We start from the raw sequence: 288,358 nt of genomic DNA on the forward strand, positions 1-288,358 counted from the left end.
GAAATCCTAATGTGCTCTAAAACTCTTATTTGATCTTATGAATGGGAAGATCAGGAGTGCCAGATTGGGCAGAAATGTTATCCTTCCTTGAAGTATTCACATTTGCATATTGTAGAATGTAAACTCCTCGAAGGTAGGTACTTAGGCCTCACTTTGTGTTTGTATCCCATGACCTAGTACATACTAAGCATGTAATAGATGCTTGTGATCTATTGATTTTAATTGGGGGACTCTCTGTTAATTCCTCATTGGATGGTGACAATTTAGGCATTAACTGTGGATTATTGGTGGGGGCGGGGATTTTTTAGGTAAGAGAGATATTTTTAGGAGAGAGGACCTTGTGGTCCCTCTCTCCCCAGATACTCAGAACGGGGACCACTTCCTCTGGTGAAGCAGAAGATTAGCTCAGAGATCCAGGCTTGTCAATCATATCCTCTTAGAGTGTGGAGAACCATGTCACCTCCTGTTGTCTTCCATCCTGATTCATAAAACAATGGTTGAAGACCCAAACTTCTTCCTTGACCTGCACTGGTCCCAGGGTTTCCCAGCAGCACTAGAGAGCAAGGTTTCCCTTTGCTTTCCCAACTCCATTCTGTTGAAAGAGAACAGCCACGTGGAGGGGAATACATAAACAGGTGCCACCAGCACCTTGGTCCTCCTGATTTCCAACTAAACCCTTTATTAATTCTCTTTGAATGCAGTGGCACACGCTGATGAGTGAAGATTTGATTAAAGGCAGGCTGGCTGCTTGCTAATCTTGACCAAGATGCTCTCCAATGCCGGCGGGGCTGGAATGGGTGTGGGGGGGGGGTGCTCTCATTTTGCAGCAAAAATAAAAACCTAATAAACTGTCTTCCATATCCCATTTTGCATTCATGTTTCTGTTTTGCATTTAATTAGAGGCCAGTAGTTAAGTCAAGCATCTAACAAATATCAGCTGTGTCCTTGAGTCGAAGGGCTCTTTTAATCATGGGGCTGTTCCCTCCCCCATTTTTAATATAGAATATTGCAAATAAGCCACAAGACCCTGAATAAAGGGGACTGGCAAAAATGAGGGGAGTCTGGATGCCAGCTCTCTCTTTGTTGCCTCAATGATTAAAGAGATGGCGGCATGAAGGAAAGGTGGGGGATTGTCTATTTTACTCTTGAAAAGTTTAATTTTTATTAATACCCAGGGAGAGATGTCTAGAAAAGTGAAGAATAACTATGCAGAAAAAATACAAACCCAATAACTGTTCTAAATGAGGGATGAATTGGATTAGATGAAGGGAGAAATCAGGGCAAAAAATAACTCTTTCTTGGCTTGTTCAGCACATTCCTTTTGGCCCTGGACTCTTCCTCGGGACATAACAGATGAAGCTCTGATCTTAAGGGATTTGTCACAGGTGAACAGTCTCACCAGTCACAAGATGTGGAGAACTGAAACCATAATTTCATGGGACTTTGTGCTGATCTAGTGGGAATCATCAGTTAGGGGGTTGTCTTTTGCTCTTTGCAATTCCATTATCTGGCACATAGTAGGCACTTAATGCTTTTTGATTGGATTGGAATTGGACCAATAATGATATTATAACTGCTCTGAGCTTGTCTTCCCTGACCTCCCCAAAGGAGGTTTGGGAGATGTTTTGATTTTATAGTTTTTCTTCTTTTTATGTTAAATCCCCCCCCCCCCTTTGTCTCTGTCTCTCTCTATTACTTTCTCTGACTCTGTCTCTCTCTCTCTCTCTCTCTCTCTCTCTCTCTCTCTCATTGTTTGTCTCTCTCTCTCTCTCTCTCTCTCACACACACACACTATACACACCAGCAATTTGATTTTAAAGTACAATGAATAGAGCACTGGGTTTAGTATTAGAGGGCCTGATCTTGAGTGAACCACACTCTCTGGGTCTCAGTTGTCATATCTGTAATAAGAATAATAAACCTTTATTTTATAACATTTTTATTTTAGGTTTTTCAAGGTGTTTTACAAATATCTCCTTTTATCCTAACAACAGTCCTGAGAGGTAGATGCTATTATTACATACATTTTATAGAAGAGGGAACTGAAGCATTTAAGGATTAGATGACTGCCCAAGGTCACACAACTAGCAAGTTGGAAGTATCTGAGGCTGGATTTGAACCAAAGTCTTCCTGACTACTGATACAAACATCTATCCACTGTGCCACCCTAGCCGTCAAAAGAAAATATGGGATTAGATAACCCTAAAGATCTTTTCAGTTCTGATTTTGTGATCCTTTGCCATTGATACCGGAAAACTAAAGAGCAATTATTTGTCCTCTATGATCATCTCAAATTAAACTATGAAATTGTGCTCATTCATTTATTGGTTTAAGATTATTATACCTAGAATCAGGAAGTTCTGGCTTAAAATCCTGTATTGACCCTTATTAACTGTGTGGTCCTGGACAAGTCATTTAAGTCATTAAATTTTTGCTAAATTTTCTCATCTGTAAAATGGGAACAATGCCATCTATTCTTCCTTCTCAGAGAATTATTATTGAAGATCAAGTGAAATTGTCTTTGTAAAGTACTCTGCAAATTTTACCATTTTATGCAGATGTCATTTGTTCTGGTCCTTCTTTGAAGTCTATTGGTCTTCTGACATCCTCATGTAGTCCTAATTCTTTAGACTAAAGTTTCAAAGCCTTGAGCCAACATAAGCACTAACCAGTTTCATTTATATGGAACCATAGTGGGATAGAAGGACTTTGGGCTTTATATTTGTATTCAGGATTTGGATTTGTAACTTCTCAATGAGTTCAAGTCTGAGGGAAAAGGAAAGATTTTTAGATCCCAATTGCATGCAATGCATCTTTTGGATAAGGCATTTTTTGCCTTGTCTCATCAGGAGGTGCTGCTTTTAATCCATAAACAAGGTCGACCCATTTAGAGCTCCATTTCTTTAAAAAAATTTAAATATTTTATTTATTTTTTATCTACATGCAAGGATAGTTTTCACCAATTTTTTTTGCAAAGTTTTGAGTTTTATATTTTTCACCTTCCCTCCCTTCCCCCTCCCATGACAGAAAGAAAGCTAATATAGGCTCTACATGTATAACCATACTAAACATAGATTCATATTGATCATATTGTGAAAGTAGAATTAAATCCAAATAAAAGAAAAAATAGAAGATAGCAACCTAATATATAAGACAGCATTTAAAAATTGAAAATAATAAACTTTGGTCTTCATTTAAATGCCACAGTTCCTTCTCTGGATATGTTTGGTATTTTCCATCACAAATCTTTTAGACTTGTTAGAGCTCCATTTCTGTGAATGATTGTTTACCAGAAAATGTATTGGAATCCAACGTACTAATTCTTTCAGAGATATTATTTCCTTCTTATATTGCTAAGTATTGATTGGGAAGATCTAGAATCCCCCCCCCCCCTTTCCCCTCATTCTCTCAATCCTGAGAGCAGATTAGGAGTTTGAATTTAACTCTCTCCTCAAATTTGTTCAGGCCCCACCCAAGTGGGGAAACCTAATGCTTTTTGCTTATGTTTGGGGTTGGAGGAGATCCTTTGTTTAGCTTTCCTAGGTCTGAGGGTGATTTGGGATTAAAAGTGACATAATCAGAATTCTGTCCCTCAACTCCCCCCCATTAGAATAGGTCCCCTTCTCATTATAATATTCATTCTGCTCATTGATTGTTAACCAATCGGAGTTGATTGCTGACTGTTGGGAACACTCATTCTTCCAATTCATAGAACTGTCAAGAAACTGTCATGATCCTCTTTTGACATTCAAGAATTCCGTTGCCCCTCTTTATTAATTATGTGCTAGCAATAATTAATAAAATAGTAATTACCCGGAAACTATGTCTCTCAACCTTTTTATATTCCATACCTTCCAGTTCCATTCGTTGATTGGTCTAGCAGAATTACCACATGGTATATTCTGAATAGTATTTTATTTTCAATAAAAGCAGCAAAGTTAGCAGTGATGTTAACATGCTTTTTTTGGACAACAGTTATTGAAATGCAAAACTAGGCAAGGTGAAAGATCCAGTGTTTTATCAAGTTATAATGAACTCTCTTTTAAAAGGCACTAAAATTTCAGTATCAACCTGTCATCTAGTTTTTCCCTTTAATTTACATACAGCAACTTGGCAATTTCCTTATCAGAAGCAGGGACTTGTTTCATTTGAGGGTGGAGCTGTTCTCCAAAGCCTTCCACAGAAAACAGGGATTCTTTACTATTTGTGTATCAGGGACATCTTTGACATTTTGGAGAAGTCTGTGGGTCCCTTCCTATGTATTGTTGCCGACGTTTATCATTGAAAGAAATGTAAAATTTCAGTTTGAGGTAAAGATGAAAATTTTCCCATTCAAATTCATGGATTCCCCTAAAATCTATCCGCAGACTCCTGGTTAAGAACCCTTAAAATAGAACAATCAATTGAGAAGGGGAGACAGGACATCTCTTTGTCTCCATTTCTTTTTAGGTCACCCATGCTGACACACTAAATTGAAAGGGTTTTTTTTTTTTTTTGTTTTTTTAGGTTTTAGGTTTTTGCAAGGCAAATGGGATTAAGTGGCTTGCCCAAGGCCGGATTTGAACCCAGGTACTCCTGACTCCAGGGCCGGTGCTTTATCCACTACGCCCCCTAGCCACCCCTAAATTGAAAGTTTTATACTTTACTATCTTCAAGATAAATAATATAGGACCATAGATCTAAATCAAGAAGACACCTTGTAGGTCAGCCAATTCATACCCCTTATTTTACAGCTGTAGAAACTGAGGACCATGGAAGTTATTCAACATTACCCAGGTAGTAAGTCTTGATAGTTAGTTGTTACTAAATACCATCCTTATAGCCCTTTTCACTCATATTGCTTTACTTAAAAAAGATCTTATCTTGAGATAAAAACCCAGGCCCATAGAAAACACAACAAATTATTTATTCTGTATATAATTACATTTGTAAATGCCATCTCTCAGATTGAATTTAAGCTCTTTGATTGTAGGAATTGTTTCAATGTTTTTGTATCTGTATCCTCAGTTCCTGATATAATAGGTGTCTAATAAATTTGTTTTGCTTGTTGATAAATTAATTGAGGCTTTCTTCTAAAAGACCAGAGATCCCTAACTTTGTGCACTGAAAATTAAGAGATTTTCCTGCAATAATAATCTAATAGTACTCACAAATTTATATTTGAAAGAAATCCAAGAGAACATCACAGGCAACCCTCTCACTTTACAAATGAGTTTCTTGCTGAAGGTTTCTTAGGTACTTAATGGGATTTAAACTGATTTCCTCTGATTCCAATTTGAATAGCACTGGAAGCAACAGGGCACACTACATTACAATGAGGAAGTCAATATTCCCAGAAATATACATACATATATATATATGTATATGTATATGTATATATATGTGCTTTTGTAAAAACAATTATTTTATGAATTTCTTTTGTTGTTGAGTGTGATCAAATCTCATTTGCCCTATATGGAGTTTTCCTTGGAAGAGGTGGAGTGGTTTTCGATTTCCTTGTTGTCTTACAGATAAGAAAACTGAGGCAAACAGCATTAAGTAACTTACCCAGGGTCCCACAGCTAGTCAGTGTCTGAGGCCAGATTTGAACTTGGGAAGATGAATCTTCTTGACTTCAGGTCTGGTATTCTATGCACTGCTCCACCAAGCTGCCCCTTCTTTTGTTTTACCCTGTTTCTATTTCCTACATCTTTCCCCCTTCTCCTTCTATGGGAGTCATCTCCTATAAAAAAGAATTTTAAAAAGCTTTCTCTTAGAGAAAGGAGATTTTAAAAAAATTAGCAAAACCAAATGACACAGAATAGACTGTAAAGGGTTAAATTTTTGATGGTGAGTTCAACTTATATTTGAAACATGAATTCTCTTTTAAGGTCCTCATTAAGGTAAAAATTCAATGGGGAAGAAACCAAACAGACCCTGAACTGCTCTTGAAGACCTCGAATGAGAGGGAAGTTAATGCCTACTGAGTGACCTGAACTCATTGCTTTTTCCAGACAAGTTATATTGTTAGAAATTCCTCCTTCTATTGAATTGAAATCTGCCTCTCTACAACTTCCACTCCTGCTTCTTCCCTATGGGACCTAACTGAATATGTCTAATCCCTCAGGAAGAATAGATGTTATACATAATTGATGTTCCATTAAACCAAAAAAAATTTAATCACAGTCCATATTAGGATGTGTGTGTGTGTGTGTGTGTGATAAGAAGGGGAGGAACAGAGTGTGGAGAGGGAGAGACAGAGAGAGAGACAGGGAGGGGGGGGTGGAGAGAGAGAGACAGAGAGAGACAGAGAGGGAGAGGGAGAGAGAGAGACAGAGACAGAGAGAGACAGATACACAGAGACACAGAGACTGAGAGACAGACAGAGAGAGACAGAGAAAGAGAGACACACAGAGAGAGACAGAGAGACAGAGAGAGACAGAGAGGGAGAGGGAGAGGGAGAGAGAGACAAAGAGAGAGACGGGGGGGTGGAGAGAGAGAGACAGAGAGAGAGAGACAGAGAGAGAGACAGAGACAGAGAGAGAGACAGAGACAGACAGAGGGAGTGGGAGAGGGAGAGGAGAGAGGGAGAGGGAGAGGGAGAGGGAGAGGGAGAGAGAGAGAGAGAGAGAGAGAGAGAGAGAGAGAGAGAGAGAGAGAGAGAGAGAGAGAGAAAGGAGAGAAGGGGAGTGGGGAGTCACAAGTATTTTAATTGTTGGGCACCATCACTAGCCTAATGGTTGAATTCCTTCCTTCCTCTGATCCTTTCTTTCTCTTTGTGGATAACAATATTTTGGTTTGCATGCAATGATGGTTGCTTCATATCCTTATGGCTCTATGTATCACTCCTTGCTGGACTTCTGTGTTCTTTGCTATGAGACATAAACAACTGGTGTTTTCATTGTGTCCTAACTTTAAATTCTGGAAAACTCCATGGAGAACTATAAGGTGTTGATCAGAGTTGTGATTAGGGTAATTGTAATGAATCAGTAAAATTGATGTTTTGAGGAACAGACAGGGCAAATTGTTTATTTATACTCTACCCTTTATGTCTGGAATATTGGACTCCTGGAAAATAAGTTCTCCTTGTGCTTCTTGCCATTGTTGTCTGCTGCTCTAGGGGCCAGTATGGTTCTTTTGGTCATGCAAATGGATTTAGAGAACCCCCCAAGGGTTCCTGGTTTGTGATCATAGAACACATGTCTGGAACTGGTTGAGATCTTCGAGGCCCTCTAGTATAATGTCCTCCCCTTAGAGATGAGTAAATGGAGTCTCAGAGAAGTGACTGCTCTAATGTCACAAGCTGTGATTTGCACTTGGGTCTTGTGGTTCCAAGGTCAGTAGTCTTTCTGGGGTACCATATTGTCTCTAGTGACAAAATGAGGCAATGAAGGAGGGGAGTGATCTGATTGTTTAGATAACTTAAAGAGAAAAAAATCTTCCATATTGGCTTTTTATTTTTATTCTGATTTTCTAGTGCATCTGTAATTTCATATTTGCATTTAACCCTTCTACTGGTATAGATGGAAAACCATCAGTCAATCATCAGTCATTTATTAAGTGCTTACTACATACATGTAATAGATTCTGGGCATATAAAGAGTATGCCCTTAAGGAACCGATTCTGGGTAATTCGTGTCCATATATCTTCCATAAAGGAAGCCATTAGATACACTGATGATCTTCCTTTGATTTCTTTTTTAATATCTCGGTAGCTAACCATAAAGGGCTCAGGCTTTCCATATTTTTCCTCTCCTTCCATAACAATATTAATTGCAATAATTAACATTTGTATGCTACTCTGAAGCTTTATTGATACTTTGTATACATTTATCTTGGCTGAGCCTCACAGGAACCATATGAGATAGGTGCTATCTTTTCTCCATGAAACAACCATCATTGCATGCAAACCAAAATATTGTTATCCACAAAGAGAAAGAAAGGATCAGAGGAAGGAAGGAATTCAACCATTAGGCTAGTGATGGTGCCCAACAATTAAAGATGAGGAAACCGAGGCAGCCAGGTTATATGGGGAGTCCCAGAGCTAAGAAATGCCTGTCAGGATTTAAACCTAGGTCTTTTCTCCTCTAGGTCTAGAGTCTTATCCACTATGCTTGCACACAACTGGTCTGTCTCCTTTCTTTTGTAGTTAGGCATTAGTATCATTGTTGTCTTCAATGCCACTTTTCATATACAAGCCATTGTTGACATTATGCTGCAGCCTCCTCCCTCCCCCTCCCCCCTCTGCCCTTTGGGTTATTCATAAATGTCCAATGACATTGGCCAAATTCATCAGATAATTGCTCCATCTTTCCACTTCACTTAGTTGATGCTTCAGGCATAAATCCAGGCTGCTCTAAATTCTATTTCCTTATGTTTGTCTGCTCAGATATCTCAGTCCTTGAAGGGAAGGCACAGGGTTAGCTTTTTGAATTTCTGACACCTGTTGCCCCAGAGATGAGAGGACTTCCTTTCGGTTCTCCTTTTTTCTTATAGCAGTCCACCAAGGATACAATTGGCTTTCGTTTTCCTCTGAAAGATAGTCTGCCATTGCCCTCCTAGCCCATATGTATTTAGAGAACTGGTTTTTAACATTACAAGATAGCTTTCAAAAATGCTTCCTTCGAAATAGACTTTTAAAAAGAGCTGGGTAAGAATAATGAAGCCACTGCCACATTTGTGAGACAGAATACATTACAATAAGGTAGTTGCTAGAGCCAGTTGAGAATATGGTCCTTTCTCTATGGAACAAACTAAAGTGGGTTTTTTTTAACCTTCTAAGAATAATATTGCATCTTTATGGCCATCATGTTGTGACACTGTTGTGAATAATTTGCTATGCAAAGTAGAAAACCTTCATATTACCTCCCCTTTCTTTTCTTTCCAACACCCCCCTCCTTCCCCCATGACTCATTGTGTCAGCATGGGATGAGTTAATAGACTATGGGCTTCTCTTATCATGGGTAGGGGAGGCGGGTGAATGAAGAGGTAAAGGAAGACCCAAGCTGCTGTGATATTTCATTTTATACTTCATATTTCCAGCCTTGAGGAATTGCTGGGGTCTTGTGATTCCCCATTGGGATAGTTCACCATTTTGGTTGGTGGATGGCCTGGTTGTCCAGCGGACCTTGGCCAATTTTAATAGCCAGACCAGAACTCCTCATATAGAAGCTTCTCAGTCAGGAGCTCTTTATAATATTGGTGAAGATTTGTTAGCTTTTAGCCTTTCTGTTTTCCTGCCTTGTTTTGTGAATATCTGTTTAGTATTATGAGATTTATAAATTGTTTTACATTTTTCAAAGTCATCTGATATTCACAACAGTCCTGGGAGGTATGTGTATTATTATCTCTATCTTACAGATAACCTCAGGTACAGAGAACTTTAATCACACAGCTAGAAAGCATCTGAGATAGGGTTAGAACTAAGGACTTTTTTATTCTGAGTATTGTGTTCTATTTACTGTGCTACCTAGCTTTCCTCACAATATCCCAGCAATCGGTCCCAACTATAGCTAGGGTCCTGATCAGTGCTAACAATGAATTTTTGATTGCAGGTATTCAAACTCCCTCTATTTAATTATAATTATGTAAAATATAGTAATTGGTTCAGGCTAATTGACTTAAGTTGTTTGAATTAGAATAATGCTACAACTTCATAGGATTTATTATTCATATTTAACTGGAACTTAGTTTGTATTAAAAAGTATTAGTTCATTAATCCAAAGTGTGATAACATATAATAGATTTTCAGAACTGGTAGGGATCTTAGATTCAATCCAATCCTACATTTAGACTGGTTAGGATCTCCTGCTGTTCTGAGTATAGGATTCCAATAGAAAGGCTCTGGTGCACGTACTAGAAAACCTGTTCAGTTACAAACACTAATCCAAGAGTAGCATTAGAGAGGTGAAAAACACAAAGGTTACAAAATGCTTAACAGGTGAGGGATTTTTTAAGGGAGCTATAAAAGGTGAATTCTGTTTTATCTTTTGATGTTATTGTTCAGTTGATTAGTTGTGTCTGACTCTTCATGACTCCACTTTGGGCTTTCTTGGCAAAGAAACTGGAGTGGTTTGAATTTCCTTCTTCAGCTCATTTTACAGATGAGGAAACTGAGGTAAACAGGCTTAAGTGATTTACCCAGGTCATGAGCTGCTATTTAGTTGACAGATTATGGAGGGTTTTCCTCATTAGTCATCATTTGTAAGTCATCTCCCTCTGAGATCTAAAGAGCAGCCTCAGACCAGGGTCTGTAACTTATTTTTGTTGTGGTCCATTTTGGAAGTCTGGGGAAACCTATCAAAAACCATTTTTTTACATTCATATCATAAAATACAAAAAACTCATAAAGGAAATCAGATACATTCAAATTTAATTATAAAATATTTAAAAAAATCCAAATTAATAGACCCACTGAAATATACATATAATTGACCTCAGGTTAAGACTCCCTGATCCAGAAAGAGAGAAGGAGAGGGAGGGAGAGGAGGAGAAATTCAGATCAGTTAATCTCTGAGTTTTGGTGCTGAGATCAAAGACCTGGTGGGAAAGATCAGCTTTGTTGTCAAAACTGAAGAATTCAGATTTTTTTGTGGCTTTTATTTACTTTCATTACCTCTATCCCCCATCACCAAGGGTAATATTTTTAATGGTTATCTTTGTTTTTAACATCATATTTCAACATCCTGTTATTTGTTAAAGCACTATAAGGCTTATGAATCTATCATATTTCCCCCACTACTACTCAGTAACTCTTACCTTGTGGCAAGAATCAAAAAAAGAAAAAAAAGTTCAGCAAAGTCAATAGACACATTGACTTTGTGTCACAGAATAGTTAATATTATAGTTCATGCATGCATGCATGCGTGCATGCATTCACTCTCTTACCTCTGCATTGAAGGATTGTTGCTGTTCAGTTGGTTCAGCTGTGTCTGACTCTTTGTGACCCCATTTGGAGTTTTCTTGGCAAAGATCCCGGAGTGGTTTCCCATTTTCTTTTCCAGCTCATTTTACAGATAAGGAAAAGACAAACAGGGTGAAGTGACTTGCCAAGGATCACACAGTTAGTAAGTTTCTGAGGTCGGATTTGAACTGGTTGAGTCTTAGTGCTCAATCCACTGTCCACACTGAAGAGAGGGAGAGGCATTTTCTCAGCTCTTCTGTGCCACACTGGGTCATTATAATTAATGTGTCCCAAGGGTAACAACATGAACCATAATTGATAGCATTTCCTGGTGACTGTGTTCTTTGCAATAATTATAATTGATCTTTACAAAATACTTTATTTATACTGCCCTTTTGGTCCTCATAAGAACCTTGGGAAATAGGCACCATATATATATATTATATTAAATAGGCACCATATATATTATATCTCCATTTTTACAGATGAGGAAACTGATACTCAGAGAGGTTAAATGATATTGCTCATTGGTCTTCTAGCCCATGATGTAGCATTGCCTTTGATATAGGTAACAGGTTTCAAAGGTGAGATTTATATTCAGGTCCAGCCCTCTCTCCAATATGATGTACATACAGGTCAAGCTCCAGTCCCTGCAATGCTTTTCATAATGGCCTTCTTTTGTGAAGTAGGTTGTTGGCATCTTTTGGGTATATGGGGATAGTCCTATGTACTTTTTCCCACTTTTGAACTGATATATGTTTGCATTTATCCCTTAGAATAGTCTCAGAGGGAACAAAGTTTATGACTTACATAATGAAATTGTGAAGTACTGTCTTCCCATTTTCCTTAGAGGTAGATCATGAAGTTACTTCATATTTAATTCACATAGATAAGTAAAAATAAACCATTTTTACTTACCTATGTGCATATTGTTCCCTCTAGTAGTAAGTCAGTTCTTTGAAGGTAGGAACTCTTAAAAAAATTCTTATGAGGATGGTTCAGTGAAAAGAGCAAGTCCAGGATTTGATCTGGTATCTGTGTGACCTTGGGGAAGTGTTTTCCTTTCCAACTATGAATCTATCATCACTTATTTCTTTGCCTTGCACATAGTAGGCAATTAATAAATGAAAATTAAATTCCTGGACTTGTTATCAAGGGGATTTCATAGAATAAAAATATAGCATTAAAATGATAATAACTTTGGATTCCTATTTTAGTTGTAATATGCAGAAGTTTTCTAATAGACAACTACCAGATGAATAGGGCTGTTAACTGATGCTAACTTCTTAAATATATAGCAGACAATGCTTCAGTTAGGAATCCAAAGGACTCTTAATATTAATTCTATCCTTTTCATACAATAATTCAAAACTTATGAGTTGTTCTGAGCATTGCAAATACTTTTTTGATGGCATCAGATACTGAGAATCATCTAAGCAAAATAGCCTAGATCTTGGGCATGGCCATGGTTTCAATGGAGTCCCATGAGTTAAAGATATTACAAAAGCTACAAAAATAGTTTAGGAACCATGGCTAGTTTAGAAATGCTTAGCATGGCATTTTACAATCATGTAAATTGTTACCATCTTGGGCTCATGCCTGTAGAAATTTCAGTTCATGCAACTTGGCCCTTTCTCAGTTGATGACAGTTGAGGAGAGCATTTTAACAAGACCTTGAAGATGGAGATGACTTGATATCTCTGCAGAACAGAGGAAGAGAATGCTTTCTGAACTTAAAATTATTTTGAAATGGTGGGAAGATTTTGTAGTTACTCTACATCTTGCATCCAAACCACTGTTTCCAAGATCTTTTGGCTTTCTGCCTACAAACTCTGGCTTCTAGCCTAGTTTTGTTAGGACTAAGAATTTGTGACCGGATAAATCACCGTTTGTTGTCAGAATCTCTTAAATTCTTTCTTTCCTCTCCTTGCTTCTCCAACATCCTTGATAGTTATAGAGCACTTTAAGGTTTGTATAATGCTTTATATTGCCTAACCTTATCTAACCTCAAGCTCTTTCTAAACCTCTCATTTGGCCTCACAGCAACTTTTCTAGGGAGGTACTTTGGGTAATATTAGTTCCATTTTATAGTTGAGGAGACCAAGGCTCAGAGACTTGTCTGAGATCATATAGCTAGTATCAGGGTGGGATTGGAATCAAGAACCTCTTGACACTAAGTTATGGTATGATAGAAAGATTGGAAGATGAAAGGGATCTCAGAAGTCTTTTTGTCTTGTTCCCTCCTTCATAGATGAAGAAACTGTGTCCACAAAAGTCAAACAGGTAGTATATTTCAGAGGTGGAATTTGAACTCAATTCTATGATGGTGCTCTTTCCATTATATTATCATATATTGTAGCAGAAAAGTATTACCTACCCATTTCTAAGCCAATACCTTCTTGTACTCATATAATTACAATTAACTCATCAATTAAGTCATGAGTAGCTAGTGTTTTGTACCAGCAGCTTGGACTGGCTTTTGGCAATGAAGAAGGGAAAGTTTGCCTTCAGTGTATGAATGAATGACTAAAGCATTTATTGAATGCTTACTATATACAGTGCCAAACTGTATTATATGCCGGAATACAAATGCAAAATAGGAACAGTCTCTGCTCTCTAAAAGTATATATTCTTAGAGGGGAAGACTTAGGGGTTTTTTGGTTTGGAAAGTCACTGGATGTTGAATGATGCCACATGAGATATAACTGCTATTTTTTTTTCTGGAAGCAATGGTGGCATTGACTTAATTATAGTTACAGAGCTAGAAGAGGGTAGAGAGCTGGGCTCAGGGATGCATGGTGAGTGGGTCCCAGGAGGGGAATTAAAGGACTTAGAAGGCTGAGTTCTCCAGGGCATGGTCTCTAGTTGGGCTGAGAATTGGGAAATAGGGTGGCAGACAAGAAGATGGCCATTGTCTCTTTTTTGTTTGCTCTCCGTCCATTACCTTAACCATGGTGTCTTCCCCCATCACTGGAATCTCAGTGACTTGTTCTGCTCTGCAACTTGTTTCTATTCTAAGTCCCATTTCCCATTCCCTTTGGGCCCAATTTTCTGCTGGAGAACTGGCAAATGGATTCAGGTGTTAAGGGATACTAATCTATTGGGCCTCTCAGTTCACATTTTAACTGGAGACCATTTGGGCCCTTCATTCAATACTCATTTTAGGAATATGTATTAAGTGTCTTCTTATGGGCACAGCACTGGGTCAGACGTTGAAGTGGATGTATGGAAAAATAAGACTGGGGTTCAGTTCTCTTGGAGAGTACAATAGGGTAGGAGAGAAAATACATGCATACAAATGAATGCAATACACTGTAGATTGTGGAAAATACTGAAGAGCAACAAAGGACAAAGAGAGCTTAGAGGAGACACTGGAGGGTAGGTGGAGGTGGGACTGGTTCTGGGAAGGTGCTGTTTGAGCTGCATCCCTCTGAGGGTGACTATGACAGGTTTGTATATATGAATATATGAATATATGAAGTTATATGTGTATATGAAGTTATAGAAGCAAAAACTTGGAAATAGAAAAAGTACAAGATACACATGGAGAATGACAAATTAACTACTTTGTGGAAAATACAGATTATGTGAGGGAGATAGGATGGTTAAACTAGACTGTACTGAGAGAGATAAGGCTAAAAAATAGGCTGGTAACATATCACCAGGTTTTTCTCTTATTCCAGTAAAGAAATTCAAAATTTGGGTTGTCTCATTAGAGAAAAAAAAATCAAAGAGATCCTAGTCTTTGAGTAAGCATTTGGACTATATGCTAGTGAACAAAGGACAGACTTGATTTCATCAGACAGAAAATGCAAATCAGAAAGGACTAGTACCTGAGCCTATGAATAATCAAAACTCTTCTTCTTTCTCTCCCTTCCCCATCTTGTGGGCCCCTTCATTTTGCCCTGTGCTTGAGGACCCTGAGTAAAGGAAAAGGAATTTGAAATCACTAGAGTTGACCCTCCTTCCAGAGAATTCTACTTTTCCAAGGATAACTATCATCTTCTAGACTTTTCTATTTTAAATAATAACCTCATATTTATAAATGAGATTCCTTCCACCTTTAAATAAATACAGATGGTCATGTAATACAGATGACAGCTTGCCATTCACTAAACAACACAACCAAGAACAGCTCAAATCAAAAGGCCCTTTGGGGATCCTAAAGGAGGCACCTGGTTATTTAATCCAGATAGAATATAGCAAGAGGAATAAAATACTTGTTTAAACACAGCCCTCTTTGCTTTGCATGCTTCAGATGTATTCATCTGCATGCTTTTTGAAGCCCTGCTTTGAAATAGCAGTTATCATCCATTAACGAGTATCTATTAAACAAGGGAGAGATTCATGGTATTTGCCCATAGTAGAAGCTTAAGAAAGTCTTGGTGAATGATGAATTGATTGGTGACCCAAGGAAGGACCTTTGAGAAGGCCTCCAGGACTCTGTGGGACTCATGAATTGGTTTAAAAATATTTTCATGACTCTATTTCAATATAATTGGCTTCCCTGTTAATCCTATGTAGTTCATTTCATGCATTTTAAAACATCATTCTGAGAAGGGATCCCTTGGCTTCACCAATTGTTCACGGGAGCCGTGATCTCACACTCCAGCAGTGTAGGACTAGTTGGAAGGCACAGGCATGAATTGCCACGGGAATCAAGTGGCCCAGTGGGTAGAGTACTGGGTTCGGATTCAGAAAGACCTGGATTCAGATCCCATTTCTAATGTGCAGTGCCCAGTGACTTTGAGTAAGCCATTTAAACTCTGGTGTTCAGTTTTTTCATTTGTAAAATGAGGGGGTTGGATTCAATGGCTTCTAAGATCATTTCTAGTTCTATATTTACTATAGCATCTTATTAACACTTAAGTCCTACCCTCATGATGGCACAAGAAATGTCATTAAAGAAATGTTTAATTGGAAAAAGAGGGGAGTTAGGCCAGTTGTGTTAAGAGCAAGGATGACAGATATTACAACAATCTTGATTGTTGTCTTGGTATACAAGACATGTACAAAGGGTAAGAAGAGGGAAGTCAATAGCATACTGGGTATTTCCCTATGGTGGGATGATTAATGGAGTAAATGGACATGAATCTCACAGAATGAAAGGAAATGGATTGATTAGTGAATGCATAGTGAGGTAGGGAATGTCAAATGTAAGAGATCATCTATCCACCAGAAGTATCATGATTGGAATTTCCTTTGATTCTGCATTTTATTTTTAGTCTCCTATGGGATGTAAAGATGACTTAGAAGCTTGTGACCTCTTTGGAGAAGCAAACTAATACCCATAGAGTAATCAGAGAATGGCATAAGAGAATAGTATTGCATAATAACTTTAGAAAAGGTGGAAAATCTTTGAAAGCTGAATGGAGTAGGCTCATAGATATTGAGGTAGAAGAGAGCTATGATTCCAGCCCTCTCAGTTTACAGAAGAGGGAACTGAGGACCACAGTTGACCTGTCCAGGATCATATAGACAATGAACATCAGAAATGCTATCTGAATCCAGGGCTTCTAACTTGGAGAGTTAGAATATTAATTGGAGAAGGCCATCTAGGATGGGGGGAGTGATGATGACAATAAGAACAATTAGTAGTAGTCTTACTAGAGGTGGTGGTAACAGTAGTAGATAATTTTTACTTCAAAATAAAAAAAAAAAATAGGGGCGGCTAGGTGGTGCAGTGGATAGAGCACCCGCCCTGGAGTCAGGAGTACCTGAGTTCAAATGCGACCTCAGACACTTAATAATTACCTAGCTGTGTGGCCTTGGGCAAGCTACTTAACCTCATTTGCCTTGCAAAAAATCCTAAGAAAAATCCCCTCACTATGTCCCCTAAGGAAATGAAATGGTGCAAACATTATCACTGCTATTTTATAAATGAGTGAATTAAGATTCAAAAAGGGTAAAGTTATAGTCAGTGAATGTCTGAGCTAAGGTTTGAGCTCTAGCTCTAATCCTAAAGTCCATACTATTTTACTAAGGCAGGGAAAAGATGACAAGAAAAAACAATGAAAAGGAGTTGGAAATTAGTTAAAGTAGGCATTCTTAATCTTTTTAGGCAGTTAGATGATGTAGTTGATAGGGTCCTGGACCTGGAGTTATGAAGATCTGAGTTTGAATCCTGATGTGTATTAGTTGTGTAGCTTTGGCCAGGTCACTTAACCTCTATCTGACTCAGTTTTGCTGATGAAACGAGATCATATTTGTAAAGTATTTTGTAAACCTTAAAATATTATATAACTTCTAGTTATATCACCATCACCATTGCCATCGCCATTGCCATTGCCATTGCCATCACCATCACCATCACCACCATCATCATCATCAACCCCTTGGTAAAGTCTACAGTTCCTGTTTCAGAGGTTGAAAAAAAATCATAAAGGAAAGAATTCTAAATGTCAATTAGAGATTAATGAAAAATGAAGATATTTTCTTTCTCATCCAAGTTTGTGGAGCCCCCATTTATCTCCCTCCTGCTTTAAGTACTTTTGGTATTGAGGGAGGACTTCAGTAGAGCCCAGTCCAAAGTCCTTGCTAAGTAAGTAAAGTATTTTTAACTAAGCTCCTCCTGGAAGCACTCTCTGCAATAATAATCAAGGATATATAAAACATTGATATTGTCATTTGTGGGAGATGTTATTTCATTTAAATATATGTGCACACACACACACACACACACACACACACACACACATATATATATACATACATATATATTTATCTCTCCCTCTCCCCCCTATCCATCTATCCATCTCTATATTTCTATTCATCTATCCTCATCCATCCATCAATCCATCTCTCTCCATGTATCTATGCATCTATATATCTATCTAATCTTTTCTGTGTATCTATCCATTCGTCCCCATTCTTTCATCTATCCCTCTTTCTCTAATTTATCTTTTTTATGTATATATGTACATTTGTTTGTATATATATATGTATATATGTATCTATGTATTAATCTATTCTTTCAATAACAGATTCATTTGGTTTTGGACTCATAGTGTCTGGGGTTTGTGAGTGGCCTTGTGTGGTCTTGGGCAAGTACTTTTAGTCTCTGAGCCTTGGTTTCCTTTTATAAGCAATGAAGAGATTGGACTACAACTCTAAGATTCTTCCCATCTCACCTTTTTCTATCATTTAGTCTAGTAGCTGGCTTTAAAAGAGGCCATGCGAGCTTAACCCACAGGAGGGCACTGTTGCCACATGAATGTTGAAAACTTTACAACTGAAAATTAACAAAGACTTAACCCAGGGATAGAGGAATACAGAAGATTGAACGAGATTTTCCCCTAACACTAAATAAACCACAGTTATGGTGTGTGTGTGTGTGTGTGTGTGTGTGTGTGTGTGTGTGTGTGTGTGTATGCGCGCACATACATTAATTTTTCTTCTTTTTCTAGCTTGGAAAAAATTCTAATGAAATGAGATTTGTGAAGTCTCCCATATCAGGGCTGAAATCTGCACTTGGATCCATACAGTTTTTATTTTCAAAAATATTTTGTGATTTCTTGTAACTGAACTTTATGATAGAAATGAAACCATTGTTCTTCCCTTTTCCTCCCTCCTTCCCTCTCTCCCTCTCTCTCATTCCCTAAGAAACCTTTAGACACTTTAAGCAAAGTCCAGTTGTTTGGGGCCAGCCAAACATCTCCTACCCTGCCTCCCCCCGCCCCAATGTTGTACACTCAGAGTAATTTTCAGTAAAACACTTGTGACACTGTTTTGATTACATGAAAAATTGGAAATGAGAGGAAAATTCCAATTAAAAACTTGACTAATTAAAAAAAAACCCTCTGCAGTCAGGATAATTGGGCCTTTAGAGATTTATGGCTAAATAGCCATTACAGTTCCCATTTGTTAAGTCCACTTGTATTTGGAGGACAAGCTGTGGGGCAACGGTTAGCGTTTCTGGTAAGTATGACTTAATTTTACTGATACTTCTCTGCTCTTTTCGGAATTTTAGATTGAAGGGTTTTCTATAATCCATGATTTTGTAGTGATGATAGCTTTGTCCTCTTAAGTTACTCAACGACTGGAGTTTATCTTTGTTATGAAAATGGTGATAGGTTCAGGAATAGCTTCTCCGCCCCTTCTCATCCAGTTGTTTAAAAGTAATAATTCACTCCATTTAAATAAAGATGTTCTCTCATTTTCTGTCATCCACAAACCTTATCAGCACAGATTTTTCATGTATTTCAGAGTTCTGTGTCCAAAACAGTCTTTTAAGAGATCTACCATCTTGCTGAAATGAGACTGCATTGGTTAACACTTGAAATTAAAATGCCACTTATAAAATTCTTTAATATTTAATAGATGCAGTTGTATTCTTTAATAGCTTATTATAAAGCATGCTGTAAAATGCACCAATAGTAAAAGTCTTTATAGATGTTTTTAGGCAAGCTGTAAAAATTGCATTTTATAATGTATATATAGTTTATATTGGCAGAAAAATGGGACTTTCTTTAGCATAGGACCATAAGCATGCTGTAAATTACTAAGTAATTGCATACATTATAAAACACTTTTAAATGATAGCCTAGCATAAACGTTTACTACATATCATGTTGCAAACACAGTCAAACAAGGAACGGTAACCTACTTAATGATATTTTCCTTGCCTCAGCGTTGCCCTTAAGAATAAAAAGCTCACTAAACAACCTGTCTTGTTGCAGAATTGTCATCTAGGAATAGGTTATCTCTGGCTCTGTTATCCTCAGTGGGGAAAGCATTTAAAATGCCAGAAAAGATTTGAGAATGATTCTATTATTTAGACCAACTGAAAAAGCCAGCATCTCTCCTCATTCCAGGTTAGAGAAATATTGGGTTCTTTTATATAGACAAATCTTGGTTGCTTAATATAGCCACCAGTCATGGGAAGAGCTATTCCTCAGATCACCTGAGAGCATTTGGTGAGGAAATTATTCTGAAAAAAACCCAAACCCTGAAAGCCTGCCCCAGACAACCATATACCTCCTTCCCCCAAATTCCTATAAAATTCCCCCTTTCTTGAATATTGAGAATGATTCTGAGGAGGTATTGTGGCATCTTTATTCAGATCCTACCCCTGATACTGCTAGTATAAATTCAGGCAAGTTCCTGTACCTCAGTTTCCTTATTTGCAAAATGAGAGGGTTGAAATAGATGACCTGAGCTCTATCTCTTATACAGTTTTGCCATTTTTTAAATCATTTTTGTGTTTTAAATGAATTAATTAGATGAATTTATGTGGAAGTGAAGAGATTGACTAGTCGGTCATTGCTTTTGACTCTTCAGGGTTATCTGCTTTTCCCTTCCAGGAGTAAATGGTATTATTTGCCTGGACTTCCCAGTGGGCTTAAGTAGCTCCTCACCTGGGAAGGTCAAAGTGAGCTGACTGTTTGTTAAATCTCTATATAGCTCATTATTCAACCATCTCCACTCTAGGGGTGATGCAAGTGAGAGCATGGGAATTGTCAAGGCGAATGGCCATTCGGGAAAAGGAAGATCCAGGTCTTGGACTTGGAAAATCTTTCTTTTTTTTGAGATAAACTCCTTGTCTTTTCTTCTGAATTTGGCTAAATACTTTTGAATTCTAGTTTTTCAAGAAATATACTGAAAACAGATTCAGATAGAAAACATTCCTGTCTACTGAATTCCTTTATATTTATGTCAGCAAACTTGGATTTCTGTAACCAAAATTTGTCCTTGATATTCATTATATGTTATATTTCCTAGTTGCCAGGAAATTCAACAGAATGTAGGCTCTTTGAGATCAGGGATGTTTTCATTGCTTGTCTTTCCCAAAGCTTAGCAGAGTGTTTCACACAGAGTAGGCACTTAATAAATGGTGATTGGATTAAATTCAGTTGAATTTTAGAGGAATTCTGCATTCAAGTACATTTGCTTTTCTCCTTTCTTTTTTCAAGATAGAAAGCCATCTAACATATAATTGTCAAATATACATACATGCACACCCATATGCATGCATAGGTATGTGTCTATGGAAGTACAGTTTACCAGACAGACTTGAGTATGCCTCTTGTTTAGACAGAACCCAAATAATTAACAGTCACCATAGTTTTGTAACTCAGTTATCTGGATGTTTTTTCCCCCTTGGTGCCCACCTTTTCACAGAAGGAGGCAAATCTTTTACTAAGATCTTGGTCAAACAAACAGTGTTGAGAGTGTATTCTGAGCATTTTGGGGTCCACATGAAGTGATTCTAATAGACCCTCCATCTACAATAATGTAAAATGAAAATTGATATCCAGAATGATGATTTTAAGGGAAGGCAATATACTTGATTTTTCCAAGGAAAATTTTCTTTTGTGTCACAAAATTACTAAAGGGAGGCAGCAAGATGCAATGTCCTTGGAATTAGGAAACACCTTGGCCCAAGTCATGCTTGCTGCACATACAATTCAGGTGACTATGAGGAAGCCACTGGGTAACTCTCTAAAACTACACATGACAGAGGAGTTGCTGGTCTCCATCAGTGTAGGGTTTTTCCATGCCAGGATTTCCCTACTGTATTGAAAACACAGGTCATAGGATTATAGCTATCAAGTCAGATTGGATTATGGAGTTCATAATCCTTCTATTTTACAGATGAGGAAATTGAGTCCCAGGGAAGTGATGTGACTTGCCTAAGGTCTCACAGATAGTACATGTGAGAGGTTGGATTTTTTTTTGCAAAAAAACCCTAACCCAACACTCTTCCCCCATTCCATGAAATCTCTCCTATGAATGGGGTGAATAGATGAAATGGGACCTATATTGATGGAGGGTATACCAACATTGATAGTATCTCTGATCTGCTGTGATAATAGCATTAATGGAGTAGATTGTACTTTTATATCAGCTCCAGTGGGTCAGAGATAGAAAGGAGATGATCATCATCCCTCTTGCTACCATCTGAACTAACTCAAGGGTTTCAAGATATTTTATTTCAAATGTCCTGGGCTAAACATTTCTGAAGAATCTTTTGTCATGCCTTTTTTTTTTAAGGTTTTTGCAAGGCAATGGGTTAAGTGGCTTGCCCAAGGCCACACGGCTAGGTCATTATTAAGTGTCTGAGACCGGATTTGAACCCAGGTACTCCTGACTTCAGGGCCGGTGCTCTATCCATTGTGTCACCTAGCCGCCCCCATGCCTTAGATTTTCAATGTTTACAAGCCCAAGGAAAGAATAGTCCAGGGTTTTATAATGAAAACAGTCTGTGTCTCTACTAGAGTAAAATGTCAGGTGACGAGTATAATCCATCATTCAGATGTTTGATCTCCATGGCCCCAAATATCTGGGTGCTTGGAAATGTGAAGAGATTGGCTAGTTTTTCCACATTTGATGTGGTTTAGACAAAGGCAATGTTTTACATCACTGAAAATGTCAGTGTTCCTTGATTATCTGAAATCAACCTATAGAAACTACTATTCTGAATACTTTGTATTGGGATAAAACCAGAGGTGGAAACAATGAAAAACACTTTGGAACATCACATATCTTTTACAAACAAATTTATTCATCATCTGTGTTGAGTCAGGTGAAAAATCTGTGAGTAAAGAATCCATTTTATTTCTCCCTGGCTACCTGCATATTGTAAACATAGATAGAAAGCTAAATATTAAACATATTAAATGATGAAGTTTTTCTTTATAATCCACAGAATGTTTCACTTACATTTTTCCTAAGTTAAAAAATAATAATTATTATTGCACTTTAAAGTTTGCAAAGTGTTTTAGGATTATTATCTCATTCAATCTTCATGCCAACCTAGATGAAGAAACTGAGGCAGGCAGAGAATAAGCAACCTGTCTAGTGCCACACAGCTAGTAAGGATTTGAGACTGGGTGGTTAACTTTTCCTGCTCAGGTCTTATTCTCTAACTACTGCACCACTTAACTGCCTAGAAAAAGTCCAAGATTCTGAAAGGTAGGATAGTCACGGAACATATACTAGTTTGAAGATTCAAGTTCCACTCCAGTATGCTTCTACATACAGAAATGAAATAAAATAGATTATTTTTTGGTTATTGTTTCTGTTTCAGCTCATAGGATCCTTGACTTGGATGTTTGCTCCATGATTTGCTACCCATTTTACCTTGGCAAGTCACATCATTCTCTGTGCCTCAGTTTCCCCATCTGTCAAATGAAGGGATTTGATTTAAATGTCCTGTAAGTTCCATTTAGCTCCAAGTTTATGATCCATGATCATGATCATCCAGGTTAGTACCTCTAGTTATATCCCCTCCAACCTCCTTTCTCACCCCCCCTTTTAATCTTCAATCTCTTTTCTACCAATTTATCCACAGCTATTCATAAACATGCTCATCTAAAAAAAATACTACAAATTTTTACTGGTCCCTAAAGCTATTGTCCTTATTCTTTTCCTGTTCATAACCAAAGTCTGTCTGTCTGTCTGTCTCTGTCTGTCTATCTATCTATCTATCTATCTATCTATCTATCTATCTATCTATCTATCTATCTATCCTTATGGACTTTGTTTCCTCTCGCCAATATCAATAATAAGTATTAAGTGCTTCTATGTCCAGGCACCATGCTAAGTGCTAGGGATAGGAAGAAAATTAACAAAGCAAAAAGCAAAGCAAATGATATTTTCCATGAGGGAGACAGCATACAAAATACTAAGGTATATGCAGCATAAATGGGAGATAATCTCAGAAAGAAGGTACTAATAGTGGGGAGTGGGGAACCAAGGAAGGCTTCAGGCAGAAGGTGGATTTTGAACTGAATCTTGAAGGAAGCCAAGAGGCAAGGGTGAGGAGGGATAGCCTTCCAGTTATTGGGGACAACCTTTGAAAAGGCAGTTAGAAAATGGAACCACTTGTGTGAGGGACAGCAAGAAACCCAGTACAACTGCAGAGTATTACAAGAGAAAAAAATCCACCCCTTAGGAATCTTGTATCTCATCTTATTAGTGATCCATTTTTAGCAATAATTAGAAAATGATCACCACGAAATGCTGCTTCAGATCTCTCTGATTTCATTCATGAATGTTTTTTGTTTTTCCACAGATACTTTTCTTATTTGTTTTTTAATTTTTTAAACGTTGTTATTTAAAGTTTTGTGTTCAAAATTGTATTCCTCATTCTCTCCCTCCCTTATCCCCTTCCTAAGATGGTAAAAAGGATATAGATTATATGTTCGTGTTAGTCATTTTATACAAGAAGACTCAAATAAAAGGAAAAAATGAAAGAAAGTGAAAACCATCATGCTTCAGTATGTATTTTGATCAATAGCAGTTCTCTGGAGGTGGATAGTGTACTTCATCGTTAGTCCTTTGGGATTGTTTTGGATTGTATTACTGAGAATAATGGAATTGTTCAGAATTCTTCATGCAACAATGCTGCTGTTATTGTGAACAATGTTCTCCTGGTTCTGTTCACTTCACCATGCATCAGTTCATAAAGTTTTTCCAAGTTTTGCTGAAATCATCCTGCTCATCAGTTCTTATAACCCAATAATATTCCATTTCAATCATTTACCACAGCTTTTTATAACCGATGGGCTTTCCAAATCTTAGCCATCCAAAAAAAGCTGCTTTAAATATTTTAGTACAAATAGGTCCTTTTCTTTCTTTTTTTTAAAATAGTATCACTGGATCAAAGGGTATACACAATTTTATAGTCCTTTGGATATAGCTTCAAATAGTTACAAATTGCTTTCCAGAATTCTTGGAGTTCACTGATCCACCAACCAGCATTAGTGTCCCAGTTTCCCCACATCTCCTTTACATACAGCATTTTCCTTTTTTTTGGTCATATTAGCCACTCTAATAGATGTGAGGTGGTACTTAAGAGTTCTTTGAATTTGTATTCTCTGATCAATGGTGTTTTGGGAATTTTTTTTTCATATGACAATAGTTTTGGTTTCTTTGTCTGAAAACTCCCTGTTCAGATCCTTTGACCATTTATCAGGGAATGACTTGGATTTTTTTAAGGTTTTTTGCAAGGCAAACGGGGTTAAGCGGCTCGCCCAAGGCCACACAGCTAGACAATAATTAAGTGTCTGTGGTAGTATTTGAACTGAGGTACTCCTGACTTCAGGGCCTGTGCTCTATCCACTGTGACACCTAGCCACCCCAAATGACTTGGATTTTTATAAATTTGACTCAGTTATCTATATTTTTTTTTTAATGACTGAGGTCTTTAACAGAAATATTTGTCACAAAATGTTTTTCTCCAGTTTTCTGAATTAGTGCATTGGTTTTGCTTGTGCAAAACCTTTTAAATTTTATATAGTCAAAATGATTGATTTTATATTTTGTAATGCTCTCTTTATCTTCTTTGGTCCTAAATTCTTCCCTTATTCATAAATCTGACAGATAACAGTATTCCACACTTTCTTAATTAGCTTTACTCCTTTTGACCTTATTTTGATATACAGTGTGAGATACTCAGTTTCTATCATACTGCTTTTCAGTTTTCCCAGTAGTTTTTGTCAAATAATGAATTTTTGTCTAAAAGCTTGGGTTTTTGGGTACATCAAATACTAGATTACTATGGTCATATAACTGTAACTTTTACCTAATCTATTCCACTGATTCACCACTCTGTTTCTCAGCTAATGACAGACTGTTTTGACTGGTGAATATTCTTGCTGATCACAGGTGTTTTATTTCTTAGCAGATGTTTTAGTAATCTGACATAAACAACAACTACAAAAGTACCAATTGGTGACCAGGTTTCTGATGATGATGAGGTTCTCTGAACTGCTGTGGTCCTTGGAAGACACACAATCTGCTTGGCGGGGCTTTGAAGTCTTTTAACTTGATAGACTTGCTGAAGCTTCTGCAGTATTGTTAGAGCCTTCAAGGACCCAGAGTCACCTCCTTGCCACAATGAGACATTGAAGCAGGGCTCAGGGGAAGCATCAGTTACTAAATGTTTAAAAGTGATGTGAAAGAATGAACCTTTCAAAGAAATTGCCTAATAGGCAGACTGGGACAATTTGATTGAATGAGGGTTGGCAAGAACTGAAATTAAACTGCTGCCACCCCCTGGTCTGGGGTTCAAACCATTCGACCACATTTCTTTTCACTGATGGATCCATTATTTCCCCCAACAAATTAAAAAAGAAATTCCTAGTGGTTTTCTTAGTATGATGAAAATAAGACAAATATTTGCAAGAAAAGGTCACTTTAGTCTCTGAGAAGTGAAGAGTTCATTATGGCTGCGTCTGATGAATTGTCCTGTGCAATCTCATTTTGGGGAATAGAAGGTCAAATTGTACTCTTGGGTAGAAGAAGGAACAAACATTGAGCATAAAAAAAGAGGGTCAGGGGGATGCAAGTTTCTAAATTTGTGCTTGCAAAACCCATATAAATCTTTTTTTCTATTTTTTTAAAATTCAAATTTTATTTTCATTTCCAAATTCTCTCTTTCCCTCTCCTTCCATATGGCTGTTAAAGGGCATTTTTTTCCTTTGTTGTTTCTAAGACAATCATTGGAGCTTTTTGAAAGGGGTGGGTAGCCTCGGTGAGCCGGATGGTCTGCAGAGTGTTCTGTGGGCAAATTTCTTAAATCATCTTCAGGTGTTCTGAAAGAAGAGAAAATCCTAGTTTTCTTGGGAATGGATTTGGGATGTGTTCAGTGGGATTCTGAAGTAATTAAATGAGTTTCAAAGGCTAATTCTTGATCACATTTGGAATTTTAATATGCATGGCTGCAAATCTTTATTTCTTTCAAAAATCCTCCACTTAAAGGAGTATATAAATAAAAATAAGGCAATAAGGAAAAATAAGGCACTTTTATTTTTTATTTTCTGAGGTGTTTGCAACAGATGCTATTTGGATGCCAAATTACCTTGTTGTTTGAAAGTTGTTTGAAAGATCATCTACAGATGTTTTGTACCTTGATAGTATCTAATGGGAAGCAATGTGGTAAGGGGTCATGAACACTGACTCTGGAAACAGAGGATCTGAGTTCAAATTCAGTCTCAGTTTTACTATCTATGAATCCTTCAGGAAATGACTTAAATTCCCTAGGTGCTTATTTCCTCATCTGAAAAAATGATGGGATTGGACAATATGAGTTCTAAGGCCCCTAAAGTTCTGGATTTATGAGACAAAGTGCTTTTCATATGTCAGAGGGTTATCAAAATAAGAATATTTTCTCTCTTTCTTCTCTGTTGAAATCTTTGTTGGAGCATACAACCTTGGAAATCTTTCTTATTTCTTATTTCATACCTGTTGGTCTAGGAGTCAGGAGACCTGCTCTATGATCCTGGACAAATCAGTTCTCCAGACCTCAATTTCATCTTCCACAAAATGGGAATAATAGTAGTACCTCCTTTATAGGGATGTTGTGAGGATCAAATGAGATGTGTCTAGCATTTTGTAAATTATAAAGTGCTCTATTGAAGTAGATTATTATTTTTTGGTTGGAAAATTAAGAAGTTTGAATTAGATAGCAACAAGGTCATAGGAACATTTGATTTGAAAGGGACCTTAACTAACTCTCTGGAGGGAGGATTTGAAGTCTTGTCCCATGTCCCATTTACTTTGCACTGTACCATGCTGTTTTCCTTTATTATGATTCTATGATGGTTTGAATAGAATTATAACATAGTATTCATTTTGCTTTGTGAACTCTCTTGTTACTTATCACTTTTGATTATTATTGATTGGATTACCACTATGCCAGTATTTTAGGATTCTTTTTTTTTGTTGGGAGGAATTCAGCTAATTTCAAATCATACAATTCTTGACTAACATTTAAGCTAACACGATGTGTTTTTAAAATGCAATCTTACTTCCCTCTCTTTGTTAGAATAGCATAGACTATTCTATGAGGAGAACCTTACTGTCCACAGACTAGCTTACTTATGACAGGCGGTGGCATCATAAAACAATTACTTTGCTAATAGAAATCTGTTTCATATCAACATTAAAAATTCTAATGGTTGTCTATCTGGGTTTCCTTAATAGGTAATAGATTTCTCAAGCGAAGAGAAATTTGTGAATCTCAGCAATGGTTGAGTCTAGTTGCAAATGGAAATTTGGAGCTGCTTTGAAACATTTTCTGGAATAATTGTGTTTGACTGGAATCCAATTCTTGTGAAGTCCCCAAGGTAAGATGACTTTTACCAGTGACATAGAGATGGCACTTTCTAAATACTAGAATTTGGCAGATGTGAGTGTTTCTGGGGCTCTGCTCATCTTTTCTAAAGGTCTCCCTCTTATCTGGGATTCTGGGGCTTTGGGGCTCATGGTTTTTTTATTTGGGACTCTAATCTTTTGGACTCTTTTCAGTTTACAAAGAGTTGTACGGAGAGATGAGTTGTAAAGACCTGGGATTCTCGCTAAACAACATTCATTTTAACCTGGGGAAAGTATAACCATTTTATGAGAGCATTTTTCCCCATCTGAAAATTGAAATCTTGTATCAGATAAAGTCTAGGGTTTGCTGGAGCCTGCTCATACTGGTTCGGGAGAACTGATTGTTAAATTTTCAGTATAAGAATTTATATCTTGGAAAGTAGCAAATGTTACAAACTGTGACTTGATTTGTTGTTTTGTTGATTGTCTAAAATTAATATAATGATGGAGAAAATGTAAATGATACTTATTAGGGTTTTTTTTTAGTTTTTTTTTTTTTTGCAAGGCAAATGGTGTTAAGTGGCTTGCCCAAAGCCACACAGCTGGGTAATTATTAAGTGTCTGAGGTCGGATTTGAACTCAGGTACTTCTGACTCCAGGGCTGATGCTCTATCCACTGCGCCACCTAGCTGCCCCTAATGATACTTATTAAATTTCAAAATGCATTTGTTTGCATTTTTCTCCCCAGAGAGTTAGTTCTAAAATATTTACCACCATATAACCGGATGAGATAGTCTAAGGGACACAAAATAATAAGCTCACATTATCCAGAATAATAGAGCTGGGAGAGAGAGACCTCTGCAGTTGACTAGTCCAACTCATACCTGATCCACAAGTTATTGTCCATTTTCTTCTTAAAGATGTCAGGGGAGAGGGACCTCACTGCCTCCTGAGGCAACCCATATGACTTGGTGGGGGGAACTCTAATTGTCAGTGAGCTTTTCCTGCTGTCTAGTCTATGATGGCCTTTCACAAATTCTTACCATTGCTTCTGGTGATGTACTCTGGGGCAAAATGGAACATATCAAATCTCTTCTTCACAGTCTTTGAAAAACTTGCCCCATAGTTTTACCATGACTCACCTTTAACATATACTTCTTTAAAGACAAACTGAAAATCTTGTGTTTGTCCGTAGGTTCAGATAATGAAAGGAATCTCCAGCCAAGGAGCAGTATGGCACCTTTTCAGTAGTTTTCTTTAACTAAATAATAGAAAGCTCAAAGAGATTACTGGTTTCAGGTCTGACTTTTGATAGTTTTATGAGGTGGGGATCTTCTCTGATGATATTTTGTACTTTTTCCCCCCAGGCTAAAAATGGCACCCTATGGATGTGGTACCAGATTTCCTGGAGGGCATCTATTGGATGTATTTTCAGAGAACACAGGGGGTTCACCTGGAGAGTTGTTCACTATCATTGAGACCCAGTATGCCATTTCAGTAGTGTCCTCCCATGACTGTTTTTGTGCTCAATAACTTTCAGTGCTCCCATAGACTACTTAGGTCCGAATAGGGGAAGATATAAAAAGCTGCAAGGCATTTACCCAAACGGGAGTGAGATGCAGTGGAAAGAGAACATTTGATTTGGTATAAGCAGATCTAAATCCAGAATACCACCACTAAATCAAATCTCCACTTTGGTATCAATTAAAGTATATGCCATCTGAGGTTATTTTCAACTCTTATGTTTTGTGATTTGGTTGGTCAGTGACTTGGGAACTCCTGTGTGAAAACTCCCTCCAAAATAGGCAAACTCCTAATAGAGAAGTTTTGTCTATGACTTATTATTCGTAAGATACAGAGTTGAAATGCATTGGCCAGGTTCTAAGAGCTAGTGAGTTTCAGAGGCTGATTTGAGCCTAGGTCTTCCTAATTTCAAGACTAAGGTTTTATTATCTTCTTCTGCCTTTCCAGATTTTGTGAAGCCCAGAGAATATAAATTTTCTAGTCACTACATTTGTATTTTGTTTAATCTTTTCTTTGGGTAACTGAACCAGACCAGCATAAATGATCATTGAAGAGTTTTATTTGCTACATTGACCATTCATAAAGTCTAAATAATTTGACAGTCATCACTTTAGTGTCTTTTGTTCAAGATATCAAATGCCGACCTGTCCCACAAACCTGAGGGTTTGTTCAATAAAATATATGTCTGTGCTTTCATCCCAAACGTTTTTCATTCATAAGTGCTTGACTTGAGGGGAGGTGTGTTCAGCATTAACTCAGATTTTATATAGGGAAGCAGTGTGCATTTCAACAAATGTAACTTTCTTAATATTTAAAAGTGATTTAAAACCAAATTTAATTATCAGACCATCGAATTGATACTTAGGAAAGCAGGGCTGATCTTATATCTAAGCATATAATTCACTTCTGGAATTTAATTTTAAGATTGATTTATCAGAAATTGGGTCACATCAAGTCTAAACTAGATTTGATTGGCGCTCCTTAAAGGAAAAAAAAAACTATTATCTCTGATACTACCCTCTCCCCACCAACAGGCAATTTTCAGACTACTTTGTCCTACCTCCATAGTATTTTCTGTCTCATAGCTCCTTCAAGTATCAGCTCTTCATTGAACTCATTTTTTTTTTCTGCCTTTAGGATGAGATTCTCTGCCAAATCAGTGCTGCTGTCTCATTGGCTCCTCCTTGTCTCCTTGCTAATGGTATGCAGTAAACTGTTATCAGCCTCTAGCCATCATCTCCGGGGACACCCAGGTAGGAGCTTTAAACTCATTATGCACTACCGAGATCAATTAATCACACTCCACCAACATCAGAGCCCACTTTTTAGCCACTGGTTAATTGACCAAGCTGTGGATAGTGTCTAATAACTGGGGTAAAACTATCAGTGCAATATTTGGATGTGCCACAAATTCTTGCCATTTTTTTCCAGCGTGATTTGTTTGCATTTTCTCTTCTTAAATGCCTCTGTTTATATAGTGCCTTTCCCCCAGGATGCTAGAACAAAAGACAGGCTGTTTTCATTCATTCTCCTAGCATCCCTCCAAAGTATGTTGAGGCTATCCGCTAGGGTATATTGACATCTAATTGAATTGTTGAGAAATGAATGAAAAAGCATTTGTTAATGCTTACTGTATACCACATGCTATAAGCTGATCACTGGGAATGCAAAGAGAAAAGTTGTGATGTTTGTCCTTCATTCTTAAAGAAGACCATGACATCACGGAAGTGATGCCATAACAAGCAAAAGGATTGGATTTAAGTGAGGGGGGCTGTGCTAAATCACCAATCTCAGTTTTTCCTCCAGAGCCATTTGGGTCTGGTGAATCAGAATGACTGGAAATGGTCCTGGATGCAAGGCAGTCGGGGTTGGGTGACTTGGTCAAGGTCATACAGCTAGTAAGCGTCAAGTGTCTGAGGCTGGATTTGAACTCAAGTTCCCCCAGCTCTAGGGCTGGTACTCTATCCACTCTACCACCTAACTGCCCTGGTCATGAATAATAAAACGCATGATTAATGGTGGTGATGGTGATATAACAAAGGCACGCGGTGAAGCTCTCAAGTCAAATGACCCAGGTTCAAATTCCACCTGATATTTACCTCGGTCATGTTTGACAAATCGCTTCACCTTCATGGGCCTTAGTTTCCCAAGCTGTAAAGAGAGGGTTGGGTTCATTGATCTTTGAAGTTTGTCAGAAAGCAAGATCTTTGATCCAATGAATGATGATACCTTCACAAAGGGGGCATAGAGAGAACTAAGCAACTTGATTCATTTTGACTTGATGTAATGAAAAAATGAACTGTCTAAAAGTGGAATGGAGGGTTGTGGGCTCCTCATCAGAAATCTTCAGTCAACCTGAGATAATCTCTCTTTGGGTGTATTGAAAAGGGACATCCCTTTGGAATATGGATTAGATTAGATAGAAGGTCTCTGAGGCAGGACTCCGATAGTCCTTGATTCTGAAAGGTAAGCAACCCTGATCATTTTCTTGGCAACTTGGGTCTGTGATTTTGTTATTTCTGGACTAAGGTTGACCGGCTTTGTCATCAGTGACTCCTTTTTTTTTTCTATTCCCCTCTTTCTCTTGCTTCCCAAATGTGTCTTTGTGCTCACATATATACATGCTCACACACAAACACCATACGCCACTTTAATCACCACTTAGAGTGACCTACATTGAGAAACTCCCCAAAGATTTGTGTTTTTTCCTCCATAATTCATGGTTGTCAGCAGACTGACTGCTAAACAATTAATCCAGATCTTGAGAAACTGCAATTTATGCGATGGCAGTCCCAGAAATTCTTAGACTTTTTGAATGTAAGACTTTATAGCCTGAATCCTAAGCTGTGCTGTCTGTCAACTTAAAAATTGTAATGTATAACCTGGAAAGGGCTTTTCTGTGGTTTAGGGATGCTAAACATTTTGATTCCCTATCCAGTTGCTGTTTTTCACTACATAACACTCGAATTCGAAGGTCATAAATCATTTTGGACTCAAGTTCATTTTTTTTTGAAATCCTCTAAAACTCATTTTCCCCCTCGAGCTACACATTTTGATGAAGATCAAGCCAAATCATGATGGAAGTTTGAACAAATCAGCATAAAATCAATACCATGCGGCTGTTCCAAAATGCCGACAGCCAGCAACTTACCCCACCATGTATCTCTAGATGACTTCCTTTGGAAGACAAAGTGTTTTAAGTCATTAGCCTTATCTGATTAGTCCACATCGCTTTTCCTGGGTGGAGGTCGAGAGACATGCTTGTCATCAGCCAAGGAAAACATTGCAGCCAGGCAGGTTATTAACAGTAGATTTTCAGATTTCAGAGGGCTGAGCCCGAGGGACAATGTTGAAAGGTTATTAAAACTTGAAGGAAACCGAGGACAAGGCAGAGCCTTCATTTGATTGGGGTCAAATTCTTGCTTCATTGCTTTAGCCCTTTGAATGGGGAAAATGTATCATTTCAGGGACAAATCTGTATGAGGATGACAGTAGTTTTGAGTAGGCATAAAACAATAATGAAGGAGGCAATGTAGGGCTATGGAAAGAGTAAAGATCTTGGAATCTGATGATGGGTTTGCAAATTCAATCTACCTTCCTAGTGAAGTGACCTTGGTCACATCAATGACTTCTCTCCTGGTGTCTCAGTTTCTTTATCTGAAAAATCAGGGATTTGGACTAGATGAGCTTTGATATCTCTTCCAGTTCTAGAATTAGGATTCTAAGAAGTGATGAAATGATACCTTCTACTTTCATAATAGACAGGTACCTTTTGAGAGACCTGGATAGTTCTAGACAAGCACTGAGGGGAGACTGAATAGAGCAAAGAAGGAAAGTCTTTTTAAGAATCTACTAAGAATAAGGCATTGTGTCAAGCACTTTACACATACTATCTCACAACTACTCTGGGAAGTAGGGCGTTATTATTATTATATTATTATTATTATTATTTTACAGTTGAAGAAACTGAGACAGATAGAGATTAAACAACTTGTTAATGATCACCTATCTAGAAAGATTTGAATTCAGTTCTTCCCATCATGTCCTCTAGCTGCCTCCAAAGCTTAATTCACTTCTTCCCATCATGTCCTCTAGCTGCCTCCAAAGCTTAGTTAAGTTATAGATTTTTAAAAACCTGAACTTTTGGCATAATATTCTCTCTTTTTGACTTTTCTTTCTCTGTAAAAGAAAATTCCCAGCACCACCATCCTAATTTAAGCCCTTATTGCTTTGTTATTGTTCAGTTGTTTCAGTAATATCTGACTCCTTGTGACCCCATTCGGACTTTTCTTGGCAGAGATACTGGAATATTTTCCATTTCTTTCTCCAGCTCATTTTACAGATGAGGAAACTGAGACAAACAGTGTTAAGTCATTTGTCCAGGGTTACCAAGTGTCTGAGGTCAGATTTGGACTCTAAAGATAGTCTTCCTGAATCTAGGGTCAGCATATCATCCTTTGTATCACCTGCCTGTCTTTATCACTTTAAGCTTAGACTATTAGAATGACCTTCTAACTATTCACTAATACTGGCTTTGCAATTTATTACCTGTGTAACATGGAAAACTCTTTTAAACCTCTCTGGGCCTCAGTTTCCCCATCTATAAAATGAAATTATTGGACTGGATGGACTATAGCATCCCTTCTAGCTTGATGGCTATGATCCTGAGTTCAAAACACTTCCTCCTTCTCCTCCTCTTCCTTCTTTCTTCTCACTCCTCCAGTTTTTCAGATCAATTCATTGAAAAGCCCTTTACAATCTTCCTAAATCACCACTATGATCCTGCCACCTTCATATTCAAAACCTTCATTGCGGAGGAGCCAGGGTTGCTGAGCAGGGTGGATGACCACACTATTACTCCTCTGTCCCCCTCCCCTGGCACCTCCAGTGCCACCCTCTGCTAGCTCAATGGTGCATCACTTCTGGATCAAAGAAAGCTTTTCTATCCCATACCTTAGTTAGCAGATCTGCTTGGAACAGTTTATTAGCCCAGAGCTTTCATTTTCTGTCGCTCATTGGTGATCGAGATGGAGATATTGAAGACAAATGAAATATGGAACTGCTGATTGTTCTCAGACCATATAGAAGGAAAACAGAAGATTGTGGCTTATAAATGCCTTTCAAGGCCTTTAATACAATACAGTAATCTAATTTTGACTGGGTTAATTTTAAGTTGGAACTGCTATGATTAAGAGAATTTTAATTTTTTTTAAAAAACTGAACTGGAATAGAAAATAAAAATAAAAAGTAAATACCTTTCATAGGAGACTATGAAGGATGATTTGACATTGAAACAGATATGTTTCATTTCTAGAGTTATTAAATTTATATAGAGTTAAATATGAGTAAATAAATGGAGTAAATATGAGTGATTTTATAATAGACACTCCAGGAATGCTCTTGGTTGGTTTTTAACTTGCAATGAAAGTTGGGGTAGGGGGAAGATGGGCCTGTAGAATTTGGTTGCAATACAAATTTAATGAAAATATCCTTTTGGAGTCGAAAACATTTAAATTACTTCTACCTCTCTATCAGATGAGTTTGAATTTATAAATGACTAGCCACCAAAAGATATCATATCAGAGATGGTGTCTTCACTACATAAATCCTCATGAGCTCCCAGAGATGCTGTTAACTCAGTTCCAACTCCATCACTGTTGGTGAGCAGCCTGTATAGAACAGGGTGGGGTAAGACTCAGAGGAGAACAATTAGGTCATTTTAGATCATTGATCCCCCCCCCCCCCCCCCCCCCCCGCCCCATCCCTATGGCCAAAGCCAAAAGAGGAAGGAACTCAGTTGTATTTGTTAGACACAACATAGTGTGAAAAACCACTCTCTTCTTCCTTGCAAAGTTAAACATGTGTTTAGGTCAGTAAAGATCATAGTGTGGGGTGTCAGCATTAGGATAGATTCAGAAGCATTTTGCTACAATGCATTGTGTTTGTTTACAAGGCTTGCTAAGAGTCTGAATTTCATATTGAGGTTGTAAATGTTTCCCCATGTAAAATTATTCCCAGCTAAGAGGATGCTTGGTCTAGTTCATTTATACAGCAGGGAAAAATAAGTAAGAGTTAACAGACGGGCAAGTGAAAGATTTGGGTGTTTTGAAAAATAAATTTAAAAATTTAAACTTATTCTTTAGGAGGCAAAAAAGAGGCTCTGGCACATTTGCCCACACCTTACTGATGGTGCCTATCTACAAAGAGGTTGATCTTTACCAATGGGCTAGAACACAAGCTTAGGGTGTAATTTTTCTTGACCTGTTCATCCAAGAAGTGCCCATTGCCTTTTGGGATAGCTTGGACCAATCTGATTAATAGTTGGAAGGTGATAGCATTTTTCTATAAAATAGAATGAATCAATAAACTCCAGTGGAATTCTCTATCAGTTGTATACTAATTTAACTATTAGTGCAGATTAAGGAGGGCATTCCACTTGAAAAAACAAGCAAACTTTCTTTGGTTTCCATCGTCTAATCAATAAAACTGAAGCTCTAGAGTTCTCCCAACCTACCTTATTTCCTCCCAGGTCTGATTTTTATTCTTTTTTTCTTTTTCTTTCTTTCTTTTTTTCTGGAAAGGCAATGGGATTAAGTAACTTGTTCAAGGTCACACAGCTAAATAATTATTAGGTGTTTGAGGTCAGATTTGAACTCAGGTCCTCCTGACTCCAGGGCCAGTGCTCTATCTATTGTGCCACCTAGCTGCCCCCACCCCTTGTTTTTTTTTCTAATTAGTCTGAACTATTTAATATTCCAATGTTTCTGGGACTTTAGGCTATTCTTTTTACTGGAATGTGTGTTTCTTTTCTCTTTCTTTTCTTGTCCTCAAATATATGGGCACTGACCGGAGGCAGAAGACGATCCTAGGCATGGCTCTTCATTTCCCTGGGTCTCAGATTCTTCATTTCTAGTTTAGATGCCTCTGAGCTCCCTTCCAGCAGATACATTCTCCAAGATGTAGTTCTGTTGTAAGTTCTACCCTTATTATCTCATCTCCCATTAATTACTTAGTCAGGAATATTCCTTTTCCTGGGTTCCTATGGCATCTAGTTTGTGCTTCTCATAGGGCACTAATAATGCTTTGTGTTATAGATATTTAAATATTTACCTTAGATTATAAACTCTACAGGGACCATGTTTCATATAATTTTGTGTCTTAAACAGAGGCAAGCCCACTGCTCTGTCTATGGTAAATGGTTAATAAATATTTATTGAGAGAATGAACTCTAACTACATGGTGATCTTTTTTTAAAAATGGCAAAACTATCCAGGAGTGACTAACCTACAGAACATCTCATGGTACGGTTGATAGAATTCTGGATTTGGACTCATGAAGATCTGGGTTCGAATCCCACCTCAGATGCTTTCTAGCTGTGCAACTCTGGGCAAGTTCTGCAACCTCTCTAGCCCCTTCTTTCTCCTCTGAAAAATGAGAAAGTTGGACTCAATGATCCTTATTAATAATAATGATAACAACAAAAATGATACCTAGCATTTGTAAAGCTCTTTAAGGTTTGTGAAAAGATTTATGTGTGATCTCATTTGATCTTCATGACAACCCTGGAAAGTAGATGCTGTTATAACTGTTTTACAGATGAGGAAACTGAGGCAAACAGGTTTAGGTGACTATACACAGAATCACACAGCAAGTCAATGTCTAAGACTGGATTTGAACTCATGTCTTTTTGAGTCTTAAGTCCAGTGTTTCAGAAAGTTCTTTCTGACCATAAATCTGTGATTAACCTTGAAATAGCTTAAAGTGAACTTTGGGAATATCCTGTATGTACAAGCAATGGAGAATAAAATAAAGGAAAGTCTTCTAACATAATGACTAAAGTAATGTAATTGAACAGAAAAAAGGATCAGTCTTGGATAGGAGGAAAGACAATCTCTCCTTTCCCTGGGGAGGATGGGGCAAGATAGATGTGATATGCTGCTCATACTGTCAGTCAAGAAACTTTATCTGTTGATTTTGTTTAACATCTTTTCTTCGTTTCAAGGAAACACTCCTCAGATGGGGGAGAGGTTTATATGGAAATGATTGTGATGTGTTAATAAAAAGGCAGAAATAAAATTTGAAGGTAAAACTAACTATGTGGGTATATATGTACATATGCATGCCTGCATGTCTCTCTCTCTCTCTATATATATATGTATATATATATATATATATATATATCTATATATATCTATGATATGGACACACATATATACCCACATCACTCCCTCCCTATATCCATTTCTGTTTCCATCTTCATCTATGTATCTATACCCACTTCTACATCTACATTTATATCTACATCTATATTTGTATCTCTTTTCAGGGAAGCTAGAAGGTATGAAATTCCAATCAATTTTGAAAGGGAGTGATAATATTAATTATAAGGAACTAGGTAGTGCCATAGTGAGTAGAGAACAGGGCCTGGGATCAGGAATCCTGAGTTTAAATCCAACTTTAGATGCTTACTAGTGGTGTGACTGTAGGCAAGTCCCTTAACCCTATTTGCCTCAGTTTCCTCATCTGTAAAATGAGTTGAAGAAAATGGCAAACCACTCCAGTATCTCTGCCTAGAAAACCCCAAATGGGATCATTCAAGTGTGAACAACTAAACAATAACAATGATATTGATTACATTGTAGTCAGTAGGAATTGCGCCCTAGCCTCTTAGGGCCCTTCCTCGCTGCTCTCTTGAATGACCTTTTGATTTCTCTGTCTTCCTTCAAGACTTAACTACTTCCTACATTAGTCCTGGACCCTTTCTTCTCTCCCTTCTAAGATTACTTTCCGTCTCTTCTACATTTATTTTCTTTGTATCTAGTTATTTACGTATTTTCTTCCTCATTAGAGGCTAAGCTTCTTGAGGACAGATAGAATTTTGAGCTTTTTCCTCCTCTCCTTATAACTCCCACATAGTATTGTGCTTATTACATTAGGTAAACATTTAATAAGTCTTCATTATTATTGCCATCATTGGATTATAGGTGCAGGATTGACTTGGTAACTAGTGGACTGAACAGCTCCCCTACTTGGAAAGGGAAGCATCAAAGCTGATGCAGCAATTGGGAACCTGGGTTATCTCAAACAAAAGAGGAGGTAGCTTAAGGGAAAAGATAATGAGTTCTCTTTTGGACCAAGTAGGACTTTAGACCTCCAGACCAGAAGGAAATCATCAAGGATTAGTTAGAACTATGTATCAGGTAAATTCATGATGGAATCATGAAAGCCTTGCAATTGGTGGTAGAATTTAATCCAAACTATGAGTCTCAGAGGACTCTCTTTTTTTGGAGAAAGTTGTTGTGTACTTTTAGTTTCCTGAATTGGGAGGTTAAGTACTATAGGATTTTATTTGTGGAAAAAGCAGAAATTTTTAATGTTTTAATATTTATGCCGAAACAAATTTATTTGCTATCACTATCAAATGAGAATAAGATAGGAAGAGGTCTTGTTTTTGGACATCAGTGGTATAGGACAGCCCCAATCGTAATAGTAATAATGATGAAAATAGCTGACATTTCTATCTGTACTTTAAACTTTGGAAAGCTCATCCCATATATTTTATCATTTGATGGGATGTGGGGTATGTTTTGTCATATAATAGGATAGGTATAACTTATACAGTGGTAAGAATACATTATATTTCGGTGGCCTATTTGGGGTGGAATCATTCTTAAAAGTATCAGGTCCTTGGAGAAAGAGAACAGCAAATATTCTTTTTGCAAAAAGAAAAATCCCTTCCATCTCAGTCTTCCTTATTTTACATGAAAATTAAAAAAATTTAACCCCTGAGTAGGAGTCCAGGACTAGGAGATCTTTCGCATAAAGCTCCCAGAAAGCTCAGAGATTAAGGGGTGGGGCTTTTTTGGGTGGTTGCTAGGATTTGGAGAGCTGAGGCTGAGTTCCTAAAGCTTTTTGAATAGTTCCTCTTGGTTCTGTTTTGGGAGTGTGTACCATCAGGCAACTATCACTAGAGGGAAGCAAATATTGCTTAAATCTGTTGTTGCATCCCATATAGTAGAATTAGGAGACATACAAGGCTTGCAGAACTGGCTACTTTAGAATAATTTTCTTTAAAAAGTGTTCAATTCAGAATGCTTATATATGGACAAGTTGCTCAGTTTGAATGCAGATCTGTTGAGGACAGGGTCTGTTTTTTTTTATCTTTGAGTATCAATCACAGGGATTGGAATGGAGTGTGTACCATAGAAAATATTTGCTGGCTTTTTAAATGGAATGATTAATAAAGTCTGTATCTGTCCTTATAAAGAGCAGTATCATTTCAACATAAGAATCTTGGACACCTACTTAATTAAATTCAAGTTAACTGTTGGCTTTGTTCTCTTCACCTGTTTCCGTTAAGGTAGGTCAAGAGAGAAATATTTTTGCTTCAATTTAAAGAACGAACTATTGAGATTGTGGGAAAATAGCCCAATAGAACTTAAAGACTTGTATACAAGTCACCCTTAGTTATCCTGGACCTCTATAAAATGAGGAGAACAATCCAGATGAATCTTCTGGTTCTAGATAAATTTTTTTCAATTTTCAGGGATTCAAAGAATGAATTAGACTTACAGGGGTTCAAATAACATTAGAAGTCAACTCTTCTTTTTCTAATTGAAGAAACTAAGGTATAAAGGTATAAACTCATTTAATGTTACGCAGCATCATAGGATTTGAACAAAGGATTGACCAATGTAGGATTTGAATCCAGTTCTCCTCTGTCCAAATCCTGGGCTCTGACCACTATGATTCTTTTAGGACTAAAGCTACATCATTTTGCCTCCCATTCTTTCCTCTCTCATCCTTCTACCTTGCAGTGACTAAAGGTGAAAGTCTTGAAGAAACTAATCCAAGCTTGAGGTAATGAAGTCCTTTCCAACAATTAGAACTACCCCAGGAGGCAACGTTATGAATTTAGTTCAATTTTAAAAGCATTCTTAAGAACTTATATATTTGGAAATACAAAGAGAGAAACACAACAGTCCTTGAATTCTGTGTAACATTGAATAAGTTAGTTTTTTCTTCTGCAGAAATGGGTATATTAGGTGATAATAACCTTATTAGATTGTTGTAAAGATCAAGTTAAATAATATATGTTATATCCAGTGGCAGGATTCAAATAAATTAACAACTGGTTCCCCAAACTCATCATAAAATTCTGCATAACCAGTGTGAACCAGTTGAATTCCACCACTGTATCCCATCCAGGATTACTTCACCAACTCCCACATCCACTGGCAGGGGACCAGGTTCCTAGAAGGTGATTATTATTCCTCCCCTCTGCATTAAGAGTAATTCTGACAAGTTGTAGTTTCTACTGTTGTTCACACACCCAACTGGTGTGCTCTTTATTGCCAGTCAGAATCAGTTGAACTTCATTAGCTTTTTAAAAAAATTTTATTTATTTAAGGCAATGGGATTAAATGACTTGTCCAAGGTTACACAGCTAGGTAATTATTAAGTATCTGAAATTAGATTTGAACTCAGGTCCTCCTGATTTTGGGGCTGGTGCTCTATCCATTGTGCCACCTAGCTGCCCTCTATTAGTTTTTTTTTTAGGTTTTTGCAAGGCAAATGGGGTTAAGTGTCTTGCCCAAGGCCACACAGCTAGGCAATTATTAAGTGTCTGAGACCGGATTTGAACCCAGGTACTCCTGACTCCAGAGCCGATGCTTTATCCACTGCACCACCTAGCTGCCCCTATCCATTTGTTTTTGAAAAGGGGATTACTGAGTAGTAGAATCAATGATTTGTACAAAACCTTCCCTCCAGACCTAATGTATACTCTCTCTTTGCACACATGTAGTCCCTGGGGAGAGTGGTCCCAAAAGTTGAGAACAACAGTAGCAAGGCACCTTTGACTTCCAGGCCTTGAAGTGTTTTTCTCTTTTGGCAGAGTTCTCATTAACTTTCTCTGAGGTCTTGCCTCCTACTGGGGTCCGACCCAGAGCTTCTGTTCTGTCTCTGCAATGTGGGGTCTCATTCTATGAAAACATTCATACATACGTGACTTTTCCCATATAGGCACTTCATCTGTTGTCAGCCACTACCACTTTGACAGCCACTGCTATATCTCATTGCCAGAGGGACTTCTTAGGAGAACCTCAGATTTCCCAAACCAGGTCATCTGGAAACTGCTACTCAGAATATTTATTAGCATAATTTAGGAAGGAATAAACACAAGAGAAACCATGGTGTCATGTGCTCCTGTACAGCCCCTTCTCACTCATCGAACCTCATAAGTTTAACACTTAGGGCTTCCCTTCTTACTGAAAGCCCTCAAGAAAAGAAACTGAAAGATGGGTATGGGGTCCTTTTGTTTAGATTCTCAATTTCAGCTTGGCACCTACTTAGTCATTGGTTCATTTTTCTCTGCAGTTAATTAGAAGGCTTTGCATCATCACATAATAAAAACCCCTTTGGTCACTCATTACTGAAAGTAATCTCATCAAAGTTTCTTTGTGGCTGGGTTGAGGCCATCTGAACATAACTCTAAAATCTGGACCCCAATTAGCCTATCTTTTCCACTCCTTTTCCTATGAAAAGCCATTTGCCAACTTTAAATGCTACAGAAATTATTATTAATATCATATACAGTGACAAATAAATATACAAACAAAATAAATATTTTTTTTGGAGGGGGAGTGGAGAGAGAGAGAGAGAGAGAGAGAGAGAGAGAGAGAGAGAGAGAGAGAGAGAGAGAGAGAGAGAGAGAGAGAAGAACACTAAGATGTGGAGGAAGAAAAAATGTCTTGTAGGAGACCTGGAGTTGAGTCTGGAAGGGATCTAGAAATTCCAAGAGGTAACTATGAGGAGAAGACATTCCAGACAAAGGGGACATCCTGCCCAAAGGAATAGAGATGAGAGAAGAAATGTCATACATGGGCATCAGCGAGGAGGCCAGTTTGGTTGGACCATGGAGTGTATGAGATGAAATCAGGTGTAACCAACCTGGTCTGATTGGTTTCTGGCTCATTGGACATCATTAAGTAAAGTTTAGGGTTGTAATAGAGGGAATTCTTTTTCAGGTCTGAACTGGACTAGATCAGGGGTTCTTAAAAATCATTTTGTTATATCATAGACCCCTTTCAGCAGTTTGGTGAAGCCTAGAGATCCCTTCAGAATAAAATCTGTTGCCTATAAGTAAAGCAAATAATGCATTTCAGTTAGAAGTTGGGGAAATTGAAAATGTAATTTTTTCTCATCCAAGTTCATGGACCTACCATGATTTAAATCTATCCTTAGACCTTTTGGGGGGATGGTTTATCTCCAAGTAAAGAATCCCTAGATGACTGTGGAAGACCCTATGTTTTTCTGATTTTGGGTTTTTTTTTACTGAATTTCAATGGCTGTGTGGTTTAAATTAATTGAATAATTGCCTAGACCCTTATCCATAAACTTGTTTTTCTCTTGTAATGCTGAGATATTAGGGGTCATACTAATCCAGGCTTTTTTGCAGAAACTTATTAACCTTGTTAAATGGTTTTGTTTTAAAGGAATGTTGTAAAGATTATTTAGAGTAAAACAATTAGATGGGCAACTTGGGATACATTGAAGGGGAAACAAGGACTCTTTTCATTGTGTAAGATCGCTTTGAGAATTTTTTTATTGTGCTTATATCTCTGACTGTCAAGTGGAAGACTGAGGTATCAAGGGATCAGTCATTATTTAAGTTTCTTTAATGCCCTGCTTGTCTTGTGACATACTCTTCTTCATCCTTTTGTTCACTCCTGTCTTGAAGTTGTCTCCTTTCTATTTCTTGGGGCAGGAAAAGAGAATGTTTATTTTAAGGTAGCTTGTACTGCTGTCTTGGTTGGACCTTCCTTGAATGTATTTTTCCAAGTATTTTAGTTCTCTTGCTGATTCTAGAGGGAAATTGAATGGACAGAGTAGGTACTGACTCCAATTGAGGTGTTAAATTCAACTGCAGTAAAGAATAGAAAATGTCTGGGAATAGGGTCTGCTTAAATCTGGCAGTGAGAATGGTAGAGGAAATTATAGGATCATAAAGTTAGATCTAGAATAAATGACCATTGACTCCAGTCTTGAGAAAACTGAGGCACAGAAATTGACTTGCCCATGGTCAAACAGCTATTAAGTATCTGAGATAAAATTTGAATCCAGATCTTGATTTTATTTCTATTCATTATATCCCTTGTTCCTTCAGTATTTCAGTAGATTAGTGATGGTCCTGATTTTCTCCTTAGGTATAGCTGATGACCCATCCATGTCTTGTCATCATGTTCTCAATCAAGTAGCAAGCATTTATCTAAAGCCTACAATATATGGCCCAGATATTCTATGAGATACTGGGTAGACAATCACAAAAATGGAAGTCCAAGCCCTGAAAGGAGCTTATATTCAGATGAGGAAACTGAGGCCAAGTCACTTGTCTAGAAGTTAGTAAGAGTCTAAAGTGGAATTTGAACCCAGGGCTTCTTCACTACATGGCCATTTCTTTATCTATTAATTATGCCAATATGCAACTCATTTGTAGAAGAGTAATATAAATAAATCAAAAGAAGCTTTGAGACAAATCTATGAATGATGCAACTTTCATTGGCTACTATGAAAAATGGGAATATACTTAACCATTAGGAGGAAAATCAAGGTGAATGACTATAAAATTCATTGATGTTTGTAATGATAATGAAACCTTGAGCTATATGAATAATAGATATGATTAAAACCAAGGACTCATATTTTTTTCATGTTGGGAGCAAATATATAATCACATTAGTGAAGTAGGTTTATTCTACATAAAATTTAGGTCCCCGTAATATTCTACTAACTGTAATCTTCCTGAAGTCAGGGACAATGTGTTACTCATTTAATATCCTCGTGGAATCCGTTTTAGTATATTATAGAAGGAAAGTGCTCAGGAACTATTTTAATGAATGTGGATGAATTTTTGCTTGGATAAGAAACTTGAGGGCAGGAGCTATTTTTGCTTTTTATTGTATCCTCAATGATTACTATATCTGCTCTTTTCAGACTCACATCAGACACTAATGATATGACTTTTTTTGCTCCCCCTTCCTCATCTCTGCTTACTTGTAGATCAGGGGATTTTAGCCTTTTTATGTGTATCACGGACCACTTGGGTCTTCTGATGAGGCCCATGGACTTCTTATAATAGAGATTTAAAACGCATAATAGGAAATAATAGCATTGCCAAGGAAACCAATTATATTAGAACATATCTATCAAAATTTTTATTAAAGCATTCACAGACCCCACCTTAAGAATCCTTACTCTAGATGAACGCTCCAGTTCTACTGCTCTAAGACAATATCAGCCCAGCTTGTGTTTTTGTGGTTGCAGCTGGCATACAAAGTATCAACGAGGATAGTATTTATATTAAAACACAATTTTTACATAAAGAATCCATTACCTTCTTGTACCTAAACTCAACCAGACAGCACATGATCCATTTTTAGCTACTAGAGAGACTGGTTCACTTTGCTAAATGGTCCCTCAAGCTCAGGAAGAGGACAGCATCTTGGGAACACAGGCCCTCTTTACAGCATCAGCCACTGGTCATTAAATGAGAATATTGTTGCTCTGTCCTTTGTAATTGAAGAAGACCCTGACATCAGATCAATGATGGATTATGTTTTTTATAGAGAGGAGAATGTTGTGCAAAGATATCCTTCTTACCTTTCCAGAACTGTTTCTGATTTGGTAATAAACAGGACTTCTGGTGAAGGTCTGGATGCTACGGGGGTCCTTGGTCTTATGGATGGGAGTCCCTCCCATATGTTTCTTGGGGAAGAGATGCTTTCCCACAAAAGCTCCTTCCATACTTCGTGGTGTCCACTAGAGGGCTCTGCAAGGCAACGAATCTGGATACTGAAGCTGATGATTAGATAGGCACAAAGCTTGTTGTCTAATGATGCAAGTCATAACTGTGCATTTTGCTAATTAGAATTATGAGTCCTTTGTCTTTTCCTGGGTCGGACGTGGTTAGAGCACAATATGTTTCATCCCTTTGTTCCACTCAACTCCTTTTATGTCTTAATGTTTTATTCAGTGTATTATTTACGGATTTTACAACTCGGTTTCTAAATATAGGGGGAACCACAGCCTAAAGTTCTGGCTGTAATATCTAGCAGTAAAATAGTGGGGAAGGTAACTCAGATCCGGAAATGAGATTGCTTTCAGAGAAAGAGTCCTCTACACACAAAAGATTTTTCAACAGAAGGGATATGGAGGGAACATCATAGCTTTGTCCATTAACTCCGAAAGTTTCCAATTGCCAAGCTTGTTTCAACAAATAATTAGATTTGGCACACTCCCACCAGAGTGAATCTGATGTTAATTTGGTATTTTGTGCTGGAAAATGCAGCTCCTGGTGAGATGTGTTTTCTCCCTGCTATGAATGAATGTTCATTTTCACAGTGTAGGATGTGCTCACCCAGGAATAGATATTGTTGCTATATTTCAGGAGCAAGAAGCAGGAAAGATTTACGGATTAATTTACAGGGCTTACAGTCCTTTTCAAGCATGATTCTTTATGGCCTAAAAGGGTCTGGCTTTTGAATTCCGAAATTGTGTGTGTGTGTGTGTGTGTGTGTGTGTGTGTGTGTGTGTGTGTGTGTTTTAAGCCAGTGATGAAACCTCCCTACCTGGGTCTGCCTTACATTGTATGCTGCACAGATTGAAATCTAGAGACTTAATTTTGAACTAGATAGTCCATCAAGTCCAATCCTCTCATTTCATAAGTGGGAAAACTGAGTTTAGTCATTCTCAGTGTCTTTCCAAAGGTCGTAAAGCTAGTTCACGGAAAAAGCTGAATTGGCACCCAGACCTCTGGTCTGACCTGAGCAGTACTTTTTCCTCCTAACAAGACGACATCCATCATCTGTGAAAAGATTGATGCAAACATCTTGCGATACTATTGCCATTCCTTCCTAACTATCCATATCTAAAGGGACTAAAGTTTGACCTTCATTTGTCATTTGTTTTATAGTCTTTCTCTCCATTTTAAAAAATTTCATTAAAATCTTAACTTGGAACATTGGTATAGTGAACTAAACTTTAGGAACTATTTTCATTTAAATTAAACAATTAGGTATGTTAAGCTTCTTGAAGACAGGGGCAGTCTTTCATTTGTGAATGTAACCCTACTGATAAGCATGTACAGTAGCTGGAAAGTAATAAATTTTGTTGATAAATTAATTTGAAACTCTAAAGTATCATACTGATTTTTAAGTTGTTTTCTCTAAGTCGTAGACTCTTAGAGCAGAGATTTAGAGTTGGAAAGGACCATAAAAACATTTGTGTTCAGCCTCCTGACATTTAAAGTGAGGAAACTGAGGCACAGAGTACCTGTCCATGGGGTCTCATAGTTTCTGAAGTATTTGAACCCAGGGCCTCATTTTACCTGTCAATTGCTACAGCCACAAGATGTCACCAGGGTTCTTTGTTTGTTCTGTGATTAAATTCTGTATTTTATTTTCCTTGTTCTGCATTAAAAGAAACCCAACCAAAAAGCCCCTTAAAAAGTAAAAGTGTTTCCAAGATTGTTTGTGTAGTCCTCATACCTGTTGGTTTTAATTGCATTCTAGTATTCCATTACATTAGTGGATACTAAAATATATTTCACTCTCCCTAGTTGTTAGACATCTAGGTTGTTCTCAGTTTTTTGTCCATTATGATTCTATGAAAATCTATGAACAAAGTCAGTCTCTCTCTCTCTCTCTCTCTCTCTCTCTCTCTCTCTCTCTCTCTCTCTCTCTCTCTCTCTCTCTCTCTTCCTCCCTTTCCTTCCCTTTCCCTCCCTTTCCTTCCCCCTCCTTCCCTCCTTCCTCCCTCCCTCCCTCCACTCCCTCCCTCTCCCCCCCCCTTTCTCTGTCTCCCCGCCTTCTCTTTTACAATAGAGATTGTAATTGTTAGGTATAAGCACTTCCACCAGCGATGGATCAGTGCACCTGCTCATTCACAACATTGTCAGAATCAAGTTTTGTTCCTTTTAATCATTTCAGTCAATTTGATGAATGGGAGGCGTTTTTATACTATTGTTTTAATTTCCATCCTTTGATAATTATTGACATTTGGTATTTATTCATATGATTATTTAAAATGTCCATTTTCTCTTTGGGAAATGGTTCTTTCATGTTCCTTTGATATTGAAATGGATAATTTTCTTTATGACTTTTGTCCTATTCCATTACTGGGAATAAAAGGACTTCCCACCAGAAGTAGATGGGTCAGTCAGTGAAAAAAGTAAAACTCATTTTATTTTGGTATGTTTATGAGAAGATCTAAATGAGAAGGGCATGTGACTTAATTGGAGATACTCAAAGGAAAGGGGGAGGTAGGGGCAACAAGGCATGGGAACTTATAGTTTTTATACCTTTCACATTGAGTTATACCTGATGTCTCCACAGCAAATTTAAGAAGGAAAAGGAATACAAGGACGGAGGTTACCAAAAAGTTTCAGGAGCAATGGTCTTTAGTCCACTGCTAAAGGAAGCAGTCTACTTACACTGAAAGATTTTTCCTTGGACTTGGTGAATGATTATATCCAAATCTTGTTGGCACTCCTATGATCATAAAACCGTAGATCTAGGGATCCCAGACATCATCAAATCAACCCCTTCATTAACAAGGTATGATACTGAATTCCATGATATTAAACAACTTCCCAAGGTCACCTGGAGGATAGATTTGACTGCAGATTCTCTGACTACATCACCTCTTGAGCCTGTTAGTTTAGGGTTTATGTGGTTTTGAGGTCAGGATATTTAAGATGTTTTACAGATTTGGGTGGGGACCTATTAAGTTGAGTTTGATTGGTTTCTCACCTCTTAGATCACCAACAGGAAAGTGCTAATCACCTCAGAAACAGACTTCCTGAGCTTTGAAATTTCCAAGCAAAGGAATTCTTATTTATGGGGATGGGCATAGTTGGGTTCAGAAAAAGGATAGAGAAGAAGGTGGAGGTGAAGGCTGTGGTAACAAGCTAAAGTGATCATCCAATGCTTCATAAAGATCCCAGAATCACATGTTGATTTAGAAAACCACATAAACATTATGTTTTATTGTCTTTATTTATATCATTTAAACAATTCTCAATTTTTAAATCTAATTTATAGAGCAATGGATCTCAGGTGGAGTCTTTGGCACCTCTAGAATAGGGTATGGATTACCTATTGGATAAAGAAAGACCTGGCAGGAAAAGCCAGAGATTTTCCTAGACTATTAAAGTATTGCAAGAGTTTCTTATATATTTTAGATGTCAGGCTTTGCTGTCAGGTATGCTGTAAATATTTTCTCCAATCTTTTTCTTATCATTATAAGTTTCATTTTGCATAGAAATTTATTTTCATGTAGTCAAGCACATCTGTCTTGTCCCTAATAATTCCTTCTCTTCTTGAATAGAAAACATTAATTTTCCCTCTGAAATTGAGATAGTTTATTTCATTTCCTTGCATTGTTTCTATTTTTTATGTTTCAATCTCTCATTCAGATATATTTTACTTCACTATTGACTTCTTAATGTTATTATCATAATTTTTTATTTATCAAGAAAGCTAAGAGGAATGGAGATATTAGTGCACCTGCCCTCCCCTCCCTACTTAATTTTTTTCAGTTTTTGCAAGAAAATGGGGTTAAGTGACTTGTTCGAGGTCACACAGCTAGGTAATTTTGAAGTATTTGAACTCAGGTTCTCCTGACTTCAGGATCAGTGCTCTATCCATTGGGGCCACCTAGCTGCCCCCCTCCCTACTTAGTTTTAAATTCAAATTCAAATGTTAGTGGGAAGGTCAGATTTTGAGAACCAGGTGACTTATAGGCCATTTGCCGAATAATTTTTCAATAGAAAGGAAGATAAACGCACTGAAAAATGTCCAAAGGATTTGAGGTCATTTAAATAAACATGGGGGAGATTTCATTGGATGATAACATTGGACAGTCTTCACAGAAAAACAACTGATGATTCTTTGAGTCACCAATTATTGAAGCGATCTTATCTAGTACTTAGGGGTGGGAGGTCCTTTCCATCTTCAAAAATTTTTTTCTTAATTATAAACTTAATGTCAACAAATAGGAACATTTTAACATAAAAAGAACAGAAAAGAGAATTATAATGAAATAGTAAATTATAATGTACAGCTTTAAAAATATATATTATACTTAATTATGATAAGAAAATACCCTATTTGTTTTCCCCTGTTCTGATTTTCTAGTTTCTGTGAAATTTTCTGGAAAATTTTTGTGTTTCATTGACATTCTTTTCTTATTTTTCATCCATGTCATAGTTCAATTCCATTTTTTCCAAATCCCTGCAACTTAGGGAAAACAAATTTATTGCCTTTGTCTGAAGGTTTTTTGACTCAATTTACATCACTCGTTCATTACCTCTATGTCAGGAAAAAAAGTGAGAAGTGGGAAGCATGTTTCATTCCTAGTTCTTGGAAACCTTGATTGTCCCGTGTTGCCGTGATCAGATTCCTGAAGTTTTTCACAATTATTTTGCTTTATGTTATTTTGGATATTTTGTAAATTGTTCTCAGGGTTCTTCTCATGTTATTTTTTTTTGTCAGTCTTTGAAGGTTTCTTTGAATGTGTCATATCTGTTATTTTTTTTTTTACTGTGCATAGCATTCTGTTAATTTGTTTAGCCACTTCCCCAATTGTTGAACTCTTGCTTTGTTTCAAGTTTTCTTCCAGAAAAAGAGTTGCATAAATATTTTAGTATGGTGGTTCTTTTTCCTTTGTCTTTGACCTCTTTGGGATATATGCCCAGGAGGAATGTTCCTGGATCAAAGGAATAGTGACTTTGGAGGTTATAGTTTTAAATTGCTTTCCAAAGTGGTTCTCTCAATTCAAAGCTTCAGAAATAGTACATTAGTACTATAACTGGCTTCTCACAACCCCTCCACAAATGTCTTTTCCCAGTCTTATCTTCCTTCTGATATGATGTTTGATAGGTTCCTTCCAATTTGAAACTTTTTTCTAGAAATATTAGAATAGGAGGGATTCCTGGCATATATGTATCTGAAAAATCCTGTGCAAACAACTTGCTGAGCTGTATAAGGAAAGACAGAAATAAATAAAATAGGAGAATGTAAAGGGGAAAATGGATGAAATTACTTAAGATTGTGTGATTCAAATAACCATCCCCTAAATATTTTGTAGAAGAGGACAATTGGCAATGAGTGAATGGATTAATGATAAAATCATTTATTAAGTTTTTATATGACAATGTTCTGTATGTATGAAGAAATGTGAAAATAAAATCAATTTTATTATTAATAGAACATACTTTTTATGGCAGTTTGGTGTGGTATAAAGTGAATAGAACACTGGACTTGGAGTCAGGAAAATATAAGTTCAAATCCTTCCTCAAATACTCTGGACAAGTTACTTGACCTTTCAACCTTAATTTCCTAATATGTAAAATGGGAATAATAATAATAATAATAATAATAATAATAATAATAATAATGTTTATCCTTCATTTTTTTTAGATTTTTCAAGGCAGTGGGGTTACGTGGCTTGCCCAAGGCCACACAGCTAGGTCATTATTAAGTGTCTGAGGTCAGATTTGAACCCAGGTACTCCTGACTCCAAGGCCGGTGCTCTATCCCCTGCGCCCCTGTCCTTCATTTTCAAAGATCATGACATCAGGAAGGTGATGTCATGACAAGCATGTGAACTGGATTTGAGTGAGGGGGGACTGTATTAAGTCACCAGCTTCACTTTCTCCTCTAGAGCCATCTGGGTCCAGTGGCCAGATAGAAATCAGGATAACTGGAGATGGCCCTGGATGCCAGGCAGTCAGGGTTAAGTGACTTACCCAAGGTCACAATAGCGAGTAAGAGTCAAGTGTCTGAGACTGAATTTGAACTTCTGTCCTCCTAACTCCAAAGCCAGTGTTCTATCCAATGTGCCACCCAGCTTCCCTATTAATTATTATTAAAATGAGTATGTGATAAAAAAGCACACAAACCTCCAGGGTCATTATGAGGATCATTTGCAATAATTTTTAAAGTTTTAAATATCTCATTTCCTCCCAATTAATGTGTAAAAACGATTTGTAATGCTTTTTATAAAGAGCTTTGCAAACCTTAGAATGCAATATAAATGCGAACTTTATATTATGGGAAACCATGTGCTTTGCCCAGCTACATGTGAAAGGGATGAAAATAAATGTAGAGCATTAGGAAAATTAATGTGGCCCCAAGTGTGGGTCAGAGTTAGTGTGATTAAGTCCAAGGGGGCATATCTTCTTAGCAGATAAACCTAATTATGGATTTGATTATTTCATGAGCTTTCATGAGGGTGAAAGGTATTTATTTCAAGTGTTGCTCTTAGAACCTCATCTGAATTCGAGCTTGAAAAGCTGAAATGTAGCTGTTGAGTTTTCTAGTTTACTGCCGTCATTTCACATCCTTTGAAGAAAGTGACAACCAATGGAGGGCAGTGAATGCTAAGTGGGGATATTAAACATGTCTTGTTGGTGGTGGCAGGCTAATCTCTCCTCATCAGACTGGAAATGATACCCATCTGCAAAGGAGAAGCAACATCTAACATTCATTATATTCCTTGATAGCAGTCTCTGGGGGGGAAAAATGATATGTACAGAATGTGAGGATCAACATTTCACTTTTTTTTGACATCTTCTTTAAGGAATCATTTTGAGATGGACTTCCCCTCCTCCCTTGTCCCTCTAGGAAAGACTATACTTATAGTATATAGGATCATCAGAAGCATAGGAGTCATATTGTCTCTACTGCTGTCTATTGTCTGAGTGCCAATGAGTTAAAGCATCTTAGTTTGACTCCCAGCTCTGCTACTTATCATTCATGTGGCCATGGGTATCATTTCACCTTTCTGTTCTTCAGTTTCCTTATCTGTACATTGATGGAATTGTATTAGATGATCTCTCAGGTCCCTTCCAACACTAAACATATCATCCTTCAGGGAGTCTTTCTTTGTCTTTGTGGATAGATATCAAGACTTCTGTATATTTGGATGTAAAAAGAATCATATCTTCATTACATTATAACTTAGTTCCTCTGTAACCCTTTGTAATTGTTTTTTTTATTTTTTATTTTCTGTATTTAAAAACACTCTTCTGAGAAGGGATCTGTCACCTTTACCAGGTGACCAAAAGGGCCAGGACCCAAAAAACTTGTGGAATTTCTGTAGTTAAATAAAAATTTCAGTTGAACCTCATTTAGTGTTTTTTAAAAAATCTGAAAGAAGATTTAAATTTATAAATTATGATTTATAAATATATTTATATTTTATATTTATATATTTATAAGTATTTTTGAATATATCAAGACCCATGGTCTTCCCCCAGTTCTTCTAATCCTGGGTTGCCGCTCATTTCACTAAGCCATATTGGATTGTCAATTATTTGTAACTAGTTGATGTGACAATGAACACTTGAAAAAAATCACAATTCCTTTTCTTTGAAAATATGTCATAATTCAGTCTTTTTGGTCATTTTGAAGAGTAGACACTCTACAAATAGTTTGAATTATAAAGATTTTGGCAGATGTAATTTCAGTCATAATACTTTTTATACATGCAGTTTGAATGGTCCCAGACATATGGTGACATATGATTAATGACTGACCATAAGTCACTTTGAAACACATTTATCCACTGTTCTGTATTAGTGATGGAGGGATAAGTTGGAGTTGAGACTCCTGTCTACTCAAATGCATAGAGGGCTCTGCTCCCAGAGCCAAGGTTATGACTATGATAATGGGTAGGCCAATTAATTTTGTTCTGTTCCAAGGTCCCATACTGAACCTCTTGCCCTCAGTCAATTAGTTCACACAGAATAATAACTGATACTTATACAACACCTTAGAGTTTGCAAAATGTTTTTCTACATTATATAATTTGAGATTCATATGAATAACCCTATAAGATAGGTAAGTCCTGCTGGTACTATTCCCATTTCATAGGTGAGGAAACTGAGGATGAGTGATAAAAAGTGATTTGCTATGGGTATATAACTACTAAGTATCAGAAACAAAATCTGAACCCAGACTTCGTGATATCATATTAATGCCATTTGCCTAATATACTGTATGAATGGGAATCAATCAAGAGTGTGACTAGCTGAATCAGTACAGCATCTATGGGACTGCCTGGACAAACACTTCAAAACTATGTCTCTGATCAATGACCAACAGTCATTATGACATCCTGATCTACAAAGATCAGCATCATATTTTGCCAATTCCTAGAATGTCTACTAAAGAAAAGAAAACAAGTGACTTCTTTTTAAGTTGTTCACATATGAGTTTCTGGTCAAATATTAATCTTGACTACGGTTCTTTTGGGTAAACCTACTATACTAATGTCTACCTTCTTGACTGTGTTCTTAGTTGCTTCTCTTTCCTTTCCTTAAAGAGGTGAAATGGGGTGGTGGAAAGAAGACTAGATTTAGAATTAGGAAATCCCATTTCAAGTATTAGCTCTGGATTTCAAGATTATAACTTTATCCACTGAGCCTCAGTGGACCTATCTGAATAAAAGGGAATTGTAATACTTGCTTTATCTTCCTTCTGGTGGGGAAATCATTTTTGAAGCCTCAGGAAGCTGCCAGAAGTCTTTAAACAAAGGCAAGGTGGTCACCTGTAGGTGATGTTATGGGGAGGAGTAAGACTAGATGAACTTTGAGGCCTGATTCAGAGATTCAGAGAACTAGAGAATTGGAAGGGACCACAATGATTATGTAGTTTGGTTGGTTGGTTGCTAGACTGTTGTCCTTCATTCTTGAAGAGGACCAAAATGACATCACTAGGTAAGAGTCTAATCACAATGTATCTGACTATGACCAATCAGATCAATATGAGCTAGGAATGCTTTATCACTGTTTGGACACAAATAGTCCACGTGAATATTTGGTATGATTTCTCTAAATATGTACAACTCACATTTCTTTTGAGCTCAGAGAACACAGCATTTTCTCTGATGAGGGCATGCCATACTGAGTGGTCCTATGCCAGCGATTCTAGTCACTTAGGTCATCTAATTTAAATCCATTCCTGAAAGGAACCCCACTATCCTTTGTTCAACAACTTGTCCTTCAGACTTCTTTTTTAAAAAATAGATATTTTATTTATTTTTTCAACTACATAGTATGGTAGTTTTCAACTATCTTTTATTACAAGGTTGTGAGTTTTACATTTTTCTACCTCCCTCCCTTCCCTTCAAATTGTTCTTGAAGATGGGGAGCCTCTCTCCCCTTTAGGCAGCCAGTTTAGAACAACTCTGATGGTTAGGAAGATTCTCCTAATGTTAAACCTAAATCTGGCTCTTGTGGCTTCTGCTTATTGCTCCTGACTATTCTTTGGGCTTCCAAGTCTATGCTATCTGGAATTCACCTAGATTACTTTTGGAAGACTGGCCATTTGGGCAGAGTATATGTGAAAAACATACAGTGTTGTTTATCTGAAGCCATGGAACTCAATTGAGCAGTATAAAAAGGGGCAGCCACAGCAGGGGTGATATCCTGAGGTTGATACCAACTGTCCCCAAAGTGAAAATTGAGAAAATCATGTCTGGAAGGATTCAGCTTTGTAAATGCCAAGAAACAACTTGTTTACCAAATAGAAGCATGTTTCCTTGGATGAAGCATCCTAACTCAGAGGGTGGTTGGAATCCAATCCTTTCTGAATGAGATGAGATGGTAAACCTTCCAACATCTATGTAAGGGTCATCTGACTTGGTGACACCCAATAAATCTTGTTTTCAAGTATATGGGCAGCTAGCACTTGTCTAGTGTTGGCAATATCTCAGGGATTCTTTGTTGGTACTACCTCCTCAGCATCACTGTCTCAGCTAGAATACTTGCTTGACTGACATTTTGGTGTATTATGGATTAGTGAATAAAGAATCGGCATTTAAATAGGGAAGCTCTGAGGTCTAATCTCACCTTTGACTGACGGTGGTGATATGATCTTGGTTAAATCACTGGACTTCTCTAATACTCTGCATTTCCAAAAAGTTGCTTTGGTTGGGGGAGTTTATTGGAGGGTCCCCTTTAGCAGTGAAATCACTGGTCTAGTTCCTCTTTCTCTCCTTACTCTGCTTTATTAAAAACTATTAAATACCCCAGACCCAAGCTCTTATCTTTTCCAGGGAAAATTTGAAAGAGGATTTTTTTTTAGGTTTTTTTTCAAGGTAAATGGGGTTAAGTGGCTTTCCCAAGGCCACACAGCTAGGTAATTATTAAGTGTATGAAGCTAGATTTGAACTCAGGTCCTCCTGACTCCAGGGCTGGTGCTCTATCCACTGAGCCACCTAGCCTTCCTGAAAGAGAATATTTTGAGTAAGCTGTTTTTTTTTTTTATCAGTCTAAGGTATATAATTGATCAGTTAACAATGAACAATTTCTAAAGCACCTACTTTGTGCTAAGAGATATTTAAGACATAGTAATGGAAGCCATGGAGCCATGAAGAAGACCTGGGTTCAACATATAATGACTTTATGACCCTGGGCAACTAATTTCACCTCTAAGATGATAAATTGTAGAGAACGTGTTAAACTTTTTGGGTAGAGGGAAAGTTTCCTTTTCTTGGAGTTCCTTTAGTCATCTGAATGACAATCTTTACCTCTTTCCTATTATTTCTTAGAAGTTGGGGGGTACAAAGACAGAAATGAAACAGTCCTTGCCCATAAGTAATCATTTGATTTTTAGATCCTTTCAACAAATATCTTGCAGTAAAACCTCTCCATCCTTCAATTAAATCTAAATCAATTCAACAAACCTTTTTGAAGCCCCTTTTCTATAGCATTTTTGCAGAGAGGTAGATGAATGGGAAAGGGGAATAGGCAGATTGGGAATCCTTCAACTTCTGAGCTCTGCATTCTCCTTTTCTTTTGGAGCTAAGATAGAAGACATCCAGAGAACCAGTGTGGCAGAGTTGGCAATGCAAGCAATAATCAACAAGCATTTGTTTTGAGAAGTTGCCATGGTATTAGGAATAGAGAACCAGTTTTGGAGCTGGATGACCTAACCTGGATTCAAGTCCTAAACTGGTCATTTATTGGCTATGTGACCCTGGCCAAGTCACTTACCATCTAGGTGTCCACAGATAACTGTCAAACTACAAATTGCAAGGGAGCTATAGATCTGTATTGGTGAGGGAGTTTTCTCATTGGAACTCTCCTCCTATGCTGATAATCACAGGGAAGTTAGGTAGTTCAGTGGATAGAGCATGGAGTCAGGAGGTCCTGAGTTCAAATCTAGCCTTAGAGACTTGATACTTACTAGATGTGTGAACTTGGGCAAATCACTTAACCCTGACCGCTTCGCATCCAGGGTTACCTCCAGCTGTCCCGATTCATATCTGACTGCTGTATCAAGATAGCTCCTGAGGAGAAAGCCTCCTGTCACTGATGATGATGATGATGTTTGTCCTACATGTGAGTTAGATTTAGTGAAGAGGTCACCAGCTAAGTCACCAGAGGTGACCAAAAAGCCCATACTGGACCTCCTTTAGAAGGAGAGCGACTTATAAAACCAAGGTATGGATAATATCTCATCATGATTATGAATTAAATGGGGTATTTACTTTTCCTTATTGAAATGATTAATTATTGAAATAAACATTTGTCTACTGGACCAATTAAATAAAATAATTCCCTAGATAATGAGTCATGTTCTGCTTTGGTTAGTTTTTGTCCTAGCATTCCTTGAATATATCCTAGCAATTAAATTTGGGGTTGACAAATGCTTGGTAAGTTCTTTGACTAAATGTTTCCTGTGCTTCGGTCTGTTAGCCCAACTTGGTCAAAAAGACTGTGAAATGAAATAGCATTCTTGAAATATTCTCGCATTTTTAGTGAGTGTTAACTACTGTCTTTTTACAGGTGATTAACTCTTGCCCTGTGTGCTTTATTCCAGATTATGGCAGGAATTTCTAGAATGTGTTCTGTTAAATAATAAATGGCATTAGCAAGGTCATTTTCTGCCTGAACAAGGGAAAACCTAGCAGTATAAAGCCATGAATTAAAAAAAGATCAATAAAAATGAAAAATAGAAGGCAAGTTTTCTAGGACCTCTTAATCAGGTGTTTCTGATTGAAAAAAAAACTCCACATGAAATAAGACTAATTGCTAATTGCTTCTGCTTTTATCCAATCCTATGAGATGGGGGGAGACATTGTACATCAGTGGAACGTGTGCTGCAATTGGAGGATCTGGGTTCAAATCATGCTACTGTTATTTACTACCAGTGACCTTGGGCATGCAACATAACTTCATCTAAAGTAGACTTTGGTATCCTAATAAGTAAATGAAAAATTAAAAAAAAGGAGGCTGCTGGTGGTCTGGCAGATAGACTTTGGAAAGACCAGAGTTTGGATTCTGTTGCAGACACTAGCTGTATGACTCCAGGAAAGTCTTCGTTATGCCTCAGTTTCCTCATTTATAAATTTGGATCAATAATAACACTACTCAAAGGGTTGTTGTGAGGATCAAGTGAACTAATATATATTAAGTGCTTTGCAAACCTTAAAGTAATATATATATGTTTATCATCATTATGATTATGATTATGTGTTTATCATGATCATTTTTGATAAACATATAATAATCATAATTATAATGATGATAAATATATATATATATAACTATAAAGCTTGCAAACACTTAATTTATATTAATATACATTAGTAAATATGACTTAAAAGTGACAGGTGAATTAGATGACCTCTAAGATCCTTTCAAGCTCTAAGCTGGAATGATATAAAATCAAATTTGACTGATTAAAGGTACACAATTTAACATTTCAAACTAGTTAAGAAAAGGAACATAAGAATTGTGAATTCCACATTTGTAATGCTCTTATCATCTGATTGGATGATAAAACAGAAGCTTTGGATTTAAAAAAAATGGTTTCTAATGCTATATTGATGGACTCAGATGGGTAAGAGAAATCCTAGCACTTAGAGATAGAAATGGGTGAAGAGGTCATCTAGCTAAACACTTTCATTGTAGAGATGAAGAGAGGGAGATCAAGAGAAGGGAAATGACTCACCTACAGTCATTCAGGCAGTGGATAGAAGAGCCAGGATTTGCATTTGTGCTCTCCTACTATGCCAGTCATAGACCTGTTTTCCTCAGCTATATTTCAAGAACACTTTAAGGTTTGCAAAGTTCTTTGGATATGGTATCTCATTTGATCCCCTTAACAGCCCTGGGAGATGGGGCTATTATTAACCCCATTTTACAGATAAGGAAACTGAAGCTTAGATGTGACTTGGCCAAATAGGCAAGGTCTGAGGTAGGACTGGAACTCATGTCTTCCTCCAAGTCCAGTTTTCCATCTATAGCATCATCCGATTGCCTTGCAGGATAATTTTAAAAGGATGCTATACTGATCAATTGGTTAAATCATCTTCATATGAAGGGGGAAAGTCAGAATGTGATTCCCACAGAGAATGAGAGAATTTGCTAGATATACTACTCCAGGTCATTAAATCCTTGATGAAAAAAAAACCCCACAGACACACACACACACACACACACACACACACACACACACACACACATACACAAATCTATTGACTTAAATTTTCCTTTCTGGGAAGCAGAGAAAACAGTGCATGTGAAATGCACTGACAAAAAGATCAGTGACATGACTGTCTGCAAAAAAGGGGCAAAGAACTAGATCATTTTTGGTAATTTTATGGCTCTTGAGATATCATTTTAGTCCTTAGTTAGCAGACTGAAGATCAGAAATCAGATTTTAAATTGCTGGCTGAGGAAATGAGATGGAGAGAATTTGGCCTGCTTGAGTGATCTTGTCCTCTCTTTACTGGAATCAGAGATCTCAGACTGTATTGTATTCTTCAACTAATACATGTGTGAGATTATGCTGTAGTAGATTGTATTGTAATCTTTAGCTAATACCATTTGTGTGTGTAAGTGTGATTATGCTGTTGATTACCAAGCAGCATAGAATTAAAATGACTTGAAAATATGCCAAAATTCTGATTATCCATTTTCTGTCCCATCTCATTTTCAAGAATATTAATAACTTTTAACTATCCATTTGTTGATATTTTATTTTGAAGAAATTGATTCCTAGGTCAGGGCTAAATGAATACATATTCACATGATGAAAGAAAAGCATTCTCTAAAATTAAAGTTAGCTGAATCTTGAAGTTATTAAAAATCACTAAGCAAAAAAAAGTTTCAGTGATTAGAGGTTGCTTAATTAGCCATCTTCTGACATGATTTCCTGTTTATCCTATTTTCCAATTAGCCCAGTTCCTTAGGGGCAGGAACACTGTTTTCCAGTATGTGTAAAGGCCTGTGTACAGGGAAAGTATTCAGTGAAATGACAGATAAGAATATTGTTGTATTAAAAAGGGAAGGTACTTACCAGTAGAGAAAACTGGTTAAGAAGGTGGCACCATGTTGAGTGTATGTCCCATCTGGAAGGAATCAATAAAACATTATTTGGAATTCATCTGCCCTGGGAATGCCATATTATAGTTTTGTTACCACACTCTCAAAAGGGAGTTCTTGAGAAGAACAATCCAATGAGACATTGTGTTAATCTCTTCACTGCTTTGGTCTAAGTCTTAATACTTGGTGGTTTTTTTTTTTTTTTTAGGTTTTTGTAAGGCAAACAGGGTTAAGTGGCTTGCCCAAGGCCACACAGCTAGGTAATTATTAAGTGTCTGAGACCGGATTTGAACCCAGGTACTCCTGACTCCAGGGCCAGTGCTTTATCCACTACGACACCTAGCCACCCCCTAAGTCTTAATACTTGTAAAATAGGAGTTGGGCTCATTGATTTATAATGGCCCCTTCTGATTTGAATCCGATGATTATCAAAGAGTCTTGGGAAGAAAGCTGAAGACCACAATATGTGACAAGATGGAGAGGCAGTTGGGCATAGTGGGGGAGGTGTTTCTTTCTTATCTTTTTCTTCCTTCCCTCAGAAGAAAGGAAGGAACGACTTGGTATTATCTATTTGCAATATTTCCTTATACATCTTCTCAGTGAAATTTAATGCAACGCTTCCTTCTACCCCCAATACATAACTTTCCTTTACATTCTAATTTAATCTTGTTTATTCAAAAGAAGCTTTTCAGTATCATATCATCAAAATTATCCACTTTATCTTCCATGATCCCAGAATACTTTTTATTCTAAGAGATGACAGAAGTTAAGGTAGGTTAGTAAATGTTTAAATTCCTGCATGTTAGATCCATAATAGGGTATATTCAGAGAAATTGGAGCTAGATTGATGTCATATAGACATATATATGTATATATATATATAATGTATGCATTTCTAAAATATATATCTTTACACAGACAATGTACTGCAACCTCTTATAATATTTAGTGGACACACATGCTCAGACCCCCACACACATATAATTTTCCTATAGGAAAAAAGTAAGCTCTTTAAGGGCAGGAACAATAATTGTTTTTTTATATACTAAGGGCAGGAACAATAATTGGTTTTTTATATACCCATTGCTAACAAAGAACTGAACTCCATCAAATGGAATTAGATTAAATAGGTTACTTACAGATCAAGTTGTATAATACAATAAAATGTAGATTATAGGATGAAAAAATTAGGGGATCAAGATGGTTTAGAATTCTCCTGGATGGTTTCAAAGAAAAAGGGGTAGTGGAGTCTTGAAATAAAGATGCTTTATGAACAGATGGAGAAAAACAATGATGTATTGCTGTTGGGGGGGGCAGAGATTAGCAAAGGTATAGAAGTTGGATTGAGCATGACATTTGATGGGACATCCAAAGTTCAAACTGAGCAGATTAGAAGTTTGGGATGGATAATGTAGTTGGATTGCTTTGATGAACCCTGGAGATGTTCATTGAAACTATGTTAGAAGGTGATTTTTCTACACAGCAAGTGTAGATAGAATATTCCAGGGTTAAAGACCAAGCTTGCCTTTGTAAATTTCCTTTAAAAGTCTAAATTATTCTTCTGATGGCAATTATCCTGCTGTAATAAGAGTCATTTAAATATAATGTTGTAAGGCAAAAGGAGATTAGTCAAACAGTATTGCCAAAAAGGGTACTTTGAGTTTGTGATTTGATTTTAAAACAAAGAAACAAAAAAAAAAATCTCCTGCCCTACAGTTTGTTTCCTTTTTGAAAACATACTCCACTTTGTAGAGGCAGTTGTTGATGCAAAGGATAGAGAAGTAGAACTGAATCAGAAAGATCTGAATTTGGATTTAACTTCCGATACTTAATGCATGAACCTGGATAAGTCACTTAACTTCTATTTGCCTCAGTGTGAATGTTAATGTTTTTGTCCTTCATTTTCAAAGAAGACCACAACATCAGGGAAGTGATGCCATGACAAGCATGTGAATTGGATTCAAGTTGGAGGGGGGGCTGTGCTTTGTCACCAGCCTTACTTTCTCCTCCGGAGTCATCTGGATCCAGTGGCCAGATATGAATCAGGATGACTGGAGGTGACCCTGGGAGGAAATCAGGGTTAAGTGATTGCCCAAGGTCACAGCTAGTAAAAGTCAAGAGTCTGATGCCTCAGTGTGAAATAGGGATAATAACGGAAACTACAGGGTTGTTATGAGGATAAAATGAGATTGTATTTGTAAAAGCAATTAGTATAGTGCTTGGCACATAGTCAGAGGTTATATAGACAGATGGTGCTGGACCTAGAGTCAAGAAGACTCCTCTTCCTGAGTTCAAATCTGGCCTTAGACATTTTCTAGTTATGTGATCCTGGGCAAATCATTCAATCTTGCTTGCCTCAGTTTTCTCATTGCAAAAAAGATCCTGGTCCTTGTTTTTTTGTAGAAGATCATGACTTCAGGGAAGTGATGCCATGACATGCACATGAAGTGAGATGGGGCTTGGCAAAGTCACCAGCCTCACTCTTTCCTTCAGAGCCATCTGGGTCCAGTAGCCAGACATAAATCAGGGTGACTGGAAATGACCCTGGAGGCAATCAGGGTTAAGTGACTTGCCCAAGGTCACACAGCTGGGGTCTGAGGTCGCATTTGAACTCAGCTCCTTCTGACTTCAGGCACTCTACTTAGTGTGCCATCTAGCTGCTGGAGAAAGAAATGGCAAACTACTCCAGTTTCTTTACCAAGAAAATCCCAAATGTGGTCATGAAGAGTTGACTATGACTGAAACAGCTGAACAACAGTAAATGGTGCTATATATGTTTGATTGTTCCCTTTCTCCATAGAAATCTGCCTCCAGGGCTTCATTATGATTTTGAGGTGACCCTGGGTCCCCCAAAATTAGGTAGCAGACCCTAAGCTACTATTAATTCAGTTCAATTTGAATAAACATTTATTTATTGGTTGCTATTTGTTAAGGCTATGAATCTATACTATTGGAAGACTGAGTCTATAATCAGAGTATTAGCCCACTTGAATACAGAGACACCCATTGCTAGTATGGTGACCACTGAGGTCATCGATTTGGAGCTGGGAGGAACATCAGAGATCATTGAGCCCCACTCTTTTACATTACAAAAAGAGGAAACTGAGGACTAGGGACATCAAGTGTCTGTCCCAAGGTTATTCAGAAAGCCAGTGGCAGGTCTAAAATTGGAAGCAGGTCCTCCCTGATTCTACATCCAGCACTTTTCCATTGTATATGCTGACCACAGATACATATATCTGACCCCAGAACCCAGATGGCTCTGGAGGAGAAAGTGAGGCTGGTGATGGTACAGCACCCCTCACTCAAATCCAATTAATTTGCTTGACATAGTCAGTTGTCATGATCTTCTTTGAGAATAAATGACAAATGGGCAGCTAGGTGGCACAGTGGATAGAGCACCGGCCCTGGAGTCAGGAGTACCTGAGTTCAAATCTGGCCTCAGACACTTAATAATTACCTAGCTGTGTGGCCTTGGGCAAGCCATTTAACCCCATTGCCTTGCAAAAATCTAAAAAAAATTCTCTTGAGAATAAATGACAAATATCATCATTATCACCATCACCATCACCATCACCATCACCATCACCATCACCATCACCATCACCATCACCATCACCATCACCATCACCATCACCATCACCATCACCATCACCATCACCATCACCATCACCATCGCCACCCCTATGAGATTGTGTTCATGGATCATGCCCTTCCATGATAGATATTCAAAAGCTTAGACTAAGCTGAGATGAAGTTTGGGAAATTGTGGGTGTTTGATATCTCTGTCATAGAACTAGTATCAAATAAGCTGACATCTAAACTGCGCTGTAAATCTAAAAGTTGTATATAAAAGCTAGTTATTAGTAGTAGAAGAAGCTTTTGTTCAGTTGTATTTCAGTCAGTTCTGAGTCTGTCCCCATTTTTGTGATTTTCTTGATAAAAGATACTGGAATAGTTTGCTATTTCCTTCTCCAACTCATTTTACAGATGAGGAGACTGAGGCAAATCAGGTGAAGTGACTTGCCCAGGGTTACACAACTGCAAATGACTGAGGCCAGATTTGAACAAAGGAAAATGAGTCTTCCTCACTCCAGATCAAGTGTTCTATCCACTGTGCCACCTAACTGCCTCAATTAGTAGAACTAATAAGTATCAGAGATGGGAACTGAAGAGAGGTCCTAACCAATTCCAAGATAAAATATCAAATTTGAAAGTTGAAATAATTATGCAATTATCTGAACCATCTGAAAGCTGATGAATACAATTAATCTTGTATGAGAATGAATCCTTTGGGAGAAGTTTCCAAGGTGATAAATAGTGAATGAACAAATGATAGGAAGAGATGATGGATTTGGGGAAGAGGAAAAAAACCAGGTAAACACATTGGAAAAAAGGAATTTCAGAGCTGTCAAAAGAAGAGCATCAGATCCAACTATGCATTCATTCATTCATTTACTTGGCATCTCCTTGAAATTCTCTGAATTCAGGTTTTGACAACACATTCAAAGGCAAAATTAATCTTGTTGACATTCCTTCCTCAAAAGGGATTCCCTAGGCATCTTTTTGGGTGGCATTCTTGACAATGGAGTAGGTGGAATTTGGAAAGTGGCTTTTTTCTATTTGATATGTTCCACTATTAAAACATACCATTAACTGGACCAAATTGGCCCCTAACCTCTAGCCTGTGGATAGACAGAGCCAGACAAAGCAGTCTAGAGATAGGAGAGTCCAGAATCAAATAGTTTTAATTTTAAAGTGAGGGGAAATAGCTTGCAAGAAAGGAGGGAAATGTGCCAGAGCCCTCTCCCTAGTTGGGGGACCTGCTTTAGTGTGGCCAAATCTCAATACTTATACCAATGGTGTGACAGTGATGGATAGCAGCAACAGTGTGACAAGTATGATTCATTAGCAGGGCTTCATGACCAGTACTCGTTCAAGCTTGACCAGTGCTTGCCCAGGTTCAGAGGATACTCTTGGTGCTGGTCAAAGCAATGTAATTATTCTGTGATTTTGCCAGAGGCTGAGATCAACCAGTGGTTGAGTGCAAAGGATTGTTGTTATGCCAAGTTCAAAGCATAGCTTGTTTGTTGGACCTTAGCTTTAGAAAACAGGGTGTCTCCTAATATCTTGACAGTTCCCAGGCATCAAAGTTAGTTTGTCAGATGATCTACTGAGGTGGAACAGAAAACAAGGAGGGAGGGTTTACTGGTGGTGGCATCCATCCTAGTGAACTGGCAGAGGTTGCCAACTGACTCTTGAGAGGAAGGAGACAGGCACCATTACTTCCAGCCATCCTCTGTGTTAAGAGAAGGCATTACTTGTTGAATCTGTGTGGACATGACATGGAGTATGGATTGGGGAATTGGAGGGAATGGGTGGCATCAGAAGAAGGAGCCAGAGGGTTTGACCTATTGGCCAGCAACTATCCTTTAAACTATGTGCACAGTACTGATCCTCATCAGACTAGATGTTTTGACATTTAAGTCTTTTCCCCCAATCTGGCTTCTTGACTCACACTTTTCTAGGTTTTTCCTAATACTATTCCCCATCATTCAATGGGATTCAAATTAATACAACAAACACTTAATGACTCCTGTTTGCCATGCATTGTAAATACAAGAAAAAAAAGAAAAAAATGTGTCCTGTAGGAGCTTACATTATTCTTAGGAGGATGCTGGGGAGATGTTTCAAGATATTACAAGATGCCTTGAAATACAAGAGACCAATACAAAAATTTAAAGGATAGAGCAAATAACTTTTTGTTGTTGTCTTTATTGTTGTTATTTTGGCTAGCTCCAAATACAGTATCAAAGCAACCCGGCTTTGCTGTTGACAGATATGTATAATAAAGGCAGCAAAATCTGAGGAACACTGAGCTTGCCTCCTTAGCTTATTTCTTTCAGTTACTTAGGTTCTTTAATCAACTAAGCTAGAGAGAATTTTGGGGATAGCTAAGCCTAAATTTGATGAGGTTCTATAAGAGAGGGCTTTGATACCTATTGAGACATTGTCTTTGACAAGAAAAAACAAATCATTATTTGCTTGCCACTTTGCCCTTGTCAGTAAGTGCTAGGTTCTAGCTATCCAAACCTAACAGCCTGGCTTCCATCCTTGGAACCAAAATGAGTTCTGCGGTTGATTCATGTTGACCGTGTGACCCTCCTCTTAGTGTCGCAGACACCTTCCTAACACAGGGTTCTTCACGTTTTCTCTGTGTCCTTGATCTCTTTGGCAGTCTAAGGTCATCTATGGATTCCTCAGAAAATTGTTTTTAAGTGTATGAAATAATATGCATAGGATTACATAAAAAATCAATTACAAGGGGCGGCTAGGTGGCGCAGTGGATAAAGCACTGGCCTTGGAGTCAGGAGTATCTGGGTTCAAATCCGGTCTCAGACACTTAATAATGACCTAGCTGTGTGGCCTTGGGCAAGCTACTTAACCCCATTTGTCTTGCAAAAACCTAAAAAAAATCAATTACATTAAAATACAGCTGTCTCTCTCTATAAAGATATATACATAAATATATTATTTATATATTATAAATATATATTATTATATTATATTAAATATAATAAACATTTGTATAGATATAGATATATAAAAAGTTCATGGATTCCAGATAGGACTAACCATCACATAGAACTACAAGTTACAGAAAAGATGCTGACTTCAGAGGTAGAAGGACTTTTCTTGACCCAAATCCCTTATATCAGTGATTCACAGGTCTAGTACTTTGGAATCGTAGAAAGGTCACATACTTCCTTTGTGACCTTGGGTAAATCACCTCAGTTTTGTCATATGTAATATGAGGACAATAATAACACCTATGTCCCCGAGGTATTGTAAGGAGAAAATGAGATAATATTTATAGAGTGTTTCCACAGAGTTTAAAGAACTGTGTAAATGCTACCCATCTCTAATTCGCTTATTTTATAAATGAGAGAACTGTCTAGAACAAAGGGATTTGCCAAGGGTCCTGTAAGGAATATGGGGGCTTTTTGACTTTGATGTGATGTGGGTTTTTTTCTCTTTCTTTATGTTTAGCCTCTTTTGCTCCTGACTAGCAGTCTGCACAGACAGCAAAGCTCCACCAAATTGTGGCATTCAGTCATGACCAACATTGACTTTACTTGACTTAGCTTGGCTGAGCCTTGGATAAGATCACATCATTACGTCTGGGACTAAGTTTTTTCAGTTTGGTGGGATCTGTTAGAACAAAAAGGTAACCTTTGAGAATCCAGTGTCATCTCTGTGACTAGAGGAGGCAGATAATTAGTGTTAGATTATTATTAATTATTAAGACATTAGTTATTATTAATGACAAAATCATCAACATTATCAACAATAATGATGGAAGGAGAATTGAGTTTGGAGATAGAACCAGAGTTCAAATTCTGATTCTGCCCTATACTATTTGTGTGACTTTGGGTAAGTTATTTAATTTCTCTGGGTTTTGGTTTCCTTATCTTGAAAATGAAGAGACTAGATGGCCTCAAATTCCAAGATGCTTTGACCTGAGCATCTTGGAATTTGCACTTGCACACTCCATGCCTCAGTTTCTCTATCTGTAAATTAGAGAATTGGGCTAAATGATAATTAAGTTGAAATATCTTTTTTAAAATTTAAGGCAATGGGGCTGTGACTTGCCCAAGGTCACACAGCTAGGCAGTTAAGTACCTGAGGTCAGATTTGAACTCAGGTCCTCCTGACTCCAGGGTGGTGCTCTTTCTACTCTGCAACATAAAGGAGTAGGTTTCAATTCAGCTCATTTAATTTAACATTTATTAAGCACCTACTTTATACCAGGCAGGCTGTGAAGGATTAAGAACCCCTGATCTAGAGGTTATGGTGTAGGGGAGTGAAATGGTCAGGCATGTGTTTTTAGGAATAGCAATTTGAAAAATGTGTGATGGATGGGTTGGAGGAAGGGAGACAAATTAATGGGCTATTGATAGCTTGGGTAAAATGGTCCTTTGTACAAAGGTCAAAGTTTACTAAGCATTTTGGGTTTTGAAGTCAAATGCCTGAGAGTTTTCATTGCCAGTGTTGAAGGTTATAGTAGGAATTTTGAAAAGATAGATCAAGAAGGCTCAGAGGAAAGGAAGCTGAAGAGTAGAGCAGTGAAAAGCTTGTGGTGGTTGGGGTCCTTGAGGACTTCTAGCTGCATGCCTCTCAAGACAATGGACTGAGTGTAGAAGACTTTCAGTTTCTGCTTTTCAAATATTATGCTGGTGAGTTAACACTAATATTGAGAACCTGATGAGTTACCATTTTTTAAAAAAATAATCAACTTTTAAACATTTAAAGAAATTAAGTTCCAAATTCTCTCCTTGTCCCTCTTTCATCCATTTAGAAGACAAGCAATAAATATAAATTATATATAGAAAGTTAAGTAAATATATATATTTCCATATTATCTATGTTGCAAAAAGGAACAATAAATAGCAACAAAAAATAAAGTAGTTCTTTAGTTCTTTCTCTGGAGTTGGGTAATATTTTTCACCATGGGTTCTTTGGAATTATCTTAGATCATTATATTGATCAGAGTAGCTATCACAGTTGCTCATTATTACAATATTGCTCTTACTGTGTTCAATATTCTTGTGGTTCTGCTCACTTCATTTTACATTAGTTTGTATAAGTCTTCCCAGGTTTTTCTGGAGGAGTTATCATTTCTAAAGAATTGCTGAAAAGTTCCTCTTGCTCTTCACTTCTCTAAACCTCCTTCACATAAGGTAGAAGAGATTAGACATAATACATGAAGCGATAGAAGACCTGTGTCTTCTGATTTCATGTCTTAATAGGTAGATTGAGGGAAAACTTGGTCTAAGCTTTTTTCCCCTCACCTACAGGCTTAGAGGAATTTTTGCCTCCTCACTCAATGTGAGGAAAGAGATAGACTTCATGAGAGTCATTTGCCTGCACACCCATACCCATTCCCTTCCAACAGTCAATCGAAAAGGAAGTGGATTGTAAATAGTGATAGCATATTTGGGCAAATTCTGAAATGGAATATAGGTCCTCCATAATGTAATGGAAGCTCACCAGATAATCAGGGAAGTGTGTTGAGGGACTAGCAGGGGAGACAGAATTGAGCCTCACCTCTGATTGTGAAGGGTAGCATCCTAGAATCATATGGGGATTGCATCAGGTACAGCACAATGGGCATTCATCTAAGTTGGGTTCTCATTATCTAGTTCCCCATTATATTAGCATTAATGAGCTCTCTCAAATGTTGGGAAGAGGACAAAGTGAATTTGTGGGACCATTCCCCTTAGACTTAAAATAGTGATCTCTCTTGGGGTTGCTAGCATGCCCTAGGACTTCAAATGAATCAATAATGCTATTGTGATGGTTCAGGGGAGAAGTGATGAGGATCTGAGCTAAGATGTTGGCCAACTGAGTGGAGAGAAGTGAATGAATTAGACAGATGTCCTGGAAATAGGAACAACAAAACTTGGAAACTGAATGGGTTTGTAAAGTAAGGGATAGAGGCATCGTGTGAAGATGATTCCTATGTTGCAAAAGTGGGAGAACAGGAAGATTGTGGTACCCTCAACAGAAATAGAGACACTGAGAAGGGGGAAGATTTTGGGGAAAAGATGAATTCTGTTTGAGAAATGTTGAGTTGGAGATGCCCATGGGACATTCAGTTAGAAATATGTGAATGCATGAGAGAGATCAGGGAAGCAAGGGGTTGGGATATGCTTGAATGTGAGGAATGCCAAAGAGGCATTCCCAGAATGAAGCAGTTCTTTGGTTCTAATTAGAATGTTGGACACCCTCCCTCTCCCAGGATAATCTCATGGATTTTGTCACAACTAGGAATGGTTGATAATAACGTGACAAGCATTTATTAAGTGCTTACTGTGTACCAGACATTGGACTAAATGTTGAGGAGAAAAAGAAAGGCAAAAACAGTTCTTGCCTTTGAGGAGTTTGCAGTCTAATGGAGGAGACAGTATGCAAAGGGCTCTCTCTCTCTCTCTTTCTTTATATATATATATATATATATATATATATATATATATATATATATATATATGTGTGTGTGTGTGTGTGTGTGTATATATATATATGTGTGTATATATATATACATACATATGATATTTGAAGATTAGATTGGAGGTAATCTGGAAAGGATTTCAGAAGGGATCTACTCAATTAGAGAGAAATTCAGTTCAAATAAAAAAATATCCATTGAAATGGAAGATGAAATAAGTGGAGAGAAACTGGAGCCATTATATTTTTCATTGTTTTCTTCTCCATTTACTGGGGCCTATGTTAGTCCATCATTACTTATTTTCCAAAGATCATGGAGATAGAAGGGCTTTTAGAGGTCATCTATCCTAATCCTTTACAGGAATCTTTAGTCACCTCAATGATATTCCCAATAAATGGTCATCCTGTGCTTCCTTCAACTACAGAGGCTACACTTGGACCATAAGTGACAGAAAGCATTCTATTTACTAAAATGGCCCATTGCATTTCTAGATTGCCCCTAATTGTTAGAAACTTCAGCCTTCTAATTTCTCATTGGAAAGAAGTTAGATGACCTTGTTTGTCTCTCTGACTTGCCCATCAAGTCTTCCTTGCACATATCTCAGTACCAATGCCTTCCTCTGACTGTAGCTAAGATTCTGTCAGGTCTATTAAACTCTGGGCTAAGCCCACAGAGCTGCTTACTTTAGTCTTTCCCTTTTAATTGTACCCCAAAGACGAAAAAAGCCTTTGAAAAATGACTCTGCATAGAAAGGATCAACTGATCTCAATGTCAACACTTCTAACAGAGATTGGAAAGCAGGGCCTGGGGCCATGGGGAAGAGAAAGAAGAAACCAGCCATGCATTTTAAAAGTTAGAGAAACATTTTTCAATATGAAAGGGTTATGGTTTAGATTTGGGCATGAATGAGAGCTTGGGTAGATCTTGACATTGGGAAATGATTTTATTCATTTATATTTGCATATATTAAAAGAGTCAATGCATACCTCAACTATTGAGTGGTCCATATTTTGCCCCTTTGGGAATGACTTTCCTTGTACCTATGATAAATGATTTCAAATGTCATTAAATATCGCTGTGATATTGTTTTATTAATTATGGATGTCATAATTAATGACTGGTTCAAAATATCATTAACTAGCATTATACTATTAATAGTTTTTAGTGACATTTGGAATGAGCTGTTAATTATCACATCCATAATTAATGAAATATAGTTAAAATAATATTTTGTCATAATTTAAGATTGACCTATATTTATTTTATTGATCCAAGCATTCATTTCAATATTGCAGTCATTTGTGCATCTGTTTTATTCTTTCCCCTCCATCCCTGCCACTAGTTTAAAACTTCTTAGAAGACGGAAAGTCTCTCATTCATCCTTTTATTCCTTGATCAGAAAGGGCATTACATAAATATTATTCAATCCTAAATTCATATATTTGAGAACAAAACCAGCATCTTCTTTGTTTCTTTGTAAGTCTTCATGGTGATAACTATGCTATGAAGAGCTCACTGCAATAAATAATCGTTGATTGATTGATTGATTGGATCAGATCCCTGGCTCTAACATCTCTTTTTAGATTGAGTTTAAATTAAGTTCACCCTACATTCTACCTGGCAGACTTGTTGTCCTTCTGTAGGACATGGCTCTCCCTTGCCCATATCCTTTGTACAGAACTCATAACCCTCACATCTGAAAAGCAATCCCCTCTTGTAATTTTTGGAACTCCTAATTTCCTTCATGATCATCTACTATCTGCAGTCTTTCCTAATTTCAGGAAAGCATCTACTTAGGGAACAGCTACTCTGTGATAGGAACTCTGATGCCTCTCCACTTATTAATACTTGTTTAATCTCACCTTGCCTTTATTTTTTATTTTCATAGCTGTATGCATCTTATTTTCTTTCAGTGAATGTAAGCTCCTTGAAGGATGGAGTTGTTTATTTCTTTTTTGTTCTTTGTATCTTCATATATCTTTGTATCTTCACACTATGACTGGCACTTGGTACTTTTTAAAACCTCTAGCTTTGAATTGATTTGAAGAACTTGCTATGTGACTATGGACAAGTCATTTAAGTTATCAGAATCTCCGTGTTTACTTCTACAGAATGGGTATGCTAATACTGAACTATCTAACTCTCCAAGGTATGTATGAAGGATCAGGTATGCATGAAGGAAAGAATAAAAAAGTTTTTATTAGACATCTACAATGAACCAAGAACTTTGCTAAGTACTAGTGGGTGCAAAAAAGACAAAAATCAAATGTACAATTATATATTTTTATTATACTATGTTATAGAAATGCTTGTTTTATTCTAAAATTTTAAAATAGAATAAATAAAAAGTTAAAAAACCAACAAATGTGTGAATTTGACTCTATTCACTACACAAAACTGCTTCTCATACATTTATGAAAGAGTAAAGGGAGGCTCCTGTTCACAGAAATGAAAGCTTCTAATAATTCTGGGCCCACTACTTTCCCACTGAGTTTTCAAAAAAATTTTTTTAGTTTTTTTTAAGGCAATGGGGTTAAGTGACTTGCCCAAGGTCACACAATTAGGTAATTATTAAGTGCCTGAGGCCAGATTTGAACTCAGATACTCCTGACTCCAGGGCTGGTGCTCTATTCACTGTGCCATCTAGCTGCCCCTGAATTTCCAAAATTTCAAAGTCTATTGTCCATTACTACAGTTCCCTTTCCTCCACCCAAATGACCTACTGGTAAATAGTAAGTATCCATTAAATCATATAAGAGGTTGATTGGAAAAAAAACCCCATCATGGGGAACTTGAGATTTGGATAAATCTTCATTAGCCCAGAGAATTAATATCCCCGCCAAGTTCTTTCCCTAGAAAGAGGAAGGTGAGAGCAGTCGAACTGATTAGGGTTTGGAGGAAGGGAAGGGGATTGGATTGGATTATAGAAGGCCTAGTACATCCATTGTTCCATCCTGTGGGACCACTACCTCCTCTGAGGCAATACTCACAGTTAAATAAATTTCCTTTTGTTCTGAAATGACTAGAATCATAGTTATTAGAGACAGGACAATACAACCTTTATGAGCTAGAACCACAATGGAGTGTAAAGAAATAGCATTTTTAGTAGAGAATGCATGTTCATATTCCATCTCTGACACTTGCTATTTGACCTTGGGCAAACCTAACAGCCTAACATCTCTGGATCTTGGTTCCCTCATCTCACATACATCAAAATGTATAGGAGAGGCAGTGTTAATGCTGTTTTCTCTAACATTCCTTCTAAATCTAAAGCTACATTATTATGAGATTTAGACACTAGAGAAGAGAAGAATTCACTTTTCTTCATTGGCCCAGTCTTGGTATATGGTAAGCACTGAAGAAATATTATTGACTAACAGATACTGGAAATTAATTTGCCATTCAAAAGCACTCATGGTGGCTTGAGAATTTGACTCATTCTGAGAGTGTCTGAAATCTAGTGAAGCCCTTGTTTTTTAAATGTAAGGAATACCTTCAGACAAAATCAATAGCTCTATTTTTATGCAACAAACCAGACTTAGAGAGGGACTTGGGACAGGTCATACAACTTCTTTTATCCTTTTCAGTTGTTTCTTAATAGGGTAACTAGGTGCTATAGTGAATAGATTACCTAGTCTGGAGTCAGGAAGACTCTTTCTGAATTCAAATCTGATCTCAGTCACATAATAGTTGTGTGATGCTGAACAAGTCCCTTCACCCTGTTTGCTGTAGTTTCCTCATCTATAAAATGAAATGGAGAATGAAATGGCAAACCACTCCAGTATCTTTGTGTAGAAAACTCCAACTGCGATCACAGACATGCCTGAAATGACTAAACAACAACAAAATTTTTCTCATTTCCAATATGCTTGGATGAAACACTAAAATATTGAAAGGGAAGGAAGAAATAGAGGAAGGGTCCCAGATTTGGACCTGTCAAGAAATATTTCATTACTTTTGCATAATTTGGTAAACAAATGTGCAATTTGCTTTGGGAATTCTTCTTTCAAATTATGTGAGATCCTGCATTTGTTGGTATATTGGATTGAGCTTCAGTATTTAAGTGGATCTCTGCCATATTCAATTGGGGCAGTTATCAGTCAATGTGTCTTTCAAACCAATGTTTGCCAAATTTTGTTAACTTTATTGTGTGTATCCTCTTGGCTTGGTCTATTTCCATAGCCTCCAACCTGATGCAGGTCTTCCTTTTTACCTCTTCCTTGGACGATTACAATAACATATCATTTGAACTCTTTGCGTCTGTCTGTCTTTTCCAGTGAATCTTCTATACAGCTACTAAACTGGATTTCCTAAAGCATAGATCTGAGTATGTCACTCTGCTGCTCAAGAAACTTTGGTGGCTCCCTTCTGCTAAGATAAAATAGAAACTCTGCTGTTTGACCTTTAAAGTCCTTTGCAGTTTGACTGCAACATCCCCCCCGCCCCCCGCCCTAAGCTCTCCCTTATGCACCCTGTTCTAGCAAAGTCCTCCTCTATACTGTTCCTTGGAGGTCATAGTTTTTCTTGACTTGTGAGCTAGCTGCTCCTCATTCCTGAAATGCTCTTCTTCTCATCTTTTGAAATTCTTACCTTCATTTAAGGTTTAAATAAAGGTCATTCTTTTACAAGAGTGTGATTCCTTCAGTTGTCAATATCCTCTCCCCCCATTACTTTATATTTATTGAATTTGAGTATATTTTGTATTTCTTTTTTCTGTGTACATATTATGATCCTCTTCTCCCCCTCCAATAGAATGTAAGCTTCTTGAGGGCAGGGATTATTTTCTTTTTGTCTTTGTATCCCTATTGATTAACATAGCAAGGTCAATTTTGCTTGAAAGTATAAACTCATTTGTTAAACATGGCAGAAAAAATGAACAGAAAATAGAAATATAGACTTACAAAACAGAACCTTTGGATGGTACAAAGTATAGAATGCTGCGTTTGGAGTCAGGCAGACTTGAGTTCAAATCTAGCTTCAGACACCTACAAACCCTCTGACTCTGGGCAGGCAACAAATCTTCCTAAACCTCTTTTCCCCCAATTACCAAATAAGTATAATAATAGTACCTTCCTTCTAGGGTTGTAATGAGGATAAAATGAGGTAAAAGATATAGAGTTTTTTATTTTTTTTCCTTTTTTTAAAATTTATTTTTTTATTCTCATTTTGCACAAATGTTTTTTTTACATTAATAAAATATACTTGTTTACAAGTAAACAAAATACCCCTCCCCCATGAATATAGATAGACTTGCTTGGGTGAAAAAGCAAAGGGGAGAGAAAAAAAATTAAAATTAAAAAAATAATAGTAATAATTGTAGGTATGGCCAGATGGCGCAATGGACAAAGCACAAGCCTTGGAGCCACGAGCACCCGAGTTCATATCTAGCCTCGTAAACCCAATAATCACCCAGCCATGTAACATGCAAGCCACCCGATCCCCACTGCCCTGCAAAAACCAAAAAGAAGAAGGAAAAAAAAGACCCAAAATAAAATAAAATAGTAATAATAGTAGGGGTGGCTGGGTGGCAGACAGAGCATTGACCCTTGAGCCAGGAGCACCTGGTTCGAATCCGGCCCCAGACACCCAAAGATCACCCTGCTATGTGGCCCCAGGCAGGCCACCCAGCCCCACTTGCCCTGCACCCTCCCCCAAATAATCATAACAAAAAATGTGCTTCAGTCTTTGTTCCAACACCATCAACTCTGTCGTGGGTGGATCTCATTCTTTATGATAAGTCCATCGCAAAAGTTACTTCCATATTTTTCCAACGTTGCCATTGCTGATCACAACTCCCTCCTTTCTTATTTCTCCACTACCATGTACTGTATTTTCTCTCTCTTTTCACTCTGACTCTGCTGTAGGGTCGCTGAGTGGCGCAGCAGACAGATCCCTGGTCCTGGGGCCAAGAAGCCCTGAGCCCCCATACCACCCCTTAGGCCCAGCATCCACCTGGCCCCATGGTCCTGGGCAGGCCTTCCAATCCCAGCCCCTTGCAAGAAGTAAAAAAGAAAATGTGTTATATCTGACCACTGTCCCCCCATGGTCCATCCTCTCCTCCTTTATTCACATCCCCACCCCTTCCCCCTGCTCCCCCCTCCTTCTTACTCCAGATGTCTATAGCCCATTGAGTATATTTGCTGTTTCCTCTCCTAGCCATCTCTGATGAGAGCAAAGGTTCCCTCATTCCCCCTTGCCTCCCCCCTTCCATATCATTGCAATAGCTCATTGTAATAAAAAAAATCTTATTATGTGAAATATCTTGGACTATTCCCCCTCTCCTTTTTCTTTCTCCCATTCCATTTCCCTTTTTTTCTATTGACTCCATTTTTACACCATATTTTTTCTTCGAATTCAGCTTTCTCCTGTGCTTCAACTATAAAAGCTCCCTCTACCTGCTCTATTAACTGAGATGGTTCATATGAATATTATCAGTATCATTTTTCTATACATGCAGTTCATCGTCATTAAGTCCCTCATATTTCCCCCTTCTCCTCCAATCTCCATGTTTCACCTGAGTCCTGTATCTGAAGATCAAACCTTCTGTTCAGCTTTGGCCATTCCAAAAGGAACCTTTGAAATTCCCCTGGTTCATTGAAAGTCCATCTTTTTCCCTGGAAGAGGACATTCAGCCTTGCTGGGTAGTTCATTCTTGGCTGCATTCTAAGCTCTTTTGCCTTCTGGTATATTGTATTCCAAGCCCTACGAGCTTCCAATGTAGTTGCTGCTAAGTCCTGTGTGATCCTGACTGCAGCTCAACAATATTTGAACTGTGTCCTTCTGGCTGCTTGTAATATTTTCTCTTTGACTTGGGAGTTCTGGAACTTGGCTATAATATTCCTGGGGGTTGGTTTTTTGGGATCTCTTTCTCGGGGGGATCGGTGGATTCTCTCCATTTCTATTTTGCCCTCTGCTTCTAGAATATCAGGGCAATTTTCCTGTAGTAATTCTTTGAAAATGATGTCAAGGCTCTTTTCCTGATCATGACTTTCAGGTATTCCAATAATTTTCAAATTATCTTTCCTAAGTCTGTTTTCCATATCAGTTGTTTTTTCAATGAGATATTTCACATGTTCTTCTAATTTTTCATTTTTTTGGTTTTGAAGTATTGATTCCTGATTTCTGGTAAATCCACCAATCTCCCTGAATTCTATTCTTTGTCTGAAGGATTTGTTCTCCTCAGAGAGTTTTCTTATCTCTTTTTCCATCTGGCCAATTTTGCTTTTTAAAGCATTCTTCTCCTCAATACCTTTTTGAACTGTTTTATCCATTTGACCTAAGCTGGTTTTTAGCATGCTATTTTCTTCAGCATTTTTTTGGATTTCCTTGACTAAGCTGCTGACTTCATTTGCATCTTTTTCCTGCATCTCTCTCCTTTCTTTTCCCAGTTTTTCTTCCAACTCCCTCACTTGATTTTCAAAGTCTTTTTTGAGCTCTGTCATAGCCTGAGCCCAATTTCTGTTTTTCTTGGAGTCTTTAGATGCAGGAGCTTGTGCTTCCTCATCTTCAGACTGAGTATTTTGATCCTTCTTGGGCTCATATGCAAAATATTTCTCAATAGTCTTCCTCTTATTTCTCTGCTTGCTCATTTTCCCAGCCTGGTCCTGGTTTTGGGGTACTTTCTGAGCTTTTGGGGCACTCCCACAAGGATCTGAGTGTGTGAGGCTCTGTCCTCCCTCCTGGTCTGTGAATGACCATAAGCGCCCCCCTCTGCCACAGGGCTGAGGTGGGGGGCCCTGTTGTTCTATGGGGGGGCCTAGACTGGGATCAGGATCTGAATGTGGTCAGAGCCCCAGAGTCCTGTTCCAGGGACAGAGGACAGAGCTCTGCAGTCTCTCTTCACTCCCCTCCCTCAGCTCAATGGGCTCATGCCCTGGGGGCTCCTGCTTACAGGCTCTGCCTGCTTCTGTTTCCTGGATCAGGGCTGGGGAAAGACCATGCTGCTCACTGTATGCCCTGAGGGCTGGGCTCCACGTGCTTGCTCTGGCAAAGGTCCCCCGCTGTTCCCCCACTTTGTGCCCGGTGCTCCTCGGGGTGCAGCTCAGGAGACTCCCCCGCTGCTGTGAGCTGCGGCTCCCAGTGCCCTGGGGCTGCTTCTGGAAGGCTGAAGTTCTTTCGCTCTGGAGGGCCACCCCTCTGGCAGGCCGCCCCTCCAACCCCAGGGAGCAGAGCCTCTTTTCCAGGTTACCTTGAGTAGGAGAACTGCCTCACTGGGTCCCTCTGTGGGTTCTGTCTCTTGAAAGTTTAGTTAGAGTCCTTAGTTTATGAGTTTTTATCAGAGAGCTCCTAAGACTGGATCCCTTCATGTTGCCATCTTGGCTCCACCCCTTTTTAAAATTTTAAAGGGTGATCTATAATATAGCTAATAGACTGAAAATCAATTGGGGGTAGGAGAAATTCCCACAGCTTTATGTGAGTCCAGCATTTCATTCCTAGATCATTTATGGGTTGGACCAGAATAAGGACAACAAACTGGCAGTCTGCTTGTATTTCCATAGTCATCTATTCTACTTAATCACAACATTGAAACCATTTGGACTTGATCACCTTTGTATCTTATGAATTATTCGCCAAAGTAGTAATAGCATGTAAGGAGGTGAGCTAGTAAAAACTGGAACTGTCCAGATACATACAGAAGAAATCTGTGTTGGGAGCAACACATTTGTTAAGTCATTCAAAACTTGATTTTTTTCAGATATTTCAAAAGAAAGAAGATTCTAAAAGAATTTTAAAAGCCTATACATGATTCTTTTGCTAAAACCTTTATAAGATGGTTTATGCCTACATCAAGGATATCCTTGATGATAACATGAGAAGGGACTAGGTAGACTTTTACATTGACCTTCCAGAGTTGTTGCATCTTTCTGGTTGCACCACTGACTGAAAGGCATAGAAAATATTAAAAACCCACTGTGTCTACCATTTGTCTATTTCAAGAAAGCATTTGAATCAGTCATACAAAATGAAGCTTTTAAGACTTTCAGTGAGGCATTTCTGAGACATTTATTAAATTATATTAGAATCCATTATATATAGAGCCACAGGAATAACTCAACAATCTCATGATTATTAATATCAAATGTTGTAGAAGCGGTAGATGCCCATCAAAGCTACAGCATCCTGATCAGAGTCCAAAGGGAACCTGCAAGATGATAAGTTCTAACAATGCACTGCAAAGCCATTTTTAAAGGAGGAAACTAATGTATGTAAACAAGACCTTGAGAAGTCAAATCACATGGCCATTGGATAAGGTAATTTACTAAAATGTGTGCACGACCTAATGTCTCTAAGTCAGTCTTTTGAGCCTTTAGGAGGCAAGAGGGAAAAGCTGAGCTATTGAAACCTGGAGAACTCTAACCTTAGATGCCTTATAGATTTCTTTTTCCATCAGTTCTAAGTATTCTTGCCCCCAGTGACCTCATTATGTCACCTGCGAGCTGTAGCACTTTGTACTTAGGCAACATCGCCATGAGGCATCTGGGCTTTGTAGTGGAAATTCTCACAAATTGGATTTCTCTCTTTTGCTCTAGGAGCTAACTTTACCAGTTTACCTAAGATAGGAAAAAAAAATAAAAAGGAAATTTCTTTCCATCCTCCCTATGAATTGTGAAATGTTGAATCCCACCTGTTTCTGTAATATGCTCCTGACAAGGAGAAATGTGAGGTTTAATTCACTAGTTTGCCTTGTATTTTGTGTATATATGCATACATATATTATATATATGTATGTATACATGTACATTGGTGGTGAGTGGAAGAGAAGAGATCATAGGAGAAGAGATCCAGAGGTGCAATGGCCTTTGGGGACCAACCTTCAGATCTTACAGATAAGAAACCTAAAGTCTAAATATGTGAAGTGACTAAATTGAAAAACTTGGAAGGTTGGAAGGATGAAGATAAGGAAAGAGGGAAAGCTTGATAAGGAACTTCATTTTTTCTTAGTCCAAACTTTTGCTTTTTTAACTGTAACTTTCCATTATCTTATTCTTCATTCAGTTATCCATCTCTTTCATAAAGCCAACGCTTTTTTACATAGCAAACAGTTACAGATCACTCTCACTTTGTTAGTCTCTTGTAAAAAAATAAAACAGTTAAGTAAAACTAATAATATAAAATTCTTTGAAATAAATATATCTTACATCTATTGTACCCCTTTCCACCTTTTTTTGGAAAGATTTTATTTATTTTGAGTTTTACAATTTTTCCCCCATTCTTGCTTCCCCGCCCCCAGAATGCATTCTGTTAGTCTTTACATTGTTTCCATGGCATACATTGATCTCAGTTGAATGTGATGAGAGAGAAATCATAACCTTAAGGAAGAAAAATGAAGTATAAGAGATAGCAAAATTATATAATAAGGTAACTTTTTTTTCTAAATTGAAGGTAATAAATACTCTTTGGTCTTTGTTTAAACCTCACAATTCTTCCTCTGGATATAGATGGTATTCTCCATTGCAGATAGCCCAAAATTGTCCCTGGTTGTTGCACTGATGGAATGAACAAGTCCATCAAGGTTGATCATCGCCCCCATGAGGCTGTTAGGGTGGACAATATTTTTCTGGTTCTGCTCATCTTGCTCAGCATCAGTTAATGCAAATCCTTCCAGGCTTCCCTGAATCCCTATGCCTTCTGGCTTCTAATAGAACAATAGTGTTTCATGATGTACATATACCACAGTTTGTTAAGCCATTCCCCAAATTGAAGGACATTCACTTAATTTCCAATTCTTTGCCACCACAAACAGGGCTGCTATGAATATATTTGTTTAAGTAATCTTTTTACCCTTTTTCATAATCTCTTCAGGGTATAGACCATGCTGGACCACTGTTCTGTTTTTTAAAAAAATGTATAGAAATCTATTTTCTCTCTCTTCTACCCCCATCCCATTGGAAAACAAAAACAAACCAAAAAAAATTTCTTACAACAATTATGCATAGACAAGCAATACAAATTCCTCCAATGGATGTTCTCTGTCTGTTTCTGTCTCTGACTCCCACAGTCTCTCTCTTTCTCTCTCTCTCTCCAATACAATGACCACGATTCCAGAGAAGCAGTGATGAAATATGGTATTCATTTCAGAGAGATGGAGAACTTAGTGTTATAATGTATTTGTGTATAAAACTTCATCCATACAACCATCTATGCAATCATCCATCCTTTCCTTTCATTATCTGTCTTTCTGTTTGTCTATCATTTGGGGCAGCTAGGTGGTGCAGTGTCTAGAGTGTTGGCCCTGGAGTTAGGATGACCGGAGTTCAGATGTGACCTCAGATACTTGCTAGCTGTGTGACCCTGTGCATGTCTCTGACTGTTTGGCTCTATTTCCTCATCTGTAAAATGAGCTGGAGAAGGAAATGGCAAAGTGCTCCAGTATTTTTATCAAGAAAACCCTAAATGGGATCACAGAGATCACTCAATAACAAAACAACAAAATTAATCATTTAGCTATTATCTTTCTATTTATCTATCAATCTATCTCCCTATTAGCTATTTATCTACTTTATTGCACCCTAAATCCTCATCCTAAATCCTTCATCTTTCTACAGTGAATACCACATTTCAGCATTGCTTCTCTGAAATCATGGTTATTTTTATTGATCATGGTTCTAAAGGTTTCAAAATTGTTCCTATACAGTATTGTATAAATTGTTCTCCTAGTTCTGTTCATTTTATTCTTCATAATTTAAAACCAAATTGTTCAGTTGTATAATATTGATGTTATAGCATAAATTGTTCTTATGGTTCTGCTTAGTTCATTCTGTGTCAGTTCATGTAAGTCTATATATTTTTGCAATAGTTTATTTACTTCTTACAGCACAATAGTACTCCATCATATTCATAGACTACAACTTATTCAGCCATTCCTCAATTTTTGGACATTTGAAACATCTTAGTTTCTAGCTTTTTTTTGGCACCACAAAAAGCTGCTATAAATATTTTTGTACATAAAAGACTTTTTTTTCTCTTTCTCTGATCTCTTTTGTATATAGGTCTAGTAGTAGTCAAGCTGGGCTAAAGGACTCATACTGTTAGTCATTTTTTTTGTGAATAATTCCAAGCTTTGTAGAATAGTTAAGCTCATTCATAGGTTCACCAACAGAGCATCAATGTGCTCATTTCCCCACAGTCCTTCCAACATTTATCACTTTCCTTTTTGGTTCTCATTGCCACTCTGATGGAATCTTAGATGGAATTTTAAAATCACATTTTAATTTGCATTCATTTGGAACATGTCCATATTTGGACATGTATACCATCCATATGAACATATACATATATACATATGAATATATCTCCATATATACTCACATGAAGATATGGCTATATGCATACATGTGAATATATTTATAAATATGGGTGCACATATTTATGCATATGTATATATTCACATACACATACATATAAACACACATGTATATTTATATGTATATTATATATATATATATATATATATTTTCATTTCCTTAAAAGGAAGAACAATCTTTATAATCTTTAGACCATTGGCTAATTAGGGAATGACTCTTTCTCTTATAAATTTTAATTAGTTTCATATATCTTAGAAATGAGATCTTTATTTCTTATTTTTCTTCTAGGGTTTTGCAAGGCAAACAGGGTTAAGTGGCTTGCTCAAGGCCACACAGCTAGGTAATTATTAAGTGTCTGAGGCTGGATTTGAACTAAGGTACTCCTGACTCCAGGGCCTGTGCTCTATCCACTGTGCCACCTAGCCACCCCAAGAACTTTATTTAAAAAAAAAACCAACTTGTTGCAGAAAAGCAAGAGTGGCTAGTATAAATAACATCTCAACATATTCAAATATGTTATTGTCAATAGGAAAAAATCTCCTTTTTGTGGGCAAATTCTTTAAAGAAATATACAATAGATCTTAAGAGCTGATGGGACTTTAGAAAAACTGTAGTATATTGTAATTCTGGATGTGGAGTCTGAGTCAACCTTGCTGCTATTGTCTGTGTGACCATGGGTAAGCACCTTCCTATCTCTGGGTCTTCGTTTTCTCCTCTGTAAAAGGAGAGTTTGACATGGTTGATCTCTAAGGGCCTTACAAACTCTGATTGCTATGATCACTTTGCCAAACCTCCTCATTTTATAGATGAGAAAGTTTAACTGTACTTTTGGAGGGCACAGAGTTAGTGAGTGGCAGAAATCCACTTGACCTCCCAGAGATTCCCAATCTAGCCCTCTTTCTAACATCCTGCATTACTTTGATAGAATGCATCCTCCTCAGCAGACTATAATCAATTTGAGGGCAGGGAATGTTTCAATTTTATTTTGAATACCCAACATCTAGCACAGCGAGTGCCTGGCTCTCAGTGGGTGCTTCAGAAATATTTGTGATTTGATTGATTGATTTCATTTTGCTTTTTCATCACAAATGATCTGAGTTCCCACTCTCTTCAAAATTATCTTTGCAAAACTTATTTTTCTGATATTCTGATGAGGGTTTAGCAGATATCTTGGGAACAGCTAGGGTTTTATCTTTCTCTAATAGTGTCAGTCAAGAATTAACTCTAAAATCTAAAAAGGTTTTTTTATTTTTTACATTTTGAGTTGGTTCAGCTGAGAGAGCTCAAACAAGGTCCCTCTCTCAGTCTTTGTGAGTTTTGTATAGAATCTTCACAAGGAAATAAGGACAAACCACTGGTTGGCTAAGTGTATATAGGCAGTGAGGCAGTTTTCAGAAAGGGTAGTTTCTAGGTAAGATTGCTTGAGATGTATTTCAGCAGGCAAGCATAAACATTTAAATTGGGTGAAAGCAAAGCACAAATTTTTGGGGAGTGGATCCAAGACCTGGATGGATCCCAGGAAGCTCTCTGGCTTCCCTGGAGGGTCTCTGGGATCATCATGACCTAAAATTTCAATTTAGACAATTTCTAGCCACATAAAGCTAGGTTTAAGCAACACTGATAAAATGTTTTCCTCACAATAGTCAACTAACTCTAAGCTAATTGGTCTTCTGTATGTCTCATAGATGTCCTTGTGAGAGTGATAATATTTATAATGTTTTAAATGCAATTGTATTTTTATGCTATCCATCTTTTAAGGTACAAATAATTAAAAAAAACTCTGAAAACCCAGGAGGAATTTTGAACTTCTCTCCCTTTTGAGAGCCATTATTATATCTTGTTTTTAACATTCTGGAATGTGGTTTTAAAAAAATCCATTGATTCCCTTTCCCTAAATTTTTTTTCAAATGAATCCTTACAAAAACACATTGTTACTTACTTAAATATCTTAGTTTCTTGATTTTCAAATTTTATATTTTGCTTCTTTCTTTGTCAAGCAAAGCAAAGATTAACAACAAAGGAACTGATAAGTAGAACAAAGAAGACTTCCTTTTTCTGGATTTTTCCTGAAGTATATGCCGAGAAAAAGGTTAATGTTGAAATGGCAGAATGAGAAAGTCAATTCAATTTATAAAATTCAATTGCACAGACATTTGTTACTCCTTTTTCAAATGGAGATCACTGTGGGAAGGCTCCAGTTTGTTAAGACTTAGTGTCTACCCTACAGAAAACCTACAGTTGAATTGTGGGATATGATAAGACATCCTCTGACTCTCCTCCCTCAGATGTGGGCTTCTTTAATTCTAGTGTTGAGGCACATTTTGAGTACAAGTCATCAATATTTTAAAACTAGGGCTTATGAAGACCCTCTGATGTGTTTCTTTTAGCAATGAATTAGAAGATCTATGAGTTTAAGGCAAAAGCCATTTAATAAAATAGCACAAGAGGGTTTCTCATATGCTCAAGTATATACTTTCTTATAGGTTCCTCTTATCATCATTAGTGGGAGATGGGTTGGCAACACACATGTAATACCCAGGATGAGGGAACACAAATGGAGAGGCCCACACATGGAACATATGTGGCTAGAATACACACTTAGCTGGTGGTTCTGATTCTACAGAAGGGTTGATGTCCTTTGGCGATCAGAAAAGTTGTGATTTTCACTGAGCATGAAAGGTTTGGACTGACTGTCTTGGCAGGCAGTCTATATTACTAAGAACCTTGGACTTGTCTATCTTCCCTGCCTGGAAAGATAGGAAACTAATAGGAGATCACTCCTGGAGGGTGAAATTTTTTGCTACAGCAGGCATTTTAATTTTTTTTTCGAAAGGAGGAAAACACAAGGAATAAGGAGGCAGGGGGGAACTTTTCCATTTTCTCCCCACACACATGGAGTATCAGCATGCCTACATTATTAGCATTGGTGGCATTGGCAGTTCCTCTGCTCATACCCATGCCTCCAAGGGAGCCTATGAGAAGTGAATGCTAAAGAAGCCAGCAGCAAATTAAGTCTTTTTAAAAAACTCTAGGGGTTTATTCAGGAGGACAGATTGATGACAAAAAAGACATGAGAAGACTGGAGATGTTTACTCTCTTCCTTGGTCTTCCTTCATTTAAGTGGGTCCAACTGGTTCTCACTTCTAAGCATGTCCTCTTATTCTATTAAAGACTGTCTGACTGAACAAATCTTATAAATTATCTTGTGATTAGCTCTGAAAGATCAAGTGGTAGACCCTGACCTTTATATTTCTTTGTGTCCCCTGTGTACACAGCATGAGTTTGGGGATAGCTCAGGGAGCCATCCAGCAAGTGACCTTTCCTAGCACAGATCTGGGGTCCCAGCTACAACCCATTGTTATCTGGGACAGATATCAAGTGCCATTCAACTTTCATATCGATGATTCTGAGGGCAGAACTGCTGTGAACTCAGACCCTTTAAATGTGTCAGGAGACCATAATTCTTAAGCCTCTTATAATCCTTAGTGGTTACATCTTTTTTTAAAAATGGGACTAATAACACTGAAATACCTAAATCTCACAGTGTTGTTTTGGGGTTCAAATGAGCTAGTGTTTGTAACAAAATTTCGCAAACTTTGAAATGTACATAAATGTCAATTTAGTACTACTACTACTACTACTACTACTACTACTACTACTACTACTACTACTACAACTACTGTTGTTGTTGCTATTAGTGGGAGACAGTATGCCATGGTAGATAGCAAGCTGGCCTTCAAGTTAGAAAAAATAAAATGTTAAAGCTGGAAGGTATCTGACAGATCATCTAGTTCAATCATCTAATTTTATAGGTGAGGAAAACATAAACCAGAAGTAAAGGGTCTTGCCATGAGGCGGTATTGGTAGTAAATGTGACATCAGCAGAATTTTAACTTCAGTTTTCTACTATATTCCTCTAACTCTCATTTTACAGGTGGTGAAACTGAGGCCCAAATTTTTCAGTGTTGCCCTGCTGTTTTCATGGCTTTTTTACTTTACCAAACTTATGTAAATTGGAGCAAATGTTGTCTTATGTCTGAAATATTAAGAGAAGAAATAGGAGATGGCTAAGTTCAGTGATACTCATTTGTATGGATCTTATGACTTTGCTTTGGTGAGGAGAAAAGCATTTAGAAGATTAACACTGGTGGAGAAGAGTAAAGAAAGAAATGACTTGGGGAAATTGATGTCATTTCCTAAACTAAAACACTAAAAGCCCAAGAAGTGAAGGCTATGAAAAATGCAACGGATCCTCAAGGATCCTCCACCTAGCTTCCTAGACTGCTTTTACATTACCTCTCCTCATACATTCTCTCTTCCATCCACACTGGTCTACTTGCCATTCTCTGTCCATGACATTCTAGACATCCCTTGTCTCTGATGCCCTTGAATTGGTTGGCTCCTGGGCATGGAACACACTATCTTAAGGAATCCTTATTTACTTCAAGAACCAGTTCCCATTCCCACTTTTACACAGGGCTCCCCTAGATCTCTTCAGATATTAATACTATTTCCCTCCTTTAATTTGCTTTATAATCTTTTCCTCCTCCTCCTCTTCTTCCCCTTTCTACAGCCATAAATAAAGTTTCTGGGTAATTTAATCATTTGATTAATAAGACCAGCAGGTTATTAATAAAAGGATGGTCATATGGTCATCTCTCTTAGATCACAGATAATCAGACTTACAGTTTATATACCCTTCAAAACAGTAGGTGGTCCATCAAACAGAAATCAAATCTAATTGGTTAACATGATTGGAGGTGGGCTAATGTATCCTTGTTCTGAAAGAAGACCATGGCGTCAGGGAGGTAATGCTATGACATATATGTGAATTGGACTCTACCAAGTCACCAGCATCACTTTTTTACTCCAGAGCTATCTGGGTCCAGTGGCCAGATCTGTCAGGATGGCTGGAGATGACCCTGGAAGCAAGGCAATTTAGTGACTTTCCCAAGGTCATACAGTTAAGTAACTGTCAAGTGTCTGAGTTTGGATCTGAACTCGGGTCCTCCTGACTCTAGGGCTGGTGCTCTATCTGCTGTGCAATTTAGGTGGGTGACATTAAAATAGAGGACTAAGTATCTCTTAGGGAAAATATTTCAATCCCAGACCACCCAGAATTCAAATAATGTATACCTTGCAAACCTTGAATCTTCAGTGGAACACAGAGGACTTCCCTACCCTAGATTAAATTGCTCATAAAATTGGATGGAGTCTGACCCAGATCTAGGAGAGTCAATGCAATCTAATTGTCAGTGTGGTCCTTCAAGAAAAGGGAATCTTTTAAAATGAGGAATTAAGAAAAGAAATAAAAAAATTAAGAACCTCTGAATCTTTCCAAGGTATTGGTTATTAACAGTTCTCATAATCTACTTCATCTCTCCTCTTTTTCCTCCTCTCTTCCTCCATGGACCCTTTATCAGAATAGTGTTTTTAAAATGCATAAAATAAACTTGTGGGTTTTTCCATCCTTTCTTCTCAAAGAAGACCAAGGTTAATAATATAAAGTTAATAGATTACAAAGGAAACCAAATATATTCAAATAGTGAAGTAATTTTTTTCCCCATCCAAGTTTACAGACCCCTTGAAATCTCTTCCTAGACCCTCAGTGTGGCCTCTGTATCCCAGGTTAAGATTCCTTACCTTGGAGAATTGCCCAGAATCCAATTGGAGGAAGGATTTAAACCCAGATGATTCAGAGTTCTAGGCCAACCCTCTAATCACAATACCAGCTGCCTCTTTCTATTACTTAGTGTCTCTTCTGAATGTATTTGTGTGTCTGTGGTTTCCCCTCTGAAACTCTGAGGACAAGGAGAGTTTCTATTTTATTTTTGTAGCTTTATTGCCCCGCGAACTGCCCGGAAGGGCTCGGTGAACTGAATTTCATTGAATTACACTCTAAGATGAATCATATTTTTTAAATTAAAATTTAATTTATTTTTGAATTTTACAATTTTTCTCCTAATCCCCACCCACAGATAGTCTTTACATTGTTTCTGTACTATACATTGATCTAAATTGAATGTGTTGAGAGAGAAATCATATATGATAAACTATATTATGGCAGAGTATGAGGGAAGGATCTTGAGCAAGAAGGGATCTTTCAATTCTGTCAACATTTATTGAGTACCTCCTGTTTGCAAAGCACTGTGATAGTACTGGGGCGGGGGATACTCTCTTTCCTCTCCTCTGCCTTTGGAATCCTTGTTTTTTTTTTCTGATTTAGCCAAGTGCTAGATGTGAAGCCCGTCCTGATGCGCCCCCACCCCAGCCAATCTCTAGCACCCTCCTCCCTATATTACCTTAGATTCCTTTTGTCTCTTTTTGGTATCTATTTATATATGCTCACATTATTTCCCCCATTTGAATGTAAACTCCTTTATGTCAAAACCTGTCCTTTGTTTTGGCTTAGCCATGTGTCTGGCATTGTAGGCATTTAATAAATGCTTGGGGATTTGATGGGTTCCTGGGATATAACATGTCCATAAATATCAGCACTAACTAATCCATGATCAGTGCTCTGGAAGGGATCTTGTTTAAACTGAATCCTTTTCTGACTGGATGAAAAAATAAAGAACTTTAATCAGAGTGTTTATGATAAGGATTTAGAAACTGAACTGGTAGCACTGTCAGTTTCCACTACTAGTATACTGGCTATCTCATTATGTATTTGGAGAGGGATTTTGCTCACGTTCCAATTGATAATTGAGAAAGACAGTTATAGCAACCACAAATAAACAGTATGCCTTTCAAGGCTGTCGATAGCTGCCATGTAAAAAAAGCACGTCTAGTTTTTTTCAACCCGTTAACATGGAAGCTCAATAGAATTGCACAATTAATTCTAACAGAAGCTTTCTGCCCTCTATTTGTTTTTTTTTTATCCCAGAGTTACTGTAAGAAGCTCTCCACAATACCTTGCTAAGTGATGGATTTGACAGCAGCATCTTTAAATAGAAGGCAGAATGCTGTTGGCTACTTTTTATGCTTTAGGCTTGTCAATATTTTCTTATTTGTGATTTGGACAGAGAAGTTACACAAAAATAAGACATCTGGATGATATGTAATTATTTTAAATTGGCCCAACGTGACCTATTATCAGGTCATTTTATCTCATAGCTCAGATGAAGAAAAATGGATAGATAGGCACATGTTTTCATTTTCAAGCAAAGCTTCCAGTAGGTTGAGTGAATCTTCTTTGGAAGATTTATCAGAGTACATGGATAAAAGTTGCCTAGGATGGTCAGGCATTGGAAAGGTTGCTAACTGCATCAGTGAGATCACAGATGCATTGGAGTGTTAGAGTTTTTCAAATTGTCAATAATTTTCAACATTGGTCAAATGACTATGATCCATTTCTTATTAAGGTAGACTCCAGGGAGATATTGGTATCCAAATCCTTTTGCTGAACTCAAATTTCATCACAAGGAACATTGTTCAACATAAATTGAAAATACTTTTAATAATTCAGTGTTTCACTAAAAGATACATGATTTTATCATTGCACAGATGACATTTGCTGCTATAAATCTTTTTGCCTTTCCATATCTCATTAGACAGATTTTATGAATTGTTGTAGCTTACAAACTTATCACCTAGTGGCCTGTTGTTGTTCAGTCATTTCAGTTGTGTCTGAGTCTTTGTGACCTCATTTGAGATTTTCTTGGCAAAGGTACTGGCAAAATTTGCTATTTCCTTCTCCAGCTCATTACAAAGACAAAGGACTGGGGCAAATAGGGTTAAGTGACTTGCCCAGGGTCACACAGCTAATAAGTATCTGAGACTTGGATTTGAATTCAAGAGAATGAATCTTTGTGATTCCAAACCCTGTCCAGTGTGCCACCTATCTTTGAATGATTAGATAGATAAAGTATTTATTATGTTCTTAAAATGTTAGACGCTATGTTAAACTCCAGGAATATAAATATAAAAGAGACAGAAAGAGAGAGAGATATAGATAGATAGATAGATAGATAGATAGATAGAGAGAGAGGATTATTTACAATTTCTATTCAGTTCAGCTTTATAATAATAAAGAATCTTTATATAGTGCTTTAAGCTTTGCAAAACATTTCAGTTTATTCTCTCGACAATCCTTTATGGTAAGTACTATCATCTCCATTTTACAGATGAGGAAACTGAGACTAAGAGAAATATGGTAATTTGTGCATGCTCATGCCAACTAGTAAGTATAAGAATTGAGAATGGAAAATATTTCTCTCTTGCTTTTATATTCAGTGATCTTGCTACTATCCTACTGGTCTCCCAGGGCCACATTGTAATAAACATCGGGGGGCTACAAAGATAAAAAATGAGAAATATTCAGTACTCTCAAGGGACTATTTGGGTAGAGCAAACATAAGTTGGGTTGAAGCAAATATCTCTGTCATTTGTCTGGTTAATAGAGAATGTCTGTCTATACATGAAGACATAAATCTGTGAGTTAAAATGTGGCCAATTCCTCAGGTGGCTCAAAATCTGCATCTAATAGAGTTTCTAATAGATAGAAGATCCTTTCAAGTATTCAGCTAGCTCTTAGCTGGAGACAAAATATACTCAAAATTCTTGTTTTTAACTTATACTTCCAGCTTTGGGGTCAAATAGCACGTTTCCCATAATGAACTCAGCAGTACACAGTATTTGACAGTTGATTTTTTGTTGAAGAATTACTATCTGTTGAAGGGTAGACTAATTAAGCAGTAGACCTAGTAGGCTTTGGCATCTGAGGACCTACATTCAAATCCCACTCCATTTACTTATTCCCTGTAGCTTAACCCCTGTGGGTCTCAGTTTCTCTTCCTATATAATGAGGGAGTTGCCTTTATTAGGCAATTTTTGAGACAGATGGATGATACAGTGGATGGAATGTTAGACTCAGGAAGACTTGAGATTTGTAATCCTAGCTCAGTTATTTACTACCTTGTGACTCTCTCTCAAACTTGGTTTCCTCATGTGTAGAATGGGAATAGCAATTGTATCTAAGTCACCAGATCAAATGAGAATATATTTAATGCTGTTTTATAAATCTCAAAGGTATTATATACATATTTACTATTTTAATAAATATATCTATTATTTTAAAACAGCTAAGTGACACAGTGGATGGAGTGTCAAGCTTGGAGAGAGGAAGACTCATCTTTCTAAGTTTGAATCTGGTCTCAGACATTTACTAACTGTGACTCCTGGCAGGTCTCTTAATACTGTTTGCCTCAGTTTTTTTTCTCTCTTTTTTTGGCAAGGAAATAGGGTTAAGTGACTTGCCCAAGGTCACACAACTCGGTAATTATTAAGAATCTGATGTAGAATTTGAACTCAGGTCCTCCTGACTCCAGGGCTGGTGCTGTAACCACTGCACCACCTAGCTGCCTCTGGAGAAGGAAATGACAAATCACTCCAGTACCTTTGCCAAGAAAACCCCAAATGGGGTCATGAAAAGCTGAACATGACTAATTGAATAAATAACAATAACTATGATCTCAAGTCATTTGACTTTTGTGGGAGCCAGTGTCATCTCTTAAAAAGAAGGGGTTGGGGGCGGCTAGGTGGCGCAGTGGATAAAACACCGGCCTTGGAGTCAGGAGGACCTGGGTTCAAATCCGGTCTCAGACACTTAATAATGACCTAGCTGTGTGGCCTTGGGCAAGCCACTTAACCTCATTTGCCTTGCAAAAACCTAAAAAACAAAAGGGGTTGGATTGGACGCCCTCTAATGCTCCCTTTGACTCTGCATCCATGACTCTAATTCTTGAGATAATGGAATGAACCTTTTTTTAAAAAAATTTACATTCTTAACTTCTTGAATATTTTCCAAGAATCCTGAAGAAACTCCTCCATTTTGTATTGAGTGCATTTTATTGGATGGATATTAGTTGATTTGGTTTGGTTGATGGTTTGTGTTGGTTTGGTATGTGATAAATGGTAGGACTGCTAGGTAAGCCTTTCATTGCTTCTGGATGCATCTACATCTTTATGAAATGATTGTCTGAGTTACTGTAGGGCAAAAATGCATAATCCTAGCTAGGCTCAGCCTTTTAGTGATGAGTCTCTTCCCAACTAAGTGAACTTAGGGCTCTGCTGATAGGCATATAATCTAGAAATTGCCTAGTTAATTTTGGAGATTATCGGTAAGCCCTGATTCCATTGATCTTTATAACAACAATAAAAAAGAATTAAATAAAACTAGTTGATCCTATGACCTCAGTAGAATATGAAGGATTTAGTATCTATTAGCTACCACCTGCTTATTGAGAAAAAAAACGTGTATTCCTTGCATGGAGGTGCACAAGTATGATATGAAGGAGAGAGGATTTGAACTAGTCTTTCTAAATTCAAGACTAGCCCCCTATTCACAAAGCTGTACTTTCTCTCTCTCTTAGATAAACTTAATCAGTTAATCAATATGTTATTATTAATAAAATATTTATGCAGTGATTTAAGATTCATAGAATAGTTTACAAATATTATCTTTTTAAAAAAAAATCTGTACAACACTTGAAGGTAGATGCTATTATTCTTCCCATTTTCCTAACAGGGAAACTGAGACTAGGAGAGTTTAAATAACTTGTCCAGAGTTATCTATTAAGTGTCTGAGCCTGAATTTTAACACAGGTCTTTCTGACTCTAGGGCTAGGGATAGAGATAAAAGAGAACCTCAGAAGTTGTCTAGATAGACTCCTTAAAGAGACATACTCTCTTTCATTTTCATCTCAGATCACTCCAAATTCAAGTCCAGCATTCTAGTCACTGCACTATGCACTTGTCTATCAGATGAGTCCCTTCTATGGGTCAGGTGCCATTTCTTAGCTTCTCAATTAGTCTGTGCAGGGGGAAGACAAAACAGCCTTCTGCTCCAGAGAAATCAAGTCAGGATGCACCATTGTGATCATTCCATTTGTTGTTTTTATTGTGTTCTTCATTCTCATAGCAAGCTTGATTTTTGACAGCAAGTTACCATGGAAGAAAGCACTTGAAGATCCATTTGGAGCTCTAAATTGTGAAAATGTGATCATTTCATTGAAAGAAAAGGCTAACTTCCCTGACATATAACCTTTTAAAAATGGCACTGCTGCATTCTTTCTAGCCAAGGAAAGAAACAGGTGATTTTTCCTGATTTGCTACTCTGCTTCCAAAACTCACTCTATGGGGTAAAAACACACATAAAAAAACTCCTTTCAGCTTTTGCATTAGACATTCTCCTCTCCCTCCACCCCTATCCCAATTGCTCTGCATTGTTCAACATCATTTTTTTTTTGGCTGCTTTTCAACCAAGTGCACTGATGGTTTGCATATTTATGATAACTTCAGGCCATCTGCTGATCTGCTCCTGATCAAGAGAATGAAGAAAAATATGAGGTTTAACCAAAGCCAGGCTTATCACGGGCAAGCACTCACCATAATATTTATCCTCTAGCACTCTGGACTTGCTTGTCCTAAATTCAAACTGAATTTTCTTCACCGTGTTTTTGTTGAGAATTATTTTCTTACCAGGGAGAGTAGCAGATCGGCAGCCCTTGTTTCTTCTGTTAACATGCAGTGCATTTAAAAAAAAATCACAAAGATTCATTTTGACCTTCTCATGGTGCATGTGAATTAGAGGCACTGTTCAGAACTCAACTTCTGACTTCTTTCCAGCTCATGTGTAATATCAACAGATTGGTATGTATGAAAATGAGACACTTAGAAGTAGATACCATTTATAAAACGACAACTGGAGTAGACAAAAAAGCCTATAAAAGTTATTTAACCAGTGATTTTAATTAGAACGATGTGTCGTCTGTTGCTTAATGCTGCCGTTATCATTTTGCACTAGATTAAAAATATAATATAACCTTCTTTTGGTGTTATATATTAAATAAAATCCCAGGAGCAGTGACATCTCTTTATATCTTTCCTTGTGTTTGCTTATCAATTTAGTCATGGGGGACACCAATGAGAAGTATGGCCCTTGACAGTATATCCATTCCTAAACTTAGAGAACCAAGAGAATGGATTTTCAAGTTAAGGGTGTGATTAGAAGACAAGTTTAAAATTCAGGTTATTCATTTGTGGACAACAGATTAATCTGTGACCTGGTCAGATGTGGAAATACTAATAGCAGTATTATAGGCAGTATATACTGCCTATACCAGTGTAGTTCACAAATTATTTATGGAATAAAGAAAACAAACATTTAATAGGAACAAGTGTGCTGAGTGCTACACAAATATCTCATTTGATCATCACAACAAGTCTGGTAGGTAGGTGCTATTATCATCCCCATTTTAAAGATGAAGAAATGAGCAAGACTGAGATTAATGACTTGTCCAGGGTCATAAAACTAATAAACGTCTGGTGACTAATTTGAACTTAAGTCTTCCTGACTCCAGGACTAGCTTTTTAATACATTGCATCCCCTAGGGAACTAAAAGAAACCATAGAGTCATCAAGATATTTAGGCATACCTTGGAGGCATTGTGGGATTGGTCCTAAATTACTGTAATAAAGCAACTATTGCAATAAAGTGAATCACATGAAATTTTTGGTTTCCCAGTGTACATAAAAGCTTTGTTTACACTATTAGTGTATTCTATTAAATGTCCAATAAAAATGTATAAAAATGAAGTATCAATGTCTACTTTACTGATAAAAAATGCTATCCATTATTTGAGTCTTCAGTGAATTGTAATCTTTTCACTGGCGGAGAGTCTTGCCTTGATGTTGATGGATCTTGAAAGATGGGGTGGTGGTTATTGAAAGTTGTAGTGACTGTGGTAATTTCTTAAAATAAGACAAGAATAAAATTTACTGCATCAATTGATTATTCCTTTCATTTGGATGCCTAGAGTCCATTACAGGGTTATTCATTGGCCTAATTTTAATATTATTGGGTCTCAGGGAATAGCAAAACCAGATGAAAAGAGAGAATATTGAGGGAATGGCCCATTGGAAGAGCAGTCAGAACACAGACACACACAACATTTATCTATTAAGTTCCATGTCTTATATGGGCATAGTTCATGGCAGCTCAAAATGATTACATTAGTAACATCAAATAAATAAATAAATAACATCACTGATCCCAAATCACCATAACATACATTATATTAATGAAAAAGCTTGAAATATTGCTAGAATTACCAAAATGTGACAGAAACATAATGTGAGTATGTGCTGTTGGGAAAATTGCACTTAATAGACTTGTTCAACATAGGGTTGACACAAAACTTCAATTTGTAAACAGCTACAATATTTATAAAGTACAAAAAAGGGAGGTATACCTGTAATGCAAGCTTCTTAAAGCAGAGACTTGTATTTTTTAGCTTTGTGTCCACAGCACAGTCTCTGGCATATAGTAGGTATTTAATAGATGCTTATTTATTTATTAATTGATGTAGCCAAGCACACAGAGAGGTAATTTGCCCAGACACAGAAAACTGATGAAAGCTTAGGTTTTGAATTCAGCTCCTTTGTTTCCAAATCCAACTCATTTTCCTCCTTAGAGTATTGACTCTAAATTAAGAGAAATTAAGTATCTTCTTTGTCATCCAGGATTACTTAGCCATTGTTAGAGGTGGGATCCAACCCAGGAATATCTAATTCCAAGTTTTATTCATTTATCAATTTTCCTCCATTGCCCTTAAAATCCAGGTTATGGGCCTGTTATTCACATTTACTCAGTAAAGGATGTTTAAGTGCTTTGGGGTCAGGGTAAGAGTGTTATCTGTGGGCAAGAGCTGCTTGATGGAATGGGGAAGATGAGTTAGGGGTGCATGTCCATTTCCCATGGACAGATGTTTAACAATAGCAAATGGCCCTCTGCATTTAGGCTCTGACTGGAGTCTCTACAGAGCCTAAGTAGCCTCTAAATCTTAGCCTTTCATAGAAGACACTCAGCAGTCATCAGGTGAAATAGCATTTGGTCATTACCAGTCTGGTCTATATTTCTTCCTTCTCTTCCCAAAACAACAACAAATACTACCACCACCAGCAGCACCACCACCACCATCTACTTCCTCCCAGGAAACTAAATAAACAGCCATTCAAGAGGTCAGTCAGTCTAATAACAAGAAGATGGTAAATTAGTCAGGAGCCACCAGAAAGTTTTAGAAAAGACTTGGTCGCTCTTTGGAAAAACTCGACTGTGTTTGAATAGCTTTCTAAAGAGCTCATGCAAATAAAAGCCTAGGATGGATGATTTTCATTAAGTGACCATCTCTGGGAAAAGGTAACAGAAGAAGTGACCAGCCTATGCGTTCACCTTTTAACTCTTGTCAGGAAGAGTAATGCCTAGACAGGGCCTCAGTAAGCCACTTAGCCTGGAGGAGGCAAAGTCATCACAGACAAGTTAATGGTGTAAGCTCCTGCCCTAGAGAGCCTGCTGTCCACTTGCAAGTGCTGATCCAAAGTGCCACTGTCTCAGCGGTGACATCTGCTCCTCACCTCCCACCCCTCGTTGTTTCCTTTACATTGGGCACTGCCTTGACAGACCTGAAAGTGATCTCATCACTCTACTTTTTGGCTCATTTTTCATTCTTCACATACTTATGTCCTCATTAAATTGAAAGAAAATGAACCTGGTTACGAACCTGGCTTTTTTGCCCCACTTCCACCCTCTTTAAGTTTGACAAACTTTCAAATAAGCCTTAGTGAACTGCTTAGGAAGGAATCAGTCACTGCAGGGCTAGCAGTGTCTCAGAGAAGTTGAGAAGGAGCAAAATATCCTTCATTTATTTCAGAGACATGGCCCGGCACAATGGAAGATGGGGCCCTGAGCTAGGAGTACAGCTTCTAGCTTGCCACTAACTAGCTTAATGAGCTTTCTTTTTGCAAGGCAATGGGGTTCAGTGACTTGCCCAAGGTCACAATCTAGATAATTATTAAGTGTCCGAGGTCCTATTTGAACTCAGGTCCTTTTAACTCCAGGACTGGTGCTCTATTCACTGCACCACCTAGCTGTCCCCAAGTTTAATGATCTTATGCAGCTTCTTCTGCACTATCTTTAGAGGCAGAAGACTTGGACTCAGGTTCTGCCTTTGTAGTTTATTTCCTGTGTGAGCCCTTGGGGTAGTTACTCCTAGGTCTTAGTTTCCTATGACCTGGAGAGGAACTCAAAAATTCATTTCAATTCAATTTGATACCTTTGAGATGATGACACTTCTGATGAGACAAAAACAGAGACTGGATCTGTAGTTCATTACTATAAAGAAGCCACAAATGACACAGTAAGTTCAGCAGATGACATAGAACCTATGAACAAAATAAACCAGGTTTTATAATAAGGTACTGTAAATAGCCCCAAAAGAGGAAAAAAAATCAGATTTCTTCTCTGATACAAAATATTTTTCATGGATTCTTCAAATCACACGGACACTTCATCCCTAACCCAACTGATGAGGAAGGGATAACTGAATCAGCCTAGAAGGGACAATGAAGGCCATCAAGTTCAAATCTTTCATTTTATAGATGAGAGAACTAAGACCCAGGGAGATTGTGACTTTCCCATAGTTTCAAAGCATCAAAATTGGAACCCAATTCTTCCTGACTTTAATTCTATTCCTTTATCCACTATGCTATTCTGCCTCAGGAATGCATGAACAAGAATTACTCATTGTGAGAGGGCATTGAAAGATTTTGATTTTTTTCAGGAATATCCATCCCTCTGAAGCAATCAATTCATCAAATTCCCCAACTACCACAGATCTCCAAAACTCACTGCACTGTTCCTAATACTTTCTTAAATGACTAGTAAAGCAAAATCAATTACAGTAAATTTTAAAAATTAGTTGTGTTCTTTAATCATCATTAGACAATAGTAAAAAGCAAAGCTTAAAATATAGACGATATTAAAACAAGACTTCACGTGAAATCTTTTATATTTTATTTTACACCTCAACTCTGGTCCCAAGTTCTTTGTGGTTAATTTTTTGACAAATACCACTCCCTACTTATGTCCACCTTTGGGTGAAGGATATTGGTTATAAAAATAAATTAAACCATGAATAAATTGATAGGTTGCATAAAAGTACTGAACTCTGAAATGTGCCTATAATGAGTTTTTTCTTCTCACAATTCACTGAAGAAATGTAGGCACAATATGCAGGCTATAGTGGCAGTTAGAGCTTCTCAGCTGTCAGTTAAAAGTTGTGTGTCACTAGCAGGAAGACCCAGACTGAGATAATTGGCCAGTTCAGAATTTTGACCTGGGGATTGTGATTGGGTAATTGCTATGTAGGCTTTACTTCTTTAATTGCTACCTAGAATTGCCTCTTTAAAAGTGGTTTTATCCTTTTACCACCATAATGGCTTCTATGCAGACAAATTCCACTCTCAGGAAACTTCCATTCTAAAATGGATAAGGTTAGGTCACTAATGCCTACAGTCCTAAGGAGGAAGAAAAGGAGGGAGAGATGGAAGGTAGGGGGTGAAAGTAAATGAAAAAGCCAGTGAGAGGAGAAGAAAAAAAAGTGAATTGGGAAGAAAAAAGGAATGGCTGATGGTGAAAAACTGAAATTCAAGAAGAGATGGGGAAAGATGGGGGTTATCTGATACTAAATAGTTATAAAACTGTCTACCAATGTCCCTTCCACATGGGCTAGGTTAGTTGTTTCCTAAAAGGCAATAATGCCATCCTTGAAACTAAATTGATCCAAGAGAATGAGGTTCAAACCATTTGTTCAGCTTCCTGGTAGAAAATAGTGTAGGACACGAGCAGTCAGAGGTTTTTCAGCCTTGATATATACTGCTGGCTAAGTATCCCTTCCATCATGGCAAATATGGAGTCAAGGGAGCAGAGTACCATAGCTATAGTGCTGAAATGGTACTCAAAGAATATTGCCAGTTTTCTATCCATGACCCAGCCAGATCAATGCTGTATCCTTGCTGATTAATCTTTTCCATCTTATTTTTAAGCAAACTTTCTCTTGTTTAATGATGGATTATTTATGATCATCACATCTCATTCAAGTCTCAAGCCTAAATCTATACTGGTCTGAATAAATCCTGGTTGAGAACAAATTCCAGATTTTCAAAGAGCTTTACAAATACTCCCTTTTGTCATACATACAGTAACCCTTGGGAGGGTAGGCACTATCACCCCATTTTACAATTGAGAAAATAGAGGCACAGAGAGATGAAGTTGTCCACGTTCCCTCATTTATCAACAGACTTGAACCCAGGTCACCTCTGGGTTCCCTGAGGACAGAGGTTCTTTTAGTTTTTTTTTTTGTTTTAGGTTTTTGCAAGGCAAATGAGGTTAAGTGGCTTGCCCAAAGCCACGCAGCTAGGTAATTATTAAGTGTCTGAGACCAGATTTGAACTCAGGTACTCCTGACTCCAGGGCCAGTGCTTTATCCACTGTGCCACCTAGCCGCCCCCATGGTCCTTTTAGTTTTGAAATATTTATTGATGATTCCTGATTCCAAATCTATACCCTTTTCCCTTTCTCCTGCTATAACTCTCAAGTTCTGACATCCAGAAACAAAAGCTACAAGTCATAATAGGTTTTGTTCAATGCCAGATGAGATATTTTTGCATGTAATTCATCACTCAGCAGATGCCTAATAAATGCATTTTTTCTCTCTCTTGGTAACTGAATTACTTTTATTCTATATTTTGCCCTTCTTCTAGATCTGAGATTTCTCTGATGTGTGAAAGTGAGAATGTAGAATCTCTGTAAACCAATGCAGGTCTTCAACAGAACTTCAACTAGCCTGTGGTCCAGAGAGAATAAGTGGTCAAGTGGTCACCATGTCATATACATATACATATATATATATATATATATATACATATATATATATACACATACATATATATATATATAATTGTCATTTATTCAAATATTAAGTTTGAACTCATGTTCTAAGGACAGTTCTGAAGTTAACTTAGCATCATGGATGTGAGCCTGGATGCCTCCTAAATCCTGTTTCCTTATCATATATATATATATGGGGAAACTGAGACCCAAAGTGGTAAATTTTTGTTTGAAATGGGGTTAAATGACTTGCTGAAGGTCACACAGCTAGATAATTATCAAGTGTGTGAAGCCAAATTTGAACCAGGTTCTCCTGACTCCAAGGGCTGGTGCTCTATCCATTGCACCACCTAGCTGTCCCCCAAAGAGGTAAATTTATGGAAGGTTATACTGTTGGAAAAGTCAGGACATCTGGTATCCATTCCATTACTAATGGGCACAATGATTGGAGAGTTGGGCCTGAAGCTGGGAAGAAATGAAATCAAATTCAGGCTCAGACACTAACTGGCTATGTGACCTTGGATAAATCAATTCATCTTCCTCATCTGTAAAATGGCGAAAATAATAACCTATACACTCCATGACTAGTTTTGAGTATCAAATAAGCTAAGTTTTGTAAAGCACTCTTCACAGTGCCTGGCTTACGATAATGTTTATCCTCCATTCTCATAGAATACCATGACATCAGAAAGATGATACTATAACAAGCAAGTGGATTGGATTTGAGTGAGGGGGTGCTGTACTAAGGCACCAGCCTCACTTTCTCATTCGGAGCTATCTTGCCAGATAGAGATCAGGATGAATGAAGATGATCCTGGATGTGAGGCAATCAGGGTCAAGTGACTTGCCCGAGATCACACAGCTAGTAAGTGTTTGAGGCCGGATTTGCAGGACTGGCACTCTACCCACTGCACCCTAAAAGTTTGTTTCCTTCCATACCACGTCTTCCATTCAAGAAGCACACACATTGTTAAGGGCCAGCAGCTGGAAGTACAAAACAAAAAATGGAATCAGTTCCTGTCCTCAAGAAGCTTGCATTCTGTCTAATCTATTATATTGTCCCTTGTTTTTTCCATATGGCTTTAAAGTTCAAATGTAAGAATGGTGAGGAATTTAAAAAATGATTGGTCTAAGGGTAGATGATGAGTCCTTTTGTATTAGGCAGTGAGGGGAGACATTATTTCCTCCAAGACATTAAAATTAATTAGTATCTCATTCCTTAAGCAAGGAAATGTGGACATCATTAGTAATATACTAAAGTCTATGGCATTCTGTTGCTGTTGTTTGTCCTTCATTCTTCTTCTTCTTCTTCTTCTTCTTTTTTGATTTTTGCAATGCAATGGGGTTAAGGGACTTGCCTAAGGTCACACAGCTAAGCAAGTATCAGGTTTCTGAGGCCACATTTGAACTCAGGTCCTCCTGACTCCAGGACCTGTGCTCTGTCCACTGCACCACCTAGCTACCCCTGTCCTTCATTTTTTTTTAGTTTTTTGCAAGGCAAATGGGGTTATAAGTGGCTTGCTCAAGGCCACACAACTAGGTAATTATTAAGTGTTTGAAACTGGATTTGAACCAAGGTACTCCTGACTCCAGGGCTGGTGCTTTATCCACTAGGCCACCTAGCTGCCCCGGCTGTCCTTCATTCTTGAAGAGAACCCTGATATCAGGGAGGTGATGCCATGCAAGTGACTTGGATTTAAGTGAGGGGGGCTGTGCAAAGTTACCAGCCTCACTTTTTCCTCTAGAACCATCTAGATCCAGAGGCTAGATATGGATCAGGAAGACTGGAGGCAGCGCTGGATATTGTGGGAGACCTTGAATTGTTTCAGCTATGTCTTCCCAGGTTTCAATCTGACTGAGGCATTGCCCATTCTGTGCTTAAGGCAGGTAAGAAAGAAAGAAAGCAAATTATGACCTTTTGCGTAGTCAAAAACAAACAAATAAGCAAATAAACAAACCAAACCTCAATCTGGGCAAGGAACACCTTCAGGGTTTCTGGCCAAAACAGAAATAATTACTTGATTATACTAAGGGCAAAGTAAAACCTTTCCCTGCTTGCTAGAGCCTGGTAAATAATGTTTTAATTCCCAGGTCTACCTTTAATTCCACAGAAAGTGAGGTTTGAAAAGTGATGGTTGAGGAGGTCATGATCAGGAGCTTCTCCAGAGAGAATAGAAGGTATTTATGATCTGTCATGTTTGGAGGCAGCACCTGTCTCTATGAGTTATTGGTGGATGGAAATGGAGAGAGCCATCCAATGTCAGAGGCCTGACATCAGTTTTGATTATGTCATTAACCACCATAAGGTTAATGCCGTGATTTCAATGGAGGCGGGCATTGAAATGATGGTGCTTTTGGAATTTCATTTTGTCAGATTTGGGACCTTTCTCTCTGCAGCTCCATTTGATTCATTGTTACTGAATGGATTACTCTTATGTTCAAGATGCCGCTTTTAAGGCCCATAAGTCAACAAAGCCCATAAAGATGGCAGCTCCTTTCTTCCTTATGCTTGTAACCTCTCTCGCTCATTTACGAAAGATCATAATTATTGTAGTCTGTGACATTCCACTCAGGGAGTCACTCTACGAGAAGCAGTTGCATACTAAATGTTGCTAATGTTCCTTTCCTCAGATTTAAACTCAGAATAAAAAATTCATTTGGGCCATTTAGCTTTGTGACTGATTAATGGGTGGAGCGGTAATATAATATTTAAACTGGGCTAAGTTTTATATCTTTGAAGTCATATACTAATAACAGTATTTATAAAATGCTTTAAGATTTACAAAGCATTACATATGTTTTCTCATCTGGTAAACAACTTTATGAAGTGCTATGATTATCATTCTTATTTTACAGATGGGGAAACTGAGCTTGTATGAAGTTAAGTGACTTGTCCATGGTCAAACAGCTAGTCAGAAGTAGTATTTGAACTCAGGTCTTTCTAACTCCAAGTCCAGAACTTTCTCCACTATACTACCTAATTTTTCTAGAGTCACTAATAAAAATCTTTCATCAAGGCAATATCTTACTGAGAGATAGCATGGTTTCATGAAGAGAGAACCATCCTTGGAAGAAGAACCTGCATCTGAAACCGCCTGGCAGTGTGACCCTGAATAAGTTGGGGCTCTCAGACTTAACCTCAGTGCTGCAGGCAATCCTTTCATAATTTGAAGAGTAGATGTGAAGCCTGGTAGATTTCTTCCAGAATCTCCTTTTTAAGGAAGGGCCTAGACCATGCATATTGACTTTTTAATTCTTTTCTGGGCTCTTCTCTTGATTCTCTGGGTTTCTTTTCTTTAAGCTTTTGGTTTTCAATCTAGAAACTCCTTCTGTCTTTATAGTCTTCTCAGTCTAGAAGATTCATCCATCCTTTGATCCATTTTTCTGACTATTCTGTTTTTCACTAAGACAGGGCCTAAATCGATCATGCTCTTTCCTTCATTTCTCTTTGGAATCAGCGCCTGATTCTATGAATTTCTTTCTCCACTGACCCTCATGTGGAAAATTTCTCTTTCCTCCCCACATCACTTTTCTCCATTAGAATGTAGGCTTCATGAAGGTAGGGATTGCCTCTCTTTTTACTTTTATCCTCAGAGCCTGCCACATGGTAAGCATTTAATAAATTCTTTTTTTTTTTGTTTTAGGTTTTTGCAAGGCAAATGGGGTTAAGTGGCTTGCCCAAGGCCACACAGCTAGGTAACTACTAAGCGTCTGAGGCTGGATTTGAACTCAGGCACTCCTGACTCCAGTGCCGGTGCTCTATCCACTGTACCACCTAGCCACCCCAATAAATTCTTGATAATGAAGTCATTTCCTCCTAGAGAGAGCTACCTATAACAAAGTGGACTTATTTTTAGGTTTGAAATTTAAAATTTAAGATTTTTAGTTTTCAAAATCAGCTTCATAAGTACAAGATGAGAGAGGGGCAACTAGGCAGCACTTCATGTCCACAGAGATTTGAGAATTTTAATGGATTGCAAGCACCATATGAAGTAAAAATGTTTTTACGACAGCCAAGTTAGCTAATGAGGTCTGAAGGTGCATAGGGAAAAAAGAAGTCACAGTCCCTTTCAATTCCACCTTGTTCAGAACACACCTGGAAGATTCTGGGTACCATGCTATTGGAAAGACATTGCTAAGTTAAAGGGTGTCTAGGGAAGGGAGACCAGGATGTAAAGAGATGGAGAGGTGAGGTCACTTGAGAATGAACTGAAAGACATGGATATGTTTAAGCTGAAGAAGAGAGAGGTAGGTCAGCTGTTTTAAGCATTTGAAGGATTACCATGTTGAAGAGGTCTTAGATATTTTCTAATTGATCTAAGGGGCAGTATGAGGAGCAATGGGGAAATGGAAGGCACAGATTTCAGAATGATGCAAGAAAGCCATTCTTAGCTATCAGAACTAAAATTGGAATGGGAAGCCTCTGGAAATAGCTGGTTCCCTTTCAATGGAAGGGAAAAGTTGCAGCAAAGGTTGACTGGCCACTTGTCAGGCATCTTGCATTGGGGAGTCCTGCTCAGTTCTAAGTTGGGTCAGTGAAGTCTCTTCCAAATCTGAGGCTGGGTGATTCTCGGGTTCCGTGAAGTACCATACTTCAGCATCCCAGAAACAAATTATGCATTGTCACTTAAACAGAGGGTGTTTTCACAGAGCAGTGACCATCAGAATAAAATTATTGGCAGGATAGTCTGTTTCATATGCAAACTAGGTGCTCCATGAAAAGACTCAAACCAATGCATAATCATGGAATAGTTTACTTTGTGTTTTGGAAAGCTATGTCAGGGGTGTATGAGCTCTTGGAAAGCCCTCATATCCTGATGAGCCAGAAATAATTCAAATACATTTTCCATTGATGAGGGCTGTGTATTTGTCATCCAAGGGCCAGTCTAGCTAAATGCACAGAGATTCATCATCAAAAAGATGACTATCAGCTGATTGATTTTTCAACCAATTCAATCTCTGCAATATAAGTTACACTGTGGAGGCCTGAAGCCATCCCACCTTATAGTCACTTTAATAGAATAAGAGCAGGTTTCAACCAATCAATCCTTCAAACATTTTAGACTAAGTGCTAAAAGCTGAACTAGAAGGATGTGAAACACAAAAATAACATTTGCATAGGCTGAGGAAATTGGGGGCACACCAAGGGATCATCTGTATTTTATCAGGTAAATTGGGAGGGGTTTATATTTCAGAAATTAGAGTGAGTGTGGCTTTCCAGCACACCTTGGAGGAGGATTTAAAGAGGGCTGGCAAGAGGAGACTTCTTAATCTAGACCTTAACCATGTCCCCTCTTTTAAAAAAAATTTTATTTAAGGCAATGGGATTAAGTAACTTGCCCAAGGTCACACAGGTAATTATTAAGTGTCTGAGGCTGGATTTGAACTCAGGTCTCCCGACTGCAGGGCCAGTGCTCTATCCACTGTGCCATCTAGCCACCCCAACCATGTCCCTCTTGACTGGAGGATGGCTTTGTAAACTTGAATGGGTCTGTAAGATTTGGACTTCCTATTTTGCCTTTAATGTCCTAGCAACATTTCCAGGTCATTTGGTAGAAATGTTTTCTCTGGGGGCGGCTAGGTGATGCAGTAGATAGAGGTCAGGTCTTGGAGTCAGGAGGACCTGAGTTCAAATCTGGTCTCAGACACTTAATAACTACCTAGCTGTGTGGCCTTGGGCAAGCCACTTAACCCCACTTGTCTTGCAAAAAAAAAAAAACGAAATGTCTTCTCTGGGACTTCAGACCAGATGGATATAGATTCACCACAGAGAATATCTTGAGTTTCCTATAAATTGGAGAAAAGGTCTTCTAGTAATCAGAAGTAATCCCTCCTTTACCACATGTACCATCTAATTTTGAGTCTACTTTCCCCCATATTCCTTGTGTTGTTAGGGGAAAATTTCATAGACTTTTAGGAGAATGATTTATATCAACTAATCTTATTGTACCACCTTTATAAAAACTTCCTGAAAACTACTTAAGCCTGGAAGACTAAATTACTTTTCAGCTCAATTCAATTTAGTAATCATTTATTAGGATACCATCTTAAACTCTGGGGTTAATAAGTAAAAACAAAGAGCTTATAAACCAATTTGGGAAGACAGGCTATGAAAGGAAACTGGACAGGGAGGGGGCATCTGTGGTGCTAAAGCTGAGCAGATGGTGAGGAGAATGAGCTTGAAAGGCCAATTTCTTACCTCTCTAAAGGAAAGTTTTAGAAGCAGTTCAATACTCTATCCTCCAGCATCCAACCAAGGGGGAGAGAAGACTGGGGGAGTTAGAAAGGTGTTTGAGTATACAGGGTTGGGTTAATAGCATTTCACTCAGATCCAATTCACATACATGTCATGGTATCAACACCCTGAAATCACTGTCTTTTTCGACAACGAAGGACAAACCATAGCAACAGTAGCATGGTGTTGAGAGTCTAAGTGATCAGCTTGTCCTGGGAGAGAGACATCTTTTCCCTGGAGTGGAGACTGAGTTGAGCTGTTAATCTTGAGGGAAAACATATTAATGAAAACTTGAATCTATGACATTGTAAATTCATCCCTGATCCTTCAAGGGGACCCAGAGGCCCTGAGATACAGGCAGCTGATTCCTGGGAATCCTTGGTAGGAGACATGACACTTCTATGGCTCATATGACAATGGCTTGTGTTTAGATGTCTCTTTGGGGCAGCTAGGTGGTGCGGTGGATAGAGGCCCCAGCACGGAGTCAGGAAGACTTAAATTCAAATCTGGTTTCAGACATTTACTAGTTGTGTCCCCCTGGGCAAGTCACCTAATCCTCTTTGCCTCAGTTTGCTAATCTGTAAAATGAACTGGGGAAAGAAATGGCAAACCCTTCTACTATCTCTTCCAAGAAAACCCCAACTGGGGTCACAAAGAGTAAGACGTGATTGAAAGTATGGAACAAGAATAGTATGTGTCACCTTCAAATTGGCAAAGCACTTCATACAGGCTCTCTCACTTGATCTTCACAACAATAATATAGTTATATTATATATATATATAATATATAGCATTATTATCTCCATTTTACCCTGGAGTTGGGGGGATCTGAGTTCAAATATGACCTCGTACCTTTGTGACCTTGGGCAAGTCACCTGCCCAGAGTCATCTCCAGTTGTCCTGCTTCATATCTGGTTCCTGGGGTTCCTGGACCTAGACGACTCTGGAGGAGAAAGTGAGACTGGTGACTTGGCACAACCCCCCCCCCCCCCGAATCATGTGCTTGTCATATCATCACCTCTGCAATGGCGTGGTCTTCTTTGAGAAATAGCAACAACAGCAACAGCCCAGAGCCACACAGCCATTAATTTCTTTTCTTGACTGGATACAAACTAGGTTCTGACTCGAAGTCCAGGGCTTTCTTCACTGCTTTGCTCAGCTACCATATCAATAAGGAATATTAGTGGAGAAGAGTACAGGCTAACATCATCCAACATCCTTCATCTACTAGAACCAGACGTTAGGCTTAACTATAGTATAAGGCTTCTAAAAGAACATTGTTATGAATGGGCAAGTCTGCCCAACAGGGTTAAAATGAGATACTGTAACTTTATGGTAAGGTTTGGGTATAATGGATTCACACATTATGGAATATGGGTTGTTAGTGCTGACACATTATGTACCTTTGGCCTCTGTGTGGCCAGTTCCTAAATGATCTCATTTATCCCTTCTTTTCCTTGATTATCAAACTATTCACTGCTGTTACTGCTGTGCCCTTTAAATGTTATGGATATGGTAGATCAGAGATCAAAGGATGCTTAGAATTTTCTGCTTCAGGAGAACTACTCTAGAAATAATACAATTAGAAATGCGGGAAGCAATTTAATCCCACTATGGAGACGATATTCCTTCTTGAGCTCTTCCAAGTAGACTCTACTAAAGATAGATAATGAGCGGAATGAATCAAGGTGTTTTTTTCTTCCTTGCAGTAAACCTTCTATTTAATAGCTATCTGAAAGTAACAAACTCATTTCACTTTAGTACTTAGGTTCTTGTTTGGATTTAAGATGAAAGACCTGATTTTCATTACAAATGAAGGGAAGTTTTGTTTTCTCTTTATTGAAAATATTGTTTACTCTAAGAGGCATTCAGCTTAATCTAATTAATTCAAAAATGTCTTAGATGAAAATTATTTCTGCATGAGATACAATAATTATAAAACTCCATGAATATCAGGGCCATTTTTGAAACACAAAAGTTTTGAATCCGCCAAATCAGGGCAAGAAACTCAATAAAATATTCACCCCAACAAATATGAAAGCCTTGCATCTTGTCTTTAGATCATCAACATCACATCTTTAAATTTTAGATTAAGATGGGCTGTGGCATTTAAATGAGTATAGAGAATCAAGAATAAACACTCTTTCTTAGTAGACTTTTCATTTGATTTCTAACTTCATCATTGATTTTTAACTGTCTTCCCTGTAGCAAAGCATTAGCTTATTGGAAAAACCAAGTTGTAAAAGTCGTTACCATCATTGACATTTGAATCACATGGACCAACACGGAGTAACATCCAGGAGTAACATGCAGGGGATGGGGAGCTATTCTGTCATAGAATTCATGTTATATGCAGAAACAGATAACTAGACAAAGTAGTGCCTACATTGCAACAGGCTTTTAGACCTTGTACCAGAGGTTTAAATGTCCCACTGCCTGTGAATCAGCAGTGTCTCGGTTCCAGTCCTACTGCCAGCCTGTATTATCGCTCTAAGACTTAAAGTCACAGGGCAGGTCCCAACCAGACGAGTAGACATTGTTTTCTGATTGAGGAGTACCTTATGTAAACAAAATCCCAGATCCAATCTGTATTTCTCTCCTTTTAGGAAAGATGTAAAAAAGAGAGACTTTTCAAAAAATGTTGTTCCTCTGCGAATAGAAGAAACCCTCCTATCTTCATGAGTATATTCTTTGTCTGAACCTGTGATGAATTTATTTTAGGAAATTTCCAGAGGAGGAAACTCCCTCTCTCTAGCTCCATCTTTCAGGATAGATTAGAAACTCATCTAGGATGAGGGGTAGGATCCAATGAGCCCATGTAAAGATAGATAGATATAGATATAGATATAGATAGAGATAGAGAGATGATATAGATATAGATAATGTAGATATAGACATAGACATAGACATAGGCATGGACATGGATATGGATATTTATATATATAAATAGATAGATATAGACATGGACATGGATATGGATATGGATATAGATATAGATATGGATATGGATATAGATAGAGATATGGACATGGACATGGACGTGGACATGGATATGGACATGGATATAGATATAGATATAGATATAGATATATAGAGCACCTTAAGGTTTGCAAAGTGTTGTATATATATCCATACATACAACACTTTGTGTACCTTCTCAAGGAGCTCTCTATACAACACTTATACTCTCTATACAATATTATTATTCTGATTGTTTCCCATATCTGACACTCTTTTCTCATTTTTGCCTCCTGTCTTCCCTGGGTTGCATCAAGACCAAGCTAAAATTCCACTTTCTATAAGAAACTATTCCTGATACCCTTATTTCCAGTGCTTTTTCTTCTGTTGCTTCTCTCCAAGTTTCCTGTCTTAGCTGGTTTGTACACAACTGTTTGTTTGCTAGCTCTTCCCATTATAGACTGTGAGCTCCTTGAGAACAGGAACTGGTTTTTTATTTTACCTTTTTTTTTGTTTCCCAGTCTTGGCTTGATTGTAACACATAGTTTTAGAGAGTCACTGAAGGGGAGTACTAAGATATTGAATGATGTCATCATATTTACACTGCTAGTCTGTGGCAAAGGCAGAATTCAAATTTAGGTCTTCCTTATGTCAGACACATAAGTAGCCCCTTTCATGGAACTGCTAGTTTGCAAGTTTGCAAAATGAAGAGATTATCCGGCCAGATGTTAATCTACTATTCCATGCTGAGCATATTAATAGAGGTTATTATTCTTCCTCTTCTTCTTTCCCCAATAACCATTTGCTAGTTAACTTAATTGTTAAAAGAAAAAACAAGGGATACAAGGCTTGCATCAAAAATCAAAGCTAGCCATTCTTCATATTGACATAATTTTCATTCTAACAGGGCAGAGGAAGAAGAAATTGAGACATCAAGGAAATGTAGGACTGTGAATGGAGATCTCACAATGAATCCCCCAGATGTCATGTAATTTGTTTTCCATTCATTTGAGCTGAAATGGTCTAGATATATCCCACCAACACTAATGATACTGGACTTAGGAGTCTTTCTTTAGTTACTGTACCTAAAAAATAATATGAATGGGACATTGTCAGTTTAGTACTTTGAGTTTTTGGAAAGGAACAGTGAAGGAAGCGTCTTGATGCTTTATGGAGCAAACTAGAGAAGATGCTGAAATTGCCAAATGTGGGAAAAGATCAAGAATTTAAATGTTCCCAGGTTCCAAGCCTTCTTTACACTATTTGGATTGCCTTCAGTCAGGGTTCTACTATGGAGATATTCTTTCCCCAAATACCATTCTTTCCTTTCTTCTCTAAGCACCTCTATTGTTCAGAAAGTTTGATTTCACTCCTGGGATGCCTGTATTTGGGAATTTGTTAAAAGATCCAAATCCAGGGGCAGTGGAGAGAGCACCAGACTGAGTCAGGAGGACCTGAGTTCAAATATGGTCTCAGACACTTAGTAATTACTTAGTTGTGTGACCTTGGGCAAAGTCACTTAACCCCATTGCCTTGCAACCCCCCCCCCCCCCCGCCAAAAAAAGATCCAAACCTGAATGGACCTTGCTTCTTTACTTAGTAGGACTGTTATGGAACTCTAAGTAACAGAATATTTCACCTTAATTTTCTATCACTTTCGGGTCATACCAGACTCTCTTTTTTCCCCTTTCCCCACTCCCATTTCCAGGTTCAAGTTCTGCAACAGCTATTTTGATTCATCAACTAATCTATTTTAATGCTGTGTTCCTTGGTGGAGTCTCAGTGTCCATGTCTCACAGAAGGTCATGTGTTCTACTTCTTGTAGAAGACAATCTCCATGTGGATGTCATCAGTGAGTCTGATGAAAGAATTCACTGTCTGGTATGGTTCATCCAGCTTACTCAGAAAGTTCATCCTCTCCCTCACATGAAAGTTTCCAGTTCTACTTTAGTTAAATCTTGAGTAATCTCATTATCAAGGTGTGAAGAAATGTTTCATGCTTCCAAGAGGGTATCTCTTTGTCTTTGAGGTTTGATAATATATCATCTCTCCTATGGGTTAGGTGTCATTTATAATTTTTTTTTTTAGTTTTGGAAGCCAATGGTGTTAAGTGTCCTGCCAAAGGTCACACAGCTAGGTAATTATTAAGTGTCTGAGGCCACATTTGAATTCAGGTCCTCCTGACTCCAGGGTTGGTACTCTACCCATTGCACCACCTAGCTGCCCCTTATTTATAATTTTTATTATGGAAAAGCATCTAGACAGTTTTGAATCTCTTCAGTACCAACTCATTACAATTATACAGTCAACAATGAGCTTTGTGCTGTTTCTTTTATCTCCCACCTTTGCTATACATAGATAATATCCAGAACTAATGGGTAGTTGTGAGAAGCAGCATGACAAAAGTTTCAAGTTAGGAAGACCAACTTTTGAGTACAGCCTTGGATACATACTAGTAGTGTTTGTGACCTGGAGCAAGTCCTATCACCTCCCAAAGTCTCAGGGAGATTTTTTTTTTTGTTGTTGTCTTTGCAAGGCAATGAAGTTAAGTGACTCAACCAAGGTCACACATTTATGTAATTATTAAGTGTCTGAGGTCAGATTTGACCTCAGGTTCTCTCAACTCCAGGGCCAGTGTTCTATCCACTAGCTGCCTGTCTCTTATAAAGTAGAAGATCTTCATTGGAGGAGGGACTTTATATATCTAGAGTCCTTCACACCAATAAAAATAAGAAATCCCCAGGTCAGACCCTTTTCTCTTCTCTCTCCAATCCTGGTGATACTGAACAAAAGAGAAAAAGGAAGTCCTTTACTATTTTATGGTATATTTTAATGAGATAACTTTTGATTCATATTTTGTTGTATAAATTTTGTGTTGGGAGCTAACAACAGCCTGATTTCCCCACTCCCTTCTACCCTGAAATAAATTGATTTTCTGAATTTTCATCTTTGCAATAATTTTATACATTTACATATAGTTTTTGAATGAGTAAAGGTCCTGATTTCATGCTAGGCAAATGGCCTTCTTGGAAATTATTTCTCAGGCTCAGGGGGAAAAAGTCCAATTAATTTATGTTTACATGAAACTTTTCCTGAGCCTCTCAGATTCTAGTATTTTCCTTTCCCCATCTTCTCCAATACCTTGTTTGGATATATTTATATATGAACATATTTTTTTCCTCTGACAAATTCCTTTGATCTCTCTGGATCTCATTTTTATTTTTGCATCTTTCATTCCTTGGACAGTGCCATATATAGCCACTGAAAACATGCTTGTTGAAAGATTTATTGATTGACCTTTGCTAGATATTTGCAGCTTGGTATGAACTATCGTGTTATATGTGCAGGCTGAAGATTAGGTCATAGTCACACTGACCTTTGTGATAAATTTATCTGAAATGGACATCATCTCATATCCAGTCTTTTTGGTTTGTTTTGTTTTGTTTCCTATTTGATGGGTGGTTACATTTGAACTTGAATGGTTGAGATTATATGATTATAAGGGCATTTTAGGAATGTATCCATGTCCTGAATCCTCTCTCTTATCACACTTGGTCATATCCTTTTTTCTTTTCTTTTCTAGCAATACAAATAACAGTAACTGCAGATTCAGACTCAATATATGAAAAACGGTCCTTTTTGTAGTGAAGACATATGAAAAGCAGTGTGTTATAGTGCAAAGGGAGTTGATCCTGGGGTCAAAATACCTGGTTGCAAATTCCACTGCTGAGATATACTAACTGAGAGGAGTTTTCTAAGAATAAATTGCAAAGCAGGGGTTCTTCTATATGGATAAAAGAAAAATAACTAGAGGGGCAAGACATAATATTTATAAGATGAAGAAAAGACAAGAATTCCTCTTAGCTGCAGAATATAGACCTAGCAGCAACAATGGTGCAAATCGGCTTAGAATTATAAACTAATAAAGCTGTTCCATAGCAGAATGGGAGGTTTTGAGAAGTGTTGAGTTCCCTGTGATGGGAGGTGTTCAAGCAGAGGATGAATAACAGCTTGTCGTGATATTGAAGATAGGTTCCTTTTAAAATATTAAAAAATTCTTTAAAATATTATACTTTTTTCCCTAAGCTATTAAAAATTGAATTCCACATTCTTTTCCTCCCTCTCCCTCCTGGTTCCTTAAGAAGGCAAGCACTTTGATTTCAATTATACATGAAATCATGCAAAATATATTTCCATATTTCTCATATTGAAAAACAAAACAAAACAAGAAACATGAGTGAAAAATATGCTTCAATCAACATTCACTTCAACAGTTCTCACTCTGGAGGTGAATAGCATTTTTTTAGTATGAGTCCTTTGGAATTGTCTTGGATTATGGTATTGATCAAAGTAACTAAGTCTTACACAGTTAATCATTGTTACACTACTGCCATCAATGTATACAGTGTTCTGGTTTTGCTAACTTCACTTTGCATCATTTTATGTCTTTCCAGATTCTTCTGAAAAATCTCTTGCTCATCATTCTTCTAGCACAATAGTATTCCATCACAATCATATACCACAACTTGTCCAGTCATTCCCCAATTGATGGGCACCCCTTCAATTTCCAATTCTTTGCCACAACTAACAAAACTGCTACAAAAATTTGATATCTTTGGAATATAGACTAGTAGTGGTATTGCTGAATAAAAGGATACACACACACACACACACACACACACACACACACACACATTACATACAGTTCCAAATGACTCTCCAAAATATTTGGATCAGTTCAGAGCTCCATTAAAAGTGCATTAGTGTCCCTACTTTTCCTCTTCCCCATCAATATTTATCATTTTATTTTTCTGTCATATTAACTAATCAGATAAATGTATAGTAGTACTTCAGAGTTGTTTTAATTTGTATTTCTAATTTAATCTATCCCACTTATTTATTTCATAACAAGTACCTTCTTGTTTTGATGATTACCACTTTGTAATATAATTTGAGACTTGACACTGCTAGGCCATTTTCCTTTGAATTTTTTTCATTTATTCCCTTTATAATCTCGAACTTTTGTTCTACCAGATGAATTTTGTTGCTATTTTTTTCTAGCTTCATAAAAGAGTCTTTTCTGATATTTTGATTGATATGTTTTCAAAGTTATTTTATTCAGTATTTTTTGCTACTAAATATTTTTTCAAAATTTTCTTGCATCACTCTCATTTCTTTTTGTAATTTTTCTTCTACCAGTATTCTACAGTATTTGAGTCTTAAAAGTCATTTTTTTTGCTCTTCCAGGATTTCTTGTTGGACTTGTTTTCAATTCACATTTTTCTTTATGGCTTTGCTTTTAGTTCTTTTAACATCATTGTCTTTTTTGGGGGGGGGGGGAGGGCAGTGAGGTTAAGTAACTTGCCCAAGGTCACACAGCCATGTAATTATTAAGTGTCTGAGGTCAGATTCAAACTCAGATCCTCCTGACTCCAGGGCCAGTGCTCTATCCACTGCACCACCTAGCTGCCCCAACATAATCGTCTTCAAAATTCATACTTTGATCTTTACTGTCACCATCTTGACTTTTTATGTTTTGGTTCTTTTGTTTGCTATTTACCCCTTATTTTTCTAGCCTACTTCTCTTTGAACTTCACATTTAAGTTGATCTCTTTTCACTTGGTGGTGATGGGACACTGTTGCAAGCTTCAGACTTTGGTTTTTGTGTGTGTGCTTATTTTAGAGCTAGGGGGCTCTAAAATGGGGTTTTGGAAGTTTTTTTGTTACTTCCAAGGCAATTTGATCCAGGTAGATGTATGGTCACTGTTTTCTTGATCTGCATTCTATGTAACATGCATATTAATATTTCTGTTTTTTACATAGGATAGGCCCCTGCTCCTTTGTGACCAAAAATATTCTTCTCTACCATGGAACCATAACTAACTTAGTCTGGACATTGGAATTGTGGCTTACACCTTATACCATACTCAACAGATAGCACAAACATTCCCTATAATTTCTGTCTGATCCCCCTAAATTGTCTTGGATTGGAAAAATATCTCTGCCTCACCAGAATTTGGTTTGAGGCATTATTTTAAAGCTGTTTGAGAAAAATGTTAGAGGAACTTGACTGTGGTGTTTCTTTTATTCTTCCATCTTTGGCTCTTCCCTATGATGAGATCCTTGTTAAAGTTTGGTTTGCATTCAGTGACCACTGGGATCCTTTCCAACTCTTAACTTTGCTCCTCTCAAAATGACTTTTTTGGCATATAACTTCAGTTTTCCTAGTGTGAGAACTGGCTTGGCTTGTTACTGGATACTTTTAGTGGATTTCTTCATGAGATCATGAAGAAGAAAACTTGAAGCATTAATTTTTTATTACTAGCTTTAATGCTAAAGAAGAAAAATCACAACAAAATCCCCTTTGACTCAGGATTTCATTTTAATCTCTTAACTCTGGCAGTAGATACCTTCGCGAAATGACCTAACCTGCCAGTAAACATCAGGGATATGAGAGCAGAGATTTTATCCTGTGCCAGCATCATTTTCCTCTCTTGATAAATTGCATCATGCAGTTTACTGCTGTAAAATATTTATTTAGAAGGATATTTCTTTCCTCTGGGGAAAATGCTACCTATTTTATTTTTACATCTTTAATGTACAGATGGAACTCCATTTTTCCAGTTTCTATGTAACATGTATATTGATATTTCTGTCTCCTGAGTTATTTCTGTCTACTGAGTTTATCTTGTGTAAATATTTGGCAAATGAGTAAATAAGAAATATATCCAATTATGTATGAAATGGTGAAATCATACAGATATTAAAAGAGATAAACATACTTAAAAAGCTGGATCATGGATTTATAACTGGTAGGCTAGCTAGTATAATGTTCTCATTTTAAAGATGGGAAAATTGAGGACCAGAGAGGTGGAATGGTGATCAATATCAGGAAGATAAGATAATAAGTAGAAGGGAGGGATTTGAACCTTGGTACTTTGAGTCCAAACTCCTTCTCAAGGAAATATGTGATTTTTTAAATTAAATTAACACTGGATCTTTTTTAAAACTTCAAAGAAAGTTTAAACAGTTCTTTCATAGCATCCAGAAAACATATATTATTCTCCATGAAAGTTCATTTTGAAATCCCAAGTAATTAATTTCTCATGTATTCCATCTCATTTCCATTTAGTCAACATCAAACTCATTTATTTCTCTGTTTCCTAGGACTCAGAAGGGTTAGGAGGGCAAACTATAAGAGATCGCCTTGGAAAGAGATCTCATTTGAGTGGAGGGAAGATACCTGTTAAAAGCATACTTTGATGATTCTTGGCCTTAGTAACTCTGTCCAAATGGAAACATTGTCTAGGTTCTACCAATTAGAGGAACTGGCATACTTTTCTCAGAAGAGAACTCCATCTGTTGGAAGCTGCCAAGCTTTCTCTTCTCCAGGCAATCAGAACTCTTATTGAAATATTAAGGGGTTTCTGTCCCTTTCTTCCTGACCAGCAGGTTCAAGTTTGGACTATGTGATCTCAAGTTCCCTTCTAGTTTGACATTCTTTATTATCCCTTTTGCCAAGAAACATTCATTAAGCATTATATATGGTGTATATATAATGTATGTATATATATGTATATATATATGTATATATATATAGTTTTGAGAAGTAAAGATGGGGAGAGACAATATGGGGAGGGATTTAGGCATGGGGGAGAGTTTGTCCAGTGGAGAAAATCAGAATAGCTGGTAGTCCATTTTGGCTGCAGTGTAGAGTTATGGAAGAGTAATTTTTCTGAAAGGGAAATGAGCCATTGGTATCATTTCAGTGCCAATAAAATGAAAGGAAAGTTTTTAGTCCATTGGGTACCCCAGGATGAACAGGTGAAGAGAGGATTAACTGTAGTTTATATCAGGGAGAGAAGTACTACCAATGAGATCACAGATTCATTGGAGAACTGTCCTATATCTGAGGATCATCTGAGTTCAACAACTCGACTGAAATACATCAGTGTCTGCAGGCATTACAATAATACATCTCCCTTAGATGATTATTTGAATGATTTTGATTGTGTCCTTCATTAAAAGATGGAGAAATAATTTGTTTCCGAAATCCATTCAGATTTAATATAAACATGAGACATAATATGAAGCTTCTTTGGATTATTAAAAAAGTTTAAATCATTTGCTTTACACAATACTGAACACAAATAAAACCAATTAAACTTGCTTTGGGAATATTTAACAAATAAATCTCAAATGTAATAATAAATGCAAAGTGCTATATAAATGTCAGTTTTATTATTTCTATCATTTTTGTTATTATTAAAAAAAGAAATTCAGCTACTCAAATGCCATAAATTTTCAGTTTCTTCCTTTAAGTCTTTATCTGAATTCTATTTTGTTCATTCATTCTCATTGTTTTCTTCATATATTGGTGATTAAGGTTACTCAGTTTTTCTGTTTCTCTATTTCCCCTTTATTTTAGAAATGTCTTTAGATATTTACCTTTATTCTGACTTTTCAATATTAATGTCTTTGCCATATGCCTTTACATTAATCTGTCAATATGTAATGAAATACACTATACTCCTTCATTGTTAGATATTTAGGTTGCTTCCATTTTTTCATATATATATATAATGTTTCTGTGAACTCTTTGAACAAATAACTCTTTTCTTTTGGTTGGTGATAACATTTCCAGGTCACATTCCCAACAATGGATCTTTTGGGTTAAAGGCTTAAAGGCTATGATTATTTTTATAGCCTTTTTTTAGCCCACCGTCAGATGGCTCTATGAAAAGATTCAAGTTTGCAATTCGGCCAACAATGAATGAGTGTACTTGTTTCTCCACATTCCTAACAGCCTTGAACTTTGTTGCCTTTATCTCTGTTTGGCCTATTTCTTAACAAGTGACATCTTTCTCATGTATTAGTTCACATCTTATGTAACATAAACTTCTGGGGAAGTATTAACTTTTTAGGACACTGTCATCAAGTGACTCATTAGACTGGGGTGAGAATAAGCAACATTGGGAGGTTTGATTCACTGTGGAGTTAGAAATGTCAATCTGTATTTGAAAATACACAGCCATTAAGCCAATATTGGTTTGTAAGTGAATTGGTTAATTTTCATTATAGTCAAGAATTATACCAACATCTACTCTGTGAGCATTCAGATAAATACTTTAATGTATCAGTACTTTAAAATAATATATTTTAAGGTGCTATGTATGATCCAAAACCATCTATCTATTTATTTGTTTGTTTGTTTGTTTATTTATTTATTCATCATCTTATTCATTGGCTCATGTATAAGAATGAGATTGGGACATTGTCCATGTATGTTAATAATCAATCTGTATCCCCAAATCATCTCTAAAAAATAGGAGAAAATCTTTAGGGAAGAGCCAAGAAAAAAATGATTTGACTTCCATGGATTGCTGAAGTTGGCAACATGAGAAATTTTAGATATTTTTTAAAAAGGAAGTTAGCTATCTATTATAGATGGTTCCACTACTGAAAATTAGTGGAATAGGTCATATACCCTTGAAATTACTTTTTTTCCCCATGTGAAGAAGGACTATTTGGGGAGTCCCAAAGTGACAGAATGTTAGCATTGAAAAGGGAACGTAGGTTATCTTCTCCAACCAATAACTGAATAAAAATTGCATCTATGTTTAATCCAACATGTAGTGATCCAACTTTTATTGGGAGATGTCTAGTGAATAGGAACCTACCACATACAAAGAAGCTTCTTTTGCTTTGGGAGAGTTCAAATGAATTGTCAAGATGCTTTTCCTGACATCAAGCATAAATCTGCCATGATTCAACATTCCCTTGCCTTCTCCAAGTTCTGCCATCTCGGGGGCCAAGCCGAATCATTCTGATTCGTTTTCCATGGGCTAATTTTTTTTGCAAGGCAATGGGGTTAAGTGGCTTGCCCAAGGCCACACAGATAGATAATTATTAAGTTGTCTGAGGCCGGATTTGAACTCAGATACTCCTGACTCCAGGTCAAGTGCTCTATCCACTGCATCACCTAGCCACCCCCATGGGGTTAGATTTTTAAGTATTCAGTGACAGCTATCATGTTACCTTAAGTCTTCCTTTTGTTCAGGCTAAGCACCCTATTTTTTGACTGATTTAGAAATCCTTCCCCTTCATTCTCTAGACTCCATTCTAAATGTGGACTCCAGAATAAGATGCAGTGTTTCAGATATATCCTGTCAGTCTATGATGAAACTTTTGAAGACTCATAGAATTTTACAATTGGAAATGAGCAAAGGTTCCATCTTGTCGAATCTACAAAAGAATCCTCACGATTACAAATCTGAGTTTTAATTGAAGACCCTCTCCCCAGAGGCGTCTCTCTTTACCTTTGGACTATTTATTTGCTCTATTAGAAAGTCCTGACTTTCTGAAATTAAGAACCTACTTGAATACGTTTCCTCTCTTTTCTTTTCTTTTCCTTTTTTACCTTCTTTCCCCCATCTTCTTGTCCCTTCCATATTAATTGCCACTCATCATAAAGGATTATAAAAAATCCTTAAAAACTACCTTCATTCTTACTTTTAAAATAGCTCTCTTCAGTAGAAATCACTTCATTGGCAAGTCTTTGTCTTCATGAGAATGGCTGCAAGCAACACAAAAGAAAATGGATTCCTTCCCAGCAGAAATCTAATTATGAAAAAAAAAAATCACAATATAAGAAATAGCCTTCAAACCAAACAACTTAATTCCTTTGAAATGGTATCAAGATGGTTGATTTTGAGGAAGAAATTAAGTAGCAAAATTCCTACTTCTTTTTCCTTCCTGGTGTTTTTCTGGGGTCCAGATTCATTTCTTCCCTTCCCTTTGCTCAGCTTTTGACAATTGCCTTAAAGGGTTGATCCAATAATTGGTTGAAGGGGTTCTTTTCTAAATGCTCAAACAGAAAATGAAAGCATTAAAATTCCATAATACCAAAAACCAGAGCTGGAAGGGATGTCAGATCCTCTTAGATCTGATTAGTAGTCAGTCATCTAATCCAACCCTAACAATCTCTTGTCTAAATCTCTGGCAAACGATCATCCCACTTTTGCTTGGTTCTATGAAATGGGAGAAGAAATCTGGTTCTCTCTCCTTTCTGGGATGGATCCTGTTTGCCAATCATAATTCTTTTATTTGCTATAGCCCTTCAGACATGTATTCCATTATTATGGGGATGCAGTTGTCTCTTCTATGCCTATGCTCATGTTTTTCTCACCCAGAATGTTAACTTTTCTCTCCTCTAAATCTAATATTTATCTTTCAAGATCTTAATCAAGTTCCATCTTCTCTATGAAGTCTTTTTTAACTTCCAAATTCTATGTTCCTTGGAGTCAAAGACTCACAAACTCTCAGATTTGGAAGAGAACTTAGAAGTGACCCAGCCCAGTTCACATCCCTCAAAGAATTTTCTTTACAATACACTCAGCACTGTCTTCATGAAGATGTCTAGTGAAGGGAAACCTATTAAAATTGGAGGCAGGTTTAGAGCTGAAATGATCCTTAGAGATTGTTTGGTCCAACCCTCTCATTTGGGAAAGCCAAGATAAAGAGAAATAGTTGCTTTTCCCAGTTCACACTTGAATGGAAAGTAGAATATTATGACTAGAGTGCTGGACTTGGATTCCACAGGAAGAGATGGGTTCAAACTACACCTCTGTTAATTTCTGTTGAACTCAACCTACAATCACTAGGAAATCATCTTGAGGCAGCAAAATGTTGCAGTGGAAAGAATGCTGGACCTGGAGTTAGAAAGACCTGAGTTCAAATCCAGTATAAGACAGTAGATATATGACCCTAGGCAAATCACTTAACTTTTGTTTGTCTCAGTTTTTTCATATGTAAAATGGGTATAAAAGTGGAATCTTTGTTGCAAGGATGAAATGAGATTATATTGTAAACTGCTTGATAAACCTTAAAGTTATAGAAATTCTAACTATTATTATTATCGTAAAAAATTATTATCATCCTCAAAATCTTATTCTTCTCTACCCCTATATCTGATTATTTATCAAGTTCTGTTGGTTCTCTCTAATGTAACATCTTTTACACAAATCATTTTTCTTCAATTATATGTTCATGACCCTAATTCAGGCTCTTATCACGATTCCCTGGACCATTGTAATAATTTCCTTATTTGTCTCTCTCCCTCAGATCTCTTCCTTCTCCATTCTATCCTCCACATAGGTGAATCAGATCTGATATGCTGCTCTCCCATGGGACTTCCTATAGCATCTTGGATCAAATACTAACTTCTAGTTGCCATTTAATCAATACCACACAGTCTGACTCCAGGTCATCTTTTCAGGGTTTTTTTTATGTCTCATTATTCTCTCCAGATTTCAGTCAAATTACCCTTCTTCTTGTTTCCTCATACCTGGCAAGAGGCCATTCCCCTTGCTTGCAGTGTAGCCTTCCTCACATCTCTTATAATTCTGGTTTCCTTCAAATGTCACTTCCAGTTGAGACCTTTCTTGATTATTCTCTAGTATTTTAGTGCCTTCTATCATCTACTTACAAATATTATCTCATTTTATCTTGACAGCAGCCTTGGGAAGTAAATATTATTATCTCCATTTTTTTTTTACAGCTGAAGAAACTGAAGCAGACAGAAGCAAAGTGAATTACCCAGTTCATATAGCCTGTAACTATATAATGGTAGATTTGAATTCAGGTCTTTCTAATGCCAGGTGAAATACTGTATCTGCTCTGTCACCAAGCTGGCATCTAGAGAATGTCAAGCATTCTAGAAGATAGGCTTCCTCTAAAGGATGACCCTACTTTGGTGAATTTGGGGGACAACTTAGACAAAGGTCCTATAAGAACAATATCCATGGGTAGACTGTAATGTGTATAGCTTGAGGCAGTATCCACACACACAAAGATCATAGATCTAGTCAATTCCCTCAATCTCCCTATTATTTTAGGCAAAAAATACATAATGCATTCTTTCCTATAATTCCCCAACACAATAAACAAAGCTTGGATTACATGATTTCAAGATCCCATTTAGATCCATGAATGTCTGATCTTGTGGCCCTATTTAGTACATATGGTTTTCTAAAGTAAGTTGACCCCAAGACATAACTATTTGTAAGCGTTCTACTGAGTACACCAGTACCAAAAAGAAAAATTGTGCATAACTATCTTGTAAAAGGTGGAATCCATGTTCAAATCCTACTTCAGAAACTTGTGACCTTGGATGAGTCAGTCAACATTTTATTCCTTCAGTTTCTTCATTTGAAAAATAGAGATAACAATAGTATCCATGACTGTTTTGTAATCAAATGTAATAATAAATGTAAAGTAACTGTAAGTCTTAAACTAATTTATTACAATTATTATCATAGCTCACATTATTATGATTCTTCACAAAAATGGATGGTTACCTCTTGGAGGGGAAAAGAAGTATCCGGATTATTATTTCCATTTTATAAATGGGGAAACTGAGCTTTTGGGAGGTTCAGTGATTTGACTAATGTTGTGTAGCCAGGAGGTATATGAGGAAGCTTCTAATTTTAGTCCTCATGTGATAAATATAACTTACAGTTTGAACAGTTGATTGATTGGGTTAAATATTACCTCTGATATGAAACCTTCCCCATGGTCCCAGACACTAATGCTTTCTCCTACTCTTCCTTTAAATAATCTTGTATTATCTTTGTATAATTCTTTATCTACCTAAGCCACACACATGATAATTTCCCTGATAGACTTTGAGCCTTTGGAGAATGGATATTGTTGAATTCTTGTCTCTGCAGTTTCAGTGCCTAGAATAGGTAGAGTAGATGCTTAAAGAATACTTGTTGATTGATCATTTGATTGACTCCAGTCAGTTTTCTATATGGCCACGAATCTGCCAGTTGAAGCTATTAGGTTGGTTTTCTGAATGTGATTATAACTGTTTCTCCAAATAGATGGCTTGATTATTCACAGATCATAGAAGTATGGAATTCTAGGATGCTGAATTTAGAAGGGACCTCAGAGATTGCATAGTCCAACCCTCTCATTTTCTTGATGAAGAAGCTGAGAATAGGATGTATGCAGTTGAAATAGAAATTTCCCTTTGAGTTTTCAGATGAGGTACATTAATAGCCCATTTGATAACATTTTTCTTTATACTTTAAAATTTAGTGGCCCTTCTGAAGAGTCTTTTGTCTATTAGAGGAATTCATTAGAGCATATTTCTCCCATTTTGTTTAACAGGCACAGAGATAACTCTTCCTTCATTTGCTGACCCTCTTGTGTCATTTAGTAATCTAATTAAAGCCTAATGGCCAACAGGGAGGGTATTTCCCGACAGATAATTGAGGAGTTAATTCATCTTGGCCCCTCTACACAGCTAGTCACTAGATGCCAGAAAATACCAGACCTCTAGGTCATTCTTGCTATTATGAATCTAATCAAGCATTTCCCCCCATTTCTTTGCCTGTTAACACAAGTTCTATGTGATTTTTGCTATCAATAGTTTTTTTTTAAATTATGAGCTTGGCCTTTACATTTTGGAAATCTATTCAATTGCTGGTAAGCAATGTGAAATTAGAATCATACAAACAAAAGATTTTATGGTGGAAGAGATCTCAGTGGTCATCCAGGACAACCTGTTCATCCATCCTTTTCTTGAAGACCTTGAGTGAGAAATAGAACCACTACCTTCCAAGATATCATCTCTCATTGTAAAGGAGTTTTTGCTGCTATCAAGTCTAAATTAGATTCCTAATAACTTGCCCCATCATTCCTCTGGATGTTTAGCCCTTTGAGTCATGCAAAATAAATCATTTCAATTGATCAGCATATTATGACCCATGAAAAACCCTGAAAGACAAAGGTTCTGGTAATTAATAATCAATTTATTAATTAGGTTAGCTAGCAATCAATAAGTTGATGGTCATTGATTTCTCTCAGTAACCAAAGACAATCCAAGGAGAGAATAAATCAGACCTTGATTCATAGCATTTGTCACAGTTTCTGAAGTTGTAAATGCTCACAGTGAGAAAAAAACTTCGGAGCTGGTTAAAGCTGGCTTCATCATATCCTGTTTTGGTTCTGACCAATGATTTCATTGGTGGAGTGAATGCCCAAATACTAAATTCCTTCTATTAACAATGTTTCTTATGTTCTGTTTAGCTTCCAGAATTAGAGCCTTCATGTCCAGAAAGGTTAAGTCAGTCTAAGGTCAAGGTTACACAGCCAGTATAAATATGAGATAGTACTTGAACCAGGACTTTCTTAACTCTTAATGGTTGGCTCTCTCTATACCTTTGCAATGCATTTCAGGAAACATGGCTTTGCCATATTAAAAAAAGGAAGGAAGGAAGGAAGGAAGAAGGAAAGAAAGAAAGGGAGGGAGGGAGGAAGGAAAGGGAAAAAGGAAAGAAAGGAAAAAAGAAAGAAAGAAAAAGAAAGGACAGAAGAAAGGAAGGAAGGGAGGAAGGAAAGAAAGAAATAAAGAAGGAAAGAAAGAAAAAGAAAGAAAAGAAGGAAGGGAGGAAGGAAAGAAGGAAAGAAATGTAGGAAAGAAAAAAGAATAAAGAAAGAAAGAATGAAGGAAGAACTTGGGTACCACAAAAATGGTCACATGAGTCTTGCTCATCGTGAGGCTAAATGCCTTTGTGAATATTTTTGTTCTTGCACATCTCAGGGCACCACCAGGTCAAGCAAGGGACATGTGAAGTGGTCGCTGTGCATCGCTGCTGCAATAAGAACAGGATTGAGGAGCGATCCCAGACGGTCAAGTGCTCTTGCTTCCCAGGGCAGGTGGCTGGTACAACAAGGGCTCAGCCTTCCTGTGTTGAAGGTAAGCAATCTCTAATCGATGCTGCTAAGATCTCAGTAAGACGGGAAGAACTTAACCTTCCTACCCTGTTTGTTGACTTTTTGCTTCCTGAGCTGTGTAATCCTTCCTTTTCTTAGTCCCTGTTCGTTGGTGGTGATGAATATATTATGGATAATTAAGTCTCTTAATATATGTAGTGATGCATCTTCTGTCTTTGCCAGTGGTATCTGTGACTCAAGACATTATTTCTCAGACTAGGGGACTTGGGAGGCCAATCATCCAGCAGCTTTACTGGTTGGAAACAGCACAAAACCATTTGGTACTCAGGCTATGATTTAGGTTTAGAGAGACAATATGGGGTAGTTGCCAATCCTGCACTTAGAAGTCAGAAGACCTGATTGTGAACTTCATCTAATATATTAGCTATGTGACACTGGTAAATCACTTATACTATTTCTGCCTTAGTTTCTTCATTTGTTGAACAAGGAAGGGGATTGAACTGGATGAAAGTACAAATGGATAAAAACATTGATTAAATACTGCCAAACATTGGTGTTAAGCACTTGGGTTGCAAATAGAAAAGAGATGATAGTCTGCTACTAAAAAGCCCACCCTCTAATTAGGTAAGACAATATATAGAAGATCTCGGTGATAAGAAAGGGAAATTTTAGTTTGGAAATTTTTAAGGATGGTCATTGGTCATGGGATCATCCATCTAGAGGTGGAATGGGCCTCGGAGGTCATCTATTCTGATCCTTGCATTTTACAGTTGCAAGAACTGAGGTCTGAGCAATGATTTTCCCAAGATCTTATGGTCAATGAGTGTCAGGGATGGGATTTGAATCCATGCCTTTTGACTTCAGAGTTCTGGAGCTGAAAGGGTTGAATCCTCTAGGGGATTATTTCAGATGTGGGCAGTAAGACCTAAGGTCCACCAAATTTATGCTTATATGTATGATCCTATTAGTCATCTGCCCCAGCACTACAGTGTGGACTTATAGGGGTTTGGATCCTGCTTCTCCTACTTACTAAAGTGTGCAGCCTTGATCAAGTCACCTCATCTCTAAATCACAGTGTATTCTTCTGTAAAATGAAGGGGTTGGACCAGATGGGCATTGAGGGCCCTTCCTGATCTAAATCTAGAACCCTACAATCTGCTGTAATTCAGGGGTCAGCAATTACAGAACAACATGTCTGCATGACTCTGAAGACTGCTAGTAGCAGGAGACTGCCCAGAAAATCAAGGATCATAGACCTGCAAATCTGATGTTACTTGAAATTTCTCAGGCTCAGTTTTGAGGTGAGAATATGCAACACTGACTGGCAGAACTTGTAAGAAAACAAGGTCCTTAACATAAAATAGGGAGCAGGAACTGTGGTTATAAAGGAGGACTTGCTAGGGAGGCTGTGTGTTCATGACAAAAGAAACTACTCAATTAGAAATAAACATTTGCCTGAATTTAAACATGCTGAGAAGAATTAGTATAACTGGCCACTCTCTAAGGGACAGGCAGGGCTTCCTGACTTCAGGTCCAGCTCTCCATCTAATGGGCTAGTATTTATAAATCTCATCTCACCTTATCCTTGCGACAAATGTAGGAGGTGTTTTAAGTATTATTATCTACTTTTTATATTTATGGCAGCTAAGTGGTGCAGTGGATACTTTGCTGAACCTGGAGTTAGGAAGACCTCAATTCAAATTTGATCTCAGATACTTGGTAACTGTGTGACCCTGGGCAAGTCACTTAGTCCTTTTTGCCTCAGTTTCCTCATGTGTAAAATGAGCAGGAGAAGGAAATGGCAAACCACTCCAGTATCTTTGCCAAGAAAACCTGAAATGGAGTTGTGAAAAGTTGGACACAATTGACAAAACTAAACAACAATGATAGTAATAACAAAAAGATAAAGGAGATTAAAACTCCTTGAGGAGTATCTATCATCCTCTTTTCTTTATCATAGAGATAGGCAGGTAGGTAAAGCACTGGGCATGGAGTTAGGAAGATCTGAATTCAAATCCTCTCTCAGACACTTGCAAGTTGTATGACCCTGGGCAGGTCATTTAATCTTTATTTGCCTCAGTTTCCCTATTTGGAAAATGAGCATAAAAATAGAACCTACTTTGTTATTGTAAAGATCAAATGAGACAATATTTTTAGAGTGCTTTGCTCAGTGACTGGCATGCTTTTTGATTGTTCAGTTACTTTTCACTCTTTGTGATCCTATTTGGGGTTTTCTTGGCAAAATTACTGGAGTCATTTGCTATTTCATTTTTTAGAGATTAGGAAACTGAAGCAAAAGGTTAAGTGACTTTTCCAGGGTCACATAGCTAGTCTGAGCCAGTACCTCCTGATTCCAGGTTGACATCCTACCCATTATGCCACCCAGTTGCCCTTCTCTTGCCAAAAAATATATATGTGATAAATTCTTCTCCTCCCCTCCATTTTAGAGATGAAGACATTGAGGTGAAGTGACTTCATTCCTAACTAGTAAATTCAGAGCTGATTGAACTGAGGTTTTTCTGATTTGAATTTCAGGCTGTCTTTAGTCCAAAAGTGCATAAGTTTTAGAAGCAAACATCTAAAGTTCATTGTAGACTTACTGTGGTATATCTATAGTCCAGAAGATCTGGGTTCAAGTCCTGCCTCTGGCACCTATTTGTTATGTGACCCTGGGGAAGATGCTCCAACTCCCTGAATTTCTATTTCTTTCTCTGTAAAATGGTCAGAGCAGAATCTGCCTCCAAAGGTTATAGTGAGATTCAGAGATGTTCAATCTTTGCAGACTTTCAAGTACTAGAAAAATACAAGAGACCATTGGCTTTTATTCAGAACACTACTGCTTCTGGCTTAGTGTGCCACTGGTCTCTTAGCCTGGGCAGTTTCCTTTAGAGATTTCAGCTCTCTCTGCTCAGTCATTTATCCTGTAATAATTATGCAGGGCCATGCCATTAGCGGATGTGCAGGAGATTAATTCTTCACTAGATAGAGACATCCTTATCTTATTTGTCAATAAAAATGGGAAGGATCTAAAGAAAAGGAGATTCATTTGGAATTTACATTTAAATGAAAACAAGAGCCCCTAAAAATGGTGCAGAGGAGAAGTAATTAATGTCCACACACAAAATCAACGTGTCCTTATACATTCTGGTTAATCCACTAGGAAGGTTCTTATCTAATGTTTTCATTACTTTTCACACAAAATCACGACTTTAGTCAACAGGATTCCCAGATTGTGGATTTGTTCCCCCCCCCCCCCCTTGTGGGTCATGATAATCTTGTAGAGTATACACAGGTTCGTGACCTGCATTGGCTATCATGGGGAACTTTCTTTGGGGCTAATTGTGCTGATTTTGATTTAGAGATTGAGAGAATATTTATAATTTCTGAAATATACATCAAAAATAACCGCAACTTCTGGAAATTCTGTGTCCCTTCCTATCTGTCCCCACCCCATCATGTATGTTAAATACATAAAGTTCTCAGTCCTTATTCTTGACCATTTTCCCAAATATGGTCCTTTTGATCACTTATTTTTTGTGGATTTTCCCTTTTTCCTGACTCTGAGGGTGACAAATGACATGAAAAGAGAGACACATTAGAGGTAGAGGCTTGGATGTAGGATGTAAACACTATGCAAATGGAGAGAGGATTTTAAAAAATTGTCCCCAGTGCTTAGCACAATGATTGGAGCACTTAATATATACTTATCAATTGATTAATTCCGTTTCTATCTAGTATATGGACAAATCACAGTCTCTCTGGATCTCAGTTTCCTCATATGTAAAATGACTGACTGAAATAACTTCTGAGATCCTTTCTAAATCTGTGATTCTATCGTTAGTTGGTCTACACTTCTAGCTGTTCTATTGTTGACTTCACATAATGGCCCTGACCCTTGGAAGTGAGTGTTGCTCAAGGTTCTGTTCTCAGCACTCCCTTTACCTCCCCTCTTCTCTTCTCTGCTTCCCCACCTCCCTTCCACTTTCCTCCCCAATTTTAACCCTTGATACTCTGTAGATGGTACCGGAATCTGTTTCTTCCAGTCTAGTTTTCTGCTTGAAGTCCAGATCCTTAATTATCTATAGAAAATCTCTTCCTGTACCCAATGACCTCCCTACCTCAACATGTTCGAATCATATCCATTATGTGATCATACATAGAACTCTAGAGCTTGATGGAAACAGATTTCAGGTAATTCAATCCCCATTCCCCCATTTTACAGATGAGAAAACTGAGGACCAGAGGAGATAAGTGATATGTTTGAATCCACAGGGGAAGTACATAGTAGAAAAGATCTTTCTCAGTAAGCTGGTGCCTTCTTTTAACTTTAATATTTTTGCTAGTGGAATAAAGATGTACCCAGCTGTCTGTGTTCTAAATTGATGTTTTCACTGACATTTTCCCTCTTATACCCCATCAGTGAACAAATCCCATCAATTCTGTCTTCATGATAGGACTCACATCTGCCTCCTCCTCTATTTCAACTGCTACCACACTACCACAGGTCCTCATTACCACTTACTGCAATTGTTTCAAAAGCTTCCTAATAGGCCTTCTGACTTCCACTGCATTCCTATTTCAATCAATGCTCATGTTGTGGCTGGACTACTCTTTCTTACAGATGATCTGTTTATATTATTGTTGTTTAGGTGTTTTTCAGTCATGTCTGATTTTAATACTCTGGGAATTTCTTGGCAAAAATACTAGAGTGATTTGCTATTTCCTTCTCCAACTCTTTTTTATAGATGAGGAAACTGAGGCAAATTGGGTTAAGTGAATGAACCAGGGTCATACAACTAGTTAGTATGTGAGGAGAGATTTATCAGGAAGATAACAGTTCTTGCCTACAAACTAAGGACCTTATCCACTGTGCCATCTTACTGCCCCTATTATTCCTTTGTTACAAAATCTTCATTGGATTCCTAAAGTCTACAGAATCAAATACGAACTTGTTGGTCTGGCATTTAGGACTCTCCAAGGATTTGACACTATGTTTTTAACCTTATCTCGGACCCTGACATTTTTCTAAACTGAATATAATGTGTCCACAAAATGGAGGTACTCATGTATCCCAATGACAATTTAAAAATCAACATGTCTACTATTTTGTTCAATATTTTCCCCCTAAACCTGCTTCTTCTCCTGATCTCACTATTTCTTTCAGTGCCATCAACTTTCACACTCCTCCCCATGTGTGCAAACTTGGGGTTTTCTTTGACCTTCTTCCTTGATCACCTTTCATAGCCAATCAATTGAGTTCAACTCTGCAATGTCTTTCACCTTCATCTACAACTTTCTAAAACCCCACAATTACAACCCTACTATAAAAAAAAACCATTATAACCAGTTTGGACCCTTGCTATAGCCACTTTTCTTTCTTTTCTACCTCTTCATTATGTTAAAATCATACTACATATTTACTGTCATAATAATCTTTCAACATATAAATTTGGTTACATCACTCCTTCATGCTCAAAGAGCTTCAGTTGCTCCCTAATGCATCTCTATTTTGCTTTGATTGCATTTGCAACCCAGACTTTCCACTGTCATATGACACCAAATATATCCAAAGAACTCTCTTCCATCTATTCTATCCTCCAGAAAAATTGGGCTATGCTTTATCTTCAAAGCACCATCATAGCTTTTCAACATTTCCTCACTTTCTTCCCTATGTCTGCAACATTCTACCTATTCAGTGGATTCCTACCTAAACATTAAAGACCATCTCAAGTTTCCCATTCCCATAAAATCTTCCATGATCTGTCTAGTTAGGATTATCTACTCCTTGGACCTCACCTAGTATTTTTGTTTGGTAATTCATTAGGCCATAAACAGATAATATTGTGTATTTTTGCTTTCTGTGTATGTGTGGTGTCCCTCACTAGGCTGTAAGTAATCTTCATTAGTGCAGGGGCCATGAGCTCAGGGGCTGTATCTTATCTAAACTTCAAAATTCCCTCAGAGACCAACACAGTTCTACAAACATGGTAGGAAATGAATAAACTTATGTTGAATTTGATTGGGTGTCAAGGAATGTTACATTGGTACTATTCTTTGTGATGGGGAATGCAATCTAGACATTTATTAAAACATGAGACTACATAGATGACACTGAATGGCCCCTTTGATAAAACAAAATGACTTCAGGATGCAAAATCAGCTTAATTCATTTTCTCAAAGTAAATGCTTAATGAAATATCTTATCTTTTGTTACAAGGATTTGAATTGTTTTAAAGATGAGATTAATAAGGTAGTTTATGGATGTAAGTACTGAATAGCTTTTTAAAAAGCACATTTTATTTTTTCTTTCCAATGACAACTAGCTTTTATACTCAGAGTTTTGGGATTCACCTTAGTTAAGAATGTAGGGTACCACCTATATAGCAGTATATTGTGGTTCATGTCAAATTTTTTATAAAAAAATGATTTTTTCCCAATTACTTGCAAAGATCATTTTCGACATTCATCCTTTTGCAAACTTGAGTTTCCCATTTTTCTTCCACCCTCTTTTCCTGTCCCCTTCCCATGGCAGTGAGAAATCTGTTGTGCATGGATATGTTTAACATATTTCCATTAGTCAGGTCATATCAAATTTACAGAAAAACTAAGGTTTGTCAGTATTTCTTTAAACTTTTTTTTTTATCAAAAATTGATAGTCTTATCGATTCAGCTAGGTGGCACAGTAAGTAGGCCACTGGTCCTGGAGTCAAGAAGACCTGAATCAAATCTGGTCTCAGTAGTAATTGAGGGAATCTGGACAAGACACTTAACCCTCTTTGACTTAGTTTCCTCCTCTGTAAGATATCTTTGCCAAAAAAAATCTCAAATGAGTAATGAAGAGTCACATGTGACTGAAATGGCCTAGCACCTATCAATCCTCATCGTTTTTGACTTCAGTATTTGGCATCATTGACTCCCCAAAAACTATTTTGGAAAAATTAATATTCTTACTTTTTTCTTGTACTTTTCCTTTTTATCCTCTTATCATTTCTGTGAGCTTTCAGCTTTTCATTTTGTGGGTAGTGGGGTCCTACTGATTAACTTTTTTGAGGTTTACAACTGGGAAAGGTCAGAGGAGGAATTTGAACACAGAGCTTCCCTGATCCCAGACTCACAGAATATTTATTCAACTTTTTCAGTGTTTGTGACATTGCTCTCTCTCGATTCTCCTCCTGCCTGTCTGGCCACTCTTCACTATTGTTTGCTAATGGGCAATCACCTAACTGTGAGAGTGTTGCACCAAAACTCTTTCCTAGGCTCTCATCTCTTCTGCCTTCCCTATTTTGATGATCTTATCTACTCTCATGGATTTTACAATAATTTCTTAGCTGATACCTCCCAGAGCTTTTATTAGTCTTCTCTCCTGAGTTCTAAGCTTCTATCACCAAAGGTCCATTGGTTAACCTGTGGGTATCTCATCAGGGTGGAGATTGAAACAGAATTCATTATCTTTCCCTCACAAATGTACTGCATTTCTAGATGGATATCTATGTCAAGAGCATCACCATCCCTCTAGTTACCAAGTTCACACCTTAAAATCCTTCCTGAACAATGCTATCTAGAGGGGAGCACAAGTTACTATACATGCTTTGACCAGGGCAAAATGCAACTTTCGTAGTGTTAGTTAAGACATTGCCTTCTCTTAATGAAGCCTAGGAATAAATTAGTTTTATTATTTTTTTTGTTTTTTTTGGGGGGGGTGGCAAGGCAATGGGGTTAAGTGACTTGCCTAAGGTCACACAGCTAGGTTTCTGTGGTCACATTTGATCTCAAGTCCTCCTGCCTCCAGGGCTGGTGCCCTCTCCACTGTGCTACCTAGATGCCTCTTAAATTAGTTTTCTTATTTGCCACATTAAAGTATTCAGAAGATCACAGGTCTAGGGCTGGGAGGATTATTAGAAATTATCTTAGCCAACCTCTTCATTTTATAGATGAAGAATCTGAGGCCCATGAGGCAAAAAGATGATTTGTCTAATATTGCCTTTTCTCATGGTTTTTGTTCAAGTTGTTTTCAAATCTTCATCCCATTTGGAGCTTTCTTGATAAAGGTGCTGGAGTGGTTTGCCATTTACTTCTCCAGTTCTTTTACAGATGAGGAAATTGAGGCAAACAAGGTTAAGTGATATGCTTAAGGTCACCCAGCTATTAGGTACCTAAGGCCAAATTTGAACGCAGGTCATCTTAAGTCCAGGTTCTGTTGCTCTATCCCAAGATCACCAAGCTTGTACAAAGCAGAGACAATTTGAACCAAAATTCATAGCTTTTTTTCCAGGGTGCTGTGATGCATCTATTTTTTTTTCATTTTAAGACCTTCTACTTCCAGATCCCTTATTGAATGAACTGAAATCTATACATGTCTCTCCCATCATATACTTGTGAAATCGATTTTTTTGAATATAAGCATAAAGTTTTACAGTTTCCCCTTTTTTTCTTCAGCTTCATCTTATTGTAATTAAACCATTGTGTTAGCCTGAGTTGTTTTTGGATTCTCATTCTGCATGGTTTTTATTTTTGCATTATTTGAGTAAGAGTGGGCAGATCCCATATTTTTTCTTTTTTAAAAACTATTTTGGAAAAATTATTATTCTTTCTTTTTTCTTCTGCTTTCCCTTTTTATCCTCCTATCATCTCTGTGAGGTTTCAGTTTTTCATTTTATGGGTAGTGGGGTCATGCTGATTAACTTTTTTACGGTCTTACAGCTGGGAAAGGTCAGAGGAGGAATTTGAACACAGATCTTCCCTGAGATCCCAGGCTCACATAATATTCACTACCTACTCTGTTTCCCCTTTCTTTTCTTATAGCATGCAAGGTAAGGCAGCTTAGTTGTTGCCATAGTGTGTAGAGTACCGGACTAGGAAGACTAATTTTTCTTTTGAGTTCAAATCAGGTCTCAAACACTTTTTACCTTTGCGACCTGGGGAAAGTCACTTCATCCTATTTGCCTTAGTTTCCTCATCAAAAAATCCAACTGGAGAAGAAAATGTCAAAATATTCTAGTATCTTTGTTAAGAAAACCCCAAATGGGGTCACAAAGAGTTAGACATTATTGGAAAACAACTGAAAAAAAACCCCATGTAATGTGTCTTGCAGAAATTTTCACTACTTGCTTCTACAGTTAATAAATAGCTCAATTGGTGAAACTTGGAATAACTGTAATCCAGGCAAAAACAATAAAACACAAAATACATTAACATCTGGAAAGGTATTACTGTAACAATTTCTACTTCCATGAGAGATATATACCATTTAGATATCACTTAATCTTCTTGTCTGTATTTTCAGTGTAAAAAGGTAATTTTTAGTTAAGCCCTAATTCTATGTAAACATAATTAAGCTAAATCAACATTTGAGAAACTAAATCTCCAGATGTGAGCCCTGTTCTTACTTAGGCTAATTTAAAAGTATAACAGCCCAAGTACCCCAAGAAATACATATTTTTTCCTTTAATGGGATATATATATATATATATATATATATATATATATATATATATATATATATATATGTATGTTAGGAAGAAGGGTTGAGGAATGCAAACAGGCCAGACCAATACCTATTAATATTTTACCTGGAAAAATAATGACCTGAGATGCCACACCAAGGATCAGGCTTTTCACAGGTAATGCAGAATGCATAGGGTTTTTAGAATTTGAGGCTTGCAAAAGAGGAAGTTCATTACCATGTGATAGCATGGGTTGCCAATGAAGGCGTCCTTTCCCTCTGTGCTCCAAATTTTTATGTGAAGCAGCTGTAGTAACTTTGTAAAATTAAGAACTTCTTGATTGTTAACAAAGGCATTTTTAGAACAGAAACTAATAGATGTTCTCATTTGAAACACTGTGCAGTATTTTGCAAAATGAAAGAAAAATGTATCTCCTACACATTAATTTTCCTGTAGAGAAGACTGTGTTAAGGATCCATATGTTCTCTGAGACCGTTAGAATAGATTTCTACTTTTGGTTCTTTGTCTCACTTCATAGCCCTGCCCTGACTTCCATAGCTTAAATTTGTGAATTGACATTTTCATGGTTAAAAAGATCAAATATAGCAGAAAAATTCTAGATTCACTTCTTCACTGAGAAGAAACCTTTATTTTTTGGTGCTCATGGTTCTTCTTAGATCTTTCTTTCTCCATGGCAGCTGGGTGGCATGGTGAGTAGAGCCTTAGGCTTGAAATCAGAAGGACTCATCTTCATGAGTTCAAATCTTACTGTGTGACCCTGCTCAAGTTACTTTAAACCTGTTTGTCTCAATTTCTCATCTCTAAAATGAAGTGGAAAAAGAAATGACCAATTGCTCCAATATCTCTGCCAAGAAAATGCCAAATGGGTTGTGGTGACTCAATGATAACAACTTTCTATGGCAATATTGCTTCTAAAATTTTCTTAGCCTAATTGTTCCATTAATTCAAGCCCAGATGATTTAATATGTTCTGTGCCTTAGGAGATAAAATTGGAGAGAGACAATTTTTAGGTTTGATGTAAGGATCACTGCCTTGTCATGGTGGAAGGGCTTGTGTAGCTCAATTAAACCATGAGCTATGCCATGCAGGGTTACCCAAGATGTACAGGTCATAGTGGAGAATTCTGACAAAAGGTGATTCATTGGAGAATTAAATGACAAACCACCTCAATATTTTTGACAAGAAAACCCCATGTGCAGTACTAAATAATAAAAGGGATGCCATAGAGATATCATTCTGCTCATAACAAACACTTTTTTTAATAATCTAAAAGGTGATCCTATATATAGACATCACCAAATGGTCATTATAGAAATCAGACTGAATATTTATTTACTTTGCACTCAAAACTCTATATAACTAGTTTAAAACAGTTCCTGGAGCTTACCATGGTGCAGATCATGAGCTTTTTGTTGCAAAATTTCAGATTTCAGTTGAAGAAACTAGGGAAAATCATCAGATCATATAGGTTTGATTTGAATAACATTCCTTATGAATATGAAATGGAGATTATAAATAGATTTAAAGGGTTAGTTTTGAAGAACTATGGATAGAGATTTGAAACATTGTACAGGAGACAGAAACAAAAACATTCTGAAAGGAAAGAAAAACAAGAAAAAGTAAAATGGCTATTTTATGAGACTTTACAAATAGTAGAGGAAAGAAGGAAAGTGAAAAGGAAAGGAAAAAGGGAAAGATGAATTCAACTGAATGTAAAATTCCAGGGAAGAATAAGCAAAGATAAGGAGGGTTTTTCTTAAATTAGCAATGCAAATAGAGGAAAAAACAGTAGAATGGGAAAGGCAAGAGATATCTTTGAGAAAATTAGAGATATCAAGGGACAGTTTCATGCAAAAATGAGCATGGTAAAAGACAAAAATGGTAAGGGGTTAATGGAAGTAGACGAGATTAGAAAAATATAGCAAGAATACACCAAAAGATATACTGGATATTAACATCATGAACATCCACAATGTTATGGGTACTGATCTAGAGCTAGACATTCCTAGATGATGAAGTCAAGGTGGCCCTTAGGAAGCTAGCTCTGCTAACAGCAGAGTAATGAAATTCCAGCTGAGCCACTTTAAACCCTGAAAGATGATAGTGTTAAATGCTCCTCTCAATATGCCAACAAATTTGGAAACCAGAACAATGGTCATTGGATATCGCAATTCTAAAGAAGGGCAACACCAAAAAAATGTTCAAACTACTAAATAATTGCATTTATCTCACATGCCAGTAAGGTTATGCATAAAATTCTGCAAGCTAGGTTCCATCGATTTGTGAGCCAAGAGTGACTAGAAGAGCAATGCTGGTTTTCAAAAGGCAGAGGTACTATAGACCAAATTGCCAACATTTATTGAGTTACGGAGAAAGAAAGAGAGTTCCAAAAATACATCTATTTCTACTTCATAGATTATACTAAAATCTTTGACTATGTAGATCACAACAAAATGTGACAAGTCTTCAAAGAGATCATTTTATTTGTCTACCAAAAAACTGTATATATGGATCAGGAAGCAACTGTTAGTATATGGAATTATTGATTCATTTAAGATTGGATAAGACGTATGACAAGGCTATCTATATATTGTCATCTTATTTATTTAACTTTTATGTAGAGTCCATCATGTGAAATTCCAGATTGGATGAACAAAAAAGCTTGAATTAAGGTTCCTAGGAGAAATATCAATAATTTCATATACATATATATATACATACACACACACACACACACACACACACACACACACACACATATATATATATATATATATATATATATATATATATATAGAGAGAGAGAGAGAGAGAGAGAGAGAGAGAGACATCTGGCAGAAAGTGAAGAAGAATTAAGGAATCTCTTGTTGAGGGTAAAAAAATCAAGTATAAAAACTGGCTTAAAGCTTAATATAAAAACAAAACAGAACAAAACTAAGATCTTGGCAACTGGTCCCATCAGGGGAAGCTGGGTAAGATTTTATATTCTTGGGCTCCAAGATCACTGCAGATGGTAACTGCTGTCATGAAATTAAATGATGTTTTATCCTTGGACAAATTTGAACAAATGGCAAATCTGGATGGCACATTAAAAAGCAGAGACACCATCTTGCCTGAACTACATGGTCAAAATTGTGGTTTTTCCAGTAGCAGTGTGTGGCTATGAGACTTGGACTATTAGAAAAGCAAAGTGCTGAAGAATCAACACTTTTGGATTGAGAGTCCCTTGGACAGCAGCAAGGAGGTCAAATCTGTCAATACTTAAAGAAACTACTTCAGATTATTCTCTGGAAGTTCCAAATATTGAAGTTAGAGCTTAAATACTTTAGCTACATAATGAGAACGCAGGATTCATTGGGGAAAAAACCCTTAAAGTTGGGAAAGATGGAAAGCAAGGAGAATGGAATGGCAAGGGATTAAATAGCCAGATAGTGTTATGGAAACAAAGAATATGAACTTGGACAGACTTTGGGAGATAATGAGGACAAAAGAGGCATGTGCTCTTTGGTTCACAGGGGGATAAAGAGTCAGACACAACTGAATGATTGAACAAGATTGACAAAGAAAATTTATTGATTATAAGAGGGATATGGAAGTGGAATGGGCTTTCTGGGGATAGGAGTGGGATATGTTCTGTTGGCATTTTTCTTCTAATAGATTGTGAGCTCTTTGAGGGTAGGGACTTTGACTTTTCTTTTTATCCTCAGTGCTTAGCATAGAATATTTATTGATTGACTGATTGATTTACCTTTCCTCACTAGAAGTCTTCAGGCAAGGGCAGGATGACCATTTGGATTCTTGTTCTGATATGGGTTGAACCAGGTGACCTTGAAACATCAGATCAAAGATTTACATTTGGAAAAAACTAAGAGGACATTTTGTCTATTCCTCTCAATTTACAGACAAGGAAACTAAGGCCCAAGATGTGATGTGCTGAAAGTCACATGGAGATACTAAATTCAGAATCCATTCATTCTTTCACATTGCCTCTCAGGTTCCTTTCAATTCTGAAAATCTGTGTTCCTGAAAAGACATGTAAATACAACTTGTGAAAATGAAAATTAGTTATATCTCTTGTTTTCACATTGCCTATATGCCCCCATCCATCCATATTCCTTCTCTTCTCCCTTCCCTGAGAAAGATCCTTTATAGCAAAGAATTAAGAAAATAACATGAACAAGAGAAGTGTTATATATTTCAAATTCCTTTTTTTGGGGGGGGGGTGACGGAAGCTGGTGGATTGCTATAGATCTAATTGAATGTCAGCACTTGGTTCAACACCAATATGGGTAGCTCCTGAGGGTAGAGGTGAGAAGGTACTAGGCTGCTAAGGAGGGGGTAGACCAGTCTACATTGGAAACAGAATAGGCTCAGATTTCTACCATACTTACCAGTAGTGCAGTCTGTCTATGACTGGTCACCATACTTCAAATTTGTGTGAGATAGGGAGAGCCACTTTCCTCAAAACATACAAATAAAGCAAAAAATTGTAAAGATTTTTTTGGATAAAACTAATCAACACATTAAAAAGAAATCTGGTTTTTTTTGCATTATTTCAAACCTGTGGTCTTATAGCCATGTAAGTCAGCATCAGCTGGGCAATTTAGAATCTTTAAGACTTGGTTGGGGCCACTGGGTTGCCTCTCATAAAAATCAATATTCACTCCAAATTCATCAATATTTTAATTTGTTAAAATCTAAGATACTTGAACCCAGGGTCCACTTTATTTTAAAATTTCCTCCCCAACTTTTACATAGAGTAGAGCATTTGATAAATATTGATATTTATAAAATATTTATAAAAATAAATATTAAATCTCTCAGCATTTTGCACATCCAGTTTATGTGAAAGTTTATCTGTATCAAGAATGTGGAAAGGTGAGAAGCCTTCAAGGACACTAGTTTCCCAGGAGGATCCTGATCTACCATCTTTCCTTTGGGGTGGATAGCTGCCCTCAAAATTGAGGGTCTAAACAGAGTAAAAATGGGAAGGCTTTGCCAACCAGCTCTAAGAAGCTTTATTTTTTCTGAAAGATCACAATACTACCCCAGCTTGGTTGGAGAAAAGGAGGTCCTAAAAGTTCAGTGATGTGGAGACAGTACAAGGAATGCAAGAACTCTGGTAGTAGGACTATTTGGCTCAACCGAGAGGGCCCAAGGAGTGGCAGAAAAGATGATTTATTCCTGAAACTCTTTAGATGGTAACTGCTACTTTTACTGTCTTCCTCCTGAGAATAAGACCTAGTATGATTTTTTTTTCAGGATGCTCATAATATAAGCCCTACTCCCAAAATAAGCCCCGATTAAGATTGTCAGTCAGATGGACTCATTTAGTACATCAGCTGCAATACATGATGGAATATTGAATTATAAAATAATAATATTAATAGATAATATAAATAACGTTATTGACATTAATACTTAAAATATATTTTTGTACATGAATAAATGAATAATTGTAGATTGTTATACAAGAAAAAAATTAGACATCCCCTGAAAATAAGCTCTAATATATCTTTTGGAGCAAAAATTAATATGAGACCTGATCTTATTTTTGGGAAAATACACTATCACTTTTCTTTTTTCAGGGCTCCTTCAAGGGAACCTGTATCTTTTCCTTCTGGGCATATTTATTCAATACTCACTGTCTTTCTAAATGTTGCTAACTACAAGTCTTTGCTAGTCTGGGTATACTTTCTTAGTGGAAATACAGCTGAGAGGAAGCACTTAAGGGGACAGCATTCTTAGAGGAAAAAAAAGAAAGATTTGACACTAATGGATTTTGCTAAACAATTATTTCCATCTGGGGACCCAGAGCTGGGAAATTTAAAACAAGAGTGAGAGTTATAGTTACTTCTTTAACTAAAAATAAGCATTTGTATGAGGAAATCTATCTAGATCATGGATCAACAGTAGGAGTGACCAAATAAGACTAAATGATTGACTATTAAATAAGGCTCACCACTTTGGCTCATCACCCTACCTCACCACTACTACAGATAAATCATCAAAGACTTCAATACTTAAGGAAGTGATTTCATTTATGTGGCTACTCTCTTCTGAAGTCCATCTAGGAGTGTACTGGTCAGGGTTTTAGCAACCAGTTAACTGGAAAAAAAATGTTGTACCCATAACTCACTATTAAGTTTAGTCTTCATTATCAATACTTTCTTAAGCCTAGATAATTTGTAAAATAATAAATCAATTACTGATTTGTTGATTTTGCTGATTGTCAAAGTAAAAATGAACAATTGGACACTTAACAATCAACTCTCCTGGGCAGGTTCAAGCATTCATTGATATATATATATATATATATATATATATATATATATATATATATATATATATATATATATATATATATATTCCTGTCTACTCCTGATATCTCTTTGCTCTCTAGAGTTCCTATAGTTGAAGTCTGCTGTCTTTAAACCTAGACTGATCTTTGGATGATTAACATCTTTCCAAATATGTAAGACCTACAAGATCTTAGGTTCCCATTCAGGAACCCAAGACCACACACTCTCATAGTGGAAGAAAGCATAATAGGAGAATTTTAATGGATACCAGATCAAAACATTTACTGTCTTATAAAGAGCAAGCCTATAGGCTTGCCCAACAGTATTGGGCTGGATTTTTGATTGAATTGACCTGTATTTGCCATTTATATGGGGATGAACATAGTCAGAGCTATTTTACCATATCTAATTTCATCAGTACTGAGGGCTCTTGGTGACCAATACTACTACCAATAAAGAGCAGGTGAACTTATGACATGAAGAGATGGGGTCACTGTGAAGTTAAGTGACTTCCTCAGGTTCATCTACTTAGGACATGTCAGATGCAAGACTTGGACCAAGGACTTCTTGATTCCAAAAGTAGCTGCATGCCCATTATGCCACATTGTCTTTCAAAAAGCAGGAAATCTTTCCAATAGGCATCCTTCTTGGATGATAATGACACTTTTTAGTTAAACTTGCTAAACTCTGTTCATCAGGTTTCAGATTTATTCTGTGATCCTATGAATTTAATCTATTAAGAACTTTATCCATGACAATGTGCCTCCACAGTTAGAAAAAGGGCTGACTCTCAAGTCACAAATAGCAACATTTTCATACTGCATCAAGAATTTGAAATTACGGGTTCTCAGTTTAAAATCTTGAACATGCTGATTCCTTTCTTTGTAACCTTGGGCAAGTCACCTCACTGGACCTCAGTTTCCTACTCTATGAAATGGAGAGATTGAACCAAATGGCCTATAATTTTCCTTATAACTTTAGATCTAAGCTCCTATAATCTTTTACTAACTTTCCCATTCATTAAAAACTGCCATCCAACTTAAACATGAGAAAAACTAACCATCAATATTTGTAAGAAGATGGAACCAAACACACTCAGGCTGATTTTATGTACAAACAAGTTGGATTGAATCCTCCTAAAACAAAAACTGTATCAAAGCAAACTCCTCTAAATTATTTTTCAGGGGTGGATGAAGAGAAAAAAAAGAAACAAGGGAGAATATTTGACATGACTGAAATGTTCTGCTCTCATTGCAACAACTAGATAGCACAGAGGATCAGACTTTGAGTCAAGATGACCTGAGTTCAAATTCTACATAGACTTTTAATAACTGTGTAACCCTGGACAAGTCATTTCATCTCTCTGTGCCTCAGTTTCTCCATCTATAAAATAAAGATAATAATGACACTTGATCAAGTGAGTTGACATTTGTAACTCATTTGTGAACCTTCAATTGTGACATAACTATTGGCTACTACTACTATTATTATTGCAATTATTATTTATGGACCATAGATCTAGAGCTCAGAGGACTTTTAGATGTCCTATTCCAACCTCCTTATTTTGCATATGAGGAATCTGGGGAGATTCCAGAAGTTCAGTGACTTGCCCAAGATTTGAATCCTTGTCTTCTGACTCCAAGTTGCCTCTTTTTGTGTTGCTTCCTCTTTGGGCAGCATCCCATAAATAGAGCCTCACTTGTCCGCACTGGTATATCTGGGTGATAAATCTTGTTGTATTTCCTGCTTTGTAGGTTGAAAATACAAATCATTTCATTAGCAGGTCTCCTGGCTGCCAGCTGGGTAGTTGGTGAGGCAAGTCTGAGGCAGTATTCTGCAGGTGAGCTAATTAGCACAAGGCAGTTGGAAAGCCAACCAGTGCCAGGCTTCCCTCTCTCCATTTGTTTGGAGTGTTTCAGTTCAATAATTGACTTCAAGTGGCACCTCAGTGATCAGAATTAGGGCAGAGTGGCTGAATGGGCTCTGTTTTATTCAGATGGCTGAACAGCAAGTGAAACGTGAAGATAGGATGGCATTTTTTTAATGTGTTTTTGTCTTTGTACTTCAGAAATGAGTTTGCTGCTGGGCCCAGGTGCTTTGTGGAGTTGACTATATGTACTCAGCTCACCCTGGAATCTTAATTCTGGTTGTTTTTATTCAAGCAGATGAATCTTCCCTTACTCCATGACTAAATTCAGTGCTTATGGATAACAAAAGTAAGGAAAGGATGAAGGCTTACTCCATTCAGACTAAAATCTTACTAAACATGGCTTAGTATCACTTATCTTTAAACTATGGAATAGTGGAAAGAGCATTCAGGACTGAGTTTGATTAAACCTAGGCTTAAGCCTCAATCGTGCTCCTTGTTATTTGCTAATCATCTCCTCAACGTAAGGTTCCCTAAAATGGGCATGGCATCACAGAATCTTCAAAGTGGAAAGAATGTCAGTGGAGATCTACTCCAAGTCAAGTAATGTAGCTACCGTATCCCTCTACCAGCCATGTCTTCCCTTCTCCTGGCTCAGTATCTTCAGTTCCTTCAACCAGTTTCAACTTTCTAGCTTATCAACATTATTCCTAAAATGAGGTGCCCAGAAAGGAAGACCAGGGCAGAGAACATCAGAACTCTTCCCTTGCTGGTGTTGACCACTACTTTTTTTTTTAAACGTAGTCCACTGAGATAGATCCAGGGTCATCATTGCTGCTCTGTCCTCAGAGACATCTCATGATGGGTCAGCAACCCTCAGAAGGAGAACCAATTTCCCTAAAATAGAAATACCCCTTAAATTTAATATTTTCAGAATACCATTCAGGAGACAAAAGTCAACATTTCTAAATAAATGATGTAGAATAGAAGCAGTTAATGAAGACTTTTAATCTTTCCCCCATGAGATTATTCAGTTCAGGCTGAATGAATAGAACCCCAGTTGGCCTATTTAAACCCATGTATCCCAAGGCTAATTGCACTTGTAGGTAAATACTATCTGGCAACTTCTCTTTGATTTTTCAAGCTGATTTTTTGAGTCCATGTATAAGATCAATCTTTAGGCCTAATAAGTTTGATCACATTTAGACTGGCCAGTGTTCTACCCTATCAATATCATTTTCAATCCCAATTTTGACATTCCTGCCCTCCTTCCTTTTCTTTTTCCCTTTCTTCCCTTTCCTCCCTCCCTCCCTTCCTTCCTCCTTGTCTCCCTCCCTCCTTTCCTCTCCCCTCTCCCTCCTCCTTCCCTCCCCTCCCTCCCTCCCTCCCTCCCTCCCTCCCTTCCTTCCTTCCTTCCTTCCTTCCTTCCTTCCTTCCTTCCTTCCTTCCTTCCTTCCTTCCTTCCTTCCTTCCTTCTTTCCTCCTTCTTTTCCTCCCTATTTATTCCCCCCCCACACTCCTTCATGATTAGGGGATTAATTTTGAATACAGATATTTCATCTTTGTGACAGACATATTTATGCAACCCATTCATTGAGGAAGGTGCTGTTTTCCCTTCAGGATCAATGCAAACAAAGCCCCTTTTAATGCCTGTACCTTGGATTCTCTCTTACAGCCTCCATTGTTCTACAGAAATGGTGGTGTCATATGAACCCATGCCTGGATGGAGAGGATTGTAAGGTACTTCCAGATTATTCCGGCTGGTCTTGCAGCAGTGGCAACAAAGTCAAAACCACCAAGGTAATCATGGGAAAAAAACTCCAAACAGAATCAATGGTTATATCCAGTTATTAATGATATTTACTTTTCATGGTTTTCTAATTTAGACATAGAGAGAACTGTATTTCATATTGATCATGTTGGTTGTTCTGCCACCCCATGGTCTGGCCTTTACTAAAAGATTTCCTAGCATCTTCCTTCACGACAGATTTTATGGAGCTGTGATTTGGTAGGGTTGCTCGTTTTTTAGTCAGTGTTACTAAATTTATTTCACTTCTTTTGTGAACCTGATTTAAAGCAGAGGTTCCCTGGATGACAGACTAATGTATCAAAACACTATGGCAAATATCCCCATACAGATGGATCCCTGAAATAGAAATGCTCCTTAAAGAGAAAATCATTGTTTATCTGATAGAAAATGTGATTCAAGTGATAGAAGCCAATATTTTTAAATAAATGGGGGCAGGGAGGAGAGGGGAAGAGGAATGAAGACATTTGAGAAGTCATCTGTCCAGTCTCTGACCCTCTGTTTTCTTGATAAAATGAGGTTCTTTAAGATCCCACTTCAGTTCTGAATCTATGGCCCTTAGTGAATATTATTATCACCATATGCAATTAAATGTCTGGTGATGCTCATACATTAGACATCTAAAAATCCTTTAAATACTTTTCTATCTAGTATCTTACATTCACTTGACAATAATAAACTTTTCCTTTGCTGTGAATTTTGGGACCATGGATCAGTACTTTCACAAAAGTAAAAACAAGACAAGGAATACAATCAAATGGGTTTTGGAGATTAAGATTAATGGGCATAACTCAGTTTCTTAGCAGATCCTTCCTCTATAGCCTGGCATTGCTCTATGGTGCATTGGCTTATATATGCCTTAGGGTTATTAGGGACCCATGTGCTAGGAAGCAAGGCCTACACTTGCTAAATTTATTCTGAAGTAGTGACATTTCATGGAGCACTTCCAAGAAGTCATAGTCACATCATTTTGCTCCCTATGTTATTGTGATACAAAGAATGCTTTGTAGTAGTGGGCCACTGGAGGATCGTTATGAAGTCATAAAATTTTGTTTCCTTTATTAATCCAAGGAAGTGTGACTTAGACTATATAAAATATTTTATGTCTTTTATAGAACTCATCTCATCTCATCTAGGAAACTGTGTAACTGTGTCCACCTCCATGGCCTAGGCTACTATGTACTGAAGAAAAAGGAACAATGACTCATGGCCCCTTTTCATCAACCCAGATACTTTAGCTAGACATATTTCCTGTGCAGAAAAAAGAAATATCAACTAGTTGATATTTTCAATCAATTAATCAAGCAATAAACATTTATGAAGCACTTTCTCTGTGCCAGTCACTGTGCTAAGTGCTAGGGGGACTCCAAAAGGAGGCAGAAGACAATCCCTGCCCTCAAAGATCTTATAATTTAATTGGGAAGAAAACATGCAAAGTACTATATTCAAAGTGAGCTACATCCTGGAAGAATAGGAAATAGTTAACAGAGGGAAGGCACTGCAATGAAAAGGAGTTGAGGAAGGTTTCCTATAGAAGGTGGGACCATCAAGAATCAGAGTTGAGGATTAGTCAGATTAAATACCCAGAGCTAAGAGATGATTGTGTCTTTATGGGACAGCCTGGTGGTGTCACAGAATGAAAAAATGCATATTTTTGGGGGTAAGGAATAAGAAGGTTGGAAAGGCAGGAATGGGCTAGGTTATGAGTTATTGAGTGCCAGAGAATTATATATTTTATCCTGGAGGTGACAGGAAACCACTGAAGTTTATTGAGTAGGGAGATGACATGATCAGACTTACGCTTTAGAAAATCATTTTATAGACTGAATAGAGTATGGACCAGGGTAAGAAGAGACTTGAGGCAGACATACTCACCGGCAGACTTTTATTGGTCTGGATGTAAGATAATGAGGGTCTGCACCAGAGGGATGGCAGTGTTAGAAAAGAGGGAGTATATTCCAGAGAATACCTTTGTAATGATTTGGGTGGAGGCTGGGGTGCAGTGAGAGACAGAGTGAGAAATCCAGGATGACTCCTAAAATAGGAGCTTGAGGGACTGTGACAAGGTTGTTGCCCTTTCTATGGTAATAAAGAATAGTAAAGAGAAAGAGAGAGAGAGAGAGAGAGAGAGAGAGAGAGAGAGAGAGAGAGAGAGAGAGAGAGAGAGAGTGTGTGTGTGTGTGTGTGTGTGTGTGTGTGTGTATGTGTGAGATAGTTTAAGGTGAAAGATAGAATAATATATTTAGTAAGGAAATGCCCAAAGGAGGAATAATATATAATTTTCTATAGGAAGCCATCCAGATTGGAACATGATGCTGAATTTAAATACAAACAAGTATGTAGCCAATAGGAGCTACACGATAGAATCATGAAAATGAGACAAAGATGTGGCAATTAGATGCAGGATAACCAGACAAAGATTACTTTCTTGGAATATCCTTACTTTTAAAAAACAATGAAATTTTTTTTATTTCTTATGTAATAAACATCAAATAAAATATACATTTCCATATATAAAGCAAGACAGAAAAAGAGTGAATCTTCGTTAAATATACCTTTTTTCCCCACATATGACAAAGTCAACATGAAACTTTCAAAACTGACTTGTTCATCTGTGATTCCTTCTGGCCTTTGTTTTGTTTCCTTCTGTGTAAATGCTTTAATGACCCTCTATTTTTCCTTTCTTGGAATTCAATTGCTAGTCCTCCTTTTCCTCTCATCTTCACTTCCAAAAATTGTTTTTTAAATAGAGAAAGAAGGGGGCGGCTAGGTGGCGTAGTGGATAAAGCACCGGCCCTGGAGTCAGGAGTACCTGGGTTCAAATCCGGTCTCAGATACTTAATAATTACCTAGCTGTGTGGCCTTGGGCAAGCCACTTAACCCCCATTTGCCTTGAAAAAAACCTAAAAAAACAAACAAACAAAAAATAGAGAAAGAAAAAAAAATCTAATAAGTATAATAGTCTTGTATCTAATATACATAGACAAGAAAAATAATTCCATATCAGCCAGAATGTGTCTCCTTTTGTTTTTTAATTTATTTTTACTAAAGATATTATTTGAGTTTTACAATTTTCCCCCAATCTTGCTTCCCTCCCCCCACACCCCACCATGGAAAGCACTCTGTCAGTCTTTACTTTGTTTCCATGTTGTACCTTGATCCAAATTGGGTGTGATGAGAGAGAAATCATATCCTTAGAGAAGAGAAGAGAAGTCTAAGAGGTAACAAGATCAGACAATAAGATATATGTTTTTTTCTAAATTAAAGGGAATAGTCCTTGAATTTTGTTCAAACTCCACGGCTCCTTATCTGGATACAGATGGCATTCTCCTTTGCAGACAGCCCCAAATTGTTCCTGATTGTTGCACTGATAGAATGAGCAAGTCCTTCAAGGTTGAACATCACTTCCATGTTGCTGTTAGGGTGTACAGTGCTTTTCTGGTTCTGCTCATCTCACTCAGCATCAGTTCATGCACATCCCTCCAGGCTTCCCTGAAATCCTGTCCCTCCTGGTTTCTAATAGAACAATAGTGTTCCATGACATACATATACCACAGTTTGCTAAGCCATTCCCCAATTGAAGGACATTTACTGGATTTCCAATTCTTTGCCACCACAAACAGGGCTGCTATAAATATTTTTGTACAAGTAATGTTTTTACCCTTTTTCATCATCTCTTCAGGGTATAGAACCAGTAGTGGTATTGCTGGGTCAAAGGGTATGATGTGTCTCCTTTTGTATCGAGTCCAGTACCTCTCTCTGAGACAGCAGGTGTAGCCTGCTTTCTTATCAGTTTGTCATTCCATCAATTAGAGCTCTTCAGAATTTCAAAGTGTTTTTCTTTACGATGTTATTGGAGAAATAGTACTGGTTCTGTCCACTTTACTTTTTACCAATAGATTCAAGTTTCCCCAGGATTTTCTGAAGTTATCACTTTTTATGGAATGTAGTATTCCATATATTCAAATATGATCATTTGTTCAGCAATTTGTCAATTGATGGACATACCCTTTACTTTTCAGTTCTTTTCTAGCATATTCTTTCTGATGTTTTACTCATCTGGTTTTGTATACCTAGAAAAATCATACATCTTTTTCTGGAAATGCAGTTTTGTGATCTGCAGCTTTCTCAGTTGTTCTGGATAGGTGATATAACTTTTTTTTTTAGTTTTTTTTTGCAAGGCAATGGGGTTAAGTGGCTTGCTCAAGGTCACACAGCTGGATAATTATTAAGTGTCTGAGGCTGGATTTGAACTCAGTCCTCCTGACTCCAGGGCCAGTGCTCTATTCACTGTGCCACGTAACTACCTCCAATATATCTTTTTTTTTAAATGACCCAAAATTTCCTAATGGCCTCTTGGGTGACTTTGGATTTGGCACTCACCTGACCTGTTTCCTCCTCTTTAAAATGAAGATATTGTGGGGTGGCTGGATGGTGCAATGGATAGAGCACTGGCCCTGAAGTCAGGAGTAGCTCAGTTCAAATCGGGCCTCCACATTTAATGATTACCTGACCCCATTTGCCTTGCAAAAACCTAAAAAACAAAGAAAAAATGAAAATATTGAGCTAAGTGGTTTCTAAGGTCCCTTGATTTTTCAATGTCAAATGACACAAATATGTGACTTTGAGTTTTATGATTTTGACTGCATTGAATGGTTCTGTTTTTATTTAATGTCATTGGGTGAAGCCATGATATCTTATTAATTATGCTATGAGTCAGTGAAAAGTTTTGGTCCTTTAAAAAAATTTAATCCTTTATGAGCAGGGTTCTAAAAGATGACTACAAGTCCAACTGTACTATTGGATGCAAAACAGTTTGCATCAAATAATATGTATGATGGGACAACAAATTTGTCTGAATTTGGATGTATTGAAGTAGAACCTTTTGTTTGTTTGTTTGTCCCCACTGAATATATCACTTCATGGAATTTTTGGATTGAAAGTGACCTCAGTGGCCTTCTAATTCATCTCCAATCCTACAAACAACCCTCTATCAGCTCTGCTGGTATATTTTCAGAAAGGGAGAAGCCATTAAGTGGCACAGTGAATAGAGCACTGGGTCTGAGGTAAGGAAGAGCTGAGTTTGGCTTCAGACACTTGCTAGTTATGTGACTGTGAGCAAGTCACTTAATCCCATTTACAATGAGTTTTTTCATCTGTAAAATGAAGACAGTGCTAGTAGCTGCTTCCCTGGATTGTTGCGAGCATCAAATGAGATAATTGTAAAGTGCCTGCCACATTGTAAGCACTATATGAATGTTTGCTATTATTATTGTGCTTTTAAAGGATAACTGGGTACAAACTGTGCAGATTTTCTGCAATATTTATTTAAAGTGTCGTTAATTATTCTGAGTAATAAAGGAAAAACCATCTATTGCCTTTTAATGGTCTTACTTCCACAGTAAAATCAGAGGTTTTCTAAAGGAAGATATTTAAAAATGTGAACATTGCATTAAAACACTAATACAGAGTAAAATTCTTTTGCTCTATTGAACTATCTATGCTTCATAGTTTTATTCAATAATTATGAGAACCCATCTTGAAGGAATTAACAGACAACTCAGCATGCATGAAATGACTTGATGGGTTGTGAGTGCCTGTAATCCAGAGCAACTTAGAACTTCTTCATAATACACAAATACAGGGTTGATGATTTTATTTGAGAGAGTTTCAGTCCTGTATTAGAACATTCATACCAAACTATGAACATAAATATGGTCTTAGAGAGAGAAGAAATTTAGAATAATTCCATCATGTGGCTTCTCATAGTAGCAGACAATCAAAAGCCAATTATCTGAATTTGGAGTAAAAGAATTGAGTTTAAATCCTGATTCTGTCCCTTACTACTCTTTTAACCTTGAGCAAATCACTTTCTTTCCTTGGAACTGTTTCCTTTTGTGTAAATTGAGAGAAGGATGAAATGATCACCAAGATCCCTGTCAACTCTAGATCTGTGATTCTCTGACCGCAGTGACCATTTGATAGGTTTGAACACTCACAAACCAAACTAGTTGGGTCTGAGTCAGTTTCTTACAAGGAAAAGCCAATTATACTTTCCAATTCTTTGAAAGAAACTTTGAAAAGTTCTTTGAAATGTCTGTGATTCCATTAGTGTGTGCCCAAATGACAAATGGCAACCCCTCTATAGCTTTGTGACTGGACCAGTAGATTATGACATCCTTGACAGCAGATCTGGCACACAGTAGGTGCTTAATAAATGGTTGTTGGAATGGTTTAGATTTATGATTTGCTATGTTAATCTTTCTGTTGAAGGCTGTCCTGAAGATGCTAACCTTTGTATAACCAGATCCATTTTTGAAAACTTTTCCAAATGAGTTTTTTTTTTCCTTCTTGAATTCTCCCAGGGCAATTTTTTAGACCTCTACTTTTTCCCAGGTTCATCCTAACTTGTGTTGTACATATCTGCATGTATACTTTAAACTCCCCCATAGAACAGAAGATATTTTTTTTTCAAGGCAAACAGGATTAAGTGGCTTGCCCAAGGCCACACAGCTAGGCAATTATTAAGTGTCTGAGACCATATTTGAACCCAGGTACTCCTGACTCCAAGGCCAGTGCTTTTATCCACTACACCACCTAGCCGCCCCAGAACAGAAGATCTTGAAAAGGAGATGATTTAATTTTTAAACTTTATATCCGTAGAGCCTAGCGTAAAGTTTATACATAATAAATGTTGAATTGCATTTATTGTCTTTGGAACTTGCCTGAACTTGTACTTCATTGGCATAGTTTTCAGAAACCCAAGCTAACTTCTTCATCTTAATAAATATCAAAGTAGGAATTTAAAATAATTTCCCACAAATTCAAACATATTACACAGTATACTTTTTGAATTCATTTTTGAATCTGGGTCAAAATTCTCAAGATTTAATCAGTGTAATTAGCACAAAATCAGCTCTCAGACTACCTTTAAAAGACAAATTCAGAAGGAGCAGATGAGATAGCACATGGCAGTGGTTTTGACAAAGATTTTGGGACAGAGAGGGAAGGGTATCTTTTTTTTCCTATTCTCCCCTTTTTTTAAATAAAAGATTTTATTTAATTTGGGTTTTACAATTCCAGCCCCCCCACAAGCAATTTGTCAGTCTTTACATTGTTTCCATGTTGTACATTGATCCAAATTGAATGTGATGAGAGAGAAATCATATCCTTAAGGAAGAAAATATAAAATAGAAGAGTTAGCAAGATCAGACAATAAGATGTCAGATTTTCCCCCCCTAAATTAAAGGGAATAGTCCTTGGTCTTTGTTCAAACTCCATGGTTCTTTCTCTGGATACAGATGGTATTCTCCATTTCAGACAACCCCAAATTGTCCCTGATTGTTGCACTGATGAAATAAGCGTGTCCATCACAGTTAGGGTTGCTGTTAGGGTGCACAATGTTCTTCTGGTTCTGTTCATCTCACTCAGCATCAGTTCATGCAAATCCCTCCAGGCTAGAGGGAAGGGTATCTTGAGGAAGTATTATGAACTTGCCAATTTTATTTTAATGTTCTACTCTTGCTAAGTGCTAAGCTCAGGTGTTTTAATGTTTCAACATTGTAAATACAGTCAGCCCCATCTAAAATTTAGTGCCCAAGGACATAAGTCCAGACTCCCTATAGGTACATTCAGTGCTTGCATTGCATTTTTGTTTTAATAATTGCTATGGTCTCTTCTAAAGTGAGTTTTGCATGCAATTCACCACTTTGTTATTTCCTTTGTTGTAGGTCACCCGGTAGCCCAGAATTAGCTATATTTTATTGTTGGTGAGAAGAACACATGCTCACTCAGACGATCACATAGACCTTTTCAACGAAGATTCTCTTGGACTTGAGGAATTTGAATCTCCAAAAGGGCATCTTAGATGGCAGCATCTCCTACCTGATCTAGCACCACTTGCTTTTGAGGATATTTCTTATTCAGCATCACACAAATTTAAGCAAACTGAATTTATCTCTTAAACAACTCATTTTGGATTCTCAAGGATTACAAGTTTTCAAGAAATTCTCCAAAGTGGGTCAGACCTAACTAAGCAAGTTTGAAAGCAAGTTGCTTCTTTCATAAAAGTGATTATTTTGACTTTCAAGAAGAAATGATTTTGAAATAACCCACAGCTGTCCTTAATGTATGTATATGTATTCCCCCCCCCCCCCCCCCAGTATACAGTGCATTGGCTTGGGCTGAAACTTACCCAAGTACCCAATGGACTTAAAGGAAGGTGCTAGGGAAGCATGTTGTCAGTGAGTTTTATGGGTTTTAAACAATGAAATAGGCGAAGTGAATTTTATGAACTTTTAGCATCAGTGAACTTTATATTTTGGTTAAAATATGTGTAATTTCCCTCATCATTGCAGATTTTGACATGTTGTTGGGAAAAGACTGACTGTTTTAGCAACTATTTGTTAAATAGACAAATAATTGAGTTTGAATTATTCTTCAGGCATTGACTTCTGAATGTGAAATAGCTAGTTAGTAGTGCAACATCTCTAGTCCTATATTTTGTGAATGAGATCCCTGTTAAGGACAGATATTCAAAAAGAGAAAGTTTTGCTTAGATTTTCAGGCTTTCAACTATGTTTGAAGACGTTATTTAAAATTCAAAAATATCTCTGTTTAGATGAAAAAGAATGCTCTTCCCTTGATCCAGTTTATGGTAGTTACAAAAATTCTGTATTCGATTCTTTAACATAACTAATTGTTTAAAATGCCCACTTTTAGGAAGGAGTTAATTATTTCCTATCAACCTTAGATGTTCCTTCCTTTGTTTTCTCCATCAGTGCATTATTCATCTTGTTTCTAGAAATGTAACTGTCAAAAGAAGTGAAACTTGAATTGCTTTTCCCCTAGCTTTATTGTTTTGAAATTCAGATGTCTCAAAATAGACCAAAATACAGTAATGCAAATGTGTTGATGAATGGCTGTTGACCCAGTTGCCAGGAGCATAGTGGTTATGAATATGTACACACTACTCCAATACCATGGCAATAGTTTTTCTTAATATCTTCTGAAATGCCAAAAACTTATACTTTGTTGCACTAATTTAGTCCATTGTATACATTCTTTCAAGTTTCTGAGCAGTAGCACCAATAACGGAATTCTGTTTATAACAATGACAATTAAAAGTCAATTTTACTCCTGTAGAATGATCAAAGTCGGTAGCAGAAAACCTGCTGTGTGGATTCACTGTTTTTTAGGAGTCTGTATTTTAATTTTATCGTTTCCTACTCTTAGGATCCTGGTAGATATTGTATTAGTTAATAAGTAAAACAAAACAAAACCAAAAAACCTTTCTGCTGATGTTTGAAGTATGTGTGATTATTTTTGACTAGAGATGAGTGTATGTGTTCTCAAATGTCATAGATTTTGCATTTTTTTAAAAAAAAGATTGCATCTTTCTATCATATCTAAACTGGAAATGTAGGGCCTACTCACAGACTGATCCTTGTACTGATTGGTATGAAAACTTTGGACTTCCCTTTTGGGGTTGATTCACCCTTCATTAGGCAACCTATTCTTCCTCTCTCTCTGCACCTCTCATGATATGAATACTGAACTTACTGCAGACATGGTTTATTGAAGCTTAGAATTCTTGAATTTGAGATGTACTAGCTTCTGACTCCAAGTTAGTTGGGATTATAGTCATTTGCCACTAGTCCTAGCTCTGGATATTTAGTGAACTGGAAAAAAGAGAGGGCAATCTTCAGAACCATATTTTTAGCAAAGATAAATTTTTTTATTTCCCAATGATATGGCGGAGAGAGAAGATTAGTATTAGTAGTCATTTAGTCCAACCCTCTAATTTGATATATGAGGAAATTGAGGCAAAGAAATAAAATGATTTATCCAAAGTCACACAGATAACGACAAAGGGAGGATTTTGGGGCCTCATCCTTAAATATAAATGACCTATGGCTTCTATTGTGGGAGAGCCCCATCGACCAAAGCCCATTTCAGTGTGTTTATAACTTCAGTTGCCTGAGGCCCAGCCAGGTTAAAATGAGTCACACATGATCACTTAGCTAGTAAGGATCAGAAGTGGAATTCGAGCCTATAGTTTTGTGATTCCAAGTCCAGTACTATTCATTATGCTAGTCTGTCTTATTTCAGTATCATTGTCATTAGTTATCCCCATAGACAATATTGCCATGGAGCTAGGGCAGTTAGGTGGCACAGTGGATATAGCACTGGTCTTGGAATCACAAGAATTTGAATCCAGCATTAGACACTTGTCATTTACTACTTGTGTGACTTTGGGCAAGTCACTTAACCCTATTACATCTCATTCAGGATCATCTCCAGTCCTCCTGATTCACATCTGGCCATAGGACTTGTATGGCTCTGGGGGAGAAAGTGCGGTTGGTGACTTAGTACAACCTTCCCTTACTCAAATCCAACATATGTGCATGTCATGGCATCACCTCCATGATATCATGTTCTTCTTAGAGAATGAAGGCCAAACATCATCATTGCCATGGACTGTTTTTTGCAATTTTTCTTCAGTTAATAGAGGTCCCTAGAACTTGCCAGTGCCTCTTCCATATGGTATTTTCTTTTTTCTTTTTCTTTTTGGCAAGGCAATGGGGTTAAGTGACTTGCCCAAGGCCATGTAGCTAGCTAGTTATTAAGTGTCTGAGGTTGGATTTGAGCTCAGGTACTCCTGACTCCAGGGCCAGTGCTCTATCCACTGCGCCACCTAGGTGCCCCCATATAGCAGTTTCAAGAGGAAATTTTCTTCCTTTTTTTTTTTGTTTCCCCTATCTCCCAACTCTTGACCCTGGACAAGTCTCTTTACCCTGCATGCCTCAGTTTCCTCATTTCTAAAATGAATTGAAGAAGAAATGGCATGCCACCACACTATCTTTGTCAAGAAAACCAAAATGGGGTCAGATGAACAACAAAAGGAAAAACATCCTGTCATTTAGAATCAATCCAGATGGGAAAGGCAGTCTTGGTTCCTCCTTTCAATGGTTCCCTCACCTTCCCACTCAGTCAATGGACCTAGAGAAGTACTTCAAGGTTCCATGATCTATGTCATTGATGTCAAACTTACATAGAAATGGGAGCCAATAAAACAGACATAAGGATTGCTGTGGGCAACATATTATCTCAGAAATCACATGCTAACATCATCTAATTTCTATTGTATTTTTGTTTATTTTAATAAATATTTCCTAGATAAATTTTAATCTCATTGGCACTTGAGAATATTTCAGGCAGAAGGCTTGACACTTTTGCTCTATTTTTGTAAGTTATATTTTTAAATTTTTAAATTAAATTGTGTCAACAAATGAGTCATCTGGGTGACAAATAAGCCCCCAATAGTAATACACTCAGAGGCATGACTTCTGGGAATACGATGATAAAGTCACTGTACTCTGCTCTGGAGGTGACATTTGTAGTAAATTCAGGTCTTGGTGTGATATTTTAGGGAGGATATTGATGGGCTAATGGGTTCCCAGAAGAATGGAATGAGTATGATGAAAAGCTTAACCTTTATGATATATGGGGATCAATTGGAATCATTAGGGAAATTTAGGGTGAAGATAAGGCAGGTTCAGGGATACATGGCAGGTGATTTTAAGCATATGAAGAGTATTTACATAGAAGAAGAGTGAGACTTGTTCTGTTTGGCCCAAAAGGTCAAAAGTAGGAATGATGGCTATAAGATGCAAAGTAATAAATTTAATCTTGATGTAAAGAAAAAGCTAAGTGGTACAATGGATAGAGTGTGGAATCTGAAGTCAGGAAGACTCATCTTCATGAATTCAAATATTGTTTCAGACATTAGCTGTGTGACCTTGTGGTTGTTTTTTTTTTTGTTTTTTTAGATTTTTGCAAGGCAAACAGGGTTAAGTGGCTTGCCCAAGGCCACACAGCTAGGTCATTATTAAGTGTCTGAGACCGGATTTGAACCCAAGTACTCCTGACTCCAAGGTCAGTGTTTTATCCACTATGCCACCTAGCCGCCCCACGCTGTGTGACCTTGGACAAGTCACTTCACCCTATTTGCCTCAGTTTCCTCATTTCTAAAATGAGTTGGAGAAGAAAGGACAAGCCACCACACTATCACTGTGAAGATAACCCAAATGGGGTCAGATATGACTGAAATGATTGACCAACAAAAAAGAAAAAAAATCCTGATGTTTAAAATGAATCCAGATGGGAAAACAGCTTTGGATTTTCCTTCCTGTGGATCTGCAACCAAAACCCATGTACTCACTTGGAGGGTATGTTGTGGAGGCTTGACTTAGACTAGATGTTTAAAGCTTGAGGTCCCTTCCAGTTCTGAGATTCTGTGATTAGCCATTTATTTCTGAGCTATTTATACAATAATGTGGAGAGAAATTTGAGTTGCTGATTCAAAAGGGTATTATGTGGGTTTTTGAAAAGAGATATTTGAAAAAAAACATTCTGAGAAATTTAAAGGAAACCACACTTTTGCCACTTTTATTTGAATATTTTGGGTCAAAATGATGTCCTAAGTTATCTGGAAAACTGCCTCAGTTCTCCCTTGTGTAGCAGTAGCTGCTGTGCAATTTCTTGCTTTATGGACCGAGTTAATTCTGGCAAGCTAAGTAAAATTCTTTGCTCAGGAAGGGGTAGTCTACTAAGAGCAATCCTGCAGACTTCAAAATAGATATTGCTTTTATATAGCAAAAAATTTACCCAAATATAGTAGTATTGACTCAGAGAAATCTTATCGCTCATAAAGGACTAGGAAAAATGATCTTACTTTACTTTATGGGACTTTTTGGTGGGTGGTGACTACTTCTAGGGAGTAAATTGGACATTTGGGGAAAGTGTCAGATGATTCTGTTGCTATTAAGTGAATTATCACTCTGGAGTAGATGTCCCCTTTTACCAAGTTTATTAAGTCTCTGGGTGCTATTTCAATTCTGTCTTTGAAGAAACATTTTGCACTTATAATCCCCATTTTTCTGTTGGGGATTGAGATAGAGATGTATTTCTGTGGCTTCACAGAATTGGAAACTGAGACTGAAATTCATGGATATAATGTATACTGGTCATGTGAACAAAAACAGATGAGTTCCAAATGGTCATGACTCTTAGTCATATCTCCTCTTCCCTAGAAACAAGATTTGTGTAAGGTCTTACAAACAGCTGAGTTTTCAAGCTGTAGCATTGTTTGATGATCTCCAAAACTGGGAACAAGGGCTTTTGGAGGATTTTGGTATGGTCTCAAGAGGTGTGTGATCAACTCAATCAGAATCTGGGAAGGTAGGTGACAGCCTAAATCTCCCCATGATAACTAAGTGTGGAGTTTGTCAACATCAGCATTTATTTTCCAGCATTCCCCAACTCTAAGCCTTTTCTTCACTGTGCAAAGTTCCAGTTTCACTTATTCTGGGCTAGGTATTGACAGTGCAGGGCAGTCATAACCCAAAAAGCATCCAAGTATCCCAATATTCCCACCCTCTGTTCTCAGAGGACTGGGGGGTGGTTCTAGCAGACTTCCTTATGATAGTGGACTCTGTGACCCATAGTGAGTCAAAGCTCAACTCTCAATCCACGTTTTTGTTTTGGGTGAGATAGAGTGAGTTCCATATGAGGAGCATGTATGGGTGTGTTGTGATCTGGATCTCATATCTCATGGGATTAGCATGGCAGATAGAAATGTAGCCTTGAAGTCAGGAAGACTCGCATCCATAATCCCCAAACTCTTCATTGAAAGTTTATTGTTGTATAATTAACAGTTAAGTTACTCAATATATCTGATCTTGTTTTCTCATCTGAAAGGCAACAATGCCAATAATAATAATAATAATAATAATAATAATAATAATAATAATACTAAATATAGCAACTATCTCATGGGGATGTTGAAGGCTCAAATGTACTGAATAACACAAAGTCCTTTGCAACATAAAGTTTCTTTCTGTCTGTCTCACAGTCTCTCTCTCTCAATATGTATTTAAATATAGTAAGCATTTATCAGCATAATTATTGTTCTTTGAATAATTTACATTTATTTTACCACATCTCTTCCTAAGAATTCTTTTTTTGATGTTTGCAAGGCAGTGGGGTTAAGTGGCTTGCTCAAGGTCACACAGTTAAGTAATTACTAAGTATCTGAGTTCATGTTTGAACTCAGGTCCTTCTGATTCCAGGGCTGGTGCTTTATCCACTGTACCACCTAGCTGCCTCCTCTTCCTAAGAATTCTAAACCCAGTTTATAACCATTTGAAGTATAAATATTTTGAAATTTAGGTGAAATACTTGTTCTTCCTAAGTATATATCTATCATAGTTTTTTTCCTTCCCAAATAAGTACCGGTTGTCTTGTTCATTTTCTTTCTTTCTTTCTTTCTTTCTTTCTTTCTTTCTTTCTTTCTTTCTTTCTTTCTTTCTTTCTTTCTTTCTTTCTTTCTTTCTTTCTTCTTTCTTTCTTTCTTTCTTTCTTTCTTTCTTTCTTTTTCTTTCTTTCTTTCTTTCTTTCTTTCTTTCTTTCTTTCTTTCTTTCTTTCTTTCTTTCTTTCTTTCCTTCCTTCCTTCCTTCCTTCCTTCCTTCCTTCCTTCCTTCCTTCCTTCCTTCCTTCCTTCCTTCCTTCCTTCCTTCCTTCCTTCCTTCCTTCCTTCCTTCCTTCCTTCTTTCTTTCTTTCTTTCTTTCTTTCTTTCTTTCTTTCTTTCTTTCTTCCTTCCTTCCTTCATTCATTCCTTTCCTTCTTTCTCTTTCTTCATTTATTTCTTTCTTCATTCATTCATTTATTAATTAATGAATTCATGTATTCATTTATCATTTTGTTTGACAATCACTCAAAGAGATAATTTTCAACATTTATCCTTTTATAAGCTTTTGAGTTACACATTTTCTATCACCCTTCCTTCCCTCCCTCTTCACAGCAAACAGTCTGATATAGGTTGTATATGTACAATTGCATTTAATATATTTCCATAGTAGTCATGTTGTAAAAGGAGAATTAGGGGAAATGACCATGAGAAAGAAAGAAACAACATTAAAGAACTTTTAAAAAGTGAATATGGTATGTTTTGTTCCACATTTGGAAACTATAGGTTTTTCCTCGGGATGTAGTTGGCATTTTCCATAACAGTTCTCTCAGGATTGTCCTTGATCACTGAACTGCTGAGAGGAGCTCTGTCCATCATAGTTGATCATTTCACAATGTTGCTCTTAATGTGGTCAGTGTTCTGGTTTAGCTCACTTCATTCAGCACCAATTCATGCATATCCTTTTAGGCTTTTTAAAAGTCCGGTCATTCATGGCTTCTTATGGAACAATATTAGGCCATAGCATTCATATATGGTAACTTGTTCAGTTATTCCCCAATTGATGGGTATCCCCTTAATTTCCAGTTCTTTGAAAATACAAAAAGAGCTGCTAAAATGGTTTTGTACAAATGGTCCTTTTCCTCCCCTTTTTTATGATCTCTTAGGGATTAGGCCTGATGGTGCTATTATTGGATCAAAGGCTCTTTGGCCATAGTTCCAAATTACTCTCCAGAATGGCTGAATGACTTCACAACTCCACCAACGGTGCATTAATGTTCCAGTTTTCCCACATCCTCTCTAACATTGATCATTTCCCCTTTTTTTTTGTCATTTAAGCCAATCTGATAGCTGTGAGGTTGTCCCTTAGAGTTATTTTAATTTGCATTTCTCTAATCAACAATGATTTGGAACATTTTTTTCAAAAGACTATATACATACATACATACATACATATATATATATATATATATATATACATAGCTTTAATTTCTTCATCTGAAAAGCACCTATTCATATCCTTGTCTATTTATCATAAATTTGGCTCCGTTCTCTGTATATTTCAGAAATAAATCCTTTATCAGAAATAGTTACTGTGAAAATAATTTCTCATCTTTTTTATTTTCTTTCTAATCTTGGTTGCTTTGGTTTTATTTGTGCAAAAATGTTTTAATTTAATGTATTAGGAATGATCAATTTTGTAATTTATTATGTTCTCTATCTCCTGCTTGGTCCTAAATTCCTCCCATATCTACCCCCTGACAGATAGACTATTCCTTATTTTTCCGGTTGGCTTATGGTGTATCCTGTACCCATTTTGAGTTTAGGTCGATATAGTTTTCCAATTTTCCCAGCAGCTTTTGTCAACTAGTGAATTCTTATCTTAGAACCTGTATTCTTTGGGATTATCACAAAACAGATTTCTATAGTCATTTCCTACTGTTTCTTTTGTACTTAATCCATTCCACGGATACACTTCTCTATTTCTTAGCCAGTACAGACAATTTTGATGATTTCTGCTTTATAAAACAGTTTTAGATCCAGTATGGCTAGACTACCTTCCTCTGTATTTTTTTCCCACTAATTTCATTGATATTCTTGACATTATGATCCTCCAGCTGAATTTTTTGCTACTTTTTCTGTAAGGTAGTTTTTTGGTTTAATCAATATGGCACCGAATAAGTATTTTAACTTAGATAGCATTATAATTTCTATTATATTAGCTCAGCCTACCCATGAGCAATTGACATTTTCCCAGTTGTTTAAATCTGACTTTATTTGTGTGAAAAGTCTTTTGTAATGTGTTCATATAGTTTGAGAGTTTGTCTTGAGGGGTAGATTCTAAGGAATTTATGTTGTCTATTACTTAAAATGGAATTTCTCTAACTTGTTGTTGGAATTTGTTGCTAATATTTAGAAATATTGATGATTTATGTGGGTCTATTTTATATCCTGCTACTTTGCTAAAGTTAATGGTTTGGGTAGTTTATTAGTTGATTTTCTAGGGTTCTCTAAGTATATATACCATCATAGCAATCCTCAAAGAGTGGAAATTTTGTTTCCTTTTTTGTTTCTTCTAATTCCTTCAATTTCTTTTTCTCTTATTGCTGAAGATAACATTTCTATATTAAGCAATAAATAATAATAGTGGTGAAAATGGCCATCCTTGGTTCACCTCTAATTTTACTGGGAATTTTTCCAGTTTATCTCCATTACATATAATTCTTTCTGATGATTTTAGATAGATACTGCTTATCATTTTAAGAAAAACTCCATTTATTCCTATGCTTTCTAGATTTTTAATAAGAATGGGTGCTATATTTTCTCAAGGATGTTTTTAGCATGTAATGAGACTATCATATGATTTCTCTTAATTTTGTTATTGATATGGACAATTATGTTGATTGTTTTCTTAATAATGAATCATCCCTGCATATCTAATCCAAATCCTACATGACCATACTGTATTATCCTAGTGATAACTTGCTGGAATATCTTTGCTAAATTTTTATTTAAATTTTTTACACCAATATTCATCAGGTAGATTAGTCTATAATTTTCTTTGTATGTTTTGGCTCTTACTGGTTTAGGTATCAGCACTTTTTTTTAAGCGCATGTTTATTGGTAAAGTTTCTAGTCTTTTTTTTTGCAATAAATATGTTTATTTTTAATTTAACAGAATTTTAAAAAATCATATTAAGAAAGCAAAATTCAATGCCTGTTCTGTAGGATTTTTAGCCTAAATGAATGTATTTTGTCATTGACAATTTCTGAGCAGATTTTTGGTTTTATTTTCATTATCTTTTTTGATTTCTGAATTATGGAGTTCTCTAATTTTCAGTAGCTCTTCTTTTATGTTTATTTGGATTTATTTGTTGAACTCTTAAATTTAAAAAGAAATTCCTATTCTGTGAATTTATTCTATTCTGTTCTATTTTGTATTTATTTTATAGGACAACTAGATAGCACCGTGGATTGAGTGTTAGACCTGGAATCAGAAAGAATGATCTAGCCTCAGACTTTTACTAGCTATGTGACCCTAGGCAAGTCACTTAACTCTGCCTGCCTTAGATTCCTCATCTGTAAAATGAGCTAGAGAAGGAAATGTCAAATTATTCCAGTATCTTTGCCAAGAAAACCTCAAATGTGACCATAAAAATCAGACATGATTGAAATAACTGAACAACAATTTTTATTTTATATGTATGTTTTAGTGATAATTTTCATCTGAAGAATTCTTTAGTTCCTCTCTGGAAATTCTTATATGTGCTCTCATTTTTATTGTCTATTTCATAATTATTGTTTTGTGAATCTACTCATTGAACTATTTGTATAAGACTTCTTGATCTCCTTATTTGTGTATGTGTCTTTGCTTGTTTTCCCTGAATTTATTTTAATTTATCATATTTCTGTCTGTAAGGATATGTTTAGCATTTTGCTTTTATAACATTTATTTGTAATTTCTCTATATCCATAAAGGCATTCTCTATTTTTGTAAAATTTTCATGTGATGTTGACATGTATTATATTCTTTAATTCACAAAGTGCCATAAATCTTTTAGCTCTTTATTTTGAATTTGTACAATTCTATATTTTCCCTTTTCTTTCTATTTCTCTTTCAACTCTGAGAGAGGAACATTAGAGCCTCCTACTCTTATCCTATTAATAAGAATGTCCTTTTGCAATTTGGTTAATTTTTATTATATGCATTTTGATGACTTTTCATTTAGTGTATACTGGATATTCCAAAAGCCTTAGGGCAATTAAAAAAATTTTTAACTTCAGAAGTTTAAATGTTACTAATTAAAACAAACATCATTTGAAAGTTTAATTCATGAGAGTTGTCAATAATAAATTCTAATTTTTAACAAATTGGGGATGTCTGACATTGTTCAGTGTGGGTAATTGTTTCCAGATAAGACTTTCTCAGACAGTGGATCAGTAGAACAGGTCTTCTTGTTTGGCCTCCATGGTTATTTGATCTAGTTCCATTAAACTTTTTCTTGTAGAGATATATCAAAACTCTCATGTGTGCATCAAAACTTCAAATTTTGGATGAGTTTAAGGTTAGAATTACAAATGCAATTGTTTTAGTCACTGAAAAACAATATCTTTAGTAATGATTCAAGCGATATATAATACAAGATGGTTATGTTAATTTTAATTAGAAACATCAATATTTTTAAACCTCAAATTTAAATGATGCTTTTATAAGACAATTAAATGGTAAAAATGGAAATAGGACTTTTGAGACATTTTTTCAGTTAATTTTATCAATATTTCTTTTTTTTTGTCTATGGTACTTCAAGTATAAGGTAATTTACTTTTATAAAATTAAGTTAAAATTTTTCTTTTGTACTTAAAATTGTTGCTTCTTCAGTTTACTTAATATTTAGTAAATTTTGTTCTAGAAACTCATTTTTATTCTATGTCTATATGGCTGGATGTGTTTCTCATAAACAACAAATTATGATATTTTGTTTTCTTATCCATTCTGCTCCCCAATTTCATTTTACCAGATTATTTATTCTTTTCATATTGAGAGTTCTTAGAGTTCCTCCATTTATGCCTTAATTACTATCTTTTTTTGCTTTAGGGTTTTTTTGTTCTTCTAGACTTTTTTATTTTTTTTAACTATGATTAGTTTTCCTTAGCTACTTTGATGTTGTATAACTCTATTCCACTAGGCTTTCTCCCTTCTACCCTCACTCCTTTCAGTTCATATGCTAGTTTGAAAATTATTCACCTCTTTTCTTTTTTATAAATTTAACTTTTGGATTATGTTTATTTTACACTCATATATGTATATATGTATACACACACATATATATATATATATATGTAAACTTAGTGTTTTTCTCCCTTTCCATTTACCTTTTTATGTATCTCTTGAGTCTAGTATTTGAAGATCAAATTTTCTGTTAAGTTTTGTTCTTTTTATCAGAAAATTATGGAAGCTCTCTATAGCATTGAAAATCCATCTTTTTCCCCTGAAAGAATATGCTGAATTTTGCAGGATAGTAAATTCTTGGTTGTACTTCAAGGTCCTTTGCCCTCCGGAATATCATATTCTAGGTCTTCTGATTCTTTAAAGTTGTGAAGCTGATAAATCCTGTGTCAATCTGATTTTGATTTCTTGGTATTACTTCTTTTTGGGGTGTTTGCAGTATTTTCTCTTTTAGCTGAGAATTCTGAAATTTGGCTACAATATTCCTTGGAGTTTTTATTCTGGGGTCTCTTTCAGTAGATGATTGATGTAATCTTTAAAGGATTATTTTGTTTTCTTGTTCTAGGTTATAGAACAGTTTTCCATAATAATTACCTGAAAGGTATTTTCTAAGGCTCTTTTTTTAGTAGACCAATAATTCATAAATTATCTCTTTTGAATCTATTTTTCAAGTTTTTTTTTTTAAAAAGGAGCTTACACATTTTTCTATTTTTTTTCAGCCTTTTAATTTTGTTTGATGGAATCTTGGTGTCTCATATACTCTTTAGTTTCCATTTGTTCAGTTATAATTTTTAAGGTTTTATCTGTAGCTTTTGTGTTTCCTTTTCCAGTTGGTTAAGTTTACTTTCTGATGAGTTGTATTCTTTTTTCCATTTGGTCAATTTTATTTTTTGATGGGTTACATTCTTTTTCCAATTGGTCATTTTTACTTTTAAAGAAGTTGATTTTTTAGTCAATTTTTCATAATTCTCCTGCATGACTCCAATTTCCTTTTTTTCCATTTTTTTTCCTTCATCTCATCTTTGGTTTTTAAAATCCTTTTTGAGCTCTTCCAAGAGGTTTTGAATTTGAAACCAGTTTATAAACTCCTTTGAAGCTTCACATGTAGGCAATTTGCTTTTATTTTCTGATATGTTATTTTTATGATGTCTATCAGAAGAAAAGATTTCTGTGGTTTGTGCTTTTTTTTTTTTTATCAGTATGGTAGTTGAGCTCTGTTCCTGGGGAATAGAGAGTATAGACTCAAGCTTTTGTGTTGGAGCTGGGATCTGGTTTCTGGCTTATCACTTGCCAAGGTGTTTCCCCTGCAGGATTCTGTTTCCTCTTTTATAACTATGCAGCAATTCCTAACCCAATCTTGTCTGTTATCCTAGTGTTCCCTGGGTTTGGACTTGGGGATTGAAATCCTCCCTCTTGACCTGCTATCAAGTTAACTTTCTGAGCTGGGATCTGGGCTACACTATGACTAATAGCTGGTTTCCCCATGCTCCTACCTACACTGGTCTATACTTCCCCTTTGCTTGAGAAGAGAGACCTTTACTGAGAATTCTTTATGTTTCTTGTGTTGAGAATATATTTCATTCTTTTTTTTGGTGGGGATCTGTAGCTTTAAGGTCCGTGTAGAGGATTCATTTAAAAGTTGAATTGGGAAAATCTCCAGGAGTTTCCCAGTTTTGTGTTACCATCTTGTTTTCTTCCTGGGAGTTCCCTAGTTTTTTTTTCTCCTAAAGATTCTTTCAAAACTTTGCTATCTTAACTAATTACCTTTCTTTTTTGCCTATTCTGAATGTTTATTCTTTGATTTATGTTTTATATCCTTAATTCCTTCTTTAATATGTTTGTATTTCTCATAACATTAACATTTCTAAAATATTAAACTTGAGTTTCTCTTCAAATCTATATCTATTTTATGTCCATTTAAAATCTTGCCCGGTGGCCCATTCTCTATTGCACCACTTTCTTTGAAGATAGGTTATTTTATTTCTCAAATAATCATTATTATAAAATTAACATGTTCCTTCTATTTATTAAAATATTTTTGAAAGCCTTAACTACAAGCTACAAATTATTACATTAACTATGTTTGAAAATGTATGTCTCTTGCAATTTAACTTCATTGGCTCTCTATCAATAGGTAAGTGGTATGGGGGAAACTAGGTGGTACAGTGGATACAGTACCGGCTCTGGAGTCAGGGGGACCTGAGTTCAAATCCCACCTCAGACACTTAATAGTTACTTAGGTGTGTGACCTTGGGCAAGTTACTTAACCCCATTGCCTTACCAAAATGAATAGGTAAGTGGTATGTTTCATTTGTATTCTTTTGGACTTGTTATTTATTATTGTGTCTTTCAAGTCTTTCCAAGCTTTCTCTATTTTACATTGTATAAATTGCTACTGTTCTCAATTTGCATTGCATCTGTTTAAAGAGGGCACCCCAATTTCCACAGAAATTGTTCTTCCGGGGCGGCTGGGTGGCACAGTGGATAAAGCACCGGCCCTGGAGTCAGGAGTACCTGGGTTCAAATCCGGTCTCAGACACTTAATAATTACCTAGCTGTGTGGCCTTGGGCAAGCCTCTTAACCCCATTTGCCTTGCAAAAAAAAAATTGTTCTTCCATAATTATTTTGTGCCACAATACTATTCTATTATAAATACATATGACAATTTATTTAGCCATTTGCCAAGTCGGATTCCCTGCTAGTTTTCATTGTTTCTGTTGTGGTTGGTCATGATTCTTTGTTTTGGAAGAGGACCAATGATATTGTGGGTGATGACTTGTGTGTGAATTGGATGAAAGTGAGGCAGAGTTGTACCAAGTTATCAACCTCACTCTTTCTTCCCGAGTTATCAAAAGTCCAGTGACAGTATAAAAATCAAGATTCCTGGTGATACCCCAGGATGCAGTGGATAACTTTGGCATCTTTGATGCCTGACCTAGCTCTAAATGCAACACCTGTTTCAGCTGCCTTCCTGGCAATTGGAACAAATTGTTCTCTTCCACACATTCCACATGCTTGAGGTAGATATCCTCTTAACTCACTAACAGGTTTAAGGACTGTTGATTATTCTCACCCAGGTTAAGCCATCTGATGAGAGGGTTTACCAGGTCATTCCCACTACTGGGAGTAATAGTGGGACTTGGGTGGAGGTGGACACCAATGGTGGATGAACAGCCCTACGTACCCTGAAAAAAGAGCTGCTGTAAATATTTTTTTGTACCGATAGAACCTTTTCCTCTTTCTTTGATTAATCATAATTCATTTCCCCCAGTAATTAGAATCTTTGGGTTAATCAGAACCTATGACTGTGTTTGTTTTCCTTTCTTTATTGTATATCAAATCCATTCCATTTGGGTACTTCTTTTATTTATTTATTTATAATATATATCTAATTGTTTTTTATTGATTACTACTTTGTAGTACAATTTTAGATCTAGTACTTAGAGAATTCCTTCCTTTTCACTTAAAAAATCAATATTCTTGTTCATTTATCTCTTTGAATTTCATTATTTTTTCTGGCTTTATAAAATATTCTTTTGGGAATTTGCTTAGCAAACAAATAAATAAATTTAGGTAGCATTGTCATTTTTGTTACTTCAGTTTGACCTACCCATGAGCCATGAATGTTTCTCCAATAATTTAGGTCTATTTTTATTTCTACATAGAGTGTTTTATAGTTAGATTCATATAGTGACTGGATGAATCCTGGCAGATATATGCCCATATGTTTTATAGTTCCTGTAGTTATTCTGAATTGAATTTATTTTTCTAGTTCTTTTTTTTTTGGTGTTGTTGGTTGTATATAGGAATGGTGGCAATTTATGTTGATTTATCCTATACCCTATAGTTTTGTTGAAGTTGTTAATTATTTCAAATAATTTTCGTTTGATTCTTTATGGTTCTCTAAGCACATGATGTCATTCACAAAAATGATCATCTTGTGACTTTCTTTCTCTATACATACCCTCTCCATTTCTGTTTCTTATCATTTCTATTTCTGGCATATTTATCTGTATTTTAATTTTAATTGAATTAATTAATTAATTACATTAATTTAAATTAAATTGATTTAATTTAAAACTAATACTTTTTCTTTCACCCCTAACATTATTGAAAAGATTATTGAAAAGGCCCCTCCCTTTTCTTCATTAGATAGTATATTTACTCTTAGATTTAGATAAGTTATTTTTATTTACTAATTTAAGGAAAAGTACATTTATCCTATAATTTTCTAAATGTTTTTAATAAATATAAGTATTAGATTTGTTCAAAATACTTTTCAGTATCTGTTGATGTGACTATGCTTTTTATTATTATCAACATAGTTTATTGTATTTATCCTTCATTGCATTTTTTTCTTCCTCATGTAGAACCAACTCTGCATTTCTAGTATAAATCTAATCTATTTTTCTAAGGCATACTTTTTGTAATTTGTTGCTGATAATTTATTTAAAGTTTTTTGAATTAATATTCATTAGATATATTGATCTGCTTTTACTCTCACTGGCTTAAATATTAAGACCATATTTGGCCCATATGAGGAAATTGGGAGGTGCCTTCTTTCCTTTTTATTGAAGATAGAATCAACCATCTGGATGTGAACTAATATTAGAATTAATTATTCTTTGAATGTTTGATAGAATTCACTTGTAAATTCATGTGATGCTAGACTCTATATGGGGGTCCCTTACATAATAGCTCCAAGTACCTTTACTTGGTGAAGACAATGCCAAGACTACCTACCTTCTCCACTGTTGGCTTAAGGGACTTCTCCCATACTTCCTTCTGCAAGTAGACCTCAAGGTCAAGGGCCACTCAGATTGAATTTTGCTAATGGCTTTCTTCTCTTTCTGATGTAGACCTGACCCAGAATATCTCATCACTGCTTTTTCTGTTAGGCCAGGGGCTAACCTTCTTTTGGGAGCTGTTGGGATAGGTTAGTTCCAGACTCTGGATTTCAATTTATGTGTAAAATTGTACCTATATTGCAAACTTACTGATAAGAACAAAAATATCTTACATAAACCTTTGTAAATGTGAATCATTCTTATCATCTAAGCCCTTGGCATTGTCAAATGGTTTGATTAATAGTGAAAAATAACATTAAAGAAGAGGCATTATCATCAGTTAGGCTGTAGTCTAAAGTTAATGAAATCTTTCTGTCTTAATTATAGACGAAATTTTCTATTTGTGTCATCTCAAATCAAATGTGAGCTCCTTGAGATCAAGGACTGTTTTACTTTTCTTTATTTGTATATAAAGTCCTTTGCACATAATAAATTCTTTTTAATTCATTCATTCATTCATTGCTAATGAGGGAATATAATTGGAGAAATTAAATAACATCCAAGGTCATTCAAATAATTAATGACAGAGCTAAGTCTGAAATGTTTGTCTTGGATTCCTGAACCACTGCACTTTCACATCACACTTACTCCTCCAACATATGTCTAATGTATCTTCTTTTCTTCAAGTGCCTAAAATAATGTCTTGGAAATCACAGCTAGTTAACAAATGTTTGTTGAATGAATGAATGATGGAGAAGCCATTGATTGGTGAAGCAGAACCAGGAACATTAGCAATGCAAATACCCCAGAAGCTGCAGCAATGTCAATGTGAACATCAATAAGAGTTTCACGTGTAGGAAAAGTCTTTTCAAGAAAGTTTAAACCATGCAAACATTCTCAAGTTCTTTTTAGATTCATCATACACTATTTGGTCAGTTGAGTCAAACATATTTCTGGCTCCTCTTACACATTGGTTTAAAAAAACTTTCAATCTTTGTCACTATAAGGGGAAACTGATTTTTCAAGGAAATATGTATATGCTGGCATTGTCCTATATGCATTATATATATGTATATGTATATATACATATATAATACATATATGTATATGTATATGTGTGTGCATGTATACATATATATGTATATTGACATTTCATTTCAATTTATTGTTTAATAAACAGCAGAATGGTCAGTTAGAAAGAACACTGATTTGGAAGTCAGATAGCTTGAGTTTTGATGGTCACTCTTGCCGTGACCTTGGGCAAATTATTTAACCACTCTGGGTCTCAGTTTTCTCATCTGTAAAATGTGGGGTTGGACTTTCCAACTCGAGAAGTATGATCCTATGAGGGAAAAGAGTGTAAGATGTACATTTTAACTGTTTCTTTTTTAAAAAATTAATATTTATTTTTCCAACTACATGCAACAGTAATTTTCAACATTATTTTTTTCAAGGATTTTCTCCCTCCCTGCCTCCCCTCCCTCTTCCCCCGACAAAAAGTAATCTAATATAGGCTATACATGTATAACCATGCTAAACAAAGATCCACAAAAGGGATAAAAAAAATCAGAAAGAAGAAAAACATAATACATAAGACAATATTTAGAAATTGTCAATAGTAAACTTTGGTCTGTATTTAAATGACATAGATCCTTCTCTGGATATGGATAGCATTTTCCATCACCAATATCTGAGAATTGTCTTTGATTACTGTACTGCAGAAATGAATAATTCCATCATAGTTGTTCATCACTCAGTGTTGTTATGGGTATATACAATATTAATCTGGTTATTCTCACTTCACTTAGTATCTGTTCCTGCAAATCTTTCCAGGCTACTCCAAAGTCCTATCATCCCTCATGATTTCTTAATAGAACAATAATGTTCTGACACATTCATAGACCACAATTTGTTGAGCCATGGGATCCCTTCAATTTTCAATTCTTTGCCACTATGAAAAGAGATGCTATAAATATTTTTGTATACATGGGTTTTTTTTATCCTTTTTTGATCTCTTTGGGATATAGACCTAGTAGTGGTATTGTTGGATCAAAGGGTGTGCTCAGCTCTATTGCCCTTTGGGTAGGGCAGATTCTGAAGCTTCTATTCCACCTCCTCCTGAAGTTCCCAGAGAAGGGCTACCACATTCCCTCAGGGCTGTGGGTACAGTCTGAAAAATAGGGAGTATCCTTCAAATGCAATTGGCTAGGGAACCCCTCCCCTTTCCAGAATTATTATTAATTGATATTATTTAGTCAATCAAACTTACTTATCTTTCAGGAAGTGATATTTTGCTATAGCAATGAGGTTGGTAGTGGCACAAATATAACTCACACTACACTAGTCCCTCTAATACAGAGTACAGAGAACATTAGGTGCCAACTTTATACATACACACACATATATAAATTATATTAAATATTTCCAAATTACATTGAAATTTTTAGTATTTTTTTCAATTTTGAGTTCTAGTTTCCTTTCCCCCATTCCTCCCCACCCCTTGAGAAGATAAGCAATGGGATGTTGATTATAAATGTGAAATCATGCAAAACAAATGTTCATATTACAGGCTCCAATTTAACAAACAAAAGGCAACTCTTGAAGTTCTTTTGCAAGAGTCCTTACGATGTTCCCCTGATGTAGTGTAGCTTTAATACTACATATTTATTTGAACTGTGAATCTGTCCAGTCTGTTTCTAACCCACAATTAGACATTGCCACCAGCTGATCAATTATCCTTACAGTATCTCCAGTCCTGAAGGTGCGGCTAGGATGACAATGGAATAATGGGAGGTTGAAAATCCTCTAGACCTTTCTCTTGAAACATTGGAAAAACCCATCCCAACCTATCACACAGACAATAAACATAAGATTCTATATCACAGTTATACACTTCAGGACCTGGAGGAGGGAAATGGTTTTCATCATTTCTTTGGGACAAGGATTCAGCAAAGTACTTTAAACATCATTTTCATTTATATTTTGTAGTTTGTGTGGATATAGTTCCCCTGATTCTGTTTATAACTAGTTATAAAAATCTTCCTTCATACATTATTTCTCTGAATTCCTCATATCTATTGTTTCTTAAAGTGCAAAAATGTTGCATTGATACACCAGAAGTCTCTTTAACCATTCTCCAATCACTGGATTTCATTTGAATAAAAGTTCTTTTCAATGACTTCAGGTTTGATTTGGGATTTAGAGTCAATTCAGGAAAACATCCTTCCAGTTCCTAAATACTTTTTCTGTCATGAAAAATATATAAAATACTTATAAAATAAGATTTTGGGATATCAAAATAGTGCATTTGAATTATAGAAAGCTTATTAAATTCAGATTATGACTCATTCCTCAAGATTTCTGTGTTATAAAATTCTAAGTGGTAATATGAAGGAATCTTAAGTTTTGATTCATTCAGGGTTAGAAATGACTCAATGTTCACCAAATATCCTATACCATTATTATTTAATTATGATTAAATTAAATTACAAAGTTATAGCTATTCACCATCCCAATGGAAACCCAGTTATTTAGAAGCAATTTCTCCACTTTCATGTTTATGGGTTTTTAAAAAATCTTTTAGAGACATGCTTTCTGTGAATATATAGGATGTGTTCTTAAGAACACTACAATCTTAGCAGATCTGATGTGGCCTCTGAATGAGCATAATGGAGCTATGGAGAAATCATCTGTTTTGTCCTCTTTGGAGATGCCAGAGAGGAAGGGCAAAGGTATATGATTTGGGCTCAAGATTTCTAGGATCCTTTGAGTGATAGAGGTCTTTCTGAGCAGGGATTTTGTCTTTAGACATAACACAGTGTCCCAAAGGTCTCTGCAAAATTTTAAGCTGCTAAAGCTGACTGAATTCCCTGAATTAATAATTACTAGTATTTATAGAGTGTTTTAAGGTTTGCAGAGCTCTCTCTCTCTCTCTCTCTCTCTCTCTCTCTCTCTATATATATATATATATATATATATATATATGTATATATACTATCTCATTTAATCCTCAATAAAAAGCTACATTTATAGCACACTTACAATTCTTACAATTTGTCAAATCCTGTATTAAGCATTTAACAATTATTATTTCATTTGACCCTCACAACAATCCCATGAGGTAGTGATGATTATTATTTCCTTTTTGCATATGAGGCAAATGGCTTTCAGAGAAACCGAAGGATTTGTCCAGAGTCACAAAGCTAGCAAGTGTCTGAGTCAGAATTTGAACGCAGGTCTTCCTGTCTACTGTCTGATGGTCTAGCTATCACACCACCTAACCAATGAGCTCCTTCTTTTCTATTGCTTTCTTTTCTGAAGAAACTGATGAGGGATAATCACAAATCACAAAATCATAACCATCTGGCCCTTTCTAACCCTAAATGAATTAAATGCATGCAATGCATGATAAAAATCAAGTAAAGTGGAAGAAAAATAGTCACTGTTTCTCCATCATTGGAGATTCTTTCAGCTATTATAGATGATCAAATGAGTAAATAGATACCGGCTTACCTGTCTGGAGTATGCCAATACTACAATTCTTTTCTTTTAAATTTTTTTTAGGTTTTTTTTTTTTTTTTGCAAGGCAAATAGGGTTAAGTGGCTTACCCAAGGCCACACAGCTAGGTAATTATTAAGTGTCTGAGACCGGATTTGAACCCAGGTACTCCTGACTCCAGGGCTGGTGCTTTTTCCACTGTGCCACCTAGCCACCCCCCCCCCATACTACAATTCTAAAAACTATTTCAGATATTAAGTCAGGTGACTAAATGGTTAAATTATTGCCTCAAAAGGGTTTGAATTTCAGTAGTTACATCCATACCTGTGGAGGGAAGGCAATCTTACTTCTCTCCACAAAAAGTGCATCCTTAGCAGAGATAGTCTTAGGCAGCTAAATCTTTGGCAGAATTTAATTTGAGGCCAGGTTATTCCTGCTTATCTAGACAAAAAGCCTTAATATCAGCAATGAATCTTGTCTTCCATCTGGCCTTGAAAATTTGGAAAGCATTAATTTGTTAATTTCCTTTTGTATTTGGGGTTATTTGGGCCACAGTCTTTCTGGACTCATTACTGGTCTTTTTGGGTTGCCTGGATATAGCATATATGCAATGTCCTTCCCAGCCTTTTCTGGTTGGGTGGCTAATATTGGTCAGTTTTCCATAATAAGCCTGATAATGAGATGCATCCGGGAATTTTAGGAGGTTGCTATTCTCATACAATGAGCAATCTGTTCAGTATAATTGTTAATAATTATCCTGAGACATATCCTAGGAGACATCAAGTATATTGAGGGAAGAGCAGGTGAGTCTGGGCGCCACCTAGCCGCCCCATTTTAAGATATTCCTAACTGAGCTCCATGTTTCCTGTCTCCATCTTGAATTTATTCTCTTCTCTATACAAGTATCAAATACAAATGAAATGGAAGACACTAATCAAAAATAAGAATCCCCATAGGTCACATATCAACAGTTTTAAATTGTATTGTTTTCTCTATTTATTTTGTTAAATATTTTTCAATTACACTTTAATCTAGGTCATGCTGCATGCACATACGATATCTTTGTTCTCCACAGTTGCCAAACTGATATTTCTGAAGGATAGCTCTGACTATGTTGTAACGCTGCTCATGAAGTCTCTGTGGCTCCTTATCATCTCCAGGACAAAATAATGACTCCTTTGTTGGGTATTTAAAGGCCTTTCACAATATGACCTGATTAACTGTTCATGTTTTATTTTGTGGTAGTACCCCTGACCCCTACATGCCAATCAAAGAATATTGAAGTGAGGATGCTCATGGCTGGAGATGGAGAGGAAATGCCCCTTCTTTAGAATGATCTGCAGACTTAATGGACTGGAAGAGAGTCCATATGGAGGAATAATATGAAACTGGATGGGGAGGGAGAAGAAAGGAAACTCTTACTAAATATTTTATTAAGTATTAAAATAACTTGACTAAGCACTTAAAATATTATTTCATTTACTTTTCACAACAAACTTGGGAGGTCTGTGCTATTCTTATTCTAATTTTACAATTGAGGAAACTGAGGCAAACAGTTTAGTGACTTGGCCAGCGTCACACAGTTCTTAAATGTTTGAGGCCAGATTAGAACTAAAGATTTTATTGGCTCCAAACCTAGTGCTTTATCCAGTCTAAATAAAACGTGAAAAATAGGCAGACTGGCTATTACTGGAGATCATAAAGTCAAGATGATTTTTGATTTGGTGTCTTAAAAGTGTTCATACTTTAATAACTTAAATTATTTAGTAAGTAATTTAGTAAGTTAGTAGTAATTTAGTAAGTTATTTAGTAAGGCTTTTGAGACATGCCATATTTTTTTCTTGATGCAGTAGATGGTTCCATTAGTATCTTGTGTTCAGGAAAGTCTGATTGGTATGATACCTGAGCCCAACCTTGAGCACTTTGACAGAGATCATAAAGGTAGGAAGACATATCAGCTAAGGTCCATCATTATTCTTGGTTCAACTAAGTTTGCACTTGAGACAACTCTGAAGACTGAGACAGTTGAGACATCTCGGAAGTCTGAGATGCAGGTACATCACCCAAAAGTGACAACCCACGATGCACTATCCCACTTCCTGTCCAGTGTCCATGGAAGAGGGAGCTTACAAAGTAACCTTGTAAACAGAAAGTTTGAACAAAAGAGCCGAGTGAATAATTGATGAATGGTAACAGAAGCATGTGGGGCTGCCGTCTTCCGATTGATTTTTGGATCTGCACAAAGACAGAACTTGGTGTTCTTATGCTTCTGCACACCACGTGCTCCTATCAATATTCATAGCTTATTTACACGGAGAGAATATAAAATGATGCCTCTTTCATCCTTTTTATCTGGGTTCTCTGTCTCTTTGGAGAAGGTCCCTGACCCTCACCTTAATTATCAGCTTTGATTCCATTAATGAGGAGTTGCCCAAATAACTCAGAACATTGAATTATTAATTAGATAAATGTGATTAGTGATCCAGAATTAGAAGCAAAAAAAGATTACCTTTTGTCCCTGGTCTCTCATTTTTAGACGCTTCAGCACCCCGCTCGGTCTTGCTGACTTGTTTTGGAACTGATTTGACACATGGCTCCCTTTGAAGTCTATTATCACTATGCCTTACTTCATCGAATTGTTTAGTCTTATAGACTATCTGGAGATGCAATAATAACTGACACTGATATGGCACTTTTAAAATTTACAAAGACCCTTATGTATAATGCAAGATGATCTAAAAATCTTTGAGGAGTTACTACTTGAAGACTCTTGACTTATGACCATTTGAAGACTGTGGGGCCTTCCTATACTTTATTTGCCAAATATTACCTATTTTAGAAGTGAGGAAACCAAAGGTCAAAGGGGGTTAAATAATTTACTGAATATCACATAGCTAGTAAATGTTGGCAGTGGGTGGAGTTTGGTGTCTCCAAGTCCAATTCTCTTTCCATAATACCTAGATTTGATTGTTGCCATTTTGGTTTGTAATGATGGGGGAGAAAATGTAACATTCTCTTATTTACATACAAATTCAATATATGTGAAAGGATCCGTGATATATATGTAGCTGCAGGCTGAAGTATTGTTTCATTTGGAAAGAGTAAAGAGAGATACAGAGCTTATAGGGGATGTTCTTCAGGAGACATTGGTAGAAAATGATCAGTAGAATTTGAACCCAGGTCCTCTGTCTCAATCCAATGCCCCTTTTATTAGATTAGGTCAGCATAGCCCAATGGATTGCAATAGGAATCAGGATTAAAAATTGAAGGTTTTAAACATATTGGATTTTATATAGCCATTTGAAAATGGAAATGAATATTTAGTGTTTGGGTACTGGACTTAGCAAATTTTGAATTTCTGCTTAAGAAAATAAAAAGAACATCAAAAGTCCTCCTAAGTGTCATTGTACCAGATTTTGTGCCATCCCACCATACTTATAACATATTCTCAAATTTACATGTGCACACTAGCAGAACCTTTAAGAAGGTGTGGAAGAGACAAGCAAACAGTTTTCAATCAGAATGAACTGATCAGGACAGGATTAAAAAAAGTGAACTGATTTTATTATTAAATAGATATCAAGGAGTGCATAGAAGGGCCAGTCGGTCTGCCCTGAACAAGTTATTTACTGTGCTCTCTGCAATTTTCCATAGAGAATCAAACTCAAGCCATGGCAGAAATAGCTTGGGTCACAGCTGTGATAAATAGAAGAGGGACTGAATTTGGACAGAGGAGAGAGAGTTTGGCCCCTGAGCAGACCTAGGAGAGTATAATTCTCCCAATAAGTTTCAGAGAATGACTTACTACCTTCTGGTATGCCAGCTAGGCTTTATTTTATTTTATTTTTTTTTTTTGTTGATGTCAAACTAATGTCTCCTTGGGGCTGTTGCATATATGGTTGAGTAGGAAAAGTGACATCACCTCTTCTAGTCTGTCCTTTAATGATCACAGAAGTCATCACTTCATCATTAGCCAGAAAGAACTGGCAAACTGTCCATTTGCTCTTTTTTTTAGGTTTTTGTAAGGCAAATGGGGTTAAGTGGCTTACCCAAGGCCACACAGCTAGGTAATTATTAAGTGTCTGAGTCTGGATTTGAATCCAGGTACTCCTGACTCCAGGGCCGGTGCTTTATCCACTGTGCCACCTAGCTGCCCCTGTCCATTTGCTCTTAAAGTAGTTTTAGATTTAATTTAATCTAAATTTTTATTGCATTTTATTTTTTATTTTTATATTCATATAATTTATTTTTATATCATCTTTATTTCTGAATATAGCTTTCCTTTGACTTTATACATTAAGTCATCTCTAGTTAAAAAATAAAAAAAAACACTTTAGCAAAATAGATACAGTTATTAAATCTGGCAGTGTATGCAAGGTTCCACCCTCATAGTCCTCTATCTCCTCAAAGAAGGGTGCATTTGTCAGCTTTTCTTCAGGGATGTGCTTTTTCATTATAATTATTTCTTGCTTCTTGTCATTTTTTCTATTATAATTTCATTATATTTCTCTTTATATCATCCTGGTTCTGCTTACTTTATTCAGTATCAGTTTATACATCTTTCCATGTTTCTCTGGATTTTACATACTTATCATTTCTTATGGCACAGCCTTGCCATTCTTCAGTCAATGGATAATCAATTCATTTCCATTTATTTTGCTACCACAAAAAGAGCTATTAGAGATATTTGATGGATATTTGACTTTTCTTTCTCTTTGATCTCTTTGAAACACAAGACATGTGACTTTTAGAACCATTTATACTGATGATTTCTCAGATGGATTTCCCTAGTCCCTAATGGAACTTCATGATCTAAAAAAATGCTCTAGGAGATAAAGTTAGAGTGATGAACATATAAGAGGTTTTGTTCATCTAGTTAATTCAGTGGAAAGACCATTGACGCTGGAACCTATAGATGTAGGTTAAAATTTCACCAGTGCATTAGTGGTGTGACCTTGATTAGGTCACTTAACCATGAGTCTCAATTTCCTCATCTGTGAAATGAAGGGGCTGGACTGAAAGGGATTGAGGTTTCTTCCAGTTCTAAATCTAGGATCAGATTCCTTATGTGGTATGAAAGACACTGTTGGAGATATTATATGTTAGAGGTGAAAAAGAGTTCAGAGGCCACTATTTTGTCCGAACCAGGCCTGAGCAAGAGTGCCTCTAATATGTGATGATAGATGATGATGATCATGTTTGTCCTTTGTTCTTGAAGAAGACCATGACATCAGGGAGATGATATCCTGACGTTCATGTGAATGGGATTTGAGTGAGGGGATACTGTGTCACGTCACCAGCCTCACTTTTTCCTCCAGAGCCATCTGGATTCAGTGACCAGATATGGATTAGGATGACTGATGATGATCCTGGTTGTGAGGCAACTAGGATTAAGTGACTTGCCCAAGGTCATACAGCTAGGCAGTGTCAAGTGCCTGAGGATGAATTTGAACTCAGATCCTTCTGACTCCAGGCCAGTGCTCTATCCACTGAACCACCTAGTTGCCCTCTAAATACATTAAAAATGATTGCTCACTCTTTGCTTGGAAACTTCCCAGGCAGGCAATCCTTTGAAGGCAGCTCTTTGGACATTAAGCCTAAATCTATCTCTGCAACTTATACTGAGTTTCTTCTATTTCTTGACCCATGGGGCCAAGAAGAGAAATTCTAAGCACCCTCTCAAACAACGACTCTTTAAATACTTGAAGACAGTTACTCCATGATCTTTCTTTAATGTCTTCTTTTCTTCAGGCTAACCATGTCCTATAAAACACTATCCTATTACATGAGCTTGAGCTCCTTCTTCACCTTGTTGGTCCCCCTCTGAGAACTCTCCACCTTATCAACATCCTAAATTATGGTCCACAGGATTGAACACTACAATCAGGTAGGGTTTGACCAGTGCAGTGACCAATACTTTCCTCATCCTGGACCACTGGTAAGGCTTCTAAAGGCTAGGCTCCCTGTGGAAAACATCAGATTGGGAAACCAAAAGATCTTTTAAATCTTTTCACTGTTTCTGTGAAACAAAGAAGAGTAAGTGGAAGAGAGTTTCTCTCTGAGCTAGTGATGTTGCTACTCACACATATTCAGAATCACTTGAAATGTTGCTTGGTTCATCAAATCAGATGTTAAGATATTGTAAAATATCAACGGAACTTTATCAGCTGTTCTCATCTTCGAGCATTTCTGAAATGGAGTTTGGATCCGACTGCCCCTAAAATGAAGCTGGAGCCAGGTTTTATGCACTAAATTAAAGGCTGTGTTTCTTGGTAAGTTGGACAGATAGATTTCGTATAGACTAAAGGTGTCTTCTAACTAGAATGAATACAAATATAGAAACAAAATACCCCTTGTCCTTAAAGAATTCATATTCTATTAGCAGGGAAAACACATGCATCAATAAGTAAAGAAAAAATAAGTCAAAAATTTCAACCTGGGAAAGAGGAATCAGAAAGTGCTCACAATATCATTTTTGTTCTATTATCCTTGGGTGCACATATTGGGTAAAAGAAGAATTTAGGGCCTTGAATGTTTATAACTTTCATTTTAAATTTTATAGGATATTGCCAAGATATAATTAGGTGATCTGGATCTGCTTTTTCACCCAAGAAAGGACAGTTGGTTTTTTTCAGTCATTCAGAGATGAAATGATCCTGATAGTCAACTTAAGTCAACTCACACCAAATAAGAATTTTCGTTAAGTTCCCAAAAAGGTGATCATGCAATCTTGTCTTTGCTCAAAGACCTATCTAGAGAAAGAGTTTTCAGTCTTGGCAGTTAGGAGGCACAGAAGAGAGATCTCTAATTGTGAAGTCAGGAAGACCCAAGTTCAAATCTTGCCTCAGACACTTACAAATGTGTCATCCTGAACAAATTACTTAGCCTTCATCTACCTCAGTTTCTTCATCCAAAAAGAAGCATGACAACAGTACCAACTTCCAGGGTAATTATAAGGATCCAATAAGATGCTTAAAATTCTTTGCAAACTTTTGCTGTTGTAGTATTACCTCCCAAAGGATAGCTTTACTTGTTTGGAAGTTCTAGTGGGAGAAAAATATTGGTTTAAAGTCAAAGAACTGAATGCAAAGTCCACTCTTCTGCTTATTACTTGTGTGACCTAGGTCAGGTCAATTATCCTTCCTGGGTTTCATTCTCATCATGTGCAAAATGACTCTTTTAGCCCTAATGATCCTTTCATCATTCTATTGAAGCTAAATCTCTATCAATAATTTCCACACACTCCCTATCTTCCTAGTTTAATCTTTCTTGATATGATTCTAAAGTACATAGAGTGAACTTTAAAATGGAATTTGCTTTTTAAAGTCAATTTAGTAACTGTCATGGTCCCATGGCAACTGAATGACTGTGAGTGGTAGAAAGGTTTGCTAACATGGTTGAAATTCCAATTCTTCCATTGCTACTTGGTTGACTTTGGGCAAATTGCTCAACCTTTCTGTGCTTGCAGTTTTTTCATCTGTAAAGTGAGGTCACTTCCAGCTCCAGATCCATCATGCTTTTGATTCCTTTTCACGGTAGACTTTGGGAACCTGTCACTTTTCTTGACATAATACCCATGTATCCTTGGGCAAATCATTTAGCTTCTATGGATATCAGTTTCCTCACTTTTTAGAATGAAGGGGGTGGACCAGATAGTCCCTGAGGTCCCTTCCAACTTTAGATCTGTGATCCTATAATTTCATAAAATAATGGGCCATTAGTGATGAGCTGAAATTTTTCTGTGTTCTTTCCTTCCTGCAACAACTGTAATCTTCAAAATGATGACATTTATTCAAAAGAAAAAAAATCATTCCTTCTCGAAACTCTTCTATCCTGAAACCTGCATACAAAATCACTTGCACAATTTACTTGCCAGTCACGAGTTGTTACTGGAACCTAGAATCTTGACATTTCCCATTTAATGAATTGGGGACAGCATCATAATCTTCTCTGAATGGAAATGATCTGACAGGTTGTTCACAATGAGCTGCATCTGTGTTTGGGATAGTTTGCTCTCGTTCTTTTGCAGATGGCTGTTATATGACATAGACTATTTAGCCTGGGGTGGAAGAAGCCATATATTCTGAGTATTTGGCAAACATGGATCCTATAAGAGTGAAAGAATATTCCTGAGAGGGCATGGATTTATAGCTATGCAAGAATACACTGCACAAGGTACAAATGCTACAGTTGTTGAAAACTGAGTATGAGCTATAGCACATAAAATAATATGAAATCTATATCTACATCTCTATATATTATTATCACATAATATAAAAGCATTATCTGTGTATGTTAGGCACTTAGTAATGCTTATCAATAGATTGACTGCTTGACCTGGAAATACCTTAGCTCCGATCTTACATCTGGCACTGACTAGTTGATTATAGGCCAGTTCCTTAAACTTTTATCTGTCTAAGTCAATTCTCTAGGATTTAATTTACCACACTGATAAAATCATGGAGCTTTCAAAAGCATCAAAGCATTCCCAAATTCTGTAATAGGATAGTTGATTCAAATTCTCTCTTCATGGAAGGTTCAAAAGGACTAAAAATGGAATGGACTAAAAGAGGGGGTGGAACTACTCTTTGTCTTCATCCTCTTCCTTAATGGTCTTTAAGCAGAAGCTGGATGAAAAATGTGGACATACTATAGAAGGGATAATTTTTAGGTATAGATTGATCTGGAAGGTTGCTGAGGTCTCTTTTACTTCTCAGATTCCTGAAGAATCTAGTTGTCTGAGCAGTGGGGCAATTTAGTCACCTTCCATGATAGTCATAGGTTTGAAGCTGGAAGGGACTTGGAGGTCATTTAGTCTACCTTTCTTTTTTTTCCACTTATGAAGGAAATGGGGTTCATAGATGTTAAATCACTAGCTTAAGTTAATATAGGCAAACATGGATTTGATTTTAGGTCTGCTATCTCCAAAACTTTTTTTAATAATTACATAACACTGATCTGAATTAGTAAATGAATGTATGAAAAATCATTTGTTAATGGGATACTAATAAAAAAGTGAGGTAATCTCTCTGCTATCAAGTAGCTTAATTTCTAATTGGGGGTGAGAATACATATAAGAGGGTTCAGCAGTAGGGAAGATGGGAAGCCCCAGAAATCCCAAGGGACCACAGTGGCTTCTGCAGCAAGTCCTAGGTATCCTGAGGCTATATCAGCAGGTAAAATGGTAGTATTTAGGGCATCCTAGGGTTGATCAAGGGGCTTCCATACCAGAGGAAATTCTCACATTCTATACTTCTAAAATCACAGAGCTTTATGTAACTCTTAGTATACAGAATACTTCTAAGGGAATTGAATTGCTCAGTATGCCTTCTCATTTGTCCCTGAAACATCCAAGTATGAAGAGGAGTTAGAAGACTGAGGGCTAGTATATGGTAGCATTCATTTTTATAACCCTTGAGAGATATGCAAATTGCCTTCCTATAAATGATGAAACTAAGCCTTTGAAAGGTAAGTTAAATGACTTGTGTCTTGGTTAAACATCATAGTAATTGTCTTGGGATTCAAACACAAGTATTCTGACTTTAGGTCCAATAGAGCTGTTTGTAACTAAGTCAGGGTGACTAGGGCTTAGTCCAGAGTTCTGAAAGTTAGAGGTCGCAGAAGTCAAAAACCATGCTGTTCTTTCATCAGCCAAGAAACTCTAGTTTACTAATGAGGAACTCAGTGCCTAGTTAGTGAGAAAAATAAGTTAAAATAGGAAGCTACCAGATTGTAGAACGTGCTTCATTGTATCCACTTGTGACTTACTATAGCAATTCCTGTTTCTATTCAGCTGAGTTTCTCTTAATTACTTTTTATATTATTTCCACATCATGAATTGCAAAGTCAATTTGAGGACTTGTTAAGGAATCCCTGCCCTGGGTGCCAAAATTGCTTATTACAACTCTGAGGTCCAGGTCACATTCCATGCTGCAGTTCTTAGTGACACACAAGTGAATATCATTCTCTTCCTGCCCAAATTAACCCTGAAATAGAAATGTCCCAGCAATAAAGCTGCCAGGCTCAAGTGGAATCAACTCAGGAAGTACTAGGGAGATGGCTATTGTGTGCTCATGATTATTACATGGATTTGGGGGGACACAGCATGACCGTATGCCTCCCATGTTCTACAAACTTCCTTGAATTTTAAGATTTGGAAGGGACTTCAGTGTCCATCTAGTCCAATGCAGACATAGTAGGAATCACCACTATAATGTATCCAATTAATATAACTTTTTATTGAAGGAGAGAGGGAAATGCTCTGACTCTTGGAGCAAGTCATTCCCATTTTGATCACTGTTAGGAAATTTTTCCTGTCGTCAAACCTCAATTTTTCTCTCCCATTTCCTTCTACCCATTGCTCATAGTTCCATTCTTAGAGACAACTATGGAAATGTCTCCATATGAGAACCCTTGGCAGCTATCATGCTCCTCCTAAATCTTCTTTTCTCCAAACTCTCTATAGCCAGTTCTTTCAACTGATTCTCATATGTTGTCAAATTAAGGTTATCCCGTATCTCAGTTGACTTCCTCTGGACAGTGTCCAGCTTATCAACATCTCAGCACCACCCAGAAATGAAGACCATCCTCCAAATGTTGTCTGACCAGGGCAGAGTATAGTGGGACTGTACCTTCCCTGTTCCTGGAAGCTCTGCACTTTTTAATGTAACCCAAGACTGCATTATCTTCTCTCTCCCCCCCACCCCACATTATACTGTTAGCTTTTGTAAAGAGTCCACTAAAACCCTCTAGATTTGCTTTAGAAAGACTGCCATCAGGAACAGCTAGGTGGTACAGTGGATAGAGCACCAGCCCTGGAGTCAGAAGGACCTGAATTCAAATCCAGCCTCATACACTTCATAATTGCCTAGCTTTGTGACCTTGGACAAGTCACTTAAAACCCATTGCCTTAAATAAAAAAAATTAAAAAAAGAAAGATTGTCACCTCTCCATTTCATATTTGTGGTGTTGTATTTTTTCTTTGAGAAACATATAGACCTTTACATTTATCTCTACTGAAGTTCATTTTATTAGATTCAGTCCAGTGGTCAAGCCTGGCAACATCTTTTTGCATTCTGATTCTGTCATTTTTTGTGTTAGCTATTCCTCTCAGCTTTGTGTCATCTGCAAATTTGATGAACATATTGCCTATGCCATTATCTAAGTTATTTATAAGAATGTTAAATAGAATGAAGTCAAGCACAGGTCCCTGGGGATACACCACTGGAGATCTCTTGCTAGAATGATTCTGAACCATAACAGTTACTCTAGGGATCTAGTCACTTAGCTAATTTCCAAATCTATCTGATTGTATTAACATCATACCTATATGTTTCCCCATATTCTCCACAAGAATATTATGAGATATTGTATCAAAAGTGAAGGACAGGAAGGTACCTCAGAGGACCTAGAATCAGTTTCCTCATCTGCAAAATGAACTGGAGAAGGAAAATGGCAAACTCAGTACCCCCGCCTCAAGTGGGGTCATAGGTGAGTGAAGTGACTCAACAGAAGTGTCAAAAGCATGGCTAAATTCTAACATCTATGTCCATGGCATTTATCTCACAAACCAGTTTAATAATTTTGTCAAAATAAAGAAATAAGGTTAGTCTGATATAACTTTTTGAAGAAGCCATACTGGCTCTTTATAATGTTTTCCTCTTTCTAGATGTTTTTGAATCACTGATTTCATGAAGTTGATTCAACTTTGGTCCTTCTCCAATCTTTTATCTCTTTCATTTTCCATGATCTTTTGTGTTTTACTGACAAGAACTCAGAAATCTCTTCTGCCAATTTTTTTTTTCAGGAATCAAAAATTTCATTGATTTAGATCATGTGACTTGAGCTCATCAAGTTCAGTCAAGGGTTCTTTTACTGTCATTTTCTTATCTTGCTTCTCAGCTTCCTATTAATCATTGTTGTTCTATCATTCTAATAGAAGGGTTATTCTCTTTTGCAAAGAATAGGGAAAAAATGATAATCAAGCAGTTCATTCTTCTCCATTATCATGGTTCCATCCTCCCCAAGGAAAGGTTCTATTTTTAAAAGTTTTTTCTTTTTTCTCCTGATATTGAAAAAAAATGTCTTTTTGTTGTTCTTGGCTTCACTTTCTGATCAGCTCATTCCAAGACTATTTTTATCAGACTCTATCCTCTGAAAACTTGATCTTCCTTATATCTTTTCTATATTTCTTTGTAAAACAGAATTTGGTTGATGAATTATTTTAATTTGCCTTTTCTCCAATCATTAATGGTTTTAAACATTTTTCATGCAGTTACTCATAGTTTGTGTTTCTTCTTTTGAAACCTCTTGGTTACTACCTTGAGCACATGTCCAATGGAAAATAATTCTTAATCTTAGATAGCAGAACATTTTTATTCTCTACATTTTTATGCTTTTGCATTGAGATGGGAAAAATTTTAGGCATTGCATTGTGAGTTTTCCCCTTATTCATAATTGTAAAAGATGAAATCTTCCTTTAAATTTTAATGCTGTACCCTTTTATACTTCATTTGTCCATGTAGACTAAGTTGCCATAAAAAGCATGAGATGATACTTGTAGTTGAATTTGTGCCAAATTCTTCCCTAGGTCTTCCAGATTTTCTTGTTGACTGAAAATTCCCTTCCCAAGGAGTTTGTGTTCTCAGATTTTTTTCAAGACATTTCTTATCAAGTTTATTACACTAACCTCTTTTTCTATTGTTTTAATGTAGTACCAGGTAGTTTGAGATATGGTAGCACCCAAGCTCCTTCTTCTCTCTCCCCTTTTTGCTTTTCATTATCTCCCTTGATAGTCTCGCTATTCCTCAATCAACCAATAAGCATTTAATAAGTTTCGTTTTTGAGACAATAATGTAGAGGATCATCTTGTTGAGGTCAAATCTGGCCTTAGACATCTACCTGCGTGACCCTGGGCAAGCCATTTCACCCTATTTGCCTCAGTTTCCTCATCTATAAAATGAGCTGGAGAAGAAAAGAGCAAAACACTTCAGTATCTCTGCCAAGAAAACCCCCAAAGAGGTCTCAAAGATTTAGACACAACAGCACAACAGAAATAATTCAACATCATCATCATCAACAACAAATGCAAATCAAAAAATGAAACAGTCCCTGCCCTCACTGTGCTTCTGATTGTGAGGTCATGTACACCTAAAAGAACAAAGTATATACAATATACAAAATAAGTTCTACCCTTGATAAATCTGGTTATGATTTTGTCATTTTTATGAAGTCTTCCTCTGGTATTTTTTGTTATAGTCATAAAAATCAAATCATTTCTACTTGTCTTCTCATTGTGCTACTTGCTTTCAGATCATCATGCTCATTTCCTTCTTAAGAATCTTGCCTTATACCTCTCTGTCTCCCAGCTCTTATTGGTGAGTTTTTCTCTTATTTTTACCCAAGATCAGACTGTTCCATTGTTCCATTTACTGACCATTTCCTCCCAAGGAGAACACTGCATGTGTCTCCCTTCTGTTTTCTAGATCCCTTTTATGTGATGTCTTCCTCTAATAGAATAAATGCTCTTTGAAGTGATTGATCACATTTAACCCTTAGCAGTCTTAAAGCTTCATACTTTCTCTCTCTCTCTTTTTCCTTTCTTTGTCTTCCTTCCTTTCTTCATCCATCCTTCTTCTTTCCCCTTCTCTCCCTCCCTTCCTTCCTCCATCTCTCTCTTCCTCCATCTTTTCTTCCTTCCCTCCCTCCCTTCTTCCTTCCCTCCCTACTTCCTTCCTTCCTTCCTTCCTTCCTTCCTTCCTTCCTTCCTTCCTTCCTTCCTTCCTTCCTTCCTCCCTCCCTCCCTCCCTCCCTCCCTTCCTTCCTTCCTTCCTTCCTTCCTTCCTTCCTTCCTTCCTTCCTTCCTTCCTTCCTTCCTTCCTTCCTTCCTTCTTTCTTTCCATTTTCCCCTTGTTTTCCTATCACCTACCACAATGCCTGGAACTTATTAGCTACTTAAATATTTGTTGATTGATTTAAGACCATTGTGTCTCTTCAATTATTTTTGCAAAAATAACTTTTTATAGTTGCATTTAGGCAAATTCTTTAAGTGGAACTTTCTTGTTAGGATATTTAATGCATTTCAATCACCTCATTTTGCAAAGAGGAACCTGAGAAAGGTGAAGTGACCCAAGTTCCCACACATCTCACAATGATAAATGACTTTGATTCAACTGGTCCTCATCCTCTCCTCTTCTCTCCCCTCTTCTCCCTTCCTCCCATTCAGTTGACTTAGAAATGACCATGAAGCTCAGAGAAATTCTTCTGAATGGTGCTCTAAGTCCATCTCCCAAATGCTACTTAAATGATTTTTCTTGGTATAACATGAATTGGTTTTGTTTAAGGTTTTTTTTTGCAAGGCAATGGGGTTAAGTGACTTGCCCAAGGCCACACAGCTAGGTAATTATTAAGTGTCTGAGACCGGATTTGAACCCAGGTACCCTTGACTCCAGGGCCGGTGTTCTATCCACTGCGCCACCTAGCAACCCCAACATGAATTGTTAATAGTAAATCTAGTTGGGCCTTGACCTCTCAGTGGATATTTCCAAAAAAAGCCTTGTTTCCTTTGATAAAATATGGACATTTATTATTATCATTATCATTATTATTATTATTATTATTATTAAAACAGTTGCCATTTTCAATTCCTAAACTATTTTGGTTTTGTAGTTAATTTGTGTCTGAGAAAGCCATTATCTAATCACATGCAAAAATGGGAGAATTAGTCATCTTGGTCTAGCAACTGTGGCCCTATTAGTTTTCTATTAAAATGAAAACTTACTAAGTTTGATTCCACAAATGAGAGTTTCACAGGCAATTGAAATCAGCAGCTCCATTGTTGTGTTTCTAATTCTGGGGCTTATAATAATCATTTCTGGAGTCAAATATGCCATAATTCTGGAACTCCTGGTGCTAACAAAGATGATAAAGTGTTTTAGCCTCAGCAGGTGCTCACCATAATCCTTTATTGAGGAGAACTGCCACACACATTCCCAAAGTCTGACGGCTTGTACACAGATTAAAACTGACATGCTATGAATTTACATCAAAGTTCTTTTTTTCTTTTTCCTAATTAAAGAAATAGGAAATGGTTGCATGGCAATGAACAGTGTTGTGGCCTGAGAGAAGCGATTGTACTACATGTGTCCTTGCTGGGCCCCAAAGGCTGCCAGCCTAGGAGGGCTCTTGACCCTCTGTACTCACTGAGGGCAGGTTGGAATTAAACTTTGAGCTTTCATCAAGAGGACCTTGACATTATTTAATTAAAAGTCTCCCTCTCCTCTTGTTCCTAGACACCTTATTCTGGGACTGATGTGTAGACAATTTCTTTTCTGCCCATAATTAGACTGGGAAATGTGGCTGCCTTGTTTGTTGAGGGAATCAGACTAATGATAAGGGTAAAGGCTTATGTGACACTTTATTGGGCTTTAGAAGACTAGAGGGAATTTTTTCTATAAAGATATTCAGGAGAGTGCTATCTTCCAGGAAATTTCTAGTTTCTAGGGAAGCTCTACCCCAGTCTCCTTCAGTCTCTAGGGCTCACTGTGTGTGTTTGTGTGTGTGTGTGTGTGTGTGTGTGTTTGTGTTTGTGTGTTTGGGGGAATCAGTAAAGGATTCTTAGAAAGTGGAATTTGAGTTTGGGAGGAGTGAAATACAATACAGAGGAAAGTAGAATAAGATGTAAGATTCTTTTTTTCCACAGTAAAACCATTTTGCTGGGATGTTTATTTCTTTTTTTAATTTTAGAAATGTTTTATTTATTTTCAGTTTTATAATTTTTTCCTCAATCTTGCTTCCCTTCCCCCACCCTCCCCACAAAAGGCAGTTTGCTAGTCTTTACATCATTTCCATAGTATGGATTGATCTAAGTTGAATGTGATGAGAGAGAAATCATATCCTTAAGGAAGAAATGTATAGTATGAGATATAGCAGAATTACATAATAAGACACCACAATTCTTTCTCTGGGTACAGATGGCATTCTTCATCACAGACAGCCCCAAATTGTGCCTGTTTGTTGCCCTGTTGGTATGAGCAAGTCCATCAAAGTTGATCACCACTCCCATGTTGCTGTTAGGGTGTACAATATTCTTCTGGTTCTGCTCATCTCACTCAGCATCAGTTCACGCAAATCCCTCCAGGCTTCCCTGAATTCCCATCCCTCCTGGTTTCTAATAGAACAATAGTGTTCCATCACTGCAGGGTCATATTGGCCAGTCTGAGAAGTGTGAGGTGGTACCTCAGAGATGTTTTAATTTGCATTTCTCTAATAAGTAGTCATTTAGAGCAATTTTCCCTATGATTATGGATTGCTTTGATTTCCTCATCTGTAAATTGCCTTTGCATATCTTTTGACCATTTGTCAATTGGGGAATGGCTTGTCTTTTTTAAAACTTTGGCAATGATCAGTGTTGGAAAGGATGTGGGAAATCTGGGACACTAATACATTGATGGTGGAGCTGTGAACTCATCCAGCCTTTCTGGAGAGAAACTTGGAATTATGCCCAAAAGAATAAAAAAATGTGCATACCCTTTGATCCAGCCATACCACTATTGGATCTATACTCTGAAGAGATTATGAAAAAGGGTATCATCACCTGTAAAAAAATGTTCATAGCAGCTCTGTTTGTGGTGGCAAGGAAATAGAAACTGAGGGAAAGTCCATCAAATGGGGAATGGGTGAACAAACTGTGGTATATGTATGTCATGGAATGCTATTGTTCTATTAGAAACCAGGAGGGATGGGAATTCATGGAAACCTGGAAAGATTTGTGTGAACTGATGCTGAGCGAGATGAGAAGAACCAGAAAAACATTTTATATCCTAACAGCAATATGAGAGTGATGATCAACCTTGATGGACTTGCTCATACTAACAGGGCAGCAAGCAGGCACAATTTTGGGGTGTCTGTGATGGAGAATGCTATCTGTATCCTGTGAAAGAATTGTGGAGTTTGAACAAAGACCAAGGTCTATTACCTTTGATTTTAAAAAAAATGTTGTCTTATTATGTAATTCTGCTATATTTCATACTATACGTTTCTTCCGTAAGGATATTATTTCTCTCTCGTCACATCCAACTTAGATCAATCCATACTATGGGAATGATGTAAAGACTAGCAAACTTCTTTCTGTGGGGGGTGGGGGAAAATTGTAAAATTCAAAATAAATAAAATCCTTTCTAAAATTAAAAAATTTGACTCAGTCCTCTGTATAGTTTAGAGATGAGTCCTTTGTCAGAAACACTAGTTGTAAAAATTTTTTTTCCAATTTACTACATTTCTTTTGGTCTTAGTTACAGTGATTTTGTCTATGCAAAAAGCTTTTTTAATTTAATGTAATCAAAATTATCTAGTTTATTTTTTAATGGTGATCTCCATCTCTTCCTTGGTAATAAACTACTTCCCTTTCCATAGATCTGGCAGGCAAACTATTCCTTGATCTTGGAGTTTGCTTATGATATTGTTTTTTTAAGTCTAGATCCTGTATCCATTGTGATCTTATTTTGGTATAGGGTGTGAGGTGTTGGTCTAATCTCAATTTTTTCCATTCTAACTTCCCATTTTCCCAACAGTTTTTTTTTTATCAAAGAAAGAGTTTTTATCCCAAAAGCTAGACTCTTTGGGTTTCTCAAACAGCAGATTACTATGATCATTTCCTGCTATTGCACCTAGCCTATTCCATTGAGCCAAAACTCTATTTCTTAGCCAGTACCAGACAGTTTTGATAATTGAAGCTTTAGAATATAATTTTAGATCTGGTAGGGCTAAGCCACCTCCTCTTGTACTTTTTTTTTCATTAAATCTCTGGAGATTCAATTTATTTCTTCATGTGAATTTACTTATAACATTTTCAAACTCATTAAAGTAATTTTTTGGAATTTTGATTGGTAGGGCACTAAACAGGTAGTTTAGTTTTGGTAGAATTGTCATTTTTTTATTATATTGGCTTGGCCTATCCATGAGCAGTTGATATTTGTCCACTTATTTAACTCTGATTTTATTTGTGTGAGAAGTGTTTTGTAATTGTTTTCAAAAAGTTTCTGAGTCTGCCTTGCCATGTAGACTACCAGGTATTTTATGTTGTCTGAAATTACCTTGAATGGGATTTCTCTCTCTAGCTCTTTCTGCTGCTGCATCTTGCTGGTTATATATATATAAATGTTGAGGATTTATGAGAGTTTATTTTATATCCGATGACTTTGCTAAAGTTGCAAATTGTTTCTAGTAGTTTTTAGATGATTTTTTGGGATTCTATCTATACCATCATGTCATCTGCAGAGTGAGAGTTTTGTCTCTTCATTCCCTATGGTAATTCCTTTGATTTCTTTTTCTTCTCTTATTGCTGAAGCTAACATTTTTAATGTGATATTGAGTAGTAGTGGTGATAGTAGACATCCTTGTTTCACCCCTAATCTTACTGGGAATGTCTCAAGCTTATCCCCATTGCATATAACGCTTGTAGATGGTTTCAGATATATACTGTTTATTATTCTAGGGAATAATCCATTTATTCCTAAACTCTCTAGTGTTTTTAGTTAGGAATGGTGCTATATTTTGTCAAAAGTTTTTCCAGCATCTTTTGATATAATCATATCATTTCTGATAGGTTTGCTATCAATATAAGAGATTATACTGACAGTTTTCCTAATATTGAACCAACCCTGCATTCCTGAGATAAATCCTACTTGGTCATAGTGTATTATTCTAGTGAGAACTTGTTGTAGTCTTTTTGTTAAGATTTTATTTAAGATTTTTGCATCTATAATCATCAAAGAGATAGGTCTATAATTTTCTTTCTCTGTTTTAACTCTTCCTGGAAATTTCATTTTCTTCTTTCTTTTTTTGAATCAAATTGACTAGAGGCTTATCAATTTTACTGTTTTTTTCATAAAATCTGATCTTGGTTTTATTCATTAGTTCAATAGTTTTCTTGCTTTCGATTTTGTTAATTTCTCCTTTAAGTTTTAGAATTTCTAATTTGGTATTTAATTGGGGCATTTTAATTTGTTCATTTTCTAATTTTTTTAGTTGCATATTTAGTTCATTAATTTCTTCTTTCTCTACTTTATTCCTGTAAGCATTTAAAGATATAATAAATACCCTGACAGCCACCTTGAATGTATCCCATAGGTTTTGGAAAGTTGTTTCATTATTGTCATTATCCAGGATGATATGATTAATTCTTTCTATAATTTGTTGCTTGATCCACTCATTCTTTAAAATGAGCTTATTTAGTTTCCAATTAATTCTGGGTCTATATCTCCCTGGCCCAATATTTCATATTATTTTTATTGCATTATGATCTAAGAAAGGTGTATGCACTATTTCTGCCTTTCTGCAATTGATCATTAAGATTTTATGCCCTAGTACATGGTCAATTTTTGTACAAGTGCCATGTACTGCAGGAAAAAAAGTATATTCCTTTCTATCCCCATTCAATTTCCTCCATAGGTCTATCATATCTAGGTTTTCTAACACTCTATTTACCTTTTTAACTTCCTTCTTGTTTATTTTACAGTTAGATTTATCTAAATCTTAGAGTGGTAGGTTGAGGTCTCCCACAAGTAGAGTTTTGCTGTCTAATGTCTTCTTGTAATTCCTTCAACTTCTCCTTTAAGAATTTGGATGCTATACCATTGGGTGCAAATATATTTTGTATTGAAATTACTTTATTGTCTATGGTACCTTTTAGGAGGATATAGTTTCTTTCCTTATTTCTTTTAGTAATAACTATTTTTGCAGCTACTTTGAGATAAGGATTGCTACCCCTGCTTTTTTTCACTTCAGCTGAAGCAAAATATATTTTGCTACAACATTTTACCTTTACTCTATATGTATCTCTTTGCTTCAGATGAGTTTCTTGTAAGCAGCATAATGTAGAATTCTGGTTTTTAATCCACTCTTCTATCCACTTACATTTTAAGGAAGAGTTCATCCCATTCACATTCAAAGTTATAATTACTTTTTATTGCCTTCTGTGTTATCTTCCCTCTGTTTGTATTTTACACCTTTTTTCTCTTTATCCATATTCCCCAGTGTTTTGTTTCTGAATTCTAACACCTTCAGTGAGTTTGCCCCCTATATCCAACCTATCTCCCCCTTTTTTACCATTTCCTTTTGCCCTTTCTTCCTTCCCTTCCTTCTGTTGATTTCCCATTTCCTCCCCCTTCCCTTTTTCTTTTTTAACAGTGATAAGTTTCTTAACTTAACTGAGTATGTGTATGTTAACTTTAAACAAATATGATGAGACTAAGATCCAGGCAGTTCTCACCTCCTCCCTTTTTCTTCCTCTCTATTGCAATAAGTCCTTTGTACCCCTTAATGTAATGAGATTTACCTCATTCAATCCCCTCCATCCTCTCTTCTCTTCTCTTTACTGTCTCCTTTTAAAGGAGGTATTGTTTTTAAATCATTCTATGTGAGTCACAGAAAGGTCATGAGTGTCCATCACTTTTGGCTGTTCTCTCTATTAGAATTACAATTATTGAGAGTTATTAGAGTCTTTCTCCCAGGTAAGGATATAGCAAGTTTGATCTTACTGGATAATTGTTTCTTAAATAAGCCATACATATCCATCTCTTCTGGCTAATTAAATTCTCTCTAATAGAGTTACAATTCTTGTTAAAATCTTTCTTCCAGGTAGAGTTATTGCTAGTTTCATCTTATTTGATAAGTTTTCCCCCTTCCCCCTTTTAAAAATTTTACCTTTTCATGTGTCTCTTGAGTGTCCTGTTTGAAGTCCAAATTTTCTATTAAGCTCTGGTCTTTTCATCAGGAAAAGTTGGAAGTCTCCTATTTCATTAAATGTTCATCTTTTGCCCTGGAAGAGAAGGCTCAGCTTTGCTGGATAGTGGATTCTTGGCTGCATTCCAAGCTTCCCTGCTTTTTGGAATATTGCATTTCAGACCCTTCTATCCCTTAATGTTGATACAGCCAGGTCCTGCATAATCCCTATGGCTCCTTGGTATTTAAATTATTTCTTTCTGGCTGCTTGCAGGATTTTCTCTTTTATCTGATAGTTCTGGAATTTGGCTACAATCTTTCTTGGTGGTTTCATTTTGGCATCCCTTACTGAAGTGGATCGATGTATTTTTTCAATAACTATTTTGCCCTCTGGTTCCATGATATCAGGACAGTTTTCCATCACTCAGTCCTGTAATATTAAGTCCAGGCTTTTTTTTCTCTTCAATGTTTTCAGGAAGACCAATAATTTTTAGGTTATCTTTTCTCAATCTATTCTTAAGGTCAGTGGTTTTGCTGACAAGGCATTTAACATTTTCTTCTATTTTTTAAAATCTTTTTTGATTTTGTTTAACCAGTTCTTGTTGTCTCATGAAGTCATTGGTTTCCATAGACTCCATTCTTTTTTTAAGGAAAGAATTTTCTTCATTTATCTTTTTCAACTCCTTTTCCAATTGGTCAGTTCTATTTTTGTAAGAGTTTTCCATTTGATCATTTAAGATTTTGAGAGAATTATTTTCTTTTAGCAGTTGTCCAATTGAATTTTCAAAGGATTTGTTTTCTTGTTGAAAGGTGTCAATGTTCTCTTGGGTTTCTTTTCCCAAATTTTCCAGTTGATTTTAAAACTACTTCCTTATTTCTACAAGGAAATCTTTCTGTGCTAGAGACCAGATCATATTCTCCTCAGAGGTTCTACGTCTCTCTGAATTAGGGTCTTTTCCTTCTAGGAATTTTTCTATGATCCCCCTTTTCACTGGTCTTTCTTCATTTTCCTAAGATATTGTGTTGGGGAGGTGCTGGTTCACAGAGCTTTGGTATTGAGATCCTTAGAGGCTTTACTCACTGAGTGTAATATCTCCAGATGTTCAGTAGGAAATGCTGGAGGCTTTGCTCACTGAGTGGCTAGTAGGGGGTGTTAGAGGCTTTGCTCACTGGATGTAATATCTCCTCCCAGCAAGTAGAGGGTGCTAGGGTCTGGAACCTACTCTTTAGTCCTTCCTGTAAGTGCCAAACTGTCAATCCCATGGCCAAGCCTTCACACTCTGGTTATTTCTCAGAGCAAAGTAGTTCCCACAGCGAAAGCCTCAGGGGTTAATCTTAGATTAGTCCAGCTCTCACCCCTCCCCCACTGCCTGTTGGCACTCTGAGCTTGTCATATCCCTGATTCCTGAAGACAGACCTTGAGTTATGTGTTGTTTTTATAGCTTCTCTTTCTGGGTTTTGTTGATGGGACTCCCATTAAGAGGTTTGTTTCATATTGTTTAGGAGGGAAGATCAGGAGACCTTAGCACAGAGCCTGGCTTCTCTCCACCATCTTGGCCTGGAACTGCTGTAAGATTCTTAAGAGAAGGGATAATTTTATATTTTCTTTGTATTTCAATGACAGATACAGAGAGAGAGAGAGAGAGAGAGAGAGAGAGAGAGAGAGAGAGAGAGAGAGATTTATTGACTTCTTCCTTGACACCAATCTCACAGAGGAAGGGAACATCTAAAAAAGAAGTAGAAAACTATTAAGGGGTTATGTGAGTGTTCTAGTGTGGAGATGGCTATGCAGTAGTGTGGAGGCCTGCTATCAGTTGTCTAGAATTGATCACAGTCCAAAGATCAAATATGTGATCATGACTGACTTAAAAGAAGCATGTAGGACAACTTATTGTATATACTGTTTATTAAGTATTTAATAATGAGCTACCTTCACATTATTATTTAACTTTTAGGAGTCTTTATGTCTTTTTTCCTCCACTATTATTAATAAGCTCCTTGAGGATATGATAAGATCCATCACAGTTCTAGAAGAAATGAGAAAGGAGTCTTTTTTCCCTAGGCCTTCCCATTTTTTTGATAATCAGTAATAAAAAAACACTAATCATAGCTTGCATTTATACAGCACTTAATGAAAGGCAGGAAGGGTGGTCAATAGGACCATATACATATACATATACATATACATATACATATACATATACATATACATATACATATACATATATATACGTATATATATATATATGTATATGGTTGAAAGATCAAGAACTATGATAAATGAAAAAAAGACTGTGAGATTTGCCCCTTCATAGTCCATTGTAGAGGATACTGAAAATTGAGTAATGAAGTAAGGGACTCAATTGTAAAAAACTGAAGAATGGTTGAAAAGAGAGAAAATAGAGGTAAGGATAGAGGAAAGTTTTCCCTAGGAATTTGATAACAAAAGGGAGGAGGGATATAGAATCATACTTTGGGAGGATGGTAGAGTCTGAATGTAGAAGCTGAGAGTCAGGAGAGAGGGAGGGAGGAAGAAGAGGATAAGAAAGACACAAAGATGAAATGAAAAAGAAAGATACAGAAACATAGAGACAGAGAGAGACTATATATAAGATTCAATTTTCTCGAGAAGATGAGAGAGGATGAGATTGAGGGAATTCAACAAAGAGGGTGCTGGGCCTGATGTCGGGAGGACCTTGAGTTGAAATCTATTCTCAAATACTAACCATGAGACCCTGGGTGAGTCACTTAACTCAGTTTGCCTCAGTTCCCTTATCTATAAAATGAACTGGAGAAGGAAATGACAAACCTCTCCAGTATCTTTGCTAAGAAAACTTCAAATGTGCTTACAAAAAAGTTGAACAAGATTAAAACATGACAACACCAGCAAAGGGGTTGAGATTGATCATTTCACTGTCAGAGACTTGTGGAAGGGAAAAACAATAGGGGATGATAACAAAACATTTTAAGATGAAGGGAATGGGAGAAGGAAAAGCTCACATCTCATGGTCTCAGTTTTCTTAGTAAGAGGAAAGATCCTAAGAGAGAAGAAAAGACAGGTTACCTTCTCTGACTGTTTTGGCTTCAGCTGATTCTTGCCCATGCTGACCTCACTCACTGACACAGCCCATTGATGTCCACAACGTAGTTTCAAATTCACTTCCAGAAACTCCATATTATAGAGCAGTGGGGAAATTCAATGTCTCTTTCCCTTCTTTGACTTCCATTTCAAACTTAACATCATGATTCCACTTCCTAGATCTTTATAACTTGAGACCTTCTGAGGTAACTATGTCTTTTTATAAAATGGGAATACATTGAATTACTTCTTAAAGGTCAAAAGAATTCTGATGACCCTCCAAATGCTAATCTGTCCCATGGTGTGATTTAATTTTCATGGCACAGTGCAATTTATTCTGCTCTGGAAGTCATCAGGAATGACAGGCCAGGCAAGTGACAGTTCTTGAAAGGAAGCACATTGTCATTGATCTCTGTAGGTGGGTGTGAATTGTAGTGGCGATAGTGTTCAAAGCAATCACCTGTGAATAACCACTGTGGCGGGAATGGTAATGTCATGGGAGGGAAGGAAGATTACCCCGATGATGTAAGGCTATTGTCTGTATTTTTCAGCTTTTGTTCCTCATGTGTTCAGAAAGAATGAGAAAGGGAAAGAGGAGGTATTTTATCCCTTGTCCTTTACTTTTGCCTTTTATGCTCAGGGAGAGTTATAGATAAGGGTTGGTATGTATTTGTGTGCATGTATGTGTGTCAGCTTGAGTGTGTCTTTGTGTTACTGTTTCTGTGTGTGTGTGTATTTATATGTATGTCTGTGTCTGTGTGTGTGTTTGTGTGTTTGTGTGTGTGTGTGTGTGTGTTTGAACAACTTGGATAACTAAATATCACAGATATCATGGAAATTGAAGGAAATAGAGAAATAGAAAATGAATTCTCAAGTTAGACATCTTATGATCCAAGGATTGGATCCAAGTCAAGAAGGCATCTCAGAGAAATCTAGTCTATATCATTCTTTTTCAGATGAAGAAACTGAGGCCCCCTAAAATTAAATGTTTTTGCCTATATTACATGGGTTGTGAGTCTAAGGAAGAATTTGAATCCAGGACCTCTGACTTTAGAATTAATTTTCTTTCTATTGGATCATCTTGCCTCTCATGGAAGTTTTATTAAGAAAGGACTGGAACTGAAAATGTTTTGGTATTTGAGTATGGAGAGTCTGACTGCCATAGAAACGGCCAATTAAAGGGCACAGGTGACTGTTAAAAAAAAGGTAAAAGTCTTCACAGTTGCTTCCGTTACACTCTCATTTCACCCTATCTCTGCAGACTTATCTCACAGGGTACCTCTTCATGGACCCTATATTTCAGCCCAATTGACTTAATTTCTTCCCTGTTGTCACTAGTTCTTGGACTGCTTTTTTCTTCCCTTCTACCTTTTGAATTTCCTACTACTCTTTCCTCAAGAACCATCCCATGGTTGCCTTTCCTGATCCCCTTGCTCTTAATAATCCTTCTGTCCTCTCTACCACTAAAATTGTATAGAATATATCTTTATTTGTGAACATGATGCTTCTTACCAGTAGATTATAAGCTTATCAAGGGGGGACTGTTTCCATTTTTTGTCTTTTTTATTGACAATGTAGACCACAGTGTCTGCCAGGAGATTTGGGTTTAATTCCTACTTGCTAACATAAATTGAATTATCCTTTTGCAGTTACCTGAGTGATCAATACTAAGACAATCAATACTAAGACAAAAGTCCTGGATGACATCCACTTTTATTCATCAGCATAAATCTGCCTTGTTTTGTCATTCCTTATGGGATCAATAACCATTTATGGCTTTTGTATGAATTCACTAAGTATTTATTAAAGACCTACTGTGTGCTAGCCACTCTGCTAGTTGTTGGAGCTGCAAAGACAAAATGGCAGATTCACTGTCCTCAAGAAGCCTATATTCTTATTGGAGGATAGACCGTACAAATAAAGAAATATAATATAGTTTGAGGAAGATGAGAATGAATGAATAAATAATGAAAAAAGCATTTATTAAGCCTTTTGCTATGCTAGGCACTATGCTAAATTCTGAATGCATAAATATGAAAGTGCCTGCCAAAATGAACTTATGCTGTAATAGAGAAAGACTATATATATGTAAATATATTTATAATATATATATATATGTATACACACACACACACACACACACACATACACACACACACATTGTTTTGCTATAAGGAGTCATACAATGGGTTGATGCTTTGGTTCCAGGAATGGTAGTATTATTTGATCAGAATTATAGAAAGAGGTAGAAAATGAGAGTTCAGTTGAGGTGTGTAAATAAATGTTGAACAATCAGTTCTCTGAAAAGAATAATCTGCATTATGAATATTTTCTTCATCATTTTCTTAAGTCAAAATAATCAACAGAACAATAAATCAAACCCTGATTTGAAGCATTTGCTGTTTTTCAAAGTGTAAATACACACACAGAAAATGTAAAAATCAGCTCTCAGAGCCAGCATTTTGAACTCTCACTCATCAAGAGCATGCAGTCCCAGAATAGAAGACTAGATAGGAGGCTGAAGGCAGAGCAAAATGGTATGCATGGAGATCATCATTGGGTATTGGGGAAATTTTGCCATATTTGCCCTCACAGCTGCCACAAGTGGGTCATCCTCTTGAATCGACGCTTGACCCTCTCTGTTTCTCCTCATTGACTTTCTAGTTTCTTTCCATTTATGATTAATGAGATATCACCAAATCTAGGATGCTGAAGATTTGATGAACTAGAAAAATCTTACTATAGGAATTGGCCTTAGCCTACTCTTGAAGGGAGTTATGGTTTCTAGTAGGAATGCGGAAGGGATGCAGTCTAAGCATTGAGAGTGCTATGGGTAAAGTCAGAGATGCTGGAGATTAATTATTGTGTCCAATTCCACAGGAAACACAATTTGACTGAAATGCAGATCACTTTAAGGGAAGAAATGAGAGCTAAGTTTCAATGAGCCAATGCTGTGAAGACTTCTTCCCTTCTGAACATCAGTCTTTTGAGATATTTCTTTATAACATCCATGGTTCTTCTCTTTCCTCTATATGAATCATAACATGGCATCATTAATCTAGAGTGGGAAGGCACCAAATAAATGCCTTTTGGTCTACCCTTCTCATTCTGCAGGTGAAAACCTGAGGTCCATAAGTGACTTGGCCAAGATTATACCATCCAGATTTCAACCTTTAGGCTCTGATCCATGCTAATGAATACAAGCTTGATGGGATCAGTGCTATGTAGGAACGGATACAAGTTTTTAGTCTACCCTCTAAGAGATTGAGGTAGGATAGGGAATAAATATGACCCAGAAATATGGGGGGAATTTTTGTAATTCCTTTTTACTATATCCAAATATCCTTTTGTAAAAGCACTTTATATTAAAGGGGTTAAATGAAATGAAGGTGCTAGTTACCGACCCCTACCAGATGAGATTACATAGTGGGTGGATATTTGTGTCCATCACAGTAGAGAAGAGATTATCCCAAATCTCCTGAGGTATCATAGGTCCCTGATGGGAGATGTTGTTAGCCCAACTCCCTGTATGAAAGTCAGACTACCCCCACTATGTGTTGATCAGTCTTCTCAAGACTTTGATATTATTTCCACCTTTGAATTATCTTTAACCTAGCATTAGTAATCTGTTGATACTCCAAAGCTTTTCCTTTATAAACCTCATATATTGCTAAGACAATATACAATATTCTGGTGGCATGTAGTCAAGGAACTCCCAATAAGCAAGTCTCTCTCTGCCCTCGAAGGTATTGCGATAGCATGGCCTCCAGAGAGGCTCCTTAAATAAAAGAGAACATAATGTTTTTGAATTGTTTTAAGAGAGAGTCCCAATGCACCAATTTCAGTCAGAAATATTATTATGAAAATAACTTTGCAGTCATAAATTCTTGCAAAAATAGCAGATATAGGATTTAATTTTTAAGAAATTTTTGAGCTAACGTAAATCAGAATTTAAAAAAATACAGACAAAATACCCATCTGAATGCAAGTTATAATGATAAATCTTGGCAAAGTTTGAAGTGTAAGGAAATTAGACCTGCATTTAACTCAATCAATAGTAAGATAAAAGACAAGCTGGTTTGTAAGACTATTAGAAACAGGTGACATAGCAGAGAGAATATTAAATTTGGAATCAGAAAGTCTTGAGTTAGAATTCTACTGAGACACTTTTTATCTATATGAAAGAATTAGTTAACATCTCACTTGCAAAACGGGGGACAATAATATCACCTATCTCTTAGGGTTGTTGTAAAGATATATGAAATATAGGTAAATTGCCCAGCAAATTTTAAAGATCTATTCAAATGTTTTATTATTTATTCTATGAGAATTTCAACTTTGAGACTACTCTAAGTTGTAAAAAGTGGACCATAGAAAGACAATGTTGGGTATCAAATGCATTCTATCTCTCACAAGGTCCTGGTGAGATTACATTTATGAGTGAATAATATGGCTTGCTCCTCCTGTTAACTTGGATTCAAAAATATCTTGCTTTTCATATAAGTAAAAGTAAAATGCACTGTTATAGCAATGGTGATTGGTTACCAGAGCAATGTCCAAGACAGTTGGACTCCAAGCTTTCAGTCACTCTCTTTATATATTTAATTGCTAAGAGTTCCTTCTTCTGCAGGTCTAAGAGTCTATTATCACTAATTGGCTCATTACATGGACATAGTAGGGGCTTGACAGATGACTTTAAGGAAACTGTCCCAATTCACAACAGCATTTCCCCAAAATTACTGAGGCAAGACTTGAGTCAAATCATTTCTGCCAAGAAAATTGACTACTAATTTGCTGGATCCAGGTCTTGAGTAAGGATTTTTTTTTTAATATTCTTTTTATTGTTGGAAAAAAGAAATATTTAAGGGGGATTACTCAATTGAGTAAGTAGTAGCCTTTACTAACCCAATCATTACATAATTATTTTATATTCTAGAGAAATATTTTATTCAGTTCAAGGTGACTTTATGCTTTAATTGCTGACAACCTTTTTTGATTCACAATCTTTAGGCTCAACTCTATCTTTCCTCAGATAGAATTATAGATTTTGAGTTGGTAGAAACATTAAAGATGAATTATTCCACCCTCCTCATTTTACAGATGAGGAAACTGAGGTCACATAAATAATAAATAGGGGAGACAGGATTTTATTCCAGACTCCTGACTTCAGGGCCACTGTTCTTTCTATTATAGCTCGATGCTCTTGGTAAACATATTTACCAGTCTTATTTGTATTTATCTGTTACTGTGCTAATAACTAAATGTTGGTGAGCAGAGAGCAACCATTGGAATGAATAAAATTCATCTTTTTTGTTCTGCTATGAAGGAAAATCATTTAATAATTTGAAATCTTATGATCTTATTTATAATGGTCAATGTGAAAATATCAAATTTGATCACTAAGTCAAAAATCTGAATTTTTTTGGGGGGGGAGAACTTCTTTCCTCCATTGTAACTGTCACTTAGCAGATCAAGTGAAGCTAATGAACATTTTATTAGACACCTAATAGATTTCAAGCATTGTGCTGAATAGTGGAAATCCAAAGACAAGCTAAAGTAAGAATAAGATAAAATAAGAATAGCCTCCGCCCTCAGGAAGTTTATATTCTAATGAAAGAAGAGAACACATCAGAGGGAGCCCACAAGCTGTAGTGAGAGTATGAAGAGTAAGATGACCAAGGAATGAGGAATCTTAAGATTGCTAGTGTCAGAGGAAGGATTTAATGATATTAGCAGGATTTCTGTAACAGTTTCAGGTTTGCAAAGTGCTTTACAAATTTTGTCTCATTTTATCCTCACAAAACACTAGGAAATCATTGTTTCAATCATTTTGTTTTACTGATGATCTAGAGAATTTAATGACTTGCTCCAAGTCACAAAGTCACAAAGTGGGATTGAAACTGTTGTCTTCCTGTCTATGTCTAGAGTTCTATTCACATCCTCTATCTACCACCTAGTGACCAGTTTTTCTGAGTCACTGTCCATTATAAAATTGATATCTGCCTCAAAATGGAAGATATGAAATTCATTGTTCCAAAGTCAAACACTAATTGGAATCTTTGTGATATTTCAAACATATTATTTTATACTGTCAGACACTAATGGATTCAACTAATTTAATTAAATGAACAACTGATCAGAATTGGCAAGTAGAGACTCTAATTAGGGAATTTGCTAATTTACCCTCACTGAATATGAGTATAGGCTGCATGCTTTCAGAGTGGTAAAGCTGTTTGTGTTTATGTGGCTTGGTGGTGGCATCTAATCTAACCCATACTGAAAAAGAATCCCCTACTATAATCCCATTGGCAAGTGATTATTCAACCATTTGTGGACACTTTCAGTAAGGGAGAGCCTACCATACTCTTGAGTTATCTATAAAAAACATTTATCTGTGTATTAGTCATTCTGGAAGACACTGCCATCCCAAGAAGCACTGGGGGAGGGGAACTGGTTTACAGAGAATTTTGGGAGGAAGAGGAGGGAGCAAATCTCCATTTTTTTGACATTTGGCAGAACATATTGTATGTAATCTAAGAATTGGGTACATTAGCCAACCCTCCCTTCTTATTACATAGTCTATTTTTATATTTTTGAAAGGTCCCATTTTAAGAATCTTGAAGGAAAAGTTCAAGTTTAGGGAAAAGGGGGAAATTAATATCCCTTGCTTAAAAAAGAGATGTAGAAGGGCAAATTAAACTGGGAATCTTGCCTGGTATCTTGAAAATCAGCATAGTAATTACTGTTTTCAGAAAGTACTTTAAATTTGGCAAATCACAAAAATATTATTTTTTTAAGTTTTACAACAATCCTATGACTTAGCTATTATTATCGTCCTCATTTTACATATGAGGAAATTGAGAAAAACAGATGGTAGGTGACTTACCCAGGGTCACACACTAGTAAGTTTGAGACTGAATTTGAGCTCATATCCAGGACACTATCCATGGAGCCACTTGACTGCCATATTGGCCACGCCGGGATAAAAAGATCTCACAATACACCCCCTTTTGTGATGTCTTTGATAATCAGTCACCAGGATGGCACCAAAGACATGTGTATAGAGTTTAACTGAACAGATGGTAGAAAGGATAGTTTAATATCATTTAGTATTAAGTGCTCACTAATTATGGTAGATGGAATATAGAATTTGGTATCAGAAGGATCTGAGTTTGAATTCTGCCTTTGATATTTATTAGCTGTGTGACTTAAGGCAAGCCACTTAAGCTCCCATTTTCTGTTTGCTCACCCATAAAATGGAGGTAATAAAAGCACCTATCTCTCAGGGATGAGAGATTAAATAAAATGATATGTGTAAAGTATACTGTAAACCTTACAGCACAATATGAATCCTGGCTATTATGAACCATAGAGCAATGAGATTTAATATGCCAATAAATGTTTGTTGAGAGATTGAGTGAGTAAAATGGAAGAAAAGTCAGCATTATTGGTACTGAGATTTATTTCCTCCAAGATGTAGCCCAAAATGAGGATATTGGACATAGCTCTAAACCAATGTTCCTTTAATGAGTATTAATTGCCAGGGACTTGTTCTTAACATTATTGTGAATGACATTTAAAGATTAAGAGAGATGGAGGACAAAAGTCAGATAGCGAGGATGATCTGACTTGTTCTTAAATGATTCAATTGATGATAAGAAGAAAAAAATTTGGATATATAAAATGATTCCTAAGTAATTTTAATCTTAGTGTTTTGAAATATAGTGTATAAAAAACTTCAGTTTAGACATAAAAATATGCAGGGATGCTGATGCCGGCATCCAAATGGAAAAGAAATCAAATGATTAACTTTATTTGGTGATAATAAAAATCATCTAAATCTTTTAGGTCTTGGTAAAAGCCCAAGAGCAACAGTTCTTAACACAGTTTCCGTTGACCATCCTACTTGAAGGTATCTGTAGAAAGATTTCAGGGGGTCCTTAAACATGGATTAAAAAAGACAACCTAAATAGCTTTTATTTTAATTAGCCACCAAATGAAATATACATTTCCTTCAAGTAGGAATATAGGCAATATACTTTATTCTGAAAAGGGTGTCCACACCTTTTAACATGTCAAAAGGTTCCAGGACACAAAAAAGGGTAAAAACTCCTGCCTTGAAGACCATCATTTTGGGTAGATCTTGATAGAAGATTTATGGGAAGACATGGACAAGTTTCACTGGATGGTTGGCCATTTGTCCCAGTGGCGACCCACAACAGTGGGGTCATTGGTTCATCCATATTTAAGTATAAAACCATGAATTGTGAATCTAGCAGACTGGTTAATGGGAAATTCATTTAGTCCCATTTTTCTTCCACACTATATTGACAGCAACAGAATTCATTCTTACTTCATAAAAAAAGATGATCTTTGCCTTTTCCACATTCACCATGACAGAAGTTTTGGAGCAGGAAAGTTTCTCACCTTCAGTGCTCTGGAAGTCCCCTATCATTAAGGAAGAATTATAAAGGGAGTTGAGAATTCAGGGGGGAAAAAAAACAACAAAGGCTGAAAAAATCATTAACAATCAACATTTCACCACCAGTGAAAAGGGCAGATGAAAAAAGATGGTGGTGGGGGGGAATCAGAAAGGGAGCAGAAGGCAGTATTTGGGGATTTATGGATTTGGTTGGCTGAGAGCTACTTCCCTTCCAAGGTCACCTAACACAAATCTCAAGGAGGTGTGAATACTTGTATAGAATAATTATGTCAAGAAATACACCTTTTCAAAATATCGATAAAATGTGCTGTAAACAGAGGGGATGTCAGTTGGGTTATTACTTTCACAGGCTCAGGAGACCCAAAGTGCAGGTGTTTCCTAACAACAGCAGATAAAATAAATATGAATTGGCTTTTTGGGCAGCCCAGTTCCCAGTCCCAGTCTTTTCGAAGACACCTCTTCAAATAAATTTGGTTCATTGGTTAAATTGATATAAAAAGTCTGGGTAACATTGTAACTTCTCTCTTCATAATCAAATCCAGTAACAGCAACAGATAAAGATAAAACTCTAGCTGAGATATCCTAGAACATTTAGGAGAGGAACTCTGAACCCAGAGACTATGAAATTTAAAAATAAGTATTTTGTTCACTGTATTTCAACACAATTAGTTTCCCTTGAAATCTTATGCATTGTCTTTTATACGTCTAAAAACATCATTCTGAGGAGTTCCATAGGTTTAATCAGACTAATAGCAGGGTCCATTACAGAAAAAAGCAGCTAGAAGGTACAGTGGATAGAGCTCTGGGGTTAGAGTCAGGAAGATCTGAGTTAAACATTTATATTCAGACACCAAGTAGCTTTGTGATCTTAGGCAAGTCACTTAACCTCTGTCTCAATTCCATTACCTTATTTGTTCAATAGGAATCATAACAGCACCTCCCTCCCTGGGTTGTTGTGACGATCGAATGAGATAATATTTGTCGTGTTTGGCACAGTGACTGGTGTGTAGTAGATACCATATAAATACAATTGGTTAAGAACTCAAGATCTAAGATAGTATTTATAGAAGTCATTGAGTCTTGCCAAAGGTCATATAGGTAAACGAGTCAGCAGTTATATCATCCACACTGAAGCAGAGTGGTTGTGGCATCAGAAGACCTTGAGTTCAAATCCCATCTCTTAGACTAGGACTTTTGTGACTTTTACTGGGTCTCCGGTGCCTTTATTGTCAAATAAGGGTGTTGCACTTGATGGTCTTTGAGATCTCTTAAAGTTCCTCATAATAAAGTAGCCCAATTTAATATTTTCCACTATGGAAATCAATCCCATTCCCATTAGTCCAATGAGATTCTAGGATAAAAATCACAAGATTCAGTCTTGCTTTTTAGAGTTGAAGGAGAAATAAATTATTATTGAGAGTTTGAATGCTATCACACATTTTCATATGATTCAAAGCCCGTTGAACTAGGGAAGAGAAAACTTGATCACAGTTTGCAAATGCAAATCATTTCCTGTCTCTGGTTCTTGGTTTGGTCCCCTCTGGTTATAAAATCTGGATCTATTCCTTTTCACTCTAACACTCAATACCATGAGAAGATGGAGTCAGGCTTAAAGTCAACCTTCTGCCATATACTAGCTGTGTGATGCTGAGCATGCCACTTAATGTCTCTGTTCTTTAGGAAGCCCTATAAGATTAGGAGTTTCAAATTGCTTCAAGATCTACATTGGTAGAGGGGAAAATTATACAAAAATAATTTACCGATGAGACCACAGCTTCGATAAATTTTTCAAAAATCACAGAAGAAAGTGGTTTCAATCTTTGGAACAAATGTATTCTAGAAATTAAGTATTACTACCATTATTATGCATATTTATACAAGTTTTTCATGAGAGGTAACATGTAGTTGACTTAACAGCACTTTTAGAGTCAGGATGTCCTGAATTCAAGTCCTGTTTCTGACATGTACTGGCATCTTCTCAGTTCCTCAAACAACTCTCTAGAACTACGATGCAGTATTGATAGAGGGGGTCCCATACTAGGAACTTCTTAGACTCATGAAATCATAAGTCTGGACCAAACACAAAAGCAAAGTAACCCCAAATCATTATTTGGTAAAAAGTGGTTGGGAAAATTAGAAAACAGTCGGGCAGAAAATGGACATAGGTCGATATCTTACACCAATTACCAAATAAGGTCAAAAAAAGCACATGATCTAGGGATAAAAGGAGATATTACAAGAAAATTGAAGAACATGAAAAATATTACCTAACAGGATAGGTGAACAATTTATGAAAAAAGCAAGAGATAAAGAAGGTGACATATAAAATAATTTCAATCACATTAAATTTAAAAGTTTTTATAGAAACAAAACAAATATAGCCAAGTTCAGAAGGAAAAGAGAAAAGTGGAGGAAATTTTATAGATATTTTCTCAAATATATAAAAAAACTTTTTCAAATATATAAGAATATGAATCATTCCCCAGGTAGTTTTCCCATGAAGAAATCAAAAAAGTCATATGAAAAAATGCTCTACATCAAATTAAAACAATCTTGAGATACCATTTTATTCCTTTCAAATTAGCTAAAATGATTGAAGGGGAAAGCAGCAAATGTTGGAGGGGATGTGGAAAGATTGGAACACTAATTCACTATTGGTGTAATTGTTAACTGAACCAAACATTTTGCACAGCAATTTGGAATTATGCCCAAAGAGCTATCAAACTGTCTATGCCTCTTGGTCCAGTATAGTGGTGTTACCACTAGTGGTGTTTCTAGTTCTATTTCCAAAAATGATTATGGAAAAAAAGAAAAAGAACCTTTATGTTCTAAAATATTTAAACAGTTCTCTTTGTGGTGGTAAAGGACTGGAAATTGTGGTGATGCCTGTAAATTTTGGAATGGCTGAATAAGATGTGGTATATGACATTGATGGAATACTACTGTGAAGAGTGAAATGAGAAGAACCAAAAGAACATTTTATATGATAACAGTAATATTGCTTTAAGAACTTTAAGCAATTGGGTCATTTGTTTATTATAAATACTCAAATTAACTACAAAGGGCCTATGAAGGAAGATACCATGTTCATTAGAGAAAGAATTGAAATATAGATATATGTATAGAATAATTTTACATTTACATACATATTTGTGTCTGTGGTAGCCATCTCTAGAAGGAAGGGAAGAAAAAAAGAGAAAAGAGAAAGGAACATTTTAGCTCTAGCATATATTTAATAGGAATATCAAATTGTACATAATTGCTGTTTCATGTGTAACCATCTTTCTTCTACTATGTAATGGAAATTCTTGTGATATTTAATAAATTAAAAATAAAATTAAAAAGTCAAATGAGTTTCATATTTTATATATCAGTGGAAAATATGTTTAATTTATAGCAACTAGACCCATATATAAAAACTCTTTTCATGCTATATCCTTATTATAAAAATAACCCCTTCAATTTCTTTTCTCAATTTTATAAAAGAAATGACCAGGCAGACACTCCTTGGAATACTTGACAATTATCCATCTCTCAGGAACTAAGAAATGGTGTAGTTTGTCAGAGAAAAAAGGCTCTTTATTTTAGGGGTTTTTTTGCAAGGCCAATGGGGTTAAGTGGCTTGCCCAAGGCCACACAGCTAGGTAATTATTAAGTGTCTGAGACCGGATTTGAACCAGGTACTCCTGACTCCAGGGCTGGTGCTTTATCTACTACGCCACCTAGCCACCCTGTGCTAAGGCTCTTTATTTTAAACTAAGGCTCCATTTAGGTTCAGGAGATGAGGGTCTGGATATATTTTACCTATTTCTTTTTGACTTGAAAAGAGATGATGATATCTTCATTTTTTTCTTTAAAGGAAGATAAATAGCTTGCAATAAAGTAGATGGGAATAAATTTGACCTCTTGATATTTTAGAGACATTTCTTCCAATTGTTATTGTGACTGCTCGCTTTGCCTCAGTTTGCTCATAAACACCATCTTTACATTTTCAACCACTCTGGGGTCATTGCCAAGGTCTTGCTTCCACTGAGTTGGTGACATAATATTATTATTATTACTCTAAACAGCAAATAAGCAAACCTCAACTACAACATGGTCAGAAGGTTGAGTCTGGCATAAAGTATAATCTCCACAATGGTGTTCTCCTCCACTTTGCTAGACTTCTTTACTTCCCCCATTCTTTGTTCCAGTTATATTGGCTAGTTATGCATCCCTTAGATAATACATTCCGTCTTCTGTCTCCTCTTTTCCTTATGCCTATGTTTTTCTTTCTCTGTATCTTTGCTCCTGAGAATGTTTCTTCTTTTTTTTTTATCATATCATTCAAGGGCTAGTCCCTCCACGAGGCCTCTCTTGATTTATTATTGAACGACATTAGTTGCTGGAAATAATTTTTGTATTCTTTGTGTCTATTTATCTGCCTACATATACTCACCCAGTAAAATGTAAACACCTTGAAGGAGTTGTTTCATTATTACCTTTATAAATTCAGGATTTTGTAAACAATGATCTTTCAGTAAATAATAATTTAATTGAATCATGTAAAATTTTACAGAAATTCATCTTATTTTCCTTGCTTGTGTTCTATAATTATGAAATTTTGATACCATATCCTCAAGAGCAAAAATAATAAATGTTTAAAAAATAATTCTCAGGGCAACTAGGTGGCACAGTGGGTAGAGCACCGGTCATGGAGTCAGGAGGATCTGAGTTCAAATTTGATCTCAGACACTTAATAATGACCTAGCTGTGTGGCCTTGGGCAAGCCACTTAACCCCATTCCTTGCAACACCCCCCCCCCACACACACACACATACGTGTGCACAAACAACTAATTCTCCAAGAAAAGAATGCAGGATACATTTTTAAGTTTAATCTGTTTCATTAGCATTTTTTGTATCAAGTTATCTAGACTAGCACTAATAAAATGAATCAAGGATTTAATATAACATTATTTCTTTTTCTTTTTTAAATATTATTTTTTTGTGGAGATGTGGGAAAATTGGAACACTATTGGATTGTTGGTAGAGATGTCAATTGGTTCAACTCTTCTGAAGAGTAATTTGGAACTATGCCCAAAGAGCTAGAAATTGAGCATACTCTTTGATCCAGCAATAATTTTATTAGGCCTGTATTCTAAAGAGATCATAGAAAAGGGAAAAGGAACCTTATGAACAAAAATATTTATAGTAGCTCTTTTTGTTGTGACAGAGAATTGATAAATTGAGGGCATGCCCATTGATTGAGGGATGGATTTCAGAAAAACCTGGAACAATTTACATGAATGGATGCTGAGTGAGGTGAGCAGAACCAGAAGAACACTGTATACCATAAAAGTAATATTGTGCATTGATCACCTATGATAGGTTTAATTCTTCTCAGCTGTAAAATAATCCAAGGTAATTCAAAAAGACTCATGGAAAATGTTAACTCCATCCAAAGAGTCTGAATGCATATCAATACATACTATTTTCCCCTTTTTTGTTTTTTCTTTCTTGTGGTTTTTTCCTTTTCTTCTGATCCTTCTTTCACAGCATAACTTTTGTGGAAATATGTTCAACATGATTGTGCAGGCCATTGAATACAATCTCCTTCATTTTGCAGAGGAGAAATTGAGTAGTTTGCCCAAGGTCACATGACTACTTCATAGCAAAGGCAGAATTTTTATCCATTTCCTCTTGAATTCAAGACCAACACTCTAACCATTACACTGCCTCTATCTTGATTCACTATCTTATCTGAAAGACAATTCTTCTTAAAAGAATATTAATTTTTTATTTTAGGCAATGGGGCTAAGTGACTTGCCTAAGGTCACATAGACAGGCCATTATGAAGTGTCTGAGGTCTGATTTGAACTCAGGTCCTCCTGATTCCAGGGCCAGTCCTCTCTCTATGGAGCCACCTAGCTGATGCTTGAAAGACAATTCAAGAGATCATACACTTCTGCTTGTCAAATTAAAATGTTTCTTTTCTTTATGTACCATTCACTGTCCATCTATCCACAAAGTTTCTCTTCCATACTATCTATTCTCAGTTCCTCCAGTTGTATGACATAAATCTCCAGTCCTTTCACCATTCTGGTTGTCTTTATTGTGTAGGTGGTCCAACTTGCTTTTGTTTCATTCAGCTCACTAAAAAAATGTCAAACAATGAAAATACAATTATCACACTCCACTAGAGAAGGGTTTCCAAGTTGACTTTGAACTTTTTAATGACTACTTCTTTGGGTAATTATTCAGCCAATTCTAAATGTATGAAACTGTACATGATCGATTTTTTTCATTTTGTCTTAAAGATTTGATGAAATTTAATACACTCATACACTGGCATATATTCCTTTGGTTACAAAAACTCAGTTTTTGAGAATTTCATTTAACTTTATTAATTCATCTTAAATTATTTAATAATTAAGTTTTATTTTTACATTATAAATATTTAAATATTATGCCACTCCATGAGATTTTAACAAGGTACAACTATTGGGGAAAATTAATTAATACAGTGACCCCACCTAAAAGTGCATGTTGAGTCCTCATTTGTGTCACCTCCACCTCTCTATTTGTTAAATGGAAATATTTTTTTTATCTCTCTTTCATTCCCTTCTATCTCTTTGGAAAAAAAAACAGAAATAGAAAAAAACCAAATTCTTTATTATACATATTCCCTCAATTACTCTTTTTTATATATACATATATAAACATATATATATTATATAGATATATGCAAGCATATACATGCATATAAATCTTTAAGTTGTTTCATTTCTGACTCTGTGACCCCATTTGGGATTCTCCTGGCAAAGATGTTGGAGAGGTTTGCTATTTCCTTCTCCAGCACATTTTACAGATGAAGAATTAAAGCCATTATGGTTAAGTAACTTGCTCAGGGTCACACAGCTAGTAGTGTGACACAACATATGTATATATTTGTATACATATATATATGTATATATATATATATATATATGTACATATATATAATTTTTTTCTGTACCCTAAATCCACTACCTGTCATGGGTAGCCCAGCTCTTCAATGGTCTGCTATAATCATGGATGCTCATTGTATTGATAATAATTTTTGCAGTTTTCAAAGTTGTTCATCTTTCTATTGTTATTGTATAAATTATTGTCTTGGTTCAACTCATTTCATTTTTCATTAGTTTATATAAGTCCTCAAAATAATTTATTTTATATTGATGTAACATTATAAATTATTAATTCTGCTTAATCCATTTTTCATGGGTTCGTATAAGTCTTTCCAAGGGTGTAAGGGGTGTTCAGTGAAGACTAACAATGGGCTACTCATCTACCTTTGGTGTTCAATTGGTCATTTGATTATCACCTGGGACTCCAAGAAGTTGTAGCAATGCAGTAGTCATACTCCAGTAAATCATCCCAGCAGATAGGCTAACCTGGGTTGAGGGTAATCAATGGACCTCAAATCCATCCATGAGTTAGGGGGATTTCTACTTTGAGTATTTAAAGACTTTTCCTGGCAGAATGATCAGATGATAATAATTTGCTACAATAACCATGAAGACAACTGAAGCAGGTTCTGTGGACCACTTGGAACATGGTTAGGCATTGAAAATGCCAAGGTCATCCACTGTATCCAGGACATTGCAGTCATCCAGACTTTTGTCTTGCCTTTGGACTTGGATGAGTCTGGAAGAGATATATAAATGACTTTGTGTATCTCTGTCTCACTTATATCCAGTTCTAATGTGAGTCAAGACATCACCTTGTAATGGCACTGTTGAAACAAAGGACAAACAGCAAGTCTTTCTATGTCTCTCTGAAATAATCGATTTTCTCATTTTCTACAATACAATGGTCCCTTCACAAGTTATTCAGTCATTCCTCAGTAATTGGGTATGTTCTTAGTTTCCATTTCTTTGCCACCACAAAAAGAACTGCTATTAATATTTGTGTACTTCAAATCTTTCCTATTTCTTTGACCTCTTTTGAGTAAAAGTCTATTAGTGGTATACCTGGGTTAATTTGCTTTTCAATTTGTTTTTCAGATTGCTATTTCAATTAAATTGCTTTTCTGAACCCATTTTCAGTTCCGTTAATGGTACATCAGTGTTCCTATTTACCACAGTCCCTCTAAAATTCATCATTTTCCTTTTTTTTTCCAACCTGATACAGAATTTCACAGTTGCTTTAATTTGCATTTCTTTAATTAATGATTTGCAACATTTTTTCACATGTTTATAGATAGCTTGGATTTTTCTCCCCCCATGAGCACAATGCAGTCATATCCTTAGACTATTTTTCAATTGGGGGAATGATTCTTATTCTTATAAATTTGAATAATTTTCTAAGAGAAACTCATTTCACAGATATTTTCTGAGTTAATTATTGTCTCTTAAATCTTAGCTATATTGGATTTATTTGGCAAAATCTTTAATCTTATGTAATCAAAACTCTCCATTTTATTTCCTCCATCTCATGGGACAGATCAGTGATACAGTGGATAGAGCACTAACCTTGGACTCAGGAGGATGGGATGGCTTCAGACACTTGACCCTTATTATCTATGACCTTAGTTACTTAACCCTGATTGCTTTGCATATAGGTCCATCTCTAGTCTTTCTGATTCATATATGGCCATTGGATCCGGATGATCCTAGAGGAAAAAGTGAGGCTGGTGACTTAGCATGCTGTCCCCTCACTCATATCTAATTCATGTATTTTTCATGGCATCACATCCCTGATGTCATAGTCTTATTCAAGAATTAAGGACATTATTATGCAACTTATTCTCTCTGTTTCTTGTTGGGTCATGATTTTTCTCATATGTTGAATAGATAATTTTTCCCTGTTTTCTACTTTGTCTATGAAATATTTTTCTAATTTTTCATACATTGAATAGATAATTAATTTCCCCTCTTTTCCTAATTTGTTTATGAATATTTTTTCATATTTTTATCATATTTTTTGGAACTTATTTTGGTTTAAGGTGTGAGGTGCCATTCAAAAGCTTCCTCAGCAATGTTTTCTCAAAAATGAGTCTTTATTCCAGTAACTAGAGTCTTTGTCTTTAATAAATATTGGAGTTTTAAATACATTTGCTTCAGTGTATTTTGATTCTAAACTATCCCATGACTTGATTTCTCTCTTTTTTTTAAACATTAGAAAATTGTTTTGATAAGTACTGTTTTGGATTATAGTCTGAGATCTGGTTCAGCAGAACTCTCTTCATTCCCACATTTTTTCTTTATTTACCTTGAGATTCTTAATTTTTTTTGTCTTCACATGAATTTTATTAATATTTGCAATTATACTACATAATCTATTAGCCATTTGATTGGTATGACATTGAACAAGTATATTAATTTAGTAGCATTATCATTTTTATTGTGTCCCTAAGAGCAATTAATATTTTCTTAATTATTGAGGACAGTATTGATTTATATAAACAGTACATATATTTCTTGTGTCTGTGTATTTATATATTATATGTCAGTATAATATGTATACGCATAATATATATTTAAATTTATAGACCATCAAGTATTTCACATATTCAGAAATTTTAATAGAAATTTCATTTTCTATCTATTCCTGCTGGGTTTTATTGTTATTATATAGAAATACTGAGGGGCCATGTAGACTCATTTTACATCTTGCATATTACTGATAAGGGCAGCTAGTTGGCACAGTGGATATAGTAAGAGACCTGGAATCAGGAAGATTTGAGTTTTAATTTGGTTTCAGACATTTACTAGCTCTGTGACTCTGGGCAAGTCACTTAACCCTGCTTCCCTATCTGTAAAAAAGAGCTAGAGAAAGAAATGTCAAACTACTTCAATTTTTTTTTAATTTTAGAAAGGTTTTATTTGAGTTTTACAATTTCCCCCCCAATCTCACTTCCCTTCCCCCACCCCCACAGAAAGCAGTTTGCTAGTCTTTACATCATTCCCATAGTATGCATTGATCTAAGTTGAATGTAATGAAAGAGAAATCATATCTGTAAGGAAGAAACATATAGTATAGGTAAAGCAGAATTACATAAGACAACATTTTTTAAAAATTAAAGGTAAATAGTCTTTAGTCTTTGTTCAAACTGCACAATTCTTTCTTAGGATACAGATGGCATTCTCCAAGAGGTGGGCACAATTCAACATTGTCTCTGCTACCACTACCACCAGCACCACTAATAAGAAAGCTTATTGAAACTATTTTTCAATTAAGTTTTAGTTGAGTCTAGGATACACACACACACACACACACACACACACACACACACATACACAAGCATATATATATATATATGTATATATATATGCTTGTGTGTGTGTATACATATGTATATGTGTGTATATATATATATATATATATATATATATATATATAAACAGCATGTTAACTGTAAAAAAAAGCGATATTTTTTTAACATGGTTATTCTCTTGATTTCTTTCCCTTCTTTTATAACTATAGACGACAACACTCAAGAATTTTGTCAAACTAAAGTGGTCGCATTGTTCAGTCATGTTTTATCTCTGATTTTACTTGAAAGGATTGCAGTTTATTCTGTTTTATACATAATATTAGTTCTTAGTTTTAGATATATGCTATTTTTAGGAAACATCAACCTCTTCCCATATTTTCTAGTGTTATTTAATGGAGAAATAGTTGGGATATTTTGTGAAAAACCTGTTCTGCCTCTAATGATATAGTTGTATGATGTTTAGTGATTTGATTAATATAGTTAATTAAACTTATAGCTAATATTCGTCCAACTCAAAATTCTTCTAATCTTGTAATAGTCTATAAATTATTTGATATTTTGTTTTAATCTCTTTGGTAAAAGTTTTTCTTAATTTTTTTGTATGATTTCCATTAGGGATACAGATCAGTTTTTTGTTTGTTTCATTTTGTTTTTCTCTGGTTTATGTATCAAGACACCTAAATTATAAAATGAATTTGATAGGACCTCTTTTGTTATTTTTTGCAGAGAGTTTACTATACCATTACAATTTCTAATTCTTTTCATTCTTTTTAGAATTCACTTGTGAATTCATGTGGTCTTAGAGGTTTTTTTTTTTTTAAGAAATTCCTTTATGGAGTATTCAATTTCAAACTCTGAAACTGGAATGTTTATTTAATCTATTTTTTGTTCTGTTAATTTGAAAATTTTGACTAATCCCTTTTTGAATCTTCCTCCTTTCCCTCTTCCTGTTACTAATTCTCCTTTGAGTCCAATGTATTCCTACACCAAACCATGTGGGTGTCTTCTACCCTCTTTTGACCAGTTTCGATGAAAATGAGGTTCAAATGATACCTGTTTTCCCTATTCTTTCTAGGTTTTTATAATTTTATTTATGTAACCTAATGGTATGTTAAAAATTTTTCCCTTCTTTCCACCCACTTCCCCCTTTCATATCATTTTTTCTTTTCATTTCATTTTTTTGCAACCTCTTCAAAATATAATAGAGCTATAGCAGCTATTCTGTCTCAATTGATCACTTCTATGTACTTCTGTGACATTAGTATACTACAAGAATCCTTTTGCCATCTCTTTCTCTCCTCATTAGAATGTAAAGAGGTCATCCTTATGCAATCTCCTCTGATTTATGTTTTTACTTGCGTACCATATTTATATTTCAAAATTCCCTTTTATCTCTGCCTTTTTTTCCATTAAGAATGTTGGAAGTCTTCAATTTCATTCAAGGCCCATTTCATGTTATCTTTTTCGGGTAATACTCAGGTTTCCTGGGTAAATTATGTTTAGCTGCAGAACTTGACCTTTTATCTAATCTTGCATTGCATGTTCTCTACTCCTTTGAGTGACAACCGAAACCTCTTAAGTGATCAAGATTGTGGTTCCCCGATGTTTTCATCTTCTGTTTTTCTTGTTGTTTACAGTACTTTTTCTTTTATCTGAAAACTCTGGATTTTGGCAATGACATTTTTGGGAGTTTTCACTTTAGGGTTTCAGGAAATAGAATTTTAAAAATTTTATGTTTTTTGATATAATATCTGTGAAATTTTCTTTAATGATTTCTTGAATTACAAAATTTAGGTTCTTTTTTTGGGATGTGGATTTCATGTAATTCTCTGATTCTTATTATATATCCTTGATTTCTTTTCCAGATCAGTTATTTTTTTCATCATATACCTAACCTTTTGTTTTCTTTTCTGATTCTTTTGCCTTTGTGTGTTGACAATTCTTATTGCTTTCTGGAGTCATTAACTTCTATTTGACAATTGTTTCAAGGGCCGATTTGCCTATCATATACCCTTAGAACAACTGAACATCACCAAATGAACATTACTTTGTGTTCATCTTTGTGGTTATTGTATGAAGTTCTCTCAGCCTCAGTGTACTTCTGTTTTGTAATAGTGATAAGCATATTATGTTCCCTCACAATGAAGAAAACATCATAGACAATTATTATAAACTATTATTCTCCTAGAATTATCCCTTACCTCATTTTAAAAGATCGACTGGATGTCAACTTTTTCAGGAAACAATACTATATGCATTATTTTAATTGTTTCCTCTGTAATTGTTAATTTAATTTTTAATTGTTTCCTTTAGATCTGAGAATGTTTTTCAAGTTACCTTTAATTCTTTCAACTGAATTATTCTATCATTCTTGATTAGATTTTTTTATAACCTCACTTAATTTGCCTCTTTTTGGTTTGACAAAATTTTTTTAATTTTAGCTAATCATTTTCATAGCTCAGAGAGGATTGATTTGTCTACAGTTATCAACAGCTAGTTCCAAGATGACTCAAAGAGTTTACTTTGATGTTCCTAGTTTAGTTCATGTGCCACATAGAGATACAACTTTGGTATTGAGGCCCTAAAGTATGCAAAAGAAGAAATATTACCATATATTTGATTTGAAAAAATATCAGCACTTTTCCAAATCATGGACCATGACTTTATATCTTTTAATAAACCATTTCCAAGCCTGATCATACTGCTGAAAAGAAATTTGTAATAAAAGGTTGCCTTTATATCACTTCCCATTTTTATCTCATTACTATGACAAAAAAGTATATTAGTGTCTGAACATCTCATCAATTCTGAAAATTGTAGCTGTAGGCAGTTCATAAAATGGAAATTGGTAACTAGTGGATTTCTTATTTGCATGTAAACCATATCCCCAATTGTTTAATTTGCATTGATTTTGCACATATCCCACCTAAATAATACATGCATTGGATTATTGTGTGAAGGAATTATTGTATTTGATTGCTGGTGAGTTTATTATTGTTTCTTCATACAATAAATAGATAATTTCCATGTATTAATACCCCTAACCCCCACCAACCCATTTGAGGTGTGTTTTAATGAAACTATTTCTGAATTTGTTCTTTATTCATGGTATAGTTTTATATTAACACTGTCCAGAATAGTGGATTGTTAGAATTTCCAGTAGAGTATAAGTTTCTTGGGGGCAAGGATGTTCTATTTTTGTCTTACCAGGTCTCACATCTAGCAGTTAAGACACCCTTAATAAGGGCTTGTTGTATGGTTTTTGTTGAAGTGCTTGAGGTCAAAATGATGTAGACTGAAATCCTGCCTCTGAAATTTACTTCTTATGTGGCTGGGATAACATTTTCTAAGTCTCAGGCAATTCCCTAGACTTTGAGGAATAAATGAATGAGTCTGCTGAACGGCAGCTAGAATGGTGAAGGATTTAGAATTTATGCTACGTGAAGATCAGTTGAAGCCACTATGGGCTTTAATTTCAAGAAGGATGAGGCTATCTTCAAATAATTGTGAGAGAGGTATTTAAATTATTCACAGGCCCCCTAGAAGCAGAAAAAGCAATGTGCAGGATTCCTTAGAAATAAATTTAATCTTGAATGAGAGGGAAAAAATGTTGGATATTTTCTAAAGTACAATGAGTTGCCTGGGAAAGAAGTCCTTTACTGACTTCTTCAAACAAAGATGGAAGACTGCTTATTTGTGTTTGTTATAAGGATTCTTCTTCAGATGTCGTTGGAGTAAATGATTTCTGAGCTCCTCTCCTTCCTAAATATTCTAATTCTCTGAATCTAGTTTAGGGGATGGGGAATTCTTTTTTTTTTAATTCTTTAAATGTTTTTTATTTATTTAAGGCAATGGGATCAGGCAATTATTAAGTGTCTTAGGCTGGAGTTGAACTCAGGTCCTCCTGACTACAGGACTGGTTCTCTATCCACTGCACCACCTAGCTGCCCCAGGTAAATTCTTTTAAGAGGGGAATGACTTCCACAAAATTTCTTCCTGTCTAAATTTTTGAATTATTCAGTCTTCCATATGCATAAAGCCAAGAAATATCACCTTTCAATTTCATCTTCTCTGAGAAGGCCCAGTACTTTTTATTTTCAAGTGTAGATTTTGCTTTCAAACCCTTTCAATTCATGAATATTGGGTATGGGAGAATAATTTTCTTCATCAGAAAAGGTTTTCTGAGTATGGTCACAATAAAAAATCATTTGATTTGGGGCATTCCTACAGGATGCCTAGCCCTTAATTTTTAAAAGTGGTTTGTGTTGTAATTGATCAGTGTGACTCCCATTATATCAGTAGGGAGTCAATGAATAACTCCGCATGCAACCTTTCAGAAGTATAACTGCTGATGTGATCGGTTTCTTATTTTCATACTCATTATAAGTCATCACTTTTCCCTTTCCACTCTTGCCACCCACAATGTGCCCTTCTCTGTGTCCTCTCCATCTCAGTTGAAAATGTTAAATTATACATTTAAAAAAAAAGTGAATTTACCTCTTCAAGGAACCACAGGGAAAAAAAATGAAGAGCACTCTAAAGTATCAGTTTCCAGTTATACATAACAGCTCAATGAGTCGGGAATTCTCCATATTTATTCCTCAAGGATGAGAGAAGCTCGGAATTTCTATGGCTTTATCTGGCAAGGAGATGATTGGCTCTGAGGTTACATAATTCAATTGAATTCAACACACATTTATTAAAAACCTACTGTGCAAGAAGCATATTCAGGAAGAAATCTGGATTCATATTATAGTATCTGAATGACATGTACTGGCTTTGTAACCCCAGGCAATTTACACATGACTGCAAATCTGCATTGTCAGGGGGGAAATTTCTTCCTTGGGTGTTCCTTAAACTTGAGCAATCATAGATATGGATCAAAAATATTTAAAACAATTGTGCACTAAAAATCACATCCATATAAATGTCAGCTATTGATAATTAGACTTTTAACATACTTTCCAAAATGTCAGAATCTTCAGAATTATAAGACATGCATGGGGGAGGAGGAAGAATAGAAGGAGAAGGAAGGAGAAGATACTATGGTACCATCAGTGGCAGTGGTGTCAATAGAATGTCAATATGATGACTTCATATTGAAATCAATTATACCTGGGTTTGAGTCTTGTATCTGACCCATATTGGTCATCATTTTATCTTTTATGCTCCAATTTAGACAATTCTCTAAAACTAAAGTACAAAGAAGGTGATGACCTGCCCTAGTTGAGAGAACTCTCTCACCAGACTATTTCATATTCCAATGAAATCATAGACCCCTTCCTTATTCTACTGATAACTAAACTTCAGATAGTACATAAATAAATGAATCCTATGTGCACAAACTTACATTTTTCTTTTTTCCTTTATATAATTTTAGGCAATTTAGAATCAGTGAACTTCCAGTGAGATCATGACCTCAAAGATTTTTTGATCCAGAAGAGACAATAAAAATCTGTGGAATCTCCAATCTTATTCTTTTTCTTTTTTTTAACAGATGAGAAAACAGACCCATGAAAGATTAAGCCAGTTGCCCAAAGTCAGACAAAAGTAAGATAGTAGAGCTGATATTCCATCTTACATCTTCTGAATCCAAATTTTCTTTGTAGCCCAGAACTCACTTGGTTAAGGAAATTGACTTTGTTTTTACATCTTCAGCTATCATTTTGATCTTTGAGGAGATTGCCTCCTCATCTCTGAGTCTCTCTTCCTGGAGCCATTTTAATAGGAAGAGTAAACAAATGGGCTTAATTGATCCTGTTGGGCCATCATTCATACAAGGGTTAGGAGAAGCTGCCAACAACCTCTTTCTCCCTTGAAAATTATCATTTTGGGAAAATGCATTTCTTCCCAATTATTCCTTGGCAAATAAGTAGTGGCTTGATAACACATTCTGAAAAAGACTTATGTCCTGATTGAGGTCCCACAAATGTCAGATAATGATATCGAATAATATAATCCTGTCCATAGAAGAATTAGTCTTGTTTTCTGCTTTGGGAGTTGGAAAGAGGGTAAGACTTGTAGAAAGTCATCTGTGTCCTTTTATTTTAATGTCCTGGTTTTCCTCTCTAACTCTGATTTTTCTCAAGATTGTGCTGTAAAAAAAATCTTAGAATTGGAGATAGATTACTGGAGTTTGAACTCTGGCTCTGTGACTTACTGTTTGTGTGACCTCGGACAAGTCATTTAACTGGGCCTTAGCTTCCTCATTTGTCCAATGAGGGGATTGGACCCCATGGCTTATGAGATCCCTTTTAGTTCTATAAATTACTATAGAAATAGGAGTTATTGCTATTATTATTATTATTATTATTGCTATATCCATTTTTCTTGTGAGGTAGGAAATAGCATGCATCTATATACCCATTTTATAATTACAAAAACTGAGGAAAAACTCATCCAAATACAGGGCTAGGCTCCCCACTTCCCTTATTTCTGTCTCTTTTTCAAAAAATTAGTTTTATTTTTTCAGTTCCAAATTCCCTCCTTCCCTCAACTCCTGCTTCCAACTATTGAGAATACCTCAGTACTTCTTTTAATGTCCTCTCTACCCCACAGATATAGGGAGCTTTCATATTGTTCCACATGTATTATGGCTCTCCTTCTTTACCCCATCTAAATGTACAAGATCTCTAGCACATTCCTTTAAGACACTGTAGAGACCTCTAATGAGCTGGTTCATACCACAGTTGATAACTGGACATGTTCTTATTCCTACTGAAATCTCATTTTTTCAAAGAGAATTTTGGAGATAGTAACATTTTAAAATAAAAAATGAATTTCTCATGTTGGTAGATATAGTTACTGTAGTAGCACAATATGTTTGGAGAGAAATATTTATGTCCCTCAAATTTCCTGTTCAAGATTGCCTACCATAAAGGGTTTTTTGACCATCAGGAAGTCTGAGCATTAGAATAAAAGAATTTCTTATCAAGAATTCTTGTCGACATTTCATCAGATTTCCTCCTTGAAATTTGTATCTCTTGAATAAGATCCTTGACACTGAATGTTGCCTTCTACCTCAGATACTTATTATCTCCCAAGATGACCCCCTCCATTTTAAAGACAGTTTTGTTTTCCTTTATATTGAACTATAATCTATCTCCTCCCTCCTCAAATCAATATACCCATTGCTCATAGATATGCCTTCTGAAATCAAGGGGAAAAAAGTATAATTCCTCTCTCCATGTGACAACTTTTGGAATTATTATAAGCAGCAATCATATCCTCTCCCTACCTCCACCTAGTAGTCATTTATTTTTCAAATAAAACATGCTCAGATCTTTCAAATAGCAGCTCATATCATTCATGGTTTCAAGATATTCCATATTTCTTATTATTCCCATATTAAGATATTTAACATATTGATAGTAATATTCCTAAAATGTGATATCCTCTAGAAATATATCATCTGTTAAGTGTTGATGAACATGCTGCCTATGTCCTTATCTTAGCCATTGATTTAAAAAATGAGGCAAAAGGTAAAAGGAAGATTTCTGAAGCACTTTCCTAGAGACTTTCTGTCAGTTTTGAATCCATTTCAGCCTACATTGGCTCAGTATTACAGATTTCAAACTGGAATGGTCATTAGAAGACATTCAGTCCAACCACCTCATTTTCCCTATGGGGAAACAGAGAGGGGCCTAGAAAGTCACAAATATAAATGCCTTGCCCAAGGTCACACAGATAATAAGTGGCAGAGTCAGGAATCAAACCCAGATCTTCTACCTCAAAAGCCAATTTTTTCCCCCAGGTAGTATACCAACTCTTTTTTTCCCCATTTAGATAGAGCTATCCTGACTCACTTTATTGTATCTTTGCTGAATCTAAGTAGGCTAAGTCTATGCCATTATACTAAAATCTAATTACTGTCCTCCAAAAAGAAATGATGCAACTCTGGGATAACATTCTTAATGACTGCATCTTATCTTGCAGAGGTCACAATTTCACTTACTAAGTGTTTGTGAACTCTTCATTTAATTAAAAAAATAGTAGAGGTAGCTATTTGGTACCATGGAGAGCTCCAGTCCTGGAGTCAGGAAGACCTTTGCTCAAATCCATCCTCAAATACTTACTAGCTGTGTGATTCTGGGCTGCACTTAGCCTCTGTCTTCTTCATTTTCTTCAGTTATAAAATGGAGGTAATAATGACACCTTTCTCCAGATATGCAGTATCTACATGTAATAGGTATTTAATGAATGATTGAATGGATGAATGTTTCTTTCCATCTTTCCTTAGTAATGACTCAGTGAGCTTCTCTAATTGAGGTTCCTAAGAAAGTAGCACTCAAAATTGATTGTTTTGCTGTGGAGAAAAAGGGCCCCAAGAAGATCTGGAGTCTGTGGTGATGGGCAGCTCTGTTTCTTTAGTGTAGGTGCAGTGGGGAAAGCACTGGCTTTGAAGTCACGACGACCTGAGTTCTGTTCCAGCGTCAGGCTAGCTATGTGACCTTTGGCAAGTAATTCAACTCTGATGGACTCATATCCAAGACTGTCGCCAGTCATCCTGAACCCATATCTGGTCATTGGACTTAGATGGCTCTGGAGGAGAAAGTGAGGCTGATGACTTAGCATAGCACCACTCTCACTCAATTCTAATTCATGTGCATGTCATGGCATCACCTCCCCAATATCTTGGTCTTCTTTAAGAATGAAGGAAAAACCTTATCATCAGGATGGGGAGCAGTCAGAAGATTGAATGAGGAATATTTGATAATTGGCACTGAAATGGAAGAAGGTTATGTGTATAGCAAGATAGATAGAGGGACCCTGAAGGTCATTGTCATCTATTTCATTACTTTTCCCTGTTTCCCACTTGGTGGGCTAGAGAAGTAGAGAGAAGCCAAGAACTCTGCCTGACAAATTGAGCTTTAGTATATTGGAAAAATACATTGTGAATTAAAATTTTTGAAGAATGTGACATATCCCAGAGTGCTCTCCTCCTCCCCTTACCTAACTCATGCAGCAGAGTAATACAGTAGGAGAAGTAAATCCTGTCTTTGACAAGTACTCCTTGCCTCTGGAATTTAGATGAACTGAGTTCAAATGCATCCTCAGATATTACTAGCTCTATGACCCATGGCATGTCATTTAACCATGTTTGTCTAAGTTTCCTATCTATAAAATTAGCTGGAGAAGGAAATGACAAACTATGCCATTATCTTTTGCCAAGAAAACTCCAAATGAGGTAACAGAGAGTCAGACCCAGCTAATTAATTAAACATCAACAATAGACTTGGGCAAGTCGTTATCTCCTTGAGTCTCAGTTTCCCTGTCAGTAATAGAAGTGATATGGCCAAGATGACCTCTGAGGTTTTTTTTTCCATTTCTAGGCCCATAATTATACGGACACTTACATATTTCAAAATGACTGATATCAACCAACCAACTAAAAGAGAAGGAGAACAGGGAGAGATTTGGTGTATATGGCATTTGAAATGGAATGTGTCCTTGTAATATCCAAACCAAAACTTGTGATAAAGTTTTAAGAAATGGAAGCAACTCTCACTTTATTAGAGAGACTGGGAAAGATCAGAGGGAATGATCCAACACAACAGGCTGAGAAATGTAATCACAACTTTACTTTTAACTTAAGCTAATGAAATGGTCTGGTGTTATGGAAAAGGGGAATGTTAAACAAGAGTTCCAAGATGTAGCATGGTGTAGAAACACAGTTTAGGATTCTTTGGAGAAGATTATCCTCATTCATTGTCATTAACAAAAATAATGGTTCCTGGCCCCTGAGGAGTCACTCTGGAGCCCGTGGTGGGTTCTTCCTAACTTAATCGAGGCATGAGTCAGAACTGATCACACTCAAGTTTGTCATGCTTGTCATAACATAGCTCTGGAATAGAAGACATCCCTTCCCAGGAGAAATTCCTGCCAAGAAATTGTGCTGTTTAATGAAGTTTAAAGATTCATTTTTAAGTTCTCAGGGCCTGTTTGTATGAAAATGACTTTGGGGGGGAAAAAGCCCCTGATTGGTGAGTTGCATTTAAAATGTAATGAGCATTGACCGAGAAGACAAAGAAGCAGAGGTTCATTCTCTGAGGCGGTAATTAACAAACGATTGCAAGGGAGAAATCAGATGGAAAGGGGGACGTTCCATCATTCTGCTTAAGCATCACAGATGGCCTTCTCTAGTGCTGCTATTGGCAAAAGGGGTGAATGCTAGGGGGTTGTTTGTTTTACAGATTTGGAATCATCTCCAAAAGAGGGTATTGGATTTGTGTCAGGAAAACTTGGGTTCAAATTCTATCTCAGACAATCATTTGTTCCCTGAGCAAATCAGTAAAGCACTCTGTATCTCAGTTTCCTCACAAGTGAAAAAGACTGGCTTAGATTTGAGGACCTCTAAGGACCCTTCTAGTTCTAAGTCCATGATTCCTTAGAAACAAGGGATGCCCTTGGTAAAACACGATGTCTTCATCACCCAGTATTTAATAACATGTTTAAAAATGTTTCATAATCTAATAATAATAATATGCTTAATAAGGATATCTTAAATAATATAAGATGTTAGGTGCTACAAGATTAATTCCTCATGCATCCTGGTGTGATAAATAGAACAATCAAATGATTCATTTATTCAGTCAAGATTATTTAAAAGTATTTATAATCTACTATAAAAAAGCTATTATATGCCAAATACTATGCGAGGCTCTGGTATTACAAGGTCAGAAATGAAGCATTCCCTGCTTTCAATGGGCTTACATTCTACTGGAAAAAATTCGTGTTCATTTTGTAAATCATAAAAATTGTGAAGGCTGTTGAGTATAATGGGTAAAAATATTCGCTTTTATAATGAAAGGTTCAAATTCCAAACATGCCATGTACTACTTGTGTGACTTAGGAAGCTCAATAAACCATTTTGTATCTCAGTTTTCTCATCTGTAAAAAGGGGGCACTGGAAGATTTCTAAACTCCCTTCCAATGTCAGCCCCTTGAGGGCAGGGATGTTTTCACTTTTCTCTTTCCATTTCTAGCTCTTATGGCAATGCATTCCACAGAATAAACAATAAATGAATATGAATTGACTGACTGACTCCAAGTCTAAACCTGTGATTTTATAACATGAAGTTTAACTACAATGGAATATGTAGATTGTAGGACCAGTTTAGCCAAGAGGCTGTAAAGGATATTCCCCAGGTTGGATCAAGGGGTTGAATTTTTGGCTGTGGCAATTCTTGAAGATAATCCACTAGGTTTTAAATGAGTCACAATCTGTGGTTGGTGGAGGAAGTACCTCCCTAACCCCCAAGAAAATCAGAGACATCTTAAGAATATAAATAATCCTGAGTGGGATAAGGCCTGAGATTTCTTCAGTAGAATATTATAGATTAGAAATAGTTGAACTGTGTGTTATATCCCTTCTGGCCCTCCTCCCCTGACAATCAACTTCCAGGGTATCATGAGGGAAATGTAAAGAGTCAACTGACCCTGTTTTATCTGTTGAAGCCCTGAAGTCCATATATTCCTCGGGAGTCTCTGTTTGAACTATAGGCTTTTTTTTCCCTTTAGATTAGTTTACCCATTTAGATTGTGAAGTCCACATTCTTCAATGATGAGGATGCATCAGTGGGAGAGGGGGGTGGCATTAGGATATATGAGACTTTAGGGTCTTTTGTTCCTTCACCTCATTCTCTGTCTTTAAGGCTGAATGGGGTCCAATTCTCGAGAACTGAAGAAAGCTTTTTCTCTTCATACCTTGAGAAATCTCTGAAATTTATTTAAGTGGTTACATTCATCCCACACAATCCCATAAATGAAATATGTGGGATAGTGCTAATGGCTCCCTCTCTAAAAGGTCTTCAATCGCTTAAGCCAAAGGAATGATGGAGGAATTTCTCTATATTGCAATGGGTAATAAAAAAGGACATACAGGTCTCTGGATATGTCTAACAATTACACCATATGGGCAGATAGTCTTGAATAGGTTTGATCATGACAAAGCAAATACAGAAGCTGACCTGAATGTGCTTTGGTTATTGCCTTTGAGACTCTCCAGATAAACCTTCTGGTGATCAAGGTTTCTAAGCATCTTTACCAAATGAGTTATCTCTCTGAGACAATGTTTTAGCTTCTTTAGAGTATTCCACAATAGATTTTGGACAAACTCATGTGTTCACTATGTAAGAAAGATAGAAAATATCAAATAGTTATACAGTTGTGATCCTACTGTTAGGTATGTTGTATACTTTAATGTGTCGACAAGGAAGTGTGATCTTCATTGACATTTGGTTTAACCAAGTGGAATGTCAATGGATAGGACTGAAATAATGGCAGTGTACCTCTAAGGTAAGAGTAGTTATATCTTTGTGATACAATTATTTTGACATATTTAGAAAATTCGAATTATGGTCAAGATGGCATCAACATTTGTATATAAGGCAGTGAACACATTTGATCATTCAGTGATAGACTGAATTTGGGATATCATATAGTACTCTTAATAATTCCAACATCCTTCTGTGAACCTGAGCCCATATTTTTAATGTCAATAATCTTGTACTGATGCTCCATGCCTGAGGCATGAAGTATCACAGTTCAAAAGGATCAAAGTGGGAGTCACCTGAAGGACCATGTAGATGCATATGAACTTGTCCAGAAAAAGTGGACCAAGAATGGCTTCAGAGAGATATAGGCTCCAAAAAAAGCAGATGGCCAGTTATAGTGAGAGAAGAAACTATCAATTGGGACCCTCTATTGGGATTCATGCAAGATAAAGGTAACTATAATGTTGTCCTCAAAATGTTGGATGACCTTCCTATGGCAGATTATAAAGAATCACAAACAAGAGTCATGTACGATATGCAGGTGTAGAATGATTGTGATGAGTCTATTTATGGGGAATAATGATATAAATGAAATCATCAATCAACCCATCATTCATCAAGCATCTATTAAGAACCTACTATGTTCAGGAACTAGGAGACAAAAGCAAAAGTGAAACAGTTCCTAACTTCAAGGAATTTACATCAATTGGAGAGAGAGAAACTTGTTTAACTTTTCATTTCTTCTCTCCCTTCTCTGTGTGTGCCTATATGATACAAAATGCTTAAATGAAATAAATCCAAGTAATTTAAGAGAGGGAGGCTGTAGTAGTTGGGGGATAGAAACAAATCTGGTGATGGAGAAGATTATGGAGATAAGTTTGCAAGATAAGAAGGCATTCTCAGAAGTGTAGATGAAAAGGGACTGCATTTCAATATTACTCATATCCTATGTTGAGGAAAAGAGGAGATAGGACATACAGTGCCAGCAGCAATAAGAATATCGATTTGGCTGAACTGAATAGTATATATTCATGCCAATTAAAGACTGGAAAATTATGCTTAAATCAGATGGGAAAGAACTTTAAATTCCATAAAGACTTTTTAATTTAATTCTTAAAGTGACTAGGAGCCACTGGAGTTTATTGAGCCAGGGACTGACATGGTCAGACCTCTTTGTTATAAAATCACTTTGATAGAGGGTCTATTCAGGAAGAGAAAGTCTGCAGGTAGAAGGTAAGTGCCATAATTAAGGAGAAGGTTAATGAGGGCCTAACCTAGGGTGATGGCTAAGAGAAAGGGATGGATGAGAGTTTTTTTGTGGAGGTAGAGAGAGAGAGCTAGATAGAGACAGAGGCAGAAAGAGACAATGAGAGACAGAGAGACACACAGAGATAGAAGAAAAACAAGGCTAGAGAGATCATGGCCATGGTAGATAGGAAGTCAGCTAGCCACCAGGAAGTATTGAATTCGAATTCCAAGTCTGAATATACATACTGGCTATGTAACCTTGTACAAATAATTTAACCTCTCACCATGGTGGGACAATCTCTAAAAGTTTTAAGTTATAGATCTGTAATGCAGGGAAACCACAAGCCTGGTATTTAATCTTGATTTTTTAAAAAAAGTCCTAAAAAAACTTTTAAATGCTCCTTTACAAAAATGAGAAATGATGGAAATCTTGAGAAAGACATGAGGGGAGCTATCCTTAAAAACCCATCATTATACCTTTCAAATTTGGAGACTTGAGTCAGGAAAGGAATACTTGGACCCTCTGTGGGTGAATGAAAGTGAATACAGAGAAAAACTTCTGGGCAGTTGTCCAAAGCACATTAAGTTGTTCTTAGAGCTTGTGTTGTGCCCAAAGAACATGCCACTCTTCTGAAGGGCTTAGTCATGACGGAAAAGACCGGACTTGGTGTTCCAGAGGAAAATCGCTGACAACAGCATTGATAAAAATAAATAAGACAGAAACATTATGAATCTTGAATGGCTGATTCCTTTATCTCCCTGATACTAATGATTAGATTAAATGCAAGACAGTTTGTCTGCCCTGAGACAAAGTCCAGCTTGAGAGAATGGATCAATTCATTAGAAACCCAAAAGGAAATCTATAGCTTTAAAAGGGGGAATGGAGGAGTTAGAGAAGTGGGAAATTCCATTTCATTCCATTCTGTTAAATTTAACAGAAGCACATATTAAACTTTTCAAGTGTGTCTCCAATTGTTAAAATTCAAAGGAAGAAATAAAAAGAAGTTATTTCCTTAGGGAGTTTACAATCCAATGTGTGAATGTGTGACTGCAAAGCTATACATGAAGAACAGGAAGAAAGTATAATCTAAAAAAATAAGATCAAAAAAGAACATAGTCTTGTCATGTCATAAGAGCAAGAGATCACCATTGCAAGATCACATGCACCATTGGAATATTTGTGTCATTAAGAGAAAGCAAAAAAAAAAAGCTTCTTTCTAAATGATCAAAAGCCATTTACAAGTGTAGCATAAAATGGGTAGGCATGGATGGGCTGCTATCTATGCAATTAGAAATAGCTTTGATATTGCTGAGATCATAAAACCCCTTGTTTATTTAAGAATAAAGTGATATAGACATTGCACTTCTCTTCATCTGGATCTCTTCATTTGAGCCCCCACAATAATCCTGTGAGATACTTCAGGTATGTCCATTTCTTCAGAGAGAAAAGTTGACTTGGCCATAGTTGCACACCTGATAGGTATCAGACAGAATTCAAACCTAGGTTTTCTTGACCCAAAGTCATACATTTTGTCCTTCAATCATGTTCATATTCAAAAGGAGGAAAATTGCCCAAGGTCATTTGATAGTCACAATACTTGTTTCATATATTTCTAAGATGGCATTTCCAATTGTTTTATATCAAGTGCTCCCTCTAATTTTTTCTTTTATTCTAAACTATATTTATGTATAGAATACACTAGATATATGTATATAGTATAATATAGTCATACCAGGGCAGCTACATGGTGCAGTGGATAGAGCATTTATCTTGGAGTGAGGAGGACAGCAGTTCAAATCCAGTCTCAGACACTTAACTCTTACTAGCTGTGTGACCTTGGGCAAGTCACTTAATGCTTACTGCCTTGTATCCAGCACCATCTCCAATGGTCATAATTGACATCTTGCCACTGGACTAAGATGGCTCTGGAGGAGAAATTGAGTTGGTGACTTAGCACAGCACCCCCTCTCTCAAATCCAGTTCATGTACTTGTCATGGTATCACCTCCCTGGTGTTGTGGTCTTCATTAAGAATGAAGGAAAAACATTATTATTATTTAGTCATACTAGACTAAAATAAATTTTGACACAAAAATGACCCAAAACCAATTTAAAAATGAGACAAAGATGATTGTGGGAGTAAAATTCTGTAGGACATTAGCTTGGATTGGGAGGGAACACTCATTATCCTCTGAGATCTCAAAAATAAGGTGGCTGAGGTCATCAAAAACATTTGTTCCATGCTCAGAATGAAAGGTGAAAAATACCTGGTTAAATGTCCTTAATGTCAGTAAAATGTAAAATGATACCACCTGCTGAGATGTGAGGAGTGGTACTGTGAGGGACCTGAGGTTTGGGGCAGTCACTAGAAGGACTGTGAAAGGGAGATGATCAGGAATGAATAAAAGAATAGCCATGTAATTCGGTATTCTATTGAGGTTAGAGAGTTTAAATCATGGAGTAGTATTGGTAGTTTCTATCCTGGTCATGTTTAATAAGAAAGATTAGACTTCCCAATTTATTGCTTGTCTTTTTATCTTGGCTGCATTTGTTTTATTTTTAATTTAATGTAATCAAAATCATCCATTTTACATTTCACATTGTGTTTTATCTCTTGTTTATTCATAATTGTTCAACTATCTATAAATTTGATAGCATTGTATATTTTTAAAATTTTCTTGTAAAATATCTCTTCATATCAATTTTGACCTTATCTTGATAAATGATGTAAGATATTGGTCTACTTTCTACCATAATACTTTTTAGTTTTCTCAATAATTTTTAAATCAATTAATGAATTCGTATCCCTCAAATTTGTCTTTATATTTGTCAAAACAAGGCTACTATAGTTATTTGCTGCTGAAAATTGTAGTCTTCTCTTCTACTTTTCTACCTTTCTATTTCTTCTCAAGCGCAGGTTGATTCAGGGGTATGATGGAGACAATTTGAAACGGCCCCCAAGAACTAATTGTAAAATTTTTACTGTGAGCATTTATATCTCAGAAATTGGCAAATGCTAGAATTAGAACTTGATTTATAATTTTGTTGATTTTCTAGAGTTTAGAAAGAGATAGAGAAAATGCTACTGAGGCAAATCAAAAGTGTGTCCTATGTATGTACCTTTTTTGGAGAATCATTTTATAAATATTTACCAGCACATAATTGGTTATTTCCATTTTGATGTTTTACTATCCTGTGTGGAAATGATGTAGCAAGGCCAGATTTTCTGCGATACTCAGAAGCAAGACTGCTTTCTATCCTTTAGTTATTTGATAAGTTGACGCATGCCCATTTAACAAATTGCATGAATTAATGTAGATTTATTAATTCAAAATAAGCTCTGAGCCCCCAAATACTATGTTTTGTTTCTTCCTTGACTTACATTTCCCTGAGCCCTAATTATATGATCCTTACTGAGTAAAGCAGTAGGTAATCAGAATAGGATTTTCCCATAGAAACATACATCATTGGAAACATTAACTTACATTTATAAGATTCTTTGCAATTTTATATATAAAGAGTTTATAAAGTGCTTTTCTCGCAACAACCAGTGTCCATATTATTTATCTCCATTTGATAGAGGAAAAAACTAAGGTTTTGTGGGGATAAAAAAATTGCTCCTAGACCTAGGTCTTCTTACTCCAAGTCTGACATTCTTTCCATCACACCACAGAACTATATAGAAATTCAATATAGAGACAATTTTGTCCAGACCATATATTCTGATAAAGAAGGGAGAGCTGTTACTCACACTGAGCTTGGCTGCCTGCTTAAATTCTTATAACTTTTCCAGATATACTGCATGTTATGTAGCTTTCACTGAAGAAAGCACTGGGTACCAAAGAATCAAGGTATTCATTCCTTTGAGATTTCATTTTCCCCAAAACAAAATAGCTTCTATCCCATTAGAGGTAACTGGCTGGCACATGGAAAGAGTGCTGGCCTTAAAGAAATGAGTTCAAGTCTGACCTCAGGTACTTACTAGCTGTTTGACCATGGTCAAGTCATTTAACCTCTGGCTTCCTCAGTTTCCTCAACTATAAAATGAGGATTATAATGCAATCTACCTCTCAAGGTTACAGTAAGAATCAAATGAAATATTTTAAAAGTGTTTAGCATGGTACCTAGCTCATAATGGTAGATACTTAATAAATGCTTATTCTCTTTTCATTCCATCTTTCCAGGTCCAGTGACTCAAATATCACTTCCTCCCTTAAGGCCGCTATAAATTATAAATTGATGAGAGGAAACCATCTTATCTTAACATTTTATCTCATATCAGTCTTGGTTCAGGAGAACTTCACAATTATATTTAAATAAAGAGGAACATATAGTTTAAAAGTAGAAAGGATCATTTAGTTTGACCCTTTTATTGCAAAGGCATGGAAACTGAGTCTCAAAGAGTAAATGACTTGCCCAAGGTCACAAAGCAAACAAGTAGCTGAATATGTAATTTTTCTGACTTTAATCCCAGGGGTCTTTCCTCCATCCTTTGCTGCCCTTCATTATGTTTTTCTGATAACATTTTGGGGCTCACAATGATTCAAAGTTTCCATTCCTTTCTAACTGCTGATATAATTTTTATTTTAATTCAATTCACCATACATTTATTAAGTGCTTTTCTATGTCCAGGCATGACACTAAGCACCAAAGACAAAAAAGAACTGGTTCCTTCCCTGAGAGATCAGATTGCATCTTCATTTTTTATTTTTTTCCTTAGCTGCCTGTGCAACTTTGTCATTCAAGCTACATATTCTTCATGAAACCTTTCCTGGTCCCTCCTTCAAAAGTATTCCCTTTTGGGGAGGCTAGGTGGCACAGTGGATAAAGCACCGGCCCTGGAGAAAGGAGTACCTGGGTTCAAATCCGGTCTCAGAAACTTAATAATTACCTAGCTGTGTGGCCCTGGGTAAGTCACTTAATCCCATTGCCTTGCAAAAAAAAACCCCTAATTTTTTCCCCTTTCCTCAGAGTATTTCATATTTAATTTAAATACATTTGAATGTGTACACATTGTCTTTCCCTCTGAAATGGAAGTACATGAGAACAATAATTTTTCCATTCTTGTCTTTTAAGTTTTCGTAGTTTAGCACATAGTAAATACTTAAGAAATGTTTATGGATCAATTGGTTGATTGAAAGTTGGTCTTTGAATATTCATTTCTGCCTTCCTTTTTTCCTTTCCTCATCAATGAACTTACCAAAATTCCCTCTCAAAAGTCCTGTCTACTCTTATAACTATTTATTCAATTGTTGTGAGTGGGTCCCTCCTCCAACACAATAAGCCTGGGAGAGTGCTGAGTAATAAAACTCAGAATCAGTAAGAATAGTCAGAGAAAGATCTGAACTATAGAAAGTTACCTTGGAGATAAGGACAGGCAAAACACCATCTCAGAAGAGGATAGCAGAAAAAGCACTACATGAGAAGCTACAGAGGAGAATATGAATTGGTCTCCAGCCCAAAAAAACTTCTTGGAAGAGCTTAAAAAGGATTTTAAAAATCAAGTAGGAAATTTGAAAAAATAAATGCTAGAGAAATTCAGTATCTTCTAAATGGAAACACAAGGATTGACTGAAGAACACAAATCCTTTAAAAATACATTTGGGCAAATGGAAAAACAAATGGAAATGTTAGAGAAATTCGACATCTTGCAAAAGGAAACACAAAGATTGACCGAAGAAAACAAATCCTTTATAAATACAATTGGGTAAATGCAAAAACAAACGGAAAAAGAAAACTTCTTTAAAAATAGAATTGACTAAATGGAAAAGGACATGCAAAAACTAACTCAAGACAATAATTACTTGAAGAATAGGCTGGGGGCAAGTGGATGCTGATGATGCTATGAGACATCAAAATCAGTCAAGTAAAATTTTTATAAAAATAAAAAAATGAAGAAAATGTAAAATACCTTATTGGAAAAATCTGGAAAACAGATCCAGAAGAGGTAATTTAAGAGTTATTGAATTATTGAACTACCTGAAAACCATGATAAAAAAAAAAGAGTCTGTACAATATCTTTCAAGAAATCATACAGGAAATTGCCCTAATGTCCTAGAACCAGAGGGGCAAACAGTTATTGAAAGAATCCAGTTATCATCTCCTAAAAGGGATTCCAAAATGAAAGTGCAAGGAATATTGTAGCCAAATTACAAAATTATCAGATCAAGGAGAAAATCCTGCAGGCAACCAGAAAGAAGCAATTCAAATAACAAGGAGCTATAGTCAGGATTATGCAGAACTTGGCAGCATCAACTGTAAGGGATTGAGGGATTTGGAATATGATATTCTGGAGGGTGAAGAAGCATTGATTGCAACCAAGACTCAAATACTCAGAAAAATTGAGCATATTCTTTTGGCAAAAAGATGGACATTAATGAAATAGGTGACATTTAATTGTTGTTTTGTTGTTGCTCTATTGTTTCAGTCATGTTTGATTCTTTGTGAGTATTCTCAGTCTTTGGGAATTTTCTTGGCAAAGATGCTGGAATGATTGTCATTTCCTTCTTCAGTTCATTTTACAAATGAGGAAAATGAGGTAAACAGGTTCAAGTGACATGCCCAGATCAATCAGTTAGTTAGGGGCTGAGTCAGATTTGAACTCAGGCAACTGAGTCTTCCTAATTCCAGGAACCAACTGGTATCTAAGGAGTTAGCATCTAACCAGAACATTCGAGGATAGTATGTGAGTTGTTTTTCTTTCTTTCTTTGAGAGGGGCATGATAGTAGTATGTGAAAAGAATAAATACATCAGTGACATTTAAATAGTAAAAATACTCTGGGAGGTAGGTACTCTGGTTTTTCTTATTTGCATGATGAACCTAAGGCAAGCAGATCTTAAGTGACTTGCCCAGAATCCCACAGCTAGATAGTGCTTGATGTCAGGTTGGTACTTAGTTGTTTTTGACTCCAAAGACTCTATAAGGATAAGACCTATAAATATAAGATATTATGAAAATTTGTTTTAAAAACCCTCACTATATCATGACAACCAAAAAAATTAAGGCAATTTTGTGGTTGTGTTAAGAGAAGTTTAATGTCCAGGTCTGAAGAATTGATGGTCCGATTGTAATTTGAACTCACCAGGTAACATCTGAAGTTTTCTTACCATCCTAGGTACCACATTTTAGAAAGGGCATTGCCTAATTGGAGGGAAAATATGTGGAGAAGAAGAAGTATATTCTTATCAGTTGAAGGAGCAGAGAATATTTATCTGGGAAATGAGATTTAGGATAGATTTAATGATTGTCTTTTAGGAATTGAGGGGGAGATTAAATTTTCTCTCTTTTAACCTGGAGTGTGGTGGTAGGAGGCATGGATAGAAATCACCAAGAAGTTAATTTAACTCAATGTCAAGAAATGTTTTCTAATTGTAAGTGTACATGAATACATAGGTGATGTTGATGGATTGTCTTCTCACTGGAAGACCTCAAAGACTTTGAGAGGGAGATGTTTTGGGTTAGGTGGAGGTTAGGCACCAAAATTTTATTTTCCTTCTAACTCTTGATTACAGAAGACTCAGAGGTCAGAGTTATTCATAGTATTTTATATGATTATCGAGGGGGGACAAAATGTCTGTTACTAAACCTATACTAAAATCTTTCAAGAATGCCAAGATAAACCTTCCAAAGAAGACTTTTGTTGTGGTAATGAATGAAAACACATGAAATGACATTTCTTAGGTTATATTATTGCCTCTAATCAAGAGACTGCCATTTTATTGGACAGTAAGTTTAAAAAAGTAGAGTTAGGTCACTACATAGAGAAAAGTAACCTCGATGTCTTTGAGACTGAGAAATGGGCATATCCTAGAACCCAGAGTAAAAGTGAGTACAATATACTCCTGTTCTCTGTCTTCAGGCATATTTAATTTGAAAGCATCTTGAGCTATCTTTGAATCTCATTCTTTGAATCTATAATCTCTTCAAGTAGGTTCCAAATTTAACTTCCCTAGAAAGAAAGAAAAGAGCATCCTACTCAATATGTCAAAATGCCTTCTTGGCATCCAGTAAGAGTAACAGGCTTAGGTGTTCAATGCCTGGGCTGAGTAGATTAATAACTTGCCTCAGGTTATCAGCTGAGTTTCATCCAGAAATAAATCCTGCCCGTTCGCTATGTGCAAGACATAAGATTACTGCACCGAGTCTAGAGGTGACGATTTTTGCATTGTAATTGAGTGTTGAGTCTTATGATTGCAGGCAGACTCGCCGGCTGCTTTGCAAATTAGGAATGGGAAAGGAGAGACCTGCCTATTACCATCACAACATCTCACAGCTGTGGTCAGGTTCTAGTCTAATTGACCAATTAATGGTATTATGAAAGGTATCCTTCAATCAAGAACTGATTGGTCACCCACGACATGAAGGCACTCCTACTTCCAACACCCTAAAATGATGATGTCCTCCAGGATGTCACCTCTGGAGACAGCTTTTCTGCTCCCGGTTGGGTGACATCCTATTTTGACTGGGTGTCCTTGTTGTGGTCTAGTTGTGCTCTATTTGTTGAGCTGTTTGCTCTTGGGTTTTTGTTTACTGAGTTCAGGGCAATCATGACAGTCTTCTCTAGGGGCTACTCAGAGTCTTTGGTCCAGTCAATTATATGATTTGAGGTTAGAAAATTCCATTTCATTCTTATCAAATCTGTGAACATTGGTGTATGTATTCTCAAATTATTTGGAGGGGCTCCACTCAATAAATTTATATAGGAACTGAGTGGGGACAGAACTAAAGGGCTCCTTTGAGCCTATTTTAAGTATCTTGTTGACATTCAAATAAATTCCGGAGGAAGAGAAAAAAGGTTATCTAGCTTCAGCTACCAGCCTCTGATTCAGATCTTGTTTGATATTCTTACCTTTGTTAGGGATATCTGCCAACAACAAAATTGCAAAGACAAAACTTGAAATTATACCCTTCCTCTGGGAGTTTACATTCTATTGGGGGATAGGTGACAATATCCACATACAACGCAAGTGAATATAGTATATATAGAAATTACACACATATTGCAAATATGAAGTAATTTCAGATAGGCAGAAGAAAATAATAGCTACATAATTTCTATCTTTTATATAATACTTTAAAGTTTATAAAATACTTTTTATACAGTCTCATTTTTATCTTTTTTTTTTTTAGGTTTTTGCAAGGCAATGGGGTTAAGTGGCTTGCCCAAGGCCACACAGCTAGGCAATTATTAAGTGTCTGAGACCAGATTTGAACCCAGGTACTCCTGACTCCAAGGCTGGTGCTTTTTCCACTATGCAACCTAGCCACCCTGGTCTCATTTTTATCTTAACAACAACTTGGAAGTTTAGTGCTATGATCAACCCCATTTTACAGAGGAGGGAACTGAGTCAGAGATTAAATGATCTTCCCAGAGTTATATAACTAGGAAGTATCTGAGGTAAGATTTGAACTAAGATCCTTTAAACTCCAGGTCCACAGTTCATTCCATTATACCATTTAAATGCCTATTGGGGAAGGGGAAAACACATATCTTGGGAAATCAAAAAAAAACTTCCTGTAGGAGGTGACGCTAGAACTGAATCTTGCACTTCAAAACAATTTCTTTTAAGTTGATCCTGGGAAGAAAATAGAGACTTCCAATGACTGAAGCTACATGGCCCCCTCTGTACAATAAGAAATCTAGCCCACCTGAGACCTGGGGGAATTAAAAAAAAAGATGAAATTCCAGTTTAAATAGTTTCTGGCCATAAATGTTATGTAAAGTTGGGACAAGAAAGAGTGACAGTGTCTTAACTCATTTCTTACTCTTCAATTGGTAAATACTGGAATCATAATTACAGAGCTAAGTCAGTCTTGTCATGAATGGTCTCAATGCATAGACCTGGGCTATACCATTCTAATAATAATCATTCTTCACCATTCTGTTATTATTAGAGGAACAATCTGACTTATGACCTGCTTATCCCTCAGGACACCATTTTTGGAGCTGCTTTAGAAAAGAAATAAAATAATTCAAGGAAATGTCCACTTTCCACCATAAGTAAGGTTCTATGAGCCAACAGTTTGCGGCCTCTGTCTTGCTTGTTAAAATATGAATTCTTTGAGGTTGGGGGGCTATTTTTACTTTTCTTTTTTATCCTCAGTGCTTAGCACAGTGCTTGCCCCAACGTAGATTATACCATACCATAGAGTATACAGTGATGGGCCTGGAGGTAAGAAGACTCATCTTGAGTTCAAACTTGTTCTCAAATATTTGCTAGCTGTGTGACCCTGGGCAAGTCACTTAACTCCATTTGTCTCAATTTCCTTATCTGTTAAATGAACTGGAGAAGGAAATGACAAAGCACTATAGCATCTTTGCCAAGAAAATGCCAAATGGGGTCATGAACAATTAAAAATGCCTGAAACAACTAAACAACAAAAACGTTTGTTGATTGATTGATTGCCTTGGATATCACATTTAAGGATTTACCTTTGTCATCTTGATCTGAAATCTAGTTGGATGTGAAAGATAGATTTTACTAAAGGGGTAGTTACATCTTTATAGAAGACTGCTATGGTTGGCTCTCACCAGTCAGTGCTAGGTAGGAGGCCAGTGAAGGAGCCTTGAGGCCAAATGAGGTAATAAATTGATCCTATCTAATCTGGGATTCCCTTAGTGGAGATCTTTCATCTTGGGGAGGATGAATTTCCTATTGTGCAAATGGGGGCCATGTAGCTTTAACCAATGTAAATCCCCATCTTCCTCCCAGGACCAATTTAAAAGAAATTGTTTTGAAGTGCAAACTGAATTTTCCATACTCAGCCTGCTCAAATTTAAAATAATTTGTTTTTTGTTCCTTTCAAGGTAACTCATTATGTATGTGTATGAATATATATATATATGTATACTTGTTTATATGTGTGTGTGTGTGTGTGTGTGTGTGTGTGTGTGTGTGTGTGTTTCTGTTATTTCATTACCTGGCTAGATTTCCTCTTTTGGAACATGCTGAATTCTTATAAAATCCATTTCAATTATAATAAATTTTTCTTTTAAAAATTGGCCCTTTTTCATAAAGTATTGAGAGGGAAGAAAATATACGAAATTATGAGTCTTTCTCTCACCATTTTTTATAATTCTTTGTATTTAAACATCATTTTATTTCTAGTCTCTGATTGGCATCAGCAATTTGGGGAAATTCCTAATCTTTTAGAGACTTGCAGTGTTATTTTTTTCTAGCACCTTTGTTTTCTGATGCTATTTAATTATTATCTTTTTCTGAAGCTCATTGAATGTTTTGTGTTCAGTAGAAACAACTGTATCCAAGACCAGAGTCATATTTTCCTGATGTTATGCCCACATCATGTCAAGTCAGAAAAGTCTGTGAAGTCTTTTCCAATGAGGCAGAGCATCATTAGCCTTCACTTGGAATTCCAATGAGGACTGGAACAAGATTGCGCAACTACAAATAGGAGAAGCATTCATTTTGTTTATTCTGGATAGTTGGCTGGATCACGGAAAATATACAATAAACACAGGGGAGGTTGTTATCATCTAATGTGTCTTTTCATTGAAGTCTCTTCCACTTTTCCTTGAGGCTGGGACTGTAGTCTTTCTTCAAGAGAGAAATGAAAACCACTAGATATTCAATATTTAGTTGTTTGTTAAATTTCAAAATTCAAAATCAATAAATCTACTCTGCCTTTTGCAACCAGGGATACATTTGCAATATTCCCCTAATGGGAAGGAGATTGAAGGGGATGATTTAGCTCCATTGCTCTCTGTTAATTTGATACCCAAACATAGATCCCGCTGCAGGGTTGGCCCTGGGCAAAATTGTGAAACTGGTTATATTTGTTTTCAGAAACCATGATTCCTTTTCAGGCAGCCATGTTCTCCCCTTTGCTTGGTTCCTCTCCAGGTTATTGTCTAGGGTTGTTGTGTTGCCTTGGTTTTCTAGAGTGCCTTATCATACAGTATTCCCTTGCTAGCCATTCTCTCATCTTATTCCCCCCCCTTTATCATACCTCTGGGTCTAGATGTCATAGTAGATAGAGTGTTATAACTAAAGTCAGAAAGATCTGTATTCAAATTCTGTCTCAGAGATTTAAGTGGAATAACTCTGAGAAGTCATGTTATTTTTTCCCTCTTTAAATTATACAGCAGTGCAGAGAGGATCAAATGAGGTTGGGGTAATAGAGATAAATTCCTTTGAAAACCTTAAAATGATATATAAAACCTAATGGTTGCTATTGTTCTTGATATTCTTTGCTTTCTGAAACTGTCTAATCTGATAGATTTCCTTGAGTTCCATAGTTTGAATTGCAAAAATGTCCTTCAAGCCTGGGATCTTAGAAGTTTAAATTTTATGGATATGGTCAGAGCCTTAGAGAGGTTAAATGACTTTTCCAAGGCTATTCAGGTAGTGAGTAATTAAATTAGATTTAAATCTGAGTCCTTTGTTTTGAAATTCAATATCCTTATTCCTGTATTATTTTACTTCTTCCACAAGACATCCTTTGACATTCTTGAAGGCCATTGATGGCAATATAGGTTAGACTCCATGTCTCTGAAGTCCCTTCTAACTTTCAAATTCTTTATTTCTGACTCTCTCCCGTCCCTATTTTTTATTTATTAAGTCTAAAAATTTAATTGATCCTCATACGATGTGGTTTCAAGGCCCTTAGCTAGATAGTTGCCAGTTTGTCAATGTCCTTCCTAAATTCTGGTACCCAGAACTAAATTTGGTACTCAGTATATAGTTGGATCTGGAAAAGCACATAGTGGAATTAGGATGAGTGAAAAGTCTACGATGACTTCTTAGGTGCCAAACCTAGGCCCTAGAAAAAATAGTGGTGCACTTGATAGAAGTAGGGGTATTTTCTGAGAGGGTAAATTTTGGAGAAAGGTTGATGAGTTTTATTTGGTATATGTAGAGATTGGAATGTCTATGAGTTATCTGGATAGAGGTGTTCAGCGGCCACCTCAGTGGAGTCCATGATGTTGATTTAGAGGAAAGGAAGGAGATGAAGGCTAGATATGTAGATTTCTGAGTAATCTGTATAGACATGGATCAGATTGTTTGGAGAAAAAGGAGATAAAGAAGAGAAGGGAGTTCAGAACAGAGTGCCGAAGGATATCCATACAAAGGTTACAGTTTATACATGTCTAAAACAGATAAAGGAGGAATACTCAGAGGGGTGGGAAAAAACCAGGAGAGAATTAGGGTCATGAAAATCCAGAAAAGAGAGAATGTCAAGGAGATTGCTATGGCTAACAATGTAGAAGTCATAATGGATATAAGTACTAAGAGAAGGATACTAAATTTAGCATTTAGGAGATTATTGGTAGCCTTCAAAAGAACACAGAAAGCATATTCTTATTTCTATGACTTTGCCCAGTTTCTTGTCAAAATATCAGCTCCAAGAGCAAATGCCTCTAAGAAGGTTTCACCTCTGCCATAGTGCTTAACAGACTGCATTGCATTACATTTATTTGTTTTGTAAAAATATTTTTTATTCATTTAAAAATTTTTCTTAATTACATGTAAAAGAATTTTAACCATCAGGTTTTTTTTTTTTAAATTTTTAGTTTGGAATTGTTTCCCTCCTTCCCACTTCTCCCTCCTTAATAAGGAAAACACTTTGATTTTGATTATACATGTGAAGTCATACAAAAAACACTTCCATTTTAGCCATATTGCACAGGAAAACAGAACCAAAATGAAATAATAAAAACATGCTTCAATATGCATTCAGAGATCTTCAGTTCTCTTTCTGGAGGTGGACATCATTTTTCATCATGGGTTTCTTTCGTATCGTCTTGATCATAGTAGCTAATTCTTTTACAGTTGATTATCCTTATAATATTACTAATTCTATGCACAATATTGTCCTGTTTCTGATCACTTCATTTTGCATCAGGTCACATAAAACTCCCCAGGTTTTTCTGACAGCATTTTGCTCATCATCAAAGTACTCCATAATAATTGTATATCAACACGTTTTTGCATCCCCTCAATTTCTGATTCTTTGACACCAGAAAAAGAGCTCATTTCCTTTTTCTTTGATCTCTTTGGAATACAGATCTAGCAGTAATATTGCTAGGCCAAAGATTATGTATGCATTAGCCCACTGAATGTAGCTCCAAATTGCTTTTCAGAGTAGTTGGACTAGTTCACAACTTCATCAGCAGAGCAACAGGATCCCAGTTTTTCCAAATTCCTTCCAACATTTATCATTTCTTGTGCTACCCAATATGATATCCAGTCTGATAAATGTGATGTGATATCTAAGAGTGATTTAATGTGTTTCTTTCTAATCAGTAATGATTTGGAGTATTTCTTCATGTTACTATTGATGACTTTGATATCTTCTTCTAAAAACTGCCTCTTCATATGATTCCATTTATCAATTAGACATTGGCTGCTATTTGTATAAATTTGGCTCTGTTTTCTATAGATTTGAGAAACTAGACATTTAGCAGTGGAACTTCTTGAAAAATCCCCCCAGCCCATGTTTCTTCTTTTCCTTCTAATTTTGACCACATTAGTTTTGTTTGTGTAAATTTTTTAAATTTAATGTAATCAAAACTATCTATTTCCCATATTCTCCTCTTTCATGTTTGATTATGAAAATCTTTCCTTATCCATAGATCTGACAAATGCATTTTCCATGGTCTTCTAATTGATTTATTTTATGTCTGAATCATTTATTCATTTTTACCTTATCTTGGTATATGGTGTGTGATGCAGATCTATATTGAGTTTCTGACAAACTGCTTTTCCGTTTTCCCATCAGTTTTATCAGATGTTGAATTCTTACCCCCACAGCTTGAATCTGTAGGTTTATCACACAGTAGATGACTATGGTCACTTTACTATTGTTTATTCTGTACCTAATCTATTCCACTGATCCATCACTCTATTTCTTAGTATCATGTTGTTTTGATAATTACTGCTTTGTATATCGTTTGAAAGCTTGATTTGCTAGTCTGCCTTCCTTAACATTTTCATTGATTTCTTTGATATTCTTGAACTTTTGTCCTTCTAGTTGAATTTTGTTACTATTTTTTCTAATTCCATAAAAAAGTTTGATTGTTATGACACCGAATAAGTAAGTTCACTTATAACAGCTAGATGGCACAATGGATAGAGCACTGGTCTTGAAATCAGGACAGTACTTTGAATACAGCCTCTGATACTAGATGTGTGACCTTGGGCAAGTCACTTAAACCTGATTGCCTCTCATCCAGGGCCATCTCCAGTTGTCCTGATACATATCTGGCCACTGGACCCAGATGTCTCCAGTAGAGAAAATGAGGCTGTGACCTTGAACAGCACCCCCCCCCCCTAATCCACTTCATGTGCTTGTCATGACATCACCTCTCTGATGTCATGGTCTTCTTCAAGAATGAAGGATAAACATTATTATTATGTTCACTTATAAGTGTCACTGTTATTATATTGCCTCAATCCATCCATGAGTTACTATTTTCTCAAGTTGTTTAGATCTACAAAAGAGACATAATTTAATTTTTATTTTTTTTAATTTAAGCGAGTGGGATTAAGTGACTTGCCCAAGGTCACATAGCTAGACAATTATTAAGTGTCAGAGTTCAGATTTGAACTCAGGTCCTCCTGGTTCCAGGGCCTGTGCTCTAGCCACTATGCCACCTAGCTGCCCCAAGGCAGATATAGAGAGAAAGACATAGCCAGGAGAAAAGAGACATGGAAAGTGAAAAAGAGAGAGAGAGAGAGACAGAGAAACAGGGAGAGGAGGAGGGAGGAAGTTGTAATGCTGATGTAGAGACCAACTTTTTGTTTTGTTTTTGCAAGGCGGTGGTGGGGTTAAATGACTTGACCAAGGTCACATAGCTAAATAATCATTAAGGGTCTGAGGTAGGTTTTGAACTCAGGCCCTCCTGACTCCAGGGCCAGTGCCCTATCCACTGTGTCCCCTAGCTGCCCCAGGACCAACTTTCAATGAATAATGGAAGGTCATAGTCTCTAGATTTAATGAATGGGGAGAATTCTGTATCTCATTATTGGGAAGAGAGTACATATCTTTATAAACAGAGAAGGAAACTCTTGCTACATTTCTGACTTCAAGGTAATCTAATAAAAATTGATCCAATGTGTTAACTGTACTATAAAGGCGATATTATAGCCTAGACAGGATACTAGATGCTCCTTAGGGAAGATGAATGACTAAAAACTAGTTATTCGATTATAAGCCAGCCACTTATAATCTTTCTGGGTCTTAGTTTACTTATCCTTAAAATAGGAATTTGATCCTTCTCAAAACCTTGTTCTTCGTGTCTCTGTCAAAAATTCTATGAGATAAGCTATCCAAAGACAAGGAGAAGAGACAAATAAGTTTCCGTGGGAAGACCACTTGATTGGGAGTGAGAAGGCTTTGCTCCCAACTTTCCTACTCATTTAAGGTGACCCTGGATAAGCCACTCATCCTCTCTCAACTCAGTATTTTTATCCAAAAGATGAGAGTCATACTATAAGATTGCTAGGGTCTTTCCATTCTGTCATTCTAAATGTATCTCAGATCTCTTCCCCCTTCAACTCCTCATTCAGTCAGACTTTCTGGAAGTCATTCTCAGGTTCAAGATATTCTTTGGGTTATCATCTTTTCAAATCTACAACTCATGACTGTCCAACCAGTGCTTCCCTCTTGTAAGTCCAAATCACATTATCCATCAATTCAAAACAAATTTTTGTTTAATGAGTTTTATTGACATTTTCTGTTTTTATTATGCTACTATAATATTTCATAAATCCACCCCTTTTCCTGAGAGCCATCCCATATGATAAATAATATTTTTTTCTGAAAGGAAAATAGCACAGCTGTTTGATACACTGAGAAAGTCCAAAAACATGTACAATGTGAAACATCCATGGACCTCTCAAAACCATAAAGGGGTGGATTCAGGATGTCTTCTCCTATCTCTTAATTCAAGCTGACTTGGTCTTTATACTTTTGTTGAGTATACTTTTAATTTTTTTGGTGTGTCATTGTTCTTTTCATTTTACACTGTTATAGTTACTGTGTTTACTTTTTTCTTGTCTCTGATTAGTTTATTTTGAATAAGTTCATATAGAAATTCCATGTTTTCTGTATTTACCATTGGTATAATTTCTTATAAAACAATACATTATAAATTATTCCATTACCTTTATGTACCACATTTTTTTAGCCATCCCTTTATTGATAAATATTTACTTTTTCTAATCTCAGCTATAGTAAAAATGATGTCATAAATATTTAGGGATATATGGGAGACTTTGTTTTTATTGATGACTTCTTTGGGGTATAAATTAGCTATGGAGTCTCTGGTTCAAAGAGTATGGATATTTTAGTCACTTTATTTGCATAATCAGAAATTGTTTTCCAAAATGATTATATCACTTTACAGCTTCACCAATAATATATTTGTGTTTCTATTTTCCCACAATCATTCCAGTATTGACTGTTGCTTTTTTGTCATATTTTGACTTTTTGTAGGGTATGAAGTCATACCTCAAGTTTGTTTCAATTTGCATTGAATATTTTCAAATCAAAATTAATTTGTATAATTTTTTCATGTGAATATTATGCATTCATTTGAGAACTGTTTATTTCCTTTTACCATTTATCTATTGAAGAATGGTTATGTATACTATATATATTTATCTACATCCATATATACATATATATTTATTATACATACTATAAAAATAAATATATACATAGATTTATTAATTATCTGTATCTTAGAAACCAAACATATGTCAGATAAATATGATACAAAGATTTTTTTCCTCATTCAACTTATCCTAGATTCATTGTTTCCTGTGCAAAAATAATTTCAAGTAATTAAAGTTGCCTATTTTATTTTTTATAATTGACTCTATCTCTTGTTTGGTTGAGAATGCATCTCTCACCTATAGTTGTGATAATTACATGATCTGTTCCTCTTCCAATTTTTAGCACGATCTTTAATATTAAAGGCATATATTCATTTAGAATATATTGCAGAGGATGGTATAAGGTGTTGGTCTAAGCCTACTTCTGTCAGAAATTGATTTCCAGTTTTCCCAGAACTTTTTACTGATTAGGAAGTTTTCTACCAGATTACGTACATTTTTCCACTTTATTTTTGGGGGTTATTGAGTTCAATTGTCTCTGAATCTCCCTTGTCCATCCAGTTCCACTGATCTATTTCTATATTCTTTAATTAATAGTAGATAGTTTCGATTACTGCTGCTCTATTATATAGTTTTATGTCTAGAAGAATTATTTCTCCTTTGAACTTCTTTTTTTAATTTATTTTTTATTCTCATTGTGTACAAATTTTTTTTACATTAATAAAATATTCTTGTTTACAAGTAAACAAAATACCCCTCCCCTCCCCCCGAATATAGATAGACTTGCTTGGGCGAGAAAAGTAAAGGGGAGAGAAAAAAAATTAAAATTAAAAAAATAATAGCAATAATTGTAGGTATGGCCAGGTGGCGCAATGGATGGAGCAACAGCCCTGGAGCCACGAGCACCCGAGTCCATATCCAGCCTCGTAAACCCAACAATCACCCAGCCATGTGACATGCAAGCCACCCGATCCCCACTGCCCTGCAAAAACCAAAAAGAAGAAAAAAAAAGAACCAAAATAAAATAAAATAGTAATAATAGTAGGGGTGGCTGGGTGGCAGACAGAGCATTGGCCCTTGAGCCAGGAACACCTGGGTCCAAATCCGGCCCCAGACACGCAATGATCACCCTGCTATGCGGCTCCAGGCAGGCCACCCAGCCCCACTTGCCCTGCACCCTCCCCCAAATAATCATAACAAAAAATGTGCTTCAGTCTTTGTTCCAACACCAACAACTCTGTCATGGGTGGATCGCATTCTTTATGATAAGTCCATCACAAAAGTTACTTCCATATTTTTCCAATGTTGCCATTGCTGATCGCAACTCCCTCCTTTCTTATTTCTCCACTACCATATATTATATTTTCTCTCTCTTTTCACTCTGATTCTGCTGTAGGGTCACTGAGTGGCGCAGCAGACAGATCCCTGGTCCTGGGGCCAAGAAGCCCTGAGCCCCCATACCACCCCTTAGGCCCAGAATCCACCGGGCCCTATGGTCCCGGACCGGCCTTCCAATCCCAGCCCCTTGCAAGAAGTAAGAAAGAAAATGTGTTATATCTGACCACTGTCCCCCCATGGTCCATCCTCTCCTCCTTTATTCACATCCCCACCCCTTCCCCCTGCTCCCCCCTCCTTCTTACTCCAGATGTCTATACCCCATTGAGTATATTTGCTGTTTCCTCTCCTAGTCATCTCTGATGAGAACAAAGATTCCCTCATTCCCCCCTTGCCTCCCCCCTTCCATATCATTGCAATAGCTCATTGGAATAAAAAAAAATCTTATTATGTGAAATATCTTGGACTATTCCCCCTCTCTTTTTTCTTTCTCCCATTCCATTTCCCTTTTTTCTATTGACTCCATTTTTACACCATATTTTATCTTCAAATTCAGCTTTTTCCTGTGCTTCAACTATAAAAGCTCCCTCTACCTGCTCTATTAACTGAGAAGGTTCATATGAATATTATCAATATCATTTTTCTATACATGCAGTTCATCCTCATTAAGCCCCTCATATTTCCCCCCTCTCCTCCAATCTCCATGCTTCACTTGAGTCCTGTATCTGAAGATCAAACCTTCTGTTCAGCTCTGGCCATTCCAAAGGGAACCTTTGAAATTCCCCTGGTTCATTGAAAGTCCATCTTTTTCCCTGGAAGAGGACATTCAGCCTTGCTGGGTAGTTCATTCTTGGCTGCATTCTAAGCTCTTTTGCCTTCCGGTATATTGTATTCCAAGCCCTACGAGCTTCCAATGTAGTTGCTGCTAAGTCCTGTGTGATCCTGACTGCAGCTCCACGATATTTGAACTGTGTCCTTCTGGCTGCTTGTAATATTTTCTCTTTGATTTGGGAGTTCTGGAACTTGGCTATAATATTCCTAAGGTTGGTTTTTTGGGATCTCTTTCTTGGGGGGATCGGTGGATTCTCTCCATTTCTATTTTGCCCTCTGCTTCTAGAATATCAGGGCAATTTTCCTGTAGTAATTCTTTGAAAATGATGTCAAGGCTCTTTTCCTGATCATGACTTTCAGTTATTCCAATAATTTTCAAATTATCTTTCCTTAGTCTGTTTTCCATATCAGTTTTTTTTTAATGAGATATTTCACATTTTCTTCTAATTTTTCATTTTTTTGGTTTTGAAGTATTGATTTCTGATTTCTGGTAAATTCATCCATCTCCCTGAATTCTATTCTTTGTCTGAAGGATTTGTTCTCCTCAGAGAGTTTTCTTATCTCTTTTTCCATCTGGCCAATTTTGCTTTTTAAAGCATTCTTCTCCTCAATAACTTTTTGCACTGTTTTATCCATTTGACCTAAGCTGGTTTTCAGCATGCTATTTTCTTCAGCATTTTTTTTGGATTTCCTTAACTAAGCTGCTGACTTCATTTGCATCTTTTCCCTGCATCTCTCTCCTTTCTTTTCCCAGTTGTTCTTCCAACTCCCTCATTTGATTCTCAAAGTCTTTTTTGAACTCTGTCATAGCCTGAGCCCAATTTCTGTTTTTCTTAGAGTCTTTAGATGCAGGAGCTTGTGCTTCCTCATCTTCAGACTGAGTATTTTGATCCTTCTTGGACTCATTTGCAAAGTATTTCTCAATAGTCTTCCTCTTATTTCTCTGCTTGCTCATTTTCCCAGCCTGGGCCTGGTTTTGGGGTGCTTCCTGAGCTTTTGGGACACTCCCACAAGGGTCTCAGTGTGTGAGGCTCTGTCCTCCCTCCTGGTCCGTGAATGACCATAAGCGCCCCCCCCCCCCCCCGCCACGGGGCCGAGATGGGGGGGCTCTGTTGTTCTATGGGGGGGCCTAGACTGGGATCAGGATCTGAATGTTGTCAGAGCCCCAGAGTCCTGTTCCAGGGGCAGAGGACAGAACTCTGCATTTTCTCTCTCTTCACTCCCCTCCCTCAACTCAATGGGCTCATGCCCTGGGGGCTCCTGCTTACTAGCTCTGCCTGCTTCTGTTTCCAGCTCTGGGCTGTGGAAAGACCAAGCTGCTGGCTGTGTGCCCTGAGGGCTGGGCTCCACGTGCTCACTCTGGCAGAGGCCCCCTGATGTTCCCCCACTTTATGCCCCATGATCCTTGGGGTGCAGCTCAGGAGACTCCCCCGCTGCTGTGAGCCGAGGCTCCCAGCGCCCTGGGGCTGCCTCTGGGAGGCTGAAGTTCTTTCGTTCTGGCACACCACCCCTCCAGCAGGCCGCCCTCCGGCCCCGGGGAGCAGAGCCTTTCTGCTCTTTTCCCCGTTACCTTGAGTAGAACTGCCTCACTGGGTCCCTTTGTGGGTTCTGTCTCTCGAAAGTTTAGTTAGAGTCCTTAGCTTATGAGTTTTATCAGAGAGCTCCTAAGACTCTGATCTTCTTTTTAATATTTCCCTTTTGTTTTCCCCAATGAATTGTTATGATTTTATAAAGTTCTATAAAGTATCTTCTTAGTGTCTTATGATTGGCACAATATTAAAGGTGAAAATTAATTTTGGAACTGCTGTCATTTTTGTTTTATTGGTATGGCCTAGCCATGAGCACTGAATATTCCTCCAGCTTTTTAGGTTGTTCTTTATTCAAGGAGCACTTTGAAAGTGAGTCCATAGGAATCTTCTGTGTACTTTCAGAGGTTGCTCTCCAGATATTTTATGCATTTTCTAGTTATTTGGAATGGACTTTCCCATTTGTTATTTCTTCCTGTGTTTTGCTAATTATGAAGTGATCAGTTCCCAGGCTTTTCCTGGAATATTACAGTGGAGACTAATCTAAACTTTACCATCCCCATTCCCACCCCTACCCTAAAGTAGCTTTATTCAGGATTAAATCCTATCACATGCACACACTGTATTTTAATAGGCTTAGGGCAGCATATCATTCTGTTTGAGAGTGATAACTTTGATTCTACATTATTAGCTTTATTTTGGCAGAAGAGGAACAAAGGAAGTTCTAGTGGATTTTTTTTAATCTATTAAATGAATAAAGATGTGCTCCAAAATGACTTGTATCACCAGTCCTACACACAGCCCCAGGATTCTGACCCTGGTAGAACATGGAATACAATAGCACAACAAATTCTTTGACTGAAGGGAAAAACTCTAAGGTAGCGGTCCTGTCCTTAGAGACTGTTGCATGCCACAGGCAAGAAAATGGCTTTTTTTAGTCTAGTCTAGGTTACTGTTTTTTGCCAAGCATCACATTTTCCTGTCAAATATCCTCAGCTTTATTTTAAATAGACTTTCTAAGATAGAGAGAGGGCCCTGAGCCTCCCACAATCCAGGAAAATTAGATTTTGAAGTATCACTGATCCACCATAAAAGCCCTGGAAAAATCACACTCCACTCCAAGCTCTGTGCTTTTCGTCAAGGAAAGAGCTGAAGGCGGGCAGCTTCTTTCATTGCACCTGGGGTCAGCCTCTCAGAGAGGAGGTCCTGATGGAATAGCTCCAGCAGGCAAGGGCTGATTGTTTCTCCATTTTCAAAACAAGTCATGTTAAATAGGGGAAGTGGCCTTTACTTGGAAACAATGAGAAGTCAAGAAAACTCATTGCCTCTGTTTCAGCACCATGGGAGTCTGTGAAAATGTGATCTGGTAAGGATGAAAACAGGTCTGTTTCTCTACAAATATGCATTTCCAAATGAAGGCAGTCAACCAGTTAGGGAGACTGCTTGGAGCATGAGAAAAGAGGCTCATGGGTAAGTTTTAATAAAGAATCTGTCTTTCAAAAATAGACAAAAAAGATAAAATAACTACCTTTTGGGCAGGGTATATGTGACGGATATAGTTTAAGGAAGTTTGCTTAATTTGGGCCTGGTTAGGTCTCTTTCCAACATTTCTTTCATTCTGATGTGCTTTTTTTTATGACAGAATTGAGTCAATAAGAATTTTTTAATGTTTTATTGTGGTCTTTTTTAAACCAGTTATTTTTCCATAATAAGTAACAAAGCAAAGCCAATCATCCATGTTTACCTCAGAAAACATAATCAACATTCCATATTAATTGTTTTTATTACTACTGAGTGGAGAGAGATAAATTTCATTACCTGAACTCTGGGAAGGCCTCCACCAAAACTGGGATTCTGATGTTTAATGTAAAATATCTGGTGCTTTTTGAGTGTTTATTCTATTTTGCTTTCTTTCTGTTAATAAAATGAGATATTTGCAAAGTGCATTGCCTGTCTTAAAACTATATAAGTATATGTATGCATTTTCATGTAAATGCTAGTGACTAATTTGGATCCATTTAGTGAGAAGAAACAACAGTAATTTAATGGTATGATATTTATTTTAAAAAAAGAACTTTCTTTGAAATTATCTAGAAACATCCTTAATATCACTATCATGTTCACCTCATCCACCAAAAGACTCTAGTCATATTTGCCATCTGCCTTGTTGCTGCTCCCTTTTCTCTATCTGGGACAGCACCCTCTAAATCAGACCCTCTGGAGACCTCTCTCCCTGGGGGTTAACTTGGATTGGTGAAGGAGTGAATGTAAACTCACTTAATCCAATTAATATCTAGTCTATGGGAGACCAATGATCAGTTATTTCCAGGCATCTTCTTATCTGCTCTGCAGACTACCTCCTCTCTCCTCAATCCCTGCTTTCTACATCTTGTTAAGGGGACAGTGATTAAAATCAATACTATTATTTCTTCCAGAAAGGGTATGACAATTGAGATGCATTAGTACAGTTAGCACAAAAAATGACACAAGTAACATCTGGAAAAAATTTTCAAAAAGTATAGTATTCACTAAATGCTTACAGTAACATGTAACAAGTAAATTTTGGCAACATAAGTATTTTTGCTTTATGATGAGAAACCAGTGAATATTACATATGATTTCTGAAGAGAAACTAGTGACCATATTCATGTGGTCAATGTCCCGCTGTGGATAATTTATCTTCCATTAGAATAAAAACTCCTCAAGAGCAAAAATGTAATTTTTGTACTTATAACCCAAGTATTGATATAATAGGAGTGCTTAAGAAATGATTTTATTCATTCATTATTATTCATATAATAGTCATTTTCTTTTTAATATATCATCATTTATTCAACTATTAATAAGTTGGAGTTATAGAAATGATAGAATCAAAGAGAAGGGCTATATTGTACCAATGGCAATAGTAGCATGTGAGATCCTTGGGGTCAAGATTATTTTCAATCTTAGTATCCCTAGGAACTAGTGCCAGTACCTGCAAATAGTCAAAGTTTACAAGTGTTTGATCAATTAACTGAATTGCTTCAAAAGCTAATCTGAAGAAACCGAATGTATGAGGACTCTATGCTGATCTCCCCACAATATTATACCAGATTGCCCAATACATTATTTTTTGATTGGGGAAGGTAAACAGCGTTTGTGAAAGGTGACTTAGAGATGATTATTTTAAGCTGAATTATTCTCTTCACAGAAAATATTCAGGAATGTCACATTACTTGTCTGTATATACTTTATATAATTCAGCCAGATCAGAACCTGTTCCCTGAATGTGACCTACCATTTCCTCAGTATTCTCTCCAAGGGAGCTGTCCAAATATTTCTTCCTGAAATGCATCCAACTTTCAAAGCTTAATACAGTGGACAGTTGCTCATGTTTTCCTAGAGTATTTTATCTAATCTTTTCTTTGCCCCTTAATTTCTTTCCTTTTGCCCCTTAATTTCTTTCCTTGAACTAACTAATATGCATATCTTCCCAAACTTTGGGAGAATGTAAACCTCTTGAGACCAGAGGCCATTCCATTTTTGTCTTTGTGATACCATCAGTGACTAGCTAGCTTTCCATATTAATAGACTCTTTAAAAATGTGTTTTGAATTGGTAAATTGCAAAGAGCATGAGGAACATTTAAACTCTAAACTTGAAGTCAGAAAGATCTAGGTTCAAATTTTGCCTCAGATACTGGGTGTTGTGGCAAATAATCCTGGATGATGTGGCAAATAATTTAACTGGGTCCCAGTTTCTTCATCTGAAAAAAAGAGGAGTTGTACTTGATTACTTCTATGGTCCCTTTGAGCTAAATCTATGATCCTATAATAAATGAAGAGTATAATAATTCACTATTCTTATCTTTTGTTTCCTCTCCCTCTAGTGAAAGAGATGTTAGGTAGGATCTATGATTTCATTCATATAGAGAACACCCAATGTGGAAATACCCCTACTGACAAATGAACAACTGATGTGTAAAGCATAGTCTTTAAAAATTTCCTGGGGTTATAAGGAAATTAAATGATTTTCCCATGGTCACAGAACCAGTAATTACCAGAGTCAGAATTTGAGAAGGATTTTCCTTCTCTCAAATCTGTCCTTTATCCATTACACCACACTGCACCTCTAGCTAAATAATAGACAATATTTAGGCAGAAGTGTTCAAATGAGGAAATTAATCTGCCCCATTAAAATTTCATTAAAAGTTGATTTCAATTTTCATTCCAGAATCAGTAGGGAAGAGGTTTAAGCAGGACAGTTTATTAGCAGAAATAGTGAGAATCTTTCCATTCTTCTAGTCCAGTTGTGAGCTTTTGGTAAACAGTTAGACAAATGATAGATCCCAGGAGAAAAGCGATTTTGTACCCAGATGGTTTGGGCTACTCGACTTTATCCCTCATCAGAAAGACAAATATTAAGATGAGAGGGGTTATGTTTGGAGTCAAAATATATAACTGGAAGTATTTGATTAATGTAGACATGGACTTAATCAAACTGTTTCATTATATAAATGTCTGCAAACCTCCTGTTCAAAATCTTTCACAATTCAGCGAAATACTTTAGGAATTCTGGGTTTAGGGGTGGTCATGTGGGAGAAACATGAAATGTTTATCAATTGTTACCAAGTGCTCTTTGAGAATTTGGTATGCGAATTGGTCCCATCATTATAGAAAACAAATAGCAATCAAGACAGAAATGTGACAAGCCAAAAGATTCCACTCCTAGACATATTGTCAAGGAGGTCAATGAATGAAATACACCAAAATACTCATAATAACACTTGGAGTGGGAGAGAAGAAGCCAGGTCAGTGCCTTTCAAATTGAGAAAGGCTTAAAATTATAAGGATACCACTCTGACATAAGAATGATGATTGTGAAAATAATCACAGGATCTTGCAAAGACTTACATGAATTGATGCAAAGCAAAAAAGCTAGGTGACCCATGAAGAGAATACTTCTGCTGGAGTTAGGAGGACCTGAGCTCAAATCTGATTTTAGAGGTTTATTAGATATGTGACCCTGTACAAATCATATAACCTGATTGTCTTATTTCCTTCATCTTTAATATGATTTGGAGAAGGAAAAGGGAAATCATTCCAGTATTTTTTCCAATAAAACCCCCCAAAACCCCCCAAACCCCCCCAAAATCACTGAACAACAAAATATTAAACAAAACCAGAAAAATAATATTTGTTGATTGTATCAATGTTAATGAAAAGGGGAAAAATTGAAATTGAATGCTTTGCAATTAATATGAGCAAATTTGGTCCTGAGAAGGGATCAGAAAATGCCCTTTTCTTCATTTTTAATATTTGGCCTTCAACCCTAGAGGTGAGGGACTAAGATATGGATTACAGATTTTATCCTTCTCCATGATTAATTTTTCTTAAATGTTCATTCTATCTATCTATCATCTGTCTCTCTATCATCTATCTATTATCTATCTATCTATCTATCTAGTTCTCTCTCTTGCTTTGAAAGGGAGGAATGAAAAACATTTCTAATTGATGGTAGTCTAAAATACAAGAAATACACTCATTTTCATTATTCTATGATTTTAATTAGATTCAATAAACGTTTCTTAAATTCCTTCCATTTGTTAGATATTATGCTGAGTGATAGAAATACAGAGAGAAAAAAAATCAAACTGTCCTCTCACCCTCAAAGAGCTTATATTCTACTGGGGTATATGGAGAGAATACAATATGCAAAAATGATTAGACAATACAACAAACATCCAAAACAATTTCAAGAGGGAAGAGAAACTGAAGAATGCAGCCAGTGTTGGATATTGATTGTTGGGATGGGAAAAGTTCTCAAAGATCAATGGGAATTTTCCTGATTGATTGATGCTATTGCTTCAATACACAGGCTCAATAGTAGGTAAGAGCCACACAGTTCAGTTGGGTTTTCCCTTATTATGCTGTACTCTGTATCAGAGCAGAATTCAGAGAAATTGATTGTCTTTGCTGGATGGCAAGATACGAAATTATAAACCAGAATGGTAGGAGGCTGAGCAACCACTGTGAATAGCATAGAGCAGCTATGGTAACAACAGCCTCCACGCCTTGCCTTGGGCTTCATCAACAGACCATACTGAGAAGGATTTTATACTGTAGTTCTGTATCAACTTAGGGGAAGAAATATGTCTTAAATTCTACCTGATTCCCACATGTCATTTTAGGCAGAATCAGCCTTACTAGATCTAACTGGACCATGAGCCCTTCCTCATCCCATGAGAAGAGGGTTTGACAATAAGATGGCAGGAAGAAGAGAGTCTGATTAAGAGACTAAAGGAAAGGATTGACAATGTAACTCTGTTATCAACTATATTAGAGATGGAGAGGAGAAAAAGATATAACCCAGGGAAGTTGCTTAAAGGAAGGAGTCCGACAGAATATATATTTTTTATTAACAGTAGATAAGATATAAGGAAAAGAAAGAAATCAAAGAAGGCTACAAGATGTTTGAAGGAGCTTGGGGTAAAATATTTTTGCAACTCTGCTAGGATGTAGAAAAAAGGAGAAAGATAAGGTGACTGACTAAAAGGATTATGGAAATCAAAGAAAATTCAACTCAAAAATGTTTATCAGTTGCATATGTGCAAGGCTGGAGGCCTAACTCTGGAGGCTGCCCATAGAAATAATGAATTAGTCAATCATCAAGAATTTATAATATCTCTACCATGTGCCAGACACTGTGCTAGATGCTGGGAAGATAATGAGCAAGACAAAAAGTCCTCTCTTCAAAGAGCTTCCATTGTACTAGGAGAAAAAACATTTGAATTGTAGATTCAGAGCTCAAAAAGACTTTAGAGGTCATATTGTCCAACCCCATCATTTTACAGATTGGATTGGACCCAGAGGATTCAAGTGACTTGCCTAAGATTACTAGTGTAATAAGGGGAAAGCTGGGATATAATAGCAAGCATTTAAATAACTGTGTGACCCTAGGTAAGTCAGTTAATTCTATTTGCCTCAGTTACCTCATCTATAAAGGGATTTGGAGAAGAAAATGCCAAAAAATCCCAATACCCAAAGGGTGCCATGAAAAGCTGGATGTGACTGAAGTGACTCAACAACAATATAGCATTATAAGGTTTGGAAAACACTTACAAATATTATCTCATTGATCCTCTCAGAAATCCTATAAAGTAGCTGTTATTAACTTATATCACAAATGAGGAACTGAGGCAGGCAGTGCTTCAGTGACTCACTCAGAGTCACACAGCAAGTGTATGAGGCTGCATTTGAATTCAGGTCTTCCTGATTTCATGAAAGCTGCCCTATCCACTGTTCCACCCAGCTTTCTTTTATACATGGATAATTAAATGCAAAATTTACAAAGTAAATTCTTACTCATGGGGAAGTGGTGCATGAGTGGGAAGAATATTAACAATTGAGGAGCAAATGAATTAAAGACAGGTCTTCAAATTTTAAACTCATTTCCTGATTTCCTGTTACATTTTATAACCTTTTAGATTCCAGGTATGTCCAATGTGACCACCTGTGGCTCTCAGAGTCCATTCATGTGACATTTTAAAATTTTATTATGATACTCATTGGCAATATGGTTTACACTGTATCATAAATAGATATCAAATTCTATATGTGGCCCTCACCAAATTTCTGTTGGGCAATGCAACCCAGAAAAGTTAAAAGGCTGAACACCCATGTGACCATTATTTGCCAAATAGCTTAGCAAAATGGATAACAACGTTTCACTACCATTAGGTTTGGAAAGGACTTTGCACATGCTATTACATTTGAGTTTCTCAACAACTTGGGGTGTATGGTCTGCAGGTCTTATTAGTCCATTTTTATAGATGAGAAAACAAAGATTCAATTTAAGTGATTTGTCCTGCCATTACAGTTTGCTCAGCCCCAGACGTAGAATTTGAACCCATTTCATCATGAATATAGACCTTTAATCTAATCTATACCTACCACTATGAAATGGAGGAGCATTTCAAAGCAGGTGTTCCAGGTTGCTTTTTAAAGACTTTTCTCAACAATTGAGAATCAACAGATAGGCAGCTGTGTTTGGTTCTTAGACATTGACTCAATGGATAGCTCAGCAAAAACTAATACAGATTTGATTTTCAATTTCTTCATCTATAAAATGAGTTGATTTGAACTACTCATAGATGTGTGTGAGGCTAAAAATTCAATAATATTTATAAAGCTTTTTGAAGTTGTTACAATGCTATATAATTGTAAAGCATAATTTACACAAAATCATTTTCATAAAAATAATCACAATGAACCCATCAAGGGGCAAAAGAGGATTAAAGAGAAAGTTGTGGCCGTGTATGACAACAGACTTACTGGTATTCTGAAAAAAAACTGAATAGAAAGAAAACAGCACACATGCAATCATAGTATTAGCCAATACTTTTAGAAAATGGTTAGCAATAGATCTGCAAAATATCCTAATAAAACCCCAAATAATATTAATCAGATTCGGGTCACATCATCCAAAGGGAGCTAGAGAAAAATGAATACTTCGTCATCAAAATGGAATGCTTGGAACAGCTTCTGGCACCTAGTAGGAGCTATATAAATATTTATTACCTTTCTTCAGTCTCAGTGCAAAGAATAAATAGGTTTGAAACTTAAAGAATTACATTTGGAACAAACCAGCATCACATCCCCAAGTGATATCAAAGGCTGATGGTAGTTACATGCCTTTGGATTTATTGAATAGAGCTGAATCTTAGATTGTGACTCCTATGTTTCTACTTATGGTTTCTCTTGAGAACTTCCAGCTTGGAATTTTCAAGCCTCTAAAAGGTAGGAAAAGGGATGCTCAACTATATTTTGTAATTCATCTATCCTTTATTCGCTCACAAAGAGGGAAGAAATTGCAAATAATAAAAAAGGAGCGATCCCAGCAAAATGAATTGCCATATCAAAAAAATCTAATATTGGAGTTTTTTCTCACTAATTGTCCCCCGTGTTTTCCAGGAAGGGGCTAATAGCTTCCGAACCATTTTACTGCTATCTTGCCCCTCTAGCTCTAAATGAAGCTCATGTGTTTAACCTGATTTTCACTTAGAGACTTTCACTTTGAGTACAATATTGGACCATAAGTCAGGAAAAAAACCTGGTTTTGGCCTTTAGCACCTTCTCTCAGCTTCAATTTTCTCATCTGTAAATTGAAATAATAATAATAGGACTTATTCCAAGAGGTTGAATTCCAAGTTTGAAGATGAAATGACTTAATATTTTAATTGTACTATTCAGTATTATTTCATCAACAAGTCTGTAAGTATACATGCGGTAAGAGATCATATTACCATATTCATTTCAATGTAGAGTACTACATTTGGAGAGAGAGAACTAGCTGCCATTTATAACTGAGATCTTTATAGCTCAAGATTTCAAGATACTTTACTTTTATGGGCTGCTGTTCCCTCATCTTTAAAATGAACACATTGAACTATAAGGGTTCTTAAGCTGGGGTCCATGAACTTGTTTTAAAAATATTTTGATAATTACATTTCAATCTGATTTCCTCTACAATCCTAATGGGCTATATTCATTTAATAACATTATTCTTAGAAGGGGGGGAGCATAGATTTCTTACACATTACAAGAATGAGGCTGTGACAAAAAAAGAAACACCTAGAAGATTTCTGAGGTCCTTCTTAGCTTAAATTCTGTGAAATGTTGGTTGCAAAGATAAGGAGAATCATGAATAGGATTCTTTGGAACATAAACTCACCCCACCTAGGAGAATCTGTTCATCCCAGTTGGCAAAGTACTTGTACTCTCTGGCTATACTAATTGCCTGTTTGATCTTAGATAAGTCATTTTCTCATCTGGAGCCTTAGTTTACCCATTTTTAAAATTAGGGGATTTAGACATGGTTTTTGGTGTTCCTTTCGCTCTCCTATAATATTAATAACACCTCATCTCTATAGAGGCTAAGAGGGAGAAGCTGGGCACGAGGTGAGTAGCCATTGTGATGGGTACTTCAAGTGGTCCCTGGGAGCCACTGGAGAACTGAAAAGGAGATAAAGGAAAACATTAGCTATTGGAAAAACCCTAAATAATCCAACATCAATACTTGCCTACTGTGAAGAGTCTGGAACAAAGTCCAAGTTACCCATGTTAGATATAGCTTTGTATAAAATAGGAAGAAGAATAACCCCAGTTTACATAACTTCTGAGGATGCACTGTTTTGGCACAATTCTCTCACCTTTTCTCTCTCCCCCTGCTGCTTCAAGACATGTGAAACTATGTGCAGTCTTGGGAAATCTAAGTCCTGCTCTTGGTCCTACCATGGATTCCTGACAGTGTTGTGAGATCTTTTTTTTAAGGGTCAAACATTTTCAAAATAGTACATTTCCTGGCTTACCAGGAAGCTTTACCAGAAGCTTTATTTCCCTAGAAGGGCTTCCCTTGCAAGCAGAACTCCCTAATGAAATCAGTAACAAAAAACTAATTCTAGGCACAAATTTTTATGTGTTCTAATATCTGAGGAGTGAAAACTAATTTCAATTTTATGGCTAATTTTTTAAAATTGGTATTCCATTTTTCTTTTGTGGTTGCTATCTTCATCCAGGATATTCAGGTTGTCTTAGTAAATCAAGGCAGACTCGTGAGAGAGAGCACAAGTATGCTATCCCTATAAGAAGAGTTTCCAAAACTGAGGATCCTCAGTCTGACTATATTGCAGGCTCATTGAAATCAAGTTTATGGATATTTCTTCTGCCTCAAAATTTGTCATGGTTTTAGAAGTGGAGAAAAATAGATTGGAAAAAGGAATGCCTGGTACAGATATATGTTCTCCATTAGCAGGTCTTGCTCAAGAAATCAAACTGAAGAAATGGAAAATATTTTAAAGTAGAAATACTCCTTCATATGTAATGTTCTATTTTCTAAGGTTTTCCATGGAGATTGGTGACATTGTTTTTTAAGTCTATCTACTCCTTTTCTCCCAATTCTATTTTGTTCTACATTATAAAAAACTTTAAAAGACCTCGGAATTTGGGATTAAAGTCTAGAGAACTGCTCTAAGAAATGAACAGAGAAGGAATTTGCCTTGATGGCATATGACTTCCATTATTGATCGCTCCCTGTGTGTGTGTGTGTGTGTGTGTGTGTGTGTGTGTGTGTGTGTGATATGTAAATGTGTATAGAACATGTATATGTATTACACACACTAAATATACATCTACCCATGTTCTTTGGCAATATACAAACATACACACACACATCCACCTCTATACACATACAGAATAGCAGTGAATAGAGCATTGGATCTGGAGTCCAGCAAACTCATCTTCCTGCATTCAAGTCTCATTTCAGACACTTACTAGCTGTGAGACCCTGGGCAAGTCACTTAATCCTGTTTACCTTAGTTTCTTCCTATGTAAAATGAGAAAGGAAATGGCAAACCAGTTTAGTATTTCTGTCAAAAAATGGAGTCGTGGAGAACTGGATACAACTGAAATGACTGAACAATAAAATATACTCATAAGGCAATAAACCCATATGCATAATAAGTAAATAGGTGTTCAATCATTTCATCTAGGTATATGCATATGGATATGCATATCTACACCAAATAGAAACACAATGCATTTATATATATTTATATATGTTTCCATTTATTGATTCAATGATGTATTCAGGAAGGGAAAACACATGGTTTTATACTCAGGTAGAGTCCCTTTGAAATGAATTTGGACTGAGCAATGCATGGGAATTCATTAAGAACATTAAACAGTCACTTATGAGGAATTTCTAACATTAAGTCAGAGTGAGGTATCTGACAAAGACTCTGACCTTAGTGAACAGGAAGAGTTTAAATAAACAGATGTAAGGGCTTGTAGAAAACTGGATCAATTCTATTCTATTGGCTCCTGGATGAGGATTTACCTTTTTTAAGAGGAAATATTCTTTTGTGGCTAAGGATCTGGAACAGAAAGCCTCTCCTGAAGACATAAAAATATAGTGAAGGTTTTTCCACTATCATAAATGCATAGGTAAAAGGACTTAATTGGGCTATATTAAAGGAGAGATGACAAAACTAATTTTCCTCTTATATGCAGGAGAATACATACTAGAGTGAGAGCTCTAACTCATAGAGGAACTCAACCATCTTCAGCCTGGTGGTTCTCCTTCATAATTTTGACTATTGTTTATTCTAAATCATGTGTCCAGACTCTGAGTACATTTTCAGACTTTCCTTTTTCTGACACACTCTTGGAGAATTTCCTCTAATGACAGAAAGCTATCTATGAAATGCAGAATATGGAAATATACACATATACATACTGTGTAGAAGTTTTATTCACCTATTTAATGATTCTTATCTTAGGCTTGGGATTGAAAGGTGGACTTGTATAAAATATGTGTTTTATGAGGATCAGATTCCTTTTACCAACACAGAGTAAGGGGAAAGATTATATTTCACCCAGTACCTACTATTGTCTTATTAGGGGGAATCTAACTGGACATTTTTGATTCTGGAATTCTGGATGCAAATTTGCATGTAGAGGTATTCCTGGATTCATAAAAGCTAGAATTAGAAAGACTCTCAGAAACTATTAAATCCTAATTCTTCATCCTTGAATCAGGAGCTCAAGGCCCAGAGATATTGGGTGATTGGCTCAAGGTCAAAGAGAGAGTAAATTGTAGGGCTCTGATTTTAAGCCAAGACTTTGGTCTTCAAATTCCATGCTTCTATGAGAAGACAGTTCATCTAAATATAGTAAACTAATTCCCATGACTAAGCAGGCTCCCATAAAGCTTATTAACTGTTTTTGAAACGAGTTTTATATTTCTTTTGGGGAGTTTTCATGTATTTCTTGATACATATATATCATATAATTCAATGAGGTCAAATGCAAATAGAAATGGGGCCCACTAATCTGCACATGTTTCTCCTAACATTATCTCCTTTCTATTTGAGTTTCATGTCTTTGTGCAGTGTTTCCAAATTGCATTTTAAGCTCCTCTAGAGTCCATCTTGGAAGTGTGGTAGGAATGCTGGGTGACTGACTCTTCTGATCTAGTGCAACCTGTTATTTTACATGAGAAGGCAACGAAGGGCAGAGAAGCTCAGTAAATTCCCCATGGTAACATAGGAAATCAGTGATAGAGTGTAAGACCAGAACTCAATGTAGTAAGAACCATGAATGTGAAGTCAGAGGACGTGAATTCAAATTCTGATTCTACTCTATCCTACCTGTACAACTTTGGGTGAGTCATTTAGCTTCCCCGGACTTCAATTTCCCCACCTGTGAAAGAAGAGGGGTTGAATTCCATCTTTCTATGCTTCTTTCCAGTTCTAAATCCATGATCAATTTTCCTATTCATTCTAGGACGTTCTCTTCCATATACCCTCTTGCTTCTATAGGCTGATCTTTAGCTAAAGGATATTGGGCTAGTTACCTCTCAATCATTTATTTGTTGACCTAACCCAAATAAAAAAATGCAATTGAGATGCTGTGTATGCAAAGCCAACCTTAGCCAAAGTTTATGAGTTTAAAAAAGTATAAACTCTTTCAGGATGCCCAACCTCATTCCAATTAGCAACTGAACTTCCTTCACTTCCCCCATACTATCCTCAGGTTGCCTATAGCTTTGCTTCTCCTTTCCCTCCCCAAGTTCACCTATTATGAATTGCATTTCTTCCAAGTCTTGTTTTCTGTTAGGTAGTTGTTAGATGATCAGAGAAATTAATCCACAACAGAGGCTAAGGGCAATTCAGCTAGGTTGCTATTAGTATCAGTAATAAATCTTACGAAGTGATTGCATGTATTTGAATTATCTCTCTCAGGTAGCAGGCAATTTCAAATCAAGCTAACATTCATTTATTCAGTTCCTGCTATGTCCTGGGAGGATTGTGCTAAATTCGGAGCATACAAAATAAGGTCAAACAAAGACAAAAACATTTCAACAAGCCATCCCTGCTTTCAAGGGGCTTCCAGGCTATTGGGGGGAGGAGAAATGTGGAGACATCTGGAGGAAAAGGCAACCCAATCATGGAAATTAGATTGATTGCTGGACTGATTCATTCACTCACTCACTCATTCACTGCATTCATTCATTCATTCATTCATTCATTCATTCATTCATTCATTCATATGAGGTAGTGTGATTTAGTAGACACCATATGATTCTTGGGAAGTTATTTAACCTATTTGTCAGACAATATTCTTAAACTATACAGTGCCCATCTGCATTGAGAGACGGAGCTATTCTTGGGAACTCTCTATATTGGTGACTGGGCATCTAGGTGATGCAGTGGATAGAGCGCTGACCTTGGAGTCAGGAGGACAGGAGTTCAAATCCAGTCTCACTTGACACTTACTAGCTATGTGAACTTAGACAAATCATTTAACCTTGGTTGCTTCCCATCCAGGACCATCTCCAGACATCCTGATTCCTATCTGATCACTGGACTCAGATGACTCTGGAGGACAAAGTGAGGCTGGTGACTTAGCACAGTATACCCTCCCCAAAACCAGTCCAGGTGCTTGTCATGACATCAACTCCCTGATGTTGTGGACTTCTTTGAGAATGAAGGACAAACATCATCACTCATGCTGACGACAGCAAAGGTATGACTAATACCTTCTTTTCATCAAACACATGTTATGTGTTTAGGTGCTGGGGGGGAATAGAAAGATAATAGAAATAAAGATTCTGACCTCATGGAACTGAGTTGTAGTGACAATCCAGTTCAAGAATACTTCACCTTTTTATTATTTTTAGTTTGCAAGGCAAATGGGGTTAAGTGGCTTGCCCAAGGCCACACAGCTAGGTGATTATTAAGTGTCTGAGACTGGATTTGAACCCAGGTACTCCTGACTCCAGGGCCGTTGCTCTATCCACTGTGCCACCTAGCCGCTCCTATTTTTTAATTTTTAAAATTTTTTTGGTTTGGCAATTTGGTGATGCCTATGTGTTCTTGGGTGGTATGGTAGATAGTCCACTGGATCTGGAATCAGGGAAGTTTGAGTTTTATCTGCCCTCAGAAAATTAATAGCTATGTGACCTTAGGCAAATATATTATCCTCATTTTACAGTTGAAGAAACTGAGGCAGATGGAGGATGGTCTGGGGTAATGAGGAGTTAAGTGATTAGTCCAGGGTCATACTGTCAAAATGTGTCAGAAGCAAGATCATTACAAAAGCTTTCCTGCTTCTGAAATCTTTTTGTCATCTCTATGCCTGTTTTTAATCATTATAGATAATTATGTGTTTTAATATCCAAAGCTCATACAAGATAGGAGTAGATGACTAAGCTATAGTGGAATAGGCCTTTTTGAGTAGTTGTGGGTTCTCTTCATTAGAAATCTTTAGACAAAAACTACAGAATCACTTGTTGGGGATTTCATAGTGGTGCATTCTTATTTTTTTCCCCAAGCATGGTTAGACTAGATGACCCCATTGATCCCTTCCAACTAAAAAAAACCTGATTATTTGAAAGTTCTGTGAAATGTAATAGGGAAATTACTCAGAAGTGACGTTAATATATAGGTATTGGGGGTTCTATATTTGGAAGGTGGCAGCTCTTCTATTGTACTATATGGGCCACAAGCTTATCTGCCATCACAAAGATTTGACTTCCTGAGAGAGTGAGTGTGTGTGTGTGTGTGTGTGTGTGTGTGTGTGTGTGTGTGTGAATGAAGCATGACTGGTCTTCATATTGGCTTGGCTCTGTGTAATATTGTAAAGCACTTTGGCAAGAATGGTGACAAGAAGTCTTACGCAATCCATTCGCTGTAGATGGTACATATCTCTATCCTTGTCATCACGCTTGTTTTCAAAGTGGGACAGATGGAGTTACTGAATTCTTAAACAAGTGAGAGTTTGTAGTAAGTGGGTCAAGCTTTGCCGGCTGTACGCAGGTACAGAAAGAATCTGTGTGTGCTCTGCATCTCAATGGTATTCTTCTGTAGCTTGACTACAGAAACTGTCCACACTCTTAGCCTTCTAAAGGAGAAGGAAAAGAGCCTGGAGCTTATTGCATTTTTATTTCTGTAATGGCCAGATGAGCAGACATTTACCTACCTGAAGAGAGGCATGATAAGGAGCAGCCCGTGTTCCAATGGTAACAGTTGACTTCCCTAATATTCCATTGCAAATATTCTAACATAACTTGTGCATTGCTCCTCATTTGCAGAAATATTTCACTGAGTTTGAAAGAGAATTTCAGAACTAAACAAGAAGGCGGTTTCTTACAACTCCCACTGCCGCCACGCCAAATTAATAACATTAACAAGAATGGAGACTGCAGACAAGGGGATAAAAGGGAAGCAATCACATGAGCAGGTCAGTGATTTTAATCTCCAAAAGTCTTCTCCAGATGGTATGGCATGAGTTTCAATCCGGCTTTGCTGAGGTATGAATACTGAGAATTTTTCAGAGATGAAAACAAATGATGGTGTTGAACAATAATTTGCCACCTCTTCTAGTGCAGGATGACAGCCCCATTCAAAGCCATGTGGTTGATGAATTATTTATTAAGTACAGTAGCAAAGCCTTTGTTAAGGGTCTGTCAGCATTTCTAATAGGCCCCTCTTTTTTTCCCTTCTTCAGGTGTTGATTGTTCACCTATGCTAAATTGCAACAGCTGGAAGCTTGGCAGAAGGAAATGCCATTTTAAAAACAAAATCTCAAATAGCCCAGTAGATGTCAAAGTGAATTGTGTTCTTCCAAACCATATTTAAATTCTCTGGGACCATTGTTCAAAGGTGAGTGAGTTGAAATAAGGCTCCCTTTTCTTAAAATAAGAACCAGACGACTTGATTAGTATAGAAAAACCAACTTCATACCAAAGTCAACAGTTATGAGATAGTTGAGGAAGTCTGGCCAGAAGAGGTTCTTTTCTTGGAAGGTAGAATGGGGAGGGGTGGAAGAAGCAGACAGAAATAGTTGGAGTGACTGCTGAATACTTAAGTTTAACTACTGAGCACCAATAGACTCAGACCAACCTCTGGGCGATGCCTTACCTAGTTTCCTCTTATTGGCATATTCAAAAGGACCCAGCTGGGGTCCTCTTACCCTAGACTGGCACATTTGTAAAGACCTCCAGGTCTTTATAAAACATATATAAAACAGCACGAATTCCACTGTTAAGGTTTGTGGTGATTTAAAAAAAATGGTGAGAGATCATTTTCTTGTAGATACGTAAAGATGTCTCTATTGGGGGAGCTAGGTATACTTTCTCTTCCTTCCCCACCCTGGAATTTTTTGGAAATGACTGAACCACCATCTAGGGCTGTGCTTAGAGCATTAGGATACTGTACATACCCTTTCTCTGGACTCATCCATGTGTACAGACTTGTTGGAACTGGTCTTTAATGATGGGAATTTTGGGTTCCCTTTTCTCACACTCTTTATTGAGCTCATGAAGCCATACCCCAACATTGTTTCCATTAATTGGAGAGAACTTTCCCCTTCTGTCTTCAAGCAAAGTACCATTTTGGTAGGATCTTAGATTTAGAGCTAGAAGGAACATGAAAGATAAACTCATCTGATTCCCTCATTCTATAGTTGAGGAAACTGAGGCTCAGAGAGATGAAGTTACTTGCCCCAAGGTCACATGGGTAGAAAGTAGCAGAGTTGCCATTGAAATGCAAGTTTTTAAAAACTGTTGTTATCCTTTGTTATGATGGTACAGTGCATAAAGGATTGGATTTAGAATAAGGAAAACCTGAGATCAAATTATCTTTCAGGTATTTACTAGCTGTGTGACTCTGGGCAAATCACTTAACCTCTTTTTCCTTTAGTTTTCTAATCTGTAAAATGGCAAAAAGAAATACACCTAATCCCCAATGGGGACCAGATGAATTAATAGTGTATAAATAATAGTTATACATAAAATTTTAAATGTTTTACATATGCTAACTCTTAATTGTTAATATATTTTGTTTTTATATTACCTACCCTTTCCTTGTAATGAAGAATTTTAGAAAAAAAAAAAAGAAAAGAGGAAAAAGAGAAAACAATCAATAAAGCTGATCAACACACCCACTAACATTTGAAGGCATTTGAAATGTTCCACCTCAATGGTCCTTTCTCATGCAAAAGAATGGGGAGAGATGTATTCTCATATTTTTCTCTTGGGATCAAAATTGTTCCTTGCTGCTAAAACATTCATTTTTTATTGTTTTTGATAGTTTTCTTTTCATTTATACTGGTTTAATCATTGGTATATTGTTTGCCTGGTTCTGTCCATTTCACTTTCATCAGTTCATCAAAATCTTTCTTGGCTTTTCTGTAGTCACCATGCTCATTAGTTCTTTTTTTAAAAAATTATTTAAGGCAATGGTGTTAAATGACTGGCCCAAGGTCACACAACTAGGCAATTATTAAGAGTCTGAGGCTGAGGGTGGCTAGGTGGTGCAGTGGATAGAGCACCGGCCCTGGAGTCAGGAGTACCTGAGTTCAAATCCAGCCTCAGACACTTAATAATTACAAAGCTGTATGGCCTTGGGCAAGCCACTTAACCCCACTGCCTTGCAAAAAAAAAAAAACTAAAAAAAGGGTCTGAGGCTGGATTTGAACTCAGGTCCTCCTGACTCCAGGGCTGGTGCTCTATTTACTGCACCACATAGCTGCCCCCTCATTGGTTCTTAACAGCACAAGATAATCCATTTTGATTGTGTCCAGAATTTGTTTAAGCCATCTATCTTCCTTTTGATGGGCATCTACTTGGATCCTTCTCTTGAATTGACATGACCATTCTGGAAAATAATAAGGTATTATGGCAATAAAATGGCAATCTTCATACCCTTTGACTCAGAGATTCCACTGCTAAGGCATATGCCCCATTTGGGAGTCATTGACAACAAATTCAGGTATTCTGACTTCCAATGCATCATGCTTTGCCATGATCATTGTTACTTTCATCAACTGAATCCCGGATCTATTTTGGGGGGGAGATATTACATTCCAAAGAGGAGTAATGAAGAGCTTAGGGCTGAATGTGCCAGGCTGACCAGTGGTCTCTACAAAGCACTATCTCTCATGATCCAGACCCTCTGGTATCAGAGATCTCCTTGTATTCATCCACTATGGACTTATGACCCTATTGCATCCTTTGCTTTAATCCCCCTTTATCTTGTGGCTCCTGTTTCCCTTTGATCCTGCATCTTGTGTTTTGTCTTAGGACCCGAATCCCCTTTGTGTAAGATAAACTTTCTGAAAAATTTTTTATACATTTCTCACCTGTCAAATTCATTTGGAGAACCCATTGATAATAGTGGCTGCTTGGGACTGGGGCAAGGACCTCTTTAGGCCAACCTGAGACCTTGGCTGGAGTTGAAGAGTGGCTGCATCAACTTGCCCTGCATTGTGCCATGTCTGAAGCCAGGACACAGAGGAGGGGGTAGCCTTGTCACAGACTGGCTCATGTCCTTGCTCTCTCCTTGGATTGAAATCAATAAATTCTATCCAGGTATGTTTCTTTTGAGAATGAGCCATGTTTCTCTTTTTTAATTCCAGAAAGACCATTACAATAGACAGATCTCTGTAGCTGCCCACTTTTTATTCAGAGGCCACTGACAAAGCCCTCCATCCATGCTCTTCAAGGTCACTCCCCTTCCCCAAACCACCCTGGTCTTCCTTGTAGAGGCAGGCCCAGCTTGCTGACAAGCCACTCTGCCTGAAGCCCAGTTTCTACCTCTACTCGCCCATTCAGTGGTTTTCCTTGAATGATGCTATGTTCATGTAAAATGAGAACACAAGAACAAGGATGGTAAGGATTTGCCTAGGAATCCCCAAAATGTTAGCATCAGAGGGGAGGTAAGCGCCCAGGTCTCTAATTCTAGAGCCATTATTTTATGTACTGTCCAATGCAGTTTTCTAATACAAACCTCATGCAAGATATGACTAGGTCCTCTACTTATTAAGTTTGTAGATTAGTATAGAGGAAAGAGAGAAAGAGATAGATAGATAGATAGATAGATTGATAGATAGATAGATAGAAACAGGGAGACAGAAAGAGACAGAGAGAGAGACACTCACAGAGACAGAGAGTTAGCTAGGTTTGCATACTAACAGAGAAAGAGAGAAAAACAGAGAGACAGAGAAGAGACCCAGAGATAGAGACAGATATAGAGACTGATAGACAGACAGAGACATAGAAAAGACACACACGCACACACACATACACACATACACAAAGAGGCAGACACAGAGATAGACAGACTCACACACAGATTTAGGTTCAAGGTCTGCCTCAGTCACCTACTGGCTTTGTGACCTCCAGCAAACATTTCTCAGAGCTGCAAGCATCCCTCTAAGACTATAATTCACTGAAAAGGTGAATGCTAACCTGCATTCTTGAATTTGTGCAGGGAGTTGATAGGGGACAGGAGTTAAGGTAGGGTGGGGAGAGAGGAAGAAGGAGATGAAAGAACTAAGGGCCATCTGAAGGGGTTGAGGTCATGCGTAGTTCTGAAACCAAAGCTAGGTGACCCAGTTAGTAGAGAACTGGTTTTGGAGTCAAGACAGCTTGAGTTCAAATTTGACCACACATGTGACCTTGGGCAAATCACTGCTATTTGCCTCAGTTTCCTCAACTGTAAAATGGAGATAATAATGGCACCTATCTCTCAGGATTGTGAGGATGAAATCAGATAACTGAAAAGAGCTTAGCATGGTGTCTGACATAATAGGCACTATAGAAAACCTCTCAAAAAATAAAAAAGAAATGTTACCTCTCCTTTTCATCTTCATCAGTGAAGTCCTAGAGGTGATACCATTTGAGATGCATTTCAAAGGATGAATGAGGAGAGGATGTTACAAGAGTAATGAATGGAAACTAGGTAGAATATTTGAAAAACAAACTATAGTTCAGTTTTAGAAGACATGGAGGGGAGCTGAGAAGGTATGGAACCTTTCCCCCAAAGGAGCTCCCCTTCCCTAAATTCACATAGATCAGACATATTTATGGGCTTCTACTAAGTGAACTTCTTAGCTAGCCAGGTGGCCCAGGGCAGAGCTGGGGTGCTGTTTGTTGCTGTTGTTCAGTCATTTCGGTTGTTTCTGACTCTGTGACATGACTGAAACAGCTGAACAGCAACAAATCTGACATCAGACAACAAATCTGTGACTCTGAGCTCAGGATCTCCACGTTGGTTCTGGTTTCAAGATGGGAAATAGCACAAGAATAGTTCCAGGACTCTATAATGAGGAGGTTAAAGGTCTCTTCTAGCACAGAATCTATAATTTCAGATATATATATATATATATATATATATGTATATATATACATATATACATATATATATATGTATATGTATGTTTCTTTTCTTTTCAGAGGCAATTGGGATTAAGTGACTTGCCCAGTCACACACATAGTAAGTGTCTGAGGTCAGATTTGAACTCAAGTACTTCTGATACCAGGATCAGTACTCTATCCACTGTGCCACCAAGCTACCCCAGATATGTTTTGGACAAGAATGGTTTCCAGATAATAAACCAAACCCAAAAGTAATTTGGAGAACAATTTGAATAGTGCTTTCAAGAAGCCAAAGATTCTTCCTAAAATAAAAAAAAAACATTTTTCATATCCATATTCTTCTAACAGCTTTGAATATGGAAAACCACATTTACTGAAGAGTTAAAAGAGTCAAAGAGCCATGGAGAGACATAAGTCAGTTATATAAAGAACTGTGGAGGGAGGTAGAGGGTGAGCAACTTAACCTCAGAGATATGCATGACCAGAGAAGGAGGTGGGCTGTCGGTTATTGAGAGTGAGGGATAACTAATGGACTACCTATATGCCCAGGCGCTCCCCTGGTGGTTGTAAATATTAAGGTATTTAGAGAACAGTCCACCTTCCTCATCCCTAGTGCATTGAGACTACCCCCTGTGATAGATGTATGGCAATATGGTTAAGAGCAAGAGATTAGAAGATATGATGGTTGTGATCTAACCTAGTAGTGTCAAACTCAAATAGAAATGTGAGCCACAAAACCATTCCTGAGGATCCCTGAAGGCTTCATGTTGATTTAGAGAACCTTGTATATTTATACAATTCCTTTTTATTAATATAGTAACACATTGAATTCAATCTAGTTCTGGCCATGTTAGGGACTGCTGTGTGCAATGACTGGGACATAGGTCTCATATATGACTCCCCAACGTACACCATTGGAGCAAATACCACATTAGTGAGATCACAGATCCTTCGAAACATAGAAATATTCAAACATTTCCCCACTTTTAGCAATTTCTTTTTCTTTTTTTATTAAATATTTTATTTATTTTCAGTTTTACAATTTTTCCCCTAATCTTACTTCCCTCCCCCCACCCCCTACAGAAGGCAATTTGCCAGTCTTTACATTGTTTCCATGGGATACATTGATCCAAATTGAGTGATGAGAGAGAAATCATATCCTTAAGGAAGAAACATGAAGTATAAGAGATAACATGATCAGACAATAAGATATCAGTATTTTTTCCTAAATTTAAGGTAATAGTCCTTGGTCTTTGTTCAAACTCCACAGTTGTTTCTCTGGATACAGATGGTATTCTCCATTGCAGACAGCCCTGAATTGCCCTGGTTGTGGCAGTGATGGAATGAGCGAGTCCATCAAGGTTGAACATCACCCCCATGTTGCTGTTAGGGTGTACAGTGTTTTTCTGGTTCTGCTCATCTCACTCAGCATCAGTTCATGCAAATCCTTCCAGGCTTCCCTGAAATCCTGTCCCTCCTGGTTTCTAATAGAACAACAGTGTTTCATGACATACATATACCACAGTTTGATAAGCCATTCCCCAATTGAAGGACATTTACTTAATTTCCAATTCTTTGCCATCACAAACAGGGATGCTATGAATAATTTATACAAGTGATGTTTTTGCCCCTTTTTCATCATCTCATCAGGGTATAGACCCAGTAGTGGTATTGCTGAATCAAAGGGTTTGAACATTTTTGTTGCCCTTTGGGCATAGTTCCACATTTCTCTCCAGAAAGGTTGGATGAGTTCATAGCTCCACCAACAATGTATCAATTTCTTTTTCATCAAACTGTTATATATAATAAGGTCTTGCAATTTTCTTGCTACTGTTAATTCTTGCTTAATTTCTTTGAATTTGTCACTTAGCCATTTGAAGACATCTCTCAAAATATCTTACTTTGATTTCTTTTGTCCATCTGTGTTGTTTCTTGTTTAAATGACTTAGTTGCTCTGTAGCATTTAAAAATTGTTTTGACACTATCTTTGATCTTTCTTTATTGGTTGATACTTTATTTTCTTGTGTGTGTGTGTGTGTTTGTGTGTGTGTGTGTGTGTTTAAAGTCAATTGTATTTTCTTGAGTATTTCTGGTTTTTTTAAGCATAGGCAAAGAACCTGGTTCTTGATGTAGCTTCTTGATTGGAAAACCCATTACTGCTTTATAGAACTGAATTCAAAGGAACTGAAGATGCCTATTCTGAGAAGAGATGAAAGCATCAGGCTGTTATTCACATTTTAGAAAACCTTAAACTTAGCAACAAAATCAACATTTTAGGAAGAATTCTGAATAAGGGGATGCGACCCAATGCCACGGAATACTTAAATCTAACCTACAATTCTCTGCTATATTCAATTGTTCTGATTTATCATTTACTTTAATGAATTAATTCTCACTTTTTCTTTTTCCACTATGATTTTTAAATTAAAAAAAACTCAAATTTTTTTCATTTTTTTCAAATCAAGACCATCATCATTTTTTTAAAATAATGAGTTACAAAGGAGATAGATTCTGGTGATTTTATTGATTTTTTTATTGATGTATTTTATGTACATCAGCAGGAGAGTCATTTTGGGGTGATAAAGAACTGGATTCTGAAATCCTGACTTGAGGTCCTATATCCAACATTACTGACTGTATGACTTAGAGTGAGTTGTCAGGTGAGATTCTCTTTTCTCTCTCTCTCTCTTTTTTTTTTTTTTTTGCAAAGCAATAGAATTAAGTGACTTGCCCAAGATCACACAGCTAAATAAGAATTAAATGTCTGAGGTTACATTTGAACTCCTTCTGACACCAGGGCCAGTGCTCTATCCACTGTGCCACCTGGCTGCAACTGGAATCCTTTTTTTTTTTAGTTTTTGCAAGGCAATGGGGTTAAGTGACTTGCCCAAGGCCACACAGCTAGGTCATTATTAAGTGTCTGAGGCTGGATTTGAACTCCCTATATTATTGAAGTCCCAGCTTTGGTGAAAAAGGACAAAGAAGGAAATCTTCAAAGTACAAGACAATTCTCTAGAAATATCCAATTTTGGTAAGATCTAGTTCAATTCTCTAGGATGGATCTCTTATAAATGTGGTGTTATCAAAGATTCTTGTCCACCAAGTCTGTTCTAGAATAGGTTAATTGCTTCTTTTCTCTCTACTTGCCAAGAATTTCCTGGCCATTCTTTTCTCCTATTGTTCTAGTAGAAGCTTGGAAGCAAAGAGTTGTGATTTAGGCTGGGTCTTCTTCACTTCATGGCAGAGATCTCAAGTTTCATTCTTATTTGGGGGTTCCTTCCTTTCCATCTTTGATTTACTAGGAAGATTTAAAAAAAACTAAGTTCTATTCCATGTATGGTCCAATAAGCTTGGATTTAGCACTTGGATTGAGTATTTAAGTAATTTGTGTGAAATAATTATTAAGTTAAATTATCAAATGGATAGTCAAGCAACTAAGACAATCAGACCATATCTGGTGGCAGGGAAGTAGTCAGAAGGCCAGACCATTTTAGGAAACCAAACTCTTTTAGACTTTTATCCAGACTCCCATGGCAGATTTCTATTCCTTAAAAAATAACTAAATATTTCTCATCTGAACTGAAAAATCCCAACTGAGAATCAATTCCACAACCAAACATGAAGATTAGGCTTTAATAAAAATAAGCCATTTCAGTAAATAAAACCTAGAAAAAGTGAGTAATTTATTAGAATTGCACTCAGAATACAATACTCATAAATACCAAATCAAGAGTAGGAAAGACAAAACCAATAAATAACTCCTGAGTATCTTGTAGACTGAGACAAAGTAAACAGCTCTTGAATGCATGCCTAAGTCACTTAGTTTTTTGGGTGTACACTTATTAATTTAACTGAACTAATAAATAAAAGGAAGTTTTCCCCTGTAGTTAAGGATTCATAGACTTATAGAGTGTTAGAGACAGAAGAGACTTTAGAAATCCCGTTTAATCTCATTTTTAGTGGAAAAAGCCAAAATATGAATTTCCTCAAAGTCAAATAGGTTGTAGCAGAACTAGTCACCTGGCTTTCGGTTCTAATTTTTTTTCCCTACTAATTCTTGCTTTTTTGGGAGACCTTTTATTTCAGTTATCAGTTGATGAGAGACTGTATACTTTTGGAGGACAGACCTCAAGGCCACTTACCAACTCTATGACATTGGTCAAATCATTTAACCTTCATTCTCATCTGTATAATGAAATACTAACAATACTTATTATCTTTTAGGCTTGTGAGAGTCAAATGAGCTAGCATAAATAAAGCATTTGTGAATCTTAGAGCACTAAATAAATGCTACTTATCATTATTATTATTAATATTAATATTATTATCCTTTTATTGCTTTTTGGATCAGCGCTTTGCACAGTGTTATGTAAGGTAGGTATTTTTTAATGATCAATGAGTTGAATTGAATAGTAACCAAAGTCCAGTTAAATTGATTGTTAAATCAGAAAGTCAGTTCAATGATTCATAGGGGAATATGCATGTTTTCAGTGCCTACAGTCCATTATCCAGGGCATCCACTTCCAACTCCCTTAGGAAGATTTGGAATAAAGGCTATTGGTTGGACTTGAGGCTTTCAAGTGGAATGTGCTAGACCCTGGATAATTATTCCTCTTCCACTATAAGACTATATCTAGCATATTTCTCTAAATGACCAAATGTTAATATTTTCTACAGATAGTCCTCCAGGGATAATGGTTGGTAAACACTATCAAATTCTTATTTTTTGGATCTCATTCTTATTAATAGCTTCTATGTAGAATATGTTGTTGTCATTTGTTATTCATCTGCCATATCCTAAGATTATAGTTTTGTTCCATTTTTTTCCCCCAGTCTGATTCTCTGATTTCTCTGATGTAGGAAAATCCTGGTTTGGACACTGCCTCCACCAAGGCGGATCTGCAACTGTAGTCTTATTTATCTGGGTCATTTAAAAGTTTAAATGATTTTCCAGGGCCACACAATCATCAGGTGTAAGAAGCAGGATTTGAATTCAAATCTTTCTGACTCTGAAGCTGTGTCTCTGTTCCCTATATTGCTATTCTGCCTCTCATTTCTCTAGTTTGTCTTATGTTTGTGGAAATTAGTTTGATGTCTCCTTGATGGGATTTGGGAAGCACCTGTGTCCCCTGATATTTGTGAGACAATCCATCTCTCAGAGTAGAATATTTCTGCATATCTTCATTTAATTTATGTTCAAGCGTAGTAGCTTTGATTTCAGAGGAAGGCATTTTCTTTAAACCTAATTCTCTAATTCTTGGGGAGTTTACTGTCATTTCTTATTGTTATTATTTGGATCTAACTTTGTATTGACTAAAAATCTGACAGTTTTCAAGAAGGAAGAATACTTTGTCACTATGAATTACTTACTCACTTGCTTCAAAGCGACATCATTCTCTTATATAACCTAAATATGGTTTACATGTTCTTTCTTTTCACAAATACTTTTTTTTGCAAGGCAATGGAGTTAAGTGGCTTGCCCAAGGTCACACAGCTAGGTTATTATTAAGTGTCTGAGTATGGATTTGAACCCAGGACCTCCTAACTCTAGGGCTGGAGCTCTATTCATTGCACCACCTAGCTTCCCGGCCCAAATATTTTTAATAGTAGTCCACTGCATCCAGCAGAAGTATCAAAACACAGACTTGTAGCCCTACAACAATCCTAAGTATGCCCCATGATGATTAAAATGTTATTAGGAAAAAATGAACAAATTAATTTAGTAGTTCAGTCATTTTTCAACTCTTTGTGACCCCCATTTGGGGGTCTTCTTGTCAAAGATACTGGAGTAGCTTTTCATTTCCTTCTTCATTTCATTTTACAGGTGAGGAAACTGAGGTCAAGTGACCTGCCCAAGTCTTAATAGCTAGTGAGTGTCTCAGACCAGGTTTGAACTCAAGAAGGTGAATCTTCTTTCTCCAGACCTGAAAGGAAACCTAAAAGTCTTCTGATCCAACTTCCTTATTTTACAAGTGAGAAAACTAGCATCCAGAGAAGTGAGATTTGACCAAGTTTATAAAAATAGCAAGTAGTGGTGGTGGAATTTGAATCTGGATCTTTGGGCTCCTTTTTTTTTATCACTCTTACCACATTTCCACACTCCTTACTTGCCTCAGGAACCCAGAGTCGAGTCATGTTTTCTTTGGAAATGGTCCAAATCAGACAAAACCTTTATGAAGAATGTATTCACCGATTTGCTCCCGACAAAGAAGAATATTTTAAAACATGTCACAGACACAGTCCCAGTCAGAAGTGACTTCATCTCGCATAGGTCAATAGCGAGACTCTCTGGCAGACTGCAATGTCAGATGAGTCACCTGAGCATATGCCTGGAAATGTTCATTAGGTCCCAGACCTCAGGTGCAGAGAGACAGCAACCAATTGCAGAGGCTTTGGTGAGCAAAAGTAATTTAAGTTATAATCACCCGGTTGATCCAAAGAAAAATAAATAGAAAAGAAGGCACTGGTAAAACTGGAGATATGATTCTTTTTGACAATCTCCCTTTTTCTCTTTCTATGAGGAAATAGAGTTTCAATATTCAATTAAATGTTTTATCTGTAGGACATATTCTAATATGCAAAAAATTTTGACATGATCTCAAGAGCAGTCCTCAATGTTTGAGAAGAGGGACATTATTGACCAGGAGGTAAAGTTATTGATGAGACCTCTGCCAATGGGTTTGCTATTGAAGGTAGATATTGTAATACATAGTGGGATTGAGTCATTTAGCAAAAGAACACCATCTCCCTTATCAGTCAAATGAGCAAAACACAATGGCAATCAACAACCATGGAATGGTTGACCATGGAATCTTGACCATGGAATGGTTTGACTGGGATCGTTGGTCTTATGTTGGGTGGCTTCCTGTTTAAATGATACCCTTCATTGAGAATTTGTTTGGATATGAGTATCTGTCATATCAGACAGTCAGCCGGTCAATAAATATTTATTTAATGCCACTATGTTAGACACTTTGCTTAATATTGGGGGTACCAAAAGAGACAAATGACAATCATTCCTCTCAAAGACCTCACAGTCTAATGGAGCAAATACTCACATTTCAGTGGCTCCCTATTGTCCCTAAGTGAAAATGGCAACAACAACCCCTGATTATAGATCACGATCTTTGCATTCTGGCCAAGGCAGCTTTGCTGCTGCCTTTTAGTTTCTGGTTATTTTCTTTGACTGCCCCCATACCTGGAAGTCTCTCTCTCCTCATCTCTACCTCCTCTATTCCCTGACATCCTTCTAGTCCAAGTATTTTACAAATATTATCTTATCTGAATCTCACAATAATTCTGGGAGGTTATTGTCTCTCCCTCCTCATCTCTACATCCCATATTCCCTGACATCCTTCCAGTCCCAGTATTTTACAAATATTATCTTATTGGAACCTCAAAATAATTCTGGGAGGTTATTATCTCCATTTTACAGATGAGAAAATTGAGGCAAAGAGGGATTAAATGACCTGCCTGAGAGTCATATAGCTAAATAAGTGTCTGAGGTTGGATTTGAACTCAGGAGTTCTTGACTTAGGGTCCAGGGCTCTATCTACTATAAATGCTTGCTGCCACAGCTACCTCCTGGATACACTCATTTTACATTTATTCTCCACCATATCCCTGTATCTAACCCCCACTCCACCTGCTTTTCAATTTTCTCTCTCTCTCTTTCAAATAATATTTTATTTCCCCCAATTACATTTTTAACATTTCTTTTTACATTTTGAATTCTATATTTCTTCTGCATATTTTCTCCCCCTCCCCAATAATTTTGGATAAGTTCTTGGATGATAGGGTTTGTCTTTTTTCTGTTTATATATCTAGTAGGCACTTAATAATCGTTTATTGATTATTGCTTTGAGTTATAGATGCCGGGGGCAAAAGCAGTCATTTGGTAGTTTCCTAATTTGATTGGTATTTCTATAAAATAAGTTCTAAGTCCAATTATTTCTACATCAACGAAGGAACAAAGACACTATCAAATGATCATTTTGCAAATTTTAAAATGAGATATTTCTGAAAAACTGGCATTTGCAATATTTGTACCCTCTGAATTTTGATACTCTGGAGGCAAAGTCCTATTTGTCCTATCTTAGTTATGGCTCCCAAGGTTAACATGGAGTAAAAAAAGTGAAAGGGTCTCAGAGACAAGATCTTTTGAACCAGCCTTGAAATGAGAAGCTTTTGTTCTGAAAAGGTGGATGAGGGTTGGTGAGATTTAAGACTCAGGACTGACTTTTGCATTTTTCATAGTTTCATCCACATGAGCATCCATAGACTTTGATTTGCTCATCATTTTTGGTTGCCATTTTAAACTGCTTTCTCCTCTATCAGAATTTAGAAGAGGACTGTGGCAGCAGAAGCACACAGTACAATTTGCCCTTGGCTCTGAGCATACTACATCCTACTTACTAAACTGGAGATTATGTGTATCATTTTTTCCCTTACAGAAAATGATGGCTGGGTCTGAAGGTTGACATTGTCACCATTGGGACTGTGGCTTTGTTTTGTTTTGTTTTGAGGTTTAATCTGTCTGTCTTAAACCAACAGGGCTCTTTGGGACATGGTAAGTTGCTATTTGAGGGCCAAAGTTTCTAAGCCTCCTTTCCAGGGGGACCAGGTATTGAGTATTTTTACATTTAATGCTATAAAAGCTTTGGACTCACAAGGAAATTCAGGAAAGTCTGGGAAGGTATGTTAGCCTATATAATGAGGCAGGGGTAGGGGTTGGCTCTGATAAAGGGATGTTGAACCAGTCTACGTTGATTTAAGAGATCAGCAACTTCTGTCAAAACAGCCACCCATAGCCAGCTGTTACAGTGGATTCCGTTGATGGGGACTTATCAAAATTGCTTGTGACTTGATCAATCGGCTACCATGTTTGTACCAGATTCAACAAGAAGACTAAGGGATATGGTGGAGAAGAAATGTCAAATGAGTGTGTCCAGGAGGTAGCTGTGGCAGCAAGCATTTATAGTAGATAGAGCCCTGGACCCTAAGTCAAGAACTCCCGAGTTCAAATGCAGCCTCAGACAATATAATTCCAAGTTTCTGAATGTTCTTAAAATAAGCTTTATTCTAATTAAGAAATGATAAGAGACTTGGTGACCTGAAGTCAGACAGATCAGGGTAATAATGCTGCCTCTGGAACAGTGTTGCTGAGCCTCCTCGAGCACAGATCTAGGCTAGGGTGTCAGTGCCTTAAACAACTCTTCTACAGGGAGATGTTTTTTTGGAAAACCAAGATTCTTTATGTGCTCACTGTCATAGTCCCAGCTTGTGAAACATATGGACCCCTTCACAGACTACCAGTATTACAAAGGAAATCGATGATATTGAAAAACAATTATTAAACTTTTTGAAAAGTTTATAGACCCCAGATCAAGAACCCTTGTCTAAGATTGCAAATTGCAGAGAAGGTGCTAGCTTGCATGGTGGAGAGAAATTCCTCATCCAGGAACTCTCTCTACCAATGAGATCACAGATTTAACCCCCATCCTTAAACTTGGTTTGTAATGATGGAAATATTAATATGTGAATTTTCAAATGACCAGAGTTCATCAGTTAGGGGGTTGTAGGGGGAGAAGAATCATGGTTCACTCATCTCATAAGCCAATATAGCATTAGAGGTGTTAAAGCAGAAACTGAGGCACAGTGAAGTAATTTAAGGTCATACTTTTGGGTTGAATGTGGATTTGAACCCAGGGTATCTGATTCTGAATAGTACCATAACAGAGAAGTACTTGGTTCTGAGTCAAGGATAAATATAACATTTTTCATTAGTCCTAGAATGTGTTGTGCTAATGAGAAATGGGCAAATTCATGAGAAATGAGAAATGAAGCAAAGACCAGAGTGGTATCTTGGAGCATTGGTATGAAAAAAAAGGCATTGCATGAAAACCACATGGGCTCCAGAAGGAATTATAAGATTTAGTGGTAAAAAGGAAGTTTGAGGTGATCTAATATAACCCTCTCATTTTACAGATTAGAAAATAAGCTCCAGAGTGGTTCTGTGATTTGGTCAAGATTGCACAGCTGTTAAGTAACAGACTTGGATTTGAACTCACTTCTTTAATTTCAAAACCTAGTAACTATTTCATGTACCACTGAGGTTTCATCCTTTGCCATTTCCTTCTCATTTGACAGATGAGAAAACTGAGGGAAATAGGGTGAAGTGATTTAGGAAGAATCTGAGGTCAGATTAGATCTCAGGAAAATGGGTCATCCTAACTCTGGGTCCAGAGCTCTATTCAGCTAGCTGCCCCAATAAGAGAAAGAAGACAATTCAAAGAAGGGTAGAAAATTATAGAGAGAACACAAACACCCCAAGGGAAGGGACACAGCTAGGGTAGTGATTAAAATGTTCTGGGGGTTTGAAAGTTATAACTGTAAGTCATTGCAGGTCATCTGGGAAAGAATCAAGGGGCAATGACCAGGACCCAAAATGGGAGAGATTGTGATTAGTCACGAGAATGACTTGTCTGGCAGGGCCATAGAAATGATGATATGACATCTGCCACAGGTTTGGAACAACCATACATAGGACTAAGGGTGTTGAGAAATGTTGAGAAATGTTGAGAAATGAAGAAATGAAGTTTTCCAAGAGGTGAAGTCCTGAGGACCCATACCGGACCAACCTAAGTTTAAACCTTCAACTCATGTGGGGCCAGTATAGGTTGACTATATTGAGAAGAAAAGGTTAAACAAGGGAAAAGAGGTAAAGAACTAAGAATGGAGGTCTTGGTGTGTTTGCCTATAAAGCCAAGATTAATTCCCAAATCGTCTGCTAATATGTACATTTTCCAATGGTTGTCCTAACTCTAATATATTTCCTAATCACTTTAGTAGAAACATGCCTAAAGACATGACTAATGAGGCCCAGAACTGAAACTTTTGGTTTGTATGGACTTATTTCAACAATAATCACCCAACTCTGCCTTTGGTTCAAGTCCCCATTCAAGATTTTCCCTTCAGTATCGGACTCATTTTTTCTTCTACCCAAGGGTTCCTCTGGGAGTGTCAGAATTTGCTTTATTTTGAGACCCCTAGATCATTCAGACTAACAAACTGTTGGATGGGATAAGCTAAGTAATAGCAAAGGAAAAAGTCAAGCTATTGAGGCAGAAATTCAGATTTTGAACAGATGGACACAAATCTGAGTTTCTTCCTCAATATCTTGGCTTTCTCCTTTGCTGTTCCTTAGCTCCATTTGCTCTCACTTAAGTCCTTTGTTGGACTTAAATTTCAGGCTTGGACTAGGAACTCTTCCTCTTGTTCAGGAAATGACCCGCAGCTCCTGAAGTGACCCATAAACTCTTCACTATTTCTGGATCAATTTGCTTTGATCCCTTAGGACATGGGCACCTTAGAGATTTGTGGGCTTCCCTTTTATTTCTCTAGGGAATTGAGTTCCAGACCCCATTACAGAACTCCCCTCCTTATGCCTCTCAACCCTGGTTCTCTTTGTCTTCTGAACCTTTTGAATAAGGAGCTGGACTTTGGGGTCAGGAAGTCCTGGGTTCAAACTGAGTGAGCCTGAGAAAGATACTTAACATCCTCATCTGTTGAATGAGGGAGTCATACCCAATTGCCTTTAAGATTCCTTCTAGAACTAGAAGTGATCACCGTCATCATCATCACTATTAGCATTATATAGACCTTTCAAGTTGGTAAAACACTTTAAAATATCTCATCTCATTCACACTACAATTCTGCCTGTACTATTTATTTTTTTGTTTTAACATGAAAAAATCGAGGTTAAGGAAGTTTAAGGGACTAGTTTATGGTCATACTTAGCTGTTTTGTCATTTTTGTTGTGTCTGACTTTGTGATCCATTTGGGGTTGTCTTGGCAATGAAGCTGGAATGGTTTGTCATTTCTTTCTCCAGATCATTTTACAGATGAGAAAACTGAGGAAAACATGGTGAGGTGATTTGCCCAGGGTCACACAGCTAGTAAGTGTCTGAAGTCATATTAGAATTCAGGTTTTCCTGATTCCAGACTCAGAACTCTTATCTGCCATGGCATATAGTTGCCTCTAAGATTTTTTTTTTACAGACCAATCCAAGGCCATACAGGGAGTAGTTTTATCAGCAACAAGATGACAATTGTGTGATAACATTCCTCATCAAGAAGGCATTGAACTAAGTGATATTTAAGAGACAGGGACTTATTAAACTTTATTTTATATTCTGCAAAATTAATTTATTTTAAAATTAAATTAAAATTTTTATTTTATTTTTAAATTGCATTTTAAATTTAAAATCATTTTATTTTCTAATTTCAAATTTTATTTTGCTTTAAAATTTTTATTTTATTTTAAAATTTGATTTTATTTTTCCACTTAACTAGCATTTATTTTCTCTCTCTCCTTTTTTAGGCACCCCATTGGAAAGAAAAGAAAATTCTTGCTTTAAATATCTTCCCATATTGGCACTGTCCAAAAATGTGTATCTAAATTCACACCATGTCAGAGCCATAGCAGTATTCATGTTCACCTTGTTATCAAGGAGTAACCCTTGTCAAAGACAATGTTCTTACAGGTATCTCAACTTAACAAGTGGACGCAAGTGGGATTCAGAAGGGCATTATTAGGCTTCTCCTGAGTATATATTCTTCCATTTAAAAGGAGTTTTCATGTTCTTCTTAAAATGTAGGAACAGAGAAAATAGAAGTGACCAACCTCCCCTCATGTGGGCTTCTTGGGCTGCAGGAACTCAGTCATAACACAGTGTAGGAGTTTAATGAATTGTTTGACCACAAGAACAGCCAGAGTTTGTTCATGGTTTGCATGTGAGGTCTGTATTACATCACCTAGACCACCTTTGGAACCCTTAAACAAAAGGAAACTTGGCAAAGTATTGAAAGAACTGACCTGGAAGACAGGGAGACTGGCTACAAGCTTCCCACGTGAGTGACCCTGGGCAGCTACTCTGTTTTTTTCAGAAACATCAAGTCTTAATACAGGGTAGGTGTGAGAAACCATCTTGCATGTGTAATTGAGATAGTGAGATTTTTTTTTCTCCTTATGAAAAGACCAAAATTCAGAAAATTACTCCCCTTGAATTTGTTATAAGAAGGCTGGAATCAGACTATAGTAACATAATGTGCTGAATAGAAGAAAGCTCCTTTTCCCCTCAGAATTAAGAAGTCTTTTGAGCAATAAAAAAAAAAAATGACAAAATCCATTAACGGTGTAGGAGCAGGATGAATCCTAAGAGACTCTTAATTCTAGTTCCATGGCCTCCAGTCCTTAGGAAAAAAGAATCAAGGCACAAGATGCTTCCAACTTGGTTTCATGAAAAGCTGATCAAAGATAGAGAAGTTAACAACAGCCTCCTCCCACTACACCCAAATTCGTCTGAACGGAAAATTGAAAAGAGAAGGAACTAACAAGTGCATCCAGTTAGTTCAGATTTTGAGGGAAAATATAGAGCAGTATAATAGCAGGAGCATCTAATGTCAGTCAAAAGGACTAAAGAAAATAGCAGAAGGTTTTAGAAATATCTCAGGGAAAGAGATAATGTACTTGGAAGAAAACATCTATTCAAAAACAAGAGAGGCAGGGAGGAAAGTGTGTGTGTGTGTGTGTGTGTGTGTGTGTGTAAACCTCATATCTAAGATAGGGAAGGTATTGGATTTTTTTAAATCTATACGAAAAATAACTAAAATTCATTTGAATGACTTTGGTGGTGCTCTTCAGTCATGTCTGACTTTTCATGACCCCTGCACCATATCATATACAAGTCTGTCCTTTGGGTTTTCTTGGCAAAGATACTGGAATGGTTTGCCATTTCCTTCTCCAGGGGAATAAGACAAACAGAAGTTTCATGACTCACTCAGGATCACACAGCTAGTGAGTGTGAGAGGTCAGATTTGAAGTCAGGTCTTCCTGATTCCAGTTCCAGGAATCTGTACTATCTAGCTGCTCCCGTCTTTTGGCTGCCTGGAGAATCAAATTCTCTTATAAAAATAATAAAATCTTTAAAACATAAAAAAGGAAACTTACTTGAGCCAAGAAACGAGCCCTTAGAATTCTGATTCTCTGGTTATATTAGACTCACCCACCAATATTCACATGGTCGCTTTTTAGCTTCTTGTATCCTTATACAAATCGTAGTGATAGTGGCAATGAAGATAATACCTTATTTGTCTTTGAGTACCTTAATCTGAGATTGACCATTTTCCTATGATAAACATCTAAGGATTATAAGATTATAGCTGGGAAAGAACTTTAATACCTTCAAATGCCCAGTTTCCTTTTCCTTTTTAATTTTTTTTAAAAAAATTATTTATTTAAGACAATTGAGTTAAGTAACTTGTCCAAGGTCACACAGCTAGGCAATTATTAGTTGTCTGAGACTGGAACTCAGGTTGGTGTTCTGTCCACTGCACCATCTAGCTGCCTCCAACAGTTTCATTTTTAATAGAGGAAAATGAGACGTTAAGTGATTTAATGACTTGTTCAAGGTCACACACTGTATGGAGTAATATTTGAATTTAGATATTTTTAGACTATTAATCCAGAATTCTATCCATGAGTCACCTAATTGGAAGATGAAACTAAGAAAAGCAGAGGACCAAAATATTCTCACATTGAACTGCTCTAACCATTGGTCTTGACTGATCCTATATTTGAAAATAGGTTTAGGGATGTTTGTGCTTTCCTAGGGATTGATACTTTCATCAACCACTTAAGAAAGGGTGGGCGAAGGGTCAAAAGGAATCTAACATGAGAAGGAAAATCCCAAGATTCTTATATTTAGGAACGAAAACAATTCTTTCAACTTGCTTTCTTTTCCCTTTTTTTGGGGGGGAGGGGAGCTTTGAAACCTTTCTCCCACTTAAATGAATGACTAGATCTAGACATAGCCATAGGTAAAAAGTGACTGAGTGATTGATTTTTATATTGAGGATCCTGGACTTTCCCTTCTGATTCTTTTATTTCTATTTACCCTTCACCCTATATGTGGCATGCTCTCATAATGTCCACGCAAACTAAGCACCTATGGAAGTTCTCCACCCCATCCCTCTAAAACACAGAAAACCTCTCTAGATTTGAATTTTTATGGCCACTCTGTAGTCTGTCAATCCATAACCATTTATTAAACATTTTACTGTGTACCTAGAATTAGGGATATAAATGCAAAGAATGAAGAACTCCTCCACAAAGAAGAAAATGGGGCCAAGAGAGGTTAAATGACTTGCCCAGGATCACACAGGCTTGTATCTGAGACTAGTTTTGAACTTAGGTCTTCCGGACTGGTCTCCAAGACCAGTGCTTGGTCTGCTAGGCCGCCTAGTTGCCTCTGTAAGGTATGCTGTGACAAGATGTCCCTGTTCTAGATTTCACCCCCTTTCTCCTGCTTGCCCTTCCCATCCCATCCATTTTAGGGCAATCTTTATATCTTACATTTCTGTTTTGAAAATTTCTATTCCCCCGGGGAACTGGATCAGACCTTATGCCAATATCATTGCCTTGCTGCCCATGATTGTTAATAGATGGATGACCCACTGGATGCCAATCTCCAAATAAAATCTTTGACCTAAATGTTCACCAAAAGGCAACCCAATATGGCAGATGAAGCTCAGATGTTCCCACTAGGAGTATCTCATCACTAGGAATAGTGATGCGATAGATCATGAGATAGAGTCAGGAAGACATCATCAACCCATTTCTTTCCCTTGGTGCATGAAGGTCATCACTGGCAAAGTCCAGTAAAATTTCCTTGTATCCCTGCCTCTTTGGGCATTAAAATTGTGGTAAATCTTTCATCATAAACTCCTCCTACTCTCTCATGCTTCTGGGCTTTTCGAGGTAGGCTTCGGGACTTTCCTTGAATGAGATAGAGTCTACTGGTCATGGTGGCTTCCCATCATTATGCATCCCTGTCTTTTCTGTTCAGACCCCTAGGTGCCATAGATGCCAGAGCAGATGCAATGGTCTGGTTCAGGATAGCACCTTTTGTGGTCCTCTTCTCCTTGGGGGTACCCTCTCCTCTGGATTTTTGCCAGCCTTCTCCCTCTATTAACATCTACCCATATATTGTTGAATTCCCTCAGAGTCTTAGAGTGACAGCTAGCTAATCTGATAAATTAATCAGTGCTAATGACTGCATCCTCTCTGGGTAACATTTACATACTAACAGGGGATGTCTAGAAACTGAATGCCTTAACCTAGTGCTAGCCCTTTCAGAAGTGTTTTTGACCCCTCTTCTTGTGGTATGCTAAGTGGGAAGGGGGTGATGACAACCAGGAGATAAGGGGTACAAGTCACCCTTTCCCAGCCTGGCAATCTACTCCCAAAGTGTTGTATTGAGTCAGAGCTCTAGTTTAGAAATGCTCCTTTGTAGGGTTAAGCTTGTCACTAATTCTTATGTAAATGTGAATTATTTTGAACAAACAAGCAGATAGTCTAGAAAGAATAAGAATCTACAGTTTGGGGAGCAAAGTACTGAGGAGTTTCATTGCTCTTCAGTTGTGTCCAAGTCTTTGTGATTTCATTTGGGGGTTTTCTTGGCAAAAATACTGGAAGGTTTGCCATTTCCTTCTCTATATGGATATATCTATACACCAATAAATACATACTTATATCCAATGGTAGTCAACCCTAGGGGGAGGTGGGGCAAAAAAGGGGAAAAGTGTTGTTTTAATACAGAGGCTGATTGACTTGCCCAGGATCCTACAACTAATTAGTGTCTGGTGACCTGTTTGAACTCAGAAAGCCAAATCTTACTCTCTCAGGTCCAGAACTCTATCTACTGAGCCCCTCCCTAGGACATTAGAGGTTCAGGGGATCAGAGAAAAAGGTATTGGGAGTCCAAGGCATTGGAGACAGAGGACTCCAGAAGTC

General features: G+C 36.7%; 1 protein-coding gene across 1 annotated transcript; it reads left to right on the forward strand.

Annotated features, from left to right (window-relative positions):
* The first annotated feature begins 27,628 nt into the window (after positions 1–27,628).
* On the forward strand, positions 27,629–152,406 carry LOC141495014 (chemokine-like protein TAFA-4). The gene is made up of 5 exons (XM_074196085.1): positions 27,629–27,954; positions 30,584–30,699; positions 124,692–124,847; positions 144,134–144,258; positions 151,996–152,406. Exons 1-5 carry the CDS (start codon positions 27,875–27,877, stop codon positions 152,005–152,007), a joined length of 489 nt encoding a protein of 162 aa, XP_074052186.1. The 5' UTR covers positions 27,629–27,874; the 3' UTR covers positions 152,008–152,406.
* The last annotated feature ends 135,952 nt before the right edge of the window (positions 152,407–288,358 follow it).

This window comes from Macrotis lagotis, chromosome 8, assembly GCF_037893015.1.
Source record: "Macrotis lagotis isolate mMagLag1 chromosome 8, bilby.v1.9.chrom.fasta, whole genome shotgun sequence".
NCBI classification, from domain to species: Eukaryota; Metazoa; Chordata; class Mammalia; order Peramelemorphia; family Peramelidae; genus Macrotis; species Macrotis lagotis.

What these genes read in the sequence shown, in the direction of transcription:
- LOC141495014 (XM_074196085.1), top strand. Translation starts at nt 27,875, where the DNA reads ATGGAAATTTGGAGCTGCTTTGAAACATTTTCTGGAATAATTGTGTTT. An exon ending in ATTCTTGTGAAGTCCCCAAG is followed by an intron (nt 27,955 to 30,583) that starts GTAAGATGACTT and finishes TTCTGCCTTTAG; the next exon opens with GATGAGATTCTCTGCCAAAT. An exon ending in TCAGCCTTCCTGTGTTGAAG is followed by an intron (nt 124,848 to 144,133) that starts GTAAGCAATCTC and finishes TCTCTCTTACAG; the next exon opens with CCTCCATTGTTCTACAGAAA.